This window comes from Boleophthalmus pectinirostris, unplaced genomic scaffold (genome assembly GCF_026225935.1).
Source record: "Boleophthalmus pectinirostris isolate CB_2022bp ecotype Guang Dong unplaced genomic scaffold, ASM2622593v1 HiC_scaffold_15, whole genome shotgun sequence".
In the NCBI taxonomy this organism is placed as follows: Eukaryota; Metazoa; Chordata; class Actinopteri; order Gobiiformes; family Gobiidae; genus Boleophthalmus; species Boleophthalmus pectinirostris.
The window spans coordinates 16,016,106-16,304,463 of NW_026571070.1; the positions used below are offsets into that span (position 1 = coordinate 16,016,106).

Sequence of the window (288,358 nt, forward strand, 5' to 3'; positions counted from 1 at the left end):
ATAAATATAATAATAATTGCTTCAGTTGGTTCTCTTGTTTTAAATGTGTCTGCAATCAAGTGAAAGCATTTCCCCAGAAGATCAATAATTGTTCTTGGAATTGCATCTTCCATTCGAAGAGAGTTTAAGACCTTGGTGGTGGTCTAGTCTATTCTTTTGTTCATTGACCTGGCATATGCAGTGATAATAGTTGAAACGTGCTACATTATTGGATCTGGGTTATTGTATTTATAACACTGTTAAAGATATTTTCGCTGACAGATGACTGAAAGCAAAGCAATAATAAACATGGGACTAAGGGGAAACTCAAGACTTAGTTTGACTTAGAGTTCTTAAAGGGATCCGTCAACATGTGCTGGCAGCCAATACAGTAACACCCATGTGGACACCATTCAGTGCTATAGACTGGGAGGGCTGGTCCAGCACAAGGATCTGGGGGGATTTGTTTTATTTTTTTGTTACCCAGGCAACAGTCAGTCAGTCAGTCAGACAAGTTTTCTGAGGTCAAGTCTAGATAAAGCCTGAAAGAACTGAACGAAATTTGTACTTCAAATTCAAATGTGGCACAATTTAGTCACTCCAATAATTAACTGGAGATGATTTTGTAATAACATGAAGTACACAAAGAGCTAAGAAATTACATTTACAAAGAAAAATCTTTTTTGTTAGATATTCGTGGGTTTTTATAGGCACCATTTTGAGGACCTTTCACAATTAAAGGTGCATTGTGTCATTTTTCTGAAGGAGGGTCCGTCAAATGCTTTCTTCATGAAGATGTTATATTGCTTTGTCTGAAATGTTTTACAGTTTGGTATTAAACCTTTCTATCTTCATGAAGACTAAACCAGACCAAGATACTAATCAGATCTGTGGAGAGGCAACCCTGCACAGACAGAATGTCTGTTTTTCTAGGGATTTTTGAGCTATAAAACCACCAGATGACTAATCAGGCTGGTGCCACCTAGTGCCTCCGCTAAATTTAATTTCTCTCCAGCAAGTAGGGCAAAATACACTAGACGATTTGCAAGAACCCCGGAAGCTGTAGACCGCGCACTGGCCAATCAGCGAAGAGCTGTGAAGCCATGATGTCAACTCAACTCAAGTGCCTGCCTTTTGTGGTACAGCACACAGATGAAGCCATACATTCTGTGTTGGCAACGATTCCTGAGATCGAGTATTTAAAGCCCTTCTCCTTCTTGCCCTTCTTCCTATGGGATTTGGGAAAAGCTTAATATACCAGTTAGCCCCGTTAGCAGCGCATTACATACACCATGACCAAATAGCAGTGATTGCTTAAATAAAAACAAAGTACCTGCCTACCGTTGAGCAAACAAATCCTAATGCTGCGAGGTCAGACAGTTTCCATGAAGTGAAACCAGCAGATGAATCAAGCTACCAGATGACAAACCCGAACCAGAAAGTTACATCATGCACCTTTATATGGCAAATGTGGTTAATTTTAATCTCCTTGAAACGCATATGAAAGCTTGGCCTGAACTAACTTTTGAGTCAGTACAAAATATTGCCATTCCTTTATATCCATCTCAGCAAAACAACTTTTATTTGCGGAAATTTTGGTCATTTGAACTTTATTATTTCTCTAAAAATTCTTCACATTTTACAAAAAAGCACAGCTATTGTCCTCAAATATCGTCTCCGGAGTCGACCACATTCAGCCTGCTTTGACCCTTCACTCTTTAGACCCAAATCTCTTGTTTTCAATATCCTGTCTGTAGATGACTATCTCAAACTCCATCTGATTCCCATATGCTGAACTGTACACACTTTCTCTTTCCAGCGCTGATGCATTTAGCATTAATGTATTCACCCCTCCCCTTTTATATATATATATATGTATGTATATATAGCTCTTTGGTCCAACTGTGGCATAATATTTACAAGCTGCATGGTTAGCTGATGTTTAGTCTGTGCTTAGATCATATCACTGGCTCATGCTTTTTTCTCATTACGTTTTTGGCAACTCCTAACAGCTGAGTCAATTTCGCTTTTATATGGGTTGGGCTGGTCTAAAAAGTAAATTATATAGTTAATTAAAAGATGTTTGTGTGATCAAAGTTGCTATCTCTTGAAATATTTTGGGCTAAAGAGAAAAGATTCGAGGATAACATTGAGAAAGCCCAGGCTGATTTCTTCCATATGGAGCAATGGTGTTTTACAGATGTAGCGAAACTCAAAGGAGGTTGAGCAGATCCAGACGCGTTATATATGAGGACCAGTGACTGCATTTTAAGTTCGCAAAGGCCGAACATTGCACTAGGCTAAAGCTACATTTGTGTTTTATCATGCTGACAAATCCCCTCATAATGCTACTCAGGTTCCCAGCATAACAAATGACATCAGTGGTCCAGTCGGCCAAAGATTAAAGGCAGTGTGCATTTGAAAGTTCATGAATTAAACATTTTATAGATATTGCACAGATTAAAGATTTTGACGTGGGCTTTTAGATGCAGGATATCAAAGGATCTTTTTGATGAAGTGTATGTGGGTTATTATATAGGCTTACTGTTCAGGTACATTGATTTATTGTGTGTAAAAGTTGCATAGTCATTGGTTCATGCAGATCTGCGTGATATGAGTGTCAACAGGTCTTATCTTTGTCGTGGTTCAAAATTAAATGTGAAGGTTGAATCTGAACGGGCATCTGGGATAAGTTTTTAGTTAGTCTAAAGTAAAACTAATTGAGGTTTTAAAATGCTAAATACTAACTAGTGTTCAAGTATTTTGACTATACTATGATACAAGTATTTACCAGTTTTGACCATAGACTGTAGATATAAATGGGCGTAGACAGTGTTGGGGAGTAACAGATTACATGTACTGGAGTTACGTAATCAGAGTACAAATTATGAGTAACTGTATTCAGTTACAGTTACTGTTTTAGTGAGTGGTAATTGGATTACAGTTACTTTGTTGAAATAAATGGATTACATGGCGATATTTTCCTGTTTTCACATTTTGGGTTACACCCCCGCCCCCTTTCTTTTTTTTTTTTTTTTTTTGGTAATTGGAAACTAAACCAGGTCTAAAACCGGGTCTAAACTAGGTCTAAACCAGGTCTAAAACCAGGTCTAAACTAGGTCTAAACCAGGTCTAAAACCAGGTCTAAACCAGGTCTAAAACCAGGTCTAAAACCAGGTCAAAAACCAGGTCTAAACTAGGTCTAAACCAGGTCTAAAACCAGGTCAAAAACCAGGTCTAAACTAGGTCTAAACCAGGTCTAAAACCAGGTCTAAACTAGGTCTAAACCAGATCTAAAACCAGGTCTAAACCAGGACTAAAACAGGATTTAACAGGACTAAATCATCCTGCGTGGGCGTGTCTCCTCCTCTTCTATCAATACTATTTTTAATTTGGTTTAGTAAAGTCTGGGCGTTTTATTTTCTTTTAGGAGACAAAACATCTTATGTGAAGATATCCTGGTCTTTGATTCTCTACAGCAAATCAAGTAATCCAAAGTATTCAGATTACGTTACTCACTTTAAGTAATTTAATGGATTACGTTACAAACTACATTTTGGTGTATGTAATCTGTAATCTGTAGAGGAATACATTTTAAAAGTAATTTTCCCAACCCTGGGTGTAGATAACCCACTAGCGAACACCCCTACTCTCTCTTTAACTACTGTTGTTGTTGTTGATCCTGGTATTTTTAGTTTTCTATTTTATAAGATATGAACATTAAAAACAGACAAATCAGGTGCCTTCTTTGCCCAAAATCGCTCCTGCTAGAGTCAGCAACAGTTCACTACGCCACAATAAAGGAATACGATAAAGATGTTTAATGGCGGCGGATAGATGTGATAGCTGGGGCGAGACTCAGGATGGAGGTACAATCTTCAATCCAAAATGGTCACCCAACTGATTCGAAACCTCCCCTCCTTGAAGATGACTTCTTTGGACTGACAGACACGGGCGGGAGGGAGACTGTCAAGAGAGCTGACGTGGACGGTGTTCTCGGATAGAGTGTATAAATAGGACTTCTGGGTAATTGAAGGCGTGGTTGAGATAAGTTGTGGTTGGCTGGAGATGAGGTTGAGGCGTGGTCCAGCTCCTGAATCACAGTTAAATCATATTATCTCCATGTTTGATTGACAGCGTTGCTAAGCGGGAAGAGGCATTACTGTCAACTGCTTTGCTCCGAAATGGCTCTTTGCTGTGAAACTTTGGTTGCAATTCCAAATATGAAAATCGGCTCCATATTCGTCCCATAACTGTTGACCTCGATGAGCTACATTTGACTGGAGCTGAACGCTGTGGGCGACGTTCACTTCTTTATACAGTCTATGGTTTTGGCGCATTCGATTGGTTGTATTGGATGTTTTTAAGAATTTTTAGATTTATTTCTTTTTTTATGTTTGATCCTAAGCATTTCTATGTCTTGTCCAGATTCTCTGACAGATTTCAAAACAGAACATCATAATGAATCACTGAATATTCTTCCACATTCCCTTAAAATAGGTTGATGTGGTCCATTGCTCTGATTTTGGAAAGCCAGGCCAATTTAACAATCTTTACAATATCTTATGTTTCACAGGTTCCATTCCAATATGCACTGACACTTCAACAGAAACGTGAGCATGACTAACTGAAAAATTGTTAAAGACATATTAAAGTTTAATAAAACCTCAGACAGAGAAGTGCCTACAGTTAGACCACACCCCCAAGAAATATTGCTGACATCTGCTGCATAATATCAATAGAACAGATGAACAGGGAGGCATGAAAGACCAGTTTTATCAGTAAACATTGAGCTTTTGTTTTTTAAATGTATTTGTGTGATGCAAAATAACTATAACATGTCAAAAGATAAAAACATGTTGACGTGCATTCCTGGCAGCACCTGTCATTGCTCACCTTAACTGTCAGTCGCACAGGAAGCTCCCCTAACAACAGCAGCTACGATGAGGAGAAGTCGGTCACCTTAAGGATAAACACCTCTATTTAAACTCTGCCTCTGTCTGCCTCTGTCCGTCTGTGTCTGCGCTGTGTCCTCAGATAAGACTCCTATCTCCTCTCCATTTTACCCCTCCACGCTTCGTCCCAAACCACATGTCTTCTTTAGCCTTTGGGGAAATACAGAGCAGCATATGGGACTATACTCTCTCTTTCTCCCTCTCTCATCTGTGATCCATCCTCAGACAGGTCCTATCACTGCTTCATTTGGCAGACGTAGCGGGAGCAGGTGCAGACTGAGAGACCAGTATCTGTGCACGGGAGAGCTGTTGTTCTTTTGGGTCTTCATTTGGAACTATCCAAAGAACTGACAGGAGATAAGCGCAGATGAGTGGAGATGCTGACCAGTTTCACCTTATAAATTGTCATGTTGAAATCATAGTCTCTATAGTAAGAGAATGGGCTATATGACAGTAACAGAGACATAGACCTGGTTTATGTACTTTTTGTTGCGCAGTAAAAGTACTTAAAAAAGCTGTGTCTGATCCCCGTGACCCGGCCCCAGATAAGCAAAAGAAAATGGATGGATAGATGTATCTGATGTTTTTTTCATGTATTAAAGGTCCTACATTGAGATTTAAGCCATGTTAGAATCTTGTTACCTTCCCAAAAACATACCCAGAGGTGTGTTTTGTTTCATTCACACATATTTGAGTAATCCTTTATTATCATATTTTTCGGACTATAAGGCGCACCGGATTAAAAGGTGCAATATAAATAATGTTGAATTCTCTCGTCTATTTTCATACATCAGGCACACCGGATTATAAGGCGCATTAAGCGAAACAAAACAAAACAAGTCAAACTTTATTCAATTACTGAACTGAACTTTATCCACTGTTCAGTTGTAACACATAAAATACAAAACTATACACTCACTTTTTCAGTTCATTTGTCTTTCATAAATCCATCAAATCTCGTCATCATCTGAGTCAGTCTCGTTGCTGTTACTTAGCTATTCAGTGATGATTCCCGCCTTCGTGAAAGCTCAGACGACACTTGAGACTGATACCTTCACCCAGGCATCGATGATAACTTAGCCAGCGTAACTTGCCCAGTGTTGCCTCCCTGTCTTGGTGAATGTGTATTACTCCGCGAGGCTCCTGATTACAGTAGTCATAATGCTCCGACACTTCATCAAGTGGTGTGGCTTTGTAGCTTACCAAAGTCGTACTAAAACATTTTGACTGATTTTTGAGCGCCGTGTATCACATGAAATTGGTTCAAGGTCAGTAAGCACATCCAGTGCACTGGATTATAAGTGCATTGTCGATTTTTGAGAGAATTTAAGAATTTTAAGTGCGCCTTATAGTCTGAAAAATACAGTATTAGTCTGTTTACATCTCCAAAGCTCAAAATTTCCTCTTCCCTGTTTGTGATGTCATGAATCAGATGTTTTCAAGTTAACAGCTCCTTATACCTTTTGTTAGAGACCGGAAATTCCAGGGCTAAAATAATCACAAGGTGGAACAGTGTTTTCAGTTTGAGAGAACACAGCAGGGCTTGTATGTTAAACACGTGTAAATGAAACAAAACACAGCTCCAGGTGTGTTTTTGATGAGGAAACAATATTATGACATAGATCAAAAAATAGCAAGTAGATGTGTTTTGTAGCCATACAGATGTATTGTAAAACTTTCCTTTAACTTCATTTTAAAATCATATGTTCCTAGTTGTCCTAATGTGGCCGTGATTAACCATGTCACAATATAAGTTCTACAAATTTTGGGAAAGTAAATTGACTAAAGATTCTAGTTTTCAAACCTTATGAAATCATTACGGAAAACCTCCCATTACCCTGAGCCCTACAGCCATTTGGTCCTGTGTAACTTGCCAAATTTTGATTCTGAAAGAGAAGAGCACAACCACATTTTACTCATCAAAATCATCCACTACAAAATCTTCGAGCCAGAGGAGAACGGAGTGAACGATGAGGCTTATGTCTGATCACCCACGGCAACAGGATGTGAGGCAGTCTGTGATGTCAAACGCACCAGTGAGTTTTTAGGTCTTCGAGGGAAATATGAGAGATTCAGAATATAGATTAAATACAGCTGCATTAACAAGTGTGTGGTAATAAGTATGGGTTTAAGGGGAACATATTACTCTATTTTCTCATCTATGTTATAATGTTTCCTCATCACAAACAGACCTGGAGCTGTGTTTTCCTTCATCCAGACATGTTTAACGTACACATCCTGCATATTTAGGCAATGCAAAACACACTGTTCCACTTTGTGATGTCGTGGTAAAACAGGAAGTGCTCCATTGTATTTTAAAACGCCATACACCTTCATTATAAGTAAACTGAGTACTGACTGTGTTGTATGTGCTCATGTCAGGTGGAGCAGAGCTTGATGTTACATGTTACATACATCAGGGTTCCCATGGTCATGGAAATCCTGGAAAAGTCATGGAAATTGAAAATGTAATTTTCCAGGCCTGGAAAAGTCATGAAATTTTGTAAATTCAATGAAAGCTTTGGAAAAGTCATGGAGTTTTAGTATCTCTTTCACGCAACCACAGTGTTCTGTTAAGTTATCACTAGGTTATTATGATGATTTCCGAACGTATGCACGTTGTTTGAAAAAGACAACAACAGACAGTATTTTGAAGGTTAAAAAATGATAATACCAAACCATAAGGTGAGTGGAAAGGGTTAACATTTCATATTCAGCCCTAAAAGTCTGATCAATTCCATACATCGTTAGCTTAATAGCTTAATTGCCTAAGTCACTTTTTTGGCCAAATTGTGATATCTGCCTAACTTTACTCTCCTACCACTGCTGCATCACCCTGCCTTATTGCCTATGTCCTCAGTCTATCAGAACACTTGTTAGAGTCTAAAATCACTGTCTGCCTTAGTCATCTCTATACAATATCAATAAAAAATACCAATGTGCTTGCTAAAAAAAATGTGTTTTTTCTTGTTTTCTGGAAACGTTCAGATATAACAGGCTAACGGCATGTAGGGTGCCGTAAAGCCATGGAGAATTTACTTTGGGTCATGAAAAAGTCATGGAAAAGTTTTGAAATTTTGTCAGTGAATAAAAGTGGGAACCCTGATACATTTTAAGTCAACACTCAGTCGACTACATGCCCCCTTTAAATAGCAATGGGACACCTCTTACATATTCCAGGTATGAGAGGGTAAGATACCGCTTTCTCTCAGAGCTGCCAAATTCATAAGGCACCTGTTTGTCTCTATGGTATGTTCCACAGTATGGCATTAAACTCAATCTCAGTGGAAACCAGAGACAGACCAGACCATGTTACAGGTCATATCTGTGGAATGGTGGTCATGCTCACTCAGAGAATGTAATTTTTTAGCGGTGAAAACATTTGTAATATAATACATACTAAACAGATAGATTGAAGCCATACTGTGAATTATTATAGACAAAGCAATAACATCTCCATGGAGACCAGCAGATCTCCAGTTAAGTCCTGGTGTAGACTTGGTTTGGTCCTGTTTTTGTTCTGATTTGGTCCTGGGGGTGCTTCTGCGTATATGTGTGAACATAGCCTATATCTTGTATCTAATAATACTGCAAGTCCTATGGGAGACAACACATGGTTACAGCTCCATGGATGTGATAAAATACAACTATAAAACAACACAGAGACGGCACACAGATGCTGCTCTCTGAGTGAGGAGCCAACTGCATCACTCATTCACAAAAATACAAATCAGTTGTAGTTGTATCACGCAGGCACAGAGAAAAGTGATTTGGAAAACATAACAGCAGTGTGTGTAATCAAAACACATAGTTGATATTCAAGGTAGCACCACGGCCAAGGTCTGAGTGTGAGTCAGGCTTGGGTGAGAGAATCTGGAGCCATTTGTTTTGTTTTAAGACTATAATTAGATGCAAACAGATAGTGATCCAGTATAGATTGGATTACAACATTTGAGGCTACATGATTTCATCAGATAAACAATGAGCATGGGTGACATTTCTCAAGGCATGAATATAGTTTACAGTGAAAGACTAATTAGCTTTTAACTGTAGGAAGGTCCCAGATAAACCCTGACCCAAATTGGACCTCACATGGTTTTAGAAGTGTAAAGAAACTCAAATTAAACATGTGCAGACATGGAGAGAACATGTGAACACCATACAGAGAGTCGCCAAATGGTTCAGGTGATCAAACCAGGACCTTGTTGCTGTGAAGCTCAGTGCTAATCAGTATTATATCTAATGCTAATTGCTGAATTTTCTAGAGATCATTAAAGGTTTACTAACTGAAAAATCAAAGATTGAAATCTGCCTGCCCCCTATGGAGACATGATAGTAATGCCAGCAGGTCATGCTACCAGTTAGATCTGTGGAGAGGAAACCGTGCTCACAGTAGAGTCAAGAATCAAGATTTTTTTTAAATTGTCATAGTCATAGAAAACAACAAATTACATTTAGAGCATCAAACGCTGCATAGTTTTGATGTAAAGTGAATGCAAAATCTAAAGCAGCTGTAAGAGCTCCGGGCCGCTGCGTCTGGGCACACTGTTTTGTTTTTTTTTTCAAGGTATTTTTCAGTAGCCTGATTCATCAGCTGGTTTCACTTTGTAGAAACCGTCTGACCTTGCAGTGTTAGAATTCGTTTGCTCAATGGTAAGTGGGCACTTTTTATCTTATAACCAATCGCTATATATTATATAATATATTATATATTATATTGTATTAAGCTTTTCCCAAATTCCGTAGGAAGAAGGGCAATAATGTCTTTCCCCTTGATGAAATTCACCAAACATTCTCTTTATTCCGGCTTTAAATCCTCAATCTCGGAAATCGTTGACAACACAGAACATGTGGCTCTTTGCTGATTGGCTGGTGCCTGAACTTGCACTTCCAGGGTTTTTGTGAACGAGTGTATTCTGATTCCTGACCTAGTCGCTAGAGAGAAATGAAACTGAGCAGAGGCACTAGGGGGCGCCAGCCTGGCTAACTGTTCAGGTTATTTTAGGTGTAATTTAAAGGCACATTTTGCAACTTTTCTGGTGGAGGATCTCAATAGCGATGTTACTTCTTTCCCTGGAATGTGTCATGGTATTAACACTAAACATATCCATCTAGTATTTATCCATTACGGGTGTTTCTATTGCTCAAAAATACAGTAAATCCTTCTGTGAATAGGAGCGACTCTCCACAGATCTGGTACAGGTACAGATAGATAGATACAAGTGGTGGATTCTGCACTAGAAATGTTACCCAGTGCATCTTTAATAACTGGAAGATATACAAGTTTAATGTCATACTGTGGAACATTCCAAGTACGAGCATATCCCCAGACCATAAAAATCCAAACAATTAAAAGTCACAGTATATTTTCAAAAGCACTGGATTTGAAAATGCGTATAAAATAATAGAATATAATGTGATCTCAGTATGCATGTTCGTCTCATTGTGATTCACAGTCCAGACTCCACTGGCTCTCATAAAGGTTTTATTAGAGAACTATGCATTATCTTGTCTTATTACGCACTGCAGTCTGGAGTATGGCTGCTTTTTATGGCCCCTTTTAGCCTGCTGCCGTAGCATTACATCTGTTAGCTTGTCATCTCGCGCTCTCCTCTGTTTCAAAGACCCATTCTCCCTGTTTAATTCTTTATCCCTTCATTTCCTGTCTTTGAGCCCCAACACACACATAAGAGCTCCCAACCGCTCGCAATCAATTTCTGTTGGAGGTGCCGGACTGGCTGCAAATTATTCAGGAAGTAATTAGGCAGCAGGGAAATTATATTAGAGATTCTTAACTTAGACTCAGAGGAAGCTTAAGCACTTTGTCAAATTATGGTCCCAAAGCCCAAATATCTCTGACCTGTTTCTGCTCCTCTGTGGGGTTAAACTGCCAGTGTTTGGACCTGCTGTTAGTCAGGTTCATTTCAACTGATCAGAGTTAGAATTTATGTATGTTATTGGTTTCCCCTTATCAATAGCTTACCCAAAGTTGAAAGTAAAATTTTATTTGTGCATGTTTGAGTAATACATGCATTGTCCCACTTTTGAAGTAACTTACGCCAGATTGATATGTGCAGCACTCTGACTTGAGTTCTACACATGATGAATCTGGGAAGGCTCTTGCTGAAAGTGATAGGAAACTGTGAAATGTCATGATGACTATTTAAATCCGACTGGTTGAAGTGTCACAACAGCAGAAGAAGCTGAAAAATTTTACATCCAGTTGAGAGAAAAGCATAGCACAGACAACTCCTCTGTCCATAAATACATAGAGTGCTTACCTTCTGCGTGTTTTTCATAAACAAGATAGAAACAGGCTGAAGTGTGTCTGTCAGTATCGCCTGTTTGCTTTGGTTTGTTTGAGAGCTTCGCTTTTGTCTTAAGCATAAACCTGAGTGCTGCTCTGTGATTGGTCGCTCACAACCTGTCGGGCCCTATCACACCAGCGGGCGCCAAGATCGATTCTCATGAGTTCATGAACTCACAGATATCATGGGAATCCATTTTGCTTTGCAAGGTTACATTTAAAGCATGGGTTCTCACAAAATGTCTGTTTTGTTTTCCCCACCCCATCTCACTCTATGGCTGTGTAAATAAGAATCTGCAGGTTTTGATTTGCTTCGTGCATCCATTAAAATTGTGATTTTAGAGCAGTCTTGCAATTTACGATGAACAGATTTGGAAATTACAAACTACTTATATTATAGTGTAAATCTGAGTATCAAAAAACATCAAATCAATATCTTCTTTTAACATGTTGACCAACGGTAGCAACCATTACCTCCCAATGAAATGAACTGAAATGATGAAGAACAAAGATTGCATGCAGTTTACTTTATTTACACTTCATTTGCAGAATGTGGCTGTTATATTCTTACCAGTGTTCAGTCCAGTGCTTTGTAACAACAGCACAAACAGTACACAAACACAAAGTAGATCATACGCGCTGAGCTTTGAAGAACACGAGCGATGAAACTGTCACATTAGCATTTCTGTGTCTTGCCTTCTGCCAGTTACAAAGCACTTCCCAGTCTGTGAGCTGCAATACAGATCTGTGTATTTAGGACTCCCCAATTTGCAGAGGCCCTTAATCCATATTAATACTGTTCACCAATCAGCCCAGCTCGCCTCTCTCTGAGACAACAGACCAAGGCCAGCCCAAAAGAAGTCCACCAGTTTAGCTGCATCTTCTCTGTATTTGAATGTCATGAGAAACCAGTTTTTTCAAATGATGATCCATTTTCCCTGAAACTTTTGTGCATACTATTTTTTTTATTCTTGTGGAATGCACTTGCCCTTTAATCCAAGATCTCTTGAGTCATTTTAAACTCATTTAAACACTCACCTGTATAGACTTCCCTTTCTTTGCTGATCTGTTTTTTGTGTAATATAGAACCTTTAAGTTTTTTTTTTTTTCCCCCCAGTATCAATATTTGCACAAAATTTGTATCTAGTCCCTATACTAGTTTAGTATTTATGAAGTATCTGGGTATTGATTCCTTTGACAGCCCTATGTGCACACTCACACAGTTTAGTTACATAGAAAGACAAGCTTGACGATAATTAGGAGAATAATGACTGTGGGGATTGGGGAATAGAAACAGGATACAGCTCATGGTTTTAGTTTATTGGGAAGTGAAGAAAATCCCAGTCGTGTTTTGGGAGGGGCAGTGAGAAAGAGGAAGTTAGTTTTGTTGAAAGTTTCAGTGTCAAAACATCATCCACCTGCTCCTGGCCCATGCAAGATAGTTTGGATTTCCACACCTAACACCTGCTCTCCTCTGACCATGATCCAACATGAGCTGTCAATGTCCACACAACTGGTAATTAGATTAGAAAGCAATTAGAGACTTCCTCAAGTGAAGTAACTGAAGTAATTTCAACCAGAGGAGACTTAACACTGAAATGAGTGAGGGGCCTATAGTTTATTGAATAGACCACAGCAGACACATCAGAGGGGCAGTGAAGCAATAGACAGTGTAATTACTACAGGGCATCCAGGGCAATGTCTCTATCTGTGGTGAAAAGAACGAAAGTTCACGTGTACATAATGTTCCTGAACATATCGTGCATTAATCAGGCTTTTAAAGGGCCCACACTATTTTCTGATCTATGTTATAATGTACTTTTAAAGTGAACAGCTACCTTTTACCTTTATTTTGGTACAAATTGACAATTCCAGGACTGAAATGATCCAAATGATTCTGGAGAAGGTGTATGGAGTTTAAAAACTCAGTGGAGCACTTCCTGTATTATTATATGGCATCACAAGGTGGAACAGACTGTTTTCTCTTTGAAAGAAGAACTCAGCCTAAATATGCAGAGTTCATGTGTTAAACATGTGTGAATGAAACAAAACACATCTTAATGCATGTTTTTGATGAAGAAACATAGATCAGAGAGTAGTGTAATATAGGCCTTTAAATACTGAATTTTTCAACAGTGCACAAATGAAGCACATGTTTTGATGCATTTACATTGTAAGCTCAAAAAGTAAGTTTTGCCCTTTACGTTGTTTTTGGTAACAATATTTTCTGAATGTTTTTTTGGAGCAATTTCTGAGGCTCTATCTAATACTGACATTTGGTTTGGTGTTTTGCTCCTTTGACAATAGTAATAAAACAGCCATATTCCTCCTCCATACACTTGCGTTGTTTACCCACAGCGATCGGCGTCTTTATTTTGCTCATAAATCTGATGTCAGCCTTTGACTGGTAGATTGAGCAGACAAAATGGGCCTGTACTTGGAGCCTGGAGGAGTTTGTTCCAGGACATTACACCGCTGCAGTGAGAAGTGGTCCCATCCCAGAGCAGGGACAGGGAGGGTCTGCCCTGCGCTGCCAAGGGCTCAAACTCAACTGATTTAGCAGTGTTTACACTTTCAAATAAATCTGAAAATCCTATCATACTTAAAAATGATTGGAAATCAAAATTATGCAAAATTGCTCAACATTGTAATCTGTTCTGTATTATCCAAAATGAACTTGGTGAAGCATAAAACAAATGAAGTACACACATGAATGCAGATGAAAGACAAAGATGCACTCTGTAACTTTTTGCTTGGACAGTGTTGTGGAAATGTTCTTTGAAAACGTTTCAGTCTGAAGGCATTGTAGTACTTGCCTGACCAGCCTGTCCCTTCAATATTCTGTTTGAATCCAGAAGGGTCTGGAACCGGACCACAGAACGTGAAAAATCTCTGTCCTAACTTTTGACGATCCAACCAGGGCCACCAATTTTTATCACATGTTTCTCAAATGCAGAAGACATCTCCTAGAAAATTCTCACATTTTTTTCTTTTTTGTTCCTTTTTGACACAAACAGACCATGTGTTTCTCAGATTGATTAATCCGCCTGTCAATCAAGCCTATTTGAAATCAGGGACACAGGATATGGTTCCAGACCAACATGTCTTTGTTAATTTCTTTTGAAAGCGCGGTTTTGTTTGGCCCGGTAACTGCAGTGTAGCAATAAATAAATCCAGACAGCTACATGGAATGAAAATCATTTTTAAAAACCTGCGATTTAGCTTGACAAATATTATTGTTCATCACTGCACCCAAATATCCCCCATGTTAAAGCTAATTTACTGTATCCATTATGGGACAGCATTCAGACTATTCGAGCTCCGCCATGATACACTTCTCAAGATGGAGACAGGTTTTCTTCTGTTGTCACTGTTATAGAGAGCCCTATCATGTCTCAGCTCCGCTTCTTTCTTGCATGGTCACTCTGAAAGCCAATTCTTTGGAAAATGATTTTGGGTAATAGTCCATCTTTGCAGCAACAATCTGGAGATGCAGACACGATGAGAGATGAACCAAAGGAGATGGAGGAAACCGAAAATAAAACTGTCATGGTGAGGAGATGAGGGGAGCAGGCAATAGGAAGCATGTTAGAAATGTTTTGGGGTTTTTAAACGATCGGTCTGGTGGAGAGTGGGTTTGTTGTGCCCTGGGGGAAGATGTGGTCCTTTGCTCACAGCTGGCTCTACATTCAGCCTGTGGAGGTGGTGGGCTCAAATGTGGGGAAATAGACCAGCGAGCATCAGAAAGAAAAGTTGGAGCTTTGAAAACTTTTTGGAGAGATGAATCAGATGCCTTGGAGCATGTCTCTGTAGTGATTTTGCAGAGTGGCCCGCTCAAAGCTGATGGCGTGTCCACTTAAAATGTCCGCTCAGAGGACATGAGTCTGGGAGCACTGGTTTCATAATGACTTTGAGTTAAATCGACAACATTTTGTGTCAAGATGACGTTTGAGAGACATCAACAAACAGATTTAAAAATTTAAAAATGAATTACACAAAAATTGTTACCTCATCAAAAACATTTCTGGAGTTGTGTTTTGTTTCACTGACACAGGCTTGAGTAATTCTTTATTATTAGTCTGTTTACATCTCCAAACCTCAAAATACTCTATTCCACCTTGTGATGTCATGAAGCAGTAGTTTTCAATTTATCTTTTGTTCTGTAGCGATCGGAAATTCCAGGACTGAAATTATCCAAGTGATTCTAGTGAAGGTGTGTGGAGTTGATAACAGAAAAATAATAATACATCAAACTTATATAGAGCTTTTTTGGACACTCAAAGATGCTTTACAAACAAATAAAATGTGTCACAAAAACACTAAACACAAGGAAACAATATTATAATATACTCTAGATCAGAAAATAACGTAATTTGGGCCCTTTAACGTTCTCACTTGACAGACCATCTATCCAAGATTTGATTTTCTAGTTACACGTATGTTTTAACTCAAGTGAAAGGATTTTGAGTGAATAATTGAAGTCAAAGCTGAGATTATATTATTTTAGTAGCTTCTCAAGTAGCAATTGTTCATTTTATTTGTAGTGGAAATAGCACAAGTGGTAGTATTCCAGTTAAAGAAACAGTCCAGTTCTTTGAGGAAAATGTTTGCCAAAACTGAGATGCCCAACTTTTTTCCTTGTAAAATATTTTTGTTTCCCCTCTCAGAGTGTATTGTGGCGCAGGTCTGTGGAAAGAATCTGTATTTTCACATTTTCAGGTAATTAGATGAGTACTGGTCTGTGTTATTGCAACCTTTTCTGTTGGTCAAATATTCACTGCTGTACACTGTAGTTGGTGTGATAGGCAGTCTGCGTGAAAACTGCTCAAAATACGGGCCAAATTCACCCTGTGTTGAGGGTAAATGAGGCGTTAAATTCAGAAAAGGAGGTATTGTGCGAAATGGATTTTGTTTGAGCTTTCTACCATATTATAACATTGTTCCCTCATCAAAAACATGTTTGAAGAAGTTTTAGATTTCCATGCATGTTTCAGTAATTTAGCAATCTCTTCCAGGCCTTATTTGAACCCTCCTTACGATTTGTTAACTGTAAGATTCATTGCGATGCTCTGCCCACAAGCCTACGTCATCCATGCTCCCACATGACAGTTCTCCATAAATTTACAAAAACACAATTCAGAACTGCTGATGTGGAGTAGTGTCAGTGTTTTGAGATAGCACTGTGAAGGGGGAGACTCAAAAATGTGATAGTGCAACTAATAAAACATGTTATTTGTTGTTTTTGACAATTGTAGCATTTTAAAAGTCTAAAAGGTAACATGGTGATCTAAAAATGGCATGTGTTAGCAGCCATAGAAGTAAAATACCCTCATTAACTTTTCTGGTGGATGGTCCTTCAGATGCTTTTTTCCATGGAGATGTTATTGCTTTTGTTTCACAGTATGGTGTTAAACCTTTCTATCTTCATGGAGACCAAACCAGACAGTTACAGGTCAGATCTATGAAAAGGCAACGTAGTCACAATGAGCATTTTTCGAGAATTTCTGAGCTATAAAACCACCCATAATTGAACAAATGTTAGGTGGAGCTATTTAATGTCACTCTGTGGGACATTCCAGGCAGAGCAATGACATATCCATAAAAACTGATAATGGACTCTCTACCAGAAAAGTTACACAAAGCACCTTTAATGACCCTGTAACACCTTGATCAGGCATGTCCAAACTATGGCCCGGGGGCCAAATGCGGCCCTCAGACAAGTTTTTCTTGGCCCTCAGACTTCCAGGTGAATTGGCCCAAATTACCTTGCATCAATTGAAAATTTTTTTACTGCAAGTTTTTTGAAAATCTACCTTGATATAGCTAATATTTCATATTTAGTGTGTGGTTTTAAGGATCTCAGCATGAATAATGACTGATGCCTCATTCTAATGTGTTATACATGCACACATTTCAATTATTCACTGTACTGAGCACCAGTCTATGGCCCTCAATCGACCCTCTGCTTCGTCTGTGTTTAGATATGTGGCCCTTGATGAAAAAAGTTTGGACACCCCTGACCTTGATGATTTAGCCAGCATATGCCAACGTACCAGAATTTCTCTAAAACGCTGGCATACGCTGAACTATCTATGTTTTTTTTTTTTTTAATTTTGGGCATATACATAGCGTATTCGTAACGAGTTGAACGTATACATAACGTATTAGTAACTTATATAGAACGTTTTGATAACTTATCCCAACTAATGCTTAGAGTGTTGCCAGCGTCCACAACTTAGGCCCAATGACAGTCTAACTTTTATGCACAGCGCACGGCAGCCTATCGCCGATGATCACGATCCATGGTCTCATCCATTTCCTTCTCTGCCGTTGATGTCTTCTTCTCCTGGCTCAGTTGGCACACAACTGGTACAGTGACAATTCCATGAGATCATGCTGATGTTGGAGGACAGCTAGTATGTGTTCTCGTTTCAATCTTGCCGGATCCTCCATCTCTCGGATGATATGTGTATCGGGTGCCGGGTGGTACCACGGGGTCTGCTCACCATGAAGTCTGGAGAAGTACTGATGGTTTCCCCATTTTTATATACCAATTTCCAGGAGCTGTAGGTTAAAAACACGTTCAGTAAGTTCTGTGGTCGTCAGAACATACATAGAATACATCTGCACACGTCAATCTGCGTTGGAGACAAGTTTGATATACGTAGGTTCAAAGCATGCCACTCATAAGTTATGGGTACACTTAACATTATCTCAACGTATTTGGACTTATGTAACTTACAATTAATGTGTGTGAACATTTGTCAATGATCACATAACTTACCTACAACTTATGGCCCACGTATGCAGGATGTATAAACACACACTGACATACGTCGAGAAATTTTCAGCATGCTCAAAATTTTTTGACGACCTTGCCGTATGTCGACGTATGCCTGCGTGCTTCAGCGTGCTCATAACTTATACAAAATTTACCTATAACCTTTTCATACGTCGACATACGCTGGCTAACTCGTCCAAGTCACAGCCCCTTAAGTTAGTGTTTTATTTTGAAAGTTTTGTGCGTGGAAAATTGATACAAACATTAGCAGAGTAATGTCCATTAACTAACCCATATTTACTGCACGACACATGTGTTTGACTTGTATTATAAGTTTGGCACAGTGACTGACTAACTAGAGCAGGCTAATTCAATATAGGCTTTACACATGACTGTTAAATGGGTCAGATCGGCCGCCACTCTCTCCTCCCCTACTGTGTATCTCCAGTAAGATCAATAGGACTCACCCATCCATCGACTTTCAATCACGTTTTCCCAGAATCCTCCTGCTCCCCACCGGCCTGCACCAGTCACACTTTACAGGGTTTAACAAAGGTAATAGGGCCCCAGCAGTCCATGGATCACAGCCTGACTAACCAAAGGCAATAGGTCCCGCAGTGTCCACAAGGGCCAAGTGACAAAGCTGTAAATCTGACTAGTTCTGTTTTCAAAGTCAGTTTTTCTTGTTAGAATCTGTAGATCTCCAGTGAGGTCATTAACTTACATGGTGCATTGAGCGAGATGAGCTTTGTTTAATTATTTAAAACTGGAGCAAGAAATTAAATGAAGTTACTGTCAAAATTCTTTCTAAGGCAAAGTTTAAAGAACATCTATTGTTCTTGTGCTTGCAGTATAATCTACAGCAGTGTTTCCCAAACTTTTTTTCTGGGGACCCATATTTTAAAAGTCACAAACCTTCGTGACCCAAGTCAAAAGACATTATTCGTAAATCACAAAATAAAGGTGGATTTGACCATTATTAAACATTAATGAGGATGTTTTATTGTTGACTGAGTGATTGTGTCTCTCTGAACAATTAGTATTACTCAAGTTTTAAACAATGAAAAAATAGCAAGCAATAAAAGCAATAAAAGGATCCATAAGTCACCTATTTGGACATTAAATGTAGCCCATTTCTCTTTCTATTCAGCATTCAATTGAACCAACAATATTGGAGCAAAATAGTGAATAAAATGATTACAAAAAGATTAGAAACAATACAAAACATGTCTCAACATTTCAACAGAAAGGTTGTCAGAACTGTGTATTGCAGACCTACATGCAGATTGTGACAAAGTGGCCCCAAAAAAAAATCTCTTGCAACCCAACTGAGGGTCGCGGCCCAGTTTTTGGAAAACAATGATCTACGGTAGGACACTTGTGGGTCATTATGTTTCATTTGAGCATCTACTTTACAGACAATTTCATCAACATTTCCTGGGGGTGTAATGCGACCTGTGGCACTGCTTTATCTGTTACTCAAGTTAGAGTTTAGTCTGATCTTTTTTTTTTTTTTTTTTTAACACAATCTGACCAAAGTTGACAGAATTTAATGAAACTACAACAGATAAGGTCATTTGTGCTGTTAAACAAGTCACTGTCACCTCTCACACTAAATTACAATCACAAGCTTTAAACAGGACCATGAACATTTGCATTGATGACAGGCTCCTGAGTTCATTCATTCATTCATTAATCAATAAATTGTTCTTGTTTTTCTTGAGTTTTACAACTATTTTTGGTAGTTTTACCAAATTTGCATTGTGTCACCTTTCTTGTTGCCAATGTGCATCACCACTCAAATAATTATAACTCTCAAAACTGTCTAGATTTCCTGTGTAGTTACAACGAACAGATTTAATGAAATAAAAAAAAAAACCTGAACATTTTCTGAATTTTTAAAAATTATCACTTTGTCCCATGCATGTCCTACTGTCCCTGAACACATCTCTCTCTCATCCTGACCCACTAATCTCTCTGTCTGTACTGGTGTCTGGAACATGCCGTAGACCTGAGTAAACTCCATCTGCTCTATTAGTTCAACAGAAAGGGCTTTGGGTTTGTCACAAAAGGCACAAAAAGAGAAATAGTTCCATCTCCTTCGGAAAATATTATGAGTTCTGGTTGGCCGTGTGGACACTGGGGCCAGTTTGTACCATACACACAAACACAGGAGCTGTACTGTCTGGGAGAGAGGTCAGGAGGGACCACTTCCGATTCACTCAACTCTTTGTACTTCACAAAAATGAGAGCAGCCAAAACCACAACAAAACTGTACAAATATTATTGCACTCTGGAGACACAATTGGACAATTTCCTGAAAGTAACATATGGAGGTCTTCAGGATATGCTCCACCTAAAGACTGAGCCCTGATTCACAGTGGGCTGTAATATCAACATTGTTCTGTAGGATAATTTATTAAGCTTTATGCTAGTCATTCAATTAGATAAATTAGATAAAGATAATGTTTATAATTACATAATATGGATACTTTGCAGCTGCTATTATCAACATTCCTTCAGGGAGTGATATTAACTGTATGAACTGCTCGTCTGAGGTTTGTTAGGACTTTAACCTGAGCTTTGTTTTAACAAATTTTATTAGAAAGAGCCAACTTTGTTTGAACAGGTGAGATGATTTTTTTTTTCTGTTTCCAGAAAATGTGTTGTATAAATCCATTTAATAATTTTTCTTTTCTTTTCTTTTTTTTTTTGCAGTGTTTGCTAATGTGTCCATCGTGTCACCATGGTAACTGCTGAACAAAAAGGAATGCACATTGTTGGAATCATATTTCTATTCTTGTCCTGTCAAAACTTAGCCTGATTCATCAGCTGGTCTGAAACTGAAACTGTCTGACCTCACAGCATAAGGATTCGTTTGCTCGAAAGTAGGCGGGTACTTTTTTTTAATTTAACCAATCGCTGCTATTTGGTCGTGACGTATGTAATGCGCCACTAACAGAGCTAACTGGTATATTAAGCTTTTCCCAAATCCCGTAGGAAGAAGGGCAATAACGTCTTTCCCCTTGATAAAATTCACCAAACATTCTCTTCATTCCAGCTTTAAATCTTTGATCTCGGGAATTGTTGCCAACACTGAATATATGGCTCTTCACTGATTGGCTGGTGCCCGGACTCACACTTCCGGGGTTCTTGCAAACCGTCTATCATATTCCAATTCCTGACCTAGCGACTGGAGAGAAATGAAAGGCACAAGGTGGCACCAGCCTGGCTAGTCAAAACTGTACAGATAAAGAAAAAAAAAACAAAGAAAAAAAAAATCAACATCAAGACAGTGTAAAAGTAAACCACTCAAAGATGCACTGAATTCACAATGTATTGAGAGTAAATGAGGCGTTAAACTCAAACTCTTAACTCAGTGTTTTATTTAGAAGGTTTGGTGCATGGAAAACACTGAACATTGATTTATACATTAGCACAGTAATGTTCATTGACTAACCCACATTTCCTGCACGTGTTTGACTTGTATTATGGGTTTGGCACACTGACTGACTAACCAGAGCCAATTCAATACAGACTTTACACATGTCTGTTAAATGGGTCAGATTATCCTGTCAAACATCAACGATATTTCACAGTCTGCATTTGACCCAATTTGGAGTATATGGACTGGACTGAAATGAGTTAAAGCAACACTGTGTAACTTTCTGGAGATAGTGCGTTGCCTGCATGGTTCTCTAAAAATTAAAAAAGTTAAAGCCATACTTTGGAAACTTCTCCATAGATAGATTTATGCCATATTGTGGAATATTACACCCACAGAAACAACAGTGCCATGGAAAAAAGCTCGTCCAGGCCAAGTACGAATCAGGTTGGTGGAGATGTAAAAGACATTTTGTTTTAATTAAAATTTTGGCTAAAAAAATTACAGAGTGGGGCTTTATTTATTTTGCTTCTAAAATTGTCTCAATTATTCTTTTTTAGTGATTATATTGCGAGCGAGACAGGTTATTGATTAACCAAAACCTAACTCTCATTTTCTTTCTGAATAACAAAAGATTTGGATTCTGTGTTAAAATCCTTTATTTTTCTATGTATAACACAATTCCTATAAAATGGAGAAAAAATAAATGAGGTGTCCATGAAATCAAAAGATAAATGCATCCACTGAGAACGAATGAAATCATATGGACAGAGAGCTCATGTGTTGGCGTGTTTCTTCATGATACTGATGGAGATTCAACCATTGAAGACATCATCCCCAATACAGCTCAGGGGGATTCAGGCAAGCCCAGTCTCCACACGCCAAACCCATCTCCTCTCTGCTCATCATTGTTAGTCCGATCGCTGCTCCTATCCAAATGTTCTTCTCCAATCCCCCAATGGGAGGCTGGGAGTTTTCAAACAATAGATAAAGTTTGCTGAGAAAAAAAGAAGTAAAACAAGAGACCTGGTTGGAAATCTATATTTTATTATTGTGGTATGGGTGGCCTGAGAGTTGATGGTTTCTTTGTATTCCAGACACATGCTGGAATAGGTTATGTGAATGTCTGTGCAAACATAATGGCCAGAGGGGGGAATGGGATGTCCCAATGCACAGGTTCACACGGTTCCACATTTATAAAGAGCTGGACTTCAAGCCAGACAGCAGCAGTGTGCAAGCCAAGATCCACTGAGAACAAGAGAAGACCAAGACTGAACAAAGCTGAATCCACTTACACATGTACCACATCAGAACTGAGAATTTAAAGGCCCCATATCACGCTACTTTGATTCTTGTGAGCTTTAAATCATGTTATAATTATGCTTCCTCGTCAAAACATACAAAAACATACCTGGAGTTGTGTTTTGTTTCATTCACACATTTCAGTAACTCTTTATTATTAGTCTGTCTACATCTCCAAAGCTCAAAATGCTCTGTTCCACCTTGTGATGTCATCTAATGGTAGTTTTCAAGCTCATGAGGACTAAACCAGGACTAGAACACAACCAGACCAAGTCTACATCAGAGCTAAATGAGGAGAAAACCAGAAAACTGCATTGTCAAAAACTGCACATTGAGATGCAAACACACAGATCTATTTTCTGTATAGCAATTTGGGTATCATTAACCTGAAAGCTGGCAGTTCAGTCTCGCTCCTGCTGTTCTGTTGTGTCCTTAGGCAAAACATCTTACCCAACTGCTTTAATTATTGCATTGATTGTGTGGGTCAAAGCATCTCCCAAAGTAGCACTGATTAAATGTTCCTTGTCCATCAAAATGTTTTTAAAAGTTTTAAGTAGAAACAGGTGAAAGTTCAACCAAGATTTTACTTTTGTTCCATATTCCTTTTGGCTGCTACTGCCATTGAGAATGCTCATCCCATATTACACAAAACTGACTGTTATGAGCTTTTGACCATGTTATAATGATGTTACTTCGTCAAAAACATACCTAGAGTTGTGTTTTGTTCATTCACACACGTTTGAATAACGCTTTATTATTAGTCTGTCTGTATTTTCAAAGCACAAAATGATGTCATGTAGTGGTAGTTTTCAAGTTACCGCAGCTACCTTTTACTTTTTGTCCAGTAAGGATTGGCAATTCCAGAGCTGAAATTATCCAAATGATTCTAGTGAAGGCGTGTGTAGTTTAAAAACACAGTGGAGCACTTCATATTTAGCACATAATAATAATAAGGCATTTGTCTTATACAGCACTTTTACAGATACTCAAAAGTCGCTTTACAGTTTGGTGCATTATTCATTTACTACACACTCATAGCGTTTTCAGGCCGACAGAGAACCGTGCCAGTGTCAGTTCCCACACACACTCAAACTGACGTGTTCACGCCGAAAATCTGAGCATTCGGGAACCAAGTAGAACTTGTTTTTTCCAAGCGAACTGTGACGACACAGTAGACGTCAGCAGGTTCATCCGGGTCACATGTGGTAAAATAAACATACAAAGAAAACATGTGTGTGGAATATGTTGAAGAAATCAAGTGACTGATTGTGCAGTGGTCAGTGGAAGAGACCAAATATTTGTTATATCCGTGTTCGCATGGTAAGGTTACATCTTTGGATTAGGCGTCGCTGCCACCTTCTCCACAGCAGATGTTGTAGCAGAGCTTGGTGCAGATGAATAATTATTTGTATGAGTACAAATCCTTGCTGGTGTCGATGATGCGATGATGTTCACTTAAATGGTATGAACGCGGGTCGTTCACAGGTAAGCACTTTGGTTCCCAGTGTAACTGTTGCAGGAGCCCGCACCGGTCTGCCCAGCCTGAAAAATTGCTTTAGTGGTGGTAAAATACTATTGTAGCCACAGCCGTCCTGGGGCAGACTGATGGAAACAAGGCTGCAAAACTGTGTCATTGGCAGCTTTAACCACCACCATCACACACCACTCTCATACTAGACAATGTGGGCAAGTGTCCTACCTAAGGACACAACGACAGTTTTTGCTACTGGCGCCCCACTGTGGCACTTCATTTTCCCAGCAGTCCAAGTACTAACCACGCACAGCACTGCTTGGCTTCTGAGGTCTGATGAGATCAGGCTTTGACAAGGAGGTTTGTCCACCTTGTCAAAGCCTGACAAGGTGGTTGTTTGACAAAGATGCACATGGCATCACAAAGTGGAACAGAAGAAGAACTCAGTCTAAATATGCAGAGTTTGCACATTAAACATGTGTGAATGAAACAAAACACAACTCCAGGTAAGTTTTCTGATGAGGAAACAACATTATAACAGAAATAAAAAAATAGTGGTATATAAGACTTTTAAAATATGGATTATCCAGGTTGTTTGACAGGTGCCATAAAATAAATAAAAATAAAATAACCAGGCTTGGGGTCTGCACAAATGTATCCTGGCTTGAGACTTTTCAACAGAACAACTACAATCCCAAATACATCCACTATATAAAATTGTTCTGCAAAAAATATCAGCAATCCAGGTTGTTTTGCTGAGTCCTTGCTGAAAATAACAGATTTTTTTTGCCATTGCCGAAAGTGGAATAACAGTCAGTTTGGCATTGTTTTGGCCTATCCACATTTTACAAAACACCAGACCTCAACCCACACAACAGCATGTATTTTTGTCATGTTTGTGTGAATCTTTTTACATTGTTGATTCCCTGTCGCCAGCCCCATGTGTCCTTGCCTGACTGTGCTGTAGAGTCACGGCTCTCACTGCCAACCACAGAGACACGTGTGACTGCAGCCAGAGGCACTTAATGTGATGAGCCCCGCTATGGCCTCAATAAGGACCCAGGGCTTTTTGGTCGGAGAGAGAAATACACACACAACAGCTGAGGGGTGCAGAGATTCTCAAACTGATACCATAAGGCAATCATTAGTAGATTTTGGGGGATTTTTTAAGCACTTTCTTACATTGACATAGCATTGACAGGTTGAGTATGAGGGGACGTGGGTCGCATAAACTCAGTTTTTTGAGGCTCATTACATCCACCAACAGTTCCCTGAAAGTAAACAAACAGCAGCCATGCCAAAACATTGTTTCCCGGTCGCTGTTTTCAGTATAAGTTAGACAAGCCCAGAGCCTTTTTCCCAACCTTAACCATTACAGACTTGTGCCAATTTGTATTATTATTATTTTTTATTTACTTGAAACAATTTTTTTTTTTTTTTAGTTCCATGGCAGCGGAGTGGTTGGCTGCTTTTGTGGATACCTGACTCACACACTGTGCAGTTTTGGAAACTTTTTGTTTTTTGTGCACAGTTTTTAACATCATATCATGGAATTTTAACCTAAGTAAGAAGTGCAGCATGTGCAGTATGGTATTAAACATATCTGTCTCCATGGAAACTAGCAGGTACCACTATCTGACCAAGTTACAGGTCAGATCTGTGGAGAGGTCACCCCAGATCACATTATAGGGACAGTCCGGAATTTTGGACATAGGATCTCATTTCCTGCCAGAGTGTTGGAGATGTGTGGAGACACTTTTTAAAATATTCCATCCAGTCCTTGTATTTGCAGAGGTCACTGGTGCTAGGCTAGTGCATGTCAATGACCATAGTTAGGCTGCCACTAAAAACAGTCTTACCCACTCCACAAAACACCCAAAGCAAATCTGTTATTACATCAGACTGTCAGTGTGAATGTCTGTGTTGACAGAATCATTTTTGAAATAAAGCTAACCTTGCATCGCATGAATCATCACATGTTGAGGGGCTATTTTCTGAGATTTTACTTTGCTGGTAATATAGGTGCTAGGTGATATCAGTCCGCCGCTGCCAAGAATTTATCAGGAAGTACAACTTGCTGCTCAGACATAAATCCTTCAAATGCAAGGCTGATGTTACTTATGAAATTATTCTGTCGACACAAACATTTACATCGACAGTCTGGCACAATAATAGTTTTGATTCGGATGTTTTGTGGAGTGGGTAAGACTGTTTTTTAGTGTCAGGCTAACTGTTCCCATTGACATGCACTAGTCTAGCACCAGCGACCTCTGCAAATACAAGGACTGGATGGAATATTTAAAAAAGTGTCTCCATACGTCTCCCACACTCTGGCTCACTAGAAAATGAGGTCCTATGTCCAAAATTCCGGACTGTCCCTTTAAGATTGCATGCTGTATAGGCTAATTGAAAATTGGGTGAAAATGGTAGCTGTTTTGTTAAGACGACTCAGAAAACAAATTTCAAATAAACATAGAAAATAAATGATAGTTTGCCGTGACATCATGCTGAGGAGTTACTATGGTGACATAACACACACAAACACTATCGAAAAAGTTTTAAGAAAGAAAGACATTTTCAAGAGCCTGTGATTAATAAGAGTTTGATTTGAGAGGAATTTTAACAGTACAAATCAGCTCGCTTGTTGTAGTTCCATCTAAGTCAGATTTTTATAGTCAGACTGTGTTAAAATGAAGCTCAGATTAAAGTCTAGCATTCTTCAGCTCAGACAGAGCAGTGCCTACAGTTAGCATCACACTCCCAGACATCAGCTGCAAAGTATCAGTTAAAAAGTTGTCATTTCTAACAGCGTTGTCTGTAAAGTTAAAAGAAACTAAACTGAAGACGCTACTGTCTCTAAGCAGTTGTTGCATCTGAGTGCTAGCCATTACCACCGCTAACAGCCCAGACACTTGTGATTGCTGTGAATTTATGGCGACAAAGTAGAAATGACGATCTATTTCACAGCATTAGCCAATCAATGAGCGGCTGCCGTGGTGACAGCTGAGACCCGGGCACGTGTTTGGCTAATGTCACGCTCTGAAACCTTTTAGCCGGCCTGGAGAGCTGCAGTCGAGGAGGGAGGGGGCCAAACAGCAGGGGCCCGCTCATTAGCACTTCACATCCATACTAGTGGGACTTATAAATAATTAGCGGTAAGGCCCTATAGGGAGTGGAGCATGCTGTCATCTTAAAAGTTAATCAACAACAGTGCAAGTCATCAGTGCACACGCTTTCTGAAATGGTTCATCAACAAATGTCTGCATGTGGTAGTTATGAAGATTATTTTTTACATGATTTATAGCTAAATTTATTAATAAATGAAAAGATGCAGAGCAGTGCGGGAGGTTTAGATAATTGCTTGTTACAGCCTTCGTTGTAAAAGAAACTGAAAAATGGACATCCACTAATTCCTGTTGCAATAAAGATCCAGAGAACAGACCTGGAACTTGAACCCTCCTGGTTCAGGGGTATCCACTTCTTCACAAAATTATTTTATGACAATCCGTTATAACTAAGGCCCTTCTTTGTGGACTACTTTGTTGCTCTATCACAGACATGTCAAACTCAGGCTCAGGGGCCAAATTTGGCCCGTGATATAATTATATTTGGCCAGTCAGATCATATAAAATATGTATTAGAGCTGGTCCTCCGGCTACAGATAGACTATAGAGACATTATTTAATTAAAATTAAACATTTATTTTAATTTTAAAATTACTTATCTCAAAAGAAGAGAAAATATTCAGATGTTGTTGAAAATTTCCAATAAATATTTAGTTTTACCTGCGACTTAGTCCCAGTTTTTAATTTTGGCCCTTTGTGAATTTGAGTTCAATCAAGAAAATATTTTTTTAAAGGTCTTATATAATGCAAAACTGATTCTTGTGAGCTATTAGTCATATAATTATGTTTTATTTCATTTTCAGTAATCCTGCATGTTAGGCTGTCTGCATCTCCAAAGCTCAAAATGCTCTGTTCCACCTTATGATGTCATGAGTTTTCTAGTTAACAGTTACCACATGACATCATGAGGTGGAGCAGAGTGTTTTCAGTTTGAGCCTAAATATGCAGGATTAGTGTGTTAAATATGTGTGACTGCAATAAAATACAACTCCAGAAATGTTTTTGATGAGGAACCAACATTATAACAGATCAGAAAATAGTGTAATATGGGCCCTTTAAGTAATAATTATAGCACTGGTGTTATTGCTGTAGATACTGTAGAAGGGCTACATAGTTTCAAATGATTTTATTTAACACTGTAAAACTGATAGCATAGTTCAGTACTTACCATATGATTAAGCAGCTGAAGTTTGAGGAATAATGTAGTAGCTTGTTTGTTGTAGTTGAACTAAAGTAAAGTACACCTATAGTATTGCTCTTTCTATGTCTACACCTAATCAATACACAGACAGTATTGACTTCCTACTTGAGTACAGTATTGGGAAGGAACTAAATAGGCTACACACAGGACTGTCGACAGAAATTTGGGGGCACAGGGTAAGGAGCCTCACATGGGCCCCCCTTTAATATAAATTAATAGGAAGTGTCCAATTCTGGAAAAACCCTGGGGCCCCGGACAAAGGACCCCTTTGTCGCCCCTGTCTACTGCTTTGGATACAAGTACCAAAAATATGTACTCATAATACAAATTTTGAGTACCTGTATTCTGGTGCAGTTAGTGTTGAGGTACTTTTTCATTTTGTGGTATTCAGAATTATTTTCCTAAAATCAAAAGAATATGTTTTTTAATTGTATTTAAATTTGTATTTTGTTTATTGTTGTAAGGCGACCTTGATTGTCCAGAAAGGCGCCTAATAAATAAAATGTATTACTTTTTTGCTTGACTGCCCACTCCAGTTCCAGAAGTAAATTTTACATGCGTTTTTTTCCCCCCAAAAATTCCAATTTTAGTCTCAAAAGCACATTTAAAAAACAATATTCTGTGAAATATTTTAAGAACTTTGTGGTTTATAAACTTTCAGACATAGATTTTGAATAAAACTATAGGGACTGTGGTCATTAGTCACCACATAGCTGATTTCAAACTTTTCTATTCATTTAGTTAGTGAGTATATATATATATATATATATATATATATATATATATATATATATATATATATATATATATATATATATATATATATATATATATATATATATATAGTGAGTGGGTGTGATTTTTCTTTCACTAATCAGTGCTAAATAAATACATAAACATTAACGTGAAAGTAGTCTGCTTACAATATTAATGCAGGTATTAATGCAGTTTCAACGTATTCTTCCTACACTGCTTGACTATTACAGGTTTTTGTGTGTACTTTTTTGTGTACAGTCGAAACCCTCTGTACCTTCCAGCAAACACACCCACAGTCATTACGTTTCCATTAGCTCTGACTAACGCAGCTGCTCCAAACATTATCACGCCTAGATGCTAATGTTAGCCCAATGATCACCATTATGTCTTTCTGATGCTAGGGACTCATATACACACAAACAGGAGCAGCAAAACTCATTCTCACTCTCCCCGCAGTGAAACAAATCACAAACTAGTTACACTGCTTTGCTAAACAGCCTTTATTCCATGTTGTGGCATTCATTTCCACTATGAGATGGAAAAACTATAGAAGGTGCTGTCTATAAATGAAAGTGAAAAAAAAAAAAAAACTCTTTATATTTCCAATCATGATCCACGCACTAAAATCTACAGCTTGATCACTTAAAAGCATCTTTAACAGGAGGGCTAAGTGCGGATAATTGGTATTCAGGAAGTATCTTGATTGCGATGTAGCTATACGTGCTGAAGGACTTGATTTGCTAAGTGGGTTTGTTATATACAGTAGTATAGAAGTAAAATGTGCAAAGAAATGAAACTGTAAATCTGAATGACTATATTATAGGCCTGGAGTACTTTTTAAAAAGTCCTGTATTACACAAAATTGATTCATGTGAGCTTTAGGCCATCTTAAAATGTTTCCTCCTCAAAAACACCTGGAGTTGTGTTTTGTTTCATTCACACATGTTTGAGTAATCCTGGTTTATTACTTTGTCTGCATCTCCCACAGCTCTGTTCTACTTTGTGATGTCCAGTACTGGTAGTTTTCAAGTTAACAGCTACTTTTTACTTTTCATTCAGTAGTGAAGGTGTATGGAGTTTAAAAACACTGTGGAGCACTTCCTGTATTACTACATAACATCTCAAGAGGTGTTTTCAGACCGGTCAGAACGGTGCCAGTGGATTTATCACCAACTAAAAACAAGGCCATATGAAAACGGATGTCACAGGTAGGAAAATAACAATCATGGATCGCATCATTGACACCGACGAGCATTTCTACTTACACAAGTCATTATTTATGTGCGCCAAGCTCTACTACAACATCGATCTGCTGTGGAGACGCCCAATAAGATGCAATCTTATCAGGTGAACACGGATACATGCAAGACGAAACGGTACGTAATAGTTTTTGTAGACTTTTAATTTCATACGTGATCGTTTCAATTGCTCTTCGTTTATTTTACCGCATGTGACCCCGATGAACGTACTGACGTCTTCTGTGTCGTCACAGTTTGCTTAGAAATAGTAAAGTAAAACCATATTGGAACTTTTCGGTTTCTGAACGCTCTGATTTCCAGCGTGAAGTTGGTTCAAGATTAGGTGCAGTAAGGTGGAACAGAGAAGTCAGCTTAAATATGCAGGATTTGTGTGTTAAACATGTGCGGATAAAACAAAACATGACGGCAGATATGTTTTTGACTAGGAAACACCATTATAACACAGATCAGAAAAAAGCATAATATGGGGCCTTTAAAGAAGCACTAACATTTCGGATGAAGGGTCTGCCACCTGTTTGTCTTAATCACAGATATTATTGCTTTTCCTGGAATATTTCACAGTATGGCATTAAACAGTGTTGGGAAGTAACTGAATACATGTACCAAGAACATGTATCCAGAATACAAATTTTGAGTGATTGTATTCAGGTACAGTTATTTTTTCATTTGGTAGTATTCAGAATACAGTTACTTTCTAAAACCAAAGGAATACATGACAGTACTTGATCACATAATTTAAGCTTCAAACTGCACATAACTAGTGAGAAAAATATGAAACAGCTTTCTTGTGGTGAGTGCATGTGTGATTTTTCCTTCCACAACAAACAGTGAAACAAATATAAAACTATCCTGTGTCTTTACTCTGTAATTTAAATGCAACTTGATGTAAAAGTATTCTAAGTATTCAGAACACAGTATTGTGGCTGGACCATGTATCGGAATACATAAAAAAAAATACATAATACTGAATACTTGAATTAAAATGTAACTAAATATGTTTTCATCACAAGTATTAAAACTTCTTCATCTTCATGGAGACAAGCATCATCAGGCCTCAAATTAGAAGTCAGACATGTGAAGAGGTGAGCTCACTCCCAGTATAATGTATGTTTTTAAGGTTAGGGGTTTGTTTAAAAGTTCTTTCTGGTCAGATTGTGTTAAAATAAAGCTCAAATTAAAGTCTAATTTGAGTAACAAATCTTCAAACAGAGCAATGCTTACAGTAAGAATCACACCTCCTGGGAATTTTGATAACAGTACTACTTTTTCTTAATCCTGCTAATGCTAACTCAATATAAAAAATTTAATCCACTTTTTGCAGCCAATAAATGTTTGGTTTGTGTTAATAAATGCTAAACAAATTGTGGTAAATTTTAAGTGTCGGCTGATAAAAGCCTCCTCGGTGACGGAAGTTAGTGGGTGAGAATATTGAAAAAGTTCGACATGCAGATGGCCACATTGAAATGCTAATTCATTTGTGTGGGTAATGGCACAGAAACAGCTGGTTGATAATGAACACTTCACACTCTTGAATTTTCCTTTAATGGATTCAAAACATTCCAAATACCACTTTATCAAATCATGTATTTTTACTCAATTTGAAATTAAGAGGCACCATATTACGCTATTTTCTTATCAATGTTATAATGTTGTTTCCTTCTCAAAAACATACTCGGAGATGTGTTTTGTTTCATTCACACAAGTTTCACACATAAACCCATGCATATACACAGAGAAGGCTCCACTGTGTTTTTAAACTCCATACACCTTCACTAGAATCATCTGGATATGTTCAGCTCTGGAAATGCCAATCTCTACTGAACTAAAGTTAAAAGTAGAACAGAGCATTTTGAGTTTTGGAGATGTGGACAGACAAAGTGTTACTCAAACATGTGTGAATGAAACTAAACACAACTCCAGGTATGTTTCTGAGGAGGTAACGATATTATAACATGCCTTGAAGCTCACAAGAGTCAATTTCGCATAAAACGGGATCTTTAAAAGCAGTCGAGCAACACTTGAAATCTCCCAACATTAGCCCATCTGCCCCTGATTTGTAAATGCTTAAACAGGTCCATGTCTGTGTGGAATTCCCCTTTAGGATCTCTCTCTCTCTCCTCACATCTTGTTCTTTCTCCATCTTTGATCTCACGCTGACATATCGGCATGGTAACAGTAATGAGATGAGCATGATGCGGGTCCAAATACAGCTGGACTCCATTTGTGTTGGAAATTGGATTTACTCAGGTACACACTGAACCTCGCGCTCTGGCTCCAGAAACTCTATTCATTCTTTAAAACAGAGAGGGACTGAGGCGAGCTGAATTGGCACACTAATTCACTGGCTGTTTGCACTGTAACATCTATTATAGGCTATTTTACATGTTTTATCCAATTATATTGAAATGTCTTTGCTCGCATTATTTTTGTTATTTGGAAGCATTTTTGACTTTACCCTTTTACAAAATATATATTTCAAAACCATTACATATAAGTGTGATGTAGGTCTAAATAAAAAAGAAGACTTTAAGGGTAGACTTTGTAACATTTCCTGGAAGAGAGATGTTATTGCTTTGCCAAATGGCCAAGTTCCACAGTGTGACATTAAACTTCTTGATCTCCCTCAAGACAAGGAAGCAAGACTGCCAGACAAGTTACAGGTCAGAAGAGGCAAACCCACACATGGACAGAATGCATGTTTTTAAATGTATTAATGAAAAGACACAACTGAATAAATGTAAGATGGATTGGGTAAAAACTGTAAATACTGTGGAACATTCCAGGTAAAGCAATTGCATCTCCATGAGAACAATCAAGTGATGGATCTTCTACCAGAAAAGTTACATTTAATGCACCTTTAACATAGCAAAGGAGAAATTCAATGTTAGTTAGGCCTATTCATCTGTCCTGAGTTAGGTGAGGACAGATGTATAGGCCTAACTCACAAATAGAAACTGTAAACAAGTAGGGTGTTAGTTTCAGAGTCGTTTCAGTGTAGTTAGCTCCTACCTGCAGGTGGATATAAGGAAGTGTTCTCCAGCGTCTGACCAGAACTGAAGAAGCAACTTGGATGAGCAGCAAAAGGTTTTCAACCTATATAAACGTTGGTCCAGTTCCATCCATGCATTTTTTTAAGCTTTTCCGGGGCCGAATCATGGGGCAGCAGTCTAACCCCAAACACTTCCTCCAGCTCCTCCAGGTGGACCCTGAGGTGTTCCCAGGCCAGCCAAGAGACATAGTGCTTCAGAGTGTCCTATGTCTTCCCCAAGGCCTCCTTCCAGTGGGACATGCCCCGAACACCTCCCGAGGCAGACCCAGGACGCATCCGGAACAGATGCCCGAGTCACCTCAGCTGGCTCCTCTCAACGTGGAGGAGCAGCGGCTCTACTCTGAGCTCCACCAGCATGATTGAGCTCCTCACCCTATCCTAAGGGAGCTCCCAGCCATCCTGTGGAGGAAACTCATTTCGACTGCTTACATCCGTGATCTTGTCCTTTCGGTCATTACCCAAAGCTCATGAACATACCCTCACCTGTGGTCATGAGCTTTTTGGTTGGTCCTGTTGACAAACTGAGTTTCTCCTTTGCCATGGATTCTACCTGGACCACTGAGGGATTCTACACACACCTTTAACATAGTCACCTAAAATTATATCAATGCTAGTTTCAACAAAAACACTCACAAAGGTTAGAAGAGGATTTACCAACTAAGAGGCTGATGGTTCAGTCCCAGTTTTCTTCATTTCATATTGATATTGTGTCCTTGGGAAAGACCCTCCATAATTTGTTTCATAAATTAAACAAGTTCATAAAATAGATAGATAGCTCCTTAAAGCAAAGCATTTTTAACCCCAGCCTTTGCTACGGGCAGAGCGGAGGGGGGATGTTTATTCTCTGAGGGGAGATTGGTTGGCCTGGGATCACCATGCATTACAAACAGCAGCAGGCACCATCCATCTCTCCTGCTCCTCTGCTCTGCGTGTCCATATGCATGAAGCTACAGCACGCACGCATACACTTTTACTCCTCTTATTCCTATCATCATGGATCATTTCTTTTGGGCCCGGCCCTCACTGCAGATTGTCCTGCATTGATATAGTGTACATGCAAAGAATTCACGTTATTACGGAGGTCTGGTGAGGACACGGCTGATCTTTGCTGCACTTGAACTTAAGCGATATCAGTGGAGCTGTGTTGGCCATAAAGTCATTAAACAAAGTCTCCATCTGCTGCTGTGTCGCTCCCATCTGAAACCAGTGAGAGAGAAAAGCCTCAAGCAATGGCTGTTTAGAATAACTCACAGCTCCATATGTCTTTCTCTCATCCCTCCTTTCTCTCCCTCTCTCTCTTTCACCCCGTCTCTCAGTTCCATATATCTGTCTCTTTCCCTCTTTCTCTCTGTTTCTCTCTCCCCGTCAGTTCCACATGTCTCCCTCACCTCTCCCTGTCTCTCTTTCTCCCCATTTCTCTGTCAATTTCATGTCTCTCTCTTTCCATCCCTTTCTCTCTCTATCGCTTTTTCTATCTCTGTCAGTTCCTCTCTACCCTCTCTCTCTGTACATCTTTCTCTCTCTCTCTGTCAGTTCCATATGTCTTTCTCTTCCCATCCCCTTCTCTCTATTTCATCATCTCTCTATCTCTTTGTCAGTTCCATGATTTCTTTCTCCCCTCTCTATACATCTTTCTTTCTCTATCTCTCTGTCAGTTCCAAATGTCTCTCTTTCCATCCCCTTCTCCCTCTTTCACCATCTTTCTCTATCTCTCTGTCAGTTCCATGATTTTCTCTCTCCCCTTTCTCTTTCTGTCAATTCCGTATTTCTCTCTCTCCCTCTCTCTCTCTTTCCCCATCAGTTCCTTATATCTCTCTTTCTCTCTCTATTTCACCCTCACCCTCTCTCGTACTTTTTCTCCCTTTTTCTGTCAGCTCCACATGTCTCTCTCCCTCTCTCTTCCAGTCAATTCCATGTATCTCTCTCTCCGTCAATTCCATATGCCTCTGTCACTCTTTCTCTCTCTCTTTTACACTCTCCCTCTCTTTCCCTTTCTTCCTCTCTCCGTCAGTTTCATATGTCTCTCTCTCTCCCTCTCTCCCCATCAATTCCATGTCTCTCTCCTCTCTCTCTCTCTCTTTCTGTCAGTTCCATATGTCTGTCACCCTCTCTCTCTCACTCTTCCCATCAAGTCCATATTTCTCTCTTGCTCTTTCTCTCTCTCTTTCACCCTTTCAATCTCTTTCCCTTTATTCCTCTCTCTCCGTCAGTTCCATATGTCTCTCTCCCTCTCTCTCTCTCTCATTCCCCATCACTTCCACATGTCTCTCTCTCTCTCTTTCTCCGTCGGTTCTGTCTCTCTCTCTGTCAGTTCCATATGTCTCTATTGCTCTTTCTGTCTCTCTTTCTCCGTCAGTTCCATGTCTCTCTCTTTCTCTGTCAGTTCCATGCCTCTCTCTTCCTCTGTCGGTTCCATGTCTCTATCGCTCTTTCACTCTCTGTTTCTCCGTCAGTTCCATATGTCTCTCTCTCTCTCTTTCTGCATCAGTTCTATATGTCTCTCTCTCTCTGTCAGTTCCATATGTCTCTATCGCTCTTTTTCTCTTTCTTTCTCCGTCAGTTCCATGTCTCTCTCTCTCTCTCTTTCTCCGTTGGTTCCATATGTCTCTCTCCCTGTCAGTTCCATATGTCTCTATCACTCTTTCTCTCTCTCCCTCTCTTTGACCCCTATATCCCTCTCACTGTCTGTTCCCCTCTCGTCCTTTCCCTCCTTCCATCTCCCTCCCTCCCTCTCCGATCTCTCTGTCAGTATGTGGGATTTTCGGTCGGTTATCGCACTATAAATGTGGGCTAAGCTTTCAAAGGCGTTGCATCATTTAGCATTAAGGACATTAGCGGCGGCACAAATGGACCCGGAGCAGAGCGAGAGCTAATACCAAACACAAGTGTATTCATATTCACAGATACACAATGTGACTGTTTGTGTCGGGACACTTCAGGTCAAGGTCAAACACAGACTTTTACATATTGGGAAGCTTATATACACATTTCACTCATTAAAAGTTATGTTGTAAATGAAAACTTACCATATCTTGAAAGCACAAAAGTATATGTATGTATTTAGGCCTATTTATTTCTTACAACCATCTTCTTTGGGGGAATACTTCTTGCAAAAAAGCCCCAGTGTTGTTAAATAAATTGCAAATTAAATATAAAACCAGACTTTTGCACTCGGGGTGGAAAATGCCATATTACTATGTTTTGTAATGCTATACAATATAATAGGCCTATATATAAAACGTATAAAGTCTTATCAAGCATAATGCAGGGCTAGAAAAAAGAAAATCATTAAAGGTGTGTTATGTAACTTTTCTGGTGAAATGCTTTTCTCCATGAAGATGTTATTGCTTTGTCAGGAATGTTTCACAGTATGGTGTTAAACCTTGCTATCGTCATGGAGACCAAATCAGACCAAGGCTATGTTCAGACTGCAGCCTGAAGTGAAACTAATGAGATTTTTTGGCCCCTATGTGACCTGTATCTGATCTTTTAATGACAGTCTGAACGACACAGATCCGATTTTTTCAAATGCGACCCAGGCCACTTGGATATGTGGTCCTGAAAACGATACATATCCGATCTTTTGACATGCGACTTCAGTCTGAACAGCCAAAGCACATTCATCTGACTTACACGTTATCAACAAGCCACAAACGTCACTATTCTGCGCTGAAGTAGGCAAAAATCGAAGCAAAGCACATCGCCACTCACCACTCTTGGCTACGTCTCCCCATCCACATGTTCCTTTCAACAGACGTTGCTGCCACTGTCCCACAAAACGCCATGGCTAAAAACCTCGTCCTTCTCCTTCTCAATGTCCTCCTTAAAACAAGTAAGTTGTTCATGTTCTGGCTCCAGTACGAGAGGAACTTTAAAATCTCCAGGTGCTCAATGCTCGAATCCATGTTTGGACAACTTCTGTAAACACAGAGCACACTCGCTGCAGTTGAAGTCATCGTGTCCTCCAGTGCACATGCAGGACACTTTTGGGCCGTTTACTGTTCACACTGGAGTCACATACAAGTCACATTTAATTGGAAATGTGAACGACCTCGCAAAAACATCGGATTTCACAAAAAAATCCGAATTGAGCGTTAAGCCCTGCAGTCTGTACGTAGCCCAAGTTACAGGTCAGATCTGTGGAAAGACGACCCCGCTCATAGTCAGAATGCATGTTTTTCTGAGAAGGGTCCAGCTGCGGCCTGGGCGTTTCCATCATGATACAAGAAACACCCTTTAGACATTCCTTGTAGCGCAGTTTCACAAGGGATACTGGGTATAACGTCATTTGCCCGTGAATTTTTCATATGGCAGTGGAGCAGCCATACCATGATGTCAGTAAGTTGGCTATTTATTTCGACAACATTAATTGAGAAATGTCCTTACGTTGGCTGTATCACTGATATAGCTGCTGTATCGTCTTAAACTGTATCTGAATCCGATACTAACATTAGCAACACACATTCGGTAGTAGCTGATCTCATGTTATCTTGTATATTAACAGCTAGCCAGAAGAAAGCTACATGTGAAGTTTTTGTCCATTATTGTACGATGTATTACTACAATAAATTGTTAAGTTGGATGTGATCATGTTCGCTGGAAATAGCAGTCATAGAACATTGGTGGATGTGATTTGTTTGCTTTGTTTTGGTGGTAAACAGTATAACATGCAGCTTTCTTCTGGCCAGCTGTTAATATATGAGATAACATGAGATTAGCTAATACCAAATGTGTGTCGCTAATGTTAGTATTGGATTCGCTAACATAAGAACACTCAATTAATGTTGTCAAAATAAATAGAGAACACCATGTAGCCTCCCTGAAAAGACTGTGGTGTAGCCTACCGTATTTTATGGGCTATTAGGTGCTCTGGATTATAAGACGCACTGTCATTAAATGGTCTATTTTCGAACTTTTTTCACAAATAAACCGCATTGGACTTTAAACGAAACACAACAGTTGGATGGGTTAGTGGGACTTTGTTTGGCGCGTTCACGGTGACTCTGGGCTTTGTTCAATTGTGGCGTGTAGGGAGGGTGCTGTCTGGGACTGCTGGATTGTCGGCGTGTTCGCAGTGACTAAGTTGTTCAGTTGTGGCTCAGAAAGGCACATTGGACTCGCTTTTTCTGTTCATTCCTTTGTTCCGTTCCTCGTCCGCGTGGAGCGATGAGTGTAGCTGCGGGTATTTCTCGTTGCGCAGTCGCTGTCTGCTCCATATGTGTTTGCTTGCGCTGCGGGTGGTGCAGCTTTGTATTTTACTGAAGTCGTGCTGGGACACCCGAGTGGATTCGTGTATAGGGTGCTCTGGATTGCGGGGCGCGTGGTTGTTTTTTGATGGGGTTAGAGGCTTAAGAGCGCATCTAATAGCCCAGAAAATACGGTAAATACATACAGTCTGTGGTTGTAGCCATATCTCTCCCTCCCCCCGCACTCACTATTCCTTTCTCTTTTTCCCCTCCTCTATCTCTAAACTATATAAAAACATATTATACATGACTTACTTTGCTAACATTTACTCCATGACCAGATGTTATTTTGAAACTTATCTTTGAGAAAACTTAACTATCTATTAAAAGCTGTTAATCTGGGTGTTGATGTTGAGAAAGCCGGATGTTGACAGTGACGAGGAACGGAGCCCCCACCCACACAGGAATGCCCATAGCACGAGAACGCCCATTTGTGTCCTCCGCTGGATAATATTGTTTTTTCTTGGCATTTTTGAGCTATAAATCCACCTGTAATTGGACAAATGTAAGGTTTTAAGTCATACTGTGGAACATTCTAGGCAGAGTAATGATATATCCATAGAAACAGGAGGACCCTCTCAAACCCCAACCAAAAAAGTTTTAGTGCACCTTTAATAAAATCTGATTTTTTGTCCCATTTACTTTCAAAAACTAAATTTATGTAAAAATGTAGAAGTTTGTGTTATTGCAATATATATCTTCAACAATTCAACAATTATTTAGTTAACTAATATTGTGCTAATAATAACGTGGAGTGTATTTAGCGCAGTATCTTTTATACAAATACAGCATAACACATTACACACCACTTGGCTCTGAGCCCACACGCAAATGTAAAGGATTACTCGCACGCTTGGAGTTAATTGACTTTATCTCAATTAAGGCACAAAATGGAGGCGGTTGCATATATATGGTCCTGTGTATTTTATGGGCCGTGACATATTTCGTGTGTCTGCCTCTTTAGGATCTTGACTCTTAGTAACCTTGACAACACTAAAGTAGAAAAGTGCTGAGTGGTGAAAAGAGTCTCACAGCTTAAGGCGCCCTCAGAGCCTCACCGCCTCATTTCACATCACGTTTTACAGTCAAAGGGTTGCGTGCCACAGTGGTTTTAGGTGTGAAGAGGACAACAGGAAAAATAGTGGAGAGTTTTTCTGCACTGTAGTAAAGAAGACAACTCACTTGGCTTTAGACTCTTAAGAATTAACCATGAAAAAACTTATCGTGCTTTTCGGTAATTAACTAACTTTAATTTTCTCAAAAATCGACTGCGGGTTTTATAATCCGATGTGCCCTATGTAATAATTCTTGTTGCCCTTACTGACCTCAAAACAGTTTTATGTGATACACGGCGCTCAAAAATCTGTCGAAATGTTTTACTACGACTTTGGTAGCTACGAAACCGCACCGCTTGATGGATTGTAGAAGAAGTACGGCTACCGTAGTCAGGAACCTCTCGGACTAAAGGGCGAAGTAAAGTTCTGCGTCGACTCAATGCATACGGCCGCCGACGGCTTCCTCACAGAAAGAACACTTGTATTCTACTGAGGTGTGTCCTTTAGTTCGACTGAAGCTGACCACATCAGAACACTATGAGCAAGCTGTTTTTTCAGTGCTTTATAGTTTATGCAAATTAGACATGTGGTTTTAAGTTTAATTTCTGTAAAAACGTACGTAAACAAATGTACGCTAAGCTGCATTAACCACATTATTACTCAATGTATATTTGAGTCCTCCTTGCAGGAATAAAAAAAAAAACAAAAAACTTTATCCACCCACATTCACATTCACAATACACATTCACCAAGACAGGGAAGCAACACCAGGCGAATTACACCACGATCTGCCAATGGATCGTGGATGCCTGGGCCAGTCTCAAGTGTTGTCCGTTTGTTTCACTTAATGGACCTTATAAACTGGTGCACCTTATGTATGAAAATAGATGAGAAAATTCAACATTATTGATATTGCGCTTTATAATCTGGTGTGTCGTATACTCCAAAAATACGGTAATAACTGAAAAACATGCTGGATAATTTCTGATTACAAATGATCGCAAAATAAAACTGCATTCTGTCAACTTGTCAAAAGATTTTAAGAGTGAATAGGCTTTTTCGCCATTCATCCATGTAGCGTCTTTAGTTTAAACAGGATACTCAATGTCTACTAGTATATCTGTTTGAAGAGAAAAGCCAACTAGAGTGAAACTAACACACCCTTTTGTTAAGTAAGTTAAGTCTATTGAACTCCACACCTCAGGGTAGTTTCAGTGTAGTTAGCTCTATGTATGTAGTTGACAGAATTTCAGAATTGCTTTTGCAGTGAAACCTATACCTGTAGCATAGACTGTTAAAGAAGTTTGACATCATCCAAAGTGTTCAGCACCAGTCATATGGAGCTCAGTGTTGGCAGTAATAGGAGAGAAAAAAGAAAATTATTCAATTAAATAAATAAAACATTATAAGTGTGTCAACCAATTCCTACCGATACCAACTGATACCAGCCGTTCCCAGCCAAGCTGGAGGAGCCTTATCGGAACTGGGCTGTTTCTGAAATGGTTGCCAAATAAAGGTCCAACAGGCTACAGGTGAACCTGACTCCAGTGTCAACGAATATAAAGAGTGTGAGCCAAATACAAGAAGGTTAAAAACTCAAACAAACAAACTGGACCATATTTTGGGAGACAAACCCAGCTTTTAGGCCACTTTGCTGTGTGTGACATCGTCGTGTCCTCCAATGCACATGCGGGACACTTTTGGAGTGTTTAAAGTTCACACTGGTCACATACATATCGCATTTAATTTGGAATTGTGAACGACCTCAAAAAAAATCTGATTTGACAAAAAAAAAACTGACAATCTGACAATTCATTGACATCTGCTTAAACTAACTAAGGCTTCTATGATTTGACTTGCAGGTGGCCATCAAGTACGTCCCTAAGAAATTGGTGGACTACTACCCCCTGGCGAGCTGTGGGAGGGTCTATAACATCCCAAAGGAAGTGTACATGGTGCACAGAGCGACGGCCGGCACTGATGGTGTTGGTCAGTGCGCCGCCGTCTCCCTCCTTGACTGGTTTAGGCTGGACACGTGATCATTATCATCATGGAGAGACCCAAACCCTGCACGGACCTCAGGTCCTGCAGCGTCTTCCATGACCCTCTGCCAGAAGACACAGTGAGGGACATCATCAAACAGTTGGTCCTGGCAGTGAAAGACCTCCAGCAAAAAAGGGTTTTGCATCGAGACCTAAAAATGGAAAACATCCTGATCCAGGAGACCGAGGAGCGCATCAGAGTCCGGATAATCGACTTCGGATGTGGCTGTACAGTCATGGTCACGCCATACACCTCCTACATTGGGAAGTTTTGGACCCCGGAGTTCCTCTTAAATCAGAGGTACATCGATGGACCAACTTCTGTGTGGCAGCTCGGAGCCATCACTTTCAAATTCCTCAACGGAGATGGGAGAGAGTTTGATATCTGCGAGTGGATCGGCAGAGTCAATGAATCAGTCGATGAAAACGAGCGAGGTGTCCAGAGGGCAGGTTTGTCTGGAAGCGGATCTGTCCAAAAGATTAAGCCTGGAGGAGCTTACGAAACATGCATGGTTTCTGAGCACCACTCCGGCCTCCTTAGCTCCTACTGAAGACTATGGACTTTTATTGACTGATTTATTTATTGGATTTTGAACTGTTATTGATTTCTTGGATTGTTCACTGTTATTGATTGATTGATTTCTTGGATTTTAGACTTTTATTGATTGTTTTATTTCTTAGATTGTAGGCTTTTATTAATTGACATGGACATGGACTTAATAACTTTCTTTCTTGGAGTTTGCATCTATTGTGCAAACTTGTAAAAATGTACATAACCACCTTTTAAATTGTATACATATAAATAAAATGTGTCTTTAAAGTCTAACTCTACATTTGTTTGTCATCATTTAACTTTATAAAACTTAGAAATGAGTTGTTTTGAATCAGTGATAGCACGTGAACGCCAAAGAAAAGTGCTAAAATGTAGCTTCATGACGAGTTTACACCTGCAAAGTGAAAAGAGTCACATGTTTTGGGCCTGATCTTGCCCCCAGTCTCAGTGCTGGTGCAAATGTGGGGCGTGGAGCTGCAAACAAGAGGTGTGCTGTGTCTGAATATCAGGTGGAGTGGAGCAGACTGAGAGTGTGGTGTGGCACATTCAGTGAATTGCCAGAATCGAGTCAGATTAAATGAGTCTGCTGAAAAACAACGTGTAACATGCTCAAGGTTTCTTTTGTTTGGAAATATATTAGGATGATAAATGCTTAACATTCATAACATATTCATGTGCTGTGCAGGAGCAGTCCGGATGCCCTCCCGCAGCAGAGCACAGCCCCTTGCCTGCTCTCTGTATCGGCTCAGCTCTGCTCTATGGTTTGGTTTGGTCTGGACCTGTACAAAAGCTGCTCATTCACATGAGGCCATTTACAGTCATGTCCTAAAGTGTTTTCTTACTCTGTCTGTAGTCCTAATGCTGCGATGTCAAATTTCGTCACATTCTCTAGGCCGGACTTTGCGTGCGTATTCATTGACAGCTCAGGCCTGTGACAGCGGGCAGACGCACGCATCATATCTGTGCGCAAAGTGGTAACATCAGAAACATTTGTAATGATAATGATAACGTATTCAGTCATCCACAAGACATCCACCTGTGTGTGACCAAATGCACTGAACACCAATGAGGCGAGAATCTGAGCGGTCAGCGGTGGACATTTGTACCTCAGGTGAGTCCGTGGGAGCGGACTGTGGGACAGGCGGGAGCGGGTGTAAGGAAGCAGCGGTCTGCTGTGGGATGGAGAGTGCATGAGATAGACACTGTCTGCTGCATATGGGGGGGAAAAAAATGCAGAGAAAACTATAAAAGGTTGATATGTGGGTGAGTGCACGGGCTTACAGCGGTGCGCGTGCGTGATAGCGGCGCACATGCACACGGAGTGTTCGGAACACAAACCCAGTCAGTTCTGTCATGACCCATACAATGCACTTTTTATAAAATGTTTCGCTGGACTGGTCGATGTGATACCCGGTTTGAGGACTTTTCATCGATGTTTAGGCCCTAAAAATCGCAACCGTTTGCAAGGAAAAAAAATAAAGAAGAAACCGAGGAAGAACAATACCCACAATGAACTGTTTATGTGGTAGTTTATTATTTGATTTCAGAAGTGCTTTGGAAAAGGAAAAAATCATAGAGTTCATGCACATTCTGTTATACACAGGCATTGTCCAGGCCTGTGTGTTAATCTGATGTCCTATCACATAAGAGGGATCGCTATCCTCTCTGATCCAGTTAAGCCCACACTAAACACATTTACATAACTTCCTCTGCTCTGGAGCCAGGACTGCAGGGATCTCTGTACTAACTCCACACCATATACTCAGATTTAAAGGGCTTTTCCATTTTATAATCACAATTTCATGTTTATTTGACATGGATTTACTCATTCAAGATTAGAGATATACTTATAATATGCAGTGAATGTAGTGTTGTAACACAGTTGACCTGAATTAGTGCACAAGACTTTAATGTGCATTGCGCAACTTTTCTGGTGGAGGGTCTGCTATATACTTGTCTCCATGGAGATGTTATTGCTTTGCCTGGAATGTCCCATGGTATGACATTAAACATATTCATCTAGCATTTATTCATTACGGGTGTTTCTGTTGCTCAAAAATACTATCATTCGTTCTGTGAATAGGGGCGCCTCTCCTCAGATCTGAATTGTAATGTAGCATTGTGCTGTAAACTGCTGGTCTCAAGCAGGTAGCAGACTGTCCACCAGAAAAGTTACGCACTGGATCTTTAATATAGGAATACAGTTCAGAGAGCTATAATAGGAAAAGCATGATTACTGTACAGCTGGGCTCATCAAACTAAGGCCCGTGGGCTGACTCTGGCCCTCCATGCCCCTTTGAGCAGCCCCCCAGCCTCTCTGCACCCCACCACTTTAACTGAACCTTTGAGGCAATCCTCAAAAGTTATTATGGCCTATTTTTTAAAATTACTTTTTGGCAAATAATAACATGTCTGCATCTTGTATTTTGTTGATTTTTTCTATCAAAAAAATTACTATTATATGACATATTTACATTTGCTGCCGAATTTTTGTCACTTGACAAGCTCAAGATCAAGCAGTGACAGTCAAAGCACGTGCAGAGTTCTGTAGTGCAGTTAAGAACAGCAAAATGTCCAGTGTTAAAGTATGAAAAGTTGACCAAGAGTGCCAAGTTTTCAAAGCACAGTGGACGACCGATTATTTTTGTGTTCACTGTAAGGACTGTGCAGTTTGTCTGATATACAAAGAAAGTATGGCGGTTTTCAAAGAATATAATCTGCGTCGTCAGGGTCATACAATTCTGTTATACGGCCGACCCGACCCCAGCCCCCATTACAGTCAGGAGCGATAATGTGATCTCCAGAGAAAAAAGTTTGGTGACCCCTGGTATATTTTGGCCATTCAACACTCAACATGTGTTTTGCACTTGCCAAAGGTGAATAGATACTAAATATTATAGATTTTTGTTTTTTACAATCGTGTGTCCGGAAAAAAATAACCAAATCTCGAAATTCCTATACGCAAATAAAAAGTCTTAGTAGGTGATGGTATTTTTATGAAGCAAAAATACAAGAATACATACACATTTTTTAAGTAGCTTGCATGAATAAATGTGGGGAAAAAATCAGCAGAATTTGTCTTAACAATTCTTTCCTCACATTTTACAGTGATCACAGCATCTGGGCGAAGTGGAACCGGAGCGACGCTTGTGTAAATGAAAAGCACATAACAAAGCTGTTTCCCGTTCTTTTGTCCTGTGGATTCTGCGCTGAGTGGAGTTTAAAACAGCCTCCTCCTCCTTTCACCATCTTAATTAAACAGACTGGGGACAAAAGACAACTTAGCCTATCCAGTTTGCTTAATTGCTTCTGACGCAAGCCCCTGATTGGACCAGATAAGATCCACGGTCCATGTTGGACTAAGGACAATCTTTAATTAACTTCTTTTTGACAAAGACATTACAAAAAAGTATAAAAATAGATCTGTCATAAACAGGAGTTTCTAAATTGTGGCCATTAGTCCCTTTGTTGGTATAGTATACTAGTATATATCACAATAAAGGTGCACTATGTGACAGTTCTGGTGGGGGAGTCAGCTACCTGCTTGTCTCCATGGAGATGTTATTCCTTTGCTTGGAAAGTTCCACAGTATGGCAATAAACATAGTAATAACATATCCATGGAAATAAGCATGGCCAAGCTGATGCCTGAAAAGAACTTTTAAACGCTACTAAGCTAACTTCAATTGCTTGTTGCCATTTTATTATATATAATAATGCAGAAATGTACGTCTTGTATTTTCTTAGAGTGAAATTTTGGATAGACCATTTTTTTAAATATACATTTTACTTATGGGGTTGATTTAAGACTTAAAGATTCAAAGAAATGTATTGTCATGAGGACAGTGAAAACTGTTAAAACTATGCAATGAAATTCTTCCTTGCTTCCCTTAGAAATAAATGAGTATAGTGAGTAGTGACCTATACTAAAAGACATGGACCATAAAATGCATGAAAATAATTGCACTAGTTACAGTGATACACTGATTATTTCTAATTCTAATTAAGTCTAATGGCTTGTGGAAAGAAACAAATGGACATTTTATAGAGTACTTTTACTCACCAAACCATCACAGCATTTAGAATTTCCATCTCCAACAATCTAAATGGTTCTAAAGAGCCAGTTGCATTTAGCTAATAGCATGTCTAACATATTGTTTTTATATGCAGGTCCTTCATACAAATATAGACAAATCTGAGGAGATCTTGTAATCCATTAGATTCCTCAGATCACTGTTAAAGGGTCCAGATTAAACTATTTTCTGATCAATGTTATAATGTTTTTTCATCACAGACAGACTTAGAGTTGTGTTTTGTTTCATTCACACATGACACATCTTTATGCTGAGTTCTTCTCTCAAACTGAAAATATTTTTTTTCCACCTGAAAAGTGTGTTTTCACTCTGATGTAATACAGGAAGTGCTCCATTGTGTTTGTAAACTCCACAAACCTTCATTAGAATCAGTTGGATCATTTCAGCCCTGGAATTTCTAATCTCTACTGAACTAAAAGTAAAAGGTAGCTATTAACTTGAAAATGACCACATTTTGAGCTTTGGATGCAGACAGACTAATAATAAAGAGTTAATCAAACATGGGTGAATGAAACAAAACAACTCCTGGTATGTTTTTGAAGAGGTAGCAGTATTATAACAAGATTTAAAGCTCACAAGAGTAAATTTTGCGTAATACAGGACATTTAATGAATAATCAGATCATCACTGGCGCGGTCAGGAGGTGCCCGTGTGCTGTGGGATTAGCCTCCAGATTAAATCAGATCAAAACTGGAGACGTCTTCGGATTTGGCTCATAACCGTCTTTCCCATCCATCATCTTAAGTGCACTGCAAAACTCCTGCTATCTAATTTATTGATACATACACAGCTCGAGGAGGAAAATGAGGCTGCGCCGAGCATGCAGCGAAGTGCAAATTTATGTTTCATATTTGGAAAAAGCTCTGCCCAAGTATTTTAATCCGGATATTTCTGCTTCCTGAGAGGTTTGGAAATAAGATTGTGCTGTCGTGTGTAATCCACTTCTATAATGACTTTCCTGTAAAAACGATGGATATTTAGAGGTATGAGGATTTGCAATGAGCCCCAGCTACTCACTTAATTTAAATACACACTTATTTTTTACTGTAAATAAACAACATATATTTGTTTTAACAGGTGCACTATGTAACGTTTTGGTTGGGCGTCCTTCACCTGTTTGTTTCTATCGAACATTTATCATTGCTCTGCCTGGAATGTTCCACAGTATGACATTAAACAGTTCTACCTTACATTTATTAAAATACCTAGGAAAACAGGCATTCTGACTGTAGACGGCGTTATCTCTCCACAGATTTGACCTGTAACTTGGGTCTGGTTTGGTCTCCATGGTGATAGAAAGGTTTGATTGTGCAGATTTTGCAACTTTTCTGGTGGAGGGTCTGTCAAACGCTTTTCTCCATGGAGATTTGTCTGGAATGTTTCACAGTATTGTATTAAACTTTTCTATCTTCATGGAGCCAAACCAGACCAAGTTACAGTTCAGCTCTGTGGAGAGGCAACCCTGTTCACAGCCAGAAAGCCCATTTTTCTAGGTATTTTTGAGCTATAAAACAACCTTTAATTCAAAAAATGTAAGAAAAAGCTGTTTAATGTCATAGTGTGGAACATTTCAGGCAAAGCATTAACATCTCTATGGAGAAAAGCATTTGGCAAACCCTCCACCAAAAAATGTACTTGGAGTGTAATGATATACAAGTCTCACAATACGATATCGTTATGGTATGAACGTCACTGTTCGAAATGTATTGCGATATCATGGGAAAGCTCACAATATGGTGGGAAGGCTCAAGTTTAAGAATGTAACAATAGCCAAATCTCTTGGTACGAATTTTTCACATCTCACATACGATATTTATTGCGATATTTTGTGGAGGCTAATATGTGACTTTTTCCTCTTAAAATGCCTTGACAAGCCTTAATCAAAAGAAGTAAGACTTAAAAGTGCTTAGAACTGTTGTAGTCTACACTGAAATAGAGCAAAGGATCATGGCAAGGCAAGGCAAGGCAAGTTTATTTGTATAGCACAATTCGTACACAAAGTAATTCAAAGTGCTTTACAGAATAAGAAATACATTAAAATCATAATAAAAACAAATCAAAACATAAATAATCATGAAGATTAAAATTAAAAAAGAGAGACATAAATTGAGAGAGAGTGCGGAATGAAAACCTTTCAGTCTATGCACAGTTAAACAGAAATGTTTTGAGTCTGGATTTAAACAGCGTCACAGAAGAGTCTGTCTCACATGTTCAGGAAGACTGTTCCAGGTTTTAGCTGCATGAACCTGAAACGCTGACTCCCCTTGTTTAGTTCTGACTCTGGGCACCAGCAGGAGGCCGGTCCCTGAGGTCCTCAGAGTGCGAGATGGTTCATATGACACTAACATGTCACAGATGTACTTTGGTGCTCGGCCATGGAGAGACTTGTACACAAGCAGAGCTGCTTTAAAGTCTATTCTCTCTGAGGCACAGGAAGCCAGTGCAGAGACCTGAGCACAGGACTTATGTGCTCGTACTTCCTAGTTCGAGTAAGGACCCGAGCTGCAGCATTCTGGATGTTCTGCAGCTGTCTCACAGCTCGTTTGGAGAGACCAGTGAGCAGACCATTACAGTAGTCTAACCTACTGGAGACAAATGCATGAATAAGTTTCTCCAAGTCTGATTTAGACAGTAAACCTTTGATTTTTGCTATGTTTTTTAGATGGTAAAAGGCTGCAGATGTTATTGATTTTATGTGACTGTTAAAGTTCAAGTCTGAGTCCATTATTACCCCGAGATTTCTTGCCTGATTTGAAGGTTTTAGAGCGAGAGACTCATGGTCTATGTAGTTCCCTGTCTTTTTTAGCTATTGCTGCACCATAACTCTTAATTTAAGCAAAGAGACTTGCAATTCTCTATATTGTGATGGTCCACGATATTATTGTGAGAACTTTGACGATACGATATCACAATATTTCGATTATTGTTACATCCCTGCAGTGTACCTTTTAACAGGTAGTAAAAGCCCATGCCCATATCAAACAATGTGAATAAATGGATAAATAGCAGCTTTATCTCCCGTAGCAACACTTTTATTACCGCTGCCGTTGAATCATTAATAATGCACGGTCCATTATGGGGCCTTAAATCAGTGTGTGAGTCGTGCCAAGCGGTGCACAAGTGGAGTTTAATAAGGCAGAGGACTAATTTGGCTCACTTTTAATAACTATAATGCCAGCTCCATTTAGCAGTGCAGAGCTGTATTAAATCCAGTTGACAGCTGTCGATGCTGGATTTCACTGTTCTAATTGCCATCCAGAGCAGTTTTGTACTTTCAGAAACAGAAACATCCATAAACAACTCGCACAATTAGGATAGGGGGGATTTGTCTTGCTCAGTGACACAATGGCAGTATTAGATTATAGATGAGTGGGTGTTCAAGCTGCTGCTACTTTACTTTTATGGGGGAAATTATGTTGATGTGACAGTGTTGTTAAAGCAATAATGTGTAACTTTCTGGAGGTGGCACATCATGTTAATGATTCAATGGAAATGGAGAGTTAAAAATATACTCCGCAATCATCTCCATGGAGATATGGCATACTGTGGAATATTATAGCCAAAAGAACAACATATCCATGGAAATATGAGCGAAGAAGAGTTTGGATTGTGGAAATGCAAGCCTGCTCACAGTAGAGATGTATGTTTTATTTTGTAGTGCAATAAAACAACCAAAATGTAATAAGTCCTTTAAATCATTTACATGAATCTTCTGTAAAATACATAGAAATTAATAGAAAAAAGATTACATTGGATCATTGTAATTTGTTTATGGTATTGAAGCATTCAAGGACTCATATTACGCTAATCTCTGATCTATGTTAAAATGTTGGATAATTTTTACTTTTAATTCACTACATTTGAAAGAAGATATCTGTACTTTTTAGTCCTCTGCATTTTTTAAAAATCTGTACTGAAAAGTAAAAACTACTTTTCGTCTGATTTGAAGGGTTATTTTTACCATGTTCGTAGAAGCTTCTAGCCTGATTCATCAGCCTGACCTCGCAGCATTAGAATTCGTTTGCTTGACGGTAGATGGGTACTTTTTTAAATGGAACCAGTAGCTGCTATTTGGTCGTGACGTATGTAATGCGCCAAATCCTGTAGGAAGAAGGGCAATAATGTCTTTCCCCTTGATAAAATTCACCAAACATTCTCTTTGATCCAGCTTTAAATCCTCGATCTCAGGAATTGTTGCCAAAATTGAATGTATGGCTTTGTTGATTGGCCGGTGTCCGGGTTCGCACTTCCAGGTTCTTGCAAACCGTCTAGTGCATTCTGATTCCTGACCTAGTCAATGGAGCGAAATGAAATTGAGTGGAGGCACTAGGTGGCGCCAGCCTGGCTAAGAAGCTTTGGCTTTGAGCAAACAAAAATAAATGCTACTAAATACAAATTAACAACACTTGAAATACGTGAAGTATTTTTTATTTATACTTTTTTTGCAGCACAAAAGTCCAGCATCTCGATCAATGTTTCTTCTGCTCAATAAGTAATGCCTGTGTAGTGATGACCCGCAGGTACCCGATCCGGTGCAGGATTTTGGTATGATGTAAGTTTCTATGATGTTTGTAAATGTTCATGTGGACTGAAACTTGATTTGAAATTTTTTTTTAGATGAAACTGAAATCGCAATATCTGCCAGAAAAATTCTTAAAATCATTCAGCCCTACTGCATATTTAGACTGACCTCTTCTCTCAAACAGAAAACATTCTGTTTCACCTTGTGATGTCATGTGGTACTACTGAAAGGTAGTTGTAAATCTGAGTACTATACTACTACATAACATCACAAGGTGGAACAGAGTATTGTGAGCTTTGGAGATGTAGACAGACTAATAATAAAGACCTACTCAAACCTGGGAATGAAACAAAAGTCAACTCCAGGTATGTTTTTGATGAGGTAATAGCATTATAACATGACTTAAAGCTCACAAGAATCCATTTAATATAACACAGGACCTTTAAACTTTGCTTTATGCCGCACTCAAAGCTGATGATCAATCTCTGATGCACAGAGCAGTGATATGAACAGAACCAGCCCCCAGAGCAGTCACAGTTTGGACAGAGCATCGCTGGAATAACAATAGAGTTTAGACTGTGTGCTTTCTGCAGGGTGGTCCCAGTGAAGCAGGAGGGGTAAGAGAGACTTCAAGAATAGGCGAAAAGCACTGTAGTGAAGGACTGTTCGATTTACACGTGGTCAAATTCATAAATCAACACAACAAACTGGAATAGTACCATACAAGCTCTGAATAACAATGTTACTTGTTCGAAAAGCTGCTAACCTGCCAAATATTTACACTTAAGCTGGTAAGTTGGAAAAGTAGACCCCTCCTTTGGGCTAAGTCCAGATGAAAACAGGTATAGAGGATGTTGACAGATGTTGGGGGCCTCAGACAAGAAGGCTCACATGAGCCTTTACATAATAACATAACATCATCATGAAGCGTTTATTGACAAAAATGCTGAGCGCCACTTAAACTATTATCATAACATTATGCTGGGCAATAATGCACCAGAAGATCACAAGGCACAACAGTTTGACAATATATATTTTTAAAAATTTCATCAAGGACCACACATTTGATTATAAGTGACCTTTCAAAACTGGAAGTGGAAGTTATATCATGGTCAACATGCTATATATCAGTGTTTCCCAAACTTTTTTTTTTGTTTTTCTGGGGACCCATATTTTAAAAGTTACAAACCTTTATTCGTAAATCACAAAATAAAGGCGGATTTGACCATTATTGAACATTAATGAGGATACTGGACTGAGTGATCGTGTCTCTCTGAACAATTAGTATTACTTAAGTTTTAAACAATGAAAAACAGTAACTGAACCAGCAATAAAAGGATCCATACGTCGCCTATTTGGACATTAAATGTAGCCCATTTCTTTTTCTTTTCAACATTCAATTACCTACATGCAGATCACAAGGAGACCCAAAAAACAATTGGGAATTTGGGAAACAATGCTATATATAGCGGCATACTAACAAAAACTATATGCTTTCACTGCTAAAAAATCACCCCAAGCTCAAACACTGGGATGACGGGGCTTTCTCGGTCTGTGACCCCAGACTCTGAAACTCCCCCCTGGTATGTGCACCATCACAGACTTTGGCTCAAATCCAGGTTCAAAAGTTACTGGCTTTTAACACTCAGTACTTTTACAGTTAGTTTTATTTTATTGTTTAATGCTTTTGTATGTTTTTACGTAGATGTTATTCACACATAGGGCAAATAGCCATTGTTGCTGTTTACACCCGGGTGTATTTAGCGTGGCACATAGAAGGGATCCCGGGTGTTTCTAGAAAAAAATACTATTTACACCCAGGTTATTTATTTAAAAAAAACTCATTGAAAACATAAAGGCGCCAGCCCAGTGAAAATCAGTAATTTTTTTTTTTTTTTTTACTCAAAATGATGCAGAATCATCAATCAATCACAGTCTGCGCCTAATGGTTTAGTCCCGGTTAAATCCTGTTTCAGTCCTGTTTTAGTCCTGGTTTTAGTTCTGGTTTTAGTTCTGGTTTTAGTTCTGGTTTAGTGGCGCACGGGAAGAGGCACGGTCCATGCGCTGTACGGGAAAGCACACTGTGTACGGGAAGAAACGCGGGCATGGGAGCGGGAGGAGACGCATACAGTCTATGGGTCCACACAGCTTATGCGAGAAGGGGTAACACCAAGGTAATGGGCCTCTATTAGTTTGCGGGGCCCTGTGCGTACTGTGCGTATTGGGTGAACCGGTACTGACACTGTATCATGCATTGTGCCAGCGTGGAGCCATGTGAAAAAATCCATGATAACTAAAGGGTTTGGAAAGGCTGGACTGCTGCGTGATGAAGAGATCAGCACACGCACAAGGGGAGAATTGGCCTGGAGACGAAAGTGACACGGGAGCCGACGTAAATAAAGTGACTGTACATGAACCTGCACACGTACGATCTGCACATGTATGCTCTCTGTAAAGTTTAACATGAACCAGAACAGACTCACCGCCGCCCGACAGAAGCTCAGCATCAGGGCACAGAACAAACTGCATATTTCGGTGGGTATTTTATGCAAATTAGCCTTGTGGGGTTGGGTTTAGTTTTTGTGCACAAAGCTGCATTAAAAACATTATAATCTCAAATGGATTGACAGAGGCTGATCACTCTCTAGTAGTTACGGTGCTTACAAGGGCCAAATGCTTACATCTGAACCACTTTTAATGTTTTCATTATTTTACTCGAGGCTGTACTTGAACTGCTGAATAGACAGGTCAACTAGCATAACCGCTAGCTACACATCACACAAGCTAAATAAACTGTCCATGATGCTGTGATGCTTTCACCTTAATCACCCAAACAGTAATGGTCGGACAGGCATTGCAAATATATTATGTAGCAACACTGACATGCCTCTTACCTTACCTTACCTTCGTTTTGAATTTTATTTCTTTGGATTCTCAAATCCAGCTTCCCGCACTTTTCACAGGAAATTACATAAGCAGACACGTCACCATTCCCTTTTTTCTTGAGATGGGTGTAAATAGAAGAATCGTGCCTATTGATCTATTAACACCCAGGGTGCAAATAGACACTCCAATGTTTTTATATTGTGTTGAATTTACTGGAAAGCACTTAGGTCACCTTGTGTTGTAAAGGGCTCTATAAATAAAGATTCATTGATTATTTTGCTCTCTCGTTACAATGAATGAGATAGAGAGATAGATTTATGTCAGTAAATGGTTAATTCACATTTTTACATAGCGCTTTCCCACCTTCAATACGCTCAAAGTACTTTTCACACATGTTTTCATACACCAGTGTACACAGATGCTGGGGGCGAGGTGGGTTAAGTGTCTTGCCCAAGGACACAAGAACAGGATTCATCTCTGGGAGCTGGAATCATATTGCACCAGTAGAGCGGTCAGCGGCTCTGTGCAGGATTCAAAATGTCAACCTTCGTATCAGTGGATGAACGCTCTACCAGCTGAACTACTGTCGCCAAGCTTCAGGTCTTTAGGAAAAAGCCCCCATCCTCTCCAACCCACCAACTTCCCTGCATAAGTAGCGGCAGTGAGATACTTTGATCATGCATTCATTTGGAATACACTGGGAAGATGACGGCCAACCTACACGTTACACTCCAGATTTATTCAACCATTTGACATGTTTAGACTGTGTCGCTGAAGCCCACATAACAGACAAAGGGAACATGGCCGCCCTGTGAGTCATGGGCACACTGAAGCTCGTATCACTCAGATATTCTCAGCCTCGTCTGGCAAATCCGGGCCACTGCCCATACATTCACATGACTGGGCTGAGTCAGCTCTTATGCACTCATACAGGACGACATAACATAACATGCTCTGTGCTTTAAGGGTCATCGTCCATGTTTCCTCTGTACAAACGCATTTACATCAGGCTGACAGCTACGTGCAGCGCCCTTTCGTTCCCATAGTCTACTATAAACCATGTATTCCCATAGAGACGGGTGCTAGTTCACACTGTGTCGGTGCAATGTTATTCTTTGATATTAAAGATGTAGACAACTAGAGTTAAGACATATACTGCAGATGTTATCCGAATGGAGTGAGATTCAGGTCAAGAAATAAACGCTCGCAACTCACCACTGTTTCATTCCAGTCCAGACTCAAAATATTCTTTAAAACAATATTTACTTTTGAATTAAAGAGTAAGTAAGTTTAAATCTATAAATTCATACTAAATCAAGTTTAATTCGAGGCAAAATAAGGAGAAACATAGCCACAATTATCACAATTTGGGTCAAATCATGGAGATACATTTGGGAGCTTTTGACAGCAGGATGCCTTGAACCCTTTTAATTCAATAAATAAATAAAATAAAATCTTAGCCTTAGTTATTATAGTATAGATCGTTTAGATCTGTTTAGAATTAAACAGTAGTGTAAGATAACAAGTAGTAAAGTACTGTATTTTTTGGTATCTGTACTGTATTTGTGTACATTTTACAGTGGATACTTTTGACTTACTTACATTTGAAAGAAGATATCTGTACTTTTTACTCCTCTACATTTTTTTTTATCTTTACTGAAAAGTAAAAAGTACTTAGGGTTATTTTTACCATGTTTGTAGAAGCTTCTATCCTGATCAGACGGTTTCACTTCGTGGAAACCATCTGACCTCGCAGCATTAGGATTTGTTCACTCAATGGCAGGCGGGTACTTTTTTTTATTTAACCAATCGTTGCTATTTGGTCGTGACGTATGTAATGCGCCACTAACAGGGCTAACTGGTATATTAAGCTTTTCCCAAATCCGTAAGAAGAAGGGCAATAACGTCTTTCCCCTTTGTTCCGGCTTTAAATCCTTGATCTTGGGAATTGTTACCAACACAGAATGTATGGCTTCGTCTACATCCATCTTGACCTCTTTGTTTACTGTTGTGCTGTACCACAAAAATGGACCCAGACACGGCTTCACAGCTCTTTGCTCATTGGCCGGTGCACGGTCTACAACTTGAGGGGTTCTTACAAACCGTCTAGTGTATTCCTGATTCCTGACCTAGTAGCTGGAAGCTTCGGCTTCAAGCAAACAAAAATAAATACAACTAAAAACAAATTAACACTTGAAATACGTGAAATACTTTTTACTCTTAAAGTACATTTTCAAACGGGTACTTTAATATTTTTAGATTTTTTCATATGATACTTTTACTTGAGTCTCGTTTTCCCTCTTTATCTGAACTTTTACTTAAATAATAAAACTGAATACTTCATCCACCACTGATTAAACGTCAAAAATCTAACTATTAGCAAAAAATAAATAAATAAACTAGAAAAGCACTCAGAGAGCGCAGACCTCCGCCAAGGACTATCCCCATTTTTGATATAAATTGCGATAAAATCAGTCTTCTGGATCAGATCCGGATCAGCCTTTGGAATATGAAAGAGGATCCCATTGTCCATCCCTGAGTCAAATTTCATGGGGTTTGGTCAATAATTAACCGAGATATTGAGAAACAAAATTTTTGGCCCCATTTACCACAATGTTAACTAAAATTTCAAAGTGATCCAGAATCCAGGATTTCTTCCGGATCACCCCCAAAATGAAATCAGTTCTTCCTTTTCACATTTCCAACAAATCCTGAAAATTTCATCAAAATCGGTCCATAACTTTTTGAGTTATGTTGCTAACAGACAAACAAACAAACAAACAGACAAACGCCGGCAAAAACATAACCTCCTTGGCGAAGGTAATAAATAAATAATAATAATAATAATAAAGCCATGTTGACCTTTAGCCAAAACAGTACATAAAAGTACACAAAAGAAACTGAGAACCTCAAGATAAGATGCTGGGACACTAGTGGTTAATAATATTATCAAAATAATGTCAGTTACCTTTGAATTAACGCTAAGTTTAGAATATGTATCTTAAAATCTCCATTGGTTTAACACTGCGTTCACAGTCTCGTTCTCTCTCTATGTATGTTATCCAAACAGGGTGGGGAAGTGGTCAAAGCTCTGACACTGAATATTGTGAAATAAGCATCAATCTAGAAGCTCCACAATAAACAGAGCCATAAAGGGACCATGTACTGTAGCGTGGGGTATTATGATCACATTAAAGCAAAGCAAATAAAGGAAATCATGTTTTTTGTTTTTTTTTTTCAAACGTGGAACACTATCTGAACGGCCAAACATAATCATAGAAATACGAGTGTCCAAATGTCTGGACGGTGTTGACTTAGCAGAATACTTGCTGAGCTTTTCACAAATCTCGTGTCCACTGTGAAGAGACTGTGAAAATATCCCCCGCTGATAAGAATCTATGAGAAACAATTGGACATCTCCGCTCCTCCTGCGCCTCATGTTTATGTATTGTGGTGTGTGCATGGGGCAAACAGAATCTGATTTCAAGGACTGCTGCTGTTGTGGGTTTAATATTGTACAAATGTAACACTGGGAGCACTAGGTGAGGATGTGCACACGGTTCATTGATATGAGCGGTAGCAAAAAGAAGCCTGACAAAACATAATATTAGACACTGGAATAAGGACGCATGTTATGTTTCTATTAGCACGTTGTTTTGTTGTAATAGTGAAAGCAAAAGCCTCATTCAGAAACAACCTCATTCAGTACCAACCAGGGGGCTTCATATGAGGTAAACCGACTGTAAGTTAAGTCTTGTTATTAAATATTATTCTTTATTTTGCATTATGTTTCAGAGAAGTGAAAAAGTAGCACATCTGCCAGGGCAGTTAACAATGTGAAGCACAATATCCTATTTTCCAGGGTTCCCATGGTCATGGAAATTATGGAGAAGTCATGGAAATTGAAAACTCATGGAATTTTAGTATCTCTTTCATGCGACTAGAGCGTTCTGTTAAGTTATCATTAGGCTATTATGATTATTTCTGAACATATGCGCCTAAAATAGATGACAATAAAAGCACTGGCAGTATTTTCAGTGTTAAAAAACTATAATACCATAACCATGAGGAAAGGGTTAACATTTCATATTTAGTCTTAAAAGTATGACCAATTTTACACGTGTAGGGTGTCATAAAGTCATGGAAAATTCACTTGAGGTCATGATAAACTCATGGAAAAGTTTTGAAAGTTTTGTCAGTGAAAAAGAGTGGGAACCTTGATGTTCTGAATGAGGAAAAGTCCTCACAATGGCACTTATAATCAAGAAGCTGCAACCCATGAATGTTGTTAACGGTCCTCGCTGCAGGGTCAACCATAGACTGTATAAAAGAAGTGGACTAAGTGAGTGTGACGTCACCCAGCGCTCAGTGCCGCTCATAGGAGTGAATCTAGAGCCAGGCTTTATGTTACGAATAGGATTTTTTTGAAGGATAAAATAGCAGGGAAAAAAAAAAATTCAGGATCATGTAAAGCGGGTTAATACAAACATTTTAAGACCAAAATGACAAGGCTCACTGCAGCAGGTACAGAGAGAGGGGCAACAAGATCCCAATGTAAGACAATTGGAGCCAGATTCATAAGGAACTGGAAGAGTCTCCTGGTGCACTTCCTATTGGCACGTGACGGCTAGTGTGCTGGTTATGTCCACTCATATCTACAGTCTATGGGGTTAAGAATGTTAATTTAAGGATGCCATAACTGTGTCAAATGCTACTTTTAAAATAAATAGATGGAAACTTAAGTATTCTGAGAGTAATATGAGGGTTCCTGTATATGTAATAGTATTTTAATGTTTAATGGTTTTGTATAGTTTTTTTTGTTTTTTTTTACAGAGCAACAAAATTAACCACAAACTGAAGTAGCAATTAAAAATAATATGATACTTGTATTAGTTTAGCTGTTCATATTTCAGTTGTTAATGTTCGTGTAAACTGAGTCCTGAATTCAAAAAGATTAATCTCAAATCTAATTGCAATACTATTTTAATCACAGTAAGATTCTTTTCTCTCTCTCTCAAAATTGTGCATCCAGGTTATTTGGAACCCAAAATAATTTCAGTTAATTCCTTAAAAACAGTAGCAAAAGCAGCAGAAAATACACGCCTGTTTAAGAGTCCCCATGTGGTCACTGCTTCCTCTGCTCACTGCACTGCAAGTTCATTTGTTGTAAGGGTGACCCACAGAGGAGAGCCCCCTGGAGGTCTGGAGTTTTCAGTCATTTTTCATGGTCTCAGGTGGAACTTGACTCCAAATATAAGGGCGCACACACACATTCTTACACACACGCGCGCGCGCACACACACACACGCACACAGCTGCTCTCAAACTCTGCTCAAGGTTAAGGTCAACAAAATGTGCTTTATTCTGCTGTTCTTTTGGTGAAATAGAAGTCTTAAAAATGTCAACTCCACAACAGTTCAGGCCTGGGACCTCACACTGACCCTGTATTTGGGGAAGTGCTCTCTTTTACACAAAACATGAAGTCATTGCTCTACAAAACCTGAGGTCATTTATTTACCCAGGACTCAGTGGAAATACATGTGCAGGTGTACAATGAAATCTAAATTGGAGAGATGCTGTTTATGACATAGTTAAACAAAGTCAAAACCAATTAAAATACCACTAAACTTTTACATGCTTTAAGTTATGTGTAGATGAACTCACTAGGCTCTTCCTATAGTTGTCAAAACGCTGTTCAAGTCCAGTCGAAGCAAATCAAATTAGCAGAGGTGGGACCAAGTCGTCGTCTTGCAAGTCTCAAGTAAATCTCAAGTCTTTGACCTCAAGTCCAAGTCAAGTCCCAAGTCAAATATAGGCAAGTCCAGTTTGAGTCTCGAGTGGCTTATAAATCCAAGTCAAATCCAAGTCATCTGCTTTGAGCTTCAAGTCATTTCAAGTCTTTAATCCAAAGTACCAAATATAGTTTAGATTTTTGCAGTTTATATGAATTTTAAACTAAATTGTACTTATAAAGTCATTATATTTTGATATGAGTATTTATAGAGTATATAAGAGTAGTAGAAATGTAATTTTTTCCTTTTTAAATGTCTTGACAAGATCTTAGTGTGAATCATTACAGTCAGAAAAGAACAAATTCAGATTTAAAAGTGCTTCTCAAGTCTTCTCAAGTCACAGTCCTCAAGTCCGAGTCAAGTCCCAAGTCTTAGTCCATTTTATCAAGTCAAATCTCATGTCCTAAAAATAATGACTCAAGTGTCAAGCGTTTTACGTCAAGGAATGATTCACCCATTCACACACATATTCATACACCAGTGTATGCAGACACTGAGGGCAATGTGGGTTAAGTGTCTTGCCCAAGGACACATCAGCAGTACTCATTCATCTGTGGGGGCTGGAATCACACCGCTAACCTGTGGGTCAGTGGATCTGACCAATTCCAATACCAATGTTTATGTTGAGAGTGGGATTTGGACACTCAACTGAGCCACTATGTGCTGTGTGAAATGTTCCGCAGTATGACATTACACTCATCTGTTCTGCTTTTATTGAATTACAGATGTTTGTATTGTGAAAAATACCTCCAAAAACACGCATTCTTACTCAGAGGGGGCACACCTCTCCGCAGATCTGAGCTGCAGCTTGGCCTGGTGGTGCCGTAGGTTTGTTTTCATGGTGATGCTGTACTGTAGAACCTTCCAGTACATACAATAGAGCACCTTTAGTGAAATATCATGTTTTATTTTATATTTTAACGTACCGTATTTTTTTGGACTACAAGTTGCTCTGGAGTATAAGTCGCACCAGCCAAAAAATACGTACTGAAGAAGAAAAAACATATATAAGTCGCACCAGACTATAAGTTGCACTTTTTGGGGGAAATTTATTTTATAAAATCATTACCTTGAATCTGTGTTCCATATCCGCTTCCTGCCAGTCCCTCACAAGTTTCTCGCTCACTCCAGACTTTCTTTCTGCTGCTTCATTACCATTTTCAGCTGCATGTTTCACTACTTGCAGCAGGACAGCGGCTCTTTCTGCAGGAGACATGCACAATAGAGCCAAGTGACAGTAGTACAGGAGTAATAGTAGTCGCAGACACTGACACACAAGCCTAGAGCGCTCTCTCGCGGCTGTCAGTGTGAAAATGATTTGAATATATGTCGCACCGGAATATAAGTTGCAGGACCACCCAAACCATGAAAAAAGTGCGACTTTTAGTACAAAAAATACGGTAGTTACATAGCTCTCGAATCATCGGGTGTTTGATAAAAAGAAAAACGCATCTCACACAACTGTTAATGTGTGTAGAAGAGCTCTGTGTAATTTGTGCTTTAGTTAAACCGTGTTAACAGACAGGTATGCGGCGTGACACAGGCAGTCAGCAGCTCCTTCCACAGAGCTGGGCCCAGAGGAGAAGGTCAGACCCGCTCTCTCATCATCTCCTCCTGATAACATCTCCAAAAGTCTCTGTACCCTCCACTGTCCTCTGCCTCTCATTAGCCAGCCTCCCTCTCCCCAGACGCCTCCACCTCTGCACCCACAGCCAGGAGGAGATGGAGAACAGGAAGTAATGATCCGCACTGTCCAGGTAAAATTAGCTCCATTAATCACAGCATTGATTACTCAGCTGAATCCTGTCCCACAATGCACTGCTCCCCTTTGTGTCTGCGGCAGTTATAAAGCCCCGATCCTCCTGGGACCGTCCCGGGGCCCATGGGCGACAATAACTGATATGTTTTGACCGAGCGCAGGTCTAGAGGAGAGGCCCTTCTTTTGTGGAAATGTCTCTGTTTACCTGCAGTATTTTCAGTCTGCTTTGTGCTTTCAGTCCGTGGGAGATCAGTCGATATCTGTCTCATTATAAATTAAGAAGAATTGGCCTGGAGAAGTGAATTTATAAACAAGCGTGAGTCTACTGCAATATGGGCCAAACTTAAAGGTGCAATCGCTGACTTCTGAGGCTATAAAGTTATCTTTCTCCATGAAGACAAGCAGAGGTTATTATCAGGCCAAGTTACAGGTCAGATCTACGGAGAGACGACCTCGCCCTCACTAAGAATGCATGTTTTTTTGAGCATTCACAATGAAATGACTGGCGCTGAAGAACAAAACATACTTTGCATACAATTTAACAAAATATAGTGACTCAAAGCTGCACTATGTAACTTTTCTTCTCATCTGCTTGTCTCCATGTTGATGTTGTTGCTTTACCTGCATTTTCCACGATATGGCATTGAACTTTATTTGATATCTTCACGGAAACAAGCAGAATTACAATTGAGAACCCATCTAAAATTCATGGTTTGTTTTTCAGGGTGTTTTTGAGCAAACACTTCTTCATAAAAACTGACCTTCTACCAAAAAACTTACTCGCTGCATCTTTAAATTAATCCACTATATTAAAGGTCCTATATTATGTGAAATTGACTGCTGAGCTTTAAGTCATGTTTCAAGCCATAATGTTGTTACCTCCTCAAAAACAAACACAGAGTTGTGTTTTGTTTTATTCATACATGTTTGAGTCTTTAGTCTGTCTACATCTCCAAAGCTTAAAATACTCTTTTACTTTCAGTTCATTAATGATTCTAGTGAAGGTGAATCTATGTATCGTTAGTTTTTCAAAAATAAAACCAAAAATAAGAAAAAAAAAACAAAAAACACACACATTTATATTCTGCACGGCTCTTCTTTCAAACAGAAAATAAAACACTCCTTTGTCATGTGGTCATATAGGAATTGCTCTGCTCCATACACCTTAATCTGTGTATCATTTGTTCATTCGTTTTTCAAAATACAACTAAAAATAAGAAAAAAAAAATGAAAAAACAGGATAACGATTTGTTTTTTCAGTTTTTCGATTTTGTGTTTAAATAATGGAAAGTATAGATAACAGCCGATTCCGTTACTTAAACTGCGATGCCGGACTTTTACACCACATATGGACTGAACCAGGACTGATCGGCACTGAAATCCAGACCAGACTGGGACTGAAATCATAACTTAGTCAGTCTTGGTTCAGTTCTGGTTTAGACCTGGTTTAGATCCCGATTTAGTCTTGGTTCAGTCAGGGTTTAGACCTGGTTTCTCGTGTAGTCCAGTTTTAGTCCTGGGATCAGTCCTGGTTCAGTCCTGTCCTGGTTCAGTGTCTGGTCTGATCCCGGTCTCAGTTCTGGTCTCAATCCTGGTCTCAGTCCCGGTCTCAGTCCCGGTCTCAGTCCCAGTCTGGTCCCGGTCTGGTCCTGGTCTCAGTCCTGGTTCAGTCCCGGTCTTAGTCCCAGTCTGGTCCCGGTCTGGTCCCGGTCTCAGTCCTGGTTCAGTCCAGCCTCGCAGTTTAAGTGACTGAAACGGGAAATGGCCGTTATCTGTTTTTCCCATTATTCATTTAAACACAAAATAGAAAACTGAAAAAGTCAATCGTTATCAATTTTTTCATTTTGGTTTTGGAGACAAATAATGGAGAAAATAGTTTTTTTTGTTTGTTTGTTTGTTTTCTTGTTAGTTTTACTTTGAAAAAACGAATGAACAAATGATACATGGATTAAGGTGTATAGAGTAGAGCAATTCCTGTATTAACACGTGACATCCAAAGGAGCGTTTTCTTTTCTGTTTGAAAGAACTATGCAGGATTTGTGTGTTAAACATGTGTGAATAAAACAAAACTCCAGGTATGTTTGTGATGAGGAAAGAACATATAGATCAGAAAGTAGCGTAACCCTTTAAGCAGGAGCTAAGCAGAGTGGTTACTGGGATAGAGAATTGAAAATATCAGGCTCCACAGTGTGGCAACAGTGGCTTAATGGTTAAATCTAATCAATTCTCATATTTATCATTGGCAGCTTTAGCCTTAGTGAGTGGATCATCTGCAGTGATCGCATTAAATAATCACTCTACGGTTCAGTGGATGTGGGCGTTTTCCTTGCACTTTGTATAACCTTAAATGAATTTCCTCGTCTAAGTGAATATAGTTAGTGGCACCCTGGTATCCCATAGCATTAGAGTTTTACACTGTATATCAAATAGACTTAGGAGGAAGTCTTAAAAACTTTTCCTTAATTCATTTGTAGCAACTTAAATCTCAGTTCCTTCCTGGGTTCAATTTATCAGCAACGGTGAAGCTAATGGCCTGCGTAGAGCTGACAGCTGGAGATTCCCAAAGTGAGTGAGATTTCTACCAAAACACAGAAAAAGAGAAATAAAAAGTCAGCAATTAGGAAAAATATCTTAATAGTGTAAGTGCAGAGAGGATGATTTTCAACAAAAGCATACAGAGTCCCACTGGTGCGTCTGGAGTCAGGAATCAGCCCGTGGTATGTTTTGGTTTGTGTCTCGTGTTATTCTAAGAGGATTTGGGCGAGAAGGTGCAGCGTCGGAAAACTATTCGGACAGTGTTAATGGAAATTGGAAACGCATATTCTCGTGTCAATTTAAGCAGCTCAGTGAGAGACTGGTGTGAAAGTGGAAGAAGAAGACAAAATATCCGTAGTCGTAAAAGCACTGCTACTTTAAACATTGTTTTAGATGTAAGAGTTCTCAACATTAGACTTACTTAGACTTAAACAAACTGTATTGATCCACAAGGGCAATAATCTGTGTATCATTTGTTCATTTGTTTTTCAAAATAAAACCAAAAGTAAGAAAACGAAAAAACAACAATTTTCTTCATTATTTGTCTCCAAAACCAAAATGAAAAAATGGATAATGATTCTTTTTTTTTTTCAGTTTTTGATTTTGTGTTTAAATGAATATTGGGAAAAAAAAAAAAAAAAAACTTATAACGGCCGTTTCTTGTTTCCATGGCTTAAAATGCGATGCCGGACTTTTGCTCCGAATACGGACTGAACCAGGACTAAAACAGGACTAAATCAGGTCTAAGCCAGAACTGTACCAGGACTAAACCAGGTCTAAAAAACATTTAACCAGGACTAAACCAGGAATAAACCAGTCTGGTCTTGGTCTGGTCTGGGTCTCAGTCTCATCACAATATATTATAATAACAAAGAACAAAAATATAAATGGTAATAATAAATTCAAAAATGGCAAGAGACTGGCGACGAATATGGCATACCTAAATAGATAAGTACAAGTAAAAACTAAGTTTAGAATTATGGTAATAGAGTTATCTGTTACATAAGGGTGAGAGTTGTCACAGTTGTATGGAGTATCATTACTTCAATATATTTGGTTGCAATATTAGACTACTCAACTAAAAAGCAGTGGTTCAGTAAATTACTCCAAAAATATAAAATATGATTTGGGAATTCATTAATTGAAGTAATTAAAAGGACAAATAAATAACAAAATCATATCAGAAAGAGCAGTTCAGGAAATGTTACTGTTCATATCTTCAGTTTCTAGGGTTAACAATATTTAATCAGCTTTATTACACTTTAAAATATATGACCCTGTTTCTACAAAGGCTATTCCCACGTGTAGTATGTTTGACTGAACTGCATGGTACAATTGAATTAAAAAATCCCTAAATTCAAGTTGTTCTATAAACATATTGTCTGGTCATAGTATAGAGAGTGAGTCTTGATATTAGAACAATACACGCACTGGGAAAACAGACATGGTGGTTTGATGCTCACTTTTTCTGAAAATCCTTCCCAGTATGCATTGCGCAATGACCGGAAGTCCGAGATTCTTGACGCGTGTATACTTCCTTCTGTAGTACTCGTTTATGCTCGTTGTTTTCTTACCATTGCTGGTATCGCGGTCTGTTACCATTGTTGGTATCTTTTATTTCCTCCCTACCATGTTGGTAACCTTCTGTATTATGATGATAGTTATGTTACAAAGCTATAACAGTGACTCATTGTTCTCACTTGTACATAGTTCATATGATGTAATGTTAAAATGTCTGACGAATGCAAAAGAAAGCTCATTATCTTAAATTAGAAGAGGGAGTGGGATTCAATACATTTTCTTCTTCCCACTCCTTTTTGGGCAAATATTTTTGTTGTTATTTCTGTTATGATTGCACTAATGTCATATGGATAATACTCAAATACTCAAATAAACAAATGTTAATTGCTTATTTGCCCAAAATAAATACATAAATGAAATACAAATAATGATACCTATGAGTTAAAACATAATAAAAGGGAAAAAATCTTACATAACATAATCATAACATACCAAAACTTGAAAAGTCCAATATCTTCAAGGTTCTTTAATACATGAATAATTTGTTAACGATGGATACATAACATCCATTAGAGTGGCAGAGGACTAAAAATGTATAAACTTTGCTTCAAGATCCATCCTCTTATGAAACCATGCATGTGTCAGATTTAGCGAATGTGTAATGAAAAAAGCAACCTCTCAAAATCTGCAAGGATGTAACTATATACAGTAGGATATAGCATACATTGAATATTTAAGAGTTTTCCAAAAATATGAGAGTGCTTTATTGTGCAGAGAGCAGAAGCTGAAAGTACCAGGAGCAGATCTGAGATTGCTTTGATCTGTCAGACTCCAAACACTGACAATAACTATTCCTCTTTTTTCCTGGAGAGAGAAAATCGTCCCTATTTTCCTCTTTGAAAATATGACTGACATCTGAGCAGCTGCCGAAAGGGTGTCACGGAATACAAACACACAATCACACTGGAAATATAAGAGGGATTCAAAAATAACATTCCAGGAAACAGCTTTTAATAGGAGGGGAGGGTGTTGGAACTAATTTATCCAGTGAACGTGTGACTGTGAAAACTGAGAACAATAGTATTAGTTTTCAATTCAAGAAATGCTCAAAGTCTAAATCATTAAGTATGAAAATTAAATGGAAGTGTTGAATTCTAAAATTTGTAAAAAACTAAAGGCTAGACTACATCTTCCTGTCATATGCAACATTTTGAGTTTGATTTTGGTTTTGTCTGAATGTCCACTCTATTCCCTACTTGGGGCACTAAGTCAGGGTCATGCCATTTTGAGGGGTGTCCCAATGACAAGCAGTGCACTCAAAATTTGCCACAATGCACCTTATAAAGTAGTGGGTATCGGTGGTCACTCAGTCAGTCAGTACAGACCATAATGCATTATGAGAGTCAACAGCATTCAGACATAGTCCAAAGAGGTTCATTTGTTCTTCCGATAATTTATGTTATTAGGTTCTTTTGTCAGACCAAGAGTTTGTTTTTCATACCTGACAGTTTCGACTGATCACTAGCATCTTCCTCAGAGTGGTCACGTGATGTTGCTGTTGCTGTGATGTTGCTCAGACTTTCTCAGGACAGTATCCCAAGTGTGTGAGAGTAAAAAAGGCCCCTCGTCCCGGTTTATAGTTCCGTATTTCGATTGATGGAAACATGCCCACGGGATTATAAACCGAACGAGGGGGTCTTTTTTACTCTCACACACCTGGGATACTGTCCTGAGAAAGTCAGACTGCAGATGCCGCTGTCGTTCTGCCTCCACCGGTAGAAAGACAACGCCAAAACCTGTATAAATCAGCTGACCGGACATGTCACAACAACATCACATGACCACTCTGAGGAAGACCACTAGTCTAGTGAGCAGTCGAAATGGTCAGGTATATATATAAAAAAAAAACAAAAAAACTCTTCATCTGAAAAAAGAACCTAATAACATAAAGCATTCAGACATGTTTATCTGGACACAACATGATTGAATAAAGCAGATATTCTGAGTAAAACGCTATATAAAATAAAATAATTTCCACATCTAGATGAAAATAAAATAATCCAGTCTGTTTACATGATCCAGAGTGATAAAAACTTGTATGATTATTTGATCATTGTTCATGACAGATATCAAGTTTTACCAAATTTTTGCACACTTTTCACCCAGACACCAGAACCTTATGACCCAAAAGTAGTGAGCTGTGTTTCCGAATCCTGTGAATGAGTGCAGTATATAGTGCAGTAAAATGTGTATGAGTGTGTAGTGACAGGTTAGGGACTAGTATTCATTCAGACACAGCCCTTGATCTTTTTTTGTTGTTGTTGTTGTTTATTTTTTCACTCAAAACATCTAATATGTAGTTTTAAATTGTTAATCACTATAACAACAGTGCTAATTTTGCATTTCATCATTCTGAAATCCTTGGATAAAAGCCTGAATGAGAAAAAGGGCATAACACCACTCTTCTCTCTGCTTTAATTCATTCTTTATTATACTGTTTCATTTTGTCCTTTTATGTTTTTAAACAAATGAATTCGTGGGCTTCAGCTTCCTGTCACATGCAACACTTCAAAAGATAAAATACTTTGTTTTATCGCTATAGCAACAGTTGGTTCTCATCTGCAGGAAGAGACATTTTCAAATGGGTTTCTGAAAGGCAGTGGAGCTTGAGCGCTCTGCTAACATGTCAGAGCGTCATGTCACTACAGAGAGATAGGGGGCGCCCCTATGGGGAGATGTGTTACAGGACTAAAGCACACATGCATGAGCTGAGGGCGTGATGGACAAGACTTTGGCGCTTGGAGACAGCTTTCCAAATGTGTTTATTGATCTACTGTGGAACATTCAAAGAGAGACCACAAGAGGAAATGCTACATGACACTGGTTCTCAAAGTGTGGGCCAAGTACAGCTGCTCTTACTCTAGTGCTATGGCCCTTCTTAAAACTAAATTACCAATGAAGTTAAAAGCAGTGGATGATTTCTATACAGACTTATTTGAAATTCATATTAGCGGAAATGATTGCAAACAGCTTGAGGGCCATAGAGAATAATTATGCAAAGGAAACATTTTCTTAGCCGTCTTGTTCTACAGCCGACATTTGTGAACAGCATAATGCACAGAACTTAAGCCTATTAGTAAAATACTGACAGTGCTTTTATTTATTAAAAGAATGGGAACGGTTATTACTTTGCCTGGAATGTCACTATACGTACACTATGGCATTATGACACATTTATTCCATCACGGCAGTTTTGTTTTGTTGGGTTTTTATTTTGGAAAAAAAAAAAAAAAAAAAAGCAGGAGAAAACATTCATTCTTATTGTGAGCTGGGTCGCCTCTCCTCAGCTCAGTTTACCTAGAAAGTTACCTAGTACACCTTTAATTTAGCAGAACAGTTCTTGAGCATCCGACATCTCATCTGTTCTTGTTGTAATGGAAAATTGTAACTGTCTAGAAAAGTATGTATGACATTACATGTAGCACAATTCATAAGTAAACAAATATTACTGAATTTGATCTAAATAACTGAATTTCTCTTTACAAATCTACCACTAAACAAAACTGTGTTGTGTAACTGTTGGTTAAAGGCGCATTGTGCAACTTGTCTCCAATGGAAATGTTGCTTTGCCTGGAATGTTTCCTGGTATCACTCTAAATAATTCAGTCTAGCATTTATTAATTATGGGTGTTTCTATGCTCAAAAATATGATAATTCCTTCTGTGAATAGTGGCGACTCTCCACAGATCTGAACTGTAATGTAGCCCAGTGATGTAACCTGCTGGTCACGCTCATGATATGTAGGTTTGATCTATACTGTGGAACATTCGACGGAAAGCGATAACATTTCCATGAAGACCAATGCATCTTTAAACCCTGCACATAACCAGGCTGCTCTTCTATATCTGCTTTAACCTTGTTCTTCACACTGGCCACGGCAGCAGCTTGACCCCGGCGTGACCTCTGTGTGGCTCCTCTTGGGCTCATAAGCAGCACAAGGATGTGGGAGCTTAACATAAAAGCGGCCGTTACCCGCTGCACTGTGAGCACCCCGGGTCAAACCAAAACGTATGACTTTGACTCTGGCCATAATCACTCACATTTTGAGCCTCTGACAGGAGCTGCAGAGGAGGAGAGGGGACGGAAATAGCTACAGAGAAAACAGCGCTAGACTGGTCACTGTAAGGTCAGTTTTACTCCGTGCTTTAACTCTGGCGGTTAAACTGGGACCAGTGGTGGAAGAAGTACTCAATTTTTGTTACTTAAGTAAAAGTACAGATACTGGAGCAAAAAAAATACTCAAATAAAAGTAAAAGTATCACATGAAAAATCTACTTAAGTAAAAATAATAAAGTACCTGTTTAAAAATTGTACTTAAAGAGTAAAAAGTAAAAGTATTTCATGCAGATTTTGAGGTCTACTAAAGCTTCAAGCTGTTTTTCTTTCTTTCTATGAGCTATGAACATGTTAAAAATAAACCCTCTTATCTTATCTCAAACAATAATAATAACCTTTTACTTTTCAGTCCTGTTAAAAATGTAGTGGAATAGAAAGTGTATATGCCTGCTCTAAAATATAATGGAGTAATTGTAAAAAGTAGTCACTTTAAATTGTACTTAAGTAAAGTACATATACCTAAAATGTATACTTAATTACAGTACTGTATTACTTTTACTTCATTATGTTCTACAATTTCCAGGGAGTAAGCAGCTGACACACAGAGACCCAAAACACTGTGTCAGATATACTGTGGACAAGATGGTGGACAGCCAAACCAGGCCGGGCAAATGTAACTTTTAAAAACAAACATCCATTTTATTTCAAGCTGATTAGAAGTGACGTCTTGGCTCCCTCTCTGGCAGCTGCCTTGTGTAATTAAGAAAGTAGTAAAGCAGGTATTTATGTGTCTGGCTGTGTCTTATCCTCTGCATCTTGATGAGGCCACGGTAAAGTTGATTAAGAAATGGTTTTCTTGAGAAATTCATATTCTTTAGCCTTTTGTCACCATTGGGTTTTGCCTTCTGGGGTAGAAAAGCAGGAGCTACAGCGATTCATTTTCTGAACTGGTTTTACATCAAATGTCCTTCAGATCCCGTCAGATCTCAGACGCTAAGCAAGGCCGGGCCTGGTTAGTACTTGGATGGAGACCGCTGGGAATCCCAGGTGCCACAGTGGGGCGCCAGTCACAAAAAAAAAAAAAAAACTGTCTTCATGTCCTTAGGCAAGTCACTTCACCCACATTGCCTAGTATGAAAGTGTTGTGTGTGTGAGAAATGGTGATGGTCGGAGGGACCGATGGCACCGATTGGCAGCCGCTCCTGCCAGTCTGCCCCGGGCAACTGTGGCTACAGTAGTAGTTTACCACCACTGGGTATGGAGTGAATGAATAATGCTCTGTAAAGCATCTTTGTGACATATGTTTGTGAAAAGCGCTATATAAATAAAAACTTACTTTATTTATTTATTTTTTTATAAAGACTTGGGGTTTGCACAAATTCTACTTCCTGATTGATGGTTTACATACCATTTACCCATAAAATGTGAGACTGTGAGACTCTTTCAACACTTAGGTTAAAGGCACAGTATGTAAATTAAAATAAAGCTTGTTTTTATTTTGATTGTTTTTATTGCATTGAAAAATGTCTCCTTACAAATCTAACTCTTATTTGGCCTCAGTGAAGGCCTCCTCATGTTTGTCTCCATGGAAATGTTTTTCCTTTGGCTTTAATCTTCCACAGTGTGGCATAAACTCATCTCCATGAAGAATGCTTCTAAGTATGGCTTAAACTTCATAATTCCAATCATGCAGGTGACGTGCCACCTCCAGAAAGTTACATACCCTATAATTTCCCATGCTTTTTAGAACATCACACTGACTTAAATTCATCTCCTGAAGACTTATGCTAAGATTAAACATTATAATGACTTGCCTAACCTTAACCTATACTAACCTCATACTTCACCTTAACATATACTAACTTTAATTACTATATCTTCATCTTGAACAATGTTGTTGATTGAATATAAAAGGATTTACATCATAGGGACCCTTTTCTTTTTGGAAAGCATGTCCCAAAACAGTGTACTATATAGAAATGTCAGTCCCCACAACATGATAAATAACACCCACCCACACACCACATCAAACTTGGTATCAAGAGACTCAACCCAGAACTAAACCTGGAGCTCCAAACCACGTCTACTCTACACTTACACAGGACTTACTTATGATCAAAGAACGACTAAAAGAGTGAATGCAAGCTAAGTGGACTTACGCAATGAACAGAGCTTCTAACGTGATGGAGAAGTGACAAAGGAGTCGCCTTGGGGAAAGAACTAAACATAGCAGAATATGTCATTTCTTTGTGATGACATTTCAATGGTGAACAATGAGTCACTAGTATCAGTGGAGTGTGTTTTTAGTCCAACTTTGCCAGTATAGTATTATCACTTTTGCGCAGTAGTTGCAGTGAGTAAACTTGTGTGACCTCTGGGTGCCTCCTCACCATCTGTGCGTTGTATATGTCAAAGTAAAGGAGAATAAACAAGCTAGAATGGTTCCTTTTTCATAGTCGCTCCATGGTAAATGTCACTACCAAACTACTGCCGGATTGGTACATCTGAAGTCCAGATTTTATCACATCTCCAAAATACACAGTGTCCCAAAGCAGTCCGTATGAAACCCTATGCCCTTTCATGTTTATCTGCCCGGCTCCTGCGCTGTCTCTGTTTACTCACGTTTGCTGATGATACAGATATGAGTCTGCAGTCTGCACCCGACACGAGATACCTGAACTGTGTTTGAATTTATGTAAATATCACCCTTAAAACAGCACTGCTTTAAATAAATGTGGTGTATTTGTAGTGATGCCACAAAACTAAAATGTTATTCCATCGTTAAGGGGGGATTTTATGCTCAGAAATACTGTGTATGTAGGAAAAAATGCATTCTTATTGTGAGCTGGGTCGCTTCTCCACAGATCTAACCTATAACAGGGGCTGATAGGCGGTACCTGCTTTTCTCCAAACAGACAGAATACAAAGGTTTAATGCCAAATCATGGAACATTCCCAGCAAAGTGAGCATATCGCCATGGGGACAAATATGTGGCATAGCTCCACCGAGAAAGTTACCTATTGCACTTTTAATTTAGTGGGACAGTTTTTGAGAATCCAATATATCAGCTATTGATACTTTGCAGCTCATGTCATCAATATTCCCTGGGGGTGTGACGCTAACTGGAGGTACTGCTCTGTCTGAGGCTCTGTCACTCAAGTTACACTTTAATCTTTTTTATACTAAAATGTGAAACTCAATTTAGATACTAAGCAATAGGCTCAAAGCTCTACCAATTTCAGTACCACAATAACAAAAAAAAAAAACAAAACAAAAAAACCCACTAATAGACTGGCATTTTCAACACAAAAATATATCTATTACTTAATTAATCAATATAATACTTCAATTTCTGATTTGATTATGTTAGGCTGACATGAAAAAGCAGACAGGATCACCTGAGACCTGAAGAATGTTTTTTTTTTTTTTTTTTACCTATCCTATCAAAAAGGCAAATAAAAAATAAGCATCTTATTTTGCGCACATTGAGTTAGAATAAAGTGTAATCGATTTAAATTTCTTTCTCTATTTAGCCATGTGAAGGTTATATTATAATATTAAAGAAACAGTTCGTAATTTTGGACATAGGGCCTCATCTCCTAGTTAGCCAGAGTGGGACACTTTTTTTAAATATTCCATCCATATATTCCATTGTATTTGCAGAGGTCGCTGGTGCTAGGCTATTGCATGTCAATAGCCATAGTTATCTTGCCACTAAAAACAGTCTTACCCACTTCACAAAACACCCAAGGCAAATCTATTATTATGCCAGACTGTCGATGTAAATGTCTGTGCTGATAGAATAATTTGAGAAGTAAAAACAACCTTGCGTTTGAAGGATTTATGTTTGAGCAGCAGCAGTGAGTTGTACTTCCTGATAGAAAGCTTGGCAGCGGCGGACTGATATATGAGAAAATAGTCCCTCAACATGCGACGATTCATGCGATGCAAGTTTAGTTTTATTTCAAACAGTCAGTTACTTCAACAGTCTGGCAGTCTGGGTGTTTTGTGGAGTGGGTAAGACTGTTTTCAGTGGCAGACTAACTATGGCCATTGACATGCACTAGCCTAGCACCATTGACCTCTGCAAATACAAGGACTGGATGAAATATTTTAAAAAGTGTCTCCACACGTCTCCAACACTCTGGCTCACTAGAAAATGAGGCCCTATGTCCAAAATTCAGGACTGTCCCTTTAATAGCATGAAGCTATTAATTCATAAAATAAAAATAAAAGCTAAAAAATCTGTTTACATTAGGTCAAACATTTCCTGAAATACAGATTTTAATTGAGTCAAGCCTGGGCTTCCAGACAGGCCAATGACTCCTCACCTTTAGACCAAGTCCACTCCACCGACTGCTGTGGTTTTGTCAATATTGACGACAGTTGACATTTCAGAAATACTCAAAGGTCAAGTTCTTCTTCCTGGATACGATCGTAACCAAGGCAAAGTTCAACCATGTTCAAATTTCCACACAATAATAAAGAGTCTGAGGCTGGTTTTATTTGTATATGGATCAATTTATTCATTCTGTTAGGGCACATGTTTGTCCCATAGTCTTACACAAAGCAGTCGCTGTGAGATGTCCCATTTGTTTTGACCAGAAAACACTAAAATAAAATAATAAAATAAAAATACAATATGCAATCATGACAGACACACATTCAAAAACACTGTATGCAAATTATTCTCATTTAAGGCCAATTATTTCATTTACCAAATCATTTCACATGTACCACTTGCAAATTTTCACTTATAAAATTACTGGTACCTTTGGATAACTAAAGTAATTGGGCTGCAGGTAGTGTACAAAAATAACAGCATTTAGTATTATTCAGAGGACTTTTTAGTAGACATTTTGAGGAGTGTGGATGCGAGCATGCACATTGACACAGGCACTGATCTTGACTTGGTTGTGTCATGTTCTAGGTCCTCAAAGCATTCTGGGAAATGTAGGCGTCTGTGAACTCCCTCAAACAAGGCAGTCAATAGCGTTTGTTCATTTAATCTGTGAATGCCAAACCATACAGGCTGACCGTTTGGGATGCAATGTTGAAATGTATGAATGTATGAACCAAAAATTAATTAACTAACAAAAACAAATATCTTAACACACAAAAATAGTGGCTTTACTCCAAGACTTTTCCTTCACGATACATTACTCTCAATACAGGCTGACCCTACTGTAATATTCAAGGCCCAGAGGAGCTCAGCAAGCCAGTGCCGAGGATTCTGGGTAACGTAGTAAATCCAGAAATCACAAGAAGCTCAGTTGCTCCTTTTTACAAACAAAGAAAAAAGTATACAAATAAAAAATAACAACAACACCAAAAAACGGCAAAACCAAGCACAAACTCGTATGATTCATAATTAAGGCGAGTTAAAATATTGCAGAATAATTTGGCCCCTGTATCACCAACAGACTGCCACAACAGTCACAGCTCCCTGACTCTTAATCACTGTAAGGATCCAGAGGAGGGACAAAAAGTTAATGTCAATAAAATAAGGATTAAAACCATAAAAATGTGATCCTCTTTGGAGAGAAAGTCGATTTTTTTTGGTTTGTTCGGCCTCTTCCTCAGTTATTTTAAAGGGACAATGAGGACCTTATTTTAAAAAAGTCAAATTAAAAACATTGGGGTCCGTAAAATACAAAATAGTTTTTTTTTTGTTTTGTTTTTTTAAATCAACGACCTGATAGAGTGATGCCATTGCAGATAATGGGAAGAGTGTGTGTCCCCCTGAAAATCTGATTAAGAGCAAGTTGGGCGTAAAATGAAACCAAAATATTAAAATAATTAAAAATAATGAGGAAGGGGATGTAGGAAGTCAAGTTTCCGAGTTACAAAGTGATGCGGACCCCCTTAGTTTTTCTTTGCGGGGGTCTTTTTAGGCAAATATTCCGAGCGCTTTCCCTGTTGTTCAAAAGGCCAGGATTCAGCGCAGTCCGTCAACCTGAACTCACCCGATTCTACAAAAAGAGGACACGCGGTCACTTCAGCACCGTCCATTTTCAAGTCCTCCTCTTTTCGTCTCAAGAGTAGAAAACACCACCGTCCTCCGAGTGGCGCTGTCTTTTTTACCCCTTCGCAATTTGTCCTTTTTGTCCCAGGTCAGACCCACTCCTGCATGGAGCGTTTGCAGTACAGTATGTGTCTCGGCGTGCCCTTGCGTTTGAAGTGGACCACAGTATAAACCAGGACGAGTAGACACAGCGCCAGGACACATGGGATGATGATAGCGATGGCCTTGACCGTGCTAGCTTCGTTCTCCAGTTCGATTATGACATCCGAGTTGCCGTCATCGTTGGGTTGGCGGTTGGGGTCGATGGGCATCAGTTCGCAGCCCATAAAGTCTTTGAGGATGGAGCGGGGGTATCCTGGTTCAACCCGGAGAAAATGGTTGTTGAATTTCCAATACTCCTTGCCTTTGTAGAAGTATGTGAAACCTGCAAAAGAAAATAGAAAAAGTGTAAGTACAAAATGGGGAAAAGAATACACAGAATTAGGGATGTAACAATAATTGAAATATCGCGATATCGTATCGTCAAAGTTCTCACAATAATAGCGTGGACCATCACAATATATCGAATTACAAGTCTCTTTGCTTAAATTAAGAGTTATGGTGCAGCAATAGCTAAAAAAAAAGACAGAGGGAACTACATAGACCATGATCCTTTGCTCCATTTCAGTGCAGACTACAAGAAGAAATAACAGTTCTAAGCCTTATTTCTTTGGATTGTCTTGTCAAGGCATTTTAAGAGGAAAAAGAAGAATATTAACAGTTTTGTTAACCTCCACAAACCGTGAGGTTCATACTGTGACGATATCGTATCGTGAGACTTGGGTATCGTTACACCCCTACACAGAATACAATAATTCTGTGGTACAACTGAATATAGAAACATTGTAGTTGATATTTAATACCACTTTAGTAATTTCCCATAAAACACATAAAAATAAAATTAACAAAAGGCTAATCCAAATAGAAAATCACAAAAAATATGTACTCCAATACACTTTTTTCCTTCGGGTCCCAGGAGGATATATCACTGTTTGAAAATCAGTTCAAAATAAAATCTTTACTTTTAGTTCTGTTACATAAATATGAATAGTTTGCTATAGTTTGCATTATACAATTCTGTCTGATGAATATGCCTAGACAATGGGACCAATCATTCACAAACAGGTGAAAACACTGTACCATACCAATTAGAGTGAAAACAAAAAAAATAAAAAAATTTCCTTTTCAAGTTTCAGAAAAATACCATCTCATTCTTTACAGTGGTATAAATACAGTAGCTACGTGCTTTCTACTTGGAGAGGGTTTGTTTTGGTTCTTGCAGTTGCAGGCAGTGGGTCAAGTGGGTCAAAAACAGTTTGCAAGCCATTACTGTTGTTTCTCCACTTAGCATGAGGTTTTATTGCTTTAAGATACATTTAACTATTCACCGGGGTTAATTATTGAATCCTATGTGTGCCAGTGGTCTTCAGGTAATCGCAAGAGTAAAGATACAAGCTGCTATAATCTCATCAGATAGACTTAAAGGTCCTATAATATGCTATTTTCTGATGTATGTTATAATGTTTCCTCATCATAAATATACTTGAAGTTGTGTTTTGTTTCTTGTTTAACACACATGTTTAACACACAAAAACACCCTGTGCCAATTTATAATTTCAATCCAGGTAGTGGACCACAATCTGTGTATTACTCATTCATTCATTGGTTTTTTTAAATTAAAACCAAAAATAAGAGAACAAAAAAAATATTATTTCCTTCATTATAATCTCCAAAACCAAAATGGAAAAAAAGGATAATGATTAGTTATTTCAGTTTTCGATTTTGTGTTTAAATTAACAATGGAAAAAAAATGTCTGTTTCCCGTTTCCAGGACTGAACCAGGACTAAACCAGGTCTAAACCAGGTCTAAACCGGTTGCAGTCCTGATCTCAGTCCTGGTCTTGTCCTGGTCTAGTCCCGGTTTCAGTCCTGAGCCTGGTCCCGGTCTCAGTCCTGGTTTGGTCCTAATCCTGGTCCTGGTCTGGTCCCAGTCTCAAAAACCAGGACTAAACCAGGACTGCCCCAGGAGTAAACCAGGACTGAAACAGGAGTGTCGGAAACGGAAAACGACCATTATCTGTTTTTTCCATTATTCATTTAAACACAAAAATTGGAAACTGGAAAAAAAAAAAAAAAAAAATTGCTGTTTTTTGTTTTCTTATTTTTGGTTTTATTTTGAAAAAACGAATGAACGAATGATACACGGATTCACCACTGTGCTCTTAAACTCTCTACACCTTCACTAGAATCATTTAGATAACTTCAGCCCTGGAATTGCCAATCTCTACTGAACTAAAGAAAAAAGGTAGCTTCATCATGACTCAAGGTAACATGCAGTTAATCAGCCTCTCAAATAGTGTGACCTCCTTTAGAGAACTATGGGAGCTACTATCCCTATAGAGGCCACTTAAAGAGACACAGAAAGCTGCTAATATTAGCCTAAAATGTTAAAAGCGGGTACCAGTACTGCACTTTGAATGTGCTGAGTAAACTGCACACGGCTTACAGACCTATTACACACTTTGTTTTGCACTATTTATTATTCATGCCTTCTCTGGCCATGAAAACGAGAGAGGAAATACCCTGAATATCAAGTGAGGAGTGAGGAGCTGAGTGGATACAGTGGACACAATGGTTTCTTCATATTATAGATAAAAGTACTGCAAAAATAAGAAGGACTTTCTGAGGGACCCATAGAAGAATAAGGATTAATATGTCAAGGCAGTACTGCAGGGTAAAGTGGCCCCGAGCTCATTTATTTGGATTAGTCTTTTCTACTCTCCAGTGTGAATAAGTCATACAGAGATTTATAATTGCTTTTAGTATGGTGAGGTCTGTGCCAAAGTGGAGCTCAGAGCCTGATTAAAATCCATATATTTAACACCATCTTATATCATTACCACATATCTTATATCATCTTAGAAGTACTGCTGTAAGTTCTAGTATAGTTGTACTAGAAGTTGTTACGTAGTAGCAGCAGCAGAAGTAAAAGTAAAAAGTAAAAAGCAGTTAAGTAATAGTAGTAGTAGTAGTAGTAGTAGTAGTAGTAGTAGTAGTAGTAGTAGTAGTAGGACTTGTTCTGATATTAGTAGAAGTAGCAGCGGCAGTAGTAAAAGTAAAAAGCAGTTATGTAGTAGTAGTAGTCGTAGTCATAGTAGTAGTGGTGGTAGTAGCAGTGGCAGCAGCAGTAGCAGTAGTAGTAGTAGTAGTAGTAGTAGTAGTAGTAGTAATAGTACTTAGGACTTGTTCTAGTATTAGTAGAAGTAGCAGCAGCAATAGTAAAAGTAAAGTAAAAAGCAGTTACGTGACAGTAGTAGTAGTCATAGTAGTAGCACAGTAGTAGTAGTAATAGTACTTAGTAGTTGTTCTAGTATTAGTAGAAGTAGCAGTAGTTAAAGTAAAAAGTAAAAAGCAGTTATGTAATTGTAGTAGTATTAGTAGTAGTAGTAGTAGTAATAGTACTTAGGACTTGTTCTAGTATTAGTAGAAGTAGCAGCAGCAGTAGTAAAAGTAAAAAGTAAAAGCAGTTATGTAAGAGTAGTAGCAGCAGCAGTAACAGTAGCACCAGTAGTAGTAGTAATAGTAGTAGTAGTAGTAGTAGTAGTAGTAGTAGTAGTAGTAGTAGTAGTAGTAGTAGTAGTAGTAGTAGTAGTAAGCAGTTGCGTAAAAGTAGTAATAGTCGTTGTTTTTGAAGTAGCCATTGAAAATATGTACCTTAAGTTAAATCTTAGTTCTGATTCACTTGGTAATTTACTCGAGTCCTTGTACTTAAAAGAAACACTACTTTCAATTGCCCAAAATATTGTGTATTAACAGAAAAAAGAAAAGACACTGCATCACTTCATCTAATGGGCAAAGTGAATACACCTGATTGACAGTGAATAATGTCTTTAAAAAAGTAAAGTAAAGTAAACAACCTCCGTGTGTAACCCAGTCCAAGGTCTCATTCATCTGAGCGCATTGATCAGACCAGTTTGTGTTTTAGATTTCAACATTCACAACACAAATGAGCCACAACAGTCATTTTCAAAACCGATAAATCCCAAAAGCACTGGATACACGGATGGGTTCATTAAGCACTATTATACTTCCAAACAGTGTGCACGGTAACGGAGGGAGGGAGGAAAGGACAGAGAGGGAGAGACAGAGAGAAATAGAGTGAAAGAAAGAAGAGAGACATAAAGAGTTGGATGAGAAAAGGAGTGAGAGAGGAAGAGAGAGGCAGAAGAGACAGAGAAAGTAAGCAAGAGAGACAGGGATAGTTAGAGAAAGTGAAGAAAATGAGAGACACAGAGAAAGAGAGAAACAGAGAGAGAGAGAGAGAAAGAGAGAAAGGAGATGGAGGACAGAGGAGAGAGGAGGCAGAGAGACAGAGCAATCGAAGAGAGACATATGAGAAAAGGAGTGAGAGAGGAAGAGGAGTGAGAGAGAAAAAGAGACAGAAGAGACAGAGCAAGTAAGAGAGACGGGGCTAGTTAGAGAAAGAGAGCGAGAGAGAAGTAAGAGAGAGAAAGAAGACAGGAGATCGAGGACAGAGTACAAGAGAGAGAGGAGGTAGAGAGAGAGAAAGAAGAGCGAGAGAAAGAAGAGAGACTTAGAGAGAGGATGAGAAAAGGAGTGAGAGAGAAAAAGAGAGACAGAAGACACAAAGAAAGCAAGTGAGAGAGAGAGGGCGAGAGAGAGAGCAATAGAGCGAGAGAAAGAAGAGAGACAAGAGTAGAGGAGGAAGAGAGGAAGAGGAGTGAGAGAAAAAGAGAGAGACAGAAGAGACAAAAGGCAGGGATAGTAAGAGAAGGTGAAGAAAAAGAGAGAGAGGAAGAGTGAGGAAAGAGAGAAACAGGAGATGGATGACAGAGGAAGAGAGAGAGAGTAAGAGAGCGAGAGAAAGAAGAGTGACAGAGACTTGGATGAGAAAAGGAGTGGAAGAGTAGAGGAGTGAGATAGAAAGAGAGAGACAGAAGAGAAAAAGAAAGCAAGAGAGAGGGATAGTTAGAGAAGGTGAAGAAAAAGAGAGACACAGAGAGAGAGAGAGAGAGAGAGGAAAGAGAGGGAGAGAAAGGAAAGAGAGAGAGGGAGTTGTGAGCAGACTTGGCCTGGAGGGTGACTGCTCGGTCAACACTGCCCCTGGGTCTGTGCCTAATGTAGTGTCATCAGCAGTGTTCTCCATTACAGCTGCTTATGTGGGTCAATGTCACTGTACCACATCCACGACACTTTTACGTTACATACATTTTGTTATCCAACTTTTGTTCTGCACATTTACAAGAGAGAGTCCAAGAACTCCATGTCTATCTCTATTTGAAATAATAATGTATTTTTTATTATTTTCCCTTCACCTAGAAAAACATTGGCAAAGGCCTTTTCAATCTACTGAGCAGCACACAACATAATGCCTACTTATATGGGCAAACTGTCCTTATACTAGAAACTGTCCTTATACTAGAAAATAAATAGACTCTGCTCAAATAAATAGAAAACTTATAAAAGGTATGGCCAGATTTTGGTCTGAAATACTGGCTAGGTCTCGGTTAGGTTTGAACAGGTATAAAATGATTAGTTGTTTTACTGGAATCGTTGGGTGAATATGTCTTGCTTGATGGATTGAGAATTTATCCTTGAACTAGAACAAATCTCCAGGGTTAAAGTTGCACCCTATAACTTTCTGGTCCTCCATCTTTAGATTCAAATGTTCCCCAGTAAAATCCTATATTACATTAACATTATAATGTTGCCTGTTACCTTATAACAACATACGTGGAGTTGTGTTTTGTTTCATTTACAATTTGTGTATTATTCGTTCATTAGTTTTTCAAAATAAAACCAAAAATAAGAAAATGAAAAAACATTATTTGTCTCCAAAAACCAAAATGGAAAAAACGGATAACGATTTGTTTTTTCAGTTTTTGATTTTGTGTTTAAATGAATAATGTAAAAAATGGATAACAGCTGTTTTCCGTTTCCGTGGCTTAAACTACGATGCCGGACTTTTGCACTGTATATGGATTAAACCAGGACTGAACCAGGTCTAAACCAGGTCTAAACCGGTTGCAGTCCTGGTCTCAGTCCCAGTCTGGTCTGGGTCTCAGTCCTGGTCTGGTCTTGATTTGGTCCCGATCTCTGTCCCGTTCTCAGTATCGATCCTGGTCCGGTCTCGGCCTCAGTCCTAAACCAGGACTAAACCAGGACTAAACCAGGATTGAAGCAGGAGTGTCGGAAACGGGAAAACGCTGTTATCCATTTTTTCCATTATTCATTTAAACACAAAATCGAAAACTGAAAAAACAAATCGTTATCTGTTTTTTCATTTTGGTTTTGGAGACAAATAATGAAGTAAATAGTTGTTTTTTTTTTCATTTTTTTCATTTTCTTATTTTTGGTTTTATTTTGAAAAAACGAATACATGAATGATACATGGATTATTTACACATGTTTGAGAAACCATTTATTATTAGTATGTCTACATCTTCAAAGCTCAAAACGCTCTGTTCCATCTTGTGATGTCATGAAGCAGTAGTTTTCAAATTAACAAACCACAACTTCAGGTCAGTTTGTCATGAGAAAACAACATTATAACATTGATCAAAAAATAGTGTAATATGGGTTCTTTAATGTAATGTAATAAAAAACTTGCACAATCTTTCTGTGTGAATATTAAGAGTATCTGACACTCTTGTGATGCCTGTGCACCCTTCACGGTTGGGTTAGCGTGTGCTCCACCTGCCCTGGTCCTGGCACCATGACACAGCGCAGATGGCACCACTGTTCTGTACCACCTGGACAGCTTTTTTCAACCCGAGCTGAACCCTGCCAAGTCACTTTCCCACCTGGCAATAGACACCCAATGGGAACGCTTCTGGGTCCCTGTGTGCTGCCCGATTGGCTGAAGGAGATTCTGTGAGACATATTTGGACCCGCCTCTTTCAATATTTGGCGAGATCTGTCTGGCTTAAACCGGAATAAGCGCACAGTGGTGGTCTTGTTCCTTTTTGCTTTCCACTATCTGCTCCAACTGGGTTCAATGTGAGGCGCAGCAATATGCTCTTTCATTGTGAAATATTTTAACCAGGAAAACACGAGCGGAGCTAATAATAAAAAAAGGTCACGGTTTGATTTAAATCCAGATTAAAGGTGCATTGCTCAACTTTTCTGGAGATGTTATTGCTTTGTCTAGAATGTTCCACAGTAGAGATTCAACCTATGTATCAGGTTTAGGTCAGATTTATGAAGGTGCAACTCTATTCACAGAGAAAATTATTGATTTTTGAGCAATAGAAACACCACTAATTAACAAAATGCTAAACAGATGTGTTTAATGTCATACCTTGGAACATTCCAGGTAAGACAATAACCAAGTAGGTGACAAACCCTCCACCAGAAAAGTTGCACAATACACTTAAAACTGTCTTCAACATTGGCATGCTCAGTAGAATAAAATAACTTGTATTGCAGTTGTTTGCATTATGCCCTATGTAACTTCTCTTGTTGACCTACTTGCCTCTGTTGAGATGCTATTGCTTTGTCAGAAATATTCGACAGTATCTTCCTTCTTATTTATCTCTATGGAAACAAGCTGATGATGCCAGCAGGACATTTTGCAGGTAAGATCTGTGGAGCTGCGACTGCACTCACAGTAAGAATCTATTTGAATGTGTTTTTTATGCAATAAAAACACCTGTAATTGAATAAATGAAAGACATATATATATTTTTAATGTCATACTGTGGTCATCATCTGGTATTGTAGACCTGCAGAGTGCACCTTTAACAACTGCAATCAAACACATTCTGACCTATTTTCACATTTCACCGTGGTAACGCCCATTGCCCTGTTTCCTCCGGTACTGCACGTGTGGAAGTGTGCCACCCGCTGCCACGCGCTCAAACAAATAGGGCAGATTCCAGTTGATGCTCCCCACACCAGTACAGGCTTAAAGGTCATATATTACACAAAACTACATCTTGTGAGCTTTAAGCCATGTAATAATGTTGTTACCTCATCAAAAACATACCCGGAGTTGTGTTTTGTTTCATTCACACATTTGAGTAATCCTGCATTATTAGTCTACATCTTCAAAGCCCACCTTGTGATGTCATGTAGAGGTACTTTTCAAGTGCTAACTTTTACCTTTTGTTCAGAAGAGATTGGCAATTCCAGGTCTGAAATTATCAACATGATTGTGTGTAAAATCCGTCCAGGTAGAATCCATGACAAAAGGAGAAATTCAGTTTGTCAACTGGACAAAAGTTTATTTAGTCGAAAACGTTTTTGCAGCTGTTCAGAAACGTATTAGACCAAATAAACTTTTCTCCAGTTGATAAACTGAATTTCTCCTTTTGCTATCAACATAATTCATGTGAAGTTGTATGGAGTTTAAAACACAGTGGAGCACTTCCTGTATTACAACATGATAGGGTTGTAACAATAACCAAAATATTGTGATATCGTATTGCCAAAGTTCTCACAATAATATCGTGGACCATCAAAATATATCGAATTACAAGTCTCTTTGCTTAAATTAAGAGTTATGGTGCAGCATAAAAAAAAAAAGACAAAGGGAACTACATAGACCATGATCCTTTGCTCCATTTCAATGTAGACTATAAGACATAATAACAGTTCTAAACACCTTTAAGGATTAAGTCTTGTCAAGGAATTTTAAGGGGAAAATGTGACATATTCAGTTTTGGTTGCCTCCACAAAATATCACATTAAATATGGTGCCGTGAGATGTATATAGTGAAAATATCGTATTGTACTGTGAGACTTGGATATCGTTACACCCCTACAACATGACCTCACAAGGTAGAACAGAGTGTTTTGAGAGAACTCTAACCCGGGTCTGTGCGTTAAACATGTGTGAATGAAACAAAACACAACTGAAAGTATGTTTGCAAGGAGGTAACATTATAACAGATCAGAAAATACTGTAATATAACTTTAATATCACTGTATCCTGGCACAACATTGCACATCTGTTGCTACGGAGGAGAGAGAGTCTTTAGTCAGAACAAACCGTACCATTGGCTTTGTCCACGAATGCCCCCTGTGGAGAGTCTGGCACGCCCCTCCACACCGATATGGATTTGGGATACCCGGGGTCCATGGTACTTATCTCTTCATTGTAGCGCCAATACCTAAATGTAAACAAATGATCAACAACTGGAAAACAATAAAAACAAAGCAGGTGCTGACGAGAGATGATTGAATCCGCAGCAGATGGCAGTTTGTAATATGGCTTCCTGGAGTATATGCGGCGATTATACACTGTAAATATGCTCAACGCCAGTGGATTCATTATAGGAGGAAATCAGACCTAACAAACGGAGCTGCTATAGATAATGCATAAACAATAGCTCATGAGGATACGCTGGTTGGCAGGCAACAGGGTTATGTGGGCACAGAAGGATCACTTTAGTTCACCAGACTGTATCCGTACGCAATTTACAGACGCAGACAGCGATTCTCAATATGGGTTTTTAATGTTTATACGTAAAACGAAACAATTTCAGCTATTTGAGATAAGGTTCATTTATATTATAGCGTATAGTTGTGGAATTTACTTTTAATTAAATACAGCTGTAATTAACTTCTTTTAAAACATGGTTTGTTTATAGTTTACTAAGTCAAATAGTTTATTGTAGGTTTTGTCTATACACAGATCTTGATTTGTCTGGAATGTTCCACAGTATTGAATTAAGCAAAGCATTCACCGTGGAGACAGGCAGGTGACTCCAACAGAACTAAGTTACAAATCAGCTCTGTGCAAAGGCAACACCGCTCACAGCAACAATGCATGTTTTTGTTAGTATAATGTTTAATGCCATACTAAAGAACACGCCAGGCAAAGCATCTACATCTCCGTGGAGTCAATCAGGCAGCAGCAGAAAAGTTACACAGTGCCCCTTTAATGTCAAACCATGTTGTTTCCTTAATGGCTCAGAATATTAATTTGGTGTACTTTAATTAGCAGGTGTACTTTCATTTACTTACTCAGTGCATCTATATTTGCTAAAATAATAACTTACAAAATATATAGTGGTATTATTTGTACAATCTAAACCAATCAAAGTCCTGACCTGTCCCCTTTGAAGAAGTAAGTCTTGGCCACGTCCTCCCACCACACGGCCGCCTCGATGCTCTGAGCGGGCATTCCATGTCCGAAGAGACGAGAAATGTCCTTCGGGTACCCAGCCTGGAGCACTGTGTCCTTGAAAACCCAGTACTGCTTCCCTGCACACACAAAATCAGTGCAAAGATTAGGACAAGAGGCACAAGTAACTGCAATTTTCTACACAATAAAACATTACAGCAATACCACAAAACAGCAACCCATGACCTGCTTACAGACATGTGCTACTTTTCAACTGGGAACATTTTGTCAAATACATGAACGTAAAAAATCTGTTGTGTAGTTGTGATTTTTTTCAATTTATCCTTTGTAAAGAATGTCTTATTTGTTAGTAAACTAGGATATATACATTTTATTTTTAGGTCCAATATTACAAAATAGATTCATTAGAGCTTTTAGTCATGTTGTTACCTCCTCAAAAACATACCTGGAGTTGTGTTTTGTTTCATTCACACATTTGAATAATCCTTTATTATTAGTCTGTCTGCATTTCCAAAGATCAAAATACTACAATTGTGATGTCATAGTTAACGGCTATCTTTCACCTTTTATTCAATAAAGATCGGCAATTCCAGGGCTGAAATTATGCACATGATTCTAGTGAAGGTGTATGGAGTTTAAAAACACAGTGGAGCACTTCCTGTATTACCACATGACATCACAAGTTGGAACAGAGTGTTTAAGAGAAGAACTCAGCCTAAAAAAAGCAGCGTTTGTGTGTTAAACGTGTGAATGAAATGAAAAACACAACTGCGGATATGTTTTGGATGAGGAAACATTATAACATGCAGTAGATAAGAAAATAGCGTAATAAGGACCCTTTAAAACAGTTATCAAATATTGTGCAGACATAATTTGTAATACATTTTCGCGTACTCCTTTTCACCTCTTACTTAATTCGTTCTTGTTTTGATCAGTTCAAACTTGTCATACAGGGACACCTTGTGCTTGCAGTGCTTGGAGCTATTCAGGCATCTTTTGAGTCTTGTAAAGGTGAACCAGAGACTGCACAGTGGTGATAAACCCAAAATGCAATGGCCCTCGTGGAGAAATTGGCAACGTGAACACTGAAACCTTTTTATAAAACTTTCTACGCCGCTGGGATCCACTCACACCTCAAAACAAGAATACATTTAGTGCTTTTGCCAATGACCGTTTTACAAAGTTTAAAAGCTGTGACTTCTTTTTCTCATTAAAACGCCTTCACTCCCTTTTCCTGTGCGGTAATAGACTTAAACACTGGCACGTTTTGACATGGCGTGACCCCAGGAAATGGTCTTACCCTCTCTGGTGGAGGAGGAGGAGGACGGGGCCAGAGGAAGTGAAGGGGGGAGAGAGAGAGGGGGGATGTATGGTGCAGAGGTACACACAAATCACTATTCTCCATTGTGTTGATTTGACAATATTGCTAACATCACAATTTTATCAGAATGGGGTTAGATTTGGGTGGGATTTTTCAAAACGTGATTTCCTTTTTACATCTGGAGCACTATCTGAATCCAACGGGTTTTTAAAGATCATACATTATGCAAAATTGACACGTATGAGCTTCAAGTCATGGTTGCTGTTACATCCACAAAAACATGAATGGAGTAGTGTTTTGTTTCATGCTCACATGAAAATAAATCCTTTATTTTTAGTCTCTTTACATCTCCAAAGCTCACAATGCTTTGTTACAGCTTGTGATGTCATGAAGCGGCTACCTTTAACATTTTGTTCAGTAGATATGGTCATTTCCAGCAGTTAAATTATCTAAATGATTCTAGTGAAGGTGTAGGGAGTTTAAAAACATAGTGGAGCACCTGTAATACTAGATGACATCACAAGGTGGAACAGAGAGAAAAACTGGATATGCAGGGTCAGTGAGTTAAACATGTGTGAATGAAACAAAACACAACTCCAGGTGTGTTTGTGAAGAAACAACATTATGACATGGATCAGAAAATAGAGTCTTATGAGCCCTTTAATATAAGACAGTAATAGGATGACCATGATATAAAAGTAAAAATATAGAGATATATATTTTTTGAAAACTTTTACTGGATTGCAAAAACTCTATGCATAAGCAAACAACCAGAGATTGAAAGGATGTATTGTGATTGTGATTAGATTTGAAATATATGTTTAAAAAGAAGGATTCAGTTGAGGGTACACTTTGTACAAGTCAAGAGCAATAACATTTCAGAGACGGCTGAAATAGGAACTGACATCGCCTGAATTTCAGAACATTTGGGTGTTTGTAGATTTGTAGAGGTTTAAACTACAGGAACACGATGTTTCTACAAAAATGTTTGGATTTTGTTATATAAATAATTACAGTTTTTGTGATTTGATAATTGTGCCAACTCAAACTGCAATTGATACTTAAAACTGACGCCATTAACATTCCCTGAGGATGTGATGCTAACTGAAAGCACTGCTCTAAGGCAAAGGAGAAATTCAATATGTCAACTGGACAGCTGTTTATTTTGGTTGTAAACATTTCGCAGCTCCTCCAAATTACTTCTTCAGTTCTGATCAGAATGCTGATACGCTAACTACAATGAAACTACTCTGAAACTAAGCATTCTGACCAGAACTGAAGAAGAAGCTTGGATGAGGTGCGGAACGTTTTCAACCAAAATAAACGTTTGTCCAGTTAACATACAGAATTTCTCTTTTGCCATGGATTCTAAATCTGTGTATCATGCATTCATTTGTTTTTCAAAATAAAACCAAAAAGAAGAAAATGAACTATTGAACAACTATTTTCTTCATTATTTTTCTCCAAAACCAAAATAAAAAAAAAAATAAAATGATGATTTCAGTTTTCAATTTTGTGTTTAAATGAATAATGAAAGAACTGGATAACACTTACTCGTTTCCGTGACTTAACGTGCGATGCCAGACTGAACCAGGGCTGAGTGTCAGGATGGACCCAGAGGTGTGCCCGCATAGAATGTCAGGTGATCAGAACTGAGACCGGGACCAGACCGGGACTGAGACCAGGACTGAGACCGGTTTAGTCCTGGTTCAGTCCATCGCATTTAAAGTCATGAAACAGGAAACCGTTTTTTTCCATTATTCATTTAAACACCAAATCAAAAACTTAAAAAACAAAACAAAAACAAATCTTTATCTCTTTTTTCCATTTTGGTTTTGGAGACAAATAATGAAGAAAATAGTTGTTTTACTTTGAAAAACGAATGAAAGAATGATACACGGATTATTCTACCTGGACGACTGAGGGTTTCTACACACAGCACTGCTCTAACTGAGGCTTGTTAGACTTTAATCTGAGCTTTATTTTAACACAATCTGACTAGAAAGTGCTGGTTTAGTTGGAACCACAACAAGAGAGCTGATTTGTGCTGTTAAACAAGTCCCTCTCACATAAAATTACACTCACAAACAAGTTAGATTTGGCCAACAGTTTTGCAGTCAGTCACTCCCTCCTTTTTGTTGAAAATCAAACTCCTAAACAGGACCGTGAATGTTGGTATATTGATCACAGGCTCCTCCTCTGATCAATATAGGCTCCCATTTAAACCCATTTTGTATTTTTTCTTGAGTTTACAGACTATCTTACAACTTTTTGGCTGTGTTTGCTAATATGCATTGTGTCACCATGGTAACTGCAGTATTTCTACACCATAAAAATACAGTCTAGTGCAGTCTAGTGTATTTTGATTCAGAGCCAATCTCTACAAAGGTCATTCATGTGATTTCCTTAAAAATCCTGGCACTGAGCAGGTTTGGGAAGTGAAGGGAGGGAGGGGTCTTATCCTTATATATGTAAAAAAAAAAAAAAAAGAAAAAAAACACAAAAACGTAGAGCTGGGTGTGTGCAAATCTTAGCAGAACCAATGACCTGTACTGGTCTAAACTTTGAGAACGGAAATCCATATCACTGCCCCTCTCTCTCTCTCATGATGACCTCCTGACCCCGGCCACGCCCGCCATTCAAGACAACTTTGAGTTCATTTCCTAGTTTCCTTTCCACATTAAAAAATAAATTCCCTTTTTAATTCATTTCTTCCATTGCAGCCTCCTCCTCTAGCCCTCCACATGAAAGCTTCGTTCATCTTCAGAGCCCTGGCCCTCTTTGAAGTCACGACCGCTTCTTCAGACTGTAACATAGGATCAAGATTTGAAATATACACTTGTGAGGAGTTTATACGGGCCACACAGAGGCAGTGTACAGCCAAATAGAAAACATGTGTGCGTTGTATCTGATGGTTTTATAGTTGTCTCAGGGTCGTTTCTTCACACCATAAATCATAGGCCAAATGTGTAGGTCATTAATCTTAATCACATCTAAATTACCTTCAAAGTTTTGCAGTCTGGTTTATTATACGAGTACAGACAGTTCAACTACATCTGGCCAGCTTCATGCTAACTGATCTGCTTTTTTGCTTACTGGAAAAACATTTACAGTGATTTTGCACTATATTCTGATAGTAAAAACCACATTGTATTCAAGTATTCGATTCTACAGCCACTACATAGCTACAATCAGTGTCAGTAAAAAAGTGTCATCGGAATATGCTAGTTTTTCATGTTGGAATGTTGTTACCTCCTCAAAAACATACATGGAGTTGCATTTTGCTTCATTCACACATGTTTGAGTAACTCTTTATCATTCATCTGTCTACATCTCCAAAGCTCAAGATGCTCTGTTCCAACTTCTGATGTCATGAAGTGGTAGTTTTCAAGTTAGCAGCTACTTTTTAGCTTTTGTTCAGTAAAGACTGAAAATCCCAGGGCTGAGATCATCCAAATGATTGTAGTGAAGCTGTATGAATTTTAAAAACACAGTGGAGTATTGCCAGGACATCACAAGGAGTGTTTTCTGTTTTGAGTTCTTCTCTCAAAGCCTAAATGTACAGCGTTTGTGTGTTACAGCATGTGTGAATGAAAGAAAACACAACTCCGGGTATGTTTTAATGAGGATGGGGGGCTAGAGCCTGGCCTAATTCATCAGCCGGTTTCAATTCGTGGAAACTGTCTGACCTTGCAGCGTCAGGTTCGTTCCCTCAACAGTGGGCGGGTACTTTTTTTCAAATTTAACCAATTGCTTCTATTTGGCTGTGATGTATGTAATGTGCTGCTAACGGGGCCAACTGGTATATTAAGCTTTTCCCAAATCCCATAGGAAGAAGGACAATAACATCTTTCCCCTTGATAAAATTCACCAAACATTATTTTTTTTCTGGCTTTTAATCCTCAATCTTGGGAATTGTTGCCAACACAGAACATATGGCTCTTAGCTGATTGGCTGGTGCCCGGACACGCACTTCCGGCTAGTGTATTCCGATTCTTGACCTAGTCGCTGGAGAGAAATGAAATTGAGCAGAGGCACTAGGTGGTGCCAGCCTGGCTAGCTAGAGTCAATTCCTTCGATTGATTACACCGTACTTTGTGATGAAATATCAAAACAATAAATCCACAAATACTGAACCTGATCATTTCCATCACTCAACCCAAGAATTCACTTTATTTCAATAATAATCAGCATTTTGACAGTATTTATTTTAGCAGTCCCCTCATCTGTATTAAATATCTTTGGCCTATAAAATGTTGTGATGTAATCTGAAAATGAAATAACATAATATGGGCCCTTTAAAAACTGCCCTATAGAGAATATCCAAGATTCCGATCTACTAGAAGTGACTGAAATTGCTTGATGTGGCTAAATCTAGGATGTGTTATTCCCTGACCGACTTCCACTCAAATATTTCACTCCAAATTGGGGCAGACAGAACAGCAGAGCAGGGCCTCTTGGGAAATCAGCTGTGTGTGTATTCAGATAGTACAAATACTCAGAGTCTGTGGGCAGTCCCTTTGGCCCGAATGAAAAGAAGAGCTCCGAAAATCATACGTCAGCAGCTGGATCACAGTCTAATATTTCGAGGAATAGGTTGCTTCGCCTCCCAGAACTGAATAATTGGATCGTAATATCAGATAAAGGGCAGGGGGATGTATAACTCTATGGGACACGCACTGTTTTTGAACTTATGATTCATAAATGTTTAACCCTATAATTATTGTTAGGGATTGGCTCCACATACTTGCTATATTAAAGGGCTCATATTATGCTACTTTCTGATCTGTTATCATGTTGTTTTCTCATCACAAACATGCCTGGAGTTGTGTTTTGTTTCAATCACACATGTTTAACACCCAAATCCTGCATATTTAATTCTTTTCTCAAACAGAAATCACTCTGTTCCACCTTGTGATGTCATGTGGCACGCAGGAAGTGCTCCACTGTGTTTTCAGCTCCATACATCCTCACTAGAATCATTTGGATGATTTCAGACCTGGAATTGCCCATCTCTACAGAACTAAAGGTAAAATGTAATTGTTAAGTTGAAAACTACCACTAAATGATTGTCATGGTTCATGTTTTGTAGTCATTGTTTTTGCTTATTTTGGTTTATCATATTCTTTTAATTTTGTGTGCCCTTGGTGTTTTATTTTGACATATACCTGTGTCCGTGTGCATATATACCCTGTGTTTTGCTCTGCCCTTTGTTGGTCCATTGTCATTGTCAGTGTCAGTGTCTTGTCTTGTCATGGCAGTTTAGTTTCGATCTTTGGATTTTTGGATTTATGGATTTTTTTTTTGTTTTTTGTTTGTTATTAAAGATTTGCAGTCCTCCCTCTGTTTCTACGAGACAATGACATCACAAGCTGGAATGGAGCACTTTGAGCTTTGGAGATGAAGAAAAACAAATTATTCAACAACATGTGTGAATAAAACAAAACATAACTCCAGGTATGTTTCTGAGGAGGTAACAACATTCTAACATGGCCTAAAGCTCACAAGAGTCAATTCTGCAGCAATTACAGAGACATTAACCACAAACCACATCAACAAATCTGCATTCTGACAGTTAAACCACCAAGAATTCAGACCTGCAGACTATATAACTGTTTAAAAAGTGCCACGTGAACATAACCTTTTGTTTATTGTGAAAATAAAAATGAGTGAAGACTAGTGTTATGTTGTGATGTGCTTTCATCAGCCCCACATCTGTAGTGGTCTGTCTGCTCCCCCTCTCTCTGCAGTGCATGATGGGAGTTTTCACGAGCTGGGTCTGTTTGTTCTGAGCCTTTTAAGTTCTCTTTTCAGTTTCAGACATAATTAGCGGTAAATGACTGTGTTTTAGTGGCGGACTCTGTCTCTGTTTAAAAGTGCATCTTGTCAATGGGCTGAGATAAGAAATGAGCATTTTTCTCCAAATTGGTCTGCACAGAATTTGACTAAATAATAAGTCAATAGTTCTCAAACTTTTTCACACTAAGTACCACCTTAGAATGGATTTTTACAACACTCACAACAGTGTAATTTCCCTTGTGGGTCAAGAAGCCAAAAATCAGGTAAACCAAGTCTAAAAAGTAACTTTTCTAGTGTTGGGTCCACTATTGAGATAAAATTGCTTTGCCTCAAATGTTCCACAGTGATCAATTAACCTTATCTATATCCATGGAGACAAGCGGGAAATAAGAGCAGGCTGGGTTACCGCTCAGATCAGTGGAGACATGAGCCTGTTCAGAGTAGCAGTTTTTTCAACAACAACGACAAAGACGCCACTAATTAAATAAATGCAATATAGATATTACATTATTTTCTGATCTATGTTATAATGTTGTTTACTCCTCAAAAACACACATGGAGTTGTGTTTTGTTTCATTTACACATGTTTTACAGATAAACCCTGCATGTTAAGGCTGAGCTCTCTCTACACCAGACATGTCAGACTCAGGCCTGGGGGCTATATTTGGCCCGTGATATAATTATATTTGGCCCGCGAGATCATATCAAATATGTATTAGAGCTGCCCGCAGGCTACAGATAGACTATAGAGACATTATTTATTTAAAGCTTTGTTATTATTTTGTATTATACTTGTTCTGGATTCAATGTTTAAGCAAAACTATTATTAAACATTTATTTTAATAAGAAAAGGTTTAACATTACATATCTCGAAAGAAGAGAAAACATGCAGATTTTTAAATAAATATTTACTTTGGCCCACGACTTAGTCCCAGTTTTTAATTTTGGTTCTCTGTGAATTTGAGTTTGACACCCTGGTCTATATTCTGTTCCACTTTGTGATGTCATGTGGTAATACAGGAAGTGTTCCACTGCGTTTTTAAACTCCACAAAACTTCACTTCATTTTGAGCTTTGGAGTTGTGTGAATGTGTGAACTCCAGGTCTGTTTTTGAGGAGGTAAGAGCATTATAACTTGCCTTAAAGCTTCCATTTTATGTAATAAAGGACCTTTAAGCCAAGACTAGACTGGTATGTGAACACAGTTTGAAAACCAATGAAAAATTTTGCACATCACATTGCATGAATCACTGTTACGGTTTAATAATTTAAATGCATTACAAATTCCTGCCACAGTTAAAAATACGGCAACACTACGGACCACATTACATCATTAACAGAAACTGAACGGCTACTTTTGATCTACTTCCAAGTTTTCAATGATTTATGATGTATTTATGGTTTCGGGGCTCTATTTACAATAAGGAAAACAACTTATCGCTTCCAGTGCATTCAAATATATAGCACCACTTATTACGATTCAAAAAAGACAGTGGATTAAGGCAGATTTTCCAGCCAAGTGGGCAAAACATTACTTTAATCTTGTCCTGATTTACACAGAGAAATGCACCCTCTCTCAGATACGATCAAGGCAGTTCTGTGAGCGGGGAAGATAACATGAAACAGATATTAAAGATAAAATCCTCTGTTTGTTTTCTGGGAACAGCCACATACAAAACGCACCCTGAATACTAAAGAGCTGTCAGAGTGTACGAAACAACACATGATGCTAGTTTACAAGGACATGTCTGTGGATGAGTAGCAACATCTATGACTGTTTCTTCTTCTACTGTTTCTTCATTGGACGACTTTTGATAGATAGTGACCACAATCGACTGGGAACACACTAAGAGAGCTGTAGCTTTGGAGATACTGTACCCTGACCCAATAAATAGCCATTACAAATTGGTCAAACACTAATAATAAAATACCAACATAGAGCGTTTCAAGATCCACCAAAGGGTTTTAAATTAGCATTATTAGTGGCACTGGCCTTTAACAATCACTAGTTTAAACCCACAAGGGGCAGTCATTCACAGGAAAGGTGAGTGAATGGACAGGGAGTCAACAACCTTTGGGTTATTAGACAAACCCTCTACCACTAAACAACTTCTGCTTTAAAAATGAAAAGTTTATTTAAGCTTTCATTTAATAACAAAGCAGCTAAGGGTCCCAAGCCTTGATAAATATATATGGGCATCTGTCATAAACGTCTTACTAACTGAAGAAAAAGTACTTCCTTTAGAGGAAAAATAAAATAAGATTATATTATCTATTATACTGACTCCATAACCTTGGTTTTAGCAGAGACTGAACAACCAGCCTATGAGTTATTAATCTTGAAAAAAAAGTTAAGCTTACCGTGCAAAACAAAAAAATAAAAAATAAAAGAAAAATAAAACAGAAGCCACAACGAAGTGAAATTATGGTATGTGACTTCAACAAGGGTGGAGAGTAGGGATGTAACAATAATCAAAATATTGTGATATAGTATCGTCAAGTTCTCACAATAATATCAGAATATCGAATTACAAGTCTCTTTGTTTAAATTAAAAGTTATTGTGCAGCAATAGCTAAAAAAAAAGACAGCGGGAACTACATAGACCATGATCCTTTGCTCCATTTCAGTGTAGACTACATGAAGAAATAACAGTTCTAAGCACTTTTAAGTCTTAGTTCTTTGGATTAAGTCTTGTCAAGGCATTTTAAGAGGAAAAAGTCAGATATTAACAGTTTTGTATCGCAATAAATACCGTACCATGAGATGTATATTGTGAAAATATCGTACTGAGAGCTTTGGATATTGTTACATCCCTTGTGGAGAGTATATTTCCAACAGGGTGTTGTAACTTTATTGTCTTTAATGTGTTATATTGTTGTAACTTTATTGTTTTTAATACATTATGTTGTTGTAACTTTATTTTGTTATTGTTATTGAAAATGTGGATTATCATTTGGTTTTAATATGAAGTGAAAGCAGCTAAAAAAGATACACTAGATGTGCCATAAATGTGTCCGAAATGTATTAATTTGGTAACCAGGATGTGTTTTATTGTGAACTGGACAGGATGCACGGTGTATTTTAACCACCTTCTTACCACCAAACTAATAGAAACTGTGTTGCTGCTGTGTGTCGTTGCTGCTGTGTTCAATAAAATGCCAACACTGATGTTCCAATGAAGAAATCCTCCTCAGTCATATTTAGAAGCCTTCACTATGTAATAGAGAGTATGTTGTCAGTATTGTATTTCTCACCTTTAAAAAAGACAAACTTCCCGTCGCTGTTCTCGTACACAGCATCGATCTTTGGAGGCAGGCCTCTCCAGAACACACTGATGAGCATGGGGTACCCGGGCATCACCATCTTGTCCCTCACACGCCAAAACCAGTGGTCCTGAAAACACAAGACTGGGGTGAGATACCAGGCTCATCAACTACAATAAACACATTTTATTAGAAGGAAATCAAGAAAACGTCATTGCAAAGGTAATCCACTGTAATAGAAATAATTACTACTAATCTCAGTCAACCAAGTGATCATAAGGCACTGTAGTGAATGGAAAATGTTACTTTTCAGCATTACAGTCAGCTAAGCAAGCAAATACAATAAATCCTTTGTTATATTGACTTCTCAAAAGTTTTTGCCTAATACTCTTGTGATTCCAAAAGAGTAAATTAACCAAAAACTATCTGACAAGCTCAATCTACAAAAACTGTAAATGGAATGGAAAAAAAAAACCAAAACAAAACAAAAAATCTCATAAATGAATGGTGCATTGTCTTGAACTCAAACCATTTGTTATTAATATAATGGAACAAAACAAATTTACTAAAGCTTATGTAATCTTAAAGTTTCTATATTGCACAACACTGATTATTTGAGCTTTGTTTTCACATGTTTGAGGAATCCAGCATTAGTCTGTCTACATCTCCAAAGTTCAAAACGCTCTGCTCCACCTTGTGATGTGGACCAGAGTGTTTTCAGTTTGAGAGAAGAACTTAGCCTACATCTGTGTGTTAAACATGTGTGAACAAAACAAAACACAACTCCAGGTATATTTTTGGTAAGTAAACAAGATTATATCAGATCAAAAATAGTGCAATATGGGCCCTTTAAGTGTATTTTTATAGACAAAACTGTCTTTAACTACCACTGACCCTGGAGTCTTCAAACCAACCTCTTGTTTTCGTTTTTACAGAACATCTCCTGGAGCTTTCACACTGTAACCTCATCTACACTTTCCAGGTCACCTTTACACAGAACATGTAGTAAAAATATGACAAAGGTGAAGCTACAATGTCCGGGAGCTTTACGATGCAGCTCATATCCACTGGTCCAGAAACGTGAGACTGTCCGAGTGTGAGGTGTGCAGTGTGTGTTTTTGATGTCGGGGATGAAACCTGAAGACAGACAGAGGCTATAGGGGGGAGAGCCAGCTGTGAAAGACATCAAAACCCACCCACCCTCCGGCTACAAGCAGACCATTGTGCCATAGTGAGTGTGTGCTGTGAGTGGTCCCAAAAATTTTTCAAATCAGAGCAAAAGAGGAAAGGCAACATACAGAGGTGGGTAGAGTAGTCATTCACATTCACTCCGTTACATTTACTTAAAGTGGCTTTACTCGATTCTGTAGTTGAGCAAAATGTGTTTGTTGTTTTTATATTGTATAAGCAGCTCTCAAGATAGAAATTAAACAGCTGTGTGCATCAAATTATAAAGCGTTTTATCCTCCAAGAATCAGGAAATGTGCTGTTAGCATGCTAGTTGTTAGGGGTGTAAGTGAGTAATAATTTGGAGCTCTGCAAATTGTTTAAAAGAAACTAATTGTGTTTCAATATTTTGAAGGCAGTGAAAATTAGGTACAGCACCTTTAAGTAACATGTTTTTTTATGTTTTGTTTTTACTTTTTCATTTATAACAGTGTACTTCTACTCCTACTTGAGTCATATTATTATTTTTTTATTAAAGTAACAGGATCCTTTACATGTGGACATTTGGATTTCTTTTCTCATTGTTGTGGTCTGTCCTTTTTCCAGATTTTGTGAATTATTTAAGTAAAGTTTTGTCCTTCTGATTACATGGCCTCATATTATAAATCAGATCTCACCGTCTTTTCTTTACTCGTATTTGAGTAATGATAGTAAGCAATTGAAGTAATAGTACTCTTATTTGCGATAGTTTCCCCACCTCTGGCAGCACAACATGAGAGCTTGCTAGATTCCCAGTGAAAGCTAAATAAACAGGCCATTTATCAAACAGTCTCTTCTGACCGGACCTAATCCAACTGTTTGTGTGGGACTCCCCTCTTCCTCACTCTTCCTCCTCTTGTTCCACTGCCAATACAACCTAACCGGCCTTTTCAATTGTGCAGTGCTTTCGGTGTAATTGAAAACAGTTCAAAGTCTGGTACAGGAAATCATTTAGAGCAACAGTGACCAAGTTTAAACAGGAAAACAGACTTTCCTGAAAATCTGAACCACAACTGCAATATATAATGTACAAAAAGAAGGAAAAAGCTCACTTATTCCATTTAATTGAAGAAGTAAACATTATAATAGTTTTTCGACCAATCTCTCCTGTCTATAAAAAATATACCAGTATATTCAAGATTCAATTTGCACCACTGCTCCTGATGAGGTGCCCCAGCGGGATTGAAGGATGGAGGTCAAATACAGAGGACAAACTTCGCTATGGGGATAAGTGTATCTTAAACTAACTTAAACCTTAATTTGAAAACACAGCAGCTAAGGGTCCCGAACATAAAACTGTAACTATCAATAACCGCTCACAGAAGAAAGATGATTGCTATATGACAATATTAAGAGGGAAAAAAAAGTTTGACAATAAATCAGCATACAATTTGGGAAACACAATATAATGTTGATTTGTTAATTCAATTAGAATTAATATGATCCTAAATCATTAGCTAGTCACTGACATTTTTTCATATCTTTAAAGAAGACAGCTATATAGTTATCATCTATGACACTCGTGGATCATTATGCCAAATTCTGGACATTTTAAATCTAAATCTAAAGTGACTTAATACAAGTAACCAGTCCACTGACTTCTGTGTTAGAAAAAAGCAGTGCCCAATGGGAGCTGACGTCGCCGCAAACGTCATCACAACAAAAAGCCTTGCAGCTGTTGGCTCCTCTGATGGATAGTGGCAGATCACACTTACGAATTGCAGATTTTTTTTTATTTGTATGTAAATAACTATGTGACGCTGCCGAATCCTATGCGTAACACTAATTAAGAAAATAAAATTGGAGAACAAAATAAGCACAGAGGAGAGGGTATATGCCAGTGTACACGTGGGCTGATCAGCAAAAGAGAGTCTTGAAAATAAGCGATTAAAGACTGCTCAAACATCCACAAATACAACTTTGGGTGAGTGAATTGTAAGGGGAAACAACTATAAAATGGCTAAAAGCTCTGAAAAGTTGATTTTACAGAATAGACCTGCTTTAAAAACCTAAAAGATGCCCTTTCACCCATCTCCCATTGAAACGGAGCTGAGACACTTTGCTATTACAGGACTGTCTGGAATCATCACAACAGCTCTGAGCGAGCAGAAGTTTGAAATATTATACCTCAAATTGGCTCTGTGCTTTGAGAGGAAAGTACTGTGCCAAGTTTGTCAAGCGTAACTGTCTCATACAACTACATTACCATATGTTCCCTATTGAAAAGATGTTTGACAGCTTGTGAAAATGTCTACATACACCCAGTGTTTTTCTTTTTTCTTTTTTTATTATTTATTTATTTTTTAAAAGAGAGAGAGGTATTTTCAATGTACACAGAAATTGGGCTCAAATTTGTTGATGTTGTTTGACACAAGCCGCGTTGCATAAGAGATGGCGTACTGCTGAGAAAACAGAAATCCAACACTTATATGAATAAATCACAAACAAGATTCATTAAAATTTTAATCAAACTGCCAATGTAAACATGTTTTTGTTGACTGGTGGTGCGCACTGTGTTGACTTACAGCTTGTGAGTTAAAAGTTATGCAATTATGAGCGCTATTATGTAATTTTTGATTTAAAGGTCCAATAATACACAAAAATGATTCTTGTGAGATTTAAGCCATGTTATAATGCTGTGAGTTGTGCTTTGTTTCATTCACATATGCTTGAGTAATGCTTTATTATCAATATGTCTGCATCTCCAAAGCTCAAAATGCTTTGCGATATCGTCACGGTATGAACCTCATAGTACAATATTTATTGCAATTAGGGATGTAACAATATCCAGGGGTACGATAACATACATCTCTACCTTTTACCTTTTGTTCAATAGAGATTTTATAGCTAAAAAATATAGAAACACAGGCATTCTAACTATTAGCGGGGTTGCCTTTCCACAGATCTGAACTATATCTTGGCCTGGATTGGCCTCCATAAAGACAGAAAGGTTTCATACCATACAGTGAAACATTCCAGACAATAACGTCTTCATGGAGAATGCAGATGGTAGATCCTTTAAGTACATTTGGGGAGTTTGTTATGGATTTTAAAAGCTAAGTATTGGTATCGACAAATATCATTTATCGGCCACAATAGTAGACCAAATATTAAATAACAGTATTGGCTCAAAAAATAAATTTAATCTGATCTTTGATACTTTTGAAAGCCCTAATAGATCCTTACACGCTCCACCGCCTCTGGCTATTCTCCTGTCCATGTATAGTCATTTTCCCTCCGAGCGCAGATATAGGAGACCATATGGCGCGTAAGTTCATATGAAGTTGAACAGGAGCTGGTGATATTAGGTTTATTGGTGACACTGGATCCAGATGGCGGTACCTGTGACCCCCGCTCGACCCTCTGCCTCCTCGAGTGGGGAGGAGAGAGAGTGATCGTAAAACAAAAGCCTAACAAGCATGACTCCAGACGCCTTTGTAGATTAGCCCTGGTCTCGTACAGTAGAACATAACTTTTACTGCCAGGTACTAAAATGTTTTATTGAGTGGTAAAAAAAGAGAACAATGGAAGCCGCTGGGAGAGTTACGTGCTTGATAAGTTTGGAAGAAGGTGGCAGTTTTAATTGTAGATACAGCTAATATTTCCAAAGATCATATTGAGGTCATGTTCATAATACATAATCAAAATGTTATGTTGGATGTTGGTAGTTGGATAATTGTTAGCAAGCAGAATTTGGTAGTAAAGTTGCATAAGAAAAGGGTCACCGAAATATATACCTTTTTTTCAGACTACAAGTTGCAGTTTTTTCATGGTTTGGGTGGTCCTGCGACTTATACTCCGGTGCGACTTATATATTAAAATTTTCACACTGACAACCGCGAGAGGTGCTCTAGGCTTGTGTGTCAGTATCTGCTACTCCTATTACTTATTCTGTACCTCTGTCACTTTGTCCTCTACTGCATATGTCTCCTGCAGAAAAAGCTACTGTCCTGCTGCAAGTATTGACATATGCAGTCAAAAACGGTAATCGAGCAGCAGAAAGAAAGTTTGGAGTGAGTGAGAAACTTGTGAGGGACTGGTGAAAGGTGGGGATGGGGAACACAGCTTCATGGGAACCTGGGTGCGCCATGCAACTTTCCTGGAAGTCACTGGATGGACCGACAAAGCCTGGACTTCTGTGACAACCGAAACCATCCTGTCGGGATTCAGAAAGGCCAGAATAATTCTAACTGGAACTGAGTCTGATGACAGCTACGCAGAAGAGGAAGCATTGCTCTGTTTCCCTCCAGACGTTCCAGAGTTGCTCAGAAGTGACACAGATGAAGAATTCAAAGGATTTAGTGATATGGAGTGAGAAGAAGAGTTCGGTAAACTTATGTTGTTTGTGCTATAGTTATCGGAACAACTCTTAATATGGTACGTTAGCAGGTATGGTATGTTTGTCTCTATTCTATTGTTATTACTATAACTTGTCTTTTGAGATGAAATGTCGTTGCCTAGTCTCTGATTTTATAATATAAATTTGACCCAAAAAAGTGACTTATATATGTTTTTTCTTCTTCATTACGCATTTTTTGGCTGGTGGGACTTATAGTCCGAAAAATACGGTAATTTGTCTTTGCATATTTTGCATACTTGACATATTGTTGGCAGTGTTCTTAAAGGTGTACTTTTCTCTATAATTAACTTTGTACAAATGCAAAATCTAAATGGTTAATGCCATACTGTGAAACATTCCAGGAAGAGCAGTAACATCTCTATGGACAAAAGCATAGCAGACCCTCCACCAGTACTGGCAAATGCTGAAATTGAATTGTCTTAAAAACTGGTAGTAGAACGGTAATCACTGTTTGTTTTTACGTTTACATGCAAATCCAGTTATCCAAAATGTACAAAGAAAAGAAGCAGAAACAAAATACAAATCTGAAACAATTGACACAACTAAACAATAGTGAATTTCGTAACGCAAGACTTACAAAGCTACAGTAAAACTACAATGCACCAACCGAAGTTTATCCAATTTATCTCCATCTCCTAAAGCAGTCCCAGTGTAGCCCTCGACTCCCAGTCCGGACCACCTGTGAACCCCGGGCCTGAGGGGCTGCACACATCCACAATGTAATGACTTGGCCCCAGCTCTGGCCCGCTCATCCAAAACCATGGAGCAGAGCTAAACCATGAGACCAAATGGACCTGGCACAGACTCCACACCACACATGCAATCAGGAGAATGGACTGCACTGTAAAAATGAACTGAAATAAGTGCCTGCTGTAAATCACTACACAGACAGTGTTTTGGCTGGGCTTAAAGTGGATCTATTTAGTCAGGGATGATTTCAAATCTCCTCAATCAATATAGATAAAACTACCACTTGGGGCAAGAGGGAAGTGTAAATTTCCATGATAATTTGAATCTTTTTTGTGGAGTTTGTTTTTCAAGAAAACTGGCAAAACACAAAATTTAAATCTGGAATTATCACTAAGACCACCTGCTATATTTGAAACACAAAAATACAGGATCTGGACATCCCCCGCCAAGAAACTGCACTATATATCTTTTCTTGTCTCGGTGGAAATGCCATTGTTTTGCCCAACATATTCCACAATATGGCATCTAATATGTGGAGTTAATATAATTGACTGAGATTCAGAAGTAGGACCACACCTCAACCTTCTTCCCTTCCTCCAGCGAACTACAGCTCACCTCAACCACACCTCTAATTTCCCAGAAGAAAAAGATTTGTAGCAGCTTATCCCATCATCTCAGTGTCTCCGCTAACTCGACCCCACCCTCAAACCCCTTCTCTTGTCTGTCTTTCAGCTATAAGACGTCTACAAAGGGGGGTGCCATACCGGCTGGGCCAAATGATTGATTAAGACGGAACCCCCACCCTGAGTCTCCAACCAGCCACCTCTACCTCATTCATCCTATCATTCAACTCACCGTTCATTAATAAATATCTTCATTCCATCATGTTTTTGGCGTGGTCCTTGCTAGTGAACTTATTTTTATTCTTAAAATACACTGAAAACATGCATTCTTCAAGTTAGCTGGATTGCCTATCCACAAACCTGACCTGTAACTTGGCTTAGAGGCGCCACTGTCCCCATGAAGCTGATGTTGAATGCCAATTTAAAGGTCCATTATTATGCAAAATTGACAACTATGAATTTTTAACCATGTTATAATGTTGCTACCCAGGGATGTAACAATAACAGAAATATTGTGATATTGTGTCGTCAAAAGTCTCACAATAATATCGTGGGGCGTCACAGTATATCGAATCACAAGTTCCTTTGCATAGTTTTACAGCTGCAATAGCTAATAAACATCGGGAACTATATATCCCATGATTCATTTCAGTACAGAAAACATGAAGAAATACGTTTTTACTTGAATTCTTGGGATTATGATAGAAATAATTCACACCAAAATCTTGTCAGGGTATTTTAAATGCAAAAACGTGTCCTATCAACAATTATATCAGCCTCTCCATAATATCGCAATAAATATCATACCGTGAGATGCATATCGTGATAATATCGTACTAAGAGATTTGGATATCGTTACATCCCTATTGTTACCTCATCAAAAACAAGGCCAGAGTTCTGTTTTGTTTCATTCACACGTTTGAGTGACCCTTTATTATTAGTCTGTCTACATCTCCAAAGCTCAAAATGCTCTGTGATGTCATTAAGTGGTAGTTTTCAAGTTAAAAGCTACATTTTACCTTTAGTTTAGTAAAGATGGGCAATTCCTGGGCTGAACTTATTCAGATGTTTCAGGAAATAGCATAATATGGGCCCTTTAAATTTGAAAGCAAGGCAAAGCAGTAACATCTCCGTGAAAACAACCAAGTAGACCCTTCCCCAGAAAAGTTACACAGTGGACCTTTAAGTGAATGTATCTGTATCTTTGGATCATAATAAAAACAGCAGGGCAAATAGTGCTATGAGATATACTGGTCTTAATGATGTGAGTGCTCTGGATTCACAAGTACAAATGAACTGCTACAAATCAGCCTCACTCTGTTAAACAAACAATAAGAACATTTGAGATGGTGCTAGATCTGAGGGAAGAGGAGGAGACTGCTCTTCAAAACGCTATTTGGAACACTGAGTACGACCCATTTTAGCTTAGTGGAGTTATTTGGTTGATTTGGGCTGTTGCCAAAAGGAAAATATATGAAGCGCAGAGCTACAAGGTCATTCTAAGCAATCAATATCAGACGGGCTATGAGAAACTGAAGGATCTATATTAGCAAAGATTTTGGCTGTAATCACATTGTCCTGGTTTGGTCTTGATTTGATCCTGCTTTGATTGGCTTGCACATTTTTCTATTTCTGATTTAGTCTCTGAGAATACTAATATATTATGCCTTTTTGTGATCTATGCCAGTGTTTTCCAAACTTTTTTTCTGGAGACCCATATTTTAAAAGTCACAAACCTTCGTGACCCAAGTCAATAGACATTATTCATAAATCACAAAATAAAGGTGGATTTGAACATTAATGAGGATATTTCATTGTTGACTGAGTGATTGTGACTCTCTGAATAGTCAGTATTACTCAAGTTTTAAACAACAAAAAACAGTAATTGAACCAGCGATAAAAGGGATCCATAAGTCACCTATTTGGACTTTCAACATTCAATTGAACCAGCAATATTAGGAAAGAAATAGTCAATAAAATAATTACAAAAATATTAGAAATTACACAAAACATGTCTTAACATTTCAACTTTCAACCCAGCTTTAAATCCGCGATCTCGGGAATTGTTGCAAACACAGAATGAATGGCTCTTCGCTGATTGGCTGGTGCCCAGACTCACACTTCCAGGGTTTTTGCAAACCATCTACTGTATTCCGATTCTTGACCTTGTCGCTGGAGAGAAATTAAATTGAGCGGAGGCACTAGGTGGCGCCAGCCTGAGTAGATCATGACAAGGCGACCCCCCCCAAAAATTCTCTAGCAACCCACCTGAGGGTCGCGACCCAGTCTTTGAGAAACAGTGATCTATGTTATAATGTTGTTTCTTCATCAAAAATATACTTGGAGTTTTGTTTTGTTCCATTTACAAATGTTTAACACGCAAATCCTTTTCTAAGTTTACTCAAGTTAAAAGGTAGCTGTAATAATAAGGGATTACTCAAACGTGTGAATGAAGTAACACAGGTCCAGATATGTTTTGAGGAGGTAACAGCATTATAACTTGTCTTAAAGCTCAAAAGAGTACATTTTGCATGATTTGATTTGAGCAAAATTAGCAAATCCACTCCACTCTGGCCTCTGAAAGTTGTGAAAAGTACTTAAAAACTCATATTGGTGAATAATTAAGATGCTCGATTTGCACGAAGTAAATGAGGATTAACTGTGGACCACTGCAAACACCTTTAAATGCTACTTTGAGATATCTGAAACAGTAAAATGTGTTTTTCTTTGTACATTTAATCAGGCCTTCTACTTAACAACATACAAAATAATAAACCTATTTACTTTGTGGTATTTGTTTCTCTTTTCACAGTTTACCTTTTCTAAACAATGCCGAGATTGTGCTGAACTCGGTTTTCCATGGAGGCCCCAGTGGACTGGCTTTTAAACGCAGTGTTGCAGACAATGCTGGCAGTCTCTTTAATTTATTTAATTGAACTAAAGTAGTGAAAATGAAAAGCTCTGTTAAATTAAAGTGTTATAACTACAGCATTAAGGTAATTGTGATAATGATTTTGCTTTCTTTGACAACACAATATGATTAGGAGGCCAAGCTAATCTCTCCTGCTTTGGCACAGCCCCAAACCAAAGAGGCCGTCTATGAATTTTATTAATGTTTACTGTGTCAAGATATAAGGTATAGGATATAAGAGGACCTTTACTGCCACAGTTCCACAGTGGGGAAGTTTCAATGTTGCAATGCAAAGTTCAAGACCAGCAGTAGAATAGGTATATGGAGCAACAAAATCAAGATAAGCAGTTGTTCAAACATTTAAAGATCCTATATTGTGAAAAATTTACTCTTTAAGTCATGTTAAATGTCTCCTCAAAAAGATAAATGGAGTTGTGTTTTGTTGCATTCACACGTTTGAGAAATCCTTTATTAGTCTGTCTACATCTCCAAAGCCCAAAATGCTCTGTTCCACCTTGTGATGTCATGAACAGGTAGATTTTAACACTACCATTTACCTTTTGCGCTGTAGCGATTAGGAATTCCAGGGCTGAAATTCTCAAAATTTTTCCAAAGAAAGTGTAGGGAGTTTAAAACCACAGTGGAACATTTCCTGTGTTACCACATAACATCACAAGGTGGAACAGAGTGTTTTCTGTTTGTGAGAAAAACACAGCCTAAATATGATTTAAAACTAACAAGTCTAACTAGAATATTATAAATACTTTGAATAGAGATGCAAGATGAGTGAAATATAAGACTACACAAAACTATTATAGACAATTATGGGTATAAAGTAACCTGTATGTTTTTTTCTGTGTAAAGTATTGTACAACTTGACTATGAGCTTTCAAAGTCTGTCAAAAGCTTGGACTGAAATTGATTTTGACATAAACTTGGACATATCTGAATTACTTAAGAACATCTTCCACTATTCCCATGTTTGTCTTGTCAAATCAAAGCCTTGTTAACTCGCTATAACAAGTGCAGTCTGTCTTTCAATAGCTGCACTGTGCACAAGTCCCATGATCCTCATCACTCCATCACGAAGTTTCCCCTGGAGAGAGGAAGAGTAACACGAGGGATGAAAGAGGAGAAACACGAGGGAGGAAAGAGGACTAACATGAGGGAGAAAGGGGGAGTAAGAGGAGAGAGGAAAGAGGAGCAACATGAGGGAGGAAGAGAGGAGGAGTAACACGAGGACGGAAAGAGGAGTAACAGGCGGGAGGGAGGAAGAGGTTTAGGAGTGAGAAGGGGAAGGGGGGTCTGTATAGAAGGGTCAAGACAAATGCTCTGTCAGAAAATGTAATTATACAGAATTTCCACCAGTTTGTTTTGTTTTATATGATAAACCAATAGTACGCAGTATAGTTATGTATTCATGTACAAAATTATTAATACAGAGCTGAACTTCTTGCATATTTCTTAAGATAAGTAGTAGTGGTAGTTGCAGAAGTAGTAGTAGCAGCAGTGGCAGTAGTAGCTCCCATTGATCACCTGAAGAACAAATCTCTAAACAGGAGAACAGACAGAACTGATGGGGGTTTCCCCTCAGGCTCCACGAGTTTCTTATTGAACCAATGAAACAGTCTATTTATATCCACAGAACCACAGCAGCAGTCACACACTCTGCTCTTTCACAGCACACACTGAAGCTTTATGTCGCCTCCAGGTCTCTCAGTGTAACACACCAGCTACACACTGGTACAACATGAACTGAGGAACAGGTATCTTCTCATCTGGACTGGATGTGCTGTAAAGCAGCTGTAGTACATGGAAATAAACACAATGAGTTGCTCACTAAATGATAAAATATGTTTTTTTTTAAAAACCAGACCTATTCTGCAAAAACATTTTTTCTGAGCTTTTAACCATTTACTCACCCACAGTTGTATTTGGAGTAATAAGTGCATGTCTGAGCAGTCTTGGGCACTGTAGTTTTGTAATGTGGAAGTCCAGTCCAGTGTGTGTGCCAAAAAAATACAATTTTATTTTTAGGCCCCATCACCCAGGACTTTCCTTTGTGAATTTGTTTTCATCAGTATATTTTAGTTTCCGTTATTTTACTTTTATTAAAATTGGTCTTGTGCATTACCATAGACCATCATTTTAATTTAATAAAGGTAAATTTAAGATCACTACACTGACCTAACACACACACACAGAATCTCTATAAGGACCAAAGTCAACCTCAAATATAACTTCTTCAAATGACTTTCTAAACGCTCACAACTCAGCTCACTTTTCCATTCCCCACAATATGCACACACTCCGAGGCAGATTAGCATTCAACACAGACTTCAGGTAATCCTCACAGCTCCGAGCATATGCTTTAGCTAATTCTGCTAGCTTCAGGCTGTATAATGGATTTTCCCAAACCTATAGGACATCCACACTGGTGTAAAACGTGTGATAGGGGGTCTATTGTTGCTCCTCTCAGCCGATTAGGTTCAGACCATGCAGGGAGAGACTATTTCTGTATACAGAGATACACTATGTAGGGGGGAGCTAATTCCTAAACCTATTCAAAAGTCGGAAAAGGCATTTAAAGGTGCACTTTGTAACTTTTCTGCTGGAGGGTCTGCTAACTGTCTGCACGGACATGTTGTTGTTCAGTCTGGAATGTCCCGGTATGGCTTTAACCATATCCATCTTACATTAACTCATTATGTCATGGGTTTTTATTGACCTAAAACCTTTATTCTTACTGTGAGTGGGCTCGCCTCTCCACAGATCTGACATGTAACTTGGCACTGAGGTGTCAACATTTCCGGGCATTATTTCCAGGGAGAGAAGTAAGTGACGGACCCTCCACCAAAAAAGTTACACAGTGCATTTTAAGTTAAAAATAGTTTGGAGCAGGTGTAGTAACTTTTACTTCTATTTGAGTCATAAACAGTATTCCTACTTGAATACTCTTCCCATTGTGGGTGACAAACATTTGTGTTGCTTGCTCCATATTAGGTTTTTCAAACAAATTTAACAAAGTCTTTGCAAATACCAGAAATTCTACCAAAATTTGACTGGTAAATTACATTAAAATAAAAATGTGAAAAACAAAATTTGCTCAGACCAGTTTTATGACAATATTTTTTGGGACAATATTTTCACAGTCTGCGCGGCATGGTTTACTACTGGTTTTAGACCTGGTTTAGTCCTGGTTTAGAACTGATTTTAGTCATGGTTTAGTCCTGGTTTTAGTTCTGGTTTAGAGGCGCAGGAAACATGAGAGGAGGTGCAGTCCATGTGGTGTACGCAAGAAGACGTCCACAGCGCACAGAAGGAGGCACGGTCCACAAGGCGTAAGGGAGGGGGGGGTTCATGCTTCCGTCGCCCGGTACCAAATGACCCACAACTCGGGGGTTGGGGACCCCCTGGGCTACAGCACCTTTCAGACTGAACCCCAAGTCAGGTACTAACAATTATGACATTGTGCTTTCAACAAAGACTAAACTCTTACTTTAAGGTGCACTACGTAACTTTTTGCTTGGTGGCCCATCACCTTCTTGTTTCTTGCATGACATTAAACCTTGCATTTATTCCACTAGAGGTGGTTTTATAGCTCAAAAATAACAAAAAAAACTGGCATTCTGACTGTGAGAGGGGTCGCCTCTCCACAGATCTGACCTGTAACTTGATCTGGTTTGGTCTCCATGAAGAAAGGTTTGATACCATGCTGTGAAACATTCCAGACAAAGCAATAACATCTCCACGGAGAAAAGCATTTGGCGGACCTTCCACCAGAAAAGTTACACAATGTACCTTTAAGTAATTATTGAGTTCACAATTTTTTATTTGTATTTAACCTGAGAAAAATTAGTAGAGCAATGTCAGGACTATATTATTTATTAAAATAGCGTTCCCTTCTAAAGTTGTATTTCTCTCTGCTAAAAGTGTAGAGCACCTTGAGGTAAAATTGATGGCTCAAAAACAAATAGTGAAAAACAGCCTTGGGACTGTTTTGATATGTGTCTGCAGTCTTACCTTGAAGACGAACATTTCTCTTCGAAGGATGGCGAGGGTGTTGAATCCCCCCTCGCAGATGTTGGGTTTGGCGTTGGGGTGGGATGGCGGGGGCAGCCTGGGGGGCCTGGTCTGTCTGTCCGGTTTGCGGGGGTCCGATGGTGGATGGGAGCGAGGTGGGGGAGCTGTAGGCAAAGGCTTGGTCGGCTGGGGAAGCTTATCTGGTGGGCCTGGGGGAAGAAACAGACCGAAAATGATTTATGCTGCAAAGAAAGGAATTTTTAGAGCTTGTCTTAAAGGCGCATTGCGGAACTTTTCTGGTGGAGGGTCCTTCAAAGTTAATAAAACAAAATACAACATAAATATTGTGTCTAATGTAATGTAAAGTTGTTGTTTTTTTGTCTGAAACTTTGACCCAATAAAGTTTCCAAAAAAAACAAAAACAGCAACAACAACAACAACAACAACAAAATGCTTTTCTTCATGGAGATGTTCTTGCTCTGTCTGGAATGTTTCACAGTATGGCATTAAGCCTTTCTATCTTCATGGAGACCAAACCAGGCCAAGTTACAGGTCAGATCTGTGGAAAGGCAACCCCACTCAGTCAGAATATCTGTTTTTCTAGATATTTTTGAGCTATAAAACCTGTAATTGAATAAATGTAAGGTAGAACTGTTTAAAGTCATATTGTGTCACATTCCAGAGCAATGACATCTCCATAGAAACAAGCAGTTGAGTCACCCCTGACCAAAAAGTTACATAGTGCACCTTTAATTTCAAAAAGAAGAATAAAGTATATTGAAATATAAAACTGAATGACTCCATGACAAATGTTGGGCTGATATTGGCAGTAATACAAAACTATTGGAAAGGAAGGTTAGAGCTGTTTAATGTCATACTGTGGAGCATTTCAGGCAGAGCAATGACATACGTATCCATAGAAATGAGCAGGTGAGTTTTGCAATGCACTTTTAAAACTATAGTGACTTTTCCAGACGAATTTGTTGAAGCGGTGGTCTGTGATTTTGGATAACACCTCGAGAGAAAAACACTAAATGTTCCTGGCAACAAAAACGCAGATCTGAGACGAGATTACAGAGTGGAACAAAATACAGGTGAGCACTCCTGATGAATGATTATTACATAAAAAGAGATATTTATCAGGTAAGTGAAATTTCAGTAACAGGATGGAAGCTAGTATGAACAATCAGAAGTGGAATAGTGAAAAAGAATTTGTGCCTCAAAGCAAGAATGTTTCAGGTTTGATTCCCAGATTGGGTTGGTTGACCGACAGTGTGTGCAGTTGGTGGTTGATAGGTGGTCCTGACAATAAATGTAGCTCAAGATCTGCAGAGAATATGGCCTAACAACAAGTATATTTTAAAGATCGATTATGTACCTTTTCATGTAGGTGTCTGTCACTTCAGATGTTATTGCTTTGTAAGAAATGTCCCACAGCAAGGCATTTACTAGTACGTTGTGATCCTCATAAAAACAAACAGGCTATCAGGCCAGGTTAGTGCTCAGATCTGTAGAGAGGTGAGCCCATTCACAGTGTATGCATGTTTTTTGTTTATTTTTTATTTTATTATATATATTTTGTGTGATTAACTTGTTTTTAAATGCACCCTTTGTGATTGTATTCTTTGTGCAAGGTCTTTGAGTGTTTCGAAAAGCTCTGTATAAATAAAATGTATTATTATTAATATTTAATGCCCTACTGCATAACATTCCAGGAAAATAACATCTCTATCGAGACCACAAAGCTACATGCACACCTATAACCTTAAAAGGGTTGAATACCTTGACACTGTATTTTGCATACATGAAAAAGGCATTTAAAGTCTGGAAAAAGCAGAGTTGTGAATTAATAATATTGAAAAGGCTTCATAAGATCATGCCTGAAACATATGGAGATAAAAATATAAGTTTGCTCAGACAGGCCATGGTCCCATTTAACATTCATGACTCACATGTGGAGGAGCGAGGGAGACGGGAGATAGGGAGAACTGGAGTGAGCTTTGAATAATTGAATGTATGACTAAGCACAGATAACATACGGCCTATGAGCTAATCAGGGCTAACACATGTGTGCAGTCATATGAAGGTGAGAAAAAGACCCTTCCTTTAGCAAGAAGTCATGTATCCATGAATCACGAGGCAATATAAATATGTAAAAATATGTGTGAGTAGTAGCAGCAGTATTTATAAGGGAAGCACTGAAAAGGATTTTGGTTAAATTCAGGCTCAGAACCTCTTAAAAGTCCTATATAACACAAAATGGATTCTTGTGAGCTTTAAGCCATGTTTTAATGTTGTTACCTCATCAAAAACATACCTGGGCTTGTGCTTTGATTCATTCACACATGTCTGAGTAACACTTTTTTGTTAGTCTGCCATCTCCAAAGCTCAAAATGCTCTGTGTCATGTAGTGATAGTTTTCAAGTTAACAGCTACTTTCACCTTTATTTCAGTAGACATTGGCAATTCCAGGGCTGAAATCATCCAAATGATTCTAATGAAGGTGTATGGAGTTTAAAAACACAGTGGAGCACTTCCTGTATTACCATATGACATCACAAGGTGGGACAGACAGTTTTCTGTTTGTGTGTTAAACGTGTGAATGAAACAAAACACAACTCCAGCTGTGTTTGTGATGAGGAAACAGTACTAGAACATTAGAAAAGAGTGAAGTGTAACATGTGACCTTTATAGTGGATGTGCCTGGTCTCTGTGTTACTTGCTCTATGGCTGAAAGTAAAAGTAAGAACAACAGTTTGACAAAGTGGAGTACATTTATGGAATGGACTTGGAGATAAGTATAAAAAATGTGCAAATATTAATCTTAAAAAAAAAAAAAAAGTATATATATTACTTTATATATAGTGTATATATTATAAACCTGTGTGTATTTATAATGCGTTTGTGTGTTTGTGTGTGGGTTTTTGTGTGTGCGTGTGTGTGTGTTTTTGTTTTTTTTTTACATTTAATTTATCTAATGTCTAATGTCTAAAGATACACTATAATGTACTACATATTGAATATCATATAGATGAAATATTGTAAATTGTAGGGGTAGGATTGCTACTACTCCTTTTTGAACATTGAATGTTTTTAACAATTTTGTTTTCAGTTTTGTTTTTTATTTCTTCTTTCTTTGTTAAATGTACATGTTCTGAGAGTATGGAGACTATATGTTGTGCCTTCATGCCTTAAAAAAATAAAAAATAATAGGAAGTAGGCATTTAAATCTAATAAGTCTATTCATCCTTTATAATATACTCTTAGGTAAATTAGGTAGGTAGATTAAAGTTACACATTTACACAAAGAAAAATGTAGTGACACAGTTTTAATCCACCATCCAAAAACATGCACACGTTCGGTAAATAGTCAACTAGTCCGTTTCTTTCCAATTAGCTTCTTTTGTTGAATTGAGCTGGTGTAATTAAAAAGACTATTTGAAGTGTCCTTGTCAACACTGACAAAAAAACATGAAGGACGGCCATTCATGAGACATCTCCCAGTCCACAGAGCTGATCAGCTGGTCGCCCTGGAGACAGATTTCATTCATGGGCTGAAATCCTCTGAAATTCATCCCAGATTAGAGAAGCCAGAGTTACATAAGCGCAGGGCTGACCAGACGCTACCCAAACAAACAGCAGGGTTTACCCCACCAAAATAGCTCAATATGGGACAGGCCTGGATCAGGATTTTGGAGAGTTTCCCTTCACTGGCCCATTGGTGACTGCAGCTAATGATGCTAAGCTAAAGCCACAGGGAAAGAGTTCAGCAGTTTAAGAATAGTTGGAATTTATACCAATATGTGTTTTGGAGAGCCTTTTCTTAACTTTATCAGTAGGGCTGATATGGTGATGTAAGACTAAAGCACATTATCTTTTGATTCTGATATCCTTTTGTTTACTGATTAAATGTAATATTCAAATTTCTGAGACACTGAATTTTGGGTTTTCATTTTCTATAAGCTGTAAAATAAGTCTCAAAATGTCAAGAAATAAAGGTTTAAAAGCTTCACTCTATGTGTCATGAGTCTATATATGGTTTTGACTTTCTGAAATGAGTGACAAAATATTTAACTTTTTCATGATATTACATTTTTTTGTGATGGACTAGTATATTTTGTTGGAAATGTTACAAGAATTTTTGAGAGGAGAATAGCAGCTGTGGTTGGACTGTCTCAACTTTGGACAGACGTTTTCTCAGGCACTATGGTCCCGTTCCATTCCCTTCTGGATTAAGGCTGGTCAGGCAAACCCACTGCTGGAGATGATCTTAAAAACACCAGAAAGTGTTTAAGAATCGTATTAAAATTCAGATCTAAAGACTTAAGAAAATCACGATAAACTAAATGTTACTCCTCCCCTCTTTACAAGTTATCCTGCGACAATAATCTGAATGCAGGTCACAAATAACCTTGCTAAGAGTTTACAGTTTACATTGATGGCCTAACCTTTCACTGAAACACATTTTGCCTGTAGTCATTTTGTTGTATCGCAAAAAGTCAATTCTCTTCACATTTGGAAAACTATTAACTCCTGATTTCTATTATCGCATCTTTTTTATGGTTGCCTCTGCACTTACAAAATGAACGGCACCGACAAAGCAAATGACCCAGAGTTCATTTAAATGGCAATGTGAACACAATCGGAAGTAGTAAGAGTTGTGCTTTGTAACATTAGCCATAAAAAAGGACGGAGAATATGTCTGGATTGTGCGCCTTGCTCAAGGGCACAATTGCAGAATGTACTGGCCAGACCTACTGTAAGATTGAATTCCCAACACTGTGATGTCTAGTCTACTGGGGAATCACTGTAGCCCCAAATTAAAGGCGCACTGTGTAATTTTTCTGGTGTTCCATCACTTACTTTACTGCATGATGTTATTGCTTTGTCTAGAAAATTCTATGTTATGAAATTAAATGTATCAATCTCCTTGGAGACAAGAAGGTAGCACAATGTTTTTCAGTGTATTTTTGAGCAATAAAAACACCTGTAATTCAATAAATGTAAACAGATACAGTATGTGTAGATATGTTTGATGTCATGTCATGGGACATTCCTGATGAAGCAATAACATCTCCATGGAGACAAGCATCTGGTGGACATCTGCTGGACTGATGTGCCCTGTTAAACTGCTAAATTAAGTGTTGCCAAAAACAAAGTTAAAGCAGGGTTGTCTATAGCAGATAACTAATGTACAGATACTTTTACAGCTGATGTCATTAACATTCCCAGGGGTTGTGGTGCTAACTGTAGGCACTGCTCTCTCTGAAGTAGAGCTCTGCACTCGCGGGACTCGATGCAAAACTGTGCGGTGCAGGACACATTGTGATAGCTCATTGTGGGCACGTGCGGGTGGGATGATAAACTCCAGTCTTGCAAACTAAATATGAGTGTAAAGTTAAATATACAAATTATTAATGCATGCCTATCATACATCATTTATGCTGGATATTTTATTTGGTATTACTAAAAACATTTTAAGCAGTCTAAACTTGTGGATGTGGTCTAATCTTGTGCACATTTTAAACAATTCCTTTCCGCTTCTCCGTGTTTGGTAGAGTTTAAGAAAGCGAACATCTCAATCTTGCGGGATTTGCGGGCGGGAGCGGGTCAAAATATCGAAGATGCGGGCGGGAGTGGGCATGAAAATCACAATTCTTTGCGGACACGGGCAGGAGCGGGACTGCACAATGCGGGTGCAGACGCGCAGACCTCTACTCCCAAGCTCTAGATTTATTAGGCTTATTTTAACACAATCTGACCAGAAAAGCTGATTTAGTTGGAGCTGGTGATATGAACAGGTGAGATGATACAGTATGTGCAAGTACAAGTCGCTGGCACATAAAATAAACATTTGTTGTTGTCCATTTCATATTTTTTCTGGAGTCTTAAAAATGTTTTGACAGTATTTGCTAATGTGTGCATTGCGTCAACATGGTAACTCCTAAACATCCCACCATTAGAGATACATGTAGAACACCCCCAGCGTGATGTCACTGCCAAGTATCAATAGTTCTTAACTGTGTTTTAATGTGGTGGGGCCTACAGAAAAAACGATGACACCATCTCGGAGAATCGACCCAGAAAATGAGTGGACTGGCTGTTTATTTTGCTCTTTGGATGTGGTTGGACACACTTTGTTTTTGCAGCGTTGACTCATTAAGTTTCTCACTTTTCACAACTTGCTGTCGCAGACTAAGTGCCACTTGGTCTTCACTGACACCACATCTGACGCTGTTAAAAGGCTCAAATTAAGTTTGTGAGATGACTGTGATGTTAGCGACTTTGTATTGGACTTGGCTGTGTATCCTTGTTGACACAGCTAGCGTTTAGCAATCCATGGAAACAAGCAGGCTGGTCTGGGAAAGTGTATTAAGTTACTATCCTGACAAAGAGGATCTAAAGTGGCTGTTATGTTTTTGTAAGGTTAATATTTTATCTTCCAGACACTTCGAAGGGAGAAAATGCCTTCATTAATTTTCACTTTAATTTAGATCTACTAAATCAATTCTCTGATTTCAAAGTTTGAGAAAACAATTCATAACAAAGGGAGGACATGCAGTTAAAGAGCCCATATTACACCATTACTGATCTGTTATAATGTTGTTTTCTCACCAAAAACATACCTAGATTTGTGTTTTGATTCATTCACACATGTCTCTAACCCGGCACATTTAAGCTGAGTCCTTCAGAAAACAGAAAACACCCTATTCCACCTTGTGATGTCATGTGGGAATACAGGAAGTGCTCCAGTGTGTTTTTAAACTCCATACACCTTCATTAGCATCATTTGGATCGTTTCAGAACTGGAATTGTCGATCTCTACTGAACTAAAGGTAAAAGGTAGCTGTTAATAGAGCACTGCACTCCCCTGCAGGACCAGACGCAAAACAGTTGCGCATGGGACACATTTTGAGATCTCATTGAGGGACGGAGCATTACTGCAGAATGTGGGAGCGGACGGGTGGGATGATAAACTCCAGTCTGGAAAACTAAATATGAGTGTAAAGTAAAATATACAAATGATTAATGTTTGCCTATCATCCATCATGTGTGCTGGATACCTAAATAAAGAATAACTGTGAGATTTTAAAAACAAAAAAGAAGTTTCATTGGAATATAACTAGAGTAAATGTTAAGTGTCTTTTTATGTGGCTGTTTATGTCACCATTTCATCATTCACAAAGTGTTGTTGCTATGGTATCAAATCGTAAACAATTTATTCCCACAATAATCATAACAGTAAAATTTCATATCCTCACATCCTTAACTCATATTGAGCATTTTCACTTATATACCTGGGCTGAATTTCCTTCACTCAAAATTGATTCTGTGGCCTCTTTTTAGCAAACACATTTGGCGTTGTTGGCAGGATGCAATGAAAAGCAGGCCAAAAGCTGTGAGGAGGAATAGGGCTGGACTTCCATCACTGTCCTGTCCTTCAACTCTTTGTCCAGCAGGGGGAGGGGCGATGGCGGGAGGGGTAGGTTGGAGCTGGGATGATGGAGAATGGACCGCTCGCCCAAGTCTGTCAACCAGTAAATAGATGACAGGTCTCCTTGTGTGTATTTGTGGTGGTATCTTAAAAACAAGATGTGCACATTTGTTTTCAGCTCTAAGGGACAGCGCTGTCACTCACTGGGGAGATGTGTGCTGACAGTTTCCAAATATGCTGGTTCTCTGCAACTGTATTATTAAAGGGCCAATATTACGCTAAGTTCTGATCTATGTTGTAATGGTATTTCCTCTTTCAAAACATACCTGGAATTTTGTTTAGTTTCATTCTCATATGTTAAACAAAGAAATCCTGTATATTTAGGCTGAGTTCTTCTCTCAAACACCTTCACTCCACCTTGTGATGTCATGTGGTAATAGTGCTCAGCTGTGTTTTTAAACTTCATACACCTTCACTAGAATCATCTGGATGACTCCAGCCCTGGAATTGCCAATCTCTACTGAATTTATGGCAAAAGGCTAGCCAGGCTGGTGCCACCTAGTGCCTCCACTCAATTTCATTTCTCTCCTGCGACTAGGTCAGGAATCGAAATACACTAGACGGTTTGCAACAACCCCGGAAGTGCGAGTCCGGGCACCAGCCAATCAGTGAAGAACCATATATTATGTGTTGGCAACGATTCCCTAGATCAAGGATTAAAAGCCAGTTTGGTGAATTTTATCAAGCGGAAAGACATTATTGCCCTTCTTCTTACGGGATTTGGGCAAAGCTTAATATACCAGTTAGCTCCGTTAGCGGCACATTACGACCAAATTGCAGTGATTGGTCAAATAAAAAAAGTACCTGCCTACCATCGAGCAAACGAATCCTAATGCTGCAAGATCAGACGGTTTCCACGAAGTGAAACTGGCAAAAGGCTGCTGTTAACTTGAAAACTACCACTATGTGACATAAAAAGGTAAAACAGAGCTTTTTGAGCTTTGGAGATGTAGGCAGACTAATACGTTAAGGGTTAAAGAGTTACTCAAACATGTGTGAATGAAACAAAACACAACTCCAGGTATGTTTTTGAGGAGCACGGCTTAAAGCTCACAAGAATCAATTTTGTGTAATATAGTTACTTTAATTATGTTTTGTATAAGTTACATGCTGTACCCAGACTCTTAATGCTTTTGCAAGAATTATTTTAATGACTTTAAATATGGCAGAGGTCAATATGTACCACATCACTTAAGAATACGTTAGTTATGATTTTATGCATTTCTCCTCCTAAATGGTTGTCAAAGTTCATAAGAAGTAAGGTACAAATGACACAGCTGTGAAGCATAGGAACTACTGTGCAGTTTAGAACGGCATTATAGTGAATGTTTTTGTTGGAACAGACTAACTTTAAATTCTTAAATTATGTTTACTATATGAAATTTCTATTTGGAACGAAACTCTCCTGAGATGAATTATACATGGAAACGCAGGGTAGGAGCGCTGCTTTGTAAGTATCCCAGAATATTTATAGCCTACTGTTCCAAAAAGTGGCCAAATGGAACCTCATAAAAGTGATTGGACTGTTTAAACAATAGTGACTCATGTCTGTTGCACAGCTGTAAAAAGAGACAAATCGTAGTAATATCTTGGGACTCAATATAAATTTAAACAAGCAAATGTGATAGTACTCATTGAAATAACTGCCCAACCCTTTATGCTAACAGAAAGCAGCCCGCCTTACCGTAGATCTTCTGTATTCCCAGCAGGTCGTCCATGGGCAGTTTGAAGTTGTCTGTATCCATGTACTGGTAGAAAGGCGCCATGATTGCCGTGGGGTCATTGGAGTGCTCCAGCCCCAGCGCGTGACCAAGTTCGTGAACAGCAACCAGGAACAGATCATTACCTACAAACACACAAGAATACACTGTTAATGCTACAGTACGGAACCTGTTTTAAAGATCCTATATTACGCAAAAATTAGTCTAGTGAGTTTTAAGCCATGTTAGAATGTTGTTACCTCACCAGAAACATACCTGGAGTCGTGTTTTGTTTCATTCACACGTCTTTGAGTAATCCTAGTCTGTCTCCAAAGCTCCAAATTCTCCAAACATCTCCAAAGCTCAAAATTACATCTTCCATCTTGTGATGTCATGAATAGCTACCTTTTACCTTGCATTTGGGAGAGACTGAAAATTCTGCATATTATCTCAAATTATTCTAGTGAAGGTGTATGGGGTTTAAGAACAAAAGGTTAAAGGTTTAGTTGTTAACTTGAAAACTACTGCTTCATGACATCACAAGCTGGACCAGAGCATTTTGATCTTTGTAGGTGTAGACAGATTGATAATGCAGGGTTACTCAAACATTCGTGATGAGGTATACAAATGAATGTAGTGAAAGAGCCCTTCCTGTATTACCACATGACATCACAAGGTGGAATGGAGTGTTTTCCCTTTGAAAATAAGCAGGATTTGTGTGTTAAACATGTGTGAATGAAACAAAACACAACTGTTCATGTTCTTTTGATGAGAAAACAACATCATAACAGATCAGAAAACAGTGTAACATGGGCCCTTTAATGGCATTTTTAGCCGGAGCTTTACAAACCAGGGACGTGAGGTTCCTGGTGGGCCCTGGGTTATTTTCTGTCTTTTCACAGCTTGTCGGCGTGCACCTGTTGTGTTTGGCAGCACAATGTTTGCAGCCCCAAAAATGGTGCCAAGCTTCGCAAATTTAGTAAAGGTTGTAAATAATGAAACAGCTTTTGTCCAAATGCCACTCTGAGCTCCAGTGCTCTGTCACGGCGTGGGGTGTTTACAATTACAGAGGCAACTAAATATTCTGTCACCATGGAAACGCATATATACAACCTGGTAACCCTGTAGTTTGCAATCTCTGAAATGTCAGTGATTCTCGTTGTTTAGAAATCTCTCAATGTCACATATTTTAGTTTTTTGTGTTTAATGTGCAATATTGAATTGACACATCACTGATTTCATCACAATAATCATCAGCAAGTTTGGAGTGAATAAATAATGTAGAAAATTGAAAAGCGACTGAGTGTCAGGAAAAGAGCTATATAATACTAATTATAACAAACTTTAAGATGCAAAATGGATCACATAATGCTAAAACCATTCAGTCCTACTAACACTGAATGAACAAACATAAAAATGAGTATCAGAAAGTTACCCCCACGACTGCCAATACTACTACTTCTTTTCTTTTGGTTTTCTTCACTGTTATTAGCCTGATTCATCACAGCATCAGAATTAGTTCGCTTGACCGTAGGCTGGTACTTTTTTAATTTAACCAATCACTGTTATTTGGTCATGACATATGTAATGTGCCGCTAACGGGGCTAACTGGTATATTAAGCTTTTCCCAAATCCCATAAAAAGAAGGGCAATAACTTCTTTCCGCTTGATAAAATTCACCAAACATTCTCTTTGTTCTGGCTTCAAATCCTCGATCTCAGGAATCGTTGCCAACACAGAATGCATGGCTCTTCACTGATTGCTGATTGATTCCTGACATAGTCGCTGGAGAGAAATGAAATTGAGCGGAGGCACTAGGTGGTGCCAGCCTGGCTACACTGTCATCTCCCCAGAAACAAAATATTTATCTAAAGCTGATGCCCTACCTGCACAACATTTTCAGTCCATCCATATTTGGAACTATCACAAATGCATTCACTTCTAAAAGCCCTATTCCTGTATTGAACTATGTATAATGTACATATTTAGAAAATATATTTAAAGCACATTTTATGAAAAACATATAAAAGTGGGCTATATAGTAGGTTACTATTCAGCAAGGGCTTATCTACACATTTCAACCGCCAGTGTGTGTTAAAATCTTCTTATTGTAAATACCACTAGTCCCCATGAGAAGAGAATAGGCGGGTGGATGTACGCATAGAAGTCTATGGATAATCCACCACTTATGTATGAAATGACAGGATTATGTGCTAGTCACAGCCTTTAATGTGACACACTCCACATCGACCCAGCTTTTTGCATGGGGAGTCTCTGTAATTAGTTTAAATCTGTGGTAAGCTCATGATACATTGGTCTGACCTTTTCAAGCCCTTTGAGACCACGAGGCCAAACCAGCCCTCTCCTCCACCCCTCTCCTCCGCCCAGCAGTCCAACCGAGTTACAATCACATATCTGAGACTTACATAACCAAAACAACAGCGATAAACAAACAGCTCCTCTCCAGATCTTACCATCAAATGCCAGCGCTAGTCCACAAGAAAGTGTTTCATTGTTCAGACGAAATGAGCTTCTTTGTGATGTCAAATTGATAGCTTCGTTCAGGCTGGTTGTGGTAAGCCATTAACCCCTTTCAGAGAGGCATCATTGTGTTTTATTGTAATCTTTGCAATGGCTGTGAATTGGAACTAGTGCCAAAGCGTGACATAAATTATGCAAAATTAGGAGAAATGTGAATGGAGGATAGAAAGAGTGGTCTAATTCAGCAAATGTGCAAAGTTTTCTGTGAAAAAGCTTTTTAAATTTTTTTGTAAAAATGGTGCAAAGACAAACTGGACTGTGAATCTAGATCACAGTTTTTCCACTATTGTAACCAAGCCAAGTTATAAGTGACCTTGTTCAAAGTAGATACGTCATAATAATTACTATATTGGTTTAGTGTTCAATAAATGATGGATGGAACAATATAGTTTGGGTCTCAGTATTTATTATGTGTGCAGTTTCTTTACAATACTGGAGATATTTTTGTTATTTTTGTTGTAATACAAAAAGATTTGAGCTGCAGAGCGTTGAAAAAGTCACTTTAATTTTCACATCTCATACCTTTTAATGGTACTATATATTTAAACATGTATTTACTGGGATTATTCTGCTTTGTTATTGTTTTTGTGTCAGCAGAATAAAGTAGTTTCAATATTATCTCAGTTGCACTCATGCTTCAAATGTTGTTATTCTGACAGGTCTAGGTCACAGGAAAGTTTTAAGCATAAAGTTTCCAAGATTTGCTGTTTATTTATTTAGTTTTACAAAAGAATAAAAACATTCTAGTCAAAGCATAGTGGCAAGTATGTTCCCACTAAAAAAGAAGCATAAAGCATTTATATACTAGCCTGATTCATCAGCTGGTTTCACTTCATGGAAACCATCTGACCTCACAGCATTAGGATTCGTTTGCTCGACGGTAGACGGGTACTTTTTGATTTAACCAGTCATTGCTATTTGGTCAAGACGTATGTAATGTGCAAAATCCTGAAGGAAGAAGGGCAATAACATCTTTCCTCTTGATAAAATTCACCAAACATTCTCTTTGTTCCAGCTTTCAATCCTCGATCTCGGGCATTGTTGCCAGCACAGAATGTATGGCTTCGTCTACATCCATCTCGACCGCTTTGTTTACTGTTGTGCTGTACCACAAAAGGGACCCTGACAAGCGCTTGAATTTAACGTCATGGCTTCACAGCTCTTCGCTGATTGGCTGGTACGCAGTCTGCAAATTCTGGAGTTCTTGCAAACCATTTAGTGTATTCCGATTCCAGACCTTGTCACTGGAGAGAAATGAAATTGAGCGGAGGCATGAGGTGACACCAGCCTGGCTACTCATATACAGGGTTAGAGTTGCAGGATTCAGGAATACATTTTGCATTACATTTACATTGATTTTTTTTATTTTTTTTTTTTTTGTTACATGTTTTTAGATGAGGTAAGAACAATGTATTAAGGGTCATGTAAAATCAGATCTAACCAAAAATATTCATAGATGATCCTTAAAAAATACAGTAAACTAGATGTCCAACAGCCATTTCACTGTACACTTTTACTAAGGGCCCCACGTCCTTCCGCCATCTTTGCACCTCCACCTTTGTATCGTCTCATCAGGAGGAGACAGGAAATCACTTATTCATTGAGATTCTACCAAAGAGAGGCACTTATCTGCAGCAAATCTTTCATATGAATAATGCATCCGGATAGGGCCACGTCTACCCAAGTACAGTAGACTTTATACAACCTACAAGAAACTGCCTAATTGGAAACTCATGAAATATATTCGGCTGTTTAAACACTCATTTTCATTGCAAAGCAGTAAAAAAGATGAACGGCAGTAATATCCATGAAACTGGAGCTTAAATGTTGAATTCTAATAAAATAAAATGGCTTACATAAAATAGAAAGAATTGTTAAATTTGTAATAGTATAATATTGTAGGGCCAGTTCCCTGTAGGGCCACTGGGTTTTAAAACAAGATTACTATAGTTCACAGACTCAAGGATCAATGTAGGCGAAAACAGAGGCAGCAAAGAACCATGACCTTTCCAAATAAGGTCAAGAGGAAGTGAAGAGAGAGACACAGTGGTTTACAAACAGTATTTATAAGGCGATACTGCTCTAGGGCTGTGGCTGCTGGAGTTTCCATGCGTGTTTGACCAAAACACATGTAATTTTACTCATCATGACTAAATATAACAACCATGATTAAAGCAGAGCTGTGTAATTTTGATAGTTACTAGGGATGTAACGATATCCAAATCTTTCCGTACAATATTTTCACGATATGCATCTCAGGATATGATATTTATTGCAATATTTTGTGGAGGTCTATATAGTTCCCTCTGTCTTTTGTTTAGCTATTGTTGCACCATAACTCTTAATTCAGGCAATGAGACTTGTAATTCGATATATTGTGATGATCCACGATATTTTGACAATACGATATCACAATATTTTGGAAATTGTTACATCCCTATAAGTTACTTTTTAGTATCTACCAATAGCCTGTTGCGATACTTGCTACAGTATTACATGGTGTGGATTCGAAACAAAAGTCACTAGTATTGCCCATCACTTCCCTAGACCATGAAGGATGTCATTTAAAATAGTTTTTGAGGATAATGCTGCTTTATGGTATCATTATTATCATTTATCATCTATATTTACTTGATCAACAATCAGCATTCCTCTTGCAATAAGCCAAAAGTAAAAATGTTTAAATATTAGGGTAGTTTTACATGGCAGGAATGTTGCACTGCCTTAAGGTTGAGATAAGGATAGTATTCTTATGTTTGTTAAAGATTCACTGTGTAACTTTTTTAGTGGGGGATCCATCATCTGCCCTTGTTTGGAATGTTCCACAATGTGCCATTACATTTATTTATCTCCACTGAGACAGCAGGTAACACCACAGAGCCAAGATACAGGTCAGATCTGAAGAGAAGCAAGACCTCACAGTAAGAATGCAACTTTTGAGGCCAACAAAAAAAACATGTTCCTGAGTAAATGCAAGATGGATACATTTAATGCCATACTGGGAGATTCCAGCCAAAGCAATATCATCTCCAAGAAGAAAAGAAGGTGGCAGACGCTCCACCAGAGAAGTTACACAGTGCACCTTTAACATCTGCATCTGAGGGCCTGTTTACAGGAGAACACTTGCGGGTAAAAACGACAAATAATTTTATCAGAAGTGCCTTTGGTTTAGATGGTGACGGCATTTTTGGGGCTTAAAAACGCAAAAATCTGAAACCAACCTCCAGATCGGAAAAGTTGAATACGCTCCGTCGTCGCGTTTCCATCTACACTGCCCAAGACGCAAAACTCTGCTCACGTCGCGTACGCGTTTACATCACATACATACAGTACACAGAAACCTGACTTGCATACCCAATCAAATTCTACACACTTTTGTATCACCGCATGCTCGCAGATTTCCTCCCAAAAACACTCGTCTAAATGCAGGATAAAAAGTGAAAGCTCAACGTCACTTTTGCATCTTCTGTTCAGACCGCCATCATTTAAACGTAGCTTGAATCGACTGATGATCAACATAAAATCTAGCACAATAGTATATAATATAAAATCATATGAAGTGAAGTGTGCTGCCTTAAAAACTCTCAGGTTGCAAAGGTATATAGTAAATACACTGTTAGTCAGAGTATATTTCCATTTATTACAATCTGAACCACGCAGGGCCAATCCAGGTCAACACTGTCACTTCACAAATAACGGAAGACATCCTGCGGAAATGAATAGGCAATGCTGTGTCTATTGTTAAGCTAATTATGAGGTTGGATGCTACATATAGAAAGAAAATTGCAAAGGGGTTGTTGACGCACACTTGATTCAAGTGTGCGTCAACATCCGTGGAAGAAGAAGGAGGTAAGGACAAACTACAGATTCGGAGAAAGACACAAAAAAAAATAATAATAATAATAGTAATACTTGAGGTAACATTAGGAGCATGGTGTGAAAAAAATATGAAATGATTAAGAGGTACTGAAAAAGTGAAGGGATATGATAAGGCTTTAACAGGGCAATTTGTTATCTAAAGATGTACCTCCACAATCGAAAGCACGCACAGATGATGAATTGTGGAGTCATACACTTTGACCTTGGCATTTGTAGCATCATTGTCTCCAAGCGGACTGCATCTCCACAAAAACAACTAAATAAAAAAAGGTAGAGTGCAGAGTGAGTGGGCTTTAGGCAGAGGAGGGAGGAGGAACTGTGCCAAGATGTTACGGACGGGTGTGCGATCAAAACAAAATATTTTTACTTTTGGTTTTGTAATCTGTTTATAAAAGATGTGTTTACTAAAAAGACCTGTATTTAGCTTATGCAAAGTGAATCACCACTAAAAAGTAGGTTTCAAGTATGTTTGTTCTGGAGATTTTTTTTTTTTTATTGCTTGTTTCCATGGAAATGTTGTTCCTTTGGCTATAATCTATCACAGAATTGTTTAAAAGGGGTCACTATCTGCATGGAGAAAGTTTCTAAACATAGCTTTAACTTTCAGCTTTAACTTTCAATTTCCATGGAAATGGTAAATAAATATATTCTTTAAATATATGTTTATACAGCAACAACAGATGGTCAAATTTCAAACTTATATGTATAAAAACATAATGTATCTGATGTTTGTTTTTTGTTTTTTTTTCTGTAATATTCTAGGTAACATAAAAAAATACAAACAACAGACTGATAAAGACGGACCCATTATTAGTCTGTCTCCATGATGCAAAAAATATAAGCTACATACATCAGGGAGGGCATCTGGCATCTTTTGCTTATGTCAACATAGCCGGTTGTTTATGTTAACTAAATAATACGCTTACCTCTATATATATATTGTGGAAAGCCAAAGGAAGTTTACAAAGACTCACTGTTTACCACTCGACAATAAACAGGACCCCTACATAAAAATGTACGACCATATATGGGCTGCACTTTTTCAGGTTGGCCTCAGTAGTCGCCATGGTGTCCTGCCAGAGGACCACAGGAGGGTCAAGGCTGTTTTTAATGAGATAGTGCAGCCAAGAAATTAACAGAAAATAACAGTGGAAAATATATATGTAGATATATTAGAGAAGAGAGAAAAAAAAGATAAAAAAAATGATTACAAACTCCCAACCTCTAACTAGATAACATAAGATTCCTGTTTTTTCTGCTCATTTTCATGCATTTCTTGGATGTTTAAAGAGCCCATATTACACTATTATGTGATCTATGTTATAATGTTGTTTTCTCATCACAAACATACATGGAGTTGTGTTTTGTTTCATTCACAGATGTTCCACCTTGTGATGTCGTGTGGTAATACAGATCATTTTGAGCTTTGGAGATGTAGACAGACAAATAATAATAAAGGATTACCCAGGGTATGTTTTTGAGGAGGTAACAGCATTAAAACATGGCTCACAAGTCAGTTTAGTCTCATATAGGACCTTTAATGTTATGACACTGTTTATGTCTTTATATATTTTATGAATTAAATAAATAAAAATAAATACTCCTTGTGCATAATTTAACAGCTTTCTGAACATGTCGCTTATTTTCACTCTATGGGGGGATACCACGTGATTCGGGACTATGGAACCCAGACAAATAAACACGCTAGGGACTACAAATCAAGCTACGCGCCTTAGACACTGTTTCTCCGATTGTAGTAATAGCTCTTGTTGTCAGCGCTAGGGCTCCAGGGAGTTGTAGTTTCTTGCTGTTTAACTAAATGTCGTGATCTATGTGGCTGTGTGTCTATGACCCAAACAACAGGAAGGAGTGATGGAGTGAAGAAGTGCGTGCTCATCGGCTGGTTGTGTGTTTATAAAACTGCATGGTTTGGTCATCAAAAGCAAAAAGTGGTCTCAGGTGAGCTTTAAACTATGTTGTAATGTTGTTGCTTTTATTCACGCATGTATGAGTAACCCTTTATCAGTCTGTCTACATCTCCAAAGCTCAAAATGTTCTGTTCCGTCCTGCGATGTCATAAAGTGGTAGTTTTCAAGTTAACAGCTACCCTTTACCTTAAGTAAAACACAGTGGAGCACTTCCTGTGTTTTCTGTTCTGTTTTCTGCTTAAATATGCAGGATTTGAGTGTTAAACAAGCCGTTTAACTATGTTGCGATAGCCGATGGGAACAGGGCATCAGAAATTAAGAATAAATAAATAATAATAATGAATAGTGCAGATAAATAAAATTTTATGACTTATGATTAGCTGTTACATTACAGATGGCCGGTCATTCAGTGGTGTTGCAAAGTTGCAGACAGAAAATATGTGTGCAAGGTTTCTTTAATGATGCAGTCATGAACATTTCAACATTATACATTCAGCACAAGATAAAATCTGTGGGACATAATAACAATGATATAAATGCACGCAATAAAGCACTCTTCCAGAGTCTTAAATTCACGCTACAATTGTGTGCATTATTTATTGACTCTATTTATGAGTATCAGCTTCTTGTTATATGCAACATTTTGAGAATGTCTCTCATTCAAAGATGCAATAATTAGTTTTAAATTGTTTATCATTATGGCAATAGCCTTATTTTTCATTATTCTGAAAATTATGGATACTGAATACTGTTAAGGGACTGATGGAGGCCAATGCTTTACCTACGATTAATAACTCACACACCACATACACTGGCAATGTGGATGAAGTGTCTTGCCCATGGACACCACAGAAGTCTGAACCATTGACCTTCTGGTTCATAGGCATGCGCTCTAACCACTCAGCCACTGCCGCCATGATGTTAAGTTATAAATAATTATAAATAATTATTAAAGAAGTGTGAATGGGAGTGGAGAGAATCAGAAGGACACAACTGAAAAACAGGCTCTTTATGAAGTCTGCTAACATCATTATGGCTGTATATAAAATATAAAACAAATTGGCACGCTTACAGTTCATGCCTACTGGATTTGTTCTACCTTTAAATGGCATTAAAGCTATTAAAATATGTATGTGTGAAAAGTACTGTTACACTTTTCAACCAGCCAATTTAAAAATGTACACACTCAGCAAATTTAAAAGGTTTTATTGACTCATGAAAGCTTTTAGCTATGTTATAACATTGTTACCTCCTCAAAAACATACCTTGAGCTGTTTTGTTTCATTCACACATGTTTGAGTAACCCTTTATTATTAGTCTGTACACATTTCCAAAGCTCAAAATGCTCTGTTCCACCTTGTGATGTCATGACATCGTAGTTTTCAACTTCACATCTACTGCAGTATTGTGATCCAAAGCAAGAAAAATATCTGACGAAGGCTTTTTTTGCCGAAAAGTTATTTAAAAATAAAAATAAAAAAGCTATAGGACATTGGCCATCTGAGTGTGTTATGTATTTTTTCACCTTTATCTTGCTGCTCCTTGCCTTTGCAACTCTACAAGAATTTTGGTGTGCATTTTCTGTTTCATTTGATTCAAGTTCACGTATATCTTTTACCTTCAGTTCAGTAGAGATTGGCAATTCTAGTGAACGATTCTAATGAAAATGTATGGAGTTTGAAAACATAGTGGCGCACTTCCTGTATTGCCACATGCCATCACAAGGTGGATCAGAGTGTTTTCTGTTTGAGAGAAGAACTTAACATGTGTAAATGAAATAAAACACAACTCCAGGTCTGTTTGTGATGAGGAAAAACATGATAATATAGATCAGAAAACAGTGTCATGTGGGCCCTTTCAGCTATTAAATATCCACGTGTGAAAAGTATTGTTACACGATTTAACAAGCCAATTCAAAAATATACATATTCAGCAAATTTAACGGAAGAAACCAGCATGAGGCAGTGCTATAGCTGCTGCTGCGCTAACACCTTTCTTTACATTGTCTTTCACATGTGCTTGCGTGAGCTTGAAGCTAAATGGGACATCATGCGGAGCTTTAGACAATGTTCAGATTGTTATAGTGTACTGCAAACCTCCCCGGTGGATAATATATTTGTTATATCAACTCCAACTGCTCCACCCAAAGCCATTGCCAGTTACCTAGGGGCCAATTTTCCTTCTATTTGTCATCTCTCCTATGACACTATTATCACATCAACAATTTAAACCAACAGAATCTCATCATATGTTTTAGAATGAACACAAAGCCCCACAGAGACCAATAATTTGATAATTTACCTCCCTTTTACAGCTGGGTTGGTTAGTTCTATTACTTCATTGCTATTTGACCATTCAAGTACTTTCTTTCGCCAACTGGACCTCCAAGATTTAAACATTGTTCAGCTCTTTTAATCCCCAAGAGGCTAATTCTGCTATTTTAACGAAACAGGCATGAACGTGAATACAAAAAGGTGTTAATTGTGATGGTTTTGGAGTTTGGAGCTAGTAGGAAAGTAGGTTTGCATGGCCGAGTTTCACAGAGGTAGAAATAAAAGACTTATTCTTACGGTAGCATGAATAAAACTCTCGCTCAATGGTGCCAAGCCGCAGTTCTGAGCCGACCGCAGAGTTTCCACTAACGTTACACAGACTGGCGGGGCACCTGATTTAAATTTACCGCATGAAAAGACCCAGAATAGCTTTAATCAAAAATCTGGCTCAGGTCTGGAGAAGGGACTCAAAGAACAACTAATATTTGGCTGGACAGAGGAACAAAAGAGGAAATGAGCTGTTACTACCAGTTCAAAGGATGACTATTACAAAGCAACCTTGATCCAGGGACATTGAGAATACTGGCAACTACGCCAAAAGGAAATTCATGTTACAGCTTAAAGGCTTGTTTAAGAGGAGTTTTACAGTGAAATCTTAAATAATGAAGCACAGCCAGAGGGGTACATGATGTTAATGGTACCCGCTGAGGTTGTCCAGGTTTCAGGTATCAGGTTTAACTTAACAAAACCAAGGATTTAACCTGGGTTAAGTTTGCACACTGTCAATCATCATTTCATTTTTGGTAACTTAACATTCTTTAAAAAACAGGTTAACCCATGTTTAATACAGATGCTGAGAGATGAATCAAATACCAAATTACTTCATTGTACATTTACGACAAGCACAACTAGACAGGGCCATATGTGGAGTTTGCATATTTTCCCATGTGAGATTCCACCTTTAATGACAAAATAGCAGTGCAGAACAGCTTGTCGATCACTACAAAAAAGACTAATACCTCAAAAAACTAGTGGGTCTGATTGGGCAATATTAGTGCCTTGAACTAGCCAGGCTGGCGCCACCGAGTGCCTCTGCTCAATTTCATTTCTCTCCAGTGACTAGGTCAGGAATCGGAATACACTAGGCAGTTTGCAAGAACCCCAGAAGTTGTAGACCGCACACCGGCCAATCAACGAAACTCAAGCGCCTGTCTGGTAAACAGTAAACAAAGCGGTCGAGATATATGTAGACGAAGCCATACATTCTGTGTTGGCAACGATTCCCCAGAATCAAGAACAAAGAGAACAAAGAGAATGTTTGGTGAATTATATCAAGGGGAAAGACGTTATTGCTCTTCTTCTGACAGAATTTGGCGCATTACATACGTCACGGCCAAATAGCAGCGACTGGTTAAATTTTTAAAAAAGTACTGCGTACTGTCGAGTGAACAAATCCTAATGCTGTGAGATCAGAGGGTTTCCACGAAGTGAAACCAGCTGATAAATCAGGCGAGCCTTGAGCAGTAACATAACTAAACATCTGGTATGTACATAGTAAGCAATACACAATAGCATATAATGGGCCATAGCACAGTGATTTCTTCTTGATATTATTGTGAGTGCTGTTTTGACGTTCATCTACTTCAGAGGGTAATTTTGCAGTCATTTCACATTTGTCTGAACCTCAACTAGATTTAAATACATGTTTTAGCACAGCTCTGTTGGATTGACAAAATATCTGATTATCATTACCTGAAAATACCACTCACAGATACTATGTCAAATACTTTGCAGCTGATGTTGTGATGCTAACTGAGGGCATTGCTCTGTCTGAAGCTTTGTTACTCAAATACAGACTTGTGCTGTACAGATTTGTGCTGTTAAACAAGTCTCTCACAGAAAATTACAGTCACAAATAGCTTGCATTCACTAACAGTTTTTCAGTCACATTTTTGTTGAAAATAAAACTTCTAAATAGGACTATGAACAACTCGTGTTGATTACAGGCTCCTGCAAATGTGTTGTTTAAATCTATTTTGTATTTTCTCTTGGGTTTTCAGACTCATCTAAGACTAAAACGTCTGAACATTCTGCCATAGAAATAGTATAAAAAGTATAATGAATAATACACACTCCAAGACCTTAACCAGACCAGACTACTACAGATTTAATAGATGCATTTCTCTTGTGCAGTTAATCTTAGACTTACAATCCTTAATTAAACTAATGCCTTCCTCCTTGACACGTGAAGTACGGTGAATAATAAGAATATGTTGGTGAGTGGCCTGCTGTACGGACCAGCTGCCTCCAGCGCAGCTCAGACAGTAGATGGATGAGTGCCTGGCTCAAGGGTCCCCGGGCAGTGAGGAGTTGGCCGTCAGACCGCAGCAGACAGAGTGACCATTGTGACGAACTCAGCCAAAGCACAATAGCTGCTTTCTGCTCCATTGGCTTCAGTTTCACTCAGCGCGAGCAGCCTGAGCGCAGTACAGGAGCAGAGTGGCGTTTAGTGGACTAGTGACACAGTTAGAGATAATGGTTGGGTAATTGTGAGTTATTAGTTATCAAATTATCTGTTCAAATGACTTAAGCAGGTGAAAAATAATGCAAATTACTTTAGCTTAGTATAAATGAATGATTGGGGTGTAACGATATCCAAATCTCTCAGTACGATATTATCACGGTATGTATCTCATGGTACGATATTTACTGCAATATTTTGGAGATGCTAATATAATTGTAGATAGTACACTTTTTTGCTTTAAAAATACCTTGACAAGATTTTGAAGTGAATTATATTCATCATAGGCCCAAGAATTCAAGTAAAAAACATATTTCTTGAAATGAATCATGCGATATGTAGTTCCTAATGTTTATAAGCTGTTGCTACTATAAAACCAGCCCATGATATTATTGTGAGACTTTTGACGATAGGATATCACGATATTTCAGTTATTGTTACATAATGATAGTTGGATATACAGTTTTCTGCATTTAAAAATGATATGGTAAAATGGTAAAGGTGCACTGTGTAACTTTTCTGGTGCTTGTCTCCATGGAGATGTTATTGTTTTGCCAGGAATGTCCCAGTATGGCATTAAACCATCTTCATCCATCTTGCATTTAGTCAGTAACATGTTTTTTTTTTTATTTTGTTTAAATTGACTAAAGACTAAAATCTTGCATTCTTACTGTGAGTGAGCTCGCCTCTCCATAGCTCTTACCTGTAACTTGGCCCGTGCTGTCTCCATAGAGGTAAATAAATGTAATGCCATATTTTGGCACATTCCAGTCAATATCATGAACAGATGCAGATGACACACCCTCAACAAACCAATTAACTTTTCCTTTTTGTAAAAATGCTAACAGATATTTTCTCTCTAATATAATGTTTTGTGCTTTTGTAACTCTTTAGCATTCACTGCTCTTCTGCTTCCATTACAAACAATCTGTAATAAAAACATTGGCCTGAAGAATCCACTTGGATGAGCTGCGAAACAGCTTCACTAAAAAAATCCTTTTGTCCAGTTGTCAGAAATTACAGACGTAAATGATATACGAAAACAGCAGAGACTATTAAAACTGCTATTGCTTTTACTTCACTGCTACTACTATGCATCTACCACTACTACATAAATGAATGGAACCTATTACAAATGCAAACATGAATACATTCACATCGATATACGCGTATATCGCTCAACCGCTCGTACAAATACTCTATTATGAAGTGTCATACAAATTACACAGCAGAGACTCTTAAAACTGCTACTGCATTTACTCTACTGCTACTGCTATTACATCTAACACTACTACATAAACGAATGGAACCTATTACAAATGCATATACCAGGCCGCAGATGGTTTGCAGTGTGGACCCCTGAAGGGAAAAGTCTAATGCGAGTATAAATATCACCTTTCTTTTTGTTCAAATTAACACAATGTCCGACCTTTAGCAGCACAGATTGTTCTTTTTCCCCATTGTTCAGCTCCATTGTAAACCAGGGCCATAGGTTTTCTATAGAGACAGCCTATCTGAACAAGGACCAGAGCAGCCCCGTGTGTCCCTGCACTGTAGACAGACTCAGCAATGGTGAATCTATTCCACCTAATTCTCTACTTGTCTTGTCAGAACACACAACCTGAGCTGATGGGAGCAACATATGTATACCGGTGTAATTATTTACAGAAAAGGGCTGGGGTTTTGCGAGAGGAAAGCTGCCAAGGCTCCAAATACTGGCTTGTTCCTGTGCACTGGAGGTAAATAAGAAAAACAGAAGGGAAAAGAAAGAGGACAGGAGCCAAGAGAAGGACTGTCTCTGTGGCGGCCATGTTTATCTCAGTGCAGCACCTGTGAGCCAGACAGGACCCTATACACTTTCACTGTAATCATGAATCATTAATAATGCATTGACTGGGACTTGTGTGTGAGCGTGTGTGTGTGTGCATGTGTGTATGTGTGTGTTTAGACTGTGGACACTGTAAGAAAAACAGGAGCAGCAGAAATATTTCACACTAGGTTAATTATGGCTGCATATTAAGTGAACTGAATGTAATTAAATGTATAGAATTATGTTATTATATAGTGAAAGGCAATTAAGGCTCTTATGTTAAAAGGTGACTTGGTTTTTCAATAGACCAACTTATCATAATCTTTAACACTTAACTGTAATTGTGCATCGGCTTTGTTGCATGCACATCTAAATCTGATTTTAATCTGATTTCTGGACCTTTAAGATCACACAAATGACATGTAAACTATTAAATCTGATGGGAATAGTCAGAGGGACAATGATCTGAAAGAAATGAGATGATTTTGCTGTTTATGTGTTATTTTAATCAATTTGTAACTTGAAATGTTAAAATGTTATATTAATCAGATTTTGAGAGCGCATGTAATCACAGCCCCTGTAATATAGAGCAGGGTGTATATGAGCCAAGGGCATAGGTTTTGGTCTCAGCTTTGGTGGGGACATTCTCAACCAACCCTTTCCAAAAACACAGAGTCTGGGCAGGTCCAAAATAAGTGAGAGAGGTGGTTTCATTTTTCAGTTTGCAAAATGTACAGTTTGTGTCCATTGCTACATTATTCTTTACTGGATAACAGCAATGTAGAAGTTAGTAGCATGTAGATTTCCCTTTGCTTGTTGGTGATCAGATATTTGTGAGGTAATGTCCATACATTTTTCCATGGAATATTGTCAATAGAGTCCAGCTGCTAACAGAGCAGGAGTAGGGCTCCGTTTGGGAGGTGCACTTGAGGCAATAGTTGCTCTTTTTCTGCGGTGACTCATTATAAGGCAAGTTTAACTGAAGATAAAGCCAAGTAAGTTCCTTTTGAAAAGTTTTTCAAAGTTTGGGGCGCAACGTCTTCACTCATGCCTGCTCAAAAAGCCATCTTCAGGTGCTGGCCCTGTCCTGCCGCTTCCCTAGTTTAGGCTCCTGGCTCCACTAATGACATCACTCTGTTGCAGCCAGTGAAATAGCGGCAGGGGTAACACTGTCATCATATCACTGAATACATCTCAGAACGTAACAAATAACAAAATGTGAACTAAAACGTGTTAAATTAATACTACTGAGTTTGGAAAAATATCTGAATAAATGTATATTTTTGTTTATTTAAAAAAAGGCAAATAATGGCAGGGACTATTTTGCCTTCCTCAAATATTGGTTGTGACATGTCCCCACCGTCGCTATGCAAACATACGCCCTTGACGTGAGCTGCCTCCGATACATGATGCCTCCTGTAATTTGAGTATTTGTTTAATTTAGAGATAAGTTTGTCATCTTTGGGATTCATATTATTTAGAACTACTTTACCTATGGTCTAATTTTAAACCTCATTTAGTCAAATTTTTGACTGTGTTTAGTCATATTTTAAGTCTGATATAGTCCAGATTAAATCTGGTGGTACTCAGAAGGCCAAATATTATTGCAGGTGGTACTTGGTGTGAAATGTTTGAGGGGTTGAGAGGACAAGCTGGAGTGAGTTTAAAACCTGTGAAACTTCATTTAACCATAGTTTTACACTGATACAACTGTAAATTCCAGTACTACCTGCTGCTTTTCATTAGATTTCTACTGTGTTGTCATTCTCAAATACAAATGCCTTGATAAATGACCACAGATTTACTTGTTTAACTGTCTCAATTATTTTATATACAACATATTAACTTTAAATTTGTTCCAATTTTAATTACGCTAGAAATACATGTGGATAGTTACCAAACCATTCAGGAATCAGATATATTTCTTGCTAAAGTAGGAGTTCTGTTAACTAGAAATATGATTACTCAAGAGAAGTTCAGAAGTAGACAATTTCACATCATTTAGCAACTTATATTGGCCAATCACGAAGATGATTCCTCATTTATACAACTTTGAGATCATTATTACGCAATGTTTGAACTCTAGAAAAGTTACTCAAAAGTAGTGACTCAAATTGGACAAAACAGGTCAAAAGTTCCCACCCCCCTTTCTTACAAACTCTAATAGGGCTGTTGTTAGAAGCACCCAAACCCCAGGAAGCGCTGTTTACTGTCTTATTCTGCAAAGGATTATGGGTACAGGGTAATGAGAGCATCTGAGCGGTCCGTGGGGGGTGTGGTTGAGTGCGTGTGGGTTGAAGCTTGCAGTGCCCGCCTGTGTAGAGCGAGATGCTACGCTGTCAGTGGGCGGTGGCCTATTTGGAGTGGGAGCCTGGTGGGAAGAACACAAAGTGGAGCTCTGCCTAATTTCAGTCTTTTTCAGAAGTGTGAAAGCTATTAAATCACCAATCCTGCATCGCCAAAAACACGTAGTTGAAAATGTAAATTAAAAACGGTTATGTAACTGCTGGGGGTATTTACCAACACAACAAACAGTCTGAAAACTGTCATGCTTTCTTAGGATCAATCGTAGAGGGCGCAGAGCACAAACAGTATTCTTACATTACATATGCACTGTTGTTTCAGCTAATATTATGGATAAGATTGAGTTCCACGTTTACCTGTCAAACTAGGCGTAACATTGTTTTGCAAATTCCAGTCTTGCACTGACAGTTATGTTAAAGAGCCCATATTACTGTATTTTCTGATCTGATCTCCATCAAAAACATACCTGGAGTTGTGTTTTGTTTCATTCGCACAAATTTAACACACAAATCCTGCATGTTTAGGCTGAGTTCTATGTTAAAGAGCCCGTATTACTGTATTTTCTGATCTGATCCTCATCAAAAACATACTTAGAGTTGTGTTTTGTTTCATTCACACATATTTAACACACAAGTCCTGCATATTTAGGCTGAGTTCTTCTCTCAAACATGACATCGCCTTGTGAAAACTCCCACTACAAGTCCCCACAAAGGCGGAATAGAGCATTTTGACCTTTAGAGATGCAGACAGATTAATAATGCAGGGTTACTCAAACGTGTGAATGAAAGAAAAGACAACTCCAGGTATGTTTTTGAGCAGGTCACAGCATTATAATATGGCTAAAAGCTCACAAGATTCAGTTTTGTGTAATATACAGTAAGTCCAGTCTGTTTAGTTTTAAGCAATAAGATTAAATTACGTGTGAAATCACCATGCAACATTTTATAAAGCAACAGAGGTGTCAGTTTCAGTCAATAGCAAATGTGTAGTCCAGTAATGATAGCTGTCAAAACATAAGAAGAGACGAAGAGGACTGGTGCACAAAGGTGATTGCTGATACGCTGATTTTATGTCACTGTATTTCTCAAAATGGATAGCTGAGTATAACAAAATGTATAACAATTCCTAAGTGTGCACAAAGCAGTTAGGTTCTAATAACATTTCATTTCATTCATAATGCTTGTGTTAACTTGATGTATAGCCTATATTATGACTGGGGGTCCATCACCTGCTTGTTTCTATGGATAAAATATGTCACTGCTCTGCCTGAAATGTTCCACAGTGTGACATTAAACAGCTTTAACTTACATTTATTTGTTATTTGACTCAAAAGTACCTAGAAAAACACATGCTCTGACTGTGGGCGTTGTTCCCGCTCCACAAATCTGATCTGTAATTTGGTCTGGTTTGGTCTACATGAATATAGAAAGCTTTAATACCATACTGTGAAACATTTCAGACAAAGCATCTCTACGGAGAAAAGCATTTGATGGAGCATCCACCAGAAAACTTACACAATGCACCTTTAAGTATTGTATTGTAATTCAGCTGTTACTTCCAATTCCCTTTGTTATTCTTTTCATTATAATAGCAGTGAGAGTCTGTCTGCATGCGCGCTACATTCATTCCCCAAATGATTATCCCAGATGCCCTTCCACTTCCAGACACAACCAATCTATTTCTATACAGTCAACACTGAAAGCTTAACATCGCCCATACAGTAACACAAAGCTGTGGGCTATTGTGTATGTTTTCTTTACAAAGGATGGTGGTTAAGCCATTTGGGCCTTTGCACCTGCGCGGTCAATACTAAACGCATCAGTGTGTATTTACAAATGTACTTAGAACTGTGATAAGATCAGCAGAGACAGGTGAGCAAAGGGTACGTGCTTTTATCCAAGAAAAAAACAAAACAAAACTTAAATTGTTTAAAGGTGCACTATGGAACTTTTCAGGTGGAGATGTTCCTGTTTTGCCTAAAAATGTTTCACAGTATGGATGTTCAATTACAAATGCACTAATGGCTCAAACTACATACATTATTACCACAGATCTGGCATGTAACAGGATGTAGATAAGTTAAATGTCATAAGCTGAACATTCCCATCAAACCAAACAAGCAGGTAGTGGACCCAGCCCCAGAAAAGTTACATAGTACACCTTTAAAGAACCTATATGACACCTATTGTTGTCACATTATAATGTTGTTACCTCATCAAAAACATACCTCGAGTTGTGTTTTGTTTCTTTCACACGTGTTTGAGTGACCCTTTATTATTAGTCTGTGTGTACATCTCCAGAGCTCAAAATGAGCTGTTCTACCTTGTGATGTCATGAAGTGATAGTTTTGAAGTTCACAAATACCTTTTAACTGTTGATCAGTAGAGACTGGCAATTCCAGGGTTGAAATGATAAAAAAATGATTTTAGTGAAGGTGAATGGAGTTTAAAAACTCTTTAACTCTTGACTTTGAACTTCAAATGAACCGTTTGAAATGAATTGTGTGTATAGTGAGTGTAAAGTGAGTGTGTTGTATGTACAGTGAATGTGTTGTATGTATAGTGAGTGTGCTGATTTTACGTACTTTTGTGTGATTATTGCTGTACTTTTCCGTCCTGTAGATGATTTCACATCAACCTGCCGAGGGACTGAAGATGAAAATTAGCCACGATGGCTATAATCTTTACATATTTACATTTTAAATGTTCATTGATATGTGCTGTTCCTTTACAAATAAATAAATAAGATAAATAAGAAAAACACAGTGGAGTATTTCCTGTATTATCACAGGACATCACAAGGTGGAACAGAGTGTCTGAAAAAGGACTCAGCCTTAATAAGATGGATTTGTGTGTTAAACATGTGTGAATGAAACAAAACACTCCAGGGATGTTTTTGACGATGGAACAACTTTAAAATCTAGATCAGAAAACAGCGATATACAGTATGGGTCCTTTAAGCTTTTCTATATGATACTTGTTTAGTATTTTTATTTCTGGCATGCGTTTGCGTTTAAGATAGCACTTTCAAATGTGTGTGCGTGTGTTTTTGTTTTTTTTTTTCCCCACAAATTAGTAACACTTATTCTTACTCAGGGACATTGGAGCAGAGAAGGACAAAAATCTACCTTTAAAAATCTTTTCTTTTCAGTGGGAGATAGAGACACAAAGCTGCAGGGTAGGAACAATGGAGGGAAGAGATAGTGAAGACAATTTAAAACCATGAATAACTTTGATGGAGTGAATGTTCCAAGTACACTCAAATTATGCAGGAACTTTTAGACAAAACCACTGTTTGACTGTGGAAATTAAACCTGGATATTATCTTTTCTCTTTCAACATTTTAATCCCTTTTATTCGGCAAAATCCACTATTCTAAGCAAACCTATTCTTACAGATTAGTACTTTTTCCACTAAAGACGATTCATTTCCAGGGCGATTGTAAAATTGTAACAGTATAGTAAGAGAAAATAAGGACATTTAACATGAGAAATCAAAGTCAGTGCTATCAAATAAACAAAACTGGGGATATTTATTGTCACTAAACTGCAGGATAAGAACTGATTATGAGTCTAGACAGTGAACTTTGACCTTAACCCAAAATGAACTCAACTCCCACATTTTGGTCAAATAAAAGGCCACAAAAACATTCTTTACCTCTTCTTTTTTGTGTGTGCTTTTGGTCTGGTGCAAAGTGAGGTCATTTCAGCACAGAAAATACTCTGTTCCACTTTGTGATGTCATGTGGTGATACAGAAAGGGCTCCACTGTGTTTTTAAACTCCACACACCTTCACTAGAATCATTTGGATCATTTCATCCCTCGAATTGCCAATCTCTGGAAAGTAAAAGGTGCTGTAAACTTGAAAACTATCACTTCATGACATCACAGGGTGGAGCAGAGCATTTTGAGCTTTGTAAATGTAGACAGACGAACAATAAAATGTTGCTCAAACATGTGCAAATGAAACAAAACACAACTCCAGGTTTGTTTTTGATGAGATAACACCATTCTAACATGGTTTAAAGCTCACAAAAGTCAGTGTTGTGTATTATAGGACCTTTACAGTTCACAATTTCAGCATAAAAGCAAAGTCTGAAACTATATCAACCCAATAAGTAGCAATTAATTCTTCCTGTTGTCTCGGTTAAGTCATTATTTTAAGGTTGTTGAGCTGGGCGAGTGTTTTAAAGGTCAATTAAGCAATACTTTTATTTCATCTGAGTCTGTCTACAGTTATAAGCAAAAGTAAAAAAGAACACACAAAGGGACTTTTGCTCTTTAGACATTTACAAGTGAAATATCTACATTATATATTTGCCTAATTAAGTTAACATGTGACATTTTGGCAGCTTTAAAAGTCCACTGTGGAACATTTCTAGTAGAGAATCACCGCCGCTGCCTGCTTGTGTGCATTTAAGTTATATTTCAGGTATATCAGGTGTTTCTATTGTTAAGAAAATACCTTGAAAAACATGTACTATAGTACAGGGTCAACTCTCCACAGACCTGACCTATTATATATTGGCCTGGAAGCTTCCTCTGCTTGTTACCATGGAGATAGATAAGCTTAATGCCATACTGTAGCACATTCTAGGCAAAGCAAGACGTACAGATGACAAAATGTTCACTAGAGAAGTTAAATATAGCCCCTCTAAAATTTTAATTACACGGAAAATAATCTTGATGTTTTTGAGAATTATACATTTCAAATAGTCAAATTAATGATAAACACAAAAAGGTAAAAATTCATATTGTAGGCCTATATATTTTGAGATAAAAATGTATAATAAATCAGGAGACTGTCAAGGAATTACAAGTAAAACAGAGCCGTGACAAAAGCCTCAGTGAAATATCTGGTCCTGGTCCTCTTCATCACTCAGTAGGAGCTGGAGCCTAAAAATAAGCCTGCAAGGACACCATATGTCCCTCCTCACTCTCCGTAGCTGCCTCATGTTTTATCTGCACAGGCCCTCTTCACTAAATCAAGACATCAACCACTTTGAATGACTACGGATTTGCATAATATTAGAAAAATACTTGTAAACAGGAGAGAATGATTTGGGGAAATGTTCGATTGTGTTGTTTGTTTAATAGGATTCTGTTCAAAACTTCACATTTAAATCAGGTCCAGGAGAAAGGGACAATGAAACCTAAAATCAGATGTATTTCAGATGTTTGTACGGATCTAAACTACAACTATACTGGCAGTTTTTAAGAATAACTCACCCTTATGTCAATAAATAAACCTATGTCCTGTCAATCATTACATCATCTCTACACCATTTTTCCTTACAACCTCTTGTATATAACTGAGATATATTTGTATTAACCTTTTAAGCTGGCGCCTAATAGCTCTGTAGCTCTGGTTTAGCCCTGTTTTAGTCCTATTTTCATCCTGGTTTAGACCTGATTTAGTCCGGGTTTAGTCCTGGTTTAGCCCTGGTTTAGCCCTATTTTCATCCTGGTTTAGACCTGGTTTAGACCTATTTTAATCCTTTTTTAGACCTGGTTTAGACACGGTTTAGTCCTATTTTCATCCTGGTTCAGTCCTGATTTAGTCCTGGTTCAGTCCTGGTTTAGACCTGGTTTAGCTTGAATGAAATGTTACACCCTATTTGGCAAAATCTGCCCTTTTATTCAAAGCGGCATCTTGTCAACTTAAGTCGACAGTTGTGCCTAGAGGGTTAAACTAGTACAGAACTAAACCAGAACTATATCAGTTCTAAACCAGAACTAAACTAGGACTACATCAGGACTAAACCAGGACTATATTAGGTCTAAACCAGAACTAAACTAGGACTATATCAGGACTAAACCAGAACTAAACTAGGACTACATCAGGACTAAATCAGAACTAAACCAGGACTAAATCAGAACTAAACCAGGACTATATCAGGTCTAAACCAGAACTAAACCAGGACTACATCAGGTCTACACCAGATCTATAACATCACTCTAGACATTGATTGTTTTGTGCTAATGGCTACAAGACACCACCTAAATGGCATCCACATTGGAAGCACAATAGGACATCAATAATAAACTAAGCCAATTGACACCAGTGCACAGGCTCTCTCCTCCTCACAGCCTCACAGCCTCACCCATCAGTCAATCACAAGATCAATGCCAAGCCGCTCCTTCAGCCAATCACAGCATGCTCATGGAAGGCCCCTCCCCATTGCATGACTACCTGGGAACAGAATCATGTTGGTTTAACCCTTTTGGTGGTTTTGAAGGAAGAAAAATAAACTCTGAGGATCTAATTTCCTGTCTGCAGGTCTAATGGTATGCTTTGTTTTGGTACACACTGTTTCAGGCTACTAGTTCTTGGCAAAAGTTACATACAAGTGTTCAAAATTATGTTAACCTGAAGTTTCTGTATAAAACTATTGTATTGGTTATGAAAAGATTATGGGCCAGGGATACAAGAAATATTTGGTGTGTATCCACTCTTCAGGTCACTGTTTTGACCATGTTATGCCTTTTCTGGTAAGAAAGATTAAACAACAATTTACTAGTCGGATAATTTACAAAACCCAGTATCAGTTGAACAGTTCTTAAAGGTGCATGCATTATGTAACTTTGTGTCTACTTGGAGATGTTACTGCTTTTCCACGAAAATAGAGAAAAATCCCGCACACCGTCTTACTTGCAAATTGTGAGATTTATTAAGACAAACCGTGCAATGTTTTGGCACTAGGCCTTCATCGGGCAAACAAACTGCTTTTCTACAGAACAAGGAGACAAGGAAGAGACGCCAGATCTGTGGAGAGGTGACCCCGCTCACAGAAAGAAAGCACGTTTTTCAATGTATTCTATTAACTATAAAACACACAATTGAATCTAAGCAAGACAGAAGTTTAATGCCATACTGTGGGACATTCTAACAATAACATATTCACAGAGACAGTAAATTGAATTGTTATTACTGAAAACTGAAAATGAAGGAGCACCTTATTCAGTTGCAGATAAATTTAATTAGAAAAACACGTGTAAATGAAACAAAACACTAATCCGGGTATGGTTTTGATGAAGTAACAGCATTCTAACATGGCTTAAAGCGTCAATTTTGTGTGATATAGGACCTTTAAAACCTGTTAAATACTTTTGCATCGTACTGTACCCAAGGCTGACGCACATACCAAGCCTTTTTAGTCACCCTTGGATCAGGCTGACTCAGAAGAGACATACAGTGACCATGATACAACCTTCTCCGGGTGCTATTTCTATTCCACAAAAATCCAATCACAACTAGACAGAGCCGGACTATCTTATCTACCCAGCATGCACTGCTTTCATTCCTCACAACAAAACCCAACAAAGATGACCTTGTGATAAAGCTGCGGTGTGCACCTTCTCTTTTTGTTGGTAGTTTTTTAAGTTGTACCCAAATGGAAGGCTGTGGGACAAAACGGCAGGACTGTTTCTATAAAATCCTGTCTTTGTGAAGGAGTCTGCAGCGTGTGGAGCTGTGATGAAACACAAGCTTCTGTCTGTGGGTTCATTTGTTCTTTTGCTGTGTGCACCAAATCTCTGTGCAATCCTCTCCTGTCTTACTGTACTACTCTGCTCTCCCAGTCAAAATGCTACAGTCAGTATTCTTGGGTGTAATATTTTGTACAATACTTGGTCAATGGTGAGAATGATTGTGTTTTAATTATTATCAATAGTCTGTCCATTCAACATATTACTCCTGCTACTACTACTACTGCTACTACTACTCCTACTATTACTACAACACACCATTAACTATTGATTCTCCCTATAACACCCACTGTATTGGATTTGTCTGGTTACATCTGCTGTAGTTCTCCATATAAAAATCTCTTTCTTTTCTTTGGACAAAAGCTGATCAACAAATCCCATTCTTCATCTGAAATAAAGCAGAAGCTATCACGGAGCAATCACCGAGCATTTATGTGTGATTTTCTGTGGTTAACAAAACATGCTGCTGTCCTGCGGAGATGGCTGCTGTAGTCGTGTTGGACTTCAGAGCAGTGTGAGAAGAAGCCAGCATGCTACATTCAAGTGCTATATGTGCTGGGATCAAATAACACTGGTAACTATGGCTACAAACAAATACAGATAAAAAAAATGATGTGCAAACAGTCAGTGAGCGATATTGTCTACAAATAGATATTACAATTGCTTTGAAGGTTTTGAACAAATTGGTTGTGCAATTAGAGATGGTAGAGCATCGACGAGTCCTACAAGTAAAAAAATCAGGTACTCCCCAAGGTGAAGAATGTATCTGTCTTTGTACACTCTAAAATCTAATAAGTAGACCTTACTTCTAATCTTCTAATCTAGGAAAACCGATTGCCTTGAAAAATCTCACTAAAGTGGATTGTGAATCTAAAGCTGAGTTTACAAGTAATTCCTCAGTGTAGTGTACAGTAAATGCCTCTTTCATTTAACTAGGCACAGCAAGTTAAATGTGCTTTAGTTTTCATTCATTGAACTCATGTTGTGAAACTGTGCGACCTAATCAGTCAGTTCCTCAAATCTGAAATATGTACTAACCTTTACTTTAGTTATTATTGAGTTGTTTTAGCTTACTTGGTAAAATCATGGAAAGTGATTGCCTTGAACTGAGCAAATAAATGTTACTTATATACACAAGTTAGAGTAAAAACAGGTTCTATTCTACAATAATGCCATTTAGCTCTGAATCAGGTACACAAGGGTCTGAATATTTATCAGTCTTTGAAAAAAACTTAGAAAAAATTTTGTTCAGCTCAAGTTCAAAACACATCATAACATGTGTAACAATAAAATAACACAGCTCGGTCATTCCATGACAATTCAACCAAGGCCCCTGCACTTGGGGCTCAAAAAATGCTGGAAGAAACAAAACAGGTGTACAGGTATAATCTAGCGCAGACTGAATGAACAGAGGGAGGATACAGAGACGGCCCTGGGAGGATCAGGGAATGAGTGGTAGTTGTAGGAAAAACAGGGAGGCAGCAAAAGGAGGACCGGAACAGATTGGGAAATGGAGCTGGACTCTTGATAATAATACGTCACTGTTGAAGTTACGTCTCATTCAAGTTGAGCTTAGTCTAATTGACACATAATGTTTGTTCACCCTGAAAGTAACTGTTACTTGACCACAATCATTAAGATCCACAAATTCAAGTTAATCTTAGTGTTAGATTTTACAGTATATGTGTTGAAGGTCCTATATAATACAAAACTGACTCTTTTGATGTAAACCATGTTATAATGTTGATACCTACCTTTATCAAAAACATACCTGGAGTTCTGTTGTTTCATTCACACATGTCGAGGTAATCCTACATATATTAGTCTGTCCACATCTCTAAAACTGAAAATGCTCTGTTCCACCTTGAGAAGCGGTTGTTTTCAAGTTAATAGCTCCCATTTACCTTTTGTATTGGCAATTCCAGGGCTGAAATTATCCAAATGATTCTAGTGAAGGTATATGGAGTTTAAAAACACAGCGGCGGACTTCTTGTATCACCAGATAACATCCCAAGGTAGAGCACAGTGTTTTCAGTTTGAGAACTCAGACTAAATATTCACTGTTTCTGTGTTAAACATGTGTGAATGAAACAAAACACAACTCCTGGGGTGTTTTTGACAAGAAAACAACATTATAACAGATCAGGAAACAGCGTAATATAGCCCCTTTGAATAGCAATTAGTATTTTCATTTGTTTTAATAAGACAAAATCAGAAGAAATCAAAATCGTGACTATTATGAAGAAAACAAAAACATGATTTGTTTTCTGTCATATCACACAGCCTTAGGGTACGTCTCTGCAATTTCATGTGTGAGTTTAGAGCCAACTGATACTGAACCTCAACAAAGACAAAAATACCAAGATTCATAATTGCCATCACCGCCCACACCGCATGAAGCTCAATTGACTGAACCACTACCACTGATCTTTATATAGTAACCACCAATCTGAATGCATTTTATAAATCTGATATGATGCTTTGAAACCAATCGATTTTTACAAGCTTTTGTTCATTTAAAAAGTAATTCTCCATCACCCGGAGCTGCATTCAGCACTCTGTAACAGTAATCGCAGAAAGAGAGTGAATCCATGTGTTGCTTCATCAAACGAGGCGTCTTTGAGATCTGTGTCAAATGGTCCAGAGTGTTCCTGATGGTGAAATGTGAGACAGTGAGATACAGAGGGGGACTGTGTCAGTGCTTTCACATCACAACTTCTGGATTTGTTTACAGTACGGGGCAGAGACTGATGCTGTATTCCTTTTGTCAAATAAGAAGAAAATGTTGTGTAAATGTAGGGTTTTCTGAAGTATCTCATCTCGTTAAAAGTACACTGTGTAGCTTCTCTAATGGAAGGTCTGCCACCCACTTGCTTTCCTGATATAGTTTTGCCCACAATATTTCAAAGTATAGCATTAAACCTGTCTTCAGACAAGCAGATGACGCCACTTTACCAAATAGGGCTGCTCAATTATGGAAAAAAGTCATTACCACAATTACTTTGTTCAATGTTGAAATCACGATTATTCAACGATTACTTTTTAGTTACGCGATGCATTTATTCAGCATTTCTCGCTCTAAAAAAACACTTTGTTATTGATAATTTACACAAAACTTTCAAACTGAAAATAAACATAGGCTACAAAATAATATAATATAATATAATATAATAATAAATAAAATATACTTTGAAGCTGAAATAAGGCATAGAAAAATATAAATGTATCCAAAAGAAACTATTTATCCAGCTATTCTACAATGTCTATATTTAAAAACTAAAATAAATATACTTATTTATACAAAAAATACCCCAAACTAAATTAAATAAAACTTGTAAAGCTCTAATCGCTTCAACTTTTATTATTATTATTTAAGTTTGGAGATGGTTTGACACACAAATCCAAATTGTAATCAACATTTGATTAATTGCACAGCCTTAATACCAAACCAGACCAAGTTATAAGTCAGATCTGTGGAGAGGCAACCCACTACACAGTAAGAATGCATGTTTTTAAGTTTTGGGTTTTTTTTGCAATAAAAACCCCCAGAGTAAATAAATGCAGGATATACAAGTTTAATGCCATACCATGGAACATTTAAGACAAAGTACTAAACCTGTATTCACTATAATATATATTTTTTGTTTTTGTTTTAACTTGATTATTAGTTACTAAGTCTCAATGATTCTTTATAAAAAACTGTTAAAATGACTGTAAAAATGACTGTAGTCATTCCAAAGTGTTACTAAAAGCCACTGTACACTGCTCGCTTGCCATTAGCTAATCCCGCTAGTCGTCTCTCTGCTGCGTATGCTGAAAAAGCCCGCTAGCGCTAACTTTTAAAAATAATCCTTTATCCTTATGTGACTGTGGCGCGGTGTGAAGTGACGCTAACGCACTTATAGCACGTGTGGGAGAAGTCTGTACGTATACGCTACTAGTGTTATCTCTCCAGCACGCGGGGATTATTCCTGTATGGGTGCCCGCGTGGTCCAAACAACAACAATGACATCGTCACAGCGGCGATGTTGGCACTAGTCGACGTTACGGCGGCAATATCCTGCACGGCAACAGTGGATTAGGTATGACAGAGGCAGATTCACCCATGTGCCAGTGATGGAGGGAACGGGGATGACAAAGGACGAGAGAGAGAACAAAAACAGACATTGTGTACTGTGAAATTACATCATAACAGACAACATCAAAGAGGATAAAGAAACATGGCGGAAAGATGGATTACAAATAGCTTTAACAGATGTAGGAATATTGAGTTGGGATATGGAAGATTGAGATCAAAATATTCAGATTTATCAAAGCTTTTTAAATGACACATATGTTTAAAGACACAAACTCAAACCGAAAACACTCTGTTCCACTTTGTGATGTCATGTGGCAGAGGTGGAACCAAGTCATTGTTTTGCAAGTCTAAAGTAAGCCTCGAGTGTTTGACCTCAAGTCCAAGTCCAGTCCCAAGTCAACGACAGTCAAGTCCAAGTCAAATCTCGAGTTACTGGCCCATAAGTCCAAGTCAAGTCCAAGTCATCTACTTTGAGTCATTTCAAGTCTTTAACCAAATATAGCCTAAATTATTGCAATTTATATGATTTTAAAACTAAACTGTACTTAAAAAGTTATGGAATATTTATATGAGTATTCATTTAAGAGTTGTAGAAATGCATTTTTTTCTTTTTAAATGTCTTGTCAAGATCTTAGTGTGAATCATTACAGTCAGAATGGGAAGAATTCAAGTGCTAAATAACAGCTGGAGGAACATGAAGGAGCATGTTCTATGTAGTTCCTTCTGATTTACTGTATTGTACTGTATATTACTGTAGTACATTTGAGGTACCATCTCACAGTACTTCAGTTACATCCAAAGTAACAAACAGAAGTGGGAGGGACATGTTCCAGTTTGTTTCTGTAAAATTCACCATCGCATTTACCAACTGTAAAAACAACAGTATTTTCTAAAAACATATATTTTTTTAGGGGAAGCAACTCCGAGTCAAGTCCCAAGTCAGTGACCTTCAAGTCCAAGTGGAGTCCCAAGGCTTAGTCCATTTTATCAAGTCAAGTCTCAAGTCCTAAAAATAGTAACTCAAGTCTGACTTCAAGACTGAAGTCCGCAGTGATGTTTTGCTTTGCTCAAAATGCTTGACATTATGGCATTATAGCATATGGCATATGTTTCCATGGAGACAAGCACGTGGCGCCAACAGGCGGAGTTACAGGTCAGATCAGTTTGCACATTCTGTTTTAAGAAAGTAATTTAGAGAAAAATATGCCAAATCCTGTGCACTTAATCTAATCTAATCTAAGAATGTCTGGTATTCAGTTGTCAATGCAATTATTATACTATTAAGTAAGTAAATAAGGTTTATATATACAGTTTAAAAGTGGACTATGTAACTTTTTGGTTTGGGGCTCCATCACTTGAGCTCCACCTTTCATTTACTCAATTACAGCTGGTTTTATAGCTCAAAATGCCCTTGAAAACAGGCATCCTGACTATGAGTGGGGTCGCCTCTCCACAGATCCTGCCTGTAACTTGGTCTAGTTTGGTCTCCATGAAGATAAAAAGGTTTAATACCATACTGTGAAACATTCCAGACAAAGCAATAACATGAGCAACGATGAAGAAAAGCTTTTGATGGACTCTCCACTGGAAAAGTTACACAATGCACCTTTATAATGGATCAACATCTCCACACCAAAGTTCAAAATGTGTGAAAAAGCGGGTCTAAAAAAAGCACTTGGACCTTTCAAATGATAAAAGACCTACAACTATAAATGGTAATGGCGCTGGTGCAGTATCAGTGGTACTAGTTGTATCAATATTGTGTTTTACTGTAATCGCGGCCAGCCAAAGTCAGCACACTGCCTCCAGCTTTGAGCCCCGTGCCAAGAGAAAGCATGTGGCTGGAATACAAAGCACTTTAGATTAGCATTTTCTGGCTTCAAACTGGAAGTAAAAAATGTAAAGACATCCAATATCTCAGGGCCGAAGTCGCTATACGGGTACCAAGAATCACTTTTACTTCAAAAATTCATCTAAAGTAACAGTATAGGCCCTTCTCTCCGTCCCCACAGTGAGCTATTGGGATTGGGCACTGCATGATTCATATTTGGCAGGAAAAGCGTAGCGTAGAGTGTGCAATAGAAGAGAATGCATTATTATGGGATGTTTTCGCTGAAGTCTGGGCGCAGCGGGCTTGTATAAATATTGTATTGGAGGCTGGGGAGGAAGAGAAAGCGCCGTTGTTGGGTTTGTGGGGCGTGAATCAGAGGCTTCAGTGATGGCAGGTGCCACAGCGGAGATGACAGGAGCGGGATGTGACAGGTGAACGTGGGGCGGTCACCTGCTGACGTGGATCATTTGGATTCTATTGGGGTAAATGTCTAAGTAATAATATTAGCTGCGATTAAAGATGCATTATGTAACTTTTCTGGTGGAGGGTCCGTCACCTGCTTGTCTTTATGATAGCAATGTTTTGTCTGTAATGTCTCACAGTATTAGCCCGTCTGGCGCCACCTAGTACTTCTGCTCAATTTAATTTCGCTCTAGTAATTAAGTCAGGAATCAAAATACAATAGACGGTTCGCAAAAACCCCGGAAGTGCGAGTTCGGGCACCAGCCAATCAGCGAAGAGCCATATATTGAGTGTTGTCAACGATACCTGAGATCGAAGATTTAAAGCCGGAACAAAGAGAATGTTTGCTGAATTTTATCAAGGGGAAAAATGTTATTGCCCTTCTTCCTACGGGATTTGGGAAAAGCTTAATATATCACTTAGCCCCGTTAGCAGCGCATTGCATATACCACGACCAAATAGCAGTGATTGGTTAAATGATAAAAAGTACCCACCTACCGTCGAGCGAACAAATTCTAACACTGCGAGGTCAGACGGTTTCTACGAAGTGAAACCAGCTGATGAATCAGGCACACAGTATGGCATTAAACTTTTCTACTATCCTTACCGTGAGTGTAGTCGCTTCTTCACCGATCTTATCTGTATCTTAGGTGCTTGTGCTGATACTTGTCCACCATGGGCATAGATAAGTTTAATGCTATACTGCGGAACATTCCACGCAAAGCAATAACATTCCCATACTTACTCCACTACGTGCTACTTAGTCTGCGATGCATTTTCAAAAGCAGAAAAATAACACATTGCCTAAGCCTCTGCTTGAAATTCAATCTTCAACACCAGGTTCCTCACTTCTATTTCCGACATAGTGCTTAACTACTCCCACTCATTCACTCTCCTCTCCCTCTCTCCTTCTTTCTGCATCTTTCTCTCTTCTTCTTCCCTTACTCTTTCTTTCTCTTTCCTCTCATGAAATGTTGGCTTAATCTTTCATGCACTCTCTCTCTTCACCCCTCTCTCTTGCCATCCCATGTCACATTTGCTTCCCTCGCTCCATCTATCTTTCTCTCTTTTTCAGCCCACCTCCTCTCTGTCTCTCCCACCCTGCTTTCTCTTCAAATGCTGGCTTTGCTTTTCCTCCCTTTCTCGCTGTCTCTCTTTCTCTTTTACACACAGTCTCTCTCGTCTTTTCTCTTCAAATGTTGCCTTCGTTTCTCTCTTTCATTCTCATTCCCTCTCTCTCCCTTTCTTTGTCTCTCCCATCTCTCTCTATCTCTATCTCCCATCTCTCTTCCTCCTTTCTCTTCAAATGTTGCCTTTTCTTTCCTCTCCTCAGTCTCTCTGGTGAGGCTCTTGAACTTCCAATATTTGTCTTAAGATACTCTACCATGCTCTTTTATCCTTTCACTGTTTTCACCAAAGAGTTTTTTTCTTTTTTTAAATCCAGTTCTCACTTCCCTTTCACCACATTTTCATTTCTGAAACCCATCACTCGCTCCAGTCATTGTTTTGACTCATGGTTCTGTCAGCGTCATGACTCCTCTTGACTTAGTCCTTAGGCAGTACAAGATCAACTCACACATCGCATTTGAACGCACGATTCAAAATATAACATCATTTTGTCTCCTGCTGAAAAATAATGCAAAAAAGCTGCACATACACAACAAAAATGGATTTCTTGAAGAGATAAAAAGCCTATATTACACAATTTTTTTCATCTGTTATAATGTTTCTTCATCACAAACCCGGAGTTGTGTTTTGTTTCATTCACACATTTAACACACAAACCCAGCATATTTAGGCTGAGTTCTTCTCTCAACAGAAAACACTAAAGAACTAGGGATATAACAATAACCAAAATATTGTCAAAGTTCTCACAATATCGTGGACCCTCACAATATATTGAATTATGAGTCTCTTTGCTTAAATTAAGAGTTATGGTGCAGCAATAGCTAAAAAAAAAGAGACAGAGGGAACTACATAGACCATGATCCTTTGCTCCATTTCAGTGTCGACTACATGAAGAAATCTCAGTCCTAAACACTTTTAAGTCTTAGTTCTTTGGATTAAGTCTTGTCAAGGCATTTTAAGAGGAAAAAAGTATCATATTAACAGTTTTGTTAGCCTCCACAAAATATCGCAACAAAAATTGTACCGTGAAAAATATCATACGAAGAAATTTGGATATTGTTACATCCTAAAACAAGGTGGAACAGAGCATTTTGGAGATGTAAACAGAATAATAATGGAGGGTTACTCAAACATGTGTGAATGAAACAAAACACAAAGCCAAGTATGTTTTGAAGAGGTCAATTTTACAAACGATGAACTTGTTTCAATACATAACAGTTTATTTCAAGTCAAATTATCAGAAAATTTATCATGTCAATAACCAGTCAGCCAGAAAGCCATCAGAAATGTCTTGAAATGAGTGAAATATTATAAGCCACATAAGTAATTTAATCTGGTCAAAAAGATACTAAAATCCAAACTATAATTCATATTTGAGTCAGTTTAAGCGAGATTTATAGTGTTTTTTTGCTGTGTTGTCTTTCTGTCTTTATCCTGTATCACTCATTACAGACAGAGCAGGGGTGGGTTCAAATGCAGCACTGGAGCTTAGTCCTCGCAGTGTCACAGAAGTCAGTGACAGTTCAACAACAGACTTATTTCTTGTCAGATCGACTCAAAGTATTAGAGCATCAAAGCAGAGCACAGAATAGCTGCTTAGGCTGAAGAGACTTAAATCCTACGTGAGTGATCGCCATAATACTGTGAGCTGACACTACACCGCGCATTTGAAATAAAGACGTGAAAATGTGCTGTGATCAAAGCTACAATTCAGGGCTTCATGAAGTAGACCAAAATGACTACATAAATAACAACATTAAACATACGCCAAAAACTATTAGAATCTCCAGTGAAAATGGATAATAAGAATAATGCTAATAGATAAGCTTATATAAATATCTATTAATTTAGTTAGTGTGTCAATAAACAACATAATCACTCATACATTAAAATAGAGCTTTTCTATGTTTTGCATAAAGGTACTAGATACAAGCGATGAGCAAAAATATTTAAATATCGATGTATCATATCGTTTATTGTTATGATACAGTATTGATATCGTCGGCTACTGTATGGATATATATCACCAAGAGTATTTTTTGGTATATTTAACTAAATTATTTACAGTTACAGCGTTACACCGTTATAGTTTTGTTGCTTGTTTAGAGGAAGGAAACTTGTTTATGCAACACATTTGACATTTTCCTTGTTTTTATGATTAAAATGGGCGTGTTTCATATGAACTTTGCACAAGAAGTGGTTTAACAAAGATCACAGCCATGATTTAGCCATTATTTTTTATAGAACCGCATCGAATCAATTTGAAATATATCGTATCGAGTCTAAAGGGCAGTGTATAAAGATATGTATTATATCGTGACCTATGTATCGGGGTATGTATCGTATCAGCAACTTCTTAATGATACCCAGCCCTAGTAGGTCATTTTTCTCGACAGTCTGCCACCTGCTTGTCTTCATGGCATAGACTGTAGAAAGAAGTGGACTAAAGGAGTGTTACATCACCCATAACACTCAACTCCAGTCAAATGAAGCTCATCGAGGCCTCAGTTATAGCAGAGAATTTGGAGCTAAGTTCTATATTAGAATAAGAATTGATTTATGGACAAATAGCCAAATAAAAACACTAGAAGCATGTAGATTAATGTGAACATTTTAAGACCAACATGACGATACAATACAAAGTGAATTGGAGCTGGAGTTGGTGGAGCTGAAAGCACACCTGCGCTCACTTCCTATTTGGAACACACTGGGAACACCTATTGGGTTCACTTTGTCCATTTATATGTAATCTGTGCTTGCCTTGATGTTTCACAATGTGGCATTAAACTCATCAGTTCCTATAGAGACAAGCAGGTGGTACCACTAGAACAAGTTACAGGCCAGATCTGTGGAGAAGTAAGACTTAACAGTAAGAATACATATTTTTTCATGCAACTTTTGAGCAATAAAAACACTTTAATAATTTAGCACAATAAATAAGTTTAATGCCAGCAAACGTACTTACCACAAAAGCTACTTAGCACATTGTTAAAAATAAAGCATATGCCGGAAATTGCATGGTCTTATCAAATCAATAGTCGTAAAATATTCCCATATTCATACCCAAACAGAAAGATGTGATTTAGCAAGAACCATTAACACTAATTATAGAACATTTCTGTGTTCTTTTGAACAGTGCAAAGGAAATCTAAGTGTGGTGTCCCCCCAGAGCGATGTGTGAACTCAGCTGCAGTAACAGAGGAGCTATAAACTGCTGTGGTCTGTCTCTGGAGTGAAGCAGAGGATTTTATTTATCCTGTAACCTGCCTGAAACCAAACCACACAGCGCCATTACGGCCCCATTTACCGAAAATATCACAACAACAAACAACCAACCTTACCGTCATGATTGGGGTTTCCCAGCGTCCACGGCTCGTCCGAATCAAAATGGGTGTCGCCTCCAATTCCAGGCCCGGGGAAATATGCGTGTGCCAGGAAGCCGCCCTCGCCGTCGAAAGGTGAGCTGTCGCCGTGGAAACCTGAGGCGAAGATGATGGTGATGTCCACGTCCTTCTTGCTGCGCTCCAGTTCGCTGTAGGGCACGGCCTCGAAGCGCAGCGGAGTAACATTCTGCCACACGTCGAACGCTCGTCTGATGGCGTCGTGGGTCTCCTCTGCGCCAACTTTGGGGGTGACGTTTTTTATGCTGGACGGGCACAGGAGAAGAAGAAGAAAATCAGTGTTACGATATCAGTCTACTAGTGAGACAAACATTTGGTTAGACGTTTCAAATCTACTAAATCAGCCCGATTAGTGTGATTTTTTTTAAATCCAGAGCAACCAATGGCTGATGAGCTCTACTGATATTTGTGGGCCAATGTGTAGGGGCAGTTTTGCTTATTTTCACCAAATTATATAATTGGAATTTGTTACAAACACCTCCACAGCCCTGTTTTACTGGCTATGCAGTGTGCTCAAATAAACTTTATGCATATTCTTTAAGGCCGATATGCTAAAGAGTTTAAATATCAGCCAATCAAAAATATAAAAAAAAACCAAAAAAGATGTTCCTGTGGTAGGAGCAACAACATAGCCACACAGAAACTCCACTCCAGACAGAAATGCCCCATCTGGTCTGGGAACTGAACCCAGGACTTTATTGTTATAAGGCAAATTGTCAACTGCTAATCCAGTGTGTTGCCCATAATTTGCATATAGAGAGGAGAGCCAGAAATCGCAGTGACTGGCTAGTTAAAAATCAACATTCAAACACTGCTTCCTCGGCACACTGCAATATTTTTAATCCAAACAACATAATACAGACCGATGAGAATAGCTTTTAGAGGGGATATGAATCTACACGGTGTCAGTTCACAAACAAAAACCTGTCACTGCTTCCTCCTCCATTGTTTTTGCCCCCAGCTGAGAGCTAAATGGTGCGCTTGAGTCTGAGAACAGCTGGCTCCCCCCGGTGGACCGGAGCTGAGGCAGGTGTGCACAAGATGAGACCACTTCCTGCCTCTGGATTTGATTTTCTAATTAAGGATTATCAACAGCCCGGTGCACGCTGGGAGCTCCAGAGCCAACAGCCAATCACAGAGAGGAGAGACGGGTTCGCTCCAGGACTAAATATTTCAGCTCTATTAAGGGAGGTTTTACTGTTGGGAGGTGAACCAGAGAGTTAAATGGTTTGCACGCAGCATCTAAGCAGTAGAAGAAGTAAAGAAGTCAAATACTAAGTAGTTGTAACACAATAGTTTATGTAAGGTTAACGGTGACAGTAGCAGCAGCAACAGCAACAGCAGGACTTTTAATAGTAGTAGTTGTGGTAGTAATAAATAAGTAGTAACAAACTTTTATAACTGGATAAAATCTTAAAAAATACATCTACTGCTACTACTGCTAATCCATGGATTTCAGAATGATAAATGAGAACATAGTGATTAACAAAAATAACAAATTAACTAAATGTTACATACTTTGAATAGGAAAATGTTGCATACTACTGCAACACTAGTGATGCATACAAGCATTTCTTTCTACTTCTCCAGCTAGTACTACCACTACTAAAACTACTACTACTACTAGTAATGAATACTACTACTACAACACTTGTACACACTAGTGATGCATGCAAGCATGTCTTACACATATTCATACATATTCCAGTACTTTTCCAACTGTGAAAGTACTATCAGTACTACTACTCCTATTCTACTACACCTCTTACTCCTGCTACTCCCTCTACTTCTCCTACTACTAGACCTACTACTACTTTTCCTACTACTCCTACTACTACTATTCCTACTACTCCAAGTCCTACTCCTACTACTATTCCTGCTACTCCAACTCCTACTACTCCTACTACTACTATTCCTACTACTCCAACTACTACTACTCCTACTACTCCTACTACTACTACTACTACTACTCCTACAACTCCTACTACTTCTACTACTAGTATTCCTACTACTCCAGCTCCAACTACTCTTACTACTCCTACTCTTATTACTAATCCTACTACTACTCCTACTACTACACCTACTCCTACTACTCCTACTATTACTACTACCTCTACTCTAACTGTTTGTTGACATTTCTACTTGTTACTGTTGTATATACGATTTGCCTCGTCTTCCCCTGAAAGCCCCTTCAGCAGACAGCCTGTCAACCTCCTCTAATGTGAACGAATCTAAGCAGAACGTTACTTGACTTGAGCGAGTTTCTTTTATGTGCAGTGAAGAGTCAGCTGCAGGGCAAATTACATGGTGCAGATTTAAATTAGTGCAACTTTTAATTACCAAATCACTCTGAAAAGGTGAGAAGGAAACCGGGACACAAATGTTTATTTAGCTCGACTAAAGATGATATGAGACCGTGCTGGATGAAATAATTTTGACTGATAGAAATATGTGGTAATTTTGTTTTTCATTATTATTTTTTGACAAATGTTCATTCAATTTGCATAATCTTAAAAAGGTTAAAAGAAAAACTGAAAATAAGATTGATTAGAAGTGCATGTTTCTATGGATATGACATTTCTCTGCTTGGAAAGTTATGATATATTAAACAGCTCTACATTACATTTATTCGATTACAAGTGGTTTTATAGAGCACAAAATACATAAAAACAGGCATTCTGACTGTGAGCGGGGTTGTCTCTCCGCAGATCTGACCTGTAACTTGGTCCGGTTTGGTCTCCATGAAGATAGAAAGGGGAAACATTCCAGACAAAGCCATAACATAACCACGGAAAAAAAGCATTTAATGGAAGCTCAATCAGAAAAGTTACACAATGCACTTCTAAATGAAAAATAAAATAAAACTTTGAACACTAATTTGTTTTGGTTTTAGATACTTTGTAGTAATTACTTCTGTCTAGTTTCATATCTATGTTATTATCTACGCACTAGTCTAGACACCAATAAACGCAATACAATAGAACGAGGCCAAACGCACAAAAAGCACAAAGCAAGAAAATGCTGAAAAGATGTATGGTTGTACAATATCACCAAGGTTACCATTACTATCCACTATGACAAAGCACCAAAACATTAAAGAATAGTTTGTAAAAGCAAAAAGATCTGGGTCAGGGAAAGTATGGCTTGTGACAGTACAGTATGTGTTCTCAGGGCTTTATTCATTGCAGAGTAAACACGAGATAGAAGAAAATATTATTCAGACGTTTACATCTTGTTTGGGTGTTCATTCAACTGAGGTGAAAAAACAAGAATTGAAGACTTTATCGGTGTACCATACCATACCTGACGCTAACCCCAAACTGTAACACTACCGTAATCAATTTAAGGAAACGTATATTTGATCACTTTTTAATTACTGTTGGGCAGATCAGTCAATCCAATGCAAAAAATGCTGATACTTATTGATACTACATTTCCTTGTACGTAGGGATGTAACGATATTCACATCTCTCGGTACGATATTTTCACGATATACATCTCACGATACAATATTTGTGATATTTTTTATATTTGGAGGTTAACAAAATTGTGAATATCCTACTTTCTCCTCTTAAAATGCCTTAATTACTTAATCCAAATAACTAAGCTTTAAAAGTGCTTATTTCTTCATGCAGTCTACACTGAAATGGAGCAAAGGTTCATGGTCTGTGTAGTTCCCTCTTTTTTTTTTAGCAATTGCTGCACCAAAACTATTAATTTAAGCAAAGAAACTTGTAATTTGATATATTGTGATGGTCCATGATATTATTGAGAGACTTTTGACGATACAATATCACAATATTTCTGTGTATTGTAACATCTATACTCATAAGCAGTCATATTTGTTTCGATACAGACTGATCATGTATGTCCCTGATTGGCTAATCCACCTGTCAATCATGGTCATCTGAAAATCACATCTTCTTAAAGTACTAAAGAAGTGTGTAGTCTCGAAACCAGGCAAGAGTTACAATACATTTTAATAGAAAACTCAGTGATATCTGTATCAAATCATTGCTGTAGTAGTAATCAGTATCGGAACAAAACAAAAAATCCATCACTACTGTTTATTTTGCCTTTTATTTTGCTGTGCGTATTCATCCCCAATTAGCATATGTTGTCCTTAAAAGTTCTAGGGAAGCTGTCTCTTGGGAGCAATATTTCCCAGAAGTCATTTCTCTTGAATATGAGCTGAAGTGGTGCATTGTAAGCTGTCTGTCTGATTAGGCCACTTTATACAGGCAGCTGAAATAGCCTTTTGTGTTCTCAAGTGCTCGTGTAGGGCAGACAGAGAAAGGCTAAACTCACGCTACACAGTCATTAAATAAGGAAACATCGTGCGTACAAATCAATATCAGCTGACCCATATGTTTCGCTGAAGGGTATGTCTAAATCTTGTTTTTATTTTTACTTTTTACTATAATGACAATAGGAAGCTTTCACAGCAGTCAGTCAGAGTGTATGAGCCTGGTTTAGAGTGAATGTTTTGCCAAAGCTCTGCGTGTGGGATAACTGCGATAATTGTTGCAATATCATAGGTGATAATTGTAAACTATTTTTGTCATATGGCTCAGACTTTGTTAAACAGAATGCAAATTAGAACTATATTATGCCATAATGTTGTTTCTTCATCACAAACATTGCTGGAGTAGTGTTTTGTTTCATTTAAATATGTTTACCACAGAAACCCTGCATATTTAGGCTGAGTTCTTCTCTCTAACTTAAAACGCTCATCTTGTTATGTCATGTGGTGATACAGGAAGTGCTCCGCTGTGTTTTTAAACGCCATACACATTCACTAGAATCTTCTGGATGATTTTAGCACTGGAATTGCCAATCTGTACTGAGCAAAAGGTAAAAAGGTAGCTGTAATAGTGCATTTTGAGCTGGAGATGTAGACAGAATAATAAACCAGGGTTACTCAAACATGTGTAACTGAAACAAAACACAACTCCAAGTATGTTTTTGATGAGGTAAAACGACATTATAGCATGACCTAAATCTCACAAGAGTCAAATTTGCGTAATATGGGCCTTTAACAATAAGCATTAGAAGGATCTATTCTACACATTGCATTCTAACTGTTATTTTATTTAGCAGCTAAAATAAACTTGACATAATTATAGTCCTCACCTAGGTCATGGTTCATGCAGTCCTCCAGTTTAGACCTGTTTAGGGATTGGCATGTTACAGAAATCTATGGTATAGTCATCTTTCAGTAAATGGGAACACTGAACTTAAAATATATTAAGAGAAAAACATACAATGGGATATTGTTGCAACACTGTTCAAAAATAAATCATTTCTTTCCATTACATGCAGTTGTGAAGTGACTATACCAAGGATTTAAGGATTTTAGCAGTTAGTAGTTGTTCAGCAAAAAATGTTTGATTAGAAGTGCTTGTTTCTATGGTTATGCCATTGCTCTGCCTGGAATGTTCCACAATATGACATTAAACAGCTCCACCTTACATTTTATAGCTCAAAAAAATGCAAAAACATGCATTCTGACTGTGAATGGGGTCACCTCTCCGCAGATCTGACCTGTACGTTGGTCTGTTTTGGTCTCCATGAAGGTAGAACGGTTTAATACCATAGTGTGAAACACTCCAGACAAAACCATAACATCACCACAGTACAAAAATTGTTTAAAAAAAAAAAAAAGAAAGAAAGAAATATGTTATAACCTTCTCTGGAATGAAGTAACAAATATAGGTCAATGTTGTGAGGTGATAATACGCCGGATCTTGTGTACAGGAAGAGAGAGGGAGCCTGGAGAGGGAGAGAGGTGCAGGGAGAGGGGTAACAGAGGGGGGTATGAAGCTAATTACTGCCCCGTGCAGCAGCCCCCGTGTGTGGGCTCTGGAACCAGCACACACCTGAGGCACCACCACGCTTTACCTTCACCTCTCCAAATGCCAAGCGTGTTTTCAAAGATTATTTTGGAGCTCGGTTAATGAAAAAATCCAACAGACAAACACAAATAATGTCACTTGAAGAGGTTAAATCTTCAGTTTTTTTCTTAGAGTAAAATATGTTGTGCTGTGGTATTGTTTTGTTACATTGGGGATTGATACAAAAACAATGCTGTGTTTTAAATGACATGACTGTTATGACAACTATCTGCAAAACATGATTATTTTCTCTTATTAAAATACTATTTCTAAAACTCAAAGTACTTAGCACCAAAATTGAGTGTTTACTGTGACAGCACTAAGAAAAGGGCTCAATAATGATTTCAATATCACAATGATAATATAAAAAAAAACACATTTCTGTAAACTTTTTTATTTTTTCAGAAACAATTCTTGCTCAAATTAGCATCTAATTTTCATTTTCATTTTTAGAGACAACTCGACACAATGCATCTTTAATAACAAGCCAGTTTCTGAATAATAATAATATTCAAGATAACCCTAACATTAAGAATCATTAAAACAGCCACAAATTATGTATGGAGTCTGATTATAAGTAAATAAAAACACTCCATAGAGACCACATTTTATCATGTTAGAGGAGCACTGCACTAATTCTGAACAAAGGGAGCAGCTGTAGACACATCTGATGACCGACGCAGCCTGAGCTCAATCACATTCTCTACACAAACCCGGTCAAAAAGCCCCTGTCCTGTTATATAATCTTAATCTGAGCCAGTCCACCGGGGTTTCCTCCGCTCTCAGCTTTCTACGTCCAACTCTGCGTTTCCACCCTAACAAACTGCTCATTTTGGATTTAAACGCAGTCCAAACAGCGTCAGATTTTAGCACGCAGACACAGAGCCAATTCAAAAGCAGGTCACTGATCCCGGATTATGTTTACCATGTAGTACAGTTTATGCATCTATCCTCAAGGCACTAAAAACAAGCGTACATCTACAGGATTATCCCATGACATATATGAAGCTGGAGGCAAGCCATACAACTGTACAGTACACGTATGACTATATAAGGCCGTGCTGAAAGGAAAGACATAATAAAATACTATAGCGTGTTGAAAAGATGTTGGGAATTCTGAACTCTTTGAAACGCGGGTATGAGCAACCATTTCCTACATGTGCTTATTTATTTTAAAGGTCCTATATTACACAAAACTGACTCCCGTGAACTGCAATTCATCCTATAATGCTGTTACTGAATCAAAAACATACCCAGAGTTGTGTTGTGTTTTGTTTCATTCACACATGTTTGAGTAATCTTGTATTATTAGTTTGTCGACATCTCCAAAGATCAGAATGCTTTTTACCTTTTGTTAATAGAGATTGGCAATTCCAGGGCAGGTTTGTGTGTTAAACGTGTGAATGAAACAAAACACAACTCCAGGTAGGATGAGAAAACAGCATTATAACGTCAGGAAATAGCGTAATGTGGGCTATTTAATCTCTTCAAATATACTACCAATTACTTTTTTTTCCCTTTGCACTAACACAACTAATACCATTTGTACATGTCTGAAATGTTGAAGTGTTTTTGATTTTTCATGACAAAAGGGTGTTGTTCAATGACCTAGATAATCGCAGTCTTTCACAAATGTTACATCTGATTGTAAAAAAAAACATTTAAATTTTTGAAGCATGCACTAAAGCATAACAGGCCTGCATGAATGTATTCCAAACAATAATCTATTAAAGGCGTATTGTACAACTTTTATGATGGAGGGTCCATCAAATGCTTTTCTCCACAAAATGTTATTGCTTTGTCTGGAATGTTTCACAGGCTTTCCATCTGTTTAAGGCTTTCTATCTTCCAGACCAAGTTACAGGTCAGATCTGTGGAGAGGCAACCCTGCTCAGAGAAAAGTCTGTTGTTTTTTGGTATTTCTAAGCTGTAAAACCACCTGTAATTGAATATATCTAAGGTAGAGCTGTTTAATGTCAGACTGTGGAACATTCCAGGCAGAGCAATGACATATCCATAGAAACAAGTTACACAATGCACTTTTAAGTTGCAGTTGCATTTATAGTTTCAGGGCATTTGAGATTTGTAGCTGATTTTACTGTGAAAGTTGACTGCAGATGTTATGGATTGGGTTTTATAAGCTAGTAGTGAATGATAGTAATTAACTCCACATTATTGTAAAAGTTGGGGAGCGGTTCAAAGTTTCCTAATAAATTTCTTGGTGGGATTAGGGGAGCAGTCGTTAAAAGCAGAGAGCAGGAGATGAGAGAGATCCTTGTCTTGTTGCCAGATCTGTATCACCATGAAAAGGTCAGTGTAAGTCCCACGGGCGAGGCTATGCACGTGTTTTCAGTGTGATTCTGCAGATACTGGAGCCTCTAAGGGACATGCCACTGTACAAGGCTTTAGTCACCCATTTCTTCCATTTTATCCATGCATTTCACTTTAATCACTGTAACGTCACTGAAGACTTGACTTTATCATGATATTTATGTAGTGATTCGCACTGGAGTGACATGAAGCTAGAACACAAAGGCTACGTTCAGACACCAGGGCTCAATGATCAATTTGGATTTTTTTTATGAAATCAGATTTTTTTGCAAGGTCGTTCACATTTCCAATTCAGTATAACTTGTATGTGATCTCCAGTGTGAACTTTAAATGCTCCAAAAGAGTCCCGCATGCTAGCACTGAGCACCTGGCAATTTTAAAGTTGCCGTCGCACCGGAGCCAGAACATGAACAGCTTATTTGTTTTAAGGAGGAGATTGAGAAGGAGAAGGACGAGGTTTTTGGCCGTGGTGTTTTGTGGGGCAGTGGAAGCCACGTCCGTAGAAAGGAACTTGTGGGTGCAGAGTCGCAGCCAAGAGTGGTGGGATTGCTATGTGCTTCACTGCTTCACTGATACGGAGTTCATACACATTTTTCGTATGACGAGAAGAACCTTTGTGTACATTTGTGACGTGTAGGTGGGATGAATGTGACCTGGCCGTTCAGACTGAAGTCACATGTCAAAGATCAGATATGTATTGGTTTTAGGAGCACATATCCAAGTGGCCTGGTTCGTATTTGAAAAAAATCAGATGTGTGCTGCTGAGACTGTCATTAAAAGATCAGATACAGATCGCAAAGGGGCGAAACATTCGGACTTGGGTCACTTCAGGCTGCAGTCTGAACGTAGCCTAAGTATTGCTATAATGTCAAACCAAAAAAACGTGATTGGTAAGTGTAAACTAATCAGCACTGGCTTCACAGTTCACTAGTGGTTGAAAATGCATTTTATCCTACTGAACATTTAAGATTCCGATTACATTCTTGACGATAAGATGACAACTTATTCCATAATTAAACCCTATTGAAAGCTCCTTTGCACTGAGCAGCATCGTGTATTAAAAGTTTGAAAACTTAAATAGATTCACAAACTTTACATAGTTATTTAAATTTCATGAGTGCTTAAATGAGTAAAATTGGACATTGAAAGACTCTAACTCTCGCTCTAACAGCTAGTATCTGTCACAATAAAAGCCAGTTACAGCTGCAAGCGGCAATGAAGGGCCTTTAACCCCGCTAAACCTGTTGTTATGTACATTAACCTGGAACATATCACACAAAGTCATTATGAATTGCAATTTATTTAGATTTGTGGAATAATTAAATAAGATCATTTTAGATTCAGTACCATGTAAAAGAGTCCACTCACCTGTATGTGATATGTTTATGTTGCCACTTCTGTCCCGTGAGGGCGTACCGCTTTTTCCTGACGTTAAATCGAGATGACCCCCCTATCTGGTCCGGGACCCCACATCTGGGCTTCCTCATCCACCTACAAGACCAAAAACAACGTTAGCTTAATCGTCATTGCACGTTTATTATGATAACTAGCCTTTATCATGCGATACTCATTCACACCATAACCAGTGCAAACAATCCAGATGTTATAGAAATAGCATCTCACCTTATCGTGTCATCGCTACATCAACAAGGAAAGCATAGAGGGGTAAAAAACAAGACAGGCATATTGTTAGCATACCGTTAGCATATTGTTAGCATACTGTTAGCATGCCGTTAGCATGCCGTTAGCATCTTTAGCCGATCACATTTCATTGTGTTTGTAGGCAGTGGTGAGACAGCTGTTGCCTGCCTCACCGCTGGCCCCCACAGTGCGATTTCACAGCTGAGCGGACGATTTGAGCTCATTGCTATTTGTGGAGCGGATGGTATTTCAGTGTTGGTGGGCACAAATGTCACTGAGCACAGTTTTAGTGATTTGGAGGTTACAGGAATCTGGTTAAAGGTCTCCCATAAGAATTCAATTAGACTGGGAGATGAGGGGATTTATTGCATGTGAAAGTATAGCCCATGACATGGAGTGATTTTTAAAGCTGTATTTTTGTATTTAACTAGACTTGCCCTCCTTCTGTGCTATAAGTTCCATGACAGGCCACAACATCTATGAACAAATACATTAAAGAGATAATAGACATTTCAGCTATGATAATACTAATCTTTGGAAATCCAACCATACATTTTTGGTATTCCATCATTAATTATTCTACAGAAATGAGATAAAAATTTTAATAGTCTGATGAACTCTGCCTGCCCTTGTACGTAACTCCAAAGGTAATTGAATGCAGTCTCTCAGGTTAAACATCTGTTTGAAGAGCGTACAACACTGCCTGTCTCTTTGAGTTAAGTTTAAACAGGACATTTCCTTTGAAGCACTTGTGAGGGTCTCATTGTAAAAAGCCTAAGTTTGAGAGAGCGAGTGGCTGCTCCTCTGTCTCCTCTGTGCAGTGTTCATATTTTCAGCCTCTGATCTGACAAACGGAGGTGTAGTCTGAGTAAAGAGAGCTTTGATCAAATTAAAAGGGGACACTTAATCCATGTCAGGGAAACTATGTGTCTGCTACAATGTGAAACAGGGGGAGTAACAGACCGTCCCTTCACTGAGTAAATACCCAGAGCACTGAGTGGAGTTTAACAAGAACTTACATCACACAAACCGCTGCTGCAAGATGTCAAATCAACACTTCAAAATGTGGCATTTTAAAGGCACACTATGTAACCTTTTTAGTGAAAAGTCTGGCACTGACTTGTCACCATGGATATGTTATTGTTTTGTATAGATGGTATGGCACTAAACTTGACTTTCTCCATGGAGGAGACAATCCAAGTTGTGGGTCAGATCTGTGGAGAGACAACCCCACTCACAATAGGAATGTATGTTTGTCGAGGTCTTTTCTTTAATCAATTAATAAGTTCAAAACTGCAGAGCAGTGTAGTGACATCTTATACACATACACAAATCAACAGTGTTGTGGTGTCAGAGTAACTTACTCCAGTGTGCTGCTGTCCATATATATATGCATATATAAATAGTGTTGTATAGTGTAGTAGCCTGAGTGTAAGTGACTCCAGTGCGGTGCTGTCCACAGACACATTTACACATATAAACAGTGTTGTATATATAGTGTAGCAGGCTCAGTGTAACTCACTCCATGGTGGTGCTGTCCAGACTCCCTGTGACGTTGAGGCCGTAGCGGCGCTGCATGGCAGCGATAGCCGAGTGCATGACTCTGGCCGAGCGCAGCACTGACATCCTGGGGTCTGCAGGAGGGAGGTACCCATACCTCTGCAGCCATGCCTGCACAGAGAGAGAGGGGAGGTTCTGTATTAATGTTACAGAAAAAATAACATCATCAATATTCAAAATGACTTTCTGCTGACACAGGTGGGGGATATAAATTAGCGAATCTGAAAATAATATTTTGGTTGGAAATTGGAATGACCTAAGTCTCTGGGGGACTTTAGAGTGTAAAATGTCATATGGCTTGTAGCTGTCTCAATGTAATGCAGATTTTCATGTCCCTGTAAACTCCTGCCAAGAGAAAAGGCATCGACTGGGCTTCCCTTGGCCAGAGAATTATGGATCTGAATCAACATTACTCAATCATGTACACTGTAAACAAGAGATATATTTTGAGCTTAATACTGAATACTTTCCATTCAGACAATGCAGATTTGTCACAAATTCTACTGGTTTGTGCTGCCCCATTTAAACCAATGTAACAATGACTAAAAACCTCCATGATTATGAAATCTGCTCCTTGATTTTGTGCAAGCCATGATACATTTGTGACCATGTGCAAACTCAAACTGTAACTGCCTGGTTTTGTGCTGCTTCATTGTTGTTGTTTTATTTTTAACACACAGTCTCAAACACCTTTCTGAACTGTGCCTATCTGTATTTTGCCTCTAAGTTGCTTTTCGCTCCAATGGGAAACCTGAGATATTCTGGTCCACTCAGTGCCCGCTGCTCTGGTGGAAAGCACACATCCACAACGAGATTGACTAAACTGAGAGCGGATGGTGTGAGAGGGAGAGAGGAGAGGAGCAATAAAAGACCAGCCAGCCATTACTGCACAATGGAACTAATGCACATACTACACAGCTTAAGCTACTGTAAGAGAGCAGCATGTGCAGATACAAACAGTGTAAAGATAAAACCTTTTTGCACATGTTTATAAGCTTTATGCACAGAGATGAAGGGGTCATTTCAGTACAATGCTAAGAGAAAGAGACTAGACTTTGTTAAGACTAGTGATACTCAAATGTGTCATTTTTATTATAATACTGAAACAAAAACATCATAGTGTTCTGGTTTAGACTTTGGTCCGACCTGATCGGCACCCCCGGACAACCCCAAACAAATGCACCATAGGTCAATGACTCCAGGAAGAATAGCTGTGTGGAAGCACAGCTAATGGAGGTCAAAATAAATACAATGATCAACACTTCATTTAAAGCAGTAGTTTCATGAGGGAACATGCAAATATTATTACAACACTTGCATCACACATTATAATTTACCAAATATTGGCCAGATCCTCAATAATACTGACAGTGACTGATTACTCCTGGCTCATGGATACACTTTTCCCCCCAATGCATTTCAGCTAAATGTGTCTTGCCCCACTATAGATATATTACTACATGCTGCCTGCATCAAAAATGTTTTTGCATTTTATTGTTGGATACTCAGGAAGTGCACATTAGCATGCTAGCTGTTGTTAGCTTTATTGTAATGGCAAAACTCTACTCGCATGAAAAGCATTTATAAATGAGTAATTAGGATAGAGATATTAAGATAGTAGACATCTGCTATGAAGCCTTTAAGTAAATCTTAATTCTCATTTAAAATCTTGGTTTGAATTAGATAAACTTGGTTTAACTAGTAGCTTCAACATTCTGTCTTTAGCCCCAGGTTTGTCTTGGTCCTCATCTTGTGTGAAAGTTCTGATCACGACCAGCCCATATGTGACCTGAAATTCACCTCCATGTGGCCATTTCCTCTGTTTCCCCTCCACTTCCTGTTTCCATATAGGACCCGAGCCCCTCCCCCACCGTTCGTTCACTGAGTTGAAGATAACATTATGATGTGTGCTGGCTTTTTATGCTTTGAATAGACAGCAGAGGAGAGAGAGAGTGGGGGATAGAGAGATAGACAGAGTGAGAGAATGATAGAATAGCTTTCTATTCAGCTGCTGCTTAGGTCCTGGAGCCATGAAATGTAATGTAACAGATGTATGGGTTCAGACAAAGACTGATATGCACAAACATGCATTTTGAAAAATACAATATATTCAGTCTGAAAAAGATAATCATAAATAATACTAACATAAAATCAGTTGTCGGTCATTTCATTATGCAAACAATTATTTTATTCAAATGTCACGGCAAACTGTCCATTATCTGGGCTGCTTCTATCCACTCGTTTCAGAATGATGAAAAGTTAGAACAGTTGCCATAGCAATTAACATTTCAAAACTACATATTACATCTTCTGAATGGTCAACTGTCCTTAAAATGGCGCCGTAGAACAGGGAGCTGAAACCCAGGACAGGGAAGGCACAAAGACAAATGCATTATAGTTATCCAAGTAAAAGTATTCACCAAGATGTGTACTTTTGTCATTTTGTTTATAACTTTATAGACAGTAATTTAATGTCCCAATACCTGCACTTACGTACTTGTGCACTTTCAGATCCACTGGATTCCCCACATTTCACTGGAAAGTTTTGAGCCCTGTTTCCCTTGTACAGCTGATTTAACCAAAACCAGTGATTTGTCACAGTTTTATACAAGAAAAGTCCCAGGTTTGCATATGTTTGTCCCATCTGATCCCTGCCAACAGTAACGGGGGAAATATGTTGTCATTTGTTTAACTAAAATGCAGAAAACCATGTTTGAAAATGAGCACAAAGGAAAAAACAAAACAAAAAAAATACAGTCAGTTGCACCAACAAAACTCCCACTGATCATACTGACCACAAGTGAGTCAAGAATGGACAATGGTGCATGGTTCTTTTCACCATTTTAATAACACCAATCCTCCCAACCTGAATCTATTCACTATTAACTATGTACTATTTTTAAAAATATGCAGACGGTCCAGGTAGCATCACTGCAAATATTAACACTTTTCATGGACTGACCCCAATTCCAATTTTTTTCAGAACATGCCTCATTGAACACACACTTCACTGAAGTATTATTCATAGATTTGATTGATTGATTCATTTCAGTCACAGGTATATTCTGATATTATTCCACAAAGAGTCATATTTAACATACACAGACCGAAAAGGTGCTGGCTGAAGCTTGAGCTTATTATGATTTTACCCTTTATTCCTTTATCAAAGCGTCATCGTGACACCAGTTCATCTTCATAAATACAATAAGAGGAAACAAACAAATCAATACAGTACAGCAAAGTACTATAGCACAAACTAAGTATCCTAATTCATGTATCTGCTCAGAGTTAAACATTTTAACTTCTTTATAAACTGGAAGCGAGTGGTGCACACTTTTAGGTTTTCTGTACAGTTGTTCCAGCGCTCCACCCCTTTAACAGACAGACAAAATTTTATAATGTTTGTTCTGATTTTCTCTTTGATAAACATGGCCGTTCCTCTGAGCTCGGGTTTTTGAACATATTCTGTAATGATTATGACAAGAGATTGTTGTTTACTCTGAACATGATTTTCAAAGTGTAAAGGTCGACTACATCGTAACATTCCAGAGTTTGAAGGTTTATAAATAATGCATTGGTTAGTTCATTGTAAATTGATAATGTGATTGCTCTTATTGCCTTTTTTTGCAAGGTAACGATTGGATTTGTATTAGTCTTATATGTCTTTCACAGTCTTAGAATATACGACTGTGAAGGGCTTGCATGTATAGAGTGACTAAAAGGTCCTGTTGGTGTATCACTTGTGGTCATACTTGAGCTCTTATTTATGTATGTTCTGTGGTTGGATGTTTACATGGTGCTCATGTTGCTATGTTTTCTTGTCTTTGTGTTAAAGCATGTGATCCCACGACAAATTTCTCCCATGGGACACAATAAAGGATTATCTTAGCTTAAGTGTGTATAGCGTGAGTATTGGGACGAGGCCAGTGCCTTGAACCCTGCTCGGCCCATTTACTTTGAACTATTTTCTTTCTCTTCTAACTGCAATTCATCTCAGAAAACATCTATATTCCAACAGCAGACAGCGAGCATGTTTACATAATCTTCATAAAGTTGAATTCATTTGAATGTGTAAGCTACAGACATCAGAAAGAGACTGCTCCTCCCTGTGAGACCAGACATCCTCCTCTTGGTTTTAAATACCTATACTTTCCCCATTCTTCATCCTGTAATCTTCCTCATCCTCTCCCAAGCGCATCCCTAAGCATCCGTCCCCTGACATTTGAGGTTTTGGTTGAAACCACTTTTGGTTTTCTCCGAACCACTAACCCTGTAAGTTCCCCAGACCAGAGGGAATAAAAAATATATGATGAGAAGGGCTGATGTTGGGACATGGTTTTGCATGTTCAGCTAAATGAAAGTGGTGCTACTTGTAGTGGAGAGTTCAAGCAGGAGTTTGAAGGATGTTTTATTTTAATTCTTTCATTGCAAGACAACGTGAAATTAACAAAAGAAAATGCAAAAAGAATGTGTTCCTTTACAGAAATAGCATTGCAGTCGTCTAGCCGAAATAGGTCAAACTGTCCATAGTTAAGAGGATTATTTAGCTCCTTTTTAGAGTCTTTGTGTTTTGCCTCTAGGGGATCCAATCATCTCTACAGGAATTTGCATATGGGCACAGGCATAGATTTTGAGTCAGATGCCCTTCCTCAGGCAACTCTCTAAAAATATTGGAGGATTGGACACGCTAGACTAGATACTTCATGATATGGTCTTAATTGTATGTGTTTTTTAATTTAGTTATGAAGAACAAGAACATAGGCAACTTATTTTATTAGGATTATAAGGATTCATCTGGACCACAACAGAGAGGAGGATGCTTGGAGTGAGTTAGCTGGAGTTTTGGGAGTGATTGGAAAATTTAAACAGCTTTTTCACTTCTGAAGATGCTGTTTGCTTCTCTGTATACACAGTCGTTTCTGTGTGAGATTCTAACAATTCTGAAAGTTTGTGCTAGAGCCACTCCACAAACCCATTTACTTGATTTTGTGTTGACTAAACCTTTACAAGGTCAACACATGGGTAAAATTCTAGGGATGCACTGTTCCAGCCTTTTCAGCTTCTACACTGATATCAATACTTTGGCTTTAAGAATCTGCTGATGCTCGAGATTAACTGATGGAGCAGAAATGGCACTTATTTCCTTAAAGCACAGTTACACAAGAGATCCAATTGTGTTATGTAACTGTTATTTATCCTTTAAATGACAACTGAACAGCTTTGTATGAATAAAAGTTCAAACATTATGTCACATTCTAAGTCAATATCAGCCTGTAAATAGTTTAATTACATCCAATTAGAAGGTTGAATCAGGATATCATCTTAAGGGAGCAATGACATATCCATAGAAACAAGCAGGTGATGGATCGTCAAGCAAAAAGTTACATAGTGCAGCTTTAACCAACATCATGGACCCTATACCTGATCCAACAAATTTTTTCAGCATCAGCGCCAATATTCGACAATAGTATCATAAGGGCTGGGTATCGTTAAGAAGTTGCCAATACATTACATATCTCGATTCAGCGCACTTTCAATAGAGTTCGATATATTTCAAATCGATTATATAAGGTTCAATAAAAAAATAATGGCTAAATCATGGCCGTGATACTAAAAGTCTTTGTTAAACCACTTCTTGTGCAAAGTTAATAAGAAACATGCACATTTTAATCCTCAAAACAGTGAAAATATCAGATGTGTTGCATAAATGAGTTTCATTCCTCTGAAAAAGCAAGAAAACTGTAGCACTGTGACAAAATAAATTAGCTCCCAATATCGATACTCTATCATCACATTAAATGATACGATATATTGATATTTCAATAGTTTTGCACACTCCTAAGTATCAGTTTATCAGCGCATCCTTAAAAAAAAATCATCAATTGAGTAAAAATATCAGCAGGAGAGACTTACACTAGTATTTTTTTATGACTGCAAGATAGCAAACTATGACATTGGCTCTATCTCCAAGTCTAACTCCTATGAAATAACTTCTCCAACTTTACCCTGTTGTAGGCAGCGGATATTATTAATAAATTAAATCTGATATCTCCAGGAACGTTATAAAGGGAGTCTGAAAACGTATTATGACAACGCAATATGTATTATTATGTAAATTACAAAGAAGATAAAAAGTTTTTCTTCAAGTTTCAATCTAGTTAGATATGTTTGCGGCGCCGACAATGGCCCCATTATCACGTGGAGACATATTACAGTTATTAAAGCAGGAAATAAAGCGCGGTGAGCCTGTGGTTAGAGATGTCTGCCACTTAGATATTAACAGGATATTGGACAGGGTTTGGTGCGTACAGAAAGGTGAGCTTGTTGTTCAATCTTCTCCTGTAGAGAATGAGAAAATTGAGATGAAACCTGTACCATTGTGTTATATACAGCTCTGCTGGGAGAGGGGAGAAGAGGGGAGAAGAGGGGAGATAGGACCAAATAAATCCAACACAGAAAGAGCAACACATTTCTGATCAAACTTTTCAGAACAACAGGTGGCAAAAACGTCCGCCAGAAATATTCTAGTGACCGAGCTTGGCGAATGTTTCACAGGTAAAGGATGAAATGGATGTTGTGGAGAATGGCCCAGTGGTGGTTGGAGTCTGGAGCATACAGAGATGTGTGATAACAGGAGTATTTGTTTTGAGCTAAAAATAGCACAGGAAAACAAGGCTGCCACATACTGCAAATGTATTAACATAAAAATTCAAGTTTTCAAGTACATTTCTTATTGCAAATGTCATCAAAATTTCTTGGGTTTTTTAAATATTTTAGAAGTAAAAAAACCAGCAGGTTTGATGCTATAGATGCTTTACCATCATATGTGGCATCTGTAAAATAAACACAAAAGAGTATGAATTGTTTCTATGGTAACTACAACAGTGCCACCAATAAATGTATCTACATGGAGACCAAGCCAAGTTACAAGTGAGATTTGTGGAAAGGTGAGGTCGCTCAAACGAGAATGCATGTTTTTAAAGGTATTTGCAGCAAAAAAAAAAAAAAAAAAAAAAAGCACAATAGATACACTACCAGTCAAAAGTTTGGACACACTTTTTGATATTTTTTTCTTATTTATTTCCATGATTATTTACACTGTAGAGTCTCACTGAAGGGAACTACAAATGCACAGATATGGAATGTAGCCAACAAAACATAAACTCAAAATAACTCAATACTTTTTTTTTTTTTTACATCCACACTTTGCTTTGAAACCTGGTTGGTAGTTTTGGCATTTCGTGACCCTGACAAGGCACAGCTGTGAAGTGAAAACCATTTAAGGAGACTTCATCAAGAAGTTCTTTGAGAGAAGGTCAAGAGTTTGCAGCACTCTCGACAAAGCAGAGTGTGGCTACTTTGAGGATTTGAATAAAACGTTATTTAACTTTTTTCTTTGCTATATAATTCCATATATCTCGCTTCACCAGAAGGTAGTTCACCTTTAAATGAGTTATACTTATGGTGGCCTAAACAGTCTAACGGACTCCTTGTCTAGCACAACAGTACATTGTGTTATATTTTATACATCCATTTTACTGCTCTCTCCTGTTATGTTCCTAGAAAAAAAAAACATTTTGCCTCTTCCGCTTCTTTGTTCTCAGAAATGTATAACCAGCACACAGCTTATTGCATAGTACATTGTGTTGCTTTGTATCTAAACTGACAGACTTTCTCTGCAAGCTTCCACTGGGAATCTGCTCCTCAGGCCCGAACATGCACTCAAAAGCCATGAAGACTGAAGAACATCACAACATCACAAGCCAAAGAGGATTAAGCATAAGATAATACCATGTACTTACACATAATTTTGTATTACACAAGCATGAGTTGTTTTGCTGAATGAGGACTAGTCTACTCTGCACCATTGTTTTTCATTGATCGCGTCTTACTCTTCGTGATCTATGGTCCGTTCGTTTTGCCGATGTAAGGATTCCACGAAGAAGCAGCCCAGCTCCAACTGACAACGCTTAATTCAGTAAGACAGAAATCCCCCTCTCTCCCCAAACCATGTACACAGATTGAGTCTAAACCAATGTTGAGTGATGCATTTACGTTAGAAGTTTAGGCAAGTGGATTAAGGAATTACTGCTGTTACCAAAAAGAATACCTGTTTTCAAACTGTCAGCCTATTGCAACTGTTCCCTACTGAAACAATGATTCATTTATAAGGATTAGGGATTCACTGATAGAGCGATACAAGAAATTTTGCTGGATCGGATATTGGTCCCATATTAATCTTATGTAATAAAACTATTTACCAACTGATTCAGATCTAGGACATGTCACAATGTTTGAACTTTACTTCATACAAAACAGTTCGGTTAGTTGCAAGATGAATAATAATAATAACACAATGGGATTAAATTTACAATAATTTGGATTTTAAAAAATTCAATTTTCAGTCTCTACACTGGTATCGTATTGGGTTAATATCGGGTATCATCAGATTCTTAAGATAAGATCCTTAAAGCTTAAATATCAATATCAGCATTAGGGCTAGAAAAGTTGGATCAGTGCATCTGTAATAAGCATGACAGTTATATTAGCTAATACCGATATTGATTATGATTTTTTTTCACAGATTTTTGTCTTCCCTTTTCTCTAAAGGGAAGTACAAAGCACTAAGCCAAAGAGGGAACTGTAACCATAAAAAGCACAAGAAATTATAATGATCAATTTTTAAAAGATGATTTTTACACACAAAAAATACTGATATTGATCTAGGTCAGTGGTTCTCAAAAGTTTCACACAAAGTACCGCCAAAGAAAATATTTGACTTTCCAAGTACCACATGCTAGAAGCCAAGTCTAATTTAGAACTACTCCAGGTCTAAATAGGGTCTGAAAGTTCACTACCTCACAAATCAAAAATCATAAGAACTGGAATAAAAAACAAAAAAAAAACATTGGATCATCCCTACTATTGCTACATGTAGCTTGAATGAAGATGCTGGCAGGAGAGTTTTTTTGTTTTGTTTTTTTAAACCTATACAACTTTTTTATCTATACACCACAGCCTCTCCCTTGCATGCAACACAAGAACCTAAATTGTAATCGACATCTTAAAAATGGCCCTTCAAACATCCCTCAAAGCCTCCGAGCACTAATGTGTTTTTTTCTTATCTCAATCACTGCAGGAAGTGGAATTTATCAAAATGTCAAACTATTCCTGACTGCTTTTATTTCCTCGCAATTTAGTCCAGTTACCAGCAGCGCTCAACGGGAGTCAACCCGCGGAAACAGGCCACGTCATGAACCAAGTATAAGTCTCCCATATGTAACTCCATAATTATGTTGTTATGAATGTGCAAAGAACTTCCTGAGTGCAGTAATGAGGTTTAAGTTGGGTTGAATCTGGAACCCTGGAGTGATAAGGCCCAACCGCATGCCCTGATGAACGTTAAAATGTCTCAAATGCCTCACTATTTTTAGTATACTTGATTTGATTTGACTTTGAAGCAGAATTTCCTTCCAACTTCAGATGCTAGACACCTCCTGCTTTACCCCCATACCTCTCCAGAACTTGAGTCATAGCTAAGTATAGACAGGGAAAACATAAATGATTTAAAATTGCGGGCCTTAAAGCAACATTAGATAAGCTACTGAAGAATTTATATGAGAAATGCTTTGATGGGTTTTGCTAAAGAAGAAAAAAAGGAATATTATAAAAACTGACTTTTTAAAATAAAATAATGAAGGCTCTGTTAACTTGTCCTGGTTTGGTCCTTGGTAGATCTGGACTTAGTTCAGAAGTATTATAATTTGGTTTAATCTTGTTCTAGTCCTGGTTCAGTCCTGGTTTAGTCCTGGTTCAGTGCTGGTTTAGTTTCGGGTTTAGTTTTGGGTTTAGTCCTGATTTAGTTTCAGGTTTAGACCCAGTTTAGTCCCAATTTAGAAGTAGTGTGAATGTAGTCTCAGTTAGAAAACAATGTATTTGTGGTTAAAAATGCAGATTTTAAACTTGTGATGCAAACATCTGCAAAAGCGAGGTATGCACCAATACAATACAGGTACATTGGAAAATTTTGCTAGATCGGATATGGGTTTCCAAATATCTGTCCTGTTTGAACAGATAAATTGATGTAAAAAGCCTATTTACTGATTGTAGTTGGCCCTGAAAAATCTCAAAATGTTTTCATGCAAATTTAAATTATTTATACAAAGTTACTTGAGGAATAAATAACAGCTATATTTGGTTCAGTTTTATCTTTTTATTATTATTATTTTTTAAAGGAAATAAATGCTGTTTTTAGACTCACTCGTGTTAGTTGATATTGGGTATCGGCAGATTCTTAGAGCTATAGTTTCGGAATCGGTATCAGAACTGAAAAAGCTGGATCTGAACTTTGCAACTCCATTTTATTTATTGGAACATGTCAGGGGAACATTCATCATACACTGAAATGAAGACTGAAAAGCGTTTGTGCCTATGATCCTAAAATGCTTTGAATTGCCATATTGTTTAAATCTAAATATTTGGCCCCACTTGCAAATTCCCTAAACCGCTGCATTTGCGAATACTTCTCTCAATTTTGTGTGAATCCCCCTTTGCTTTGAAGAGCATAATCCATAGAGCAAGGAAAACACCCTTTAATTAAAAAAAACAACATTTAATTTAAAAAACACAACATTTAATACGTGAAACTCCATGGTGCTCTAAACCGCAGAAACCGCTCGTGATAAGTTCCGAGTCCTCATCCATATATTCACTGTCCTCAGACCACCTCAGCAGCGGCCAGGCCCAGAAGGTGCACTAATTTGCAGTTGGTGTCATCAAAAGGGCAGCCTATGAGGAGAACGGGGGCTTGTATAAAACATGAGCGGTGTCTCGGAGGACCTGGTCGGCATGGCAACACGGCGGCCAATGAGGAGCAAGATTGTGGTCGATCAGCTGATAGGGACAAGATCACGGGGTCATCAATTATTCAGGGCTATTTGTGGCTGTGGCGGAGAGTTTGGTGTTTGCAAGTCAGAAACAAGTCAAAACATATACGGGAGTCCGAACTGCGAACGGGATCTGATTACACTAATGTTCAGCTTTAAACTTTTTTTTTTTTACATAACTTAAATATAAAATGTGGATTTATTTTTTTTTTTGTCAGTTGCCAACTTATTAAATTGCTCTGCATAGCCTTTATTTGATTATTAAAACCTGAATTTTCATATTGAAAACATATAAACATTCAAAACAACATTTATATGAAAAAAAAAAAGGTTCCTGAACACTGACAAAAAAAAAAAAAAAAAAAAATTGACTCAGTTATTTGATACAATTACTGGAATAATGCAAACCTAAATAAATGAAAGCATCAACTAATGTTCAACATTGCATTTTTTTTTTTTTTTTGCAAATAAATAAAAATAAAAAATACAACTTTTTTTATGTACATTATTGGTCCAAGTATATCATTGGTCTACACTATTGGTCTAAGTATGAAGTATAAGTACAATTAAATCATCAAGGAACATAATATTAATAATAACAACTTGTAGCAGAGCTTGTTGTACTGATTTAGTATTAGGTTTGTCAATAATACTTTGATGTAAAATGGTGATTGATTAAATTTTAGTACCACCAGTAGGGCTGGGTATCATTAAGTTGCTCCCGATTCGATACATACCTCGATGCATAGGCCACGATACGATACATATCTTGATACAGTGCACTTTCGATTCAATACTATATACTTCAAAGCAATTTGATACAGTTCAATAAAAAATAAAAGCTAAATCATAGCTATGATACTAAAAGTCTTTGTTATTGTGCAAAGTTAATATGAAAAACGCCAATTTTATTCATCAAAACAGTGAAAATGTCAAATGTGTCGCATAAACAAACAACAAAATTGTAGTGCTGTAACAAAATAATTTAGCAAAATACACAAAAAATACTCTTGGTGATATATCGATACTGTATCATCACATTAAACGATATGATATATTGATATTTTTGCAGACCCCTAACCACCAGTATCAGGATAACACATTTTGAAACATGAAATGCCTGAACTGCAACACATAAATAGCAGAATAAACCATGATAAAAAGCCATGAAAGTCACTTATTCAGCCATATACAGCTCAAATCTTATCATATTACAACAACAAAGGAACTGTACACATGGTAAATACTGAGCTCAAAAATATATGGTACCACCTTGAACTGAACGATAAGTTGAAGTAGTATTTATCGTGACAGGCGTACATGCAGCTCTATCCGGAAGAATCTGTTTACAATAACTCAGGGCTAAGTGCAGTATTTTACGTTTCTACACAACAGGGATGGTGTCTTTTTCACAGACCATCAATGAAGTGTGGCCTCAGGGTTCAGAGTTTACAAGCCCATTCCCACAGGAGGCTACAGCTTCAGTGTGACACATGATTACTGCGCATTAAGAGCTTGTAAATGGCCACTTCCCGAATATATCGGCAACTAAATGAATGCCATATTGTGAACTTTTGCAACCTGTGTTTTATTGTTATGAACCTGGTGACTGATGAAGATCTAAAATCCACTGCTTTTCTGGTTGGTAATGCACTCGTAGTAAAAGTAGTTGAATCAATAGAAGGTGCATTGCTCAAAAAAGATGTTGTAGTGGCAGCCATGTTTGAACCGTATACCTAAACACAAAAAATACTTACATTTTTACTTGAGTACTTGAAATATAACTTGATTTAAAAGCCCTATATTACACAAAATTTACTCTTTCTGTTGTTATCTCATCAAAAACATAGAAAGAGTTGTGATTTTTTTATTTATTTACACACGTTTAAGTAATCCTGTGTTATAGGGCTGTATGCATCTCCAAAGCTCAAAATGCCCTGTTCCACATTGTGATGTCACGAAGTGGTTGTTTTCAAGTTAACAAGTTGCCAAGTTTCATGATATCTTTTACCTTTTGTTCAGTAGAGTGGCAATTCCAGTGCTGAAGTCATCCAAGTGATTCTAGTGATGTAGTGTATGGAGTTTAAAAACACAGTGGAGCACATCCTGTATTTCTACATGACATCAAAAGGTGGAACAGTATTTTTCATCTGAGAGAAGAACTCAGCCTAAATATGCAGGTTCTGGGTGTTAAACATGTGTGAATGAAACAAAACACAACTCCAGGTATGTTTTTGTTGAGGAAACAACTTTATACTCGGTTCCCACTCGTTTGACAAAATTTCAAAACTATTCCATGATTTTCATGACCTAAAGTGAATTTTCCATGACTTTAAAGCACCCTACATGTGTAGAATTGATCATACTTTTAGGGCTAAAAATGAAATGTTAACCCTTTCCACTCACGTTATGGTTTGATATTATAGTTTTTTAACATTCAAAATACTGTCAGTGCATTTATTGTCATCTCTTCTAAACAAAAGGTGCATACGTTTGGAAATAATCATAATAGCCTAATGATAACTTAACAGAATGATGTAGATTCCATGACTTTTTCAAAACTTTCATTGAATTTCCATGACTTTTCCAGGATTTCCATGACTGTGGGAACCCTGTTTATAACATAGATCAGAAAATGGCATAATACAGGCCTTTTAAATACAGATTTCCAACGTTGAATGATCTCTGGGAAATGTACATTGTGTAATCCCTAAAGAATTAAAATCACAGCCAATAGTTGTCATGTCTCGGTGTTGACTCTGTGACTAATTGGCCATTGTGTAGACACCAGATCCACAATGGTTATGTACTTGCTCTATGGGGACTCGTGCAGTTTTGTTTATTTGTCATTTCAGACCTGCTTTGTTTCTCCGTTGCTACACAAATAAACCACATTGCTATATTTACCAGTCTGTAAACTACCTTCCATCGACATTACAGTGAATGGACTTTCCCATTCATTTACAGCAGACACGGAGATGGGTCAAGCTTCAGTCACACGTGTCCTGTTAAAATGCACTAAAAAAAAAACTGTGTTAAGAGTGGACCTGCTGCAGACTGCTAAGAGCCCTCTCGTTTCTATTCTTGTCTGTAATCAGTGAATGATTTACTTTGAGAGACGTTCGGGGAATACAATTAGCTCCCCACCGGGACAGAAAATCACTGACCAAACGCCTTCCTGATGTGAAGACAAGTTTACAGCACAGGCTCTAACTTTATGAACAGGGAAAGTTAGTTGCTATGGAGCCAGAGCGATGATGTAATGCTAAAACGGCAGATTGTAATTTCAAACCATTCTTGGATTCTGCTTGCATGTACGGAAGCCTGGCAGGGACATGCTGTTGTAGAGATGTCCTTCAGATGCTTAAAAGGGTTTTCATCTGATAAATGGAGGCTCTAGTCTCGCAATTACTGTAAATGCCATGTTTGTTAATTATTAGTTTCATAATCAAAATTATACTTGAATCTCTCTCTCCATTTCTGTCGCCCGCTCTCTAGTTAAGTTCATCAGGTTCATTATTAATACTTTTATTCTCAGTGAAAAGCAAAGACAGCAAGTTTTATTTTTTCCTCCTTTAAAAAGCTGCTCCATGTAACTTTTATGACTGCAGTTTTGCTTTTATTGCTTAAAAATACTTTGACAAATATGCATCCTTACAGTGAATAGGCTTTTCACTCTAACATGTAACTTGTCCATAGCAAAAAATATAGTTTAATGACAAACTGAGAACCAAACTGTCAGTCATTCACCATGGAAACAAGGCAGGGCAGACCTGTCACCAAAAAATGACTTATTACACCTTTAAATGGCACTTCAGTCAATAACACAATGGAACAATCAAACTATTATGAATAATGGGATTTCATTTGTTTTCCCCCAACAAATTCGTATTATTTATTCCATGTATTCTTAACTCATAGCTTACTCACACTGACCTAGTTTGAGTTGCAGCTTCTCCCAGATCTAGCCTGGTTTATCAGTGTGTAGGTGGTCAAATGTTGAACCAAAACAACAAGTTCAAATTTTAAATAGGCCAAGTTACATCATACAGTTATTAGTGTGTTTAGTTGCTTGCCTTCTGTAAAGCAAAAAAAAAAAAAAAATCAATACATTATTTAACTTTTCGAGCAATAACGTTGAGCTATGAATAGTGAATCGAGAAAAACTGTCTGTATCCAAGTGAACACTGCTGCTAACCTGATGCCTACACCTTGACCATAACCTCAATTATTCATAGTGTCTCCAGTCCAGCACGAGTAACCACAAAGCCACATGTACTTTAAAGGTCCTGTATCACACAAAATTGACTCTTGTGAGCTTCAAGTTATGTTATGATGTACCTGGAGTTGTGTTTTGTTTCATTCACACGTTTGTGTAATCCTTTATTATTAGTCTATCTACATTTCTAAAGCTCAAAATGCTCTGTTTTTAAGTTAACAGCTCCCATTTACTTTTAGTTCAGTACAGATTGGCAGTTCTAGGGCTGAAATTATACACATGATTCTAGTGAGGGTGTATGGAGTTCAAAAACACAGTAGAGCACATCCTGTATTACCACTTAGGTTGGGCGGTATCCAAATTTTGATACCATTAAACATTCTCAGGATTTTATCGGGGTATACATTATTACCGTATTACCAAAATGTTTTAGTAGAACTTTGTTAATCTACAAAGCCATACCACTGTATGGTCTATTCGTATGACCTGCAGATTTATAATCTCTGAAATTTCACATGAACCATCTACAACGGGATACACACAGAACAGACTCAGTGTCAGCCACACATCCTCTGTCTCAGAAAGAACACATATATTCCACTGAGTCGTCCGACAGAAGCTGAACCACATCAGCACACAAGGAAGGAGCTGTTTTTTATCAGTGCTTTATAGTTTATGCAAATGAGCCATGTGGTTTTAAGTTTTGTTTCTGTAACAAATGTGCGCCTGAAGCCAAAATGCTGCCAAATTGCAGAAGTACTAGTATTTTTTTTGGGGGGGACCAACTCACTTGTGGCTGGCCTTGCCACCCTGTCTTGGTCTCTCTTATGAACTGTCACGTGACAATGGAATGAAACTAAGCGAACGCCATCTCCCCATGCAGTTAAAAGAAACATCATAGATACTATTAGTTTTAAATTGATATAGCATTAAATTGAAAATACAATCACATATTAATTTGTGCTGAATAAACAAATTTAGGTATCAATAAAGTATAATATTATATTAGGTCCTTATGCACTGCAGATTTTTTTAATGACGGTGAAACTGATACTGTTGCTACTTTTTCATACCGTGGGATACCTTAATGCCATATTATCACCCAACCCTAATTACCACGACATCACAAGGTGGAACAGAGTGTTTACTGTCTGAGAGCCTGAATAAGCAGGGTGTTATGAAACAAACACAACTCCAGGTATGCATTTGATGATAACATAGCTCAGAAAGTAGCGTGATATGGGCCCTTGAACCTTCTACTTCTACTGTAAAATTTCATATTTGCAGGCATTCCTCAGCCTTTAACGTAGTTCACCAACCCGTGACCGAAAGTGTCTCTTGCTTCTCATCCTTGTGATTTTTTATGCCATTTTTTATGCATGCCAAACTCGTCTCCGCTGTGGCCCCATTAGGAACAAATGTCAGAAAAATGTCACCCAAAAATGTCACAGTGTGATCATACATACTTATCAGAGCACGGCCTCTCCACCAGGAATCTATGTTATTTCTACAGCCAGCTACAAAGAAACCTGAGGAAAGTGTGGATTTAAATGTATAATACAAGCCCAGTCCTTACATTTGTGTTTCAACGCTCTGCCTCTAGGTGAACTTGTAGCTCTAATTTGTCTCTAGTGAAAAAAATCATAAAAAGATCAGTACTAGTCCTGTTTTAGGTCTTGGTTTAGTTTTGGTGTAGAGCTAGTTTGTACTTGATTTGGAATTTAATTAAAAGGTGCACTCCATAACTTTTCTCATGGTGGAGTTTGATACTTACTTGTCTCTGTGAAGATGTTATTACTGTAGTTATTTTTGGCTTAGAATGTTCCACAGTATGGCTTTAAACTTGGACAAGACATTGAAAAACATGCATTTTTACTTTGACCACAGTACTGACTTGTAATTTGACATCTGAATCAAATCATATTCTGTGGAACATTATAAGTAAAAATCAATGGCATCTCCATGGAAACAAGTAGGTGGCGGATTCTGCTGTACTAAATTTTCTAAGGTATCACTTGGTTTAATAAAAATAAGAGTTGATAAGGCTGCAGAACAACAGTTATACAAAAAGAGACCCTGAAATATGATCTCAATAATGCATTCAGACCTAGTTATGCAAATCAAGGTGACGGGAACAATAATTAAAAATCCTGCAAGGTTTCGCAGATAGATGCTGGCCAGACATGTGCAGGCATTTCCACGTATCACAAGGCACACACATTTTAGATGGAGGTGCGAGAGGAGGAGTGGGACCTGCCAGTGTGATCTGCTGCCCATATCACCGTGACAACTAATAACAACTAATGCATGTGATTATACAGTATAGGGAAACGGATGAGTCATTTGGGTCAGGGCAGGTTTGAGTGTGTGTGTGCTCGATTGGAGGAACAGACAGAAACTGGCATCTGGGGGTGGGAATAGTCTGTTACTGGAGTACAGTATATTTACTTGCAAATGTTTCATTAAAATTGTAAAGATTTTCATTTCAGACACTGTATTATTACTACTTCTTGAGATATACATATGCACCAATCCAGGTTTTTCAGTTCTGATACCAATATCAATCCTATGTCTGACAGATATTAGTCTAGGGATTAAAAATGTCATTTTTTCCTCTCAAAATAGATCTGATTATGTTATGTAACTATTATGTAACCTGCAGGTAACTACTGAAGAGCTTTTATGAGTTGAAGTTCAGTCATCATCAGACCATCATGGCTACACATCAGTCAGTAAAGAGTCCAACCAGGACATCGACTGAACTGATAACACGAAACCGATACCCAATACTGCAACTTTTCCTGGATCAGCACCAACATCTCATACCAGTATCGGTATCGGTTCATTCCAACACCTGACATCACAAAGGCTTTATGTGTAGACAATACTACATGTTTTTAAAATGTGTGTTTCTTGCACCACTCCTGATACGATTTAGTTATTCTCATTTAAAAGCGAAAAATGTATACATCATTTAATGTTTTGTTCTTTCACTTAAATTAACTTCTCTCCAATGTTACGTCCAGACAGTTACTCATACAACTACTTTTACTTGAGTAGTAGTTTCCCCAAATACTGTCATTTCTTACTTCTACTAACTTCTATTAATCAACGCAATACAATTTTTGGCATCTCTACCCACTTTCCTGGCAAAAACATTCAAAACCTGCTCCACTCCCTCTCTCACTTTCCCTCTCTCCCTCTCTCATAGCAGCTGTAGTCATGTGACGTCAGCTCTGTGTGTGTGCGGTGAGAAAAACGAGGCCGGGGCGAAGCATAAATATAAATATAGTCGTAAATACACCTGCAGCAGCGCTCCCGAGGTGAGCTCATGAATACAGACTGCAGAGAGACTCATCTATTTCTGTTTTCCAGCTGAGAATCACTGTCCACCAATGTACGACCGGGTTTACATTTGAATGGGCTTAAACATGGACAACTGGAGTATGTAAATAGTTTTGTCACGGTATTTCAAACTTGATTTCGATACTAGGGAATAGATTCAATACTCAATACTGATTCCAATACCACAATGATAATAAAAACAATAAAAACATTTCTGTTCTGTGTATGGGATTTTTTAGGTATTGATACCTGCTCAAATTTGATACTAGTTTTAGTATCAAAGTATTGATTAGTACTTGATTTTCAACACTTTTGACGACAGGGTAGTGTCTATGAGTTTTGGATGTCCAGAGTGTCACATGTTGGCCTGATTCATCAGCCATTTTCACTTCGTAGAAACCATCTGACCTCGCAGCATTAGAATTTGTTCGCTTGATGGTAGGCGAGTACTTTCTTTCATTTAACCAATCTCTGCTATTTGGTCATGATTCATGTAATGTGCCATTGACGGGGCTAACTGGTATATTAAGCTTTTCCCAAATCCCATAGGAAAAAGGGCAATAACGTCTTTCCCCTTGATAAAATTCACCAAACATTCTCTTTGTTCCAGCTTGAAATCCTCGGGAATCATTGCAACACAGAATGTATGGCTCTTTGCTGATTGGCTGGTGCCCAGACTCGCACTTCTGGAGGTTTTGCGAACCGTCTAGTGTATTCCGATTCCTGACCTAGTCGCTGGAGAGAAATGAAACTGAGCAGAGGCACTAGGTGGCGCTAGTCTGGCTAGAACATGTAGGGATGTCTAGAATATTTGGTTAAACATAGTTACTAGGATCACAATACAATCGAAAGAACAAAACATATTAGAAGATGTATTTTAGCAGCAACAAAAACATTGTTAGTTGCATCTGTGCCATAATTTTAAACCTAAATGTTGAGTTCTTGTTTGTTTGGGGATTTTTAGTCTTATAGCATTTTATATTGTATACTGGATACATAACATAATTTAGGCATGTTGGTATAATTATTAAGTGAATATTCAGAACATATTAGAAGAAATTGAGGATAGAGTGATTGTGAGATAAAAAACAAATCTAGTATGTATCTATGAAATGTCAGATTTGATGTTTTGCAAGCTTTTTTGTGAGAGCTGTTTTGGAAATCTGTATTTTGTTTAAAGTCAGTGCACTATAAAAACACAGAATACATAAAACCATCTGAGATTTCTGGGAATGCCACGACATTTGACTCTTTTGTCCAAAAATAGCAAATAAACCAGCCCAGGAGTCTGTTGTTTAGTGGGTGACACACAGCTCAATGGTTACCAAGTGAAGTGCAGTGGTCAGGAAGGTCCAAGACAAAGTAAACAAGGCAGAGAGCAAGACACACACGCAACCGCAGGAATAACAGGATTCAAACCCACAACCCTGTCCACCCAGTTTACATAGACACACACCAGGCCTGCAGGATGAAACACAGAAGAATCAAAACTGCAGTTTAAATGATCACATTTGCAGCCCTGTACTTTGGACTTCAAAAAACATTACTTCATTAATATCAGTTAGCATATCTCAGTCTTCTCTCCAGTGTAATTCCAAGTCTGATTTATTGAAGTTTTAATTAAAAAGATTAGGTTAAATTTGAATTTTTAGGCAAAATTTCAGTCAAATACTAAATCCAAAATGAGCTCTGTTTATTTTTAGTATCTAACATGTTAACAAAAAGAAACGAGAAATTTTAAATTAGCTCTTTCATGTTTCTATTTTGAATCTACCAAAACCACTCAATTTTGTCTGTTTTTACACATACAATTACTTATTTTTATATAAAAACATTAAATGATGAAAAACCTTTCTTTTATTTTCACTTTTTTTTTTTTTTTTTTTTACTTTTTTTTTCTTTTTCTTTTTTTTCTGTTTTCTTGTTACATTTACTGTATGTGAGTAAACTACTAGCCTGATTTATCAGCTGGTTTCACTTTGTAGAAACTGGCTGACCTTGCAGCATTAGAATTTATTTGCTCGACAGTAGACTTTTTATTTTATTTAACCAGTCGCTGCTATTTGCTCCTGATGCATGTAATGCACCACTAAAGGGGCAAGAAAGAAGGGCAATAACGTCTTTCCCCTTGTTAAAATTCATAGAACATTTTCTTTGTTCCGGCTTTAAATCCTTGATCTCATTGCCAACACAGAATGAATGGCTCTTTGCTGATTGGCCGGTGTGTGGTCTACAACTTCTGGGGTTCTTGCAAACCGTCTAGTGTATTCCGATTCCTGACCTAGTCGCTAAGAGAAATGAAATTGAGCAGAGGCACTAGATGATGCCAACCTGACTATTAAACTACAGGAGAAGCTTCAAAATTATATCTCCCTTTAAAACATACATCACAAAGGTAAGTGTAATTGCAAGTAAGTGTAATTCAGCCCTCACACACATATCATAGTGTGAATACATAGGTCAAGTAACACATGATCCAATATTGTAATGAAAGTTCTTTAAAAATGGCTAAACATAGATTCTTTTTTTCTTGGTGGAGACAACCAACTTCTTGCGCAAATATTTTAAATGCACTTACAATACAAGTAACTGGAAGCCTAAGCCAGCTATCCAAACAGTTTATGGTGCCCCTCGGGAAAGCCCATAGAAATACTGGTAACATGAGCTGGGACTGGAATGACGCCAGGGCCATTCCCCTCATAGTCACACGTGCTTTAAACAGTCTGCCCTGAAAAACAATAAGTCTGTATACACAATGGATATAAATAATTAAAACAGCACCAAACAATAAAAGCCAACTCCAAGATAAAGTATTTGGGTTAATGGAGGATACTGTAAGTCTTGCTAATAAAAACTGATACAAAAACTAATTGAAACTAGTATGGTTAGTGAAAAAAATACACAGAAATTTACAGTACAGCAAAATTGGACCTTTCCTAAACACTAATAAAATGGATTTGAAAAGAGCATTTGTTAGCATTAATATAAGACTTGTGTTTTGTTTAATGCACACATGCTTTGAGTAATCCTTTTATTATTTTTCAGTCCAAATCTCCAAAGCTCAAAAAGCTCTGTTCCACCTTTTGATGTCATGAGGAAGTAGTTTTCAAGTTAACAGCTACCTTTTACTTTTTGTTGAGTAAAGAGTCGCTGTTCTGGGGCTGAAATTATCCAAATGATTCAAGTGAAGGTGCATGGAGTTTAGAGAAGAAAACCTCAGACTAAATATGCATGATTTGTGCGTTAAACATGTGTGAATTCAACAAAACAAAACTCCTGGTATGTTTTTGATGAGGAAACATTATGACATAGATCAGAAAATAGCGCAATACGGGCCACTTAATCATAAAACTGACTTCATTCTCCAGTGCTGATCCGAAGAAGATGGGTTTGTTTTGTTGTGTTGTAGATTAGCTCTGACTAAGCAGCTTGTGGAGTGTCCCCTTTGAGAATGTAACATCATTATTTGACTCAGAGCGGAGTATAGTGCACCTGAGGTCTGCACACGGCACCAAGACAACAGGAGGCGACTGTCTATTGGGAATCACATTTAAAAGACTGGGAATATCAGTTTTAACAATACATGGCAGCTTGATTATGGATTATTATTAGTAGTTTAAAGTTTACCTGTAGAGTAAGTACAGATCTAATCATTTCAGTCATTTTGTATTGTAATATACTGCATGATTAAAGGTGCAGTGTGTAACTTTTCCAGTGGAGGTTCCATAAGTTGCTTTTTAATGATTAAGTATGAGATTAAACAGCTTTACTTTACATTTATTCAATTACAGGTGGTTTTATAGCTCAAAAATACTTAGAAAAACAGACATTTTGACTGTGAGCGGGGTTGTCTCTCCACAGATCTGACCTGGAACTTGGTCTGGTTTGGTCTTTATGAAGATAGAAAGGTTTAATACAATACTGTGAAACATTCCAGACAAGGTAATAACATTTCCATGGAGAAAAGTTACACTATGCATCTTTAAAAGCCACTGTAGTTTAAATGAAGTGCCCATGTTATTTATAGCAGAACTTATTGAATTGTTTCTATGGGTACATAATTTAATTTTCAGTTTCAAGTTTTCTAACACGGCCTCGGTATAAGAACGTGACAACTTTACATTATCGCTCTTTATCATGTGTAAGTGTGACGGGTTTGTTAAAGGTGCAACTTTTCTGATGAAGGGTTTTGGTCACGTGGGCTTGGAATGTTCCACTGTATGGCATGAAACTTATCCATCAACATGGAGACAGCCAGGCCAAGTTACCGCTGAAGCAATACCTTTCGAAGTATGTTTTTCAGGTATTTTTGAGCTACAAAATACAGCTGTAACAGAGTAAAGGTTAGATATCAGTTTAATGCCATACTGCGGAACATATGAAGCAAAGCAATAACTCTAGAAAAGCAGGACATAGGACAACTTTTAAGGGTTTTTTTTAGAAAGAAATGGGCAAAAAGTTGAGCAAGTCTGACAAGTTCTGATGACTACAGACAACTGCATCTCCAAAAGTCCAGCTCTCACGGTGCGTTATCATTCTGTGGTGATCAGTATTCATGGGTTTCAGGCATAAAGATTCCTTCCTGATTTGAGGGATTTGGCATAGCAACGGTATAGCAAATATAGATCTTTTGAATAATGAAAGGTCCTCAAGAAATCCTTCAAATTAGGAAGAAATCATTTGCCTAAAACCCAAGAATAAATGAAATGTGTACTAACCAAATGAAGAGGGATATGCAAAAATATCGAAATACTTGTAGTGACACTAAATTTGGTGATACAGTTATTGTTATTGTGGGCGGCTGTATCGATATATTGCGGGTACTTTTTAGTATATTTTAGCAATTAGTGATTTAGCATTACAATGTTGTTACTTATTTAGTGAAAGGAAACTTGTTTATGTGATACACTTGGCATATTCACTGTTTTGATGATTAAAATACTTGTACTTCATATGAACTGTAGTGATTTAGCTAAGAAATATTCTGTATTCTGGTTCTTAAAAAACACAGAGTATCATGTACAGATATCGTGTTTTGAACCGAGTATTGTGCAATGTAAACAGGTCAGATGAGGAGTGGGGGTGGACAGTCTAATAATCCACAGCGACCAGCATCTGTGGCTCAACATGATACAGAAGGATCGAAGGGTTTAGCATGAATCCGATCAGACAGAGACGAGGCTTCATCAGATCATAGAGTTTTACAGCTGCAGTGTCATTTTACACTATGGACTTAAACATGCACAGATTAGCAGAGGATTTACTCTAAAGACAATATAATGTGGATAAACACAACAGAGTGGAGAATGTGTTTGTTCTTATGTACTCAAACTTTCTTTAGTTGTCAAACAGAGAAAATAAATGGATAAAAATCTAATTATCGTCTGTTTTTTAAAGCTCTGCAATGCAACTTTTGTAGCGGAGGGTCTGCTAACCTGCTTGTCACAATGGATATGTAATAGCTTCGCCTGAAATATTGCAGTGAATTTATCCGTCTTCATCGAGACAAGGTTACAGGTTTTATGCCATACAGAGGGACATTTCAGGCAAAGTAAGAATATCTCCATGAAGATGAGCATGTAGCATACCTTCAACCATAAAAGTTCCACAATTCATCTTTAATTACCTGCTTTTATATTAACATAACGACTGAAAAAACAAACCTAGAGTTGTGTTTTGTTTCATTCACACGTTTAATACACAAACTTTGCGTATATAGGCTAAGTTCTTCACTCAAACAGAAAACACAGGAAGTGCTCCACTGTGTTTTTCAACTCCATACACCTTTACTAGACTCATATGGATAATTTCGATCCCTACTACACAAAATATACAAAAGGTAAAAGGTAGCTTGAGATGTAGACAGATTAATAATGCATGTGTGAATGAAACAAAGCACAACTCCAGGTATGCTTTTGATGAGGTAACATTATAACATGCTTCAAAGCTCACAAGAGTCTATTTTGTGTAATATAGGACCTTTAAAACACCATTACAGCTGGTTACATCACATTCTCATCCTCACCTAAAATCAATATGGATTTAGACAGAAAATAAAAGTCGCACAGAGATAAATGAAATTAACTGGTGGCAGTGCCATTGTTAACGGCAAAGTCTAATTTGCAGAGAAAATGACTTCTTCAGGGAACACAATTGGATAAACAAAAGCTAAAAGAGCTTTGTGAGATCTTTCAGCACTAAGCAGCAGACAGCAGCACAGTTTTACACAGGAGCAAGGTGTAAAATGTCAAATTCATTATTGTTTTATCATCGGGAGACAGGAGGAGCTTGGAAAGGGTATAAGAGAGAATAGAAAGACTCAGGTTTGTCAATGAGAGCTCTGAAGTGGACAATAAACCCTGTGTGAAGTCTTCTATAACACAGCGTAGCCAGGAATGAGAAGAAAGAAGAAGAAAACATCCAAACACTCTTCATCTTACAGAGTTATTGACATAAAAATCCATGAAAAAAAACAAGTACTGTCATCTTATGAATGTGAACTTAACTTTACAAAGACTAGAGTGTGACTTTGAGCCTTGATAATGTACTAAACACTACAACTATAACAAACTGACTAGAAAAGGCTGACACTTGATACCGATTTCAAACCAATAATGATAATAAACGCCCATTTTTGGACAATATAATTTCAGTTTTAACACAAATAGTGCAGTAGTAGTTTTAAGGGATGTAACAATACCCGAAATATCGTGATATCATATCGTCAAAGTTCTTACAATAATTTCATGGACCATCACAATATATCGAATTACAAGTCTGTTTGCTTAAATTAAGAGTTATGGTGCAGCAGTAAAGACAGAGGGAACTACAGAGACCATGATCCTTTGCTCCATTTCAGTGTAGACTATAAGAAGAAACAACAGTTCTAAGCACATTGGATTAAGTCTTGTCAAGACATTTTAAGAGGAAAAAGTTGCACATTAACAGTTTTGTCTCCACAAAATATCGCAATAAATTTCGCACCATGAGATGTATATCGTGAAAATATCATACCAGGAGATTTGGATATTGTTACACACCTAATCGTGAGCTTCCCCACCATATCATGAGCTTTCCCATGATATCGCATTAAATATCATACCCTGAAGATATCGTATCATGAGACTTGGATATCGTTACACCCCTAGTAGCTTTTATATTTATTAGGTTGTTTAAGACTTGTTCTGACAGATAGAAAATCATTGTCAAATGAAAAAGAAAAGGTACCATGTAGTTTTTTTATGTGATTTCTTTCAGTATCAGTACTTTTTCAAACAAGTATCTAGTTCTGAATTTGTATCTACTAGGTATTGCTTTTTTGACAACCCTAAAACTGATTTGAGCTTATTCTCACTTTGTTGCCTCTTTGATATACAGTCCCTCTCCCAAACAGTCCCATATAGAAGTGTACTTAATATCACACAGCATACTCTTCCCATATCACTCAGCTCCGTCTCTGTCCATTCAAACCACATGTGGCGTGTGCAGTGGACACCATCACTCACTTTAATAACAGATCCAGGAGCAGAGACAGTGGGACATTACTCATCGTGTGATTGGACATTATCTTGTCACTGTCCCTTTGATTTCCTCAGCTTTTCCAACACAACGCAGCACAAACACACACTATACACTTTCGCCGGCTTATTCCCTTGTTTATTGAGCCTATTGAGTTAAAGGTGCACTATGTAACTTTTTGTTTGGAAGCTCGTCTCCTGCTTATTTCTATGGATATGTCACTGCTCTGCCTGGAATGTTCCGCAGTGTGATATTAAACAGTTCTACCTTATATTTATTCAATTACAGGTGTCTTACTACCTACAAACACAGGTATTCCGACTGTGAGGTTGCCCCTGCACAGATCTGATCTGTAACTTGATCTGATTTGGTCTTCATCAAGTTTAATGCCATACTGTGAAACATTCCAGACAAAGCAATAACATGGAGAAAAGCATTTTACGGACCCTTAACCAGAAAAGTTTCAGAATACACCTTTAAAACAGTAGCATTCATTTTGACAGAACGATCTTCAGCTTTTAAACTTTGCTCAAAGGCACCTCGGCACCTGGTTCGGACATGGAGAAAACGTTGCAGCTTTAGGTCTGTCAATCTTAAAACACCCCTTCGTTAATGATGCTTTAATTAGTGGTTATAAATGTTTTTAATGAGAGTAAAGCAAAGGACAACTAAATGTGACAGGGCTTTAAAATTACAAGGTTTTTTTTTCTCTCTCTCTGATCAGTACTGAGGCTCAAAAGATCAGAGAAGATCTATTGACTTTTGTACAGTACTATTTTGTTATCAAGATCAGCCAAGTCTGCACTCATAAAACTGTCAAATTCGACACACATACGCGAGGAAGAATCTACAAAGAAAGATATCTGAACTTTAGTATCAACAAATGTTACGTAGGGGGTGAGCATTAGCAGCTTGTCAAAACATCTAGTCTGCATACAGTAAGTCTTTGGCAGAGAAAAACCTGACTTAGAAACATGCAAAAAACAAGGATTCACTGCCACATTCATTCACAATTGAGTCTCCTATTTGACAACATTCATATGGGCTATACATCTTAACCAGCTGGAAGCATACATTGAATGAATCATTTCTTTCTTCTATCTTCCATCTTTGTTCTACCCATGTAACTTGCAGCATCTGGACTGAATCTGTTGGCTGCCTCCCCAAAGCAGACAGAACAGGAGCCAAACTTCAAATCATAAGGATGTGAAGAAGTCTACGGACAGGAGTGACTGTAGACAAGCCCTTTAATGTGAAATGCGTCTATGCGTGAGGCTGGGGTGTGGAGGGAGGTCCGGTGTTTGTAACTTTGTCTAAACGGAGGTGGTTTAACCCGGATGGAAGTAGGATGTTAAGTGGGAAGATGTGGTCAAAGCCTCAGTCTTTTCCTATGGGAAGAAGACTGACTTTAATACAACTGAAACTGGGAGGAAGAAGAGAATAGACATTGATTCTTGCTTTAAGAGTGATTGAGTTAAAGTGTAACAGCGAGATCCATTTGATACCAAGCCAGGATAAAAGACACCTTTGTTACTTGGTTTATTGATGCCAGTGGACTCATAGAAACTCCATTGTGCGAAATAGCCAAGTTTTAGCTTCTTGACGCTCCTAATAAGACGAACTAGTGCTGTTTTGTTATTTTTGCAATAAATTACAAGCTATATGTACAGTTTTGGCTATCGTTAGTTTCGTTGTTAACATGCAATGAATCTGATAAAGTTTGCATTTCTCAAAAATTGCGTGTTCTGTGGCTTTAAGATGCTCCAGAAGTAAATGATAGGAGAGTCTAATAAAGAGGCTTTTGTTTGGTTTGCAAATTGGGAAAAAAAAAAAAACGTGCCGTGCGTAACTGTTTTGGGTTGATAAAACTAGGGAGACGCATCCTCAGCTCAAGACATGTCAACACATAACGATGCCTCCTGCGCTTACCTCGACACTGAACGGCTGCTCCTCTCCATTGACGGCGCATAAAATCCACAGCAACAACTGCAAACATAGCGTCCCCATAGAGCAGCTCTTTAGACATGTCCTGCTGCGCGCCAGTAAAACCATAGTGAACCCGCTCTGTACTGTCTCTGTCCAGTTTATTTACAGTCGATACAAAGGCGCACAGCGGGATGAACCTTAGGCTTGTAGCGGCAACATTTCTTCTCTTGTTGGGATGGGAGCAGGAGAAAGCACACGTCGTATCGCGGAGGAGATGGAGCTTATCCCCGGGGAAATCCGAGCTGATAACGCCGGTCAGCAGCCTCTCAATCCCCGCAGTCCCCCGGGTCAGTGCTCCGGTGTGACGGTCGCGTCCAGCCTGGTTTCTTCTCCTCTGCGCGGCATAGCTGCCCGTTTTCAATCGAAATTCCCATCGAGTGCGCATGCGCTTTGGTCCCAACTCCCCATCCCACTCCTCATCCAAATTCTCCTATAAAAACACTCCTCACTTGACAGTTTGCTCTCAATGTTTTCTCCTAAACTGACTGTTGCTGTTTTTTCAGCTTGTATTGTAAAAAGTACAGACTAAAATATGTCTACACAAACTATTAAACAATTATTAATGAGTAATACAGTTCTAATAGGCTACACTTTTGAATCTAATATATATTTTATCTATTCACAAATCTATAGCCTAAATAATGTTATCAGCCCATGTTACAACTGTCTCATCATGAAGTGGTCCTGTGTCTTTGTGTTCCCGTTCTGACTGTGGGTTTATTGACGTTACAGGTTAATTGACTCCTTGTCCGCTAGAGGGCGATGACAGCGCCCTTCTGAATGATGTAACAGAATAAGCTGAGCTGCTCAGAAGTGCGCTCTACATTTCCAGTATGAGACGATGCTCTTACAGCTGTCATCTCTCTATTTACCGCACTGTACACAACCTCAACCTGTCCCTATTATACAAGCGACACACCCCGCCATGATTTCACCTCTTATCTAATTGTGACATAAGCACATGCAAATGAGTTTTTCTTTACCAGAAGGAGTAAAGCAGTAAGATTTTCATCAGCACAGACTATTGTTTCCCAGGAGGATATAATATTTGAATATAAAATGTAATGTAATAAAATGTCTGTAATTGCTAATAAACAATTTGGACTATCATTAAGAAAATAAAAGAGAGCTTAGTAGGCTGTAGGCCATATGGTAAATTGACTATCAGGGTATAAGAAAACACTTAGGGGGTACTTAAAAAAAAAAAAATAAATAAAGTTGGATAATTGACAGTTTTTGACCTGCTTGATGATACTTGTATATTTCAGCTTAGTTCTTCTCTGTCAAACTAAAAACACTATGTTCCGCCTTGTGATGTCATGTTTTTAAACTGCTTACACCTTCACTAGAATCATTTGGATAATTTCAGTCCTGGAATTGCCAATCTCTACTGAAGCATATGGAGAAATTCAATTAGTCTACTGGACAAAAGTTTATTTGGTTGAATACATTTGGCAGCTCATCCAAGCTTCCTTATATCTGCCTGTAAGGAGGAGCTAACTACAGTGAAACTACTATGAAACACATCTACCTGTTTACAAGTAGAAAAATCAGAAGAAGCAGCTTGGATGAGATGTGAAACATATTTGACCAAATTAACTTTTGTCTAGATGACCAATTCAGTTTCTCCTTTTGCCATGGATTCCACCTGGACGACTGAGGGATTTTACACAAATTTCTACTGAACTGAAGTAGAAGGTACAGTAGCTGTTAACTTGAAAATGACTGTTTCATGACATCACAAAGTGGAACAGAGCATTTGAGATGTTGAGAGGCTAATAATAAAGGGTTACTCAAACATGTGTGAAGGAAACCAAACACAACTCCAGGTATGTTTTCTATGAGGTATTAACATTATAACATGTCTTAAAGCTCACAAGAGTCAATTTTGCGTAATATAGGACCTTTAATAAGCGCTACTATTATTTGTTGTTATTTGTTGATTTTTTTTTTTTCTGATTCTTGGATTAAATACCCATGATATTCTATTTATAGATCAAACATAGTGATGTTACATCTAAAAACATACACTTTTCTAATCTCTTCACATAATGGCAAAGGGTCAAAAGTAATGAAGCAGATCAATGCGTTCCCACTTAGCCCCGTATGAGCCGATGGGAGAGGAGCACGAGCCTGGTCTCTGTAGGGCTGAGCTGCTCCATTAGACCAGTGATGAGTTTGACTTTGCACACGGCCCTGCGGACCCTCTGTGGACTCACCATCACACTCAATATAAAAGGCTATTCAAAGTTTTCTACCAGACACACACGGGAGCCCATTTTAATAGCTTACGTCAAAGATGGAATTTGCGATTTCCAAAAGTGGGACACCTACAAACTTTCTTCATGTTCAGAATCCCAAACTGGCATCAACACATCAGTGAACATACTAAAACTAATCTGAGTGACTATAGGGACATTTGGGTTTCCATGAAAATAGAAAGTTAAACCAAACTTCAGAATATTCACAATGGAGATAGATCAGTTTTAATCATTCATACTGTGGAAAACTGTAGCCAAAAGAACATAATTTCCACGGAGACAAGCTTGTGGAGGGCCAATCCCATTTCTAATTTCTGCCCCTTCCCCTTGCCCACTTGAAACTGATCAACAAGGTGTAGGGGTTGAAAGTAAACCCCTTCGAACTGGGACACCCCTTCAGCAATCACATACGTCATCAGTAGTCTCTGCCAGCTTTTACCTAAGTAGATGCAACAAGCTTTTGCCAGAAATCTAACATGCCGTCTACAATTTGTGAACTTCTTTGGTCTCTGTGGTCGTGGTAGTAGACATCTTGCCAGTGATTCACAAGGCATTCTCAGAAATTGCTCATACCTGTCCTCTGAAAAATCTTCATTTGGAGGGGTTTATAGCCCTACCACTTCAACCTACCCTAACGGTAACTAGGACACCCTGACCCGAAAGTAGTATGGCCAAGGGGTGTAATGGGATTCATCCAAAGTGTCAGGTTTGTGGAGATGCAAGCCAGCTCACAGTAATGTTTTTCAGTGCAATGAAAAAGCATGTTTTTGTTTTTGTTTTATGTGGCTAAAATGTTCCATCGGGGCTTTAAAAGTCTAATATTACACAAATTTATCTCTTATGATCTTTAAGTCATATTAGAATGTTGTTACTTCCTCAAAAACATACCTGGAGTTATGTTTTGTTTCATTCACACATGTTTGAGTAATCTACTATTATTAGTCTGTCTACATATCGAAAGTCCAAAATGCTCTGCTCCACCTTGTGATGTCATGAACTCAGTGTAAATATGCAGGGTTTGTGTGCTAAACATGTGTGAACGAAACAAAATACAACTCCAGGTCTGTTTTTGATGAGGAAACGTTATAACATACCAGAGGTGGGACTAAGTCATTGCTTTGCAAGTCTCAAGTAAGTCTCAAGTCTTTGACCTCAAGTCCAAGCCAAGTCCCAAATCAAAGACAGGCAAGTCCAAGTTGAGTCTCAAGTCACTGGCCCATCAGTCCAAGTCAAGTCCAAGTTGTCTGCTTTGAACTTCAAGTCATTTCAAGTCTTTAAACCAAAGCACCAAATATAGGTTTTATAGATTTTTGCAATTTATATGACTTTTAAACTAAATTGTACTTAAAAATAAAAATATGTTTATATGTGAGTATTTATATAACAGTCATAGAAATGCAAATTTTTCTTTTTTAAACATCTAGACAAGATGTTATTGTGAATCACTGTGGTCAGAATGGAAAGAATTAAGATTTAAAAATACAGTTATTTTGTCATGTAGTCTGCACTGAAAGGGAAGGATCATGTTCTATGGTGTTCCTTCTGCTTTACTGTATTGTACTGCATATTACTGTATAGTACTCTATTGTATTGTATATTACTGTAGTACATTTGAGGATACCATGTCAGAGAACTTCAGTTACATCCAAAGTAACAAACAGAAGTATGAGGGATCAACTGTAAAGAGAAAAGTATTTTCATATATTAAAAATAACAATATTGGAGTGCTGCACTGGATCAAAAATGTATGCCTACAGGTGTTCATCAAACCGGAGGGCTTAGATTCTTGTGGAGTGGAAAAAAGGATGGCAGAGGCACTCTGATTTGCAGTGTATTTATTAATAGTTACACCAACGCGTTTTGACTACTTTGTCTTCATCAGGGCTGTTTTTCTGTGGACTATTTTCATATATTTTTTAGAAGCATCAAGTTTTTTCAAGTCACATGCCTAAGGTCCAAGTCAAGTCTAAAGTCATTGAGCTTCAAGTCCAAGTCGAGTCCCAAGTCTTAATCTATTTTATCAAGTCAAGTCTCAAGTCTTAAAAATAGTAACTCAAGTCTGACTCGAGTCCAAGTGACGACTTGCAAGTCCCCACCTCTGCAACATACATCAAGAAATATTAAACATTATAACATAGATCAGAAAATAGTGTAATATGGGTCCTTTAAGTTTAAGCACAGAGAACAGTTATATCATTTAATACCTGTAATCAAAAGGTTTTAGCAATATTTTTTAAGTATCTAGGTGACACATTCTGGATAAATCATCATCATCATCATCAACATTATAAAACCTGGCGGCCCTTTTGCGTGTATTAAACCTCATGACCTCATCCATGACTTCTTTGACTCACATCCTGGCTTCCTGTTTCCTCTCTCGTCTTGTTCCCTCACCATCTTTTCCTCTTGTAAGTTTAATTATTTCCTCTCTGTTGAATAAGCCTCTTTCTGGCCCTTTCCAAATGGTCCACCCACCACCACCACCAACCACCGCCACCTCACAGCCCCTTCTCCTCTCCAAAAGTCTTCATCGTCTCATCATCGCTGCTGCATCTGCTCCTCTCAGACCTCCTGGATCCTGGCAGCGCATATTCTGTCTGCGAATAGAGAACTAAAAATGAATAAGCGGAAGATAGAAAAGGCTGGTGGGAGTGTCAATTGGCAAATCTAGACCAAAATGTTAGTTAAAGCTTTTAAGGTTGTGTAATCTTTTGTTTTACTGGGTGACTCACTGGACCGCTGCATTGACTATAAAGTTTAAATGCGCTGTGACTTGACAAACAAAAGGGGACTTAAGTGGTCTTTTTCCATTTGGAAGAAAGCCCTTTTCTGTAAATGTTGAAATCGCAGTTCATTCACATTTTTGACAGGTTGAAACAATAGAAGCCACATCTTTCGCCTTTGTAACATCATCAGCATGTAACAGTTCTTTTTTATGGTTGTGTAATAAAACCAAGTCATTAAAATTGTACGTTTGACTTCCTGATTTGGTTGCACTTCATTCTAACTAATGAGCCTTATTTAAACATGAAGAAAGACTTAATTCATGCAACAAATACTTCATCAGTTTATTACGACAATCCAGGTTTAGTGATTTCTTAAAGGTGCGCCTGCATAACTTTTAAGATGGAGGGTCCACTACTTGCTTGTCTCCATGGAGATGTTATTTCTTTGCCTGGAATGTTTCACAGTAGGGCATTAACATTTCTCCTTTCCATTTGTTCAATTTACAGTTGTTTTATGGCTCAAAACTACGTTAAAAAACCATGAATTCCTCCCATGTGCATGGCTTGTATCTCCATAGATCTGAGCAATAAAGTATCTCCACTGTGATTACCAAATTGATTTCAATATTCTGGAATAATCGAGGCAAAACAGTATTATCTCCACAGGGACAAGCAGGTGGCGGCCCCTCCAGGTAACACCTTTAAAGTGTGACTAAAAACATTTTCAGCACCTTTAGTAGAGTAAATTTGCAGCTTTTTGGTCAGAAACTGTAGCCAGGCTGGCGCTACTGAGTGCCTCCTCTCAAATTCATTTCTCTCCAGTGGCTAGGTCAGGAATCAGAATACACTAGATGGTTTACAAGAACCCCGTAAGTTGTAGACTGCACACCGGCCAATCAGCGAAGAGCTATGAAGCCATGACATCAAACTCAAGCACCTGTCTGGGTCCTTTTTGTGGTACAACACAACAGTAAACAAAGCGGTCGAGATGGATGTAGATGAATCCATACGTTCTGTGTTGGCAACAATTTTCACTCTCTGCTTTGTTTGCTCTTGTTCCCGCAATTGCTTGGACACCACTGAGCATTTTGGCGCATTACATACATCATGACCAAATAGCAGCGATTGGTTTAATAAAAAATATACCCACCTACCATTGAGAGAACGAATCCTGATGCTGCGAGGTCAGACGGTTTCCACAAAGTGAAACCGGCTGATGAATCAGGCTACAAAAACTGCACTCATATGCACAATATTTATGCAACACTACACAAATATACAAATAGTCTCCATGCAATAGACACCTGAAAAATACTGCATTGGAATATATTTACATTTTTACATATACTCTATATATCTGTTTCCAAACACTGTGATTTCAAGCGCTATGTGACATCACCAGGACTGCCTGGTGTTTCTCATAACAAACACCTGGCTGCAGGGGTGGAGTTTGAAGTGTGGATACCTGTTCAACCAATCACAGTGTTCATCTCAGTTTGAAAAGTGGTTATAGGCGGAGTTTAGTCCCACTTTAATTGAGATTTTAGAATGGGAGTTAGGGTATTGCCAAGCCTGAATCATTCATAATTAACTATTTGTTCATTGTGAATTAGGTCTTTGTTCGTGCTTTATTAAGTCCAATACTAAGGCAATAGGTAGAAGTTTTTCAAATATTCTGAACAAATGAAAAAGGCCATTAAAGATTATTTCCTCTTAGGCTCTATGAATGCCTTAAAAGATTTATCAACATTTAAACCTGACAAGTTTTAATTGCGAGATAGAGAAGTCATTGAGTTCCACAAACTCTCTAATAGTTCACTATAAACAAAAAGAACTTGTTTCTTGATTGAAAAACAAAATGCCTTCATTTAGGGATTTGCTCAAAACCAAGTCCAGGGTTTAACAGCACATTATAAACCATCATAAACCAGGCCGGGGGATCATAGTTTTATTATTGGGAGCATTGAAAGTTTTACACAACCACAATACAACATTTGAAACACTTATTATTTTATCAGAATGTCATAAAAATGTACTTAGTTTAATGGCAAAACCAGGATCCTATAAAGTGTTGAGGATCTGTGTACAAAGTGAGATCTAAAGAGGTGGTGAAAATGTATGGCATCATGTCATAGAAATTAATCATCTACCACAAAGAGACCAGACTGACTCCAGGTGATAGTCTTAGAAGGTCAGGAACCAGTGTGTATGCAAAAATAGAGCTTTCTCATTCCTTCAATACATATCTCCATACATGGGTCAGGATACTACAATTTCAATGTTTAAAGAAGACATATTGAGCTTGTGCTGCTATGTAGTTAGAATCTGTGACACATGTGGATCATTATGTTATCATTTGCACATTTTAAATATCAATATTTGTCTAAACTTAACTTAAAAGAAAGAAGTCCGCTCACTTCCACTTTAGAAAACTCTCGCTCACAATAAGAGCTGACGTTGCGGTAAATGTCATCACAATGAAGACACTAGTGAACAGCAAAATTTTTTTTTCATTTGTACCAAAATGACTACATACTAATTAAGAAAATAAAATTGGGGAATGAAGTAAGTACAGAGCAGTGGGCGCATACAAGTGAAGGTGGAAATGGGCGTGGATTGGCAATATAATTCATAGGTTTATGGTTCTTTTATTTAAGTTTTTGAGTACCACCATCTTGCCCTACATTACAGATCACAGTGAATACAGGTTGTAGATGTTACGATAGATCATTGTAATAAATGGAAATTGCCTGGTATAAAAACAACACTATTAGAGGGCCACATGTTGCTGTGATGAGAACAGCCTGCAGATTTACATAAAGAAACATATTTCACACCAGTCAAACAAAACAGATTTTCAGAGCCCGGAGGTGGCCATCATAGGTTACATGTTAGAGACAAATATGCAGATATTTATGCCACACTACACAAAATACACAAATATAACAGAAACATTTGAAAGACATGGCACCTTCCACTTCACGTATCTGGTGCCAGTCGTCATGTAACACAAACGAAAAACATTGCGGTGGAATACATTCACTTTTTTATTTTTCATTAACATTTTATACCCACACATACTAAAAAATGGTCTGGGAGGAGTTTCTCAAATTGCAAACTCAATTTTCACAACAATAACATTTTTTACGATTCTCTGTCCAGCATGTTTAAATCTTACAAAGGTCGTTTGATTGTGGCCGATGTTAGACCTGTGTATTTTAATCCGGCTGAGGAAACATGACTTTGTTAACATTTGTGGTGAAACTCCTCCCTATGGAAATTCCCTTCCCAAAACTTTGGGAGGGAATATTCAAATGTATCATGACAGAGGACAAAGCAGTGTGCATCCAGGAGCATTATGAGAGCTGATCTGGAGGTAAGACTTTTCAAAAATGTTATATGATTCTCTGGCCTAGAATGTAGTCAAGATAAACACATGTTTGTAGTTCATGAATGTTAGATAGTTTATTTTAGTTAGTCGTTTTATCACCATTCTGAAAATGAGGATATCAGTTCAAATAAAAAGATTAAAACAAAATAAAGTCTCTGTATCGTTCAGAAAAAAGAAACCAACAAAACACAGACCACAGATGAACAAAGTAAGTAAACCAACTAAAATTATTTTAAAAGAGTAATATTTTTTCATCATATATTTCCTACTGAGCATTTATCATGTTCTACGGTGTGATGTGGCTGTAGGAGGACTTCATACCAGATGTCCTGCCTGTTACTGTGCTTTGATGAAGAAAAGCAGCACATGGAGACTCTTGTTCTAAGTTCACTGTGATTTTGTTCTCGTCCATTATTGTATTAGAGAGTAAAAAGAGCTTTAAGTATATTTAAACATGTACAACACAAATTAGATTATCATGTAATGTTTTGTTTTGAGAAAAATATGTGCAGAGGGCATCGAAAAAAGTTTTAAAGCCTAAACATAATTTTATTGCATGCAACCGCTTTCCATGTTTTTTTAACGTAATTTCGGGGACCTTTTTTTTCAGTGCATAGCAAAATACCGAGTGTTGAAAAGAATTTCATTCATTTTCCCATATTCATTCAATCATTCCCATATATTGTCACTGGCATCAGTTAAAAATATAAATAATAAATAAAAAATGAAAAAGGTTATTAATTCAAGACAGATTTGTATTTAAAACCCTCATCTATTAGTTTAGCCAAAACAGACACTTGAATAAACACATTTTATTTTATTAAATTAAAAATAAAATCCTTTCTCTGAGTGGGCTTGCATCTCCACAAACCTGACTCTTATTTGACCAGGAGGAGGGTCCTGCTTGTTTCCATGGAAATCTTTCTTTGGCTATAATCTTCCACAGAATGACATACAAAAATATGGAGAATGTTCCGAAGTATGGGTTTACAGGTTTTATTTCCATGGAATCATGCTGAAGACTGGTGACATGCCACCTCCAGAAAGTTACGTAATATTTTTTTAAGAAGGCTATTCTATTTAATAATGGATTAATTCTGTGTACACATGTCTGTTTTTAAATGACAACACAATTTTATTTATTTTCTTGCTGTTTCACTTTTGATGGCAGTGCGTCTCGAAAATGTTGGAAAACTTTTCAACGCATTGAGCTTTACATCATGAATGTGTGACCTGGGCTTGCACTTGCCACCCAGACAGTTGGTCCAGTAGTTTTTATAGTTTATTGCCCCACACACAAAGCGCTTTGGGACGATTGCCCTCTGTGATTGGCTGCGGTCGCGGCAGTTCTGAAAACCCCAACTCCAAGTCTCTCTCAAATGTTATAAACAGTCTGACCACGGCAACTTCCACCGGGCCAAAACCTGATACAGATCTCAGCCACAAAATCGGAAGTAGGTCGATCAAAAAAGCTGCTGGCATCTCTCACTCTCTCTCCTCCCTCTCGTTTCTTCTTGCTCGCCCGCCTGCACTCTCTCGCCCCCCTTCGCTCGCCCTCGCTGTTGCTTGCAGGAGCCAACAGTTTCCTTTTCAAACAAGTGCCGGAGGGAATAAGGCCGCCTCATGCCATAACTGTGCTGTTAATAACTTTACTGCAAGAGAGAGAAAGAGAGGGAAGAAGAGAGTAAGAGAGTGAGGGGGAGAGGGAGAGCTGTGTCCTAACAATATAGTGTTATAGGGTTAAAGATGGTAGATGACTGAACATTTTTTAAGGCTACGTTCAGACTGCAGCCTGAAGTGACCCAAATCTGATTTTTTCACCCCTGTGTGACCTTTATCTTATCTTTTAATGACAGTCTGAATGACACGGATAAGATTTTTTCAAATGCGACCCAGGCCACTTGGATATGTGCTCCGATCTTTTGACATGTGACTTCAGTCTGAATGGCAAGGTCACATTCATCCGAGCTACACATCAGGCTCAGAGTCTAGTCAGTGGAGGGAAAGCGAGGTTAGGGAGTTATTAATATTTCGCTGTATCGCTGTATTTAGGCCAAATTGGAGGAATCTTATCAAAACCGGGCAGTTTTTGAAATGACTGAGCTCGCTACAGGACACAAGCGGTCCTGGCTCCAAAATCAACAAATAATAAAGAGCCTGTGAGCTAAATACAAGAAGGCTAAAGACTCAAACAAACGTGTAACCTGTCCATTTTATAAAAGACAATATTTTGGGAGTCAAGCCCAGCGTTTAGGCCACTTCCATAAACACTGAGCACACCCGCTGCGTGAGACGTCGTCGTGTCCTCCAATGCAAATGCAGGATACTTTTGGGGCATTTAAAGTTCACACTGGAGATCACATACAAGTCGCATTTAATTGGAAAAGTGAACGACCTCGCAAAAATATTGGATTTCACAAAAAAATCTGAATTGAGCATTAAGCCCTGCAGTCTGAACATAGCCTAAAAGCCCTTTTCAATTTTTTTTTTTTTTACATTCTCAAGAAATGTGAGGTCGTGTAGTTTACTTAATCAGACAACAGTAAACGCATATTTGTCCTGCCTTAGGTCCAAATGTCAAAACAGAGGCCAGTTTATGTTTTGTTTTGTTTACTGTCCAGTTGAAGCTTGTGGGTGTGGAAGCAGCAGAGACTTTTCACAAATATTTGAATAGAGGGCACACCATTCTTCTGACCTTAGGCAAGGCACTTCACTCAATTTATGCGCTATTGCCATAGCAATTAACAGTTCAAAATATAATATTATTTAGTAGGGATGTAACGATATTCAAATCTGATGGCACGATATTTTCATAATATACATTTCACGGTGCGATATTTATTGTGATATTTTGTGTATACTTTTTCCTCTTCAAATGCTTTGACAAGACTTAATCCAAAAAACTAAGATTTAAAAGTGCTTAGAACTGTTACTTCTTCATGTAGTTTGCACCAAAACGGAGCAAAGGATCATGGTCTATGTAGTTCTCTCGGTTTTATTTAGTTATTGCTGCACCATAACAATGAATTTAAGCAAAGACACTTGTGATTCAATATATTGTGATGGTCCACGATATTATTGAGAGACTTTTGACGGTACAATATCACGATATTTTGGTTATTGTTACACCACTATTATTTAGATTATTGAATGGTGAAAAGTAGAGCCTATACAGTATATATTTATGTGGCCAGGAGATCTTGCAGTCTCCATTATAGCCTAGTAGTAGTAGTAGTAGTAGTGGTAATAGTACAAAGCATCGCTATGAGTACAAGAGCATGGACTTGACATGACATGAACTTTAAATATTTTTTCTATGTTGCAATAAAGTAGTATTGACTAGTAGCTGTAAATGGTCCAACTTCAAGGCACTCAAAGCACTTTCCATCAAGCAACCACTCACCCATTCACACACACATTCACACAACAGTGTACGCAGACACTCGAGGTTCAGTGGATCTGAATGCTCAACCAATGATGTTTGCCTTTGAATGACTCTATCAACTGAGCTACTGTGGAAATAGTAGTAGTTAAAGTCTTGTCAAATAATTACAGCGAGTACTGAAGTGCAGAAGTTAATAAATCTAACTTTCTACAGTGTTGTTGGTTTTGTGCTTTGCCCTTTGCTTAAAGTTAAAGATAAAATGTGTAAAACTTGACATCAGGATGCCATCGAGTTTACTGCCAACACTGGTCAGAGGACAAACTCAAACTGATATAAAACGAAACTGTTGCAGTTGTAAGTTTGGTCTGTGGGCCTATGTAAATAACACGGAAAATCTATTTCTCATTCAGTACAGCCTAGACTCCCTAAAACAAAGAAAACCACACAGGTGTCTGCTGCATGGCTTTTCACCACCAAACCTCTGTGTATTCCTGATTGGAGGACCACATCTCTTCACACTGAGCTTGAATCCAGCTGATTTCTGCTCCTTTGTGTGAGCCTCGTCCTGTTCTTCTGCAGCTGCTCCTCTTCCTCTCCAAAGTCCTGCTCAATACAAGTTGAATATTGGACTCTTTAGCCGTGAGCTCGGGGGCCAGATGAATACATGCACCCGCTCTCCTTTCCTCCCCTCTTCTCCCCTCTCCTCTCTTCTCGTCCCCTCTCCTCCCCTCTGTAATTATGATTGATTACAGCCCCCGTAGGCCCTCTCACCCAGAGCATAATTTGGTTGGTGGTTCGGGGCAAGCAGTGTTTTGCAAAGTCAGAGTTTGTAAAGCAGCGTCGATGGAGGGTTTAGTCCAGGCCTGTCATGTTTAGCTTTATATTTCTCTTTGATGCAGGAGTTACAGGCACAGTTTCTTGGTGGACTTTTTAAACATCATATATTGCACAAAATTAACCTTTGTGAGCTTTAACCCATGTTAGATTGCTGTTATCTCATTAAAAACATACCAAGAGTTCTGTTTTATTTCATACACACATGTTTGAGTAACCCTTTATTATTAGTCCATCTACATCTCCAAAGTTCAAAATGCTCTGTTCCACCTTGTGATGTCCTGGTGGTAGTTTTCAGTTAACATCTACCTTTCACCTTTTGTTCAACAGCGATGGGTTTTACCAAATCACATCACAAGGTGGAACAGAGTGTTTTCTGATATAAAGGAAATAAATCTTGTCAAAACTACTTCAAATTAAGATTATATTTCTGAATTAAAGTTTGAGTGTGACAGTTCACTACAAGCCAAAACCAGATACAGATCTTTCTGGAATGTGCAATCATAACTACACATAAGTTAAGGGAATGTGCAATCAAAACTGCACATTGGTCAAGGAAATGTGAAACCAAAATTGCACATAGGTTAAGAGAATGTGCAATCAAAACTGCACATAGGTCAGGGAAATGTGCAATCAAAACTGCACATAGGTCAGGGAATGTGCAATCAAAACTGCACATAGGACAAGGGAGTGTGCAATAACTAATAGAATACAAGATTGCAAAGGGTTTGTCTGTAAAGAGTGACTTAAAGGTCCTGTTGGTGCATCACTCATGGTTATACTTGGTCTCGTATTTATTTCTGTTCTGTGGTGGATGTTTGTGTGGTGCTTTTGTTGTTGTGTTCTGTTTTTTGATAAAGCATGTGATCCCCTCTCCCAAGACAAATTTCTTGTATTTTAGTTTTTTTTTGGCACAGCAGACAACTCACAAGTCTCAGGTACATGTCTGAAATGTAAAGATGTAATGGTCTGAGGCGGCCTTGGGCTCTGAGTCACAGTGAAACATGCCATAGGAAAGTCATTATCCTGCAGGTGTTTCCCAAACCAATGAACACATTAAAACTAAGGTGTTGTGACACTTGAGCCCTTTACAAATGTTAATTAAAAACAAAACACTCTGGACTTTTTCTTTATTACTCCATGTCATTTGGTAATACAGGAAGTGCTCCACTGTGTTTTTGAACTCCATACACCTCCGTTACGTTATCATTTGGATCATTTTAGCCCTCGGATTGCCCATCCCTAGGGAACAAAAGGTAAAGTTAGCAGTTAACTTGAACAGGCAGGATTACTCAAACACTTGTGGATGAAACAAAACATAACTCAGGGTATGTTTTTGATGAGATAACAACATTGTGACATGTCTTAAAGATCACAAGAATAAATTCTGTGTAATATAGGACCTTTCATAACCACCTCAATGACATTTAATCTTGCTTTATAGTCAATTTTCACATTCACTTTGTTTTTTTCACGGTTATTTTAGAAAGTACTTTTTGAGCTACACTCCTGAAGGATCAAAAAAGTTAATTTCTAAATTCCCTATGTAAAGACAAGCTCGATTATTGCTAGATGAGTTAGACAGAAATAGACGAGGAATAATAGACTCTACATACTGTTATATGGACTAAGCTTTAGGCCTGATTGAAATGATTAGCGGCGCATGCAGGTGATACATGTGGGAACATTACAGAGAACAGTCAGAGGAAATAGGCCACGCTTGTTAACACCAAATATACACATGTTACAGGTTTGGGATATTTACTTTAATAGCTCACCTGCAGTTTTACCACAGGGGGCGCCGAGCAGGTATTTCAGGAAAACACACACGTGGGTACAAACGCAGACAGAGCACTGCTTGTGAAATGGACGAATGAAGTTATAAGGAGGGAAGTTTTAAAGAGTGGATACTTTTAACCACTAATCTCCATAACTTCTTCAGTTCTGACAGGGTTTTAGGAAGAAGGATTAGACAATATGTGTGCTAATATTTGGAGTAGGCAAGGTTTTTCAGAACAATTCTCCAATACAAAGTAGTTATATTTTTGTTTTAAAGGGCCCATATTATGCTGTTTTCTGATCTATGTTATAATGTTGTTGTTTTGTTTCATTCGGACATGTTTAACACACAAATCCTGTATATTTAGGATGTGTTCTTCTCTCAGTGAGAAACCACTCTGTTCCAATTTGTGATGTCATGAGGTAATACAGGAAGAGGTCCACTGTGTTTTTAAACTCCACACACCTTCACTAAAATCATTTGGATCATTTCAGCCCTGGAATTGCCAATCTGTATTGAACTAAAGGTAAAAGGTAGCAGTTGAATTGAAAACTACTGCTTCATGAGCTTTGAGCTTCGGGGATGTAGACAGACTAAAAATAAAGGATTACTCAAGCATGTGTGAATGAAACAAAACACAACTCCAGGTTGATGTTTGATGAGGTAACAGCATTATAACTTGGCTTAGACAAGAGTCAATGTTGCGTAATATAGGACGTCTCCAGTCTGTCTGTGTTATTCCCGGTTTGTCCTCAGTTTATCAGATGTTTCTTTTAAACAGTAGTCAGGTGAAATGGAAACAGAGCAATGAAGCTAAAGAGGTGGCTCCCCTAATTAACCAATTAACTCAATTAATCATTTAAGATAATAAAAAATTAGGCCAATTAAATATATATATTCTGTAATGTATTATTCCAAAGAGAAACATTAAAAAGACATAATACATTATTTTTAATTGTTAATTTATAAGGCAACAATCCTAACTTTGCATCGTTTTGAAACCCATGAATAGATTTAACAAATATTGATAAGACATTAGAAAATATCTGTAGTGGCAACAACAACACAAATTACAATTATTAGAATAGGCTTGGGGGGGAAGGGTACGCTGGGAGGGTTGAGGTTGAGGATAATAGTTGGGGTACACGAGGAGCAGTATTTTTTTAATGGTCTCATTAAGTGTGCTATACAATACATCATTTTATTTATTTAACTGTTATGATCTTTTATGTTTTGCTGCTGATGCCCTCTTTCCTTTTGTGTTTGCTGTTATCTTTTCTGCACCCCATATTTCTGTCAGATGGTTAAAAGAAAGGGGACACGTAAAAAAAAAAAAAAAAAAAAAAAAATTAACAAAAACATAAAATAAATAAATGTAAGAAGAGGCCATTTGGACCATGGGGGATCCATTTGAGCATCTTTATTCTGCACATTTGTGTGCATGATGTGAGCTGTAGCTACATGGGGACTGTCAAGTGCACAGCTCACACACAGAGGCAGGAAATGGCTCTGTAACTGCAGCAGCCCATGGGACAAATGGGATGACTACAACTGTGACGCAAGCTCACACTAAGAAAATTACACTTAGTCACTGACTGTTAAAGTAGTGAAATTTTAAACCGGAAGCCACATTCAAAATCATAGTAAAAAAAAAAAAAAAATGTTTTAATGAATGTAGTATTGGCTCTGGGGAAATTCAGTTCAGACACGTACAATTAAAGGGCACATTTTGTCTTGCCCCAATACAGGAATATTGTACAAGCATCTTGGGGTCAAAATAAGTCTGTGTACTGTCTGCCTCTGATTATAAAGCATCTTATTTTGTCTGATATGCAGGAAGTGTGTTGTTAGCTTGCCAGTTGTTGTTAAATTTACCATGATGGCAAAACTGCTCTGTTTGTGGTTGTGCTTATAAACTCATTGTGGTAAATAATTAGGAACTTTTGAATCCATGAGTTAAGTGAGGAAAATCTTTGGACCACTGCAAACTGTTCTTAAATGAACCAGTTCTGTTTTTCACGTTTTTAGGACAGTAAATATCAGGTACAGCTCCTCTAAGATTAGTGTTTAATGTTTAGTGATTCATGTTTAAAAATGTGTAAAAAGTTCTATTGAAAACTCCAAAGATTGCCTGAGAGCTTCATTTGCTGCTAATATTTTGGTCCATTCTGCAGTACCCTAAATAAGGAAGTGGGTCAAGTAAGAAAAATAGAAATCGAAATACATTTACATTTTTAATCAATTTTATCTGGGCAGAAATTATGTTTAGAAATGATTGCACATGTGAGGAAGGTGCTGGCCTGAGTCATGTTGCCGTATGGGACTGTTGACATCCCAGTGTGGAAACTAACAGGTCACAAACCCCTGATAACAGGAGCCCTCTTTTATAACTTCAGAGCTTTTCCGGTAGAGCTGAAGTGACGCAGTTTGGCGAGAGTCAAACTGCACTTACACAGAGTTTAAATGTCACCTATGCGTCACGTTGAACTGCTCTTATCTTCACACTACTTTCACGGACCATTAAGGAACATGGTGTGTCATTTAGCTTTATGGGGACATTTTAAGTTTTCTGTATTGTTTTATTTGGTTTCTCAAGTTTAATTTAACTCAAAGGTCCTATATTAATTAAGCTAAATTGACAACATTACATTCACCCATATTACTTTATTTTCTGATCTATGTTAGAATGTTGTTAGCTCATCAAAAACATACCCAGAGTTGTGTTTTGTTTCATTCACACATGTTTGAGTAACTGTTTATATCACTCTGTTCCAAAATGTTCTGTTCCACCTTGTGATGTTATGAAACAGTAGTTTTCAAGTTAACAACTACCTTTTACCTTTAGTTCAGTAGAGATTGGCAATTCCATGGCTGAAATGATCCAAATGATTCTAGTGAAGGTGTGTGGAGTTTAAAAACACAATGGAGCACTTCTTGTTTTACCAAATGATGTCACAAGGTGGAACTGTGTGTTTTCTGTTTGAGAGAAGAATTCAGCCTAAATATGCAGGATTTTGTGTATTAAACACGTGTAAATGAAACAAAACACAACTCCAGTTCTGTTTTTGATAAGGATAACATTATGACAGATCAGAAAATAGAGTGATATGGGCCCTCTAATTTGATGACATAACTGTAATCACTATAAATGAAGACAGAGAGTTTAAGATTTAAATTCTATTTCCAAATTTTGTATTGAAGCCAGATGCCCTTGCTGTGTTCATGCTGCTTTTTTGGTCCAGGTATGATGTAGCCAGGCTAGTGCCACCTAGTGCCTCCGCTCAATTTAATTTTTCTCCAGCGACTAGGTCAGGAATCGAAATACACTAGACGGTTTGCAAGAACCCCGGAAGTGCGAGTCCGAGCACCAGCCAATCAGCAAAGAGCCATATATTCTGTGTAGGCAACGATTCCCGAGATCGAGGTTTTAAAGCCAGAACAAAGAGAATGTTTGTTGAATTTTATCAAGGGGAAAGACGTTATTGCCCTTCTTCCTACGGGATTTGGGAAAAGCTTAATATACTCGTTAGGTTTGATGCTGATTTAGTCCAGAATGTAGACTTTGTTTGGTCCTGTTCCAGTCCCGGTTCAGTTTGAATTTCTTATTTAGTCCAAGTTTAATCCCAGTTTTGATGTGGTATATGAAAGCAGACAGAGAAAGAGGAAGGAGAATGGTTTAAGTGTATTGCTTTTGGACATATGAGCTGTCAAACTGTCAAAACGCAGGTTAATGGGACCTCTGGTTTCATCTCCCCTCCTCATATTCAAAAAAACAATTCAGACTCTCATGTTTTTGTTAGATTGGAAAAATTGTTTTGGATTTCTAGAAGAAGAATAGAGGAATGCAGCTACGCACACACAGTTTGTCTTTAAAAGGGTCATATTACACAGTTCTTCTCTCAAATAGAAAACATTCTGTTCCACCTTGTGATGTCATGTGTTATTAGAAGGGCTCCACTGTGTTTTTAAACTCCACTCACCTTCAGTAGAGCCATTTTGGATAATTTCAACCCTCAAATTGCCAATCTCTACTGACCTAAAGATAAAAGGTAGATGTTAACGTGAAAACTACCACTACAGAGCATTTTGAGCTTTGGAGATGTAGACAAACTAATAATAAAGGATTATTTAATTACTGTGTGAATGAAACAAAACACTCCAGGTATGTTTTTGACGAGGTAACAACATTATAACCTGGCTTCATATGGGACCTTTGTGTAATATATTGATTACATAAGATGCCCCGTTCATGGACATGGGGGTAAGTGTAGTGCACAGGTGGTACAGTGGACATTTATTCCTGTTTGTGCTATTATACAAGTGCAATCTCATCTTGAAGGATGATGAACGGCTCACGTCTCATCAAAATGTCACTGCAAATAAATCCCATCGCTACGGCAGCCATCGCCACGGCAGCCATCGCCACGACAGACAGGCAGCAGCAGGTTCAAACAGATCTATCAAACCTGTATTCATGATGAGCAGATAGATGCGTTTTCAAAGGTCAGGCAGGTCTCAGACTGGAGCTACGAGGCTATTTTAAGGCATTACATTGGTTTTGTAAAACAGAGGCAACACAGACTCAGCATTACAATTTCCAGTGGGTGTCGAGCCTGGGATTGGGGATTGTGTGTCATGCCTCTTAATATTAAAGGTCCTATATTAAGCAAAAGTGACTCTTGTGAGATTTAGGCCCTGTTAGAATGTTGTTACCTTGCCAAAAACATTGTGTTTTGTTTCATTCACACATGTTTGAGTAAACCTTTATTTTTTTGTCTGTCTACATCCAAACGATTCTAGTGAAGGATTGATGTATTAGACTATGTTTACACTCAAACAAATCACTGCATCACCGTATCACTGTAATGGAAATGATTTGTGTCCAGACACATTGTTTCTGTGTCCACAAGCCTTATCCACACAGCTTTGAGCATATTTGTTTACGTTTTACAGAAATGAAACTTAAAACCGTATGGCTAATTTGCATAAACTAAGCGCTCAAAAAACAGCTCGCTTTTGTGCGCTGATATGGTTCAGCTTCTGTTGGACTAAAGGACACGACTCAGTGGATTATATGTGTTCTTTCTGTGACAGAGGGGTGTTCTGCTAATGGTGAGTCTGTTCTGTGCTTCTGTCGCGTTGGAGATGGTTCATGTTAAACTTTTCAGAGATTATACGTCTGCAGGTTGTATGCATAGAGTGTATATATGAATGGACATATATTCTAGCCTCTTAGCGTTTTGGCTGTGAATTACTTCTACTAAATCTACATCAGCATATCAGCATATCAACGTTTTCAGGCCTCCACACGGTGCCGGATCAGATCCATACTCGAATTCGTAGTAGCAGGCGGCACCAGATCCTTCCATCTTTGGAGCAGTTTTCAATCGGATTACGAACACCGCATCCACAACAAAAACTACTTGAATACATACTAGTGTGGACGGGGCCTTAAACATCTTTAACCCTATTCGCACAGGATAAATACAATCTGGGAACATCTGGTAATTTGCAAATTACCGCCCCCCCTCTGTGTTACTTGCAGCACATTCGCACGGGATAAGCAAAGTCCGTAAATGACTCTATTTTACTGACATTGACTGAGATTGAAAGTGAAAAGAACATGGAAACAATTACATGATTCTATTCACTACCGGTGTGTTTGGCGAAATACGGCGGAATTTTTACTGACATGGCGCATTCGCACGGGATTAATATCTCAATTTGCAATTAGGTTCAAACACTAATCTCGTGCGAATAGGCTTTTACTGGAAAAGATACTGAACGATAATCTTTACTTGATTTATTGTCTGAACCTATACTACTACTATGAGGCCTACTACTACTACTACTACGAGACCTACTACTACTACTACAAGACTACTACGACTACTACTACTACTACTACCTACTACTACTACTACGACCTACTACTGAAACCTACTACTACTACTACTACGACCTACTACTACTACTAGAAACCTACTACTACTAGACCTACTATAAGACCTACTACTACTACTGACCTACTATACTACTACGACGACCTACTACGACTACTACTACTACTACTACTACTGACCTACTACTACTAGACCTACTACTGACCTACTACTACTACTACTACTACTACTACTACTACTACTACTAGATACTATTATACTTACTTTACTATGTCCATTGCCATGTAAACTGAAAATCTATCTGGGCGTTTATGTTTTTACACTTCACATCTATTAGTCTCTGTTACAGCCCGCCACTGTAATAAATGTATGTAACATTAGTCTGTGGGCCTCATTAGACACAGTAATACATCCAGTAAATGCTGTCATTCAAATGCTGAGCCAGACAGCTGCAGCCTATTCAAACAAGTATCACATATTACCAATTCAGACCACTCCAGAGCAATACAGACAGACTGGCAATCCGTGAGCGCGCTAATCAATGGCTAATAAGAGCGCCGGGTGCTCTGTCATCCCTTTAAAGCACGAGGAATCGAGTTATCTGATTGGTCTGTTTGCATTTTGTCTGAGAGGATGTGGTCAAGTTAAATAGACAGTTGTAGGAAAAGGTAAAATTACTGCATCGCTGCCACAGGCTCTGCTGCCAATTTGGGAGAGAGGGAGGGAGAAGAGATAGACGGAGAGATAGAGGGAGAGAGCGAAATAGGAGGAGAGAGAAGGAGAGACAGAAGGAGAGCTAGAGGGAGAGAGAAAGGAGGGGTGGTAAAAGGAGAGAGGGAGAGATAGAGGCAGAGTGAGATAGAAGGAGAGAGACGAAGCGATAGAGGGAGAGCTAGATAGAGAGAGATAGGAGGGGTGGTAAAAGGAGAGAGAGGGAGAGATAGAGGAAGAGAGGGAGAGCTAGAGGGAGAGAGAAGGAAAGATAGAGGGATAGAGAGAGCAAGAGATAGAAGGAAAAAGGGAGCGATAGAAGGAGAGAGGGGAGAGACAGAAAGAGAAAGACCGTAAGATAGGGGGAGAGATAGAATGAGTGAGGGAGAGATAGAAGGAGAGAGGAGAGATAAAAGGAGAGAGAGGAAGAAAAAGAAGGAGAAAGATAGAAGGAGAGAGTAGAGAGATAGAAGGAATGAGGGAGAAATAGAAGGAGCAAAAGAGAGAATGAAGGAGAGAGAGAGATAGAAGGAGAGAGGGAGAGAGAAAGACGGAGAGAGGGGGAGAGATAACAGGAGAGAGAGCGGGAGAAAGGTGGAGACAGGGAAGAAAAGAGGGGAGGAGGGAGGGATATCAACAGAGAGAGAAAGAGAGAGTGGGAAAGAAATTGGAAAAAAATATCGAGCAAACTTGACAGACTAAAGTTTTGATAATGATGATTTTGAAACTTTCTATGGCCACATCCTCAGCTGTTGAATTGCTAATGAACAGGTTATGTTGCCATGGTAACGATAAAGTTACCATACTAAAATCAGGGATATTTTAGTAATGAGTAGAAATATATATCAACTCAAACTTTGATTCTGGCTATCTGTGCATATGTTTGTGCTACAAAACATAACAATGGTAGTCTCTATTACGATTTATTCTGAACACTTTTATAATGTTGTTTCCTCATCAAAAACAAACCTGGAGTTGGGTTGTGTTTCAATCACGCATGTTTAACACACACATCCTGCATATTTAGGCTGAGTTGTTCTCTCAAACAGAAAATACTGTTCCACCTTGTGATATAATGTGCTAATCCAGGCTCCACTGTGTTTTTAAACGCCATACACCCTCACTAGAATAATATGGATGATTTCAAATTTGGAATTGCCAATCTCTATCTCAGTTATTGTTACATCCATAGTAGACAGACTAATAATGCAGGATTACTCATGCATGTGATTGAAACAAAACACACTATGAGTATGTTTTCGATGACGTAACAACATTATAACATGGCTTAAAGGTCACAAGATTCAATAAAATATATTTTTGATAAAAGGGAAACTTGTAATGAATCTGTTTTGGTTTGTGAAAAGCTGCTTATGTGCTATCAGACCAAATTAACCACAACCCACATCTTTTCCTCTCCTTGCTGTTATAAACACCAGTGCAGGCTTCAGAAAGGGTCTCTGGTCTCTGCTTTTCCTCTCTGTCCAAGCGTGTGGCGTTCGTGCTCCAGATGGCATGGATTCAGGCAGAGGAAGCTTTAACTGTGCACCCTACTTTGGCCAATCGCTTGTGGGCTGTTACAGATAAGTTCTCCACCACCAGGTTTTCACATTTGAGCGAGTGAACAAAAGGACAAGAGTTGGAGTGACCTTAAAAGTTTGCACGAAATGAGGACACAGATTGAGGTTAAGAAAACAGTCTTCAACACTTAAATGCGCTCTACCAGATTTTTACTATCTTAAAAATGTGCTAAACAGAAGTGATTCATTTTAAACAGCTTTCCTCACTTAAAGATGCATTGCATAACTTTATTGGGGGAGGGTCTGTCACCTGCTTCGATGGATTTGCTATTGCTCTGCCTGAAATGTTCTCTACTTTACATTTATTAAATTACAGGTGGCTTTATAGCTCAACAGTACCTAGAAAAACAGACATTCTGATTGTGAGCGGAGCTGCCTCTCCACAGGTCTGATCTGTAACTTTGTCTAGTTTGGTCTCCATGATGATAGAAAAGTTTAATGCAATACTGTAAAACATTCCAGACCACGCAATGACATCTCCATGGAGAAAAGTTACACAACGCACCTTTAACATATGCATTCTGAGCATCCTAAGTATTCGCTGTGATTAGTTTATAAGGGTTTTTAACAACGTTCAGCTTGCAGTGATAATAAAGCTCCCTAAAAACATCTTTCTAATTAGATGAAAACTGCATACTTCTAAAAACTGCATTTATTTCCTTTTAATAAATACTATATCATATCTTTACCAGTAAATAGTAGGGCTGGGGATCATTAAGAAGTTGCCGATATGATACATACCTCAATACAAAGGCCACCATACGATACATATCACGATAAAGTGCTCTTATGATTTGATACGGTATATTTTAAATCGATTCAATATGGTTGAATAAAAATAAAATTCATATGAAACACAAACATTTTAATCCTTACATACTAGTCGGGTAAAATTGAACCTATGTTGACATTCAAGAGTAGTAAAAATGCCCTACGCATCATTCTTTTATCCTGAAATGTGATGACTTTTCCTAAATTTTGCCAAAATACACAAAAGTCAGTTTTGACCCAGATCAATTGATATGGATTTTAGATCTATCAATGCCGGTCAAATGAAGGAATATGGAAGTTTTAGGGAATCTTGAAACTGTGAAACTGTACAGACCATATTTGTGTGTATTTTTTTATGGGACAGTGGTGACAGAATTCAAGAGTTCAGCTGTTGGTTTTTAAAGGGGCAATTGGGGAATCTCAAAAAAGTTAGTGAAAGGAAGTGAAATAAATTAGCTGTTCAAAATTTGGTATAGAATTGTTGGTCTGGGTCAAATTAACTGAACCATTCTGTGAAGGCTTAAGAAATGAACAGTTTGTAAAGGTTAATCATCAAAACAGTGAAAATGTCAAATGTGTCGCATGAACAAGTGAAAAAACTGTAGCGCTGTAACAAAATAATTTAGTAAATACAATATGTCGATATTTTGATATTTTTGCACACCCCTAATAAATAGTCTTATTACACTGATTAATATGTCCAATTAGAATATTGACTGAACTAGTATTTGAAAGTTGGTATTTGATTTTCAGTATCAGTGCAGATATCTGCTACCAGTATTGTATTGGGAGTATCCCTAGTGCACACAGTGAACTTATTTTGACCTGAAAAGCTGGGGCAAAAAACAGGGGGAAAATCATAACCTTTAAGTACACTCTTTTCACTTTGATTCAACAATAGTGATCTGGGAAAAGAGCAGAACAGATCATTTCAAGTACAAAGTATATTCTCTCACATCCCATGGTTTCCCATTTTGTAACAACCATGCCCAAAAATCATGTATCTTTTGAACGCAGACACCTGGCTCAGCACTATGTAGGTCATGGAGGTCAGAGCCTGCTGAGAATTTACTCTGGTGTGTTGTCAGAAATGAAAACAACCATTTCGGAGCAGAGGGAATCCCACCGGGGAGTGACTGTGGAGCGAGGATCAGATTACGGGTCATTTTCCAAACATTCCCTCCCTCCAGTGCTGTCCAGGAACACATCAGCTGGGCCCATCAGGTTCAAACACAGAGAAAAGAACAGGGTTTTTACAGTGCTTCAGTCAACTACAGGACAAGCAGACTGTAGGCCGACTGTGTGGACCTCAGAGATATCCACTGCTCTTTTTTTTTTTGCACAGATAATGCACTGGCCTGGGTTTTCTTTACAAAATATGACTTTGATTTCAAAAGAGTTTAGTTTTTGAGAATATTTTGGCTATGTGGACTGTATGAGATGACAGTACTAGCACTGTTGTTATGTACGTGGGCAAGACACTTCACCTGCTTTGGCCTCAGTCACTCATTCAGATCAGGGGCAAGGGCACACTGATTAACAGATTAATTATATAATATTGTTTACTTTTCGTATGATGCACACTGCAAAATCCAAACAGCACATCTTTCTAAAATGGGATAAGAAGTTGAATATATGTTTTATGAATTCTTTCCAAAAACACAGAGTCTGGGCAGGTCCAAAATAAGTGAGAGGTGGTTTCATTTTTCAGTTCGCAAAATGTACAGTTTATGTCCATTGCCTTTCTTATTCTTTACCAGATAAAAGCGATGTAGAAGTTTGTAGAAGATTTCCTTTTGCTTGTTGGTGGTGAGATATTTGTGAGGTCATGTCTGTACATTTTTCCAAATAATGTTGTCAATAGAGTCCGGCTGCTAACAGTGCAGGAGTAGGGCTCTGTTTGGGAGGTGCACTTGTGGCAATAGTCGCTGTTTTTCCAAGGCGACTCATTTTAAGGCAAGTTTAACTTGAAGATGAAGCCAAGTAAGTTCCTTTTGAAAAGTTTTTCAAAGTTTTGTGCGCAGTGTCTTCACTCACACCTGCTCAAGCCACCGTCTTTGGGTGCTGGCCCTGTCCTGCCGCTTCCCCAGTTTAGGTTTATGGCACCACTAATGACATCACTCTGTTGCAGCCAATGAAATAGCGTCGTGGTCATATCACTGAATACATCTCAGAACGTTTAATAAACAAAATGTTTAATAAAAAAAAAGTGAACTAAAACGTATTAAATTAATAGTACTGAGTTTGGAAAAATATCGGAATACATTTGTATTTTTATTTATTAAAATAAAACAGCAAATATTGGTACTACTGGACTATTTTGTCTTCCCCAAATATTGGTTGTGACATGTCCCCACTGTCCCTATGCCAACCTACGCCCTTGGAACAGGGGGCACAGGTTGATTATTTTTAAAACAACAGCAACTATTAGGTTTAGTTCTTACCAAAATGTTAAATGTATCTGCTTTTGAAAACTACCACAACATGATATCACAGGGTGGAACAGAGCATTTTGAGCATTGGAGATGTAGACATGTTATAATAATGTAGGAGGTAGCAACATTCGAACATGACCTAAAGAATCTATTTTTTGTAATATAGAACCTTTAAGTCATTCTAACCATTAACCCATGGAGAAAAACTGGGAATAATCTCTAAATTATAAAAGCTCGTGAACCAGCAGAAAAAGCTTGTATGAACCTGTCAGAGCCACAGCACAGAGGTAGACAATTCTAAGAAGAAAAATGCATGGACCGATAATTGAGAAAAACTTATAGGAATCCATATTAAAACACAACTGACACAAGAGGCAACTGCACTGTCAACAATGAACCACCATCTCAAAGCCTGTTACTTCTAAACCTGAGAGACTGTGCTGGGTATTCTAAGTTAATATCTTGCCTCGTTTCAAATAACCCTGTTGTTGGAGTGCTCTGATTCTGTCGCCCTCTCTGTAGCCCGAGGTGAGGATTTAATAGTGCGTTTCTACACCACTTGTCATTTTACTGTTTGAATATAAAACTGGCTCCTCCAAATGTTCATTTTTTTCACAGGGGGCATTTGGGAGCCTCTCACATGATGCCCTGCAGCGCTGCACCTGCTTCAGACATGGCCCCATTAAAACTGTATAAAAAGTCCTGACCTGAAGTGTCCTGATGGTGCAAAGATGGTGAGTAAGTCAGGAAAGGCACAGGTGAGTAGAAACAATTGGGGCAGTGTCACAACTGTACATGACAGATGATTACAGTAGACTTTTAATGGTATAGTAAAGTTTAGTACAGTGTTTCCCAAACTTTTTTCTGGGGACCCATATTATAAAAGTCACAAATCTGTGCAACCCAAGTCAACAGACATTATTCATAGATCACAAAATAAATGTGTGACCATTCTTGAACATTAATGAGGATATTTTATTGTTGACTGAGTGATCTGTCTCTCTGAATCAATCACAATTAATTGGTATTACTCAAGTTTTAAAGTTTAAGTTTAAAGTTTTGAACAATGAAAAACAGTAATCAGTGTTTCTCACAGAAGAAAGGCTAGGCAAGGCAGTGCTGTCGAAAAAATGAGGAGTGGGGGTGAGGGGTGGTGATACTCCCTTCCAGGCTTCCTTCACGCTTCCTCCAGGTCCTTGGTGTTCCCAGGCCAGCTGAGAGACATAGTCCCTCCAGTAAATCCTGGGTCTTCCTGGGGCCTTCTTCCGGCATCAAGGAGGCACCCGGACAGATGCCTGAACCACCTCAGCTGGCTCCTTTCGATGTGGAGGAGCAGCAGCTCTACTCTGAGCTCCTCCCATGTGACTGAGCTCCTCTAAGGGAGCACCCAGCCACTCTGTCATAGACTGTACATATAAATGAACATTCCTAACCAGCTGACCACCTTGTTCCAAATAGGAAGTGAGCATGGATGTGCTTCTGGCTCCATCAAATCCAATTCACTTTCCATTGGAAAACTGTCACTCCTCTCCTTAACTGCTATTGTCAGGCTCCTCATTTTGGCCGTAAAATTGTATATTCACCCAGTCTCCACAGTCCTGGTGTTTTTATTTTGCTATTTTACCCTTACTTAATTTTTATGCTGTTAGGGGCAACCTGGCAGCAACTAGGGTGACTACAGTGACCACTTCACTTATTTTAACCGAGCATAAAATTGAACCATGGGATTAGGCTAGCATGTTTTGGGATAATGTCTGAACACTCAGAGCTAACACAGAAAGGCCCCATACTACTTTAATGGACCAGTGTTAGTGCCATTTTTCACTTTTTGCCAAGAGAAACGTTTAGAAACGACATGAGCTGATTAGACTGTTTTTGTCAATCAGAAGAGCTCTCTGCACAGCCCCTGACAATACCTCCAATCAGGCAGCAAAGCATTCGCCAGCGGCCAGCAATATTGGTAATGCTCATTCGATTTCATTGTTACGACTTGAACGCTTTCCAAAGTTTTCTTCTCAGACAAATGCGTTAAGGATCATAAAAAAACAACAGGTCACTACCAGTATACTTTATCTCTCCTTCAGGCGAAGTATTGGATCATAACAGCAACTATATTACTAGACTGGGAAAACTTTTAAGATGACAGTGCACCTAAGAGGCCAATAATAATAAAAGTTAATATTAATATGATGAATAAAGTTAGGAAGGCGTCACCATAAAAAGATATTAACCCCCCTATAGTGGCTGGAGGAAATGAAGGCAAAATATTCCTCATCAAGTTAATACACAGGTGCTTGGATTGCAACATGTAATGGAGATTTTATGGATATAAAATTCAGACAGAAGTGATAAGTGCCTACGGGCAATTTATGTCCAATAGCAAAACCTTGATAGATTGAGCACGCTGGCAGAATGCAATAAAACTGAGGTGAGTAGATTAGATAACATTGAGCTCAAATAGCGTAATTAGTAGTACTTGAAGAATTATTAGAACTATTACTTAGAGGTAGTAAGTAGGTACTCAAACATGAAAAAATGCAATTAAATTCAAGATTTAATTTCTCACCTGCTTGTCCAATGGAAAAGTTACTGCTTTCCATGGAATTTTCAGTATGCTATCTGTTTTACACTTGGTGAAAGAAAGGTGTTTTTATTGCTCAAGAAATACTGAAAAGCCTGTGAGTAAGATCATTACTATATTGATTTATCATTCAGTATATGAAAGCTAGAGCAATACATTTTGGGGCTCAACATTTATGGGGTGTACAATTTATTTCTAATTGTGAGGAGATTTTTGCCATTTTTATGTAATATGATTAGATTTGAGATTAGATAAATAATGTGTCTGGCAAATTATTAGTACATTCTGCTATCTGTTTGTTGCAGCTTTTGAATGATACAGTGTATTAAAAATCTATTTACTGGGATTATCCTGCTTTGTCCATCCATCCATTTTCTTCCACTTATCGCGGGGGCAGCAGACTAAGCAGGGACTCCCAGACTTCCTTCACCCCGGACACTTCCTCCAGCTCCTCCAGAACAACCCCAAGGCGTTCCCAGACCAGCCGAGAGACATGTGATTGTGACCATGTGACTGAGCTCCTCACCCTATATCTAAGGGAGCGCCCAGCCACCCTGCGGAGGAAGCTTACTTCGACCGCTTCTATCCATGATCTCATCCTTTCAGTCATTACCCAAAGCTCATGATTGTAGGTGACACTCCGAGATATATCATACTTCAACATTTGTTATGGCCTCTCCATGTAACTCAGTCCAATAATGTCAGCTGCTTGTCTCCATGGAGATAAATAAAAATGTTTAATGTCATACTGTGTAAAATTTCAGGAAAAGCAATAACATCTCCATGGAGAAAAAACAGGTAATGGACCCCCTACAAGGACAGCACACCTTTAATAAAGTTTTGTGAAAAAAAAAAATCCTAAAGATCATGTCTGATTAACTATTTGAGAACCTCTCCAACAACATGATTCATTTAGGGACTTATCTTAGAAACATCTGATTTACTTCTGTTGGTATTAAGTTCAAAATGTGAAACCAAAATATAACTTCTAGTCAGTCTATGCAAGAAAAAACTCAAAAATAAAAATAAGCTTTCAGTGTAAAAAAATCATAACTCATTTGAATTAAAATACTGCAAAGCTTTTTTCGGTGTCAAATCTTGCAAAGGATATAGGATAGAAGCAGCTTTAGTGGCCAACATTGCAATTTTAAAGACTAATTCATTGCTACCACCTCTGTTGACCCTTGACCCCGTTAAACAATTGGAGAAAGCCTTGCCTTGGGTCAAACAGCCTCTGAATACTGTATATTTCATTGGGGTCGGAGCAGGAGTCAATTTAGCTCCAACAAACAGGAGTGGAAATGCTTGTGCTTTCTCAGAGGGAGGTCAGCGGTTACAGTTTTAGCTCGATATGTGCAGCCGGCCGTACGAGTCTGAGATATTTTCAACTCTTCTCACCCACTGACTTTACATTGAAACCCTGGCCTCATGATCCCTGTGTGGCTCAAGGCTGCGTGCTGAATGAAGGTCGGCCATGTTGTAAATCTAACAGTGTGTGTGTGTGTGTGTGTGTGTGTGTGTGTGTGTGTGTGTACTGAGGAGAACAGAGCAGACCTCTCCACTGCTCTAAGCCCGATTTAAAGCTGACACGAGGTTTACAATGACTTCTCCACAACTCATCCTTTCAACATACATATTTCAGCTTGTACTCTTACTATTGTTTACATATTACATTTCTGACATTTATAATTTTGTCATTTATTTATTTTATTTGAGAAAGTTTGGTTTTGGTTGAATTGTGTATGTTACTGCTTCCAATTACTGTTCTATTATGTTGTAAATTAAAATAATAAATACACCACACTTAATATATGAGAAGAATTTGATGCACCAAAAAGATGCCTGGTTTAACTAGTGTAAACATGTTGCTAAAAAGTGTGTGTGTGTGTGTGTGTGAGTTTTAGACTATTAAAAGTGCACTGTGTTTCTTTTTGGAGGGTACACAGCAAAAACTAAAATCTAGCCAAGTTAAAATGACTTGAATTAAGAATGTTTTATGATGATTTAAGTAAAGTTCACTTAACAAGTAAAATTATCTGCCTGTGGAACAAGACTTTTTGTAGTTAACAAATGAAAATACATCTTGCTACACTTAAAATAAGAAACAAAATCCAATGTTGCTTGAATTAAGAAAAACACAGTTATTCCATTGGTAGATAATTTTACTTGTCAAGTTGAATCTACTCAAATAAAGTAAAATGTTCTTGAGTTTACTTAGATATTGTTTTTTGCAGTGTACCCCATTTGCTTGTCTCCATGGAGATGTTATTTATTTCTCAAGAGTTTTCCACATCTGCAGAAACAAGCAGGTGAAGCCAAAAGCCAAGTCACAGGTCAGATCTGTGGAGATGTAATCACACTTGCATGTTTTTAACAGCGATGAAATAATCTTTGCCGTATTGTGTCTTCTCTGTGGAGGCAAGAAGGTGGCATATCCTTCACCAGAAAATTTACATAGTGCACCTTTAAATAACAGTGGTCTACTTTAAATAAATACATTAATCACATATATTGACTCATTATATTTACCATATTTTTCAGACTATAAGTCGCTCTGGAGTATAAGTCGCACCAACTGTAATGGAGAAGAAAAAAATATATAACTGGCACCAGACTATATGTCACACTTTTTGGGGGAAATGTATTTTATAAAATCAGAGACCAAGAACCAACATTTCATCTTGAAAGGCAAGTTATAGACAGAACAGAGAACAACAGGCTGTTAACGTCACATATGAATAGTTATTCAGACAAGTTTACCAAACTCTCCATCTCATTCAGAATCACTAAATCCATTAAATTCTTCATCCTCAGTGTCACTTCTGAGCAACTCCACGACCTCCGGAGGTAAACGGAGCTTCCTCTTCAGCGTAGCTGTCGTCAGACTCAGCATCAGTTCCAGTTAGAATTATTCTGACCTTTCTGTGTCCTGACAGGATGGTTTCGATTGTCATTGAAGTTCAGGCTTTGTCGATCCATTCAATGACTTCCAGGAGAGTTGCATGGTGCACACTCCCAGGTACCATGAAGTTGTGTTCTCCATCCCCACTTTCCACCAGTCTCTCACAAGTTTCTAGCTCACTCCTCGATTATTGTTTTTGGCTGAATATTTCACTACTTGCAGCAGGACAGTGGCTTTTTTTGCAGGAGACATGCGAAGTAGAGAGCGAAGTGACAGTGGTACAGTAGTAGCAGATACTGACACACAAGCCTAGAGCGCCCTCTCGTGGCTGTCAGTGTGAAAATTTGAATATAGAAGTCGCACCAGAGTATAAGTCGCAGGACCACCCACACCATGAAAAAAAATGCAACTTATAAAAAACCCTGAAAAATACTGTATTTATTTCAGCTATTTCTAAGTTTCTTGCTAAGTCTCGAGGTTAAAGAGGACACAATGACAAAGCTCAGTTCACGCTCTGTGTTTTATGTGTATACTGAAGGAGCCTTGAAGCAGGAGCAGACCAGACACTCAGTGACCACTTGAAGATTTAGTGTAACTCAGGTGATTCTGACACTGCAGATCCATGTCCTTGGATGTAACACGTTCACATGTTCAGATGAGTGACGGTCAAATGGGAAATCAAAGTCAAATGTTTGGGCTCCTGTAGACAGAGTAGTGTGCTGTGGCATTGACTTGATAAAGCTTTGTGCTGTTGGGAACAAAAGTAATGACTCTGAGACACTGGCTCCCTAGATGTCACTGAAGACACATGTTAGCAGATCGCCATCAATTAAACTATGAGAAATAAGAAGGGAAAAGAAAAATGCACATAGAAATAAAGAGTCTCAATGTTGATGACAACAGTCAACTTAAAAACCATACAATATACTATAAATATCTTATTCTAGAGATTTAAATGTATTTATTTGTATAAACCCGGTGTGAAACTGACTCCTTTCTGAAGAAGAGAACTCCAAAGAACAGTGATGTGGATAAGTTTTTTTCTTTTTTAAAATTTCTGTCTTTGGACCCAGCACGCAGACTGAACTTTTATCGGATGTACGCGTCTCCCAGAACAATTTATCTGTCCCTCAGGAGTCATCACATTTGCCAGTCTGTACCCCTGAAAATAAAGCTGAATAACCCTGGTCTATAGGTTTATAACAAAAAACCTTTTACTTTTTTCGCACTCATAGTGTTGCCTCTTTCAAAACAGAATTCAAATTCATTTCATATTTCTGAAGTTTCTGAAGTCTTCTCTCTCAAACTACAGGAAGTGCTCCACTATGTTTTTAAGCTCCATACACCTTTACTAAAATAATTTGGATGATTTGCCCATATTTACAGAACTAAAAGGTAGATGTTAACTTGAAAACTACCACTTCATAAAGTCGAACAGAGCATTTTGAGCTTTGCAGATGTAAACAGACTACCGTAAATTCCGGGCTACAAGCCACACCTTTTTTCTCACTCTTTGAACCCTGTGGCTAATAAAACAATGCAGTGAATATATGGATGGATTATTTGTTTGGCACATTGTCCATTCATGTATACGGTCTATGGTTTGGCAACACAGCAGCCTGAGGGCAGAAAACGCCGCTGTCTGTGCGGTTCACACATGGATCTGGGGTTCACATGAAGTTGCTACACTAGCTCACGATCTTGTCAGTGCACTCAAATGGTTTATCGCCGTGTGATAAAATAAGTTACGATGCTAAATTAACATTAGTGAGGGGGATACGTCTTAGCTGTATGCGTAAATGATGAGAAGAAACGTCTCAAACTTCAGCAGCCGAACATCCACTAATACCTGATTAATAGAACTAGTCTAGTCCCTGGGAGAATCTGAAATCTGCTGAAATCCTACAAGACGCTGATATGACACAGACAGAACAGCGACTCTTTCTGCAGGAGACATGCGAAGTAGAGCCCGGGGAGAGATGGGGTGATCCGCCGAGGACGATGCTAGTTTGTTTTGAAGTTATTTTTGCTTCATGCACACACCGTCCTCATGGAAAACACACAAAGAAATGCAGATGATGCAGCTTTTAAGTTAATGCCGATTGATGTGTCTGTGGAAGAAGGAAACAGAGCTGCTGCACGTGAGCTCGGCATCAATGAGTCGATGGTGAGATTTTGGTGACAGCAGCATGACTCAATGCAAAAAGACAACAAAAGCTTTCAGAGGCGATAACAGCAGATGGCCTGAACTTGAAAACGTTCTTGAAGACGTGGACACCTGCGGCTTATATTCAGGTGTGGCCTATATATGTACAATTTTAAAACTTTGTTGATGCGGTTTATATTCAGGTGCGCCCAGTAGTCCAGAAAATACTGTAATAGGACTACTCTAGGATTACTCAGACATGTGTGAATGAGAGAAAACTCCAGGTATGTTTTTGAGGAGGTAACAACATTGTAACATGGTTTAAAGCTCACAAGAATCAGTTTTGTGTAATATAGGACCTTTAAATCGTATCTGTCGTCCTTCTGTTGCAGCAGTCTGATTTGATGACTATGAAGTGACCAAACAGCGCCAAGAAGCCTACATAAAATACTGTGGGCGGTAAGTGTGTCTTTTTCTGAGTGGACATCCAAGCCAACACAACCTGTCAACTGAATCATCGTAAAATAAATACATGAAATAAATACAAAATCTGAATCAGCCATACCCTCTAGTTTTCAGCCCACTGGTACCATATTCTGGACATCTGTGTTTGATTACATGAGGAGAGAGACTTGTTCAGGAAACCTCTTTCATAGTATATGTGTGTATGTGTATGTATGTGTATAGAATAGCTTTATAGGATTTTGCCCCTCAGCTGGTTTCTATATGCACAACCACAAGAATGCGCTGGTACACTGATGTAGTTGGATTTGAGCTCAAAGCTGGTGGAAGCTCGTCTTGTCTGCACAAAATACCGGGTTTAGATTTCAATTTTGACAAGTATCTCTATTTAAAAAAAAATATGAAAGGGGAAGTGAATGTATGGCTAAAATAACAACTGCAAAAACAAGATGTTAAAGCGCCATTTTACTGTTCGGGTAGGCCTAAGAATATCTGATTTCTTTCTATTTTTGCACTGACATTACGCTGAAGGTGTTCTACATGCACCTCTATGGTGGAATGTTCATCTGTTACCATGGAGACACAGAGCGCACATTAGTAAACACTTTCATAAGACTGCTTATATGACAATCTGAACAGAAGGCACAAAAATGGTGTTGGGTCTTCACTTTGTATTCCTGTGTGCATATGGTAACGCAAAAGTGTGTGGAAATCCATTGGTTATGCATGCCAGGCGGCTAGGTGGTGACGCTAGGTGGTGATGTATGTGACGTAAGCAGATCTGACCAGAGTTTTTTGTCTTGGACAGTGTAGACGAAAGCTCTACGGCGGAGCATGTTCAATTTTTCAGATTTTTGCATTTTTAAGCCCCAAAAATGCCGTCACCCTCTAAACAAAAGGCATTTCCGATAAAATATTTTGTCATTTTTTCTCGCAAGCATTCTCGTGTAAACAGGCCCTAATGGTAGCTATAGATTATGACTGTAATTTTATGTGGGAGAGGTTTGTTTACCTGTTTTGCCCTACAAAGGCAAAATACCTTAACTCTCCAGAGTGTGAAACTGAGAAAAAAACGACTCCAAAGTTTCTGTTTTGTCCAGATAAAATTATAATAGGCAGGGCTCCCAAAATTTGACAACTCGTTGCTATAATGATGAAATATTTGTTTGAGAAAAATATTGGGCTCAAAATCGACCTTTGACACTTATTTCAGGTCCTGTACTCTGCCTTTGTGTCATGAGCCAAAAATAAGGAGTCATGCAAAGGCAAAAGGCACGAACTGACATGATCATTATTTGCTTGATTTTCACCAGACTTCTTTCCATGATACTAACACCTCACCAAGGTCGAGTCATCATGGTGTTTGTTTGAAATGATAGAGAAGAGCTTTGGATTTCCTGTTTAGTTCTGATCAGGATTGTGCGGCAACACTTAACACGGTTAAACAGTTTGACACACAAATTACTTTGCAGTATACTATGTACAGTATGAATAAATACATGGAAAACTTTCACATTAAAGATAATTTAAGTATAACTGAATACAAATGTATATTTATTGAATTTGTTAAGACCCTGTGCCAAGGCCCTGACAAAAAAAGGAGGTGAGAGGTTGGATTTTAAAATAAAATATATTTATGAACAAAATCACAAAGAAAACATACACTGTTACTGCCTTTTGCCTTTGCACGACTCTTTTTTGACTCTCTTATTTTTGGCTCATGATACAAAAACAGTGTACAGGAACTGACAAATAAGGGTCAAAGTCAATTTTGAGCTCAATATTTTTCACAATATTTATTCACATGATAAAGGAGGACTCAAATATCCACAAAATCACATAAACTAATTTTTGACTAAACATGACGTTGTAGAGCTTCAGACAGAGCAGTGCCCATAGTTAGCATCAAACCATCAGGGAATGTTAATGACATCTGCTGCAAAGTATCAATTGAAAAGCCCACAGTTTTTCCAGTGCTCTGAAGAACAGTTGGTGAAGGATAGACAAGAAAAAAACATAAAGAAGAGACAAAAGTAATGGCCAATTAGTTAAACAGTGACATGACGATGCAGTAGTTCAGACAGTCACCCCATAACCACAAGATCCTGAGTTTGATGATGGATTTTGCATGTTCTTCTCATGTCTGTGAAGTTTTCCCAGACACTCCCCTATACCTCCAAAAACATCTGGTGCGGGTTGGCCCATAGTTGTGTTCCAAAATCTGATCTATTTTGCAATATTACTTATACTAGCACATTCAAAACTGTAACTTTAAAGGAGCTTTACTTGATTTTTATTGTCTTAATGTTCATTTAAATGCTCTGCAGCGGTTCAAATTTATTCTCCACTTACCTTATACATTTAAAGTAGCCTAATTTTTCACCTCATTAAGTGTAAGTGCTTTTCAAAACTCTTAAAGACTAATGCAGAGTTTTGCCTTGGCATTAAAGCTAAGAACAACTAGCATGCTCACTCACACTTCCTGATAAAACTCTTGATGCAGACAACATGCAGTGGACATATTTACACCTCAAGAGCTGCTTAAACAATATATCTGTACTGGGACAAAGTTTACTCAAATACATGGGAAACAAAAAGCAGATAAGAACCTAAAGGCGACTTATTTATGTAATTTAAAGCAACAAAAATCACACAAGAGTTCACAAGCCTCACAGAGTTAAGCAACTGTCCAGTCCTTGAATATTACACAAGTCTCCTATACCCACCTCCTCTCATGGACCACTTGTACAAACATACAGCACTCAGGGCAGCCTTGAAAAAGCAGTTACCTGTTCACCATTTGAGTTCATGTCTAGTGAGGACCAGTGCTTCGTGACTGGCTGCTAAATCTGTCCTCTCTCTTCAGGCTAAGCTTCAGAGTATAGGCTAATGGGCCCAGCAGGTTAAATAAGGCTATCACTCACTCTCCATGTGTCCCTTTAAGAATGACTAGCTTCAGTAATGGGCTCTCAAATGTACTTTTAGAGTTTGGGCAGGTGTTATAGTTTAAAATCAAACAATGTTGAATCTCTCCGTCTCTCTCTTTGGCTGGTATTTCCTCTGAGAAGCCTGGAAGCAATTGGGGTTCTGTTCCTAAATGTTTGGGGGCTTTATCATTCTTTTCTGTTCTGTTATAATGCATATTGATGTGGAAAAAGCACGCCTTGAACGCACTCTACTTCTATGCGCATATTGATTCATTAAAGAAGACATATTGTGCTTGTGTCACACTTATAAGTTACACATTTTAAATCACAATATATGAATGTAAAACAGGGATACTCATTGCGCAGCTCGCCAAGCTTTAATTGGTGGTTTGCAAGCTTATACCAAAAATAGTAACACAGCCAATACATTTTTTTTCAACTGTGCTAGATAAACATATAGTGAACAGTGCAACATAAACATCTGCATTACACCAAGTATAAATCAAGACTTAATTAATGGTGTTTCCTAAAGGGGCCCTGTGACACCAGCGACCAGTGATGCCCGGGTCCATGTATAAACAACCCGAACCCGACAGACGATTTCAACTAACCCACCAGAAACTCTGACCGCAAAAAAATATTTGAAAATATTGCACCAGCTCTTGATTAAGATCATCTAAATAAAGTGACCAACATAAATAAAGTGAGTGAAATGATGTTAAATGAAGAAACCTGCGCATGTACAATCTGCACTCTGCGTATGACCTGCACACGTATGATCTCTGAAAACATCAACTATCTCCAACGCAATAGAAGCACAGAACAGACTCAGCATTAGCAGACATTCCTCTGTCACAGAAAGTGCACATATGTTCCACTGAGTTGTGTCCTTTAGTCTGACAGAAGCTGACGCATCAGAGCACAAGGAAAGAGCTGACCTCACTGTAAACCTCATCATATCCAAGAAATGTGAAGTTGTTGGCTCCTTCTATGGATTGACTTAGACTTAGACAAACTTTATTGATCCACAGGGGAAATTATTTGGACACAGTATGTCACATCACAATATAATATAATAAACAGTAAAACATATAAATAGTAATAATTAGGGGTGTAACGATATCCAAGTCTCACGATACAACATTGTAATGGTATGAACCTCACGGTGCAATATTTATTGCGATATCATTGGAAAGCTCACCATAGCTGATGATTAGAGATGTAACAATATCCAAATCTCTCGGTACGATATTTGTTGTGATATTTTGTGGAGGCAAACACAACTGTGAATATGCTACTTTTTTCTCTTAAAATGCCTTGACAAGATTTAATCCAGAGAACAAAGACTTGAAGGTGTTTAGAACTGTTATTTCTTCATGTAGTCAACACTGAAATGGAGCAAAGGATCATGGTCTATGTAGTTCCCTCTGTCTTTTTTTTTAGCTACTGCTGTACCATAACTCTTAATTTAAGCAAAGAGACTTGTAATTCGATATATTGTGATGGTTCACGATATTATTTTTGAGAACTTTGAAGATACAATATCACGCTATTTCGGTTATTGTTACATCCCTAGTCATAATAAATTCTAAATAAGTAGCAAAAAAGAGCAACAGACAGGTGTCAAATAAGGGATAATTGTATAAATGTTTATTCACAAGTCAAAATAAAATAGAAAAATAAGTAATAAAATATAAAATCTCAGCTATAAATATAAGAGGTCATAGCGAGACAGTGCAACAATGATATGATGATTGACAGGACATAGGGTTATCTGTTACATAAAGGTGAGTTGTTGTACAGTTGTAGGGAGTATTATCTGTTACATAAAGGTGAGTTGTTGTACAGTTGTAGGGAGTATTATCTGTTACATAAAGGTGAGTTGTTGTACAGTTGTAGGGAGTATTATCTGTTACATAAAGGTGAGTTGTTGTACAGTTGTAGGGAGTATTATCTGTTACATAAAGGTGAGTTGTTGTACAGTTGTAGGGAGTATTATCTGTTACATAAAGGTGAGTTGTTGTACAGTTGTAGGGAGTATTATCTGTTACATAAAGGTGAGTTGTTGTTACAGTTGTAGGGAGTATTATCTGTTACATAAAGGTGAGTTGTTGTACAGTTGTAGGGAGTAATTATCTGTACATAAAGGTGAGTTGTTGTACAGTTGTAGGGAGTATTATCTGTTACATAAAGGTGAGTTGTTGTACAGTTGTAGGGAGTATTATCTGTTACATAAAGGTGAGTTGTTGTACAGTTGTAGGGGAGTATTATCTGTTACATAAAGGTGAGTTGTTGTACAGTTTGTAGGGAGTATTATCTGTTACATAAAGGTGAGTTGTTGTACAGTTGTAGGGAGTATTATCTGTTACATAAAGGTGAGTTGTTGTACAGTTGTAGGGAGTATTATCTGTTACATAAAGGTGAGTTGTTGTACAGTTGTAGGGAGTATTATCTGTTACATAAAGGGTGAGTTGTTGTACAGTTGTAGGGAGTATTATCTGTTACATAAAGGTGAGTTGTTGTACAGTTGTAGGGAGTATTATCTGTTACATAAGGGTGAGTCTTTGTACAGTTGTAGGGAGTATTATCTGGTACATAAGGGTGAGTCTTTGTACAGTTGTAGGGAGTATTATCTGGTACATAAAGGTGAGTCTTTGTACAGTTGTAGGGAGTATTATCTGGTACATAAGGGTGAGTCTTTGTACAGTTGTAGGGAGTATATTTGGTACATAAGGGTGAGTCTTTGTACAGTTGTAGGGAGTATTATCTGGTACATAAAGGTGAGTCTTTGTACAGTTGTAGGGAGTATTATCTGGTACATAAGGGTGAGTCTTTGTACAGTTGTAGGGAGTATTATCTGTTACATAAGGGTGAGTTGTTGTACAGTTGTAGGGAGTATTATCTGTTACATAAAGGGTTGAGTTGTTGTACAGTTGTAGGGAGTATTATCTGTTACATAAAGGTGAGTTGTTGTACAGTTGTAGGGAGTATTATCTGTTGCATAAGGGTGAGTCGTTGTACAGTTGTAGGGAGTATTATCTGGTACATAAGGGTGAGTCTTTGTACAGTTGTAGGGAGTATTATCGTTATGTAAGGTGAGTCGTTGTACAATTGTAGGGAATATTATCTGGTACATAAGGTTGAGTCTTTGTACAGTTGTAGGGAGTATTACCTGGTATATAAGGGTGAGTTATTGTACAGTTATAGGGATTATAATCTGTTACATAAGGGTGAGATTTTGTACAGTCGTAAGGAGTATTATCTGTTACATAAAGGTGAGTTGTTGTACACATTGTATGGAGTATGGTATGAATGTAGTCCTGTAGCTGCACATCACACTGGAGAGCAGCAGATTATTATTATTATTTTTTCATTTGTACTAAAATGATGAGTGAGTGAATCATGACGTATCTCAGATTAAGAAAATACATTTGCAGAACGAAGTCGTTCAGAACAGAGGGCATGCACGGGTGGAGGTGAAAACCAGGGTTAATCTACAATATGGCATCTTGAACAGAAGTGCTTAAAGATTGCTCAAACATGCAGGAATCCCTCCAAGTACAACTTCGAGAGGGGAAATGAGAAGGGGAAGCAACTATAACATGATTAAAAGCATGGATATAATAGATCTGCTTTAAGGGCTTGTACCTACTGTAGCTTTTACAAGGAAAACACATTTTACTCCAACAGTTTATTTGTAAAAGCTGCAATTTAGATTAAACAAAGAGACGGACTGATATTTGTTTTCCATTTTAAAGGGGATTTTGTTTGATGAGAGCCATACGGAAACAACTACCATGCAGGATTAGATTATTTGATCAAACATTTGTTGATAGAGAACCATGTGGAAACAACTGGCTGTGAGGCTCAGACAGGTCTTTCTTTGTCATGGTTCAACATGAAGGGACTGAGGGCAGGCCTACCAGTCGGGATAAATAAAGTTATATTGATTGATTTTATGATTTTATGAAGTTTTTTAAGTTCTTTGGCTCTAACTATATATTTCCCAAACAACACTTTTGAAACATAAACACGCACTTTGTAATTCAGAGGCGGTATTATGCAAAACTGTTTTTTTTATACCATGTTATGATGATATTCTCTCATCAGAAACATGCAAATATTTTCAAAACAATAAAAAAGTAACATGGAGATCTAAATAATTTACGTGATGGCAGTAAATGGTCCTATATTACACAACACTGACTCCTGTGAGCTTTAAGCCATGTTATGTTACCTTCTCCAAAACATACCTGGAGCTGTTTTGTTTCATTCACACATGTTTGAGAAACCCTTTATTATGTCTGTGTGCGTCCTTAAAGCTAAAAGTGCTCTGTTCCACCTTGCGATGTCATGTGGTGGTAGTTTTGATATGATGTAATATGATTTTGAAATAATTTAAGTTTAAAAACTCAGTGGAGCACTATATTTCCTGTATTTCACCATGATGTCACAAAGTGGAACAGAGTGTTTTCTGTCTGAGAGAAGAACTCAACCTAGTTATGCAGAATTTGTTTGTGAGTGTGTGTGAATGAAACGAAACACAACTCCAGGTATGTTTTTTGAATACCCCAAAAGTAAAATAAACCTCCTCTTCAAACTCTCTTAAAATATTCTGTATCCTTTAAAATGTTGAATTCTTGCAGTATAGAGCTATTTTAAAGCTGCAGATGGTGAAGCAGGTGGTTATGAGTTGTAGCTTCATGTTGTTTCTTTGTAACAGATGACAGTGATCAGTCATATCCACAGAGCTCAGGTCTCACTCACCTCCTCACTCCTCCCACTGTCACATGGTACAACGTTACTCTGGGATCAAAACTGACATACATGAGTCTGCTGAGTAATATGCACATTTTGTTACTTGACCAGACAGAACCAAACACTTTGACAAAACTTTACAAAGACGAGTGGATCTGGAGCTGTCTCGTGTCTCCCTGATTACAGAAGGCATGATTGACAAGCAGACGAAGGAATCAGAGAGACGTATCTTCTGTATTGCACCGAATAAAACATGACTGCTTACATATAAAAAATGGGAAAAAACTACATAAAGGATTGAGAAACAGTGCAGATTTTTACAGAATCAACTATTAAAGCACCAGGTAAAAGAAGTTAAGAAGTTAGTTATGTTTTGATCTGAATGCTACAAGAATTTGCTAGAGAAGTCTTCTGGGTTTGAGGGACACGTGCAACAGCAGCTGTGGTTAGATCAAGTTTGGCTGGAGGTTTTTCACGTTCTGTTGTCCAGTTCTAGTCCCTTTTGGATTTAACTAGAATGTAGAAGAAATTTTGATTTGTCAATGTGAGGCAAATTTAAATAAGAGTAACAACATAATGACACGTGTTAAATTTACATGATGTGGTGTTTAGAGTAGACCCATCCTAGACAAGGGATAGTCTTAGTCAAGGGATTGTCTTTTCATCCTATTTTATACCTGCTTTAGTCCTGGTCTTGGTTTAAACCTGGTCCAGTCCAACATCTATCTGCTGTATACAGTTTAAGATCCCATTTTACACAAATTTGACTCTTGTGAGCTTTTATTTATGTTACAATACTGTAAAGGCCTCAAAAACACTCCTGGAGTTTTATTTCATTCACACGTGTTTGATTAACAAATTATTATTGATCTGTTAGTATCTCTAAAGCTCAAAATGCTCTTTTCAACCTTGTGATGTCATGAAGTGGTAGTTTTCAAGCAGCCTCTTATCTTATTTTAGTAGAGTTTGGCAATTCCATGGCTGAAATTAACCAAATGATTGTAGTGAAGGTGTATGGAGTTTAAAAGCACAGTGGAGCACTTCCTGTATTACCACATGAGTGTTTTCTGTTTGAGAAAAGAACGAAATATGCAGGAGTTTTGTGTCATGTATGATTGAAACAAAACACAACTCCTTTAACTTACTTTAAACTCTAGTTTCAGGTTGTTGCTGCGGTTTGTCTTGGCTTACTTGACATAGGCACATGGCAATATAGTAATGATTTGAAGTTGTTTTTTGTTGTTGAATTTTACCACTTCAGAGTTGTGGATATTATTGAGATAAAACATAAAACTGAGGTGCAATTTTGTAATCCAACCCCCAGACCGAAGCCCTGTGAAAAATGTGTCCCCCTGAGAAATGTAATTGAAGACCCCTGGTGTGAGAGCATTTGACATACTTGTAGAAGTGCTGCACTGTGGCGACGGGGTTTCATCACAGCACAGACTTGAGAGATACATTTCTAACTCTGGTTTGCTGGGTGTCTCTCCACATTCTTCACTCCTGTTTCATGTTGCTATGTCGTGTCAAATAAATAAGCCTGTTGGCCAAAAACATGGGGTAATGAAATTCATTTTGTTTGCTTATACATGACAAACAGTAACGTAAACAAAACAAAACAGGACTCTATATTGATTGTTTTGAGTAGAGGACCCAAAACTATGATAACTGAGAATACCAGGAAGAAATCACAGTTGAGGAAAATAACTAGCTGTCTACATTTACTGTCAAAACTGAAAAAGTGGAAATTTGAACAGTATCTCAGCTCCAGTAGTTGTATCATATAAAAATCAAATACAAAAGCAGGTCTCCGTGATAAATTCATAACCAGTGAGCTCCTGGAATGAGATCGTTTTGGTTATTTTGTGACTGTGGTCCACTCTGCTTCATTTTTCTGTCCAAAAAAATGCATGTGCTCAAGCAAATTAATGCATGTGAATACTAGTTATGTGAGAGGTAAAACGTTTGAGAGATTTAAATTAATACTATACACTTACAGCTATACAGTTATAATCTCTGATACCAGTGGATCATTATGTTATAATTTGGACATTTTAAATCACAATATTCATCTATAACCATGTCCGCTAACGTCCATATTAGAAAACTGTGGTACCCAAAGGGAGCTGATGTCGCCATAAACGTCATAACAACAAAGAGCTGTGAAGTTGTTGGCACCTCTGTTGGATAGCTAGCCAGGCTGGCTCCACCTAGTGCCTGCGCTCAATTTAATTTTTCTTCAGCAACTAGGTCAGGAATCACAATACACTAGACGGTTTACAAGAACCCTGGAAGTTTAGACTGTGCACCAGCCAATCAGTGAAGAGCTGGGAAGCCATAACTGGGTCCCATTTTGTGGTACAGCACAACAGTAAACAAAGCGGCCAAGATAGATGTAGGCCAGGGGTGGGCAAACTACGGCCCGGGGGCCGTATGCGGCCCTTTAAACCTTTTAATCCGGCCCGCCGAACTGGAATAAATTACAATAATAAACCTTGTTGATGTTTTATTTGTCATGCATTTCCAGCGTTTCCCAGTAGATGGCGCACTATATATACATTGAGTTGCGGCGTATTATGTTGGCCGCAATGCTTTATGGGAAAGTGTTCTTACAGGAGTTATTCGGACCATGAGTGAAGTAGTTGGTGCTTAAGATATAAGACTGCACTGCTTCCATTTTGAGTTGGAAAAAATTAATCAAGGAAACCTATGGACAATGAGTTGTAATTATTAATGTGTAGAACATTTTGGGGTCAGGTTTTACCACACTCACAGGTGTATATCTGTGGTCGTATGGTGTGAGCTTTGTTTTTGAGCTGTTACCAGTCATGTTCGGAAACGGTGAACTCACGATATACATTCACTCGTGGTGTGCAGTGGAACAGGTCTGAACAGTTTTATGTGTTCTGAATCTTTCACAGCAGTGATGAAACGTGTAGCACGTCTGAAGTCCTAGATAAATGTGAATAAGAACGTAATGAATCTGAGCTCTTAACACGTTATGTCCTGTCTTCTGTCCGGCCCTTCAGTCAAACTTTAGGACCCTATGTGGCCCGCGAGCCAGAAAGTTTGCCCACCCCTGATGTAGACAAAGCCATTTTGTGTTGGCAAGGATTCCTGAGATCGAGGATTTAAAGCCTGAACAGAACCGGAAAAGAATGTTTGGTGAATTTTATCAAGGGGAAGGATGTTATTGCCCTTCTTCCTATGAGATTTGGGAAAAGCTTAATATACCAGTTAGCCCCATTCGTGGCGCATTACATATGTCACGACCAAATAGCAGCGATTGGTTGAATAAAAAAAGTATCCGCCTACCATCGAGCAAACGAAATCCTGATGCTGCGAGGTCAGACGGTTTCCACGAAGTGAAACCAGCTGATGAATCAGGCTAATGGAAAAAAATGACTACATGAAGCTGTCAAAACTGATTAAGAAAATGATACTGGAGAATGAAGTGAGTACAGAGCAGTGGGCGTATGCCAGTGGCAGGGAAAACAGGGGTTGATCTGCAAAATGCCATCTTAAATAAATGATTAAAGATTGCTGAAATATCTCAATTCACTCCAAATACAACTTTGGGTGAGTACATGGTGAGGGGAAACAACCACTTGTATAACATGCTCTAAAAAGTAGATTTTGCAGAAGAGGTTGGCTTTAAGGAAAGACCACTGTATCAGCACATTTGAAAACAGTTCTTCTTATGGGGGTTTCCCTGGCTGCAGTGGTCCAAAAGTAACTGTTACTAGCATGAAAATCTCACATGTCTAATCTGAAACGTACCACTCCCCCTCCCTCCTCCTCCCACGTAAATGGTATGTCATATCCATCATGCACACACTCCATTGACACATGCTGTCCACGGTAACCAAAGCAAAACATGGCAGTTGCGTGTGTCTGTGCTCATATGTTCAGCACTCCCCTCTCATTCGTATCTGTCCAGTCTTCATATGGGCCTCTCCGGGGGCACGAGGGGGGTCAGACGGGGGGGGTCTAATGTTTATTTAAGGGGAAACCATCAGCAAGTTTACATTCCTACAGCTGAATGCACACCTATGGCTCATTTATTTGTACAAGAGCAGCTCAGTTGGCCTGTTTAAGAGTACAAATTATCATATAGTAAACTCCAAGCTGGAAAAAACAACATATGTGCACTGGTTAAATTACATGAAGGTGTTTGGAGCAGTTTGAACTCCCACAGGGGCAAATAAATAAAGCACTTTAACTCAATGTTTATGCTTTGTCTGTTTACAGCCACCATACACTACCAAAACATATCTCCTTTCATAGTCAAAAGTAAAGCAAAAAAAATTAAAAATAAAAATAAAAAATGATAATAAATAAGTAAGTAAATAAATAAATGAATAAGTAAATAAATAAATGAAGTAAGTAAGTAAAAAAGCGAAAGTAAAAATAAATAATCGTAATAATCATAATAAGTAAATAAATAAGTAAGCAAAATAAATAAATAAATACAATTCTAATTAAAATTTAAATGTATAAAATAAAATAAACTGGGTCACCAAAGATTGTCAGGAGTCTTTCTTAAAAAGAGATCCAAACTACAGTATATTTTGTGAATTTGAATGAAGCCATAACATGTTAATTGTTTCTATACAGTATTTAATCAATAAAAATGCATTAACAAGAAAATAACTATATTTTTTTCTTGTAAAAGGATGTTAAAGGTGCATTGTGTAACTTTTCAGGTTGGGGGTGCGCTACCATGGCGATGTTATATCTTATCAATTCAATCCAATCCAACTTTATTTGTATAGCACATTTTATAAACAGGACAGTTTCCAAAGTGGTTCACATATCAATGTAAACATTTAACTCTAAAAAGTCATCTTTGCCTGTAATGTTCCGCATTGTGGTAATAAATTCATATAAGATGCATTTATTTATTTGATTAAGGGTGTTTTTATTGCTCAAAAATACCTTAAAAAGCTTTTTTTTAAAAAGCATTCTTATGCGAGTGGGGTTGCCTCTTCACAAATCTCACTCATAATTTATCTTGTCGTCATCTCCTGCTGGAGATTGAAAAGTTTAATGCCATAGTTTGAAATAACATCTCCATGGAGACATGGAGAAGTGCCATACCCTCTACCAGAAAAGTTACACAGTACATCTTAAAGGTCGCCAGTGTATGAGCATGTTAAAAAAAGGTCACTGTGAGAAAGAAGTTTGGGACCAACTGGTGTAAGCAATGGGATAGTCTATAATGTTTTTTCTAGTTTGAGTCTAAGTTTTGATAAAAGATATAATTGTCAAAAGTTTGTGTAGTTAATGTAAAAAGTTTGAGTAAAAGCCTGCAGACTTCATCTATTTTCAGATTTTGTCGGTGTCCGCGGGCTCTGAGACTTGTCCAGCGAGCACTCCCACTGCGCTGCTGATTGAATGGCCGTATTGATAAAAAAAGTTGAACGCGTGTGTCTGGACCAGAAAATGGATTGCATTGAATCCCAGAAATTGAATCCTCTGGACCCTGGGGACCCTCTGCACACACAGGCCTCCTCTCTGTCCCCTGATCACAGTTTAAATATTTATGCCACATTTTGACACTGCGTCTGTGTGAAAACAGAGAGAGAATGGCCTGGAGCAGTGCAGAGAGTGGATTTAAGACAAAAGTGCTGCGTTGAAACGGGACCCCTGGGTGCTCGCCATCTGTGTCCCTGGCATCGAGGCGCAGAGACGTACACATTATGTCACCCGATGCCGTCAGGGATGCACTCACTTCACAGCCACCTTCACAGAAAAGCAGAAACATGGGTGAAGAGTTGCCCTTTAAACAAGTGATGTGTTTTTCTTGATGTGTATGAATTGTGCACTGCTGAGGTCAACAGATTGGTAAAAGGGACACACTGATGCTTTTTGGCTTATATAACCCGAGTAGTATAGTGCATACACACACATGCAGACATTCAAGCTGTATTCCAATTGATACTACATCACGCTGGGGTGTTGTACATGTATCTCTATAGGCGGAATGTTCAGCAGTTACCATGAAGACACAATGCACATGTGACTTAAGGTACACTTTATTTCAATAAATAGATAAATACACACGTAAAATGACCAAGGCCACAGGTAAGTATGTAAATAAAAAGGACAGAAACGTGATTTAACATGTGTAATTAAAATTTATTAAAAGACGAAAAAGGGGCAAGAGAAAATTTAAAATAATTTATTCTACAAAAGAGCCAGGTGCTGGATGAAACGATAAAATGGCAAGAATTTATAAAATCTACTAAAATAAGAATAAACCCTTGCAGCCCCCGGGGTGGAGGAAGTCTGAAAACAGAAATAAATGTTACAAATTAACCAAACAATGACGACTTGAGAGGGGGCAGCCCCACCCAAAACAAAACAGAAAGTGCTACGATGCAATCACATTTAAATGACTTAAAAACCCAAAGTGCAAACACAAAAGTACGGCCCGGGAACTTAAACCAACTTGAACCAAAAGCAAAAAGCCCAGGGATGACAACGATAAAAAAACACATTTATTTAAAGGTGTAGTAGAGCTAAAACATGATATAACATTTCCTAATCCTACAATTAAAGGACAGACCAGTGTTAAAACAAGGATTAAAACCATGTTAAAACCCTGATTTTAAAGCTACCTGTCCTACCTTAAAAGTTTCCATACTTGGGGGGGGGTGTCTAAAAATTAAGCTCGCCCCCTGCTGTCGGCCACACACACATTAGCAAACACGGCCAAAAAAGTTTTACGATAGTCTGAAAACTTACAAAAAAACCAAAAAACAAAATGGACTGAAACAACATATAACAGAACAGAAAATAGTGTAATATGGGCCCTTTAAAAGCAAACAAATTGGATGTAACTTTATTTAATTTTTGAAGTTTCAGGTGTATTGAAAGTGATGGCTGTTTTTATGTTTTGATGACCAGTGTCCCCTTCATCGTGTTACCAGTTAATAGTCATAATATAATGATGAAGGCCAGACTCCTCTCTCCTCTGAGGGTCCATTGTAACATCTGGCCCTGAGTCTTTAGTCCCAGAGCCTTTAAGTCCTGCCGTGGTTGGATTGGACCTGGAGCAGCTCAGAACATCCAGTTGATTATGTCACACTGACGTCTTTGTAGAAGAAACTCAAACTTGTTCTTCCTACTCGTTTTTCATTCTTCAACTGCATCTGTCCAGAGAAAAAACACTAAAACAACAAAGTGATGACTGCAAATGACGTTACTGGTAATAACAAGATGGCTGACCTCTGGCTGGACCCCAGTATTAAAGATGCACTATGGAACTTTTAAGTAGGAGGGTTCACCAGCTGCTTGTTTAGTGTTTACATGGAGTTGTTATTGCTTTGCCTAGAATGTTCCACAGTATGGCATTATGGCAACTTGTGTATTTTGTAGGGGTGTAATGATATCCAAATCTCACGGTACCATATTATCACGATATGCATCTCACAGTAAGATATTTATTATGATATTTTGAAGAGGCTAATATAATTGTAGAGGGGACACTTTTTTGCTTTTAAAATACATTGATGAGGTTTTGGTGTGAATTATTTCCGTCATAATCCCAAGAATTCAAGTAAAAAACATATCTCTTCATGTTGTTTGCACTGAAATGAATCATGGGATATGTACTTTCCATTGTTCATAAGCTGTTGCTACTATAAAACCATGCATTTAAGCAATGGAACTTGTAATTCGATATATATTGTTACAGCCCACGATATTATTGTGAGACTTTTGATGATACGATATCACAATATTTTGGTTATTGTTACATCCCTAGTACCTTGAATTTATTTATTTCTTCAGTCAGTTGAAGCAGTTCTTGAGATGTTCACAAATAAGACACTATCATGAAATTGAATCAGAAGCTCCATCACTGCATCTGGTGGAAGCCATATGCTGCCTTCTATTGAATGTAGTTGATAAATCCTAATCAGTTCTCCCGACATCTGTTGTAAAAGCATTCCATTGCAACAGTTGGGCAAAATATGGATGCCCGAAAAAATTAAATGTCCAGCCGACTGCACCAAACTAGTGTTTCAGAGCCCCGATTTGATTGGTCGTTCCATTGCACTTTCTTGAGGTGAAGGTCGATTTTCCCCGAGTCCTGAACACAATAGAATGCAGCAATAGTCACTGACACAACCCTGAAGAAGCTACTTGGTTAGTAAGTCCATTTTTTTATTTTTTTATAATTAAATTTCATGATAGTTTATTCAATTAGGTTTTGTATTGCTCAAAAATACCTTGAAAAAGAAATATTCTTACTGTGAGTATGGTAGCTTCTCCATAGATCTGACCTGCCTTTCTGTGGAAACGTCTGGGATGAGCAGTAACATCTCCATGGAGACAAGCAAGTGGCAGACCTTCAACCAGAAAAGTTGTGTAGTGCACCTTTAAATAAGTGCCGTGACACAACAGTAAATAAAAGTCAAAGTACATATTGGCAGAGTGAGGCTGTGGAGCTATAAAAGCTATAAAACCACCTGTAATTGAATAAATGTAAGGTAGAGCTGTTTAATGCCATACTGTGGAACATTCCAGGCAGTGCAATGACATATCTATAGAAACAAGCAGGTGATGGACACCCAATCAAAAAGCTGCATAGTGCACCTTTTACCACGCTGTTAGTGAAGTGTTTGAAGAAAATCATATTAAATTTAAGTTGTGAGAAAAGTGCAGTTTGCCTGATTTCCTTCCCTCTCTTTTGCTGCAGTGTTGTTTAATCACCTCGGGCCCAGAGCAGAGGAGAAGTGCTTAGTCCTCGGGCGCTTTGGGAGGTCTCTGCTGTAAATATTGATCCCAGGTTAAAGCCAATTAGAATAATGGAGAAAAAAGCTTATAATCTTGGCCAAAACATTCACGGCTTTGGCTCTGCTGGTCTGAGAAAATGAGGACAGTGGAGAAAATGAGTACTTCCGATTGAAAGAAGAGTTTTATGCACCAAATATAACCCAAATCTTACATTGTGGAAATTACAGCGTTTGTCAATTTCCATTAACAATGAAGACTGTTTACACAATATTCACGTGGCAATGGTGCTAGAGGCATGATACAGCTTGCATGTTTGCACTGTATGCTTTTTGCCTAGAAAATCATCTGTAACTGCATAAAATGCAAGTTTAAAGGGACAGTTTGGAATTTTGGACATAGGGCCTCATTTCCTAGTGAGCCAGAGTGTTGGAGACGTGTGGAGACACTTTTTTTTTTTTTTATTCCATCCAGTCCTTGTATTTGCAGAGGTCGCTGGTGCTAGGCTAGTGCATGTCAATGGCCATAGTTATCTTACCCACTCCACAAAACACCCAAAGCAAAAAAATTAATACGCCAGACTGTCGATATAAATGTCTGTGTTGAAAGAATAATGTCTTAAATAAAACGAACCTTGCATCGCATGACTCGTCGCATGTTGAGGGACTATTTTCTTATATATCAGTCCGCTGCTGCTAAGCTTTCTATCAGGAAGTACAATTCGCTGCAGCTGCTCAGACATAAATCCTTCAAATGCAAGGTTGGTTTTACTTCTAAAATTATTCTATCAACACAGACATTTACATTGACAGTCTGTCGACAGTTATAATTGTTTTGTTTCGGGTGCTTTGTGGAGTGGATAAGTGTTTTTAGTAGCAGGCTAACTATGGCCACTGACTTGTGCTAGCCTAGCACCAGCGACCTCTGCAAATACAAGGACTGGATGGAATATTTAAAAGTGTCTCCACACACCTCCAACACTCTGTCTCACTAGGAAATGAGGCCCTATGTCCAAAATTCCGAACTGTCCCTTTAAGCAAGATCTCTGCAAAATCAACAGTCAAAGTCTCAAACTCTTATTTATCTCAAGTAAAAGTAGTCATATATTTTGTTTTGAAGGATAGAAGAATTCCATCCAACATAAATAATGGCTGCGGTTGGACCATCCCAAGTTACGACAGAGGTTTGAAGCGCTTTCTGGTCTTGTTCCAGATCCTTCTAAATTCAAACAGAATGTAGAAAGGACTGGCTGGTCAGATATCCCCAGTACTATATAATATTTTGGTAGCTAGTTAATAGTAAAATGCATAATAAGTGCTTAATTACATCTTTAAAGTATTTATTTAAAGTACTTTCAATGCATTTTTGTCTTTTTTGTGTGTACTAACCCATTAATTATTTTCTTCCCATTAAAGTAGTGGAGATCACAATAGAGGCTTTTGAATTTTTAATAATAAGTGTTTGATTAATACCAACTAATAGCTAAGTAACAGCTAATTAGCATACCAATTCCTACTTAGTTAGCTATTAATATGTGGTCCCTAAACTAAAGTGTCACCAATATTTCTTAATAAAACTAATAAAAATGAAATTATACCACATATTTCTGCATTCAGACAGCATAATTCCTCTTAATTTAAAGACAAATTAACTAAACATTATAGTAATTGAAGATGAAAATGAAAGTGGCAGTAACGCTTCACCTTTGACTTAGAAAAAAAAAAAAAAATGTTAACGATGGAAAAACAGCAAACAGGTCAAATGTAGATGAATTTGATCAAAACTTTGCTGTTGTAAAAATGCATTAAAAACATGGAAAAGTGGGACAGGAAACTGCAAGGAGCATATCTGTGGATTGAAAGGCCAACAACCCACGCTGAGCATCCATCTGGCCTGCTTTGCTCAGTGCGATGGAGGAGAGCCAGTGTGAGAAGTGACCTAATATATGTGAACATGTGTGCGTATGTGTATATATGTGTATGCGTGTATGTGTGGAGCATGTGTGAAGTGTGAGTGCGTAGACGTGAGCCTGTGAATGTGTGACTATGTAAATGTGTGCGTGTCTGTGTGTTGAATCTAGGTTGCGAGGTGTGAGGAGCTGGGTCATCAGGTGAAGGACTCAATAGGGCGCAGCTGTGGGGCAGGCTGCTGGGCTGGAAGCTGCTCGACATACATAGAAATACACACAGATACACAATGGTAAGTAGATCATGGTACATTTGTAATACAGGCTTTTGTCTTGCTTTAAAACCTTACCTTTTTGTCCATCCAATGCTTGTTTTTATGTATATGTCATTGCTCTGCCTGGAATTTTCCACCATATGACAAAAAACATTCCTACCTTCATGTATTAAATTATAGGTGGCCTTCTGCTCAAAAATACCTACAAAAATACCTTCAAAAACAGGCATTCTAACTGTGAGCGGGGTCGCCTCTCCACAGATCAGATCTGTAACTGTCTGGTTTGGTTTCCGTGAACATAGAAAGGTTTAATACTTAGACTTTGACAGACTTAGACATTAGATTTAGACAAACATTATTGATCCACAAGGGAAATTATTTGGACACAGCTCAAAATAAAGAGTAAAAAATATAAATGGTAAAAATAAGATTTAAATAAGTAGCAAAAAAGCAAGAGCAAGGGACTGGTGTCAAATAAGGCATAATTATATCAATGTATGTGTACAAGTCAAAATAACATAGAAAAATAAATAATAAAATGTAAAATTTCAGCGAAAATACTTTTAATACCACAAAACATTCCAAAGCAATAACATCTCTCCACAAAAAATACAATGTACCTTTAAACAGGCACTGTGTAACATTTTTGTTGGGGTGTTTGCCACCTGCTTGTCTCTGGGGAAATATTATTCCTTTATATGTTAGTGTTATTTATAAATTTGTAATTCAGTTTTTTATTTTGCTTTAAAGTTTTCAATCATCATTTAAAGATGCATTTTAGCTTGAGGGTCTACCATCTGTTTGTTTGTGATGTTATTGCTTTGCCTGGAATGTTCCAAAGTACCACATTTAATTTATCTGTCTCCGTCTGTCAAATGGCTGATGCTACCAGACCAAGTTACAGGTCAGATCTGTGGAGAAGCGACACCACTCACAGTAAGAATAAATTAATAGTTTTTTCAGAGCAATAAAAACACATGTAATTTAATATATGCAAAATAGAAAAGTTTAATGCTATACTGTGAAACATTTAAAGCAATGCAATAACATGGAGACAAACATGTAGAGGACCCCCCTGAGAAAAGTTACCAGACCTTTAATATGGCGTCATATTGATTTACTTAAAGCAGCAAGTAAATACTTGAGCAAGTAAGTCCAGTAAGTCTAAAATGTATTTTCAAATAATTATATGGACAATTGGATGAAAAAACAAAAACAAAACAAAAAAACAGTTTGGTGTACAAATCAAAAAACAAAGCAAAAACAACATTTAAAGCAGTTACTCACTGTTAATTTAAAATCTGCAATGTTTTTGTCCAAGACCTAACTTGACTCATGAGATGCAGAACTGTTACATAATGGGAAATAATGTTCAAATGAAGTATAATTACAAAAAGTGTTGCAACAAAAAACTTCACTCAAAATATAAAATATACTGATTACACTGATGCCCAGTTCACTCCTTTCATCTGCCCTCTGCTCTAACCTACCATCTCCTCAACGACAAAAATTAAGAAAACTTACTGTGGCCAGCTTTGATACTTTGCAATGACATCACTCTGGGGGTGTTCTACATGTAAGTGCATTGGTGGAATGTTCAGCAGTTGCCATGAGAGACACAATGCAAACATTATAAAACATCATCAGAATACTCAAGAAAAAAAAAAAAAAAAAGAAAAAAGAAATTTGATTTAAAGAGCACATTTTAAGGAGGCTGTGATCAATACGAGCGTTCACGGTCCTGTTTAGGTGTTTGATTTTCAACAAAAAGGGGAGAGTGACTGAAAACTCCAACAAATCAGCTCTTTATGGTCAGATTGTGCTAAAAATAAAGCTCAGATTAAAGTCTAACATAGAGTCTAATGGAGCAGTGCCTTCATTTAGCATCACACTCCCATGAAATGTTCAAGACATCAGATACACATTTAATACACTTCCACTCTTTATTTGGTCCATATTTTACTTATTTCCATGATCAACAATAAGACTGTTTAATTCATGGTACATTTCTAGTTTCTATTTGATTTTGTTACACTGTTTACTCTAACTATATTTCCGGGAACGCTTTCTATCCCGGGAGCTGTTAACATCTTACGGTAAGTGAGAGACCTTAAAAGAACCTATTCATTCAACAGACAATTTTGCCTTGTTGTAATATATTAAAGATAATATAAGAAAAATGTATTACGCCAAGCAATCTAATCTCTTTGCTTATGAAACATTGGTGAAATACATACTCCCTTTGTCTTGTCTAGATGAGCAGCCGTGTCCCCGTGTATCCCCTGACCCGCTTCATCAGGGCTCGTGTTTCAGAAAAACTCAGTCTGGAGATTTACTGAAAGAATGTCAACTGTCTGATCTGATAAAGCCGTGTTAGTACAGCAGCATTAGTAGAAATACAACCCCCCAGGTCCGGATGTGTTTAAAAAGGAAACTCATTTTGTAATCTAGAGTATTTAACAGGAGCGTAATTAAAAGAGCATTTGTCCTGAACTTAACATGTTTTTTTTTTTTAAAGCTATACTGTGTAACTTTTTTGGTTGGGGGTCCGTCACCTGCTTGTTTCTATGGATATGCCTGGAATGTTTCACAATATGGCTTTAAACGGCTCTACCTTATAGTTATTCAGTTACAGGTGGTTTTATAGCTCAAAAATACCCAGGAAAAAACAGGGATACTGACAGTGAGTGGGATGGCCTCTCCACAGATCTGACCTGTAACATGGTCTAGTTTGGTCTCCATGAAGATAGGAATGTTTAATGCCATACTCTGAAACATTCCAGACAAAGCAATAACATATCCATGAAGTATTTGCTAGATCTTCCACCAGAAAAGTGACACAATGCAGCTTTACATTTGGGTTGTCTGTGCTCTATAATACAAAAATTATCAAACTAATGTTGCTTTTCATATAGATCAGCCACCACCAAGTGCACTATGTAACTTTCCAGGTGGAGGGGCCACAACCTAGCCTCATTCATCAGCAGATTTCACTTTGTGGAAACCGTCTGACCTCGCAGTATTAGGATTTGTTCACTCGACGGCAGGCGGGTACTTTTTTTAATTTAACCAATCGCTGCTATTTGGTCATGACCTATGTAATGTGCCGCTAATGAGGCTACCTGTTCTATTAAGCTTTGCCAAAATCCCGTAGGAAGAAGGGGAATAACGTCTTTCCCCTTGATAAAATTCACCAAATATTCTCTTTATTCTGGCTTTAAATCCTCGATCTCGAGAATCATTGCCAACACAGAATGTATGGCTTTGTCCTCATCCATCTCAACCACTTTGTTTACTGTTGTACTTGTACCACAAAAGTGACCCAGACAGGCGATTGAGTTTGATGTCATGGTTTCACAGTTCTTCTCTGACTGGCCGGTGCACGGTCTACAACTTCGGGGTTCTTGCAAACCGTCTAGTGTATTACGATTCCTGACCTAGTCGCTGGAGAGAAATGAAATTGAGAGGATGAACTAGGTGACACCAGCCTGTCCACAGATCTGGCCTGTACCTGCTTGTCTCCATGGAGAAATATTTAATGACAACATTCCAGCCAAAGAAACAGCATTTACACAGAGATGAGCTTACCAGCCTCGACCAAAAAAGTTACATAGTGCATCTTTAAATATACTTGCTATGCTCACAAACACATATTCTACTGTACAGTGTATTGCATATGTGTATTTTAATAGAGAAGAAGATTTTGGGAAAAAAAAAAAAAAAAAAAGACATACAGGAATGACTTGCACACTGATGTGTAAGTATAAAGTGGGACAGACTCTTGCCGGTGGTTACAGACAGGCTGTGGCCTTTTACAGCACTGAAGACCGGCCTCCTCCTCCAGCGTTTCATTACCTTAAGTGTGTCTGCAGCCGGCCCAGATGCATGATGGGTAAGACTGCTGAAGTGGACTTTCTGAGCGGCACCATCTTTCCCTCCGGATGTGGCTAATTAATGATCTGATGGGATGCGTCTGATTAAGAAGATTGCTGTAGCGTCGCGATTTGTTACTGTAAACTTTGCTATTTACAACTCATTTATTGCTCTGTCCTCATTTTAAATCTGATTGTGTTTCCAAAGAGCTGGAGCAGAGAGCGTGTTATGCTTTTGTGTTAATACCTCATGTTCTGTGGTTAGCCTCCTCTTTGACTCCTCTTCTGAGAGTGATTAACAAAGCAAAAACAGGTCAAACTGTTCTCTGTCTATAAATCTCACAGTTACATGAAGAGAACAGAACTAAATTAAGTTGTAGATGGGACTTTTTGGTAACACTTCATAATAATTACACCTCAGTTAAGCATCATACAAAATGAAGACAGACTTAAAAGATTCTGGCTGCTCTATTAGGCAAAATTGACTCTTGCGAGTTTTTAAGCTTACCTAGAGTTGTTTTTTATTTCATTCACAAGAGTTTAAGTAATTCTGCATTATTAGTCCGTCTACAGCTCCAAAGGTCAAAATGCTCTGTTCCACCTTGTGATGTCATGTAGTGGTAGTTTTTGAAGTTAACAGCTTTTGTTCAATAGAAACTGTCAATTCCAGGGCTGAAATTATCCAAATGATTCTTGTGAAGGTGTTTGGAATTTAAATGTACAGTGGAGCACTTCCTGTATTACCACATGACATCACAAGGTGGAACAGAGTGTTTTCTGTTTGACAAAAGGAACTAAATATTCAAGTAGGATTTTGAAGAGGAATCAGCATTATAATGTAGATCAGAAAATATTGTAATATGGGCCCTTTATGTGTGAAAAATCCCTCAGTTGTCCAGGTTGAATTCATGGCAAAGGAGAAATTAAATTTGTCAACTGGACAAAAATTTATTTGGTCAAATATGTTTCATTAGTTTCAGAGTAGTTATTTGGCTCCACCATTCAGACAGATATAAAGAAGTGTCCACCAGCGTCTGACCAGAACTAAAGAAGCAGCTTGGATGAGCAGCGAAATGTATTCAACCAAAAAAAATTTTTGTCCAGTTGACAAATTTAATTTCTCCTTTGCTATGGGTCCTTCAGTTAATACTAATAATCCCAACCCCTCAAGTAATTACTTATAAAGTTTGAGTCATTTTTAAAGTACTGTATTTTCCGCACTATATAGAGCTCTGGATTATAAAGTGCACTGTCACTGTCATTGAATGGTCTATTTTCAAACTTTTTTTACATATAACCACACCGGACTAAGGCGCATTAAACGAAACACAACAGTTAGATAAGTCAGTCAAACTTTATTTAATGCAATTACAATAACTCTCAACTTTGTTCAGTTGTAACGCTTAAAAGAAATACTGTCTGAGACCGCTAAATTGTTAGCATATTCACAATAACTCATAATTGTTCAAACAGTTGGGCGATTACGGCGTCCAGCATGCCCGTATCCCTCTCGTCATTATCCGAGTCAGTGTCATTACTGTTCCCTGGCAGCTCAGTGATGATTCCAGTCTTGGTGAAAGCTTGGACCACAGTTGATACTGATCCTTAGCCCAGGCGTCCACGATCCGTTGGCAGATCATGGAGTAAGTCGCTCGGCGCTGTCTCCCTGTCTTGGTGAATGTGTGTTCGCCTTCTCTCATCCACTGCTCCAACACAGCTTGCAGTTCAACTTTATAATAGCCTTGAGTTTAAAGTGGGTGTTGTAAGCGTGTCTCTTGACAGGTGCATTTTGACATTAAAAGGACTCACAGTTTGTATTACTCTGCACTGCTCCTGACTACGGGAGCCGTAATGCTGCAAGTGGTGCGACTTTGTAGTTTACTAAAGTTGTACTAAGACACCCAAATAAATTCAGATATAAAGTGCTCTGGAATATAAGGCATGCAGTCATTTTCTGATGAAATTAAAGGCTTTTAAGTGAGCCCTATAGTGCGCAAAATACGGTAACAGTATGTAACTTTCTGAAGATAGCACATCACCTGCATGATTCCATGGAAATAGAAAGTTAAAACCATACGGAACATTCTCCATGGATATAAACAGATTACATGCCATACTGTGGAATATCATAGCCAAATATTTCCATGGAAACAACAACATTTCCATGGAAACAAACAAGCCAGAAGAGGAGGCCCTACACGTCTATAGGAGTCATGTTTGTGGAGATGCCCAGACTAACAATCAAAATGAAAAAGATACGTTTTTTGGCTAAAAAGTGGTGTACTGGGGATTTAATCAACTATTTGTTCTTTCATTATGTTTTATTAAGGCTGTAAATACTGTTTCTACATTTTTTAAACCTGATTTGTTCAGATTTTTCTGGCAACGCCACACATCATCACAGCAAATCCAAGTGTAAGCATTATGCAAGATTTATGTTAAGATATACTGTATTTATCCTCATGGGAAACGTCCTCCTCTGCCTTTGAATCATGCAGATTTTGTACTTCACCTCAGCTGGAGGATTCTGCCCATCGTGAATGCTCTTGAGATCCTGAAAACCCACTAAGAGAAGAAGAGACAAACATTCAAACTCCACTTAGAAAGCCCCACCACTGAGACTTGGACTGGCACTACAGAGACTTGTGACCCCCTATGGCTCAACAATTAACAACAACAAAACTAAAAATAATCTTGACAAATATCGTAGATTATTCAAGTAAAAAAAAAAAAAAAAAAAAAAAAAGACAACTGTGTAATTATCTCAGTGGGAGGTTTTATTAATCTTTTTTGTTACTTTTCCTTTATGTATCCGATGCTTATTAAAAAGTTATTCTCAACAACATAATCATGAGAATAATTGGGCAATTTGGGTCCAACATGTGTGGTACTTCCGGGTTTATTTCGCACTCCCAAATTGCCAAACCAATCAGTACGCGCGCCCTTAGATCCACTTGTGATTGAGAGTTTAATGAGCGGAAGAGCAGCGGAGAAGGGCCTGATTACACTAATACAGCCACGAATGACTTCCTCCATCCAGCTTTGATTAACACTGGAAACGCCACTCAAGAACATTATGATTTTAAAGTTGCTCTCACGCTCCAGTGGAATAATAAAGGTCATAAAGGTTTATAGACCAAGTTAAATGATATGGTGTAATAAAATAATACAATTTGATAAGTTGATAGTTTGTCCCATTAATTCAGTCAGAAAGCCATTGGTCTATATAAGCAAGCAAACCTGCGTTACACCAATTAAAGATGCGTTATGAAACTTTTTTGATGGATGGTCCGCCAAATGCTTTTTTTCCCCATGGAGATATTATTGCTGTCATCATGGAGGCCACATCAAGCCACTTTATAGGTCAGATGTGCAGAAAGGCAACCCAGCTTACAGTCACATTGCCTCTTTGTCAAGGTATTTTTGAGCTGTAAAATCACCTGTAATTGAATAAATGTAAGATAGAGCTGTTTAAAGTCATACTGTGGAGCATTCCAAGCAGAGCAATGACATCTAGAAACAAGCAGGTGATAGACCCCTAACCACAAAGTTACATAATGAACCTTTAACTTACCAACTCAAGTGGATCTGGATCTAGTCACATTCAATTTGGCAAGGCAAGTTTATTTGTATAGTACAATTCGTACACAAAGTGATTCAAAGTGCTTTACAGAATAAGAAAGACATTAAAATCGCAATACAAACAAATCAAAATATAAATAATCATCATTAAATTAACATTAAAAGAGAAGAGTGTAGAGTAACAGAACTGATTTGAGTCAAAGTAAAAGTCTGTCTCACAGATTTTACAGACCTATCATGAGCCATCTTGTTTCTATGACAGATCTTTGAAACGTCAAGTGTGGTTCAAGTTTGTAAAAGTAAAGTAAATAATGTTGTCATCAGTTTTTGTTCTGACTATGCCACTTTATAATAAGTAAACATTAGCCAAAAACTAAATAACAACGAAACAAACCTACCTCATACTTGGGCTGGAGGAGAGCCTGCTTGTTTCCATGGAAATGTTCCTTTGTGCAATATTCTAGCCAGGCTGGTGCCACCTAGTGCCTCCTCTCAATTTAATTTCTCTCCAGCGACTAGGTCAGGAATCGGAATACACTAGATGGTTTTCAAAAACTCCGGAAGTGCGAGTCTGGGCAACAGCCAATCAGTGAAGAGCCATACATTCTGTGTTGGCAACGATTCCTGAGATCGAGGATTTAAAGACGTTATTGCCCTGGGAAAAGCCTAATATACCAGTTAGCCCCGTTAGCTGCGCATTACATATGTCACATCCAAATAGCAGTGATTGGTTAAATAAAGCGGTGGTAGTACCCACCTACCTAATCTAACCCTAACCCTAACCCAGGCTGATGAATCAGGCTAACAAAATTCCACAGTATGGCATAAAACATCTTCATCAAAAATGTTCTGAATATGGTTTGAACTTTGTATTTCCATGGATTCATTCAGGTATCGTGCCACTTCCAAAAATGAAAATGAAGCGATTTATGAACAAAGTCATAACACTTAATTACTTAATGAAGCTGAAAGATTCTTTGCAATGCTCACCCCAAAAATATACAAAAAACATGATGCAAAACTGTACACAACAACTTACAGTAACAAACCTGATGTGAACCTGTGCAGTAGTTTCATTAGCGGGATGCATGCTGATTGTAATATCATAGCACTCTGAAAGGGGTGCGATGTAGTGTGGGGAGCAAAGGGATGGGATGCTCACAGCGTTAAAAGTGAAACTTGTAAAACTTATAAAACATGTTAATATATTTTTTCCAGCAAATATAGCATTTTCAAAACAATAAAAGGTAACATGGTGATCTAGTTGTGTGTTAACCATTAATACCCCATGGAAGTAAAATACCCCGTCTTTAAAGCAGATTCATGTCTTAGTGAATCTTTACCCTTACTCTCTCTTATTTTCTTTCACTTGATAAGTTATGTTCATTGGCGAGACTTCACAGAGACGAACTGGAGAACGCAATTACCTTGTATTTTGAGATGTCAAAATAATTTGGCTGATGATTAATTAAGTATAAAATTGAGATGTCTGGTTGATTGAGAATACCACAGCTTTGTTTAAGTTTCAGCTAAACACTTTCAGTCTATAATGGATTTCGCATGATTCTTAGATTGATTGAATGTGATACAAAAAGACAATTAAACCGCTCTTCTTGCCTGAATAAATAAGAAAGTATAAGAAAGTATGCCTACTCATTTCTGATATTTAGAAAGCAGTGTTGGAAGAACTACTTTTTTGTGTGTGTGTGTTTTATTACTTAAAGGTTGTATGGAGGATTTTTTTTGTTTCAAATTGTCAATGATAGCATTATAGAGGTGCAGTAGCCTTGTAATTATGATGACCAAAAAAAAGAGAATAAAAATTCATCAACTCTGGACGTGGTGGGGCCAGCTGAACATTTGCCAATAGATAACGACATTGCCTCATTATCTGTTAGCTGACAGGCTGTCAGTCAATCTCCCTACGTTTCTAGCGTAACTGACTTGCCTGCGCGCCGCCGGTACGTGGTTTACGTACGCCTGTCACGCAGTCCACAGACGCAAGACGCACAGACGCTGTTTACTCCACCAACGCAACAGTTCTTAGCGGCTTTTTTTTGACCTATATCTTCCTCGCAGTTAGCACAAAGTTTGTTGCACTGGCGACAAGAATCCAGGAGCAGTTAGCCGCAAAAGAAAGTCCGTTTTTGAGGTCGCTGAAAGAAGAAGACAAGGGGAAAAGCAGCGAAGCCAAACTAAGGTGATTCTTGAAGATTCATTCCAGCGATGGTGCGCGACTGAAGCAGACGAAGGGTCTAAAGACTGACGCACTGGTCCACAAATTACTCCTGGACAGGTCACTTCTGCTTATTATGAAAACGTACTTTATTTCCAAGAGCTAGACAAACGTTTTTCAGGACACGAAAGCGATATCCTATGTCTGAAAACGTAATTTTCAAGGCAAAGAAAGAGTCCGCTTGCTGCTGCGTGTTGTAGCTAGTTCATTCGCACTGAATCTCCGCGCAACCTTCTCTGCACCCCTTTCCTGCTCCTCTAACCCCGCTGCCCGATCCGCTCTTCCCCCTGCTCCTCACTTCTCCGGGCACGGAATCTCCGCGCACCGCTCCCCTCTCCTCTCTCCTCTCCCTCTCCTGCTCCGCTCTTCTCCCTGCTCCTCACTTCTCGTCCACGAACGAAATGTCCGCGCACCCATTCCCCCCGCTCCTCACTTCTCCGCCTCGCCTAACCAACACTGTACTTAGTTGTTTACAAGTCATGTGCAGCGCACTGGCTGTAAACAAACCTGTTTCTGGCGTAAGGAGGAGGCGGGAGGAGGCTTTACTACGTAGGGAGCTGTAGGGGAGGGGGGGTGGTTTCACGCATGCGCAACATTTGAAAAAGGACAAACAGTCGCTGGATTTCTCGTTCCTTGGAAAATCCTCTATACAACCTTTAAGTAAATGTACAGATTCTGAAGCAAAAATCACATGAAAAAATCGACTTAAGTAAACGTATTAAATACCAATTTAAAAATGTACTAGAAACTAAAAACTAAAAGTATTTCACACATATTTTGAGGTCTTGTAAGGCTTCAAATGTAGTGCTTGTGGTAAAGGTTTGTGTAGTTAGAAATGTAGTGGGGTAGATACCGGAATCCGTGTATCACTTGTTCATTCATTTTTCAAAATAAAACCAATAATAAGAAAACAAAAAAAAAAACTGTTTTCTTCATTATTTGTCTCCAAAACTAAAAAAAACAAACAAACAGAAAAACAAAACGGATAATGATTTTTTCAATTTTCGATTTTGTGAAAAAATGGATAATGTCCGTTTCTCCTTTCTGTGACTTAAACTGCAATGCCAGACCAGGACCAGGACTGAAACAGGACTAAAACAGGTCTAAACCAGCTCTAAACCAGGTCTAAACTGGTCTCAGTCGTAGTTTCAGTCCCAGTCTGGTCCCGGTCTCAGTCCTGATCTTGTCCTGGTCTGCTCCTAGTATGAGTCTCGGTGTCATTTTTGGTCTGGTCCAGGTCTCAATCCCAGTCTCAGTCCCGGTCTCAGTCCTGGTCCTGGTCTGGTACTGGTCCCGGTCTCCGTCTTAGTCCTAAACCACGACTAAACCAGGACTAAACCAGAACTGAACCAGGACTAAACCAGGACTGAACCAGGAGTGTCGAGACTGGCCCTAAGGTGCACTCGCGTAGACTGTCGGGTGATCAGGAAACCGGGACCAGACTGAGACCAAACCGGGACTGAGACCAGGACTGAGACCTGGTTTAGTCCTGGTACAATTCTGGTTTAGAGCTGGCTTAGACCTGTTTTAATCCTGGTTTAGTCCTGGTTTACTCCTGTTTTAGTCCTAGTTCAGTCCTTATGCGGCGCAAAAGTCCGGCATCGCAGTTTAAGTCATGGAAATGGGAAACAGCTGTTATCCATTTTTTCCATTATTCATTTAAACACAAAATTGAAAACTAAAAAAAAAAAGAATCATTATCCTTTTTTTTTTCATTTCGGTTTTGGAGACAAATAATGAAGAAAATTGTTCTTTTTTTATTTTCTTATTTTTTTATTTTAAAAAAAAAATGAATGAATGATACACGGATTTACGTGCCTCATGTTACTGCTTTTTGTGGAATGATTCACAGTATGATACCCTTTTAATCTTCATGGAGACCAAACCAGACCAAGTTACAGGTCAGATCTGTGGAGAGGCAACCCTTCTGACAGTCAGAATGCCTGTTTTTCTAGGTATTTTTGAGCTATAAAACTTCTTGTAAATGAATAAATGTGAGGCAGATCTGCTTAATGTCATTCTGAGGAACATGATGGATACATAGAAACAAGCAGGTGACGGACCCCCAACCAAAAAGTTACAGAGTGCACCTTTCCATACAGTACATTTTACTACTTTTAAATATTTGAACCATTACACGCTGAGACAGGACACAAATTAAACCCCAGTAGCTAATTTCTCAGAGGTTAAACGTGTTGTAAAAATACTGCAGATCGGGTTAAAAAGTGACAGAGCAGCTTTTCTTAAACACAAATCTCCACAGTGCGCGCTCAGCTCTCCGCGCTGAGTGTAAAAGAAGTAGGTTAAACATAAAACTGAACTCGATGCTGCCAAAATCCAGAGAAAATGTGGAATAAACAAGCTGCCTGCGCTGTGTGGGGGAGTGAGACAGAGACTCTACAGCCTGGTGAGTTGGAGTACATGATGGAACACTTTGTATTTATCACTTGACCTACATTTGCACAATAGCATAAGTTTGGCCCACTTATTAGATGGACGAATGTGCATGGTGCTGTGGAGGAGAGGTTAGGATCAGTGAGGTTGTGGGTTAGATTCTCAGGTCAAGACGTAATGAACAGGTGCACTGGTGTCTCTGCATTTCCACTCGAGAATAAAAATGTGATTAACTGAAATCCAAACATATATATACAAACATTTACAATAGTTTTATTTAAAGGTGCATTGTGTAACTTTTCTGGTGGACGGTCTGTCACCTAGCCTGGTTCATCAGCCGGTTTCTCTTCGTGAAAACCATCTGACCTCACAGCATTAGGATTTGTTCGCTCAATGGTAAGTGAGTACTTTTTTTTTTACTTAACCAATTGCTTCTATTTAGTCATAACAGCTAACTGGTATATTAAACTTTTCCCAAATTCCGTAGGAAGAAGGGCAATAACTTTCCCTTTGATAAAATTCACCAAACATTTTCTTTGTTCCGGCTTTAAATCTTCGACCTCGGGAATCGTTGCTAACACAGAATTTATGGCTCTTCACTGACTGGCTGGTGCCTGAACTCACACTTCTGGGGTTCTTGCAAACCGTCTATTGTATTTGGATTCCTGACCTAGTCACTGAAGAGAAATTAAATTGAGTGGAGGCACTAGGTGGTGCCAGCCTGGTCACCTGCTTGTCTCATGGAGATATTTTGCTTTGCCCAGAATGTTCTACTGTATGGCATTAAAGTCATCTCTCGTGCATTGATTTAATTATTTTAAGTGCTCTATTGCTCAGAAATACCTTGAAAAGCATACATTTGAACTTTGAGATAGATAAGTATAATGCCATATTGTCCAACAGAAAAGTTACACAATGCACCTTTAATCTAATAACTAACTGGTTTTATGAATTGTGGAGAAAATCAAATGCTTTCTTTCTTGTCACTATATTTCTATTGATACTTTGCAGCGGATGTCATCCAACTTCCCTGGGGTTGTGATACTAACTGTAGGCACTGCTCTGTCTGAGGCTTGTTAGACTTAAATCTTAAATTTAACACAGTCTGACCTGAAAGAATCAAAACTTCGCACATCAGTTACTTGAGATGGGTGCATTAGAGGAGAGGGAGCAGCCCATGAACATAGAGAAAAATCCTGCACTCTGTTTTACTTACAAAATGTGAGATTTATTAGGACAACTCTTGCAAAGTTTCAGCACTAGGCCTTCATCAGGCAAACACAGTCTGACCTGAAAGAGCTGGTTTAGTTGGAACTAAACAGGTGAGCCGATTTGTGCTGTTAAACAAGTGTGTCACACATAAAATCTCAAGGTAGCTGGAGTAAACCAACAGTCTCTCACATTTTTAGTGTAAAATCAAACACCTTAATGGGACCATGAACGCTTGTATTAAACACAGGCTCCTGAAAATGTGTTGTTTAGTGCGGAATCGTTTTCAGACTATTACAAAACTTTGGCAGTATTGTAACTTATGAACATTTTGCCAAATACGTGGCATATAGAAATCCCAAAGAGTGGTGCTACAACAAAGTATCAATTGAACTATGCTTGTCACCATGGAAAAAATATCACTTTGCCTTAAATAGTCCAGTTTATGGCATTAAACAAATTGCCTCTCCATAGATGCAAGCAAGAGATGCTGCTATTCCTGTTTAAGATGTCTATGGATTCACCCAAGCACCCAAGAAATGCATGTTACATAAGTTTCATATCACCAACAACACAATAACATCTTCATGTAGTGGACCCCTCACCAGGAAAGCAACACAGTGCACGTTTAAAGTACACCACTTTTACACATTAAAGCCACACTAGTTAAATCTGTGTCAGTTCATTTATTCAAGCCTTGTGCTTTTTTGTAATTTGAAAAATCAAATGAAACCATAAAGGCGATACCAGCAACACTGAGGCAATCTCTGCTCAAACAGGGCCCAGTCAAACCAAAGAAAGAACCACGTAATAGAAAAACACAGATAAAAGCGTGGCATCAAATTAGTTTATTTCTGCACTGACTGATTTTTCAATTTTCATAATGGTTTAAAAGGGCCGGGCCAATGAAATTACAATTCAAATCAGGGAGCGCCTCTGTGTGCTTTGCTTTATTTCTCCTCCATACAATCTTTGAGGCGCACAAAGCAGCAGATCGCCTCTTATCTGCCCTCTGCAATAATAATGAAGAAGCTCCAATACGTTCAATTATGCATTTTAAATAGAGCCACAATCAGATTGTAGGGAAAAAATTACTTTATATTATTGTTTAATATTGTGATTATTATAGTCTTTTAAAACTTCTTAAGGTATATTAGCTTTCCTCCATGACGATGTTATTCCCCATATGTTCCACAATATGGCATTACATGAAACAGCTATCTCCATAAAAGCTGGTGACACCATTGAGACAAGTTAAAGGTCATGCTCCCGGGTGAGTAATGTTCACAGAATGAATGCATGCTTTTCAAGGTATTATCTTTAGTAAAATGTCAAAATGATTGTAGTGAAGGTGTAGGAATTTTAAAAACACAGTGGAGCACTTCTTGTATTACCTCACAAGGTGGAACAGAGTGTTTGAGAGAAGAACACAGTCTAAATATGAAGGGTTTGTGTGTTAAACCTGTGTGAATAAAACAAAACACAACTTCAGGTATCGTATTTTTCATACTATAAGTCAGACTTTTTTCATGGTTTGGGTCGTCCTGCAACTTATACTCCAGTGCGACTTATACATTAAAATCATTTCATGTTGACAGCCGCAAGAGGGCGCTCTAGGGTTGTGTGCCAGTATCTCCTCCTCCTATTACAACTTTGCTCACTTAGCTCTACTGTGCATGTCTCCTGCACAAAGAGCCACTTCCCTGTCTGTATTATGTCAGTCGATTACACCATTACTTCTGTACCTCTGAAAATTTAAAATGTAAACAAACTTATAAAACAACTTAAACCATCCAGTCGGGATTCAGAAAGTAACTGGAACTGATGCTGAATCTGACGACAGCTACGAGAAAGAGGAAGCGGCGCTCTGTTTGGTCAGATGTGACACTGAGGATGAAGTATTCAATGGATTTTGTGATTTGGAGTGACACTGAGAGTGTGGTAAACTTGTTCTGTTCTGTTGTTTATGCTATAGTTATCTGAAGAACTGTTCATATGTGACATTAACAGCCTGTTGTTCTCTAGTCTGATGTTATTACTATAACTTGCCTTTCAAGATGAAATGTCGGTTTCTGGTCTCTGATTTTATAAAATTAATTTCCCCCCAAAGTGTGACTTATATATGTTTTTTTTTATTTCTTCATTACGCAGTTTTTGGCTGGTGTGACTTATACTCCAGAGCGACTTATAGTCCGAAAAATATGGTATGTTTTGATGAGTAAAACATAACGGAACAGAAAACAGTGTAATAAGGGTCCTTTAATGTCATACTGAAATATTCCAGTCAAAGCAATAACATCTCCATGGAGACAAGCAAATGGCAGAACCTTCACCAGAAAAGTTACATTGTGCACCTTTATGAAAATACCTAGGCCAACCATAGTTGTGTTGAAAGCTGGATTAAAAAAATAGCAGCAGAGGGCTCTAGGCTGATCTCTGACACAGCAACAAAGAAATGCTAGAAATAGTGAGCTTGGGTACTTCACACTGTATGCATGCCATATTCATTTACTGCTAACCAGGGACAGACCCTGGAACTAAACCTGGACTTGAAGAGGACCACAGTCTTTATCAGGACTAACCAGGGTTCAAAACAGGACTAAGCCAGGACAGATGTGATCGCTCAAGATGAAGATATCTGGATATAAAAACAAGGGGAGAGTTTATAGATGGGAGGCAATTTCTGATCTGGAGAAGAAAATATGCAAGATTACTGAAACACATGCACAAATAAAACAAAACACAACTTGTTTATACACAAAGAAAATGAAAAATGAAAAGACTTAGACATTTTTTGCGAGTTGTTGGAAATGTGATATATTCACCTCAGCAGTTCTTTTTGTCCTTTAGAGCCGATTTGAAGTCTTTCATTATACATATAGTTACTGCTTTACCTTCACCAATAACATTAGAGTAGTATTGAGTATCAGTATCCAAAAATTACGTCCAAAACTATTTAATTTCATTACCATTAATAGCGGTTTGGACCTCTTTGATCTAAATAATAGGATGTGAACATGGGGGCACTTCCGGCTCCATCAACTCTGGCTCCAATTGACATTGCAAAATTGTCTCCTCTCTCTCTGTAACTGCTGCAGTGACCCTTGGCATTTTGGTCTTAAAATGTTTGTATTAACTACGTGATTTTTACTATGTTATTATGTCTGTAAATAAATTCCTATGCCTAATATGGAACTCAGCTCCAAATTCACTCCTGTAACTGCAGGCCTCATGAGCTTCATTTGACTGGAGCCAAATGCTATGGAGGATGTCACACTCCTTTAGTCCACTTCTTTACACAGTCTATGGTTAACACACTATAGAGATAATTTTGCATATTATAAAGCCTGTCATAGTAGTTGAAAAGGCAACATTTCAGAGAGCAGAGTCCTGACGGTGCTGGATCTCTCTCTCTTTTGCCTGACTGGCCGCACTTTGCAGATGAGGTTGGCAGTGGAGCGGGCGGCCTCATATCTCAGTCTAATTTATGGGTCCAGAGCAGTGCATTAGGAAGATCAGCCTGCAACAACTGCACCGCCACCAGACCAGAAACGTGAGCCCCCTGCCAAATGTGTGTGAGCCATCGTATACTGTCATTTAGTAATGTCTTTAATAGTCCAGTGATTTAGTGCTCAATACAGAAATGCAGCCTCATAGTTGTACATTTTTGTATGATGGGTACAGTTTTTGTTACTACTTATGTAAATACAGTAAATTGGTTGCTTTCAGTGTGGGATGGTATTGGGCTTTTCTGTGGGTGTACTCTGATTTAAAATATGAGCAGAACTTAGATCCTTAGAGCCGATCGGTTTTCCTGATCAAGATCCTGGAACAAAGTCTGAAGAAGGGTATAAGTAGTTAGACTTTACACTTTATAATAACTACATCCTAATTAGTCTTAATAAAATATGGAGAGGGACTTAAATCATAATGAACAAAGAGTTTATTAAGAATAATAAAGTTTAGTAACTCCTTAATGAAAACCTTAATTCCTAAGAACTGTTTTTAAAGTAGACCGATTATGCAAAATCTGTATTTCAGAGCTTTTCAACCATGTTATTATTTCCCCTTTTCATTTACTCTCTCAAAGTTTGTGTTCAAGCATGTTCAACTAATATCAGACATGCTTGGCTAGTACCAAGGAGAGACCACTGGGAATATCAGGTGCCACAGTGGCCGACAATGGCAAAAACTACTGTTATTGTGTCCTGAAGCAAGACACTTCACTCACATTGCCTAGTACGAATGTGGCATATATGTGATGGTTGGTCTGCCCGGGGCAGCTATGGCTACAATAGCAATTTAATAATGCACTATACAAGACTAACAGATTAGTATCACTATTAATACAGTATTAGTTTTTACATGAGGTTCCCAGTATATTGAGGAAGCACACAGGATTACAGTACATTATCTTACATACTGCCCTGTTGTGCCCTCAGCTCAGAGTGAAGGGGCACGTGCATATATGTATATGTGTATATGTATATGTGTATGTGGTCAACAGGACATAGCTGTGTTTCCTCAGGCTCTGACCTCCTCCGATGACAACCATATGCTCCTGTATTAAATATGTATGTCCAAGTATGGGACGTGACATGTGAAATTCAATAGGCTTCAGTCTCTTTAAGAAGTCAAAGAGGGGAGAGGGAGTCTATGGGGTGGGTCTCAAGGAAGGGAGGGGGGTCTCAAGGAGGGGTGAGGCGGTCTATAGGGGGGATACAAATGTAAAAGTGTGACACTAAATTTAAAGGTCCCATATTACTATATTATAATCTGTGTTATAATGTTTCCTCATCAAAAACATACATGGAGTTGTGTTTTGTTTTATTCACACATGTTTAACACACAAACCCTGCATATTTAGGGTGAGTTCTTCTCTCATGCAGAAAACACTCTGATCTAACTTGTGATGTCATGTGGTAATACAAGTGCTCCACTGTGTTTTTAAAGTCCATACACCTTCACTTTAAGCATGTGGATCATTTCAGCCTTGGAATTGCCAATGTCCACTAAAGAAAAGGTAAAAGGAGTTGTTAACTTGAAAACTACTGCTTCATGACATCACAAGGTGGAACGGAGCATTTTGAGCTTTGTAGATGTAGACAGTCAAATAATAAAGGGTTCATGTGTGAATGAAACAAAACAACACTAAAAGGTATATTTTAAGGAAGTAATAATATTCTAACATAAAGCTAACAAGAGTCAATTTTGTGTAATATAGGACCTTTAAATATATCTAGTTAATTCTTAGCTTTCACAAACTTTCACATTGCTAATAAAAAAACAAAACTGAAATGTGTTTACATGATCAAAACACATGTTTTTGATTATGTAAATAAAAATTTAAATTTTTCTTTTGTTTCAACACAAATGAAATCACAGAAACAGTCTCAAAGCAAACAGCCATGCTTACTTACTGTGTAGTAGTGATGTAATCTGTTTCCCCTCACAGTGACCATGCGGTGAGGTCATTGGTCCTATTCTCAGATTACAGATGTTTTCAGATTATGTATCGGGTTATGAACTGCGGGCCAAAGAGGCACATCGGAGGTGTAATGAGCCAATAGAAACGCACTTATGATCTCACTCTGCAAACTGCGCTGTGAGCTGAGACGGCCGCTCTGAAACATGAGCGCGCACATTATGAGGTCTTCACTGGTACATACATGAGACTGAGAGCGTGTAATGTTAGAATGAGTCATGTGGGGGAGATTTACAGCATGTACAGGCACAGAAATCTAAATAATGTGAGTAATGTGCTAGATGGTGGAAATTTGAGATGACATTACAATATTCGACTGATACTTTGCAGTGACATCATGCTGGGGGCGTTCTACTTGGGGGTGTTTCTCTATGGTAGAATGTTCAGCAGTTACCATGGTGACACAATGCACACATTAACACTAAGAAATATACTGAAGATGTATGGAAAGTCAACACACAACTCAGGCAAAACTCAATAACTGAGGGAATCCTTCAAGATATTTTTAAGTGTACAAGCAAAAAAAACTATGAATAAATACACAAATCTGACATCTCACAACTGTTGAAAGCACAAATTTTGATAATAAATAAACAGTGAGAGAGGGGAGTGACATCATTATTGTGAAAAAGAAAGATAATGAATAAAATAGAGAGAAAGTACAGGAGAACAGTGCAGTGGTGGTACAGATAAGACTGGAAAAGTAGAAGCTTACAGCAGGAAAATCCTCTTAAAGAAGACAGAGGACCTGGAGGTGTCCATCATCCAATCAATGAAACACTTTGTCTGAGCACAGACATGGTGTTGCCTTTTGTTCAAACGTCGCTCAAACTCAAAACTCCTCAAATGAATAGTTCCCCAGGTTTAAAGGTCCTATATCACACAAAATGTACCTTTTAGCCATGTTATAATGCTGTAACCTCTTCAAGAATAAACCTGGAGTTGTGTTTTGTTTCATTCACACATGTTTGAATAACCCTTTATTATTAGTCCGTCTACATCTCCAAAGCTCAGCTACCTTTTACCTTTTGTTCAGCAGAGGTTGGCAATTCTGAAATCATCCAAATCAGTGGTCCCGAACCTTTTTTGCACCACAGACCAGTTTTATATCCGACAATATTTCACTGACCGGAGGGGGTTGGGGGTGAGGGGGTGAGGGGGTTAAGTCCTGGTTTTAGACCTAGTTTTGACCTGATATCTCCTGGTTTACGAGAGGGGGGCGGGATTCGAGCTTTCGCGGCATGGTCCCCGGCATGAGGGTTGGGGACCCCTGATCCAAATGATTTTAGTAAAGGTGTGTGGAGTTTAAAAACACAGAGGAGTACTTCCGGTATTGCCACATGATGCCACAACAAAGTGTATGCAGGGTTAAACATGTGAATGAAACAAAACACAACTCCAGGTATGTTTTTTATGAGGAAACCACATTATAACATAAATCAGAAAACAGTGTAATATGGGCTCTTTAAATCCACAGTTTGTTTGTGAGAATCAGGAAATACAGGAGGAGATGTGAAGGTCACTGGTCTGCTGCATATTAAACAACAATGAGGGGGACCTTTTGGCTCTCAGTAACAGACACAGCACAGCGAGGGATGGGACTAATAAAAGACATTACTGAAAACAGAGGCTCACTGGAGGGCACTGGATATTACTCTGGCAAAACAGCACATCTGTAACTCTGTGGCTCTAATAAGTGTGCGTAAACTGCATCCATAATTTGACTTGTGTGTGTGGAATTTGATTTGTCTAAAATTATCACATTTTACAAGTTACAAATGTCTAGCTCACACAGTTCCAACCATACACAAAACCTTTGCAAAAGTCAAAGCAAATCACATGTATACAGACACTTTTTTGCAATAATAAAGCTCTCTCACCAGTTAATCTACATCAGGGGTGTCAAACTCAAATTCACAGAGAGCCAAAATTAAAACTGGGACTAAGTCGTGGGCCAAACTAAATATTTATTTAAAAATTTCAACAATATCTGCATGTTTTCTCTTCATACGAGATATGTAATTTTAAGCCTTTTCTTAGTAAAATAAATGCTTAATAATAGTTTTACTTAAACACTGAATCCAGAACAAGTATAATATAAAATAATAACAATAATTTTAAATAAATAATGTCTCTATAGCCTCTCTGTAGCCGGTGGGCAGCTCTAATACATATCTGATATGATCTCGCGGGCCAAATATAATTATTTGTTTGACATGTCTGAGCTACATTCCTACTCTCACCTCTGGTCATGAGCTTTGGATAATGACCAGATTGTGAATATATGCGGTTGAAATGAGTTTCCTCCGCAGAGTGACTGGATGCTCCCTAAGAGATAGGGTGAGGCAGGAACTCAGAGTAGAGCCGCTGCTCCTCCATGTGATGTAAATGCAGAAAACCAAAGAATAAATACTTCTTGTACTCATTTTTGGAGGTTTTTCACATATATAAAGTAAAACTAAACATTCAAAAAGTTAAAATTTTTGACAATGCTAATATGAGCAGTGAAAAAATAATGCACTGTAAAGCACTTTGGGCATTTTAGAAGGTGCTACAGAAACCCACTACATTATTATCTGTAGTAAAAATTTGCAGTTTTATTTACTTATCACTCTAAAATTGAATGGAAACGATCTGTAAAGAGTAGCTCTATTCGTCCAAATGACTTCCGTACACGTCTGACATATGAAAAGGCCAGTGTTGATCCGGTCTGAATGCTTTTGTCTGAGTTCCCTTGAACCCAGCGATCTGATGCTTGTGTTGATTGGTTGTCAGGATGTGATATTTGGAGTGATCACAGATTATCTGCTGACTCACCTCACACTGAGTCAGAGGCAGCGAAAGGTCAACGCAGACGGACATTTTGTTACCACATTATGGGCCCACGAGGAGGGAACGCGTCCTGCTGGAACACACAAAATTGTTGTTTTGACACAATTTCAGTGGCAAAAACAGAACAAAAGAGAAACAAAACCTGCTTACCTCTCAAACAAAGAGACTGAGAGCTACAGCATATATATTAATACTTCTATATTATATGTTTTTGTATCTTCATGTCATGGATATGATTATAAGCAGTTATTTCATTACAGTATTTTTCTTTTATTCCTTAATGGTTCATATTGTAGGCATATTTTAGTTATTTTAAACAAGATAAATATGTCAAAATGTTGGTTAGTGGTTTGAAGTTGTAAGTCAAGTGTTAGCACTCTAGTGATAACAAATAAGAATGCATACTCATGACATGTACTCCTTTTTATACATTTGGTAGAAACAATATGATCTTATATATTACCAGACAAGCCCAAAATACAAGTCCCTCTGAGGCACACAGGTCTTTTTCCCATGCCCTCCGTCGCATCTCCAACAGAATCAAACATGATCATCAAATTAAATTTGTACACATCTAACTACCTGCTAATTAGCATAGTTGTTGATGGTTTTTATTCAGCCCTTATTAATGTCTAATTCCCCATAAGTTTATTTTGCTATTAGTTAGACATTTACAAACACTTTCCTATTAACACCCCTTATTTCTACTTATTAGTATGATACTGAGCCATTTTTGTCCATGAATTATGATTCTAATAAGCTTTTGGTAATAAGAGTGTTGTTAAGGACTAGTTGCATAAGAAATGTAGTTTTTACTTACTTGCAGTTAATAAATTTAGCTTACTCTTATGTAATAAAACACTCTCTATTAGGTGTCCAAGTAGTAGAGTCCAACTAGCCATGAATTAAGTAAGCAAAATTTATCAACTGCAAATAAGTAAAAATATATTTCTTGTGCAACTAGTCCTTAACAACATGCTTATTACCTAAATCTTATTAGAACCATAATTCATGGACAAAAATGGCTTAGTATCATATTAATAAGCAGTAATAAGAATAGGAAAGTGTTTGTAAATGTCTAACCAGAATAAACTTATGGGGAATTAGACATTAATAAGGGCTGAATAAATACTAATTAATGACAAATTAACCATCTACAACTATGCTAATTAGCAGGTAGTTAAATGTTAATAAGTGTACCCTAAACCAAATTTGTTTATTACAGTTACACATTACATGTAAAACAAAGGAACTCACTAATCACTTCTCTCACGTCAGAATTTGGAATTTGCTGATTCATTATGCAGAAATCTGTGATTTTTTTTTTTTATTTTTTTCTTTCTATGAGATGAGATGGAAAATTCACCCAAGTCTGTACAGAGGTGCAAATGCAAGGAGCAGCAACTTAAGTAAAAAAAAATGCATAGCACACTCAGATGACTAATGTCCAAATCTTATTTTATTTTAGTGCACATGTGTATTGTGGTGCAAAGCAAAAAAAAAAAAAAGATCTGATGAAGGCTGTGTGTTAGTCATTGTGATATGCATGTTTTCCTTTATAGACATGTATTTGTTTAGATATGGATGGCTCAGTGTGTGTCCCTGATTGGCTAATCCATCTGTCAATCACACCATCTGAAGTAAAGTCTTTAAGAAGTGTGTATTCTGGATCTCTGGCAATGAACTATAGTGAGTGTGATTATTATTTTGAAGTGCTCTCAGTGACTTCACAGCTGCTATCAGTGAACCAGAAGTGGGTCATAAGTTGATTTAATAACATAATCAAGATCTCGCACCATCAAATTTGAACTAAAATGATGTAGAAAGTCAACATGTCCCAGTTTTTACAGCAGTACGTCACCATAGTTGTTCCCCAAGTTTGTCAACCTGACCTGCAATCTTTAAAGTTCATGACGTGAACTGATTTGATGGTGCTGATAATGGCAAATAAACTGTTTGTGTTTTGGCCAAATTACATGAAGACGCTGCTATTTCCAGGTCGACTATTTTCCAAAGTGGGTCTCTGCGTCAGCGAGTCTGCCGAGAGGCTCCACCACCGAATCACATGCAACAAGATGTGTCATAATAAACAGGTCACAGAGACAGATTTTGTCTCACTATCTTTGAGCTCATCGTAAGGTGTATTTCACCATCAAAATATATATTCTAATAGGATTTATATTGCTGTATTTTTGATCTGTGTTATAATGTTGTGTCCTCAACACAAACATACTGTACATGGAGTTGTGTTTTTTTTTTTTTCATTGCACATGTTTAACACACAAACCCTGCTTATTTAGGCAGTGATTCCCCCCCCCCAAACTGAAAACACTGTGTTGCTCACTGCGATGTCAATAAGAGGCAGTACATTGAACATTATTCACTCCTCTGTGTGTTATCAGATATTTGAGACTTCCTTTAGACAATCTGAACAGCACAAAAGTAAATCAAAATATTGAAAAAGAAAACAACAATTACTGTAAAGTAAAGCAGTTCAAATGAGGGTTAAAATAGCTGTTCATCCTAAAACTACCACTAAACGACATTATAAGGGGAAATGAAGCATTTTGATATTTGGAGATGTAGAAAGCCCAATAATGCAGGATTACTCAAACACATGTGAATGAAACAACAATGTTTTCTTGTGGAAGTAACAGCATTATAACATGGCAAAAACCTCATGGATCAGTTTTGCGTAATATAGGTCCTTTAAATTCTGTCTGTTTGTGACTGCTTCTGTTTTATTTAATATTGACTGCATTAGAAAGCCCAGATTTCATTCTAATCTCTGTAGGATAATGTGAGTTTACATAGACAACTCCAGGGTCAAATTAAACCAACTCTTATATTGTGTAATAATGAACAGAGAGAGGAACAGACAGTTACTCTCCTCTGAGGAAACGTTATGATCCAGCCTGCAGCACTTTGTTGTATTTTCTGTGGATAACTTTGTTTTATGACTTAAGTTGACAGTCCAAAAGGAATAGAAGTTAAACTGAAATCACAGTGTAGAGAAGTGTCATTAAACTCCACATATTCTCTTTATTTGTTTATTTATTTGGATATTAGCTGTCCCCAACCTGACAGTCTTCCTGTGAGACTAACGCAAAGCAGTTTCCATTATATATTTGACACTGTATCACTTACAAACATTATATCACTATGAAACTGCTTCATGCCTGAAACTTACTGCAAGAGCATTTTGAAGCAGAACAGCAAGTGAAGTGCCCTGTGCAGGAAGTCTCCTGTCTTACTTCACTCGTGCATCTACAGTTCATCAGACTGGTGTGTGCAGACAGATCAGAGTGCAGCTGTGCAGCTGCAGACGAAGCTGCGCGTCACCACAGACTGGAGACAGGCTCAGACTCACACTGAGTCTAAAATGTTCTTTCATGAAGTCTTGTGTCTGACCAGACCACAGGGACAATGAAGGCAATAACACTGAGATCATATTTGTGTGGAGAGTCCTGTTCTATGGCTTGCGTTCTGCTCTGGACTTCACCAGAAACACAGAGGCGACTGCAGATGCTCCTCTCACTGCCCGAGTCATCACTGCACTCTCCTCTGCTCTCTGCTCGGCCGCTGAAGGCCTCTGCCTTTGTTTGCTCTTTCAGACTGTTTCTTGAGTAAGCTTTTTTTATGAATGGATTTTTTATTTTTTATTTTTTTTGTCCTCTGCATTTAATCTAAAACATAAGGTAAAATTTAAAACAACAATTTTGACAGCTGCAGTTTAGTGACTTTAGTGTCGGTTATGTCTTTGGTTTTGAGCGTATAGTTTGGCTTATGTTTGGAAAAAGTGACTTATTAAAAATGTCAGTACGATTTTATAAAGTCAGATCTGTTTGTTTTCATCAGTCGTCTGCACGCAGCAGCTGGTTAGAATTTATTAAAATTAAAAAGCTTGATCTGACTGGTGCTTGGTCTTAGAAAACATCACAGTAATAATTCAATGAAAAGCAAATCATATTGAGACTGACAATGGGAAAAATCCACATTTGAACAGATTATTTGGTTTTAATTAATTTGAATAATAAACAAAGTGAACAAAGCCGTTGCATGGTTAACAAGCTATCTTCTTTTGTGCAGTAATTGGCACAAGCTAATTGTTATTCTGTTGACTTTATTACATTTGACTTATGAAACAGAAAAGAGTGAGTAATGTGTTATGTGGACACATCTGACGCAAACTCCACTGACTTCAAACTGTCATAAAATCAACGGAAATCACTTCATGCAGGGACACTTTCTTTTCTCTTTTGTTTAAATAATGCATTTCATTGATTGACTCACAAACTCTTAAGAACAGTAATATATAAACTGCTGGATGCCCTTTGGAGACATATCCTGTCATTGTGTACATTTATCGTGGAAGTTCTGTTCTCATCTATGGAGTCCTGGCACTTCAATAAACTAATGATTTACACGTATGATATATTTCTGGGTTTACACTTGTGCACACTCAAAAATCTCAAAATCAGTAACTTAGACCAAGATCTAGATTAAACCAGGACAATACTAGAGTTAGAATAAGTCAAGAGTATTTTTAAAAGTGCATTGTGTAACTTTTCTGGTAGAGGGTCTGTTAAATGGAGATGTTATTGCTTTATCTGGAATGTTTCACAGTATGGCATTAAACCTTTCTATATTCATGGAGACCAAATGAGCCCAAGTTACAGGTCAGATCTGTGGAGAGGCCACCCCGCTCACAATGAGAATGCTTGTTTTTCTAGGTATTTTTGAGCTATAAAACTATCTGTAACTGAATAAATGTAAGGTAGAACTGTTTAATGTCATACTGCAGAACATTCCAGGCAAAGCAATAACATCTCCATGGAAAAAAAAAAAAAACTGTTTGGCAAATCCTCCACTACAAAGCGCCTTAAAGATTGCACTGAAAATTCATAAACCAAAACTGCTTTGACACTTTCTAAGTGCAACAAAACAATGCATTTCGATATGCTGTCAGCGGTGATAGAGTGAGACTTGTCATGGTGTGAAATCTAGTTTTCCCTAGATGATGTTTATAAAATGGGCCAATATGGGCGTTTCCACAACAAGTCATTTACATGGATCATTTGGCAAGTTCAAACCAGGGCACTCCACACCAAAGTAGGACTACACGATTGCTAAGTTTGATTTCATTTCTGGGTCCAATGCACATCAGCTGATTAAAAATATTATACATGTTTATTTGTTTACAATTTCCTCTTTTTTTGGAAACAACACATCCCACGTTAAAAAGGGACTGCAGTTGTTTAACATTACTAAGATTATAAGTGTCACTGAAAAAGTACAAGTTTGGCATAAGAAGCTGGGCCAGGCTACGTTTTTTAGAAGTAATTCAAAGCTGAATAAGGAACAAAAACAAAGCTTTAAGTTAACTGTGAAGCTGATGGTTGGACATTAGGGGTGTGCAAAAATATTTAAATATCGATATATCGTATTGTTTAATGTGATGATACAGTATCAATATCGTGGGCTGCTGTATCAATATATTGCCAAGAGTTTTTTTTTTTGGTATATTTTACTGAATTATTTTGTTACAGCGCTACAGTTATGTTGCTTGTTCAGAGGAAAGAAACTTGTTTATGTGACACATTTGACATTTTCACTGTTTTGAGGATTAAAATGTTTGTGTTTCATATGAACTTTGCACAAGAAGTGGTTTAACAAAGACTTTTCCTATCACATCCATGATTTAGTCTTTATTTCTACTGAATCATATCGAACTAATTTGAAATATATCGTACTGAATCAAAAGCTCACTGTATCGAGATATGTATCGTATCGTGGCCTGTGTATCGAGGTATGTATCTTATCAGCAATTTCTTAATGATACCCTGCCTTATTGGACATCACTTAATCCTACTGATACTTGCAACTGATACTGGTTTGTCTAAAGCTCTGTGACTCAAGTTAGACTTTATCTGAGCTTTACTTTTAACACAATCTGACCAGAAACATCAGACTTAGCTGGAACTACGGTACAATAGGTGAGCCGATTTGTGCTGCTCTTCCAGATAAAAATATTGTCATAAGTCGGGCTGGGTATCATTAAAAGTTAATGATACAATACATACCTCGATACATAGGCCACGATACGATACATAGCTAAATACAGTGAGCTTTCTGTTCATATTTCAAATAAAAAAATAAAGGCTAAATCATGGCTGCGATATTAAAGTCTTTGTTAAACCACTTCTTGTGCAAAGTTCATATGAAACACACACATTTTAATCCTCAAAACAGTGAAAATGTCAAACTTGTCACATAAATGAGTTTCCGTCTTCTAAACAAGCAACAAAACTGTAGCACTGTTACAAAATAATTTCGTAAAATATACCAAAAAATACTCTTTGTGATACATTGATACAGTAGTCCACGATATTGATACTCTATCATTACATTAAACGATACAATATATTGGCATTTTTGCACACTCCTAGTCACAAGATAGCTAGAATTTGCCAACAGCTTTCCAGTAGTCACTCTCACCTTTTTACTGGAAATCATAAACAGGACCATGGATGCTTGTATTGATCATAGTCTCCTGAAAATGTGTTGTTTAAATCCATTTTGTATTTTTAGTATTGTTTTCTACTTGCCTCAACATGGCAATTGCTGAACATTCTGTCCTAGACATACAAGAAGAACACCCTCAGCATGTTATCACTGCAAAGCATCAAAACCAAGCATCCAAGTTTAAGATTTAAGAACATATTTTATTTACTTTTGAGAGTAGAGAAGACAGTCGGAGTCTCTTTGATACAGTGTGAGCCCTGAGCAGCCATTAGATCTGCTGGAGCGAGGTGAGTTTAATCAAATGAGTGAGTGTAAATGAAACCAGATTAAAGCTCTCATGGAGGAGAGAGGAGCAGTGATATGGGTGCAGTCCACACTAAAGGCCCAGCATAATCACATTTACCATCAGCTTTTACCAGTAACAGTGTTGACACCGGGCTCTGTGCATAGCCAGCGCGGGGGGTTGTAACAGGAAACCCAGAGAGTTAGCATTAGCAGCATCTGTAATAAATGATCTATGCATTATGTGTTTTCACGAGGAAGTCCAGTGAACCTGTGTTTCTGTGGTTCAAAATAACTCTACATTTTCATATAATCCTGGTATTTGTTTCAATGATTTGTTCTACATATTTTACTGCTGGCAAATGTGGTAAGAAAATTAGATAATATTTTCCTTTTTTGTTAACTGCTACTACTGCTACTACTACTGCTACTACTGCTACTACTACTACTGCTACTACTACTACTACTACTACTACTACTACTACTACTACTACTACTACCACTACTGTTACTACTGCTCCTACTGCTACTACTACTACTGTTACTACTGCTACTACTACTACAACTACTACTACTACTACTACTACCACTACTGTTACTACTGCTCCTACTGCTACTACTACTACTACTACTACTACTACTACTACTACTACTACTGTTACTACTGCTCCTACTACTACTACTACTACTACTACTACTACTACTACTACCACTACTGTTACTACTGCTCCTACTACTACTACTACTACTACTACTACTACTACTACCACTACTACTACTACTACTACTACTACTACTACTACTACTACTACTACTACTACTACTACTACTACTACTACTACTACTACTACTACTACTGCTACTACTACTACTACTACTACTACTACTACTACTACTACTACTACTGTTACTACTGCTCCTCCTGCTTCTACTACTACTACCACCACCACTACTACTACTACTACTACTACTACTAGTGCTCCTACTGCTCCTACTAATACCGCTGGTACTACTGCTACCACTATTGCCACTACTACTGTTACTACTGCTTCTACTCCTACTGCTACTACTACTACTACTACTACCACTACTACTACTACTACCACTACTACTACTGTTACTACTGCTCTTCCTACTACTACTACTACTACTACTACCACTACCACTACCACTACCACTACCACCACTACTACTACTACTACTACTACTACTACTACTACTACTACTACTGCTGCTGCTGCTGCTGCTGCTACTACTGTCACTACTGCAACTGCTACTCCTACTGCTACTACTACTTCTACTACTGCTGCTGCTGCTACTACTGCTACTGCTACCACTAGTACAACTACTACTGTTACCACTGCTACTGCTACTACTGCTACTACTTTTGCAACTACTACTACTGCTACTGTTAAATACTGCTGCTACTCCTACTGCTACTCCTACTACTATTACTGCTACTGTTACTGCTGCTACTATTATTACTACTACTGCTACTACTACTACTGTTGCTACTACTATTCCTAATGCTACTACTGTTACTACTGCTACTGTTACTACTACTCCTACTGCTACTACTACTACTACTACTACTACTACTACTACTACTACTACTACTACTACTACTAGTACTTTTATTATGTTAGAACTATATAAATGCTTAAGTACTTAAAGGTGCACAGTGTAACTTTTCAGGTGGAGGGTTTGCTGTTTCCATGGAGATGTTATTGCTTTCATATATGAGTGTTTAATTAATCTATTCCCATGTAGACAAACAGGTAAAACCATGATTCCGGGTCAGATCTGTGGAGATGTGATACCACTTACAGTACAAATGTCTGTTTTTCAATGTGTTTTAGAGCAGTAAAAACATTTGTAACTGAATGTATGTAAGACAGAGAAGATCACAGAACAGTCTAGACTAGGGGTACCCAAACTTTTTTCATCAAGCATAGCAAAACACAGACCAAGGTGAGGGTCGATTGAGGGCCACAGACTGGTGGTCTATGCGCTTTATAATAGGTTAGAATGAGCCACCAGCCTTTTATTCATGCTTAGACCCTCAAAAGGACACACTAAATTTGCTTCATCAAGGTAGATTTCAAAAACATGCAGTAAAAAGTAAAAGTATGGTAGTGTTCACTTGGAAGCATGAGGGCCACGAAAAACTGGTCTGAGATCCCCAGGCCAAAGTTTGGACATGCCTGACAACAGAAATGACAAAAAGTTCAATGTAAGAAGAATTGCACGAGCAGATGTAAGATAATATCTGATCGTGCAGTGAGAGCACAATAGGCTCTATTCAAATGTCGCAAAACAGGAAGACCTTTGGAAACATGCAATGACAACTTCCGGGGTACTTAAAGACACTGGGCTTGTTGACAGACTGTGACAAAGCCCACTGAAGTAAATGACATGAGCGGTAAAATGAAGACTGACCTCATCTCTTCACATCGCATGTACCCAGTGCGCTCTTGAGTTGCCTGTCAGTGGAGAAATGATGAAACCTGAGGTGTGATTGTTAGTGTTTATTTGCCGAACATAAGGAAATGCTACAGTGACATGTAGATGAAGAAAACTGGGCCATTTTCTCATTTTTCCTAGATTTTGTCAGACTTACTACTGTGAACAGAGCCGCCAGAAGTTGTCATCGCATGTTTCCACATCTTCCTGGTTTGTGACGTTAGCGTGGTTTTGTACTGCTATTGATACTTTTCAGCTGAAGTCATTAACATTTTCTGGGAGTGTGAAGCTAACTGTAAGCCCTACACTGTCTGAAGCTCTGTTACTCAAGTTAGACTTTATTTGAGCTTTAATTTAACACAATATGAGCAGAATGAGCCGGTTTAGTTGGAACAACAACATATTTGTGCTGTTAAACAAGTCTCTCACACATAAAATTACATCTCACCCTTTCTGTGGAAAATTAAACCTCTAAACATGACCTAAAATGCTCATGTGCCATTTAAATCCATTTTGTATTTTTTTTCTTGAATTTTCAGATGATCTTAAAACTTTTTGCTAATGTGTGCATTGTGTCACCATGGTAACTGCTGGACATTTTGGAATTTTAACTAATAAATCCATAGCGCATTCTTGGTCTTCCTTCCGAAATAGGTTTTGTCCCTGTTTTGAAATGGCGTTCCGGAGCCCCCTCCTCAGAGAACGCTGCGTCACGGAGTTATTGTTGTTGTGAGTGGGATCCTGGTGACGGGACGCGCTCACACCTCCACAGTCACAATAATGCCAGAGCACGTTACACTCACACACTCACACACACACTTACACACTGGCACAGGACACATGACAGGTTCTGAGTGAAAAGTCATTTGCATTGGATTTGCATGTACTCGGTTGTAAAGCAGTGTGAGGTTTAACAATTCAGCAAAACAATGCAATGTTTTAAATTTTACTTAAAGGTGCACTGTGTAACTTTTTGGTTGGGGGTCCCTCACCTGCTTATTTTGATGGATATTTCTCACAGTAGCTCTACATGGAATGTTCCACAGTATGACATTAAACAGCTCTACCGTACATTTATTCAATTACAGGTGGTTTTAAAGCTCTAAAATACAGATGACATGATGTCTGACTGTGAGTAGGGTCACCTCTCCACAGATCTGACCTGTCACTTGGGCTGGTTTGGTCTCCATGATAAAAGGTTTAATGTCATACTGTGAAACATTCCAGACAAAGCAATAAAATATCAGTAGAGAAAAGCATTTGATGGACCCTCCACCAGAAAAGTTGCACAATGGACCTTTCAAATTGCACCATCAAACTTTTTGTAGTTTCTTTGCTTAGAATATCGGTCTCCAACCTTTTTCCTCCAGTGAGCTACTTTTACAAAACAAAAATGCCAGTCACAAGAAATTGAGCAAATATAAGAGCCACAGCGAGCCTTGAATGATGTACAGTTAGATACCTATAAAAGATAGACCATTATCCTTTTATTAGTGTACAAAGTTAGGCATCAAAATGATACATATACAATGGTAATAGACTTTTCTTTTTTTTTTTTTTTTTTCAAATTTTGCTTATTCAGGACTAGGGATGTAACAATAACCAATATATCATGATATCGTATCGTCAAAAGTTTCACAATTATATCTTGGGCTGTCACAACCTATCGAATCACAAGTTCCTTTGCTTAAATGCAAGGTTTTATTGTAGCAACAGCTTATAAACATAGGAAACTACATATCCCATGATTCATTTCAGTGCAGACAACATAAAGAAATATGTTTTTTACTTGAATTCTTGGGACTATGACAGTAATTATTCAAGCCAAAATCTTGTCAAGGTATTTTAAAAGCATAAAAGCGTCCTATCCACAATTATATTAGCCTCTCCGAAATGTCGCAATAAATATCGTCCCATGAGATGCATATTGTGATAATATCGTACAGAGATTTGGATATTGTTACATCTCTATTCAGGACAATATGTGTTGATTCAGAACCCCCTTGGCGACCTACTTGGAATGGAGTGGAGACCTACCGGTAGCTCCCGGGCTACAGGTTGGAGACCCCTGTTTTAGAATGTTCCACAGTGCGCCATTAAAACTGTTTATTTCATAATCAATTTCATTGATCAAAAATAACTTCAGAAACACATTGTAACTTGACCTGTGGCACCTGTTTGTCTTTGAGATAGTAGCTTTCAAGTTAACAGCTACCTTTTACCTTTTGTCTTGTGGAGATTGGCAATTCCAGGGCTGTAATAATCCAAATGGTACCACATGACATCGCAAGGTTGAACAGTGTTTTTCAGTTTGAAGAGGAACTAAATATGCAGGGTTTGTGCGTTAAACGTGAACGAAACAAAACACAACTCCAGGTATGTTTGTGATGAGGAAACAACATTTTAACATAGATCAGAAAATAGCGTAGTATGGACCGTCTAACTTCCATTCTGCTTTGTCATTTGCAGTCCATCTGGTGTTGAGTCATACGTGACCTGCTCTAACCTAAAGTGTCCCGACAGCTGAGACCTTAAATGACCCCAGAGACAGACCCTACAGGAGCTCAACAACATCAATGGATTATGACTCAATGTCCAAACACAGACAGCACTTTGTATTGACCATAATCCCTGTCTGATTTCAAATGTATCGACGCACAGACACTTTATTTTTACCAGCACATTTCTCCTCCATTTTGCCGGGAGCTGGAGTTGATGGTGTTTTGTCGAGTGTGGACTTTAATCTGGTCAGGACCCCAGGGAGAGATTAAGACTGATACTTCAGGGCTGATCCCAGAACAGCCGGAGCAAACTGAGCTGCTGTGACCGTGATCTGTGTCAATGGAGCAGACGCAATAAGACGGATGGCTCCAAATCACCCCTCATATGATGTAACTTCAAACTAGATAGATGGAAGATTGTACCCATGGTGAATTTTTTAGGGTTGATGGGGGAGCCTGGAGTGCCAGAAACCCACTCTGACTCAGAGAAAAACATGCAAACCAGAACCTAGGGATCAAACCCACCAATTTTATGAAGATTTGTTATAATAATAATCAGAGTTCAGGGGGCGTTCGGTTTTATATACTTGCACATATCTGCCTTGAGTTCATGTGTAGCAATATAACAGCTGTAAAAGTAGTATTGGTAGTATTAGTAGTAGCATAGTATAATCAGTTGTAGTAGTTATTAAAGTGTAAGTTATTAAAGCTGCAAAGCATTTTTAGATCACATTACATGTATTTTTTTTATTCCAGTTCATCTCCAAGACCTTGATAAATGTGAATGGTAGTGTTTCCAGATTGGGGGCAAGAGCCAATTTTCCCTCTTGATTACACTTTACTTGAAATATTGAAAAAGGTGAATTCCCAAATATGAAACCTGATCACTTCTATTACAAGTCCACAAGTCCGAGTCAAGTCCCAAGTCAAAGGCAGGCAAGACCAAGTCGAGTCTAAAGTCACTGGCCCATAAGTCCAAGTCAAGTCTAAGCCATCTGCTTTAAATCTAAGTACCAAAGATCAGATTTGAGCAATTTATATGATTTTTAAACTAAATTGTACTTAAAATTTATATATGAGTATTTATTTAAGAGTTGTAGAAATGTCATTTTTTATTTTCAAAATGTCTTAACAAAATCTTAGTGTGAATCATTACAGTCAGAAGATAATTAATTCAGATTTAAAAGTGCCAAATAACAGTTATTTTGTTATCTAGTTCTCTGTAGTTCCCTCTGTTACTGTGCAATAATGTGTATTACTGTTGTACATTTGAGGATACCATATCGCAGCACTGCATTTATCAACTGTTAAGAGAAAAGTATTTTCTAAAAACATATATTTTTTGAGGAGAAACATCAAGTCTTCTCAAGTCATAGGCCTAAAGTCCACGTCAAGTCCCAAGTCATTGACCTTCAAGTCCAAGCTGAGTCCGAAGTAGTCAAGTTTTATCAACTCAAGGCTCAAGTCCTAAAAAATAGTGACTCAAGTCTGACTCGAGTCCAAGTCACGACTTGCAAGTCCCCACCTCTGTTTGACTCTTTATTAATGCTTTATTATTAGGTTGTCTACATCTCCAATGCTCCAAATGCTCTGTTCCAAGTTCAAGTCAGCTTCCCTCACCTCTTGATTATTCATAATTTGATCCAGGTTACCCCGCTGTACTTCTGATGTGCAGATATTAAATAGTCATAACACTGTACTGTCCTAGCCGCAACAGCAGCAGTGGCAGCAGCAGTGGCTCTCACAGATCACTGGCTTGTTTGGTTTGTTTGGTGTTTGTGAAGTCGCAGTGAGGTCCGTGCCATGGGCCTGTCACTGTGGATTTAGCCCTTTAATCATCTGGTGTCACTCGGAGTTCACACATCACATCAACCACCAGCACAACAACAAATGCACACACAAACACACGCACACTACACGCACACACACATGCAAACACACACACAACAACAAACACACACCCACACATATAACACTGTACTCCTCGCAGCATCTGAAGAGTGAAACAAAGAATATGTTTTTCTTTTTCGTTTCCTAGAAATCAAAGCCGACTTTAAACTCCTACACACTGAAAAAATGACATGTGACTTTTCATTTGTCCTGATGTGACCCTGAAATGCTCTAAGTGATGTAACCAGGGAGAGTCAGGTACAATGAAAGTGATTTGGGGCTACAGAAAAAGGGACATTTAAATAAAAAAGACTAAAATAAAAGCAGTTTTTTTCAGTGTGGATGTTTTTATTACACTGAAAAACTGAAAAACATGCATCTTTACTGTAAGCAGGCTTGCATCTCCACAAACCTGAGGGCCTATTTCTGATTCCATAGAGATGTTGTTCCTTTGGCTATAATATTCTAGCCTGGTTCATCAGCCGGTTTCACTTTGTGGAAACTGTCTGACCTCGCAGCATTAGGATTCTATCGCTCAACGGTAGGCAGGTACTTTTTATTCAACCAATCGCTGCTATTTGGTCTTGATGTATATAATGCGCCAAATCCCGTAGGAAGAAGAGCAATAACATCTTTACCCTTGAAAAAATTCACCAAATATTCTCTTTGTTCCAACTTTAAATCCTTGATCTTGGGAATCATTGCCAACACACAGTGTATGTCTTCGTCTACATCCATCTCGACCGCTTTGTTTATTGTTGTGCTGTACCACAAAAGGGACACAGACCTAGTTGCTGGAGAGAAATGAAATTGAGCGGAGACACTAGGTGGCACAGGCCTGGGTAATAATATTCCACAATATAGCATAAAATGTATTTATCTGCAGGAAGAATGTTCCAAATTATGGTTTTAACTTAGTATTTCCATGGAAGTATGCAGGTGGTATGCAAGCTACAGAAAATTACATACTATAGCTTTAACCTGACTGCAGGATGTTTTGAAATAGACATTATACAGTGCAATGATATTCTTTACTACAGGCTGCATTTCAAAATTCATCTATTTTACAGACCACATATTGTGCTTGCGCCTGCTATAATCTACCTGTGGATCATTATAACACAATTTAAATCACAATATTCATCTAAAATGGCTTAATAAGAAACAAAAGAAACAAGTCTGTTGATGCCGCTGTATCACAGTAATAAGTTGGCCACTCCATATGGATAGCTGCACATCACGCTGGCAAGCAGCAGATTTTTTTCATTTGTATCAAAAATGATTATGCGACCCTGTTGAATCCTGCATGCATCACTGATTAAGAAAATAAAAATGGAGAACGAAGTTAGTCCAGATCAGTGGGCGTATGCCGGTGGTGGTGAAAACGGGTGTTGATCTGCAATATGGCGTTTTGAAAATAAGTGATTAAAGATTGCTCAAACATGCACGACTCACTCCAAATACAACTTTGAGAGAGTAAATGAGAAGGGGAAACAACTATAACAAAGCTCTGAAAAGTCAGCTTTGAATAACAGGTCCGCTTTAAGAATTCTGGGGTTAAGTTGCCACCTGAATCGACCTCTTTAATGATTATAATCTCTTGATTCATACGTCTATTCACCACATACTAATTGCTGAAACTCTTTTATTGCAGGTTTTATTGCTATAACACACTGTTATAGAGTGGGGAAGTATTAGATTTGGCTACAAGAACAATCCTGTGAAACTGTCACGTTTGAAATCTTGAAAGCCCAATAATCAAAGTGCGTGTCTGTGCCTTGGCTGGTGCCTTCATGCTCTGCTCAGTCAAGAGAAAACTCATTTCCCCAACCCGCTAACCTGCAGCTCCCAGCTCCTCTCCTCTTTGTGCATCTTTCAAACGCCACAGCCAGAACACAAAAGGGGGACGCTAACAGGCCCAAAATAGGTCTTTATACAGCGAGACTGACATCCGATTGCTACAAGAAGACAGGCGATGTGTCTTGTAATTGAATTCTTGTCAGATTTGCTTAATGTGCTGGCTGTCAGGCTTGTCAAACGTTGTCATCTGTGGATCTTCTCCCCCAAAACTTTCATTATTGTGCGCCCCCTCACTGCAGAATACAATAAGAGACAAGAGGAACACAACGCACACCCACAGCCCTGTCTGTTAGAGCCGCTTCGCTAACCCGCCATTTTTCTGCAGCGGCGGTCTTCGCTTGAGACGCCTGACGTGGGTTAGTTATGTAGTCGAGCACTTCCTGTTGAGTCACCGCAGGGAAAATAGATGGAGCAAGTTGACTTTAGGATTTACATTTGGAAACTTCAGAACATCAAGCGCAAAACACGTTGATAAAATGTGTATTGTTCTTACCTCAGTTACCACCAGAAGGGATTGTAGTGATTAAAACCATACTCTGGAACATTCTCCATGCAGATAGATCGTTTTAAGTTTTATGCCATATTGTGGAAGGTTCCAAAATAATTACACACTCTGGCTTCTGGGTGTTCTACATGTATCTCTATTGGCAGAATGTTCAACAGTTACCATGGTGACACAATGCACACATAAGGTAACCAGACATCCTATTTACCCAAGACAGTCCAAGTTTTGAGGCCTGTGTCCCCAGTCCCTGCAGATTTATCCAAAACTACTAATCTGTCGCAGTGTTATACAAGAAATATCCCAGGTGTCCTTATTTTTGACAAATCTGATCCCTGCCAACAGTAAAAAAAAAGGTATACATTGCTGTTTGTACAGAAAAGCTGCTTAAAAATGACCAAAACACTAAGAAAATGTGACTATGCTGACTCACATGGGCTGAGTGCATAACAATTTTCCTTTTCCAATTACTCACTCCTTTCACAATTTTATTATTACCAACCTGGTCACCCTATGCCAGTGCTTCTCAATTATTTTCTGTCATGCCCTAGCCTGATTCATCAGCCGGTTGCACTTCTTGTAAACTATTTGACCTCACAGCATTAGAATTCATTCACTCGATGGTAGGCGGGTACTTTTTTTATTTAACCAATCACTGCTATTTGGTCGTGAAGTATGTAATGCGCTGCTAACGGGGCTAACAGGTATATTAAGCTTTTCCCAAGTCCCGTAGGAAGAAGGGACATAATGTCTTTCCCCTTGATAAAATTCACCAAACATTCTCTTTGTTTTGGCTTTAAATCCTCTCTGGAATTGCTGCCAACACAGAATGTATGGGTCTTCGCTGATTGGCTGGTGCCAGTACACACACTTCCGGGGTTCTTGCAAACCGTCTAGTGTATTCCAATTCCTGACCCAGTCGTTGGAGAGAAATGAAACTGAGCGGAGGCACAAGGTGGCGCCTTAGATACAGTAAACACCGCAGTCTTTCCTCGTTTCCCACGGTAGTCACAGTGAAGCAAAGTGCTGCACACGCTTTACACACAGTTTGTTCACTGCACTTCATACCTCATGCTCTGTGCTGTGTGTGTGTGTGTATGCTTGGGACTAAAAAAAAAAAAAAAACTAAATACTCTCTGCACACACTCTGACAATGAGAGTGTCACTGCCAACTACTGTAGCAGATGTGCAATTACACTTTATTCTAGTACGGCGCATGTGCCCCGAGGTCATACTTGCCCACCCCTGGCATTGCCCCACTATTTGAGAAGAACTGGCCTATGCACACATTAGCCAAAAAAGTTATAAGATTCTCTGAAAAACAAAAAGGTGAGGGTGACTAACTGGAAAATCATTGGCAAATTCTAGCAGCCTGTGACATTAATTTTCATGTGAGACAAATCATTTCATGTGTTGTACTTCCAACCAAGTCAGCTCTATCTAATCCGGTTAAAATAAAGCACAGATAAAGTCTAACTTGAGTAACAGAACTTCAAACAGAGTAGTGCTTTCAGTTAGCTTTACACCCCCAATTGCACAGTTTCTGTAGGTATCTGAACCAGGAACACCCTACAAGAACTGCAGTTTTGGAGATGCTCTGATATTTTAAGTCAAACTCACTCATATAGTCAGATTCAGATTATTGGCGTCTGTGTAACATTTAATAAAATCTGTCAAACTTTTTAATACAGTTGTGTTATGTAATCATCTATTGTCCCCATGCGCTGTGCACTTGTCACAGTGTTCTCCACCACACAGGCTCCAGTTATTATAAAGGCTTATTCAATTAGTTCTGGACAGCTTGGCATTGTTGTTTGAAGTTTTACATTTTTAAAGTTCACTATGGAACTTTTTGGGTGGAGGCTCAGTCACGTGCTTGTGTGCATGGAGATTGCTTTGTTTTGAATGTTCCGCAGTATGAGATAAAATTTGTCTGCCTCCTTGGAGATAAGCATGCGGTCAGATCTGTGGAGAGGTTACCATGCACACACAGTAATAATGCATGTTTTTCATGGTTTCTGAAATCACTATACTGTGGAATATTTCAGGCAAAGCATGGAGACAAGCAAGAGGCAGAAGATTTAAGCAAAAAAGATGTTAAAAAAAAAAAAAAAAAGGCATGTTTAGGTGTTTTAAGATGAGAGTGACTAATGAAAAACTGTCGACTAATGCTATATAGCTTGTGCAAGGGTATGGATTCCCCCCCTCTCCACCCACGAAACCAGATGATAGGTCACTTGATTAACAGACTAACTATATAATATTGTTTAGAAAGAAGTTGAGCATATGAATTCTTTCCAAAAACACAGAGTCTGGGCAGGTCCAAAATACTGTTAGTGAGAGGTGGTTTAATTTTTCAGTTTGCAAAATGTACAGTTTGTGTCCATTGCCCTTCTAACATTATTCTTTAGCGGATAAAGTGATGTGAGAAGTTTATAGCAGATTTCCCTTTGCTTGTTGGTGATGAGATATTTGTGAGGTAATGTCCAAACATTTTTCCATGGAATGTTGTCAACAGAGTCCAGCTGCAGCGCACGAGTAGGGCTCCATTTGGGAGGTGCACTTGTGGTGATCGTCACTCTTTTTCTGTGGCGAATCATTATAAGGTAAGTTTAATTGAAGATGAAGCCAAGTAAGTTTCTTTTGAAAAGTTTTTCAAAGTTTGGTCTTCACTCACGCCTGCTCAAGCTGTCATCTGGGTGCTGACCCTGTCCTGCCACTTCCCCAGTTTAGGCTCCTGGCACCACTAATGACATCACTCTCTTGCAACCAATGAAATAGGGGGAAAACAGGGGTAACCCTGTTGTCATATCTCAGAATATCTAATAAACAAAATGTGAACTAAAACATGTTAAATTAATACTACTGAGTTTGGAAAAATATTGGAATAAATTTATATTTTTTGTTTATTAAAATAAAATGGTAAATATTGGTAGGGACTATTTTGTCTTCCCCAAATATTGGTTGTGACATGTCCCCACCATCCCTGCGCAACCTCTACGTCCTTGAGCTTGTGACTGTAGTTCAGCTAAGTCAGTTCCTTATGATTGTGTGAAAACAAAACTCAAATTAAAGTCTAACTTGAGCAACTGAGCTTCAGGCAGAGCAGTGCCTACAGCATCACACCATCAGGTGGTATTGATGACATCAGCTGCAACTTATCAATTTTCTGTGTGTCAGTAATGCAAAAAAAAAAAAAAAAAAAAACAGGTAAAAAGGTGCATGGACTTCAAAAACACAGAGAAGCAGTGCGCACTTCATGGCATCACAATGTGGGCTTGAGCAATTTGAGGACAAACGTGAATGGAGCAAAACACAACTCCAGAATCCAACATTACAACAGGTCCCTATAGACAATATGATGCCAAATACATTTAACATGATATGGACCCTTTTTAAAAACAGCTGAGGTTAGATGAGGCGATTCTCCCTCTCACCCAGAACTAAACAACACACATAACGCATGTATTTATATTCCTGACAGATATAAGACACCTCCGTATTGTCTGTTATCTCTTGGTGAAACATGTCTGCTCGCAACTGCCAGAGCGCACTGCCAAGCCAACCATTTGTTTGCGTTTAACCTTTCTCCTAAACGTAACGCACAGGGCCAGAGATTGGAGCTGGCAGGTCATTTGAGTTTGTGAGAAGTGTTGTTACTGGAGTAGTGCTTTTCTCCGTTCACACTAATGCAATGAGCTGAGGGTCCATCAGTCTGGGCAGCCGAGGCTGTACTCTTGTATCGGCCTCATCATTATTCCCCCTGCCTCCTCCCGCTGTTCCTCTCCTAATAACAACAGTGTGTATGCTCCTCTGCTAATAACTACAGTGTGTAATCAGAGTCAGAAATACTCCATATGAAACTGAGCCGCTCCAACAAGGCAGAGCATGAGCTGGTATGTAAAGCATGAGTAAAGTATGTGTTAAGAGGTTATGTAGGGCTGCTTAGCATTAATAAAACTGATGGATC

The 288,358-nt window shown here is 38.2% G+C and overlaps 1 protein-coding gene across 1 annotated transcript; it reads right to left on the reverse strand.

The window, feature by feature from the left end:
• Positions 1-74,207: 74,207 nt before the first annotated feature.
• Positions 74,208-194,437, reverse strand: LOC110165362 (matrix metalloproteinase-16-like). Its single transcript, XM_020930542.2, has 10 exons — positions 194,223-194,437; positions 166,288-166,436; positions 164,493-164,615; positions 154,840-155,144; positions 119,241-119,402; positions 110,062-110,270; positions 96,240-96,378; positions 85,831-85,984; positions 84,773-84,888; positions 74,208-76,139 (listed from the first exon to the last, which is right to left on the reverse strand). Exons 1-10 carry the CDS (start codon positions 194,343-194,345, stop codon positions 75,805-75,807), a joined length of 1,815 nt encoding a protein of 604 aa, XP_020786201.1. The 5' UTR covers positions 194,346-194,437; the 3' UTR covers positions 74,208-75,804.
• Between the last annotated feature and the right edge of the window lie 93,921 nt (positions 194,438-288,358).

Excerpts from the sequence above, each read along its gene's own strand:
- LOC110165362 (XM_020930542.2), bottom strand. The coding sequence starts at position 194,345 with ATGGTTTTACTGGCGCGCAGCAGGACATGTCTAAAGAGCTGCTCTATG. Across the intron at positions 164,616-166,287 it reads CTGGACAGCACCACCATGGA|GTGGATGAGGAAGCCCAGAT; the intron begins GTGAGTTACACT and ends TTGGTCTTGTAG. Across the intron at positions 84,889-85,830 it reads TACTTCTTCAAAGGGGACAG|GTATTGGCGCTACAATGAAG; the intron begins GTCAGGACTTTG and ends GTTTACATTTAG.